The sequence below is a fragment of the Haliotis cracherodii genome, unplaced genomic scaffold, assembly GCF_022045235.1.
Source record: "Haliotis cracherodii isolate W230 unplaced genomic scaffold, xgHalCrac1.p SCAF_24, whole genome shotgun sequence".
NCBI classification, from domain to species: domain Eukaryota; kingdom Metazoa; phylum Mollusca; class Gastropoda; order Lepetellida; family Haliotidae; genus Haliotis; species Haliotis cracherodii.
The window spans coordinates 2,563,199-2,851,556 of NW_027266280.1; the positions used below are offsets into that span (position 1 = coordinate 2,563,199).

Consider the following 288,358-nt stretch of genomic DNA (forward strand, 5'->3'; position numbering starts at 1 on the left):
TTGCTTATAGTTTGAAGGATGGTTCGTACACCCCATAATGGGGAAGTTGATGCGCTTTACTTAATATTAATAATGTGCATATTAATAATGCGCCAAACGCATGCTCAAAGCACTAATTATTACCCGTGTCGAAGTAGCAGTGTGGACTCGAATTTCATTTTCAGCACCCTGGGGAGGGTACTGCCCAAGCAAGAAGGTCAACTTTACCATACCCTTCTGCCGGGTCACAGAGGTATATTTGGAACAAAGTCTCTTTCCTGAGGACCTCAACAACTTCGTACAAACACAAACACCTTTTACCGTACATGCGTTTTTCAAAGCAGTGGTTAAAGCGTTCGCTCGTCACGCTGAAGAACCGGGTTCGATTCCCAAAATGGGTACAATGTGGGAAGCCCATTTATTGTGCCCCCGCCGTGATATTGCTGTAATATTGCTAAAAGTGGCGTAAAACCATACTCACTCAAAGCATTTTCACTTACTTAGTTATTTAGTTTTTAAGACTGTCCAGCAATGTATATGCAGTATGCACCTATTTGAGCATAGCTGTGTGATAGAAACCTATTAACTTGGGTTCGAATCCCGGTTCGCCCTGGTAATGTTCGTGATTTTCAAGTGGTAAATGTCTAAAACCACATCAGTCTACACGATGTGATATAACTGAAATACTGTTCAAAGCAGCGTTAAACCAAATTTACTCGCTCTTAACTTTCCAGCGTATTTCTCCTTGTATATTGATGACTTGATCATCATGTATCTGAAATATGCTTGTAGGATAGCGTTTCAACGTGGATAAGAACGTTTGCACCACTGAAATTCTGCCTGAATTTTATCACAATGAAAGTTCACAGGGTGTGTTCTGGTGACATAGACGGCATGATAAGACCACGTCCTTCACAACATCGCTAGCTCAGCGAGTCATCACGTCCCAGGATGTACGGCTAAACGCGGAATAAACGCGTGATGCCGGATGTTATTTGAGAAACAATTCTTCCACAACAGATGGCGTCAACAGTCAATGCATATATAAGTATCAGAATCTACGAAACTTGTCATTTCAACTTCAAGACTTTAAGGTAAGTGACGTTATGGGGAAGAACGGCTTTGAAATAAGAATCACCAGTCATACCGGTGTGACACTGAAAATGGACCCGCGTTGAAAAGTGACCCAGGAGTCAGTATTCAACGTTGAAAACATACCCGGTCTCACTGTTCAACAGACCAGGGTCAAATTTCAACAATTGAAAAGTGACCCTGTCAGCTTACAAAGTCGTTAAATAGTGACCCGGGCCTCGCGTTGAAAAGTGACTCCGTTGAATTGTGACTTGTGATTTATTCTGCTTACCAGAAGACTCTTTATAGCATGTCTAAATTGGTGCAAATATTTATCAGTGTGTTCGGGATGAGGGTTGGAGGTGACACGCATTTATAGGCATGTGTTAACGTATACATATACAAATTGCCATGGTTCCTGGCTTTAGAAATGATCGTCACGATATGGCTGAAATATTGCCAATGTGACGTAAAGCATTAACTCACTCACTCACTCACTTTAGAAATGTCCAAAAATGTGTGTGCATGTACAGCTGTCCAGTGACTGCCTGTGTGTACGCTTGCATGTGTGTTATGTTTGTTTGATGGGGTTTTACGTGGCTTTGGGTAGTATTACAACCATAACGCCACGGTGGTTACAATGGGGCTCCGGTCTTCGGGCTGAACGAAAGTGACCCGGTGGGTGCATGTGTGTTAGAGCAAGTATGTGGGTGCAGGGTAGTATTATATATGTATGTATGTATGTGTGTGTGAGAGAGAGAGACCTACAATCTGGAAGCCGTAAATAGAAAGAGGCACACCGAAAGCGTTCTCAACCTAAAACGTCCCCACGCATAAAATGTTCATGGTGGTGTTAGGAATAGCGTTTAATGATTATATTTTCGAAGTGTTAACATGATGTCAAGTATATTTCAGTACGAGAATATATAAATGTTGTAATTTGAGGTCATTCTGATATAATTATATTGATGCAAATATATATTGCATTGGCACGCAAGTTGGTATATTTATATACAAACTTCAACCCCGTTATATTTCAAAATATAAAATCCCACTTTACAAACGAATAAACAATATTGTGAGAAGTTAGTATCAATAAGATAAGTTAAAAAACACTAACATTAAAAGCACCATTCGCATTCGATGCGTGGGGACGTTTTCGGTCGAACTCAAAAGAAACCATTAATCTATTGCATGACAAAGGTCTGAAAGGACAGACTGCAAGTGTTACCAGCTACCAGGGGCGGTCGGGTAGCCTAGTGGTTAAAGCGTTCGCTCGTCACGCCGAAGACCCGGGTTCGATTCCCGACATTGGTACAATGTGTGAAGCCCATTTCTGGTGTCCTCCGCCGTGATATTGCTGGAATATTGCTAAAAGCGGCGTAAAACCATACTCACTCACTCACTACCAGCTACCAAAAGGACGTGCCCACAACGTTGTAAGAACGTTACTTTGTTTAAGCAACGTGACATTGTCGTAATATTGCTACAACGTATTAAAACAGCCAATAAGTCGAACGTCGCACAGACGTTGTATGGTTCCACAGGAACGTTCTTGTGACATTACTGGGAGTCTACATAGTAACCAAATAGTAACCTACGAATGCAACGTTGCCTGGACCCCCTGTGTTAACTGGGTAATTAGCATCTCTGTTGGAAGGGTGGATCACATCATCACCGAATTAGGAATAACAACGGTTTATGCAAGGCGGGTAAAGCAAATCAGAAATGCATAGTTTTGTATTATAAACCCTAGAAGTTTCTGATCACATATGTTACATTGACCACTACCATAATTTGCAACGTGAAACAAAAGTGCAGACCGAGCGATGGCGGCACCAGACTCGCCAACAGCAAAATACCAAGTTTGGTTTCAAAAGATTAAACTTTTTTACTATTTCTGAAAAGGTCAAACACTCAAAAGATAACACAAAGGTAAGGATCAAAGACACATCTGCATACTACAAGCATTTCAAGATAAGAAAGCTGAAAACCTGACCAAAAGGGCAATGTTCTATTAAGTCAGTGAACTGTTTCCGTATGGGTGTGGCAATGAAGGCAACTCTTCGAAAAAACACAAAATCAAAGCGATTGAACTCGTTTAAAAAATTGACAATGATGTTACGCTTTACACAATTCCTATAAAATACTGTTTTAATTGTGGAAAGTGGTGTGCGCAATGAAATAAAAAGAAACAAAACCAGCACTATTTCAAAAACTTCAGTAAAGTGTAGTAACATCCGTGAATTTTGCCGAATTTCAAAAATGCACAATGAATTTTGGAAATGTGGACATTATCAAATGCTTTGAGCCTAAAACACTTGTTATAAGTAGATAACGACGAACATTCTCTATCACATTAAGCGACTCTATACAATACAATGGAGAATACCCAAATACTGGTACCTGTTCTAGATTGTCTAACAAGACAACGCACCAGTACACGGCGGCTGGGTTGTGCTGGATGCTTCAGGAAAACGTGAGTTCGACCTGTGACCTACAGATCTAGCCCCCAGTGATTTCCACATGTGTCCCCTCAATTGAAAAAGCACGTGCAGGGTTGAAGATTTGAGGACGGCAACAATTGACTGCTTGGCTTCTCTATATCGGACATGATTGGAAGACCAGATGGAACATGTGTGTGAAACTGGAAGGGGACTATGTTGAAACATATTTATAAGTTTAACCAGAATTTCAACATTAAGTGAGTGAGGCTTAAAACGTTTTGATATCCGCTCGTGAAAGTACTTTGTTTATTAATTAAATCTTAACAAAAATGAAGATTGAAATGTAGCTTGGTTTTTGGTTGTATAGTTTTGGCCAGTAAATCTTGAATCTGGATTTTCCCAGTTTTAATAAAACATTAAACGCCCCCACCCTTCCCTCTACCGCACTCAAAAAGACATATATGTACGGAAAACAACTGATGCAAGCTGGCAGATACGCTTTCAGAAACACCCGGATAAAGACACTTAAAAAGATTTCATCGATTGTAACATTAGATCTTTTTATTTACACTAGAAGTCACAATTCAACGGAGTCACTTTTCAACGCGAGGCCCGGGTCACTATTTAACGACTTGGTAAGCTGACAGGGTCAATTTTCAACTGTTGAAGACTGACCCTGGTCTGTTGAAAACTGAGACCGGATATGTTTTTAAAGTTGAATACTGACTCCTGGGTCACTTTTCAACGCGGGTCCATTTTCAATGTCACACCGACTCACCCCTGAGGTAGCCAAATAGCCTAAGGAGCCACATTTCGCTGTGCAGAGTTGCTTCCCTTGCACGTGACAGAACCCTATGATTGTTGGTTGGTTGGTTTATTGTTTGACGCCGCACTCAGCACTTTTCCAGCTATATGACGGCGGTCTGTAAATAATCGAGTCTGGACCAGACAATCCAGTGATTAATATCATGAGCATCCATCCAAGCAATTGGGATCAATGACATGCATAAACCAAGTCAGCGAGCCTGACCACCCGATCCCGTTAGTCGCTTTTTACGACAAGCATAGTCACCTTTTAAAGCAAGCATGGGTTGCTGAAGACCTATTCTACCCCGGAATCTTCACGGGTACCTATGCTCGTGTATCGGCTTGAATCTCAGATTCGCCCAGATGGCTCGAGGGTTTCACCACAGTGATGAACGTCACTGACCTGTAACACTTCAGGCTCTCCTCCTACATTAAACTGACATGCCGTGATGTAACTGGACTACTGTTGAAAGCGACGTAAAACCCAACTCACTCACTCACACACTATGACTGCCGTACGTGCATGTTAACAATGGAGTTGACAGTCTTCTGGTATTATACTGACTGTACGTAACCGACAAAATATTCAAAATTTGAATATCATGAGATCTCAATCGCTCACATGTCAAGTTGTTAATATTATTTGCCGTACAAAGTGGCCGTTCTTGAAAGTGTATCACGGCTTTCTGATTGGTCAATCAGTGGTTTGCTTGACAGGCGGCGAGACCTTAATTTTTAAGCCTATATGTACTCGAAATTGTAGTTTTACTAGAGATTGCGCCAGACAAAACGTGCGATAAAACCGAAAATGTTGTAATTTTTCAGGTTCAACATGCTTTTCATGTTAGCTCTGTTGACGATAACACCCTCAGCGGTCAACACACTGCCCGTGTCTCAGGGAGATTCAGGTGGACCTGGCGCTGTCGGGGCACTGGTTGGAAAGAGAGAAATTTCGCCTGATAAACGGGATTTCAGGAGTCATCTCAAACACGACGTTGAAAACGTAGCTCACGAAGTCGGACACGCAGTGGAGGGGGCGGCAGTGACGGCTTTGACAAACGCTGCAGTCGGGGCACTGGCTGGAAAGAGAGAAATTTCGCCTGCTAAACGGGACTTCTGGAGTCATCTCAAACACGACGTTGAAAACGTAGCTCACGAAGTCGGACACGCAGTGGAGGGGGCGGCAGTGACGGCTTTGACAAACGCTGCAGTCGGGGCACTGGCTGGAAAGAGAGAAATTTCGGCTGCTAAACGGGACTTCTGGAGTCATCTCAAAAACGACGTTGAAAACGTAGCTCACGAAGTCGGACACGCAGTGGAGGGGGCGGCAGTGACGGCTTTGACAAACGCTGCAGTCGGGGCACTGGCTGGAAAGAGAGAGATTTCGGCTGCTAAACGGGACTTCTGGAGTCATCTCAAACACGACGTTGAAAACGTAGCTCACGAAGTCGGACACGCAGTGGAGGGGGCGGCAGTGACGGCTTTGACAAACGCTGCAGTCGGGGCACTGGCTGGAAAGAGAGAAATCGATTCAAGTTAAGAGAGTAAGTTATTGTACTGAGACATCATTATGATGATTTCACCATAATTTTTAAGCTCAACCTATCACAAAAACTCTGTCTCAACATTCATATTGTTATATTTGCTTATGAGTGAGGCGTGAGTGAGTGTAGTTTTACGCCGCTTTTAGCAATATTCCAGCAATATCATGGCGGGGGACACCAGAAATGGGTTTCACACATTGTACCCATGTCGGGAATCGAACCCGGGTCTTCGGCGTGACGAGCGAACGCTTTAACCACTAGGCTACCCGACCGCCCTATGAGTGATGAAGACTTAATTGGTGAGTGAGTTGGACTACAATGTCAAGCGCACATGGTTCCCTACATGAGTACAATGTGAGAAGCCCATTTTTGGTGTCCTCCGCCGTGATATTGCTGGAATATAGCTAAAAGCGGCGTAAAACCCTACTTACTCACTGTATCAGTGTTTTTGTTTAATTTCCAGGACTCCAGAGCCGGTAACGAACAGTAGATGTTGTTGAAGCCACCTATCACAGTACCCTATCGATCTTTTCTAATAAACATGTTTACACAACATTTGAGCCAGTATGTCATCTGTAGTATGGTAAAGTGCCGTTATAGTGAGTGAGTTTGGTTCTACGCCACTTTTAGCAATATTCCACCATATCACGGCGGGGGACACCAGAAATGGGCTTCACACATTGTGCCCATTTGGGGAAACGAACCCGGGCCTTCGCCGTGACGAGAAAACGCTTTAACCACTAGGCTACCAAACCGCCCCAAGGTTGCCGTTATAATAACGAGTGAGTGAGTGAGTTGGGTTTAACGCTGTACGTACAGTATTTCGGATATATCCCAGCAAGTCTTTAGTTTATGTTGGAAGGAACCCTTAAGTAGCACCGGTCGTAGACGTTTACCACAAGGAACACGGTCTGAAACTGACCAAGGATAACAATATGGATGAACGTTGGATTCGAACCCCCGGTCATCACATCCTGTCATGTTAATGAACACAGCAATAGAAGCGCTTGAGACAACTTGGGCGCCGTGGCACCGATTAGAATCGGCCAACATTGTAGTAACTGGGGGCATAGACACTGGGGGCGTCCTAGAAACCAACATAGACACTGGGGGCTCCGTCTTGGAAACCAACATAGACACTGGGGGCTCTGTCCTGGAAACCAGCATAGACACTGGGGGCTCTGTCCTGGAAACCAACGTTACGCACTGGGGGCTCTGTCCTGGAAACCAACGTTAGGCACTGGGGGCTCTGTCCTGGAAACCAACATAGACACTGGGGGCTCTGTCCTGGAAACCAACATAGACACTGGGGGCTCTGTCCTGGAAACCAACATAGACACTGGGGGCTCCGTCCTGGAAACCAACATAGACACTGGGGGCTCTGTCCTGGAAACCAACGTTACGCACTGGGGGCTCTGTCCTGGAAACCAACGTTAGGCACTGGGGGCTCTGTCCTGGAAACCAACGTTAGGCACTGGGGGCTCTGTCCTGGAAACCAACATAGACACTGGGGGCTCTGTCCTGGAAACCAACATAGACACTGGGGGCTCCGTCCTGGAAACCAACATAGACACTGGGGGCTCTGTCCTGGAAACCAACATAGACACTGGGGGCTCTGTCCTGGAAACCAACATAGACACTAGGGGCTCCGTCCTGGAAACCAACATAGACACTGGGGGCTCTGTCCTGGAAACCAACATAGACACTGGGGGCTCTGTCCTGGAAACCAACATAGACACTGGGGGCTCTGTCCTGGAAACCAACATAGACACTGGGGGCTCTGTCCTGGAAACCAGCATAGACACTGGGGGCTCTGTCCTGGAAACCAACATAGACACTGGGGGCTCTGTCCTGGAAACCAGCATAGACACTGGGGGCTCCGTCCTGGAAACCAACATAGACACTGGGGGCTCTGTCCTGGAAACCAACATAGACACTGGGGGCTCCGTCCTGGAAACCAACATAGACACTGGGGGCTCTGTCCTGGAAACCAACATAGACACTGGGGGCTCTGTCCTGGAAACCAGCATAGACACTGGGGGCTCTGTCCTGGAAACCAACATAGACACTGGGGGCTCTGTCCTGGAAACCAACATAGACACTGGGGGCTCCGTCCTGGAAACCAACGTTAGGCACTGGGGGCTCCGTCCTGGAAACCAACGTTAGGCACTGGGGGCTCCGTCCTGGAAACCAACATTAGGCACTGGGGGCTCCGTCCTGGAAACCAACGTTAGGCACTGGGGGCTCTGTCCTGGAAACCAACATAGACACTGGGGGCTCCGTCCTGGAAACCAACGTTAGGTACTGGGGGGTATGTCAGGAGGAAACATGACGTGAGTTGTGATTTGTGTCGTTTATATAGTGACACTGACACTCGCAAGTGAAATTGACTAATATGAATACACATTGGTTATCGGTTTCATTCTTGAGATCACTTATTTTTCGTCCAGAAGAAAATGCCTACTGTAGACTTGAGGAATCTGATTTTCATTTTCCACAGTAACATGTGAACTGCCTACTGTTGCTTCAATGCAGTGCTCGTGATCATACTGGAAATGTCTCGTCTACAACGTGATGAACGCTTCAGGGCTATTGGCGTGCTTCAAACCACTAGAACACATATGTCAATGTGTCTCAGTCTGGGATTCGCAGACTTTGGAACAAGTTACACAAAATGTTAGTGATTGGCCACCCTCTATGATAGCCGAACTGGGAAGGAAGTGGACAAGACTCCAGGGTCTATTCTTATATGTAGATTGTCCTGAACATTTTGGGCATACATTTTGTGTACACAAAGGCTCAAAGATACGTACATACAAAAGGGGTATTGTTTGTTAACTCTATCGTCAAAATGACAGTGCTTTAGTTTGTTTTGAGCACATTTTATGGCTGAAGAATATCTTTTGAAACCACTCTTGTACAAATATAGAATTACAGTTTCTAGATTCAGATGTTCATCACATGAATTAGATATTGAAACGAGAAGATATTTCAAAATCCCAAGGAAATTAGATTATGTAAAATGTGTAATCTACAGCTAATAGAGGATGAGAACCATATTGTTCTCATTTGTCCTTTTATCAGAATTTACGAATTGTATACCTACACCCACCAATGTACCAATTCCAAAACATATCTAAGTTTCATGTCTTCTATAAATATTAATCTACAGAAGCCTCGGACAGCGTATGTATTCCATGCAAGGAATTTTAGAAATGATAAGATGAATGACTTAAATAAGTAGAAATCAATATGTCCACCCACTATCCACAAAGATATGTACTATCATAGCGACTGATTTACGACTACCATTGTCTGAAGTACATTTGACTCCAAAGGCAAATTACCCTGTAGCCATGTCTCCATAACTTAATTGTCATTACGTTTTAGGTGCTAATCCCCGTTGTTAATCCTCACCAACATTTCATTGTATATTGACTGACAGCCAACCTGGGCTACTATATCACTTTCCGTTAATTACTGTTATTTATAGCATGACATTTATTGCCTTAATTGTTCATCTCCTGAGTTGTGTCGGTACGTCACCCCCGGAAGTCCCATGTCCAGAGTAACGTCATTGTATTTCCATTGTTCATTACTATATATGTGCTACCATTACACAGTTACTACGGTGTTAGTCAGGCTTGGTATTCCGAGTGCTGGTGTAGGGACGACCTCGAGCAGGATGTGCCGCCCGTAGGAAACGTCCTGAGGTGAGCTGGAGCTCCGCTCACCTCTTGTACGCCTGAGCTGGAAGGTCCGCTCATCGCTGTGTTTGTGTTGTCAGAGCACGTATTCCGCTCATGGTGCAATTGTTGTTTACTGTTTACACGTTGTGCATAAAGCGTCCCGGAACAGTGATGTCGATTTTGTCCTTTATTCCCCGAAGAGCTGATTCCCCGTCGACATGCCCGTTGACAACCATAGTATTTCTGTAATAAAGATTGATTGGGGATGACAAGGGTGCCATCTACCTTCCTGTACTAGTAAACTGGTTGGATTGTGGATGTGGAGGGGCTCCATGGGGAGCCCGGGATCTGCTCGCAGGTGTCGTCTACCCAGGTGAAGTAGGTTCAGTTCATGCTGGATTTGGTTTGGCGGATGAGGTATTCTTTGGAGAGGTTGGTTGTAAGCATCTTCCCGAGGCAAGGGCGTTAACTGATTATAAAAGTCCAGTGTCCTCCCTTGCCTAACTAGCCTGGAATTATGGATATTTATATTTTGGCTGGATTAACGAGTCTATGCTTGAGGCGGCGCGGTTTGTATTCCCGATGCATATTGGCCGACTCGACAGTGTGGAGTTTAGTGATTTCTTTTGGTAAGTGAAGCATTCTCTGTTGTAACTTCGAATAGATGCTTCAGTTTTGGTGATCTGTCTGGCTACAACGCATGCATCACTGATCGCCTGATTCGTATGATAATACGTTTTAGACATTGGGGAATACGCCTAAAGTAGTCATGTATGTATCCGCCTGATTGACAACGTAATCACGTGACATACTGAAGTTCATCGAGAAATGAACGACAGTTAGCTTGGAAGTGTTCACCTTGGCGAGGTCACCTGCTTCTGTCAATATTTCGTCATGAAAAGTCTTTATATGGCTTTCCAGTGGTGGTAACAGAGGTGGCCGGCCTCTACTCCAGCCACAGGCCATTCAGACAGACTTTGAAGTGGCAACTATCAGAATCGTAGATGTATTCCCAAATTCGAAGATGCAGAGTTATGGTGAACCTCCACAAGGACAACCCTGAAGTCAACCAATGGACCACAGGTTACAGAATTGCTTGATTGGCATCACTAAGAAGTTGGTGGATGACACAGGTTACAGAAGCTGAAGGGCCACTTCAAGATGTGGTGAACCTCCACAAGAACAACCCTCAAGTCAAGAGGTGAGGTGAAATGGGGTTTAACGTCGCGTCCAAGAGTATTGCACTTATATAGCGACGTGCATGCACGTGTGTGTGTTGCTGCTTGTACTAGTCCAGGCTGATGCCGATTTATAGTGCTAGCCCACTGAGATACCATGCTGCAGTTTAACATGAATGTATACCCCACTCAGACACAGTATACTGACTCCGAGCCGACCAGTCCTTGTTTTAGCCCCTTAATGCCGAGCGCCAGACAGGGTAATAACAAGTACCATCTTTTAACGTCTTTTGGTATGACGCGGCCGGGGATCGAACTCCGAACCTTCCGCTCTCTGGGCGGACGCTCTACCACAACACCACGGGGGCGGTTTCTCAAGTCAAGAAATGGACCACTGTTTACAGTGGCTGAAAGACCACTTCAAGATGTGGTGAACCTCCACAAGAACAACCCTCAAGTCAAAAATGGACCACTGTTTACAGTGGCTGAAAGGCCACGCGGAGAGGGGCGTGAAATTCCATTCATAGATTCTGTGGGACATTTAGTTAAACTTGGCTGAACTGTTGAACAGTACAGACCACTAAGTGTTATTTTTCAGAAATATATTGACATTCTAGCGGCCCGGGCCCGACCTTCTGATAAACCTTGACGTCTGGATGTCACTAAATGTCAAACACTTCTTTTCAATGAATAAATAGGTTTTTTTATTCAGGTGGGTATGACAAAGGATAACACAATGCTTCCAAATAAGCAGATCCTTCTGAGTTTTAAGGTTTATTTATAAGGAACAGTGTCAGGGCAAAATAAGTATTGCCTGTAACTATAATGGTAGTTTACTGAAATATATAATATATAAAGCACAGTAAAGTTCTAACTCTCAGGCACAATATAGTAATAATTAAATAAGTGGAGTAAGATTGAACACAGTTTTATGTTATGGCCTGATGAGACTCGTATGTGGTTCGAGTTGAAGGTATCTGGTAAGGTATCTGTCCACTGTAGACTTTAGGTATCAGTCAGGTACCTGTCTACTGCAGACTTCCGGTATCGGTCAGGTATCTGTCTACTGCAGACTTCAGGTATCGGTGTTCTGTCTACTGCAGACTTCAGGTATCAGTCAGGTACCTGTCTACTGCAGACTTCAGGTATCAGTCAGGTACCTGTCTACTGTAGACTTCAGGTATCAGTCAGGTACCTTTCTACTGCAGACTTCAGGTATCAGTCAGGTACCTGTCTACTGCAGACTTCAGGTATCGGTCAGGTACCTGTCTACTGTAGACTTCAGGTATCGGTCAGGTATCTGTCTACTGTAGACTTCAGGTATCGGTCAGGTATCTGTCTACTGCAGACTTCAGGTATTGGTCAGGTATCTGTCTACTGTAGACTTCAGGTATCTGTCTACTGTAGACTTCAGGCATCTGTCTACTGTAGACTTCAGGTATCTGACTACTGTTGACTTCAGGTGTCTGACAGGTATCTGTCCACTGAAGGCTTCAGGTATCGGTCAGGTACCTGTCTACTGCAGACTTCAGGTATCAGTCAGGTACCTGTCTACTGCAGACTTCAGGTATCAGTCAGGTACCTGTCTACTGCAGACTTCAGGTATCGGTCAGGTACCTGTCTACTGCAGACTTCAGGTATCAGTCAGGTACCTTTCTACTGCAGACTTCAGGTATCAGTCAGGTACCTGTCTACTGCAGACTTCAGGTATCAGTCAGGTACCTGTCTACTGCAGACTTCAGGTATCGGTCAGGTATCTGTCTACTGTAGACTTCAGGTATCGGTCAGGTATCTGTCTACTGTAGACTTCAGGTATCGGTCAGGTATCTGTCTACTGTAGACTTCAGGTATCGGTCAGGTACCTGTCTACTGTAGACTTGTGGCATTGGTCAGGTATCTGTCTACTGTAGACTTCAGGTATCTGTCTACTGTTGACTTCAGGTATCAGTCAAGTATCTGTCTACTATAGACTTGTGGCATTGGTCAGGTATCTGTCTACTGTAGACTTGTGGCATTGGTCAGGTATCTGTCTACTGTAGACTTCAGGTATCTGTCTACTGTTGACTTCAGGTATCAGTCAGGTATCTGTCTACTGTAGACTTCAGGTATCTGTCTACTGTTGACTTCAGGTATCGGTCAGGTATCTGTCTACTGTAGACTTCAGGTATCTGTCTACTGTAGACTTCAGGTATCAGTCAGGTACCTGTCCACTGTAGGCTTCAGGTATTGGTCAGGTACCTGTCTACTGTAGACTTCAGGTATCTGTCTACTGTAGACTTCAGGTATCTGTCTACTGTAGACTTCAGGTACCTGTCTACTGTTGACTTCAGGTATCAGTCAGGTATCTGTCTACTGTAGACTTCAGGTATAGGTAAGGTATCTGTCTACTGTAGACTTCAGGTATCTGTCTACTGTAGACTTCAGGTATCTGTCTACTGTTGACTTCAGGTATCGGTCAGGTATCTGTCTACTGTAGACTTCAGGTACCTGTCTACTGTTGACTTCAGGTATCGGTCAGGTATCTGTCTACTGTAGACTTCAGGTATCTGTCTACTGTAGACTTCAGGTGTCTGTCAGGTATCTGTTTTCTGTAGGCTTCAGGTATCGGTCAGGTAACTGTCCACTGTAGGCTTCAGGTATTGGTCAGGTACCTGTCTACTGTAGACTTGTGGCATTGGTCAGGTGTCTGTCTACTTTAGACTTGTGCAATTGGTTATGCACCTTTCTACAAGACACTTGAGGTATTGGTCTGCTGAAGACTGACCTCCATTGTGTAACATCAAACTCTCACACAACATTTTTCATGAATGTTTATTGAATTGTTTATAAACATCGATTTTTGTAAAAGTATTTATAATAAGATATCTGGAGAAGAATATGAAGAGGATCCGGAACCACACGAACTGACTCCAGTGGGCGTACATCGCTCTCTGAAACATCGGCATAGGAGGTATTCAGTCATTTCATAATCATCATGACGAATGCCGTTGACGGCATCATCATATAGTAACTAGGGAACAACCAGATAACATGTTTATTGTAATTTGTCTTTAGTGGCAGCTGATAATTGAGAGAGACAATAGTTAATGTTGACATAAAAAAGGGAATGATTAAATACAATGCCGTTATTTTAATTGTGATGCAAACTACATGGAGAGGCGTATTTATGCAAGTTGAAATTAGTCGCATGACAACTAGTATGTGTTTTAGCAGAGACCATATAGCGGTATATAGTCTCTGGTTCTAGCTGGGTTGACAGTACTTGTATGACAATTAAATTGTTCCAACATGAAATGACGGTACTTGCATGTCAACTAGTTATTGTCCAGAAATGACAGTATTTACATGACAACTAGTTATTGTCCTGAGATAACAGTACTTACAGTACAACTGGTGTGTGTCCAACCTGAGTTGATCGCACTTGCATGAAAAATAGTTTCTGTCCTACCTGAGCTGTAAGGACCTGAGTTGGAGACGACACATACACTACGTCAGCTGTGTACAGGCCAAATGGCAGATCTAACAGTGAGGTATACTTGTAAATCATGTGCTAGTACTTGCATGACAACTAGCTACTGTCCTACCTGAGCTGTAAGGACCTGAGATGGAGACGACACATACACTACGTCAGCTGTGTACAGGCCGAATGGCAGATCTAACAATGAGGTATACTTGTAAATCATGTGCTAGTACTTGCATGACAACTAGCTACTGTCCTACCTGAGCTGTAAGGACCTGAGATGGAGACGACACATACACTACGTCAGCTGTGTACAGGCCGAATGGCAGATCTAACAGTGAGGTATACTTGTAAATCATGTGCTAGTACTTGCATGACAACTAGCTACTGTCCTACCTGAGCTGTAAGGACCTGAGATGGAGACGACACATACACTACGTCAGCTGTGTACACGCTGTAGGGCAGATCTAACAGTGAGGTGTATTTACGAAGCAGGTTGACACTCTGTAAGATGTAGCACTCAATGTCTGTAACAGGAATACACCATCATAATGCTACAACAGCCACAGAATAATACATTATCAGACTGCCATGCAGAGAAGCATTGTATCAGAACAATAGCACTGATCTAAAGAGACTGAGTTGATCAAGAAAGTAGAAGAAATAAAAAATATATTATCTATCACTGTTGTAAACAGTAGAATACATAACCATGATAACATACCTTGTAGCTCTTTTCTGTCAATCTTTAGATGTCTGTGAAGAAAGAAAGGAAGTTTTACATATGATCTCTCCATCATGATGCTGTTGTCCCAATAAATGTGAGATACAAGTTTGTTTGTTTGTTTGTTGTTTGACGCCACACTCAGCAATATTCCAGCTATATGATGGCAGTCTGTAAATATTCAAGTCTGGACAAGACAATCCAGTGATTGACATCATGAGCATCAATCCATGCAATTGGGATACGATGACAAACATCAACCAAGCCTGACCACCCAACCCTGTTAGTCGCCTCTTACGACAAGCCCCTTATGGCAAGTAATTGGTTGCTGAAGACCTATTCTACACCGGATCTTCACTCGTCTTGAGATACAAGTACATTATCATCCTCATGTTCTTCAATACATGCATGAAGGGGGCAAGGTACACAATAGCCTAAGGGATAGAACAGCTTGCTCACTAAACCGATTCACATACTGTATAATCAATCAAGGAGGAAACCCGTTTTAAAGCCAATTCAGATATATTTTACCATTTTCAATGTGGAAATGTCTACACCTTCAGAAATGTTGAATTGATGCAAAACAAATGTCTTAAAATATTTTCATGCTTTTGTGCAAAGGCTACATTTTTATCCCCAGGCAATCTTGTGACCTCTAAATACTACTGATGTCGGTACTTTTCTAATTCATGTCAGCCTCATTTCAGAGTTGAATTATGATGATGGAATCAGTTCCTTGGGGTCAGAGTCAAAGTTAACCCTAAACCAATACTAGCTATATGACGAATGTGAATAATCGAGTTAGACCAGACAAACCAGTGATTGATACTGTCAGCAACAATCGACTGCCTCTGTGGTCTAATGGTAGAGCATCCGCCCAGAGAGAGGAAGGTCCGGGTTTCGATCCCCGAACGGCGTCATACCAAAGGACGTTAAAAGATGGTACTTGTTGTTACCCTGTCTGGCGCTCGGCATTAAGGGGCTAAAACAAGGACTGGTCAGCTCGGAGTTGGTATACTGTGTCTGAGTGGGGTATTCATGTTAAACTGCAGCATGGTATCTCAGTGAGCTAGCACTATAAATCAGCATCAGTCTGGACTAGTACAAGCAGCCACACACACAAATACACATGCATGCACGTCGCTATATAAGTGCAATAATCTTGGACGCGACATTAAACCCCATTTCACCTCACCTCACCTAAGCAACAATCCACGCCGTCTGGATACGAAGACTCAATCAATGAAGTCACCAAGCTCTCCAACTACAAGCATAGGTTTCTGGGGCCCTATAATAACTCACCATCTCTTGGGGTGTATGTTTTTAGAACAATATTGATAATTAACACCTATGTAAGGCCCTAACTCACCTCACAGCCTTGTACAGCTCTCTATGGTTGCTGTGACCACTCACCCCATACCCATCAAACGTATAAATCTGAAAGTGTTCATCATTAACTTATCATCAAATACGAAAACATCACTGTGTGTTACCTATTTGCATACATCATGCAAAATTTTACAAAATTACAAAACATATATTTCAAGTTTCAATGTAGATTGCCACAGCTTCTGAGAGAACAAAGGTCACAGGGAGGATTTTCATATTGTTATTACCGGTATGTTTCATACCATGTTATGAATGAAATACTGATTAGAGAGGCATGAAACAGAATTTGTTTCCATGGTTACACAATACAACACTAAATGAGGAAAATGTTGTTTCCAAGTTTGATACCTGTGAGACCGATAGCCATATCTGGTAGGTTTCCAATATAGAATTCACAGGTTTCAAATATTGTATACCAGTTGCAGCTAACGTCAGAAAACAGAACTACCTGTGCCCATCTGATTACTTACGGTGTACAGTAGCTGTCTACTGGTCACCAACCAGTTATCGCCATTTTTTTTTCATGTTATTTCTGACATATTGCGTGGACATAGTTGACTGTACCAATAACTGTAATTTTGGGGAAACTATGAGCAAATGTGCTTATTTCTGACCGTTGAATAAGATTAAGTTAATTTCTGTCATAATGCTACAATAGGGAATCAAAACAGTGGAAATAGAACTTTCCCATTGCCTTACTGTACCAGTTATCGTCATCCTCTTAACAGCACGTGATCACGTGCACCGCTTCAGCTATATACAAATTACATTTTTAGCATCTTGGGTATCACACATAATTTTTTTTATTCATCAAAATGAACAAGAAATGCTATTATCAATTTGTCATCTGCACACTTGACAAAAACAAAATCCCAAATTCGATCTTCACATGCTTATCCCTATGTGCTAGGGATTTAAGGATATATATGTTACAGGAAATATGTATAATCAGGGAATATGTGTAATCCCTGAAATTTTCAGGGAATATATTTAATGTCTCATTCACTCAGGGAATATACATAATCCCTACCTTTTTCAGTTATTATACATATTCCCTGATTTAACAACAAGTTTGTAAGACATATTCCCTGAAATTACTTTTGAGGCTCTCATATGGTCAAACTTGATAAAAAGAAATCGAGAAGGCAAATTTATTTGACATATAACAAATACCTTTCACTTAACTTAACAATTAGTCTTAACTGTAACATAGGATAGAAATGAAATTAAAATACAGTAAAGCGTGAAATTAATGCATCTCCAAAAGAATGCGACTGCTGGCCCCTGGTCAAAAATGGGACTCAATATGAATGTGACACCCCCTGCTCTCAAGAATCAGTGGATTTATACCTAAAGAAAATACAGGAGAATCCTCACTTTAATCCAACCTTACATTAATCCAATCACACACCAAATAGCACCGCTGAGTAGAGTACTTCCGCTTAAACAATACATGCGCGCTGCCTCGTGTCGGAATTCGACACAGTCGCAAAGATCAAAGACACCAGAGATTTACAGTAGTTGTTGTAGCAACACATGGTTATCATTGCCATCAAAGAATCCGTGTTAGCATATGAAGTACAAAAATAGTTTTAAAAACTGCAGCTGCAACAACATGTGAAATTCAAGGTATAAAACTGCTGACATTATGTTTTACTGAGTCGTTCGTCGGTTGGTTCGTTCATTCACATCGGTTTTCAAAGTCGGAGATGTAAACACGTACATAATCGCATCACAGCTTCTCTGCCTGATTACTTCCGGCTACCTTCTGAGATGCTACCAAACTCATCCAAAATACCAAACTACGATCAGACAAAGGGATCTCGAACACCCACATAGACTAACCACCTTGGACTCGGACACTAGGCACAAGCCGGCTCGCCGGCCGCCATTCGCCGAACGCCTCATCCCCAAGCGCCTCCCCCCACGGACTTTTCAAGGCTCAACACACGATAGATAAGACTATTAATTAAACTAATTAAAACCCACAAGCTGGAACACATCTAAAACACACATCGCTCTCACACCTACATTCATGACAACCCCCACCCCCCGACACAGATACATCCCTTTATACAACTATTTCAAAACCACACAAAACTCACCAACAGAGAAAAACATGATCACTCCAGCATAGACACCAAAACACAGAACTGTCCGGAACACCCACACATATACACTTATGCATCATATAACACTAACAACAACCACAACAGGGCTCACAACAAACTTTCACTATACCAACTCCACAAACACAGACACAGCAGGACTACTAGCCATACTATGTGCATACCACCAAATAAAAATATCAAATAATAAAAAATTCATCATCATTACAGACTCATTAAGCTCGATAAAACAAATCTGAAACAAATATTCCAAAACCTGACCAGACCTTATAAACAACTGGAGTTGACTCTACTCTGGGTACCCAGCCACACTTGCATACAGGGAAATGACTAGGCTGACAAAACAGCAACAATAGCAACAACCCACCCATCTCCCAACATAAACATCACCACAAGTAAGACTGAAACAAAATCACTTATAAAACAGCTATTAAAAGTCAAAATTTCAAAATTAACATCCAAAACTGTAAATCCATATGGATAAAGTCACTCTTTATAAAACCAATCACCAAAAGCAGCAACTTTACTGATTCGGTCCTTTTGGATAAAATAATAAACAGATTGCATAGCGGCCAAGTAAATCTAAATGAAATACTACACAAACAGAACAGAACAGACATCCATCCCCAAACTGTACACACTGCAACACTATAGAAGACATCAACCATATATTCAATCACTGCACAAATTACAAAAACAACAAGAACAAATAATCTAAAGCTCCTTATCCCCCCCCCCCCCCCCCCCCCAATATAAAAACAACATTACCCTATTATTACAACCAACTAATACAAGAGCCCTATACAGTGTTCCCTCGTTATTGCACCCTTCAATATAGCGCTAACTCGGTTATAGTGCGCGGTAAAGCATGGCTCCCAAAATTTACTACCATTTTCAATAAACTCAAGTTTTCCAATGACACAATGTTTTCCCCCATCTCATAAAACATTCACAGCTGATCACCGCGATCAGGTAACACCAGAAATACCAGTCAACAAATCTAAACTGAACTACGCAATTTAATCCTATTATCATAATATCTGATAATATTAAAAAAATGTTAATTTTTTATCTGGACTAATGTTTGCAATATATATTTTTTAACTATATTCAAAATTTCATTCAATAATTATGATAATGTTTACAATAATTTCGGCGAAATCGTATGCGAAGGGATCGGTAGATCGCACAACTCACCATTATTAACAGCAACCACGGTCAGATTACCGCTATTGACGCCTTGAAACAAACTTTAGTTGCAAGAGAATGGATACACATATCATAAATGCTGTACCCTGACCCGCTAAAAGTCATATTTGAGGAAGTTTGACAATTAAATGTCAACATAACGTTTTTGCTATCGAAATACATGTTGCGCGGGAAGTCCCTATGGTGACTGGTCAAAATCGTTCCATACGTAAAAAATATCCTGCATACAATCTGTACCAAAGTGCTACGCTTGTGGTTCTTATAATTTCAAGTATATATGGTCGAAGCCGCAACTAAAATAACACGATATTGGAATATGTTATTCCTGATAAAATAATAATTTCAGATACAATTTCTTCCGACCATTGCATCAAATGTCTTTAAAGTGGTATCACTGGGTACGTTTTAACTGAATCACCGGTAGATTGGGAGGAAACGTGTGAACAGCTGATTGCTGATATATATAAATATTTCTCTCTTCTAATGAAAACGAGCAAAAGTAAAATGAGTTGCTATCACGTCCGCGCTATAACGGAGAGTTGGCGATAATTGGTCCTTGGCGATAACTGGTCGCTAGCCAGTACCTGTGTCAGCGAGTGGGAGTTTGGAGGTGATATCTACCTTCTTCACTCTGTGTTGTTGGCAGTGGCGGAGGATCTCACTACAGACTTGCTGTCTATCCCACTGCACCTTCGGACTGTCTGGCAAGGATCTAGAAAAAGAACATATCAATACTGGTCATCCATCTGGACTGACTGAGCAGACCGCTTGGCCTCCAGTATCCCATAGGCGTTTAAGAAGTGACATCTTACTGAGGCAAGGGAGTTAGCAGACTTTATATGACGGATGTCAATTTCGTTTGGACTATGCATAGACTTGTTAATCCAGCCAAAATATAACTCCATAATTCTAGCCTAGTTGGGCAAGGGTGGAAACTGGACTTTTATAGTCAGTTAACTCCCTTGACTGGGGAAGATGATTGTCTACAGGTGTTGGTGTTGGGTCAATACATGATATCAGAGCTTGTTGGAGAAAACACAATACATACCTGATATCTAGCACTGTCACCTGCTGTGGAGACATACCCAAAACAGAACAACTCTTCAATACCTCCTTCTTTCTCACATCACCTTTCTGGTCATAATTTCCTGACAAAAACAACAACAAATAGACACAATATTACATTTCAATCACATATACATTGACAAATAATACGAAAAGGAAAGATAACTGTGCAACAATTGATGGTGTAAGTCATCAAGAAATGTCATCAAGAATGTCACCGTTTTTTTCAGCATTGGATCCGATTTTGCGTGCTAACCCATACTGTCGATTCCAGAAGGGGTAGGTGGAGTGGTGGGGTTCTGATTGATTAAGGATGAGCAAATAAAGCAACTGTACCTGTTGTAAAACAAAGCAATGATGAATGGGATTCTACACCCAGGATTGCTGGAGCAAAAAACATACACTCATCGTCTGGGTGAGCGGTTATGAATAGAACGTTTGCATTGTCTTCCGGCTCAGACACACGTGATCTCTTCCGCCACAAGATGGGTATGTATACTATGATTGCGAACACGTACATGAAAATATACGTGGTGAATAAAACAGTACACGGTGTCTGAAAATGTCCCAACACATCTAACGATGAGGACATGTTGAACAAGGAAGCGGCCATTGAGTTAAAATAAAGTATTATCTTTACGACTATTTACAAACCTTTGAAACTGAACGACTGTCAGTTGAATTATCATTTTAAGTCGCTTAATGATGATTAATAGATTAAAAACATACTAGTTTTATAGATACAAACATTAAGATGTACTTTATAGCTTTGTCCAAACATTATATATGGAGTGTATGCAAGTAAGACTATCAAAGGTTTGAAATTTTGTACCAGGCTTGCATGTCATTCATTTCCATTTAATGTTTATAACTTACAGTTTATCTGTGCTCAGAATGAGGTTTAGTGATAAACACTATAGGTACCATAGGGACGTGGATATTGTGAGTGGGTGTCTACTGAGTGAGTGGGTTGGGTTTAGCGTCGCTTGGAACAGTATATTCCAGTTATATGGCGGAGTGTCAGCTTGGCGAGGGAGGAAAGGTTAAACCGCCAAGCATGGATATGATGCTGACAAACCTAACGTTGATACAGACATTTCACTATTGAATTAGCATATTAAACCAACGGTTATTATGACACCATTTTAAAAGTTGCGTTAAGCGAGGAACTTACAACATTAATTTCACAAAATGATACATTCTACTTGCACTTGTTTCTTGTTTTGTTGTTTGTTGTTGTTATACTCTTCTCTTCAATGAATAACTCTATTGAATGTACTTTTATATTATTTGTCGTCTGCTTCATGCTGATTGAGTGAACCAAGAGGAACATTAGTTGTTAGGTATAACGTGTGTTTGGTATGTCGTAAATGAGACCCTATGTTTGTTGGAAATAGTGCAATTATTTTTCCGTATTGTATGGAATTTCTTATCATATAACAAGATGATACTGTTATAACCTGCATAAGTATTATGAAGGCATTTCATGTATTCATTTATCAGGTATAATCGATATCCATTGCGACATGCCGGAGAACGTGTCGGCTAAAAACACCGTAGCATAGCAACAGCGTCAGGCATGAATTTTAGGTTTTGAGGCTGTGCATGTGTGTTTTCGCAGGTCAGTGTTGGAAAACACCGTCCGTTATATTTCAATATGGCAGAAGAAGCACAGGAAATACCTAAAGAAAATGATACCGATGTACAGGATACACAAGAATCCCCGAAAGCCGACGTAGAGGCCGAGAAAGAAGCAGGTCAGGTACCCGTTGCAGAGATTACAAATCAAAACCAAAGTGACGAGACAGATGGGCCCATAGAAAAAGAAGATGGGAAAGGTGGTGAAGATGAGACTGACAACACTGCCCCTGAGTTTGCAGCTCAAGGAGATGGAGGAGAGGATGAACCGAATGACCCCAAAGAAGAACCGGTAAAGGATTCAGATAAAGAAACGGAAGATCAGACTATACCCAAAACTGTGGCAGAGGTAGAAGAAAAAGAGGGAACTAGTCAAGTAGCAGCAGCACAGGGGCAAGCTGCAGAAGAAAATCCATCTGAAGATTTAAAACCAGAAGATGAGGAAAAAGCAGAGCCAACAGAGGAACAAGGTATGGCATCACACAAATATAAATCTGTATTGTTGTGCGCTAAAGTTATCAATACAACACAGGAGGCTGTGTTTGCAATTATGGATGCAATTCAACGGGTCCTTGACATTAAGCTTATGTTAAATGTTGGAAATTAAGGGGGCCCTAGTTTCAAATACTACGGGAGCAAACCTCAAGTACCCTAACACAGCCCTAATTTCAAACACTTGTCGTGAGTTCATGTTTGTATGTTTGTTGATAACCTAACTTTATCACGGTGGCCGGTATATAATGAGGTTTGAGATTGGCAAACCAGTGGTTGATGGCAAGATCAACACCCACCAATGATGACCCACAGTCGGCTAAGTACAGCACTCCAAGCTTTGATTTATTCCTAGGAGCTTCTTGGATTCTGGCATTATTTTTATAGGTGCCATTTTAAACTTCAAGGAGCCACATTAAAATTTTAGGGGCCACATTATTGATTTAGGCTTACAAAGAATATATTATCTAAGAAATTAAATAAAAAGACATTAGAAGATTGAAGACATTTCTATGTCTCAACAACGAACTGTGAAACCTTGTGTCAATAAAGACAAGTCATTGTACAATTCCCCTTGTTGAAAGATCGTCACTGGAATTCACTTAGCCAATTACTGCTACTATCTTTTCACTTTATTTATTATGTTGTGCCTTGGCTTGGTTTTTCCATTCATTTATTACTATCAGACACATTCACAGTAGGTGAAGTAATCTCGGTCATCTCGCATCCCAATGCTGAATTCTCTGATTCTCTGCCCACCAACATCTGCATCTAATAAACGCTTTTCAGGACTGCTGGCTGTAATAGCCATAGTTATGTTATAGTGTTATTCATGTCATCATTCTGTGATGGACTGTTTGGCTTAGCTATGGCTCTTGAAAATATGTCAAATATTCTTCTATGATTTGAACATGCCACCATTGTGAAAGTAAACTGAGAAATGTGTACATGACCAGAAATACATAAACTTGTAGCACTACAGACGATAGCATCAGAAGCAGGCTAGGCTTCAGTATCCCTGTAAGGAGTTACACTACACCCCTAACTAGGGAAGTCATGATGTTGATACATACAAGCGATGTTCTGCTCCAGTTTTTTTCAATATGTGAAATATTTTAGTCGCCAAGCTAATTTATTAATGGGAGCCGACTGGCAACCAAGCAATAAATACAGGTAATTGGTAATTTAATAATGGTAATTTAGGTTGCAAATGTGACCAAATTGGTCACTACTTGGAGGGCTCAAATCACAGCCTGACCACCCGATCCTTTTTATAGCTGTCTCTTATGACAAGCATGAAGCACAAGGGACTGCACATTGCATTGATACAAACCCATTCAATTATATAAAAGGACTTGTTATATCAGTGTTTAAAATTAAACATGTTAATCAACGAGTCCTTGTCTTTTCCTCAATGTTAAAAGTTAAAAGTTTAGGGGCTCCAACACTGCCAGGCCAGGCACTGCCCAGGGGGGAAGTTTCAGTTGCCCAATTTGTGGTTCACATGTGCATCTCTTATTATTCAGAAACCTGTGATCATGGATTCTATTCTTTTATTCACCCTGATTATGTTAATGGTTTGTCAGCACTATACCTATGGTGCTTGTGAGTTTCACTAAAGTGGTATTTGTCTGAGACATGCCGCCTTTTGGGCTTTCCTCCAATAGGGGCAGTCAGTAGCCTGGTGGTTAAAGTGTTCGCCTGTCACGCTGAAGACCCAGGTTCAATTCCTGACATGAGTAAAATGTGTGAACACTATTTCTGGTGTCCCCCGCCATGATATTGCTGGAATATTGCTAAAAGTGTCATAAAACCATACTCACTCACTCACTTTCCTCCAACATCAAGATGACACAACATGATGTATCTGGAAAACTGTTGAAAACTGTCTCTCTCCAGTCACTTCCCAGGCTTGTAAACTCTATAGGTTTTACCACGGATTGTAAGTCAAAACCATAGGGGCCAAACAGGAAACTGATTTGAATAATAGCATGCCCTGTGCTATTTCCACTATCCCCTGTCCAAAGGGCAATAAGTCTAGTTAAACCTGTAATGCTTTGTAGTGGATCATGATATTTATTTCTCAATACAAGCACTGGTCACAGTCGCACACCAAGTAAAAAGTACCGATTCTTACCTTAAATGTATTCGTTAATAAATGTTACACCAAACACTAATTACTTGTGAAAACGTTTATGGTTTCATCCATGGCGCCATACCTGACACTGCCAACTGTAAATCGTCAGTGTGCCAGGTATTTGACCATCCTGACTATGAAAAAGATAACTTACGCACCACAGATATGAGCACATTCAAGTATCGTGATACTCATCTGATCGTTAGCAAGGTATCATGATACATATCAGATTGGACAGCTGGTGAATCTTCCCTGCCTACAGTCTCTTAAATTGATAGGTGAGGCTCAAGAGACGGTTCGAGACGAGGACTTTACAGATGGTAAAGTGGAAGGTCCAGAGGATGCTCAGCATACAAGTGAAACTCCTGCCAAAGAGGAGAGGCCTCTATCAAGCAGCACAAGAGGCAGCAAAAGACTTTCCCCTCAACCTGGTGCTGAGGGAGGCACCCCGCGACAGTCTCCACCCCCAGGTGCAGGGGAGACAAGCAGAACACCCCCACCCCCTGAGGAGGGTAATGTGGGGTATCCCGCCCAACCCCCTCCCACACAGGCTGATGTTGAGGTTATTCCTGACGCACCACGACTCCCCTCCAGAGAAAGGACGGACACATCACTCGAGGGAACCATGTCCAGCTCGGCTCTGGTAAGTAGTTAGCTTTGCTTACACTTTAGGTGTTGTGTTGACTTTCATTCTGTGTACAACGATTCTCCTTTTTTTCAATGTTAGAAATTGGCACTAGTCCTGTAGTCCTTGCCAAATTGCCCAATAGTTAAGATATCCTCACTAATAGTATATGTTATCTTTGTAAGGACTAGTGGACTAAAACTCTTAGTTTCTAATGCTGTTTTTTCTATTTTCCATGTAAATATGCTAAGAGGCACAAAGAAAAATAAATTGTCAGGAATGACAAGGTAAATTAAAAAGAATAAAATGCTAAATAATATTCATCGTGTTGATAGTCATTCTGGTAAAATATCTGAACAATATTAGACAAGAACCAGACATCTACTTTGGTTTAATGTCTTTTTAACACAATATTATAAGAAAGTCATTATGAATTATGCCCTGCTTAATTCCCTCCTGTGTTACAGAACATGGTGTGGTCATTTGGCCTGAACCGCAGTGTCCCTGTGCTGAACTTGACCGATGGCGTGAGGAAGGTGATCATGTACCCGTGTGCCCACGTTGGCGTCCTCTATGACTTCCACAACAACAAACAGCACATACTGCAGGGACATGTAAGTCACAGCAGTCTCATTCAGATCTCTTAGTTTGACAAGATACCTCTCTGTGTGAACATCTGACGACACCTCTATAGGATCAGATGAACATGAGAGAACTTTGACCACCCAGTCTAATTGAAGGAAGCTTGGAAGTCATTCGAATCAGACTACAAATTCAGCCGAAGTATAGGAGTGAGAGAGAATATTCATATTAACATGTCACGGGCAAATAACATATACATACTGCATAAAAACAAAAAAATCAATTATCATCGGTATTGCACCCAGCCTTTACAGGCTTATGAGACATCGTATGTACATTAAAACATGTATATAAGTTTCCAAGTAAAACTGTGAGATACTGCTGTCCCCAGCATCCTGTGCTTGTTGATGATGATTTGGAGATATTACGCTTTCCAACATTAGGTGTATTTCGCACACGGACCTGTGTTGGTTGTGTGAGGTGACTACGGGATCAGGGATCAGTCTCGGCAATGTGGTAGATTGCATGTTGTTGTACCCTGACGAGTGGTACGATGCACATAACATCAATTACTGGATTGTCTGGTCCAGACTTGATTATTTACAGGTGTTTGAGATATAGCTGGAATATTGCTGACTGCTGCGTTAAACTACAAACAGAAGATTCTCGATTCTTGGTGTCCACCCAGGTGTCTAAGTGGGGTTAGACACTGCTCACTGACTCACTGACTAACTCATTGACTGGCTAACCGACTGACTCACTGACTCAAGTACTGACTCTCTAATTCACCACTGATTCCTTGTCTCCAGGCCAACCCGATCACATGCACGTGTGTGAGTGAGGACAAGCGCTGGCTGGTGACGGGGGACAAGGGCTCCGACTCCATGGTGATCATCTGGGACACCTACACCGGGTAGGTTGTTAGTCGGACTTGTGTCTGCTGTGGTAGAGGAGAGTGTGAAGGAGGACCATTAAACATGAATAATCACCTTTGTTTTTAATGTCAAGCTCTTTCTGGGACAATTGTTTTGTTGTTGATATAATCCAACCCCACCCCCGTGTCTGAATGGGGTGTCCATGTTAAACTGTGACATGGTATATGTGATCTCTGTGGGCTAGCTCTATAAAACCGGCATAAGTCCGGAGTAGTACGAGCAGCCACTCACACTCATACATACATGCATGCACATTACAATACAGTCATGCCCCGCTTATACAGACTTCAGATATCCGGAAACCTTGGTTCCCGGACAATTTTCATTCAAAACGAAATAATTACCATATAGATTTACCTGTATATACGGAAATTCAGTTTCCGGAACCGGATGGTCATTTTCATACACAAAACACTGAAATGCACACAAAATTGTCTCACTTACCCGGACAATACACTTCCGCTGGTAGTAATCTTCCGCTGGTGGTAATCCTTTGATTCGTAAGAAGTCAATTATGAAGGTGACACTGAGTTACGTTTGAGACGAGCTTGTTTATTGGTTGCGAAAAAAAGGAAATTTGTCTGTTTAAGGAAAAACACCCGTCAGCAAGTTTGGAAACCATCAGTAAGCATTATGGCACTGAATTTTGCTTGTGCTTGTATAGAGACCTTGATTACATATTACGAGAACACAGGCGATGTGGACAATTTGGAATTATTGTATAAAAAAACTACCTCAAAATGTGGTAAAGTTCAAACTTCCATGACAGATTTTTTGCATAATTGAAGGGAAGTAACTCCTCCAGTAAGAAGCTGGTTTCAGTTATACGGAAATTCGTTTATACAGACGAATTGTGAAATGACGCAAGTGTCTGTATAAACGAGGCACGACTGTACATGTATGATTTAAATAAACTTAAATGCTGCTACGTTAAACCCAATTCACCTCACCACTTTCTACTCATCCACAATGTCTTTATGCTGGGAAGCAGCTCAAATGGTGTTCTGCTTTGTCTGTCTGCAGCATTCCCATCCAGACCTTGTTTGATCCCAATCCTGAGGGAGGCGTGGTTGCCGTGGCGTTGACCCCAGATGCTCGTTACCTAACAACCCTAAGCGCTTCAGAAACACAGGTATATTTTAGCATATTTTAGATTCTGTGGGAGTAGGTCCCTTGTACTAGGAGACAGAATGGGTATAGTGTTGAGACTCAACGTGGGATGTTATGCTTGTCGTAAGAGGTGACTAACGGGATAGGGTGGTCAGGCTCGCTGACTTGGATGATGCATGTAATCGTATCCCAATTGTGCAGATCAATGCTCATGACATCAATCACTGGATTGTCTGGTCCAGACTCGATTATTTACAGACATAGATATTCCTGAGTGCAGCGTTAAACAACAAACAAACAAACAACTGTGGGAGGTTGTTGATATATCAACCACTAGTTTGCTTGGTAACTGTAACTGGGATTGTTCACTAGCCATTATATTATCAAATAACGCCGTGGGCACATATAAGAGCGGGGCGCTTATTATGTCGAATACAGTAAAGTTCACGTTTTCAACGCCCATTTGTCCCCCAGATCCTGTCAATCTGGGACTGGACTATTGACGGCGAGACGCCCGTGTGCACCGCGGAGCTCAACCCCAAGTACGGCGTTCAGAACTACATCTTCTTCAATCCCGACGACATCCACTTCCTCGTCACCAACAGCGAGTCCCAGGTCATCTTCTTCCAGTGGGTGAGTAACCATGGTAACAGCAGCATCGCCACATTACCATGCAGACATCGACGTGTTGTTTCTAGTGTGCCACATGGGTCTTTGAGATGGTCAGGTGTGCTCTAAATATAAGTGGGGCAACTAGAACAGAATTGATCCATAAAAATAATCATTAACAATCTTTGATCTACTCGTATAATGAATATTTGTGTTATATTCAGTGTTAGGCTGAATGGTCATTGTTATCAGTATGAAATAATAAGTCAATCAACTGCTACAATTTGTGAAATAAGGTACTGGTCATTTCTCATAGGAAGGGTGTGGGTGGGTGTATGGGGGTCCCCAAATTTATCACCACTGTATGGGAGGGGCAATAAAAAGAATAACTCAATTCCATTTTGTGAAATAAAATAACCATGAAAAGTATTTGGTGAAGGGGCAGTGGGGGGTGAGCGTGTAAAAATGTGGGGTCAGCAAAATATGATACAGTCCTAAGACCAATCTCCACCCTGTCATTCCCTATTAGGAGGAGCGCCGGATGGAGTACTATGCCCCGCCCCTCACGGACCAGGACTTCAACAAGCCTGTGGGGCGCTACAGCCAGTCCATCTTCCAGGCCAGCAACACCCGCGCCCTTACAGGAACCTCCCTCGGTAACCTCGTAGTCTGGGACAACAACCAGGTTCTCACTAAAGGTGAGCTGTCAGGATCACCCGCAACCTTAATTATTTACATTTGGAACTGTCCATTGAAGTTAGTTTTGGCAAGTACCTAAATAAGATATGCTGGTCTGAATGCCTTGCTTAGTCATGCCTAGTCATGCAGTGATTAATTGTATCAGAGAGAAAGATCTGATTCTAATGAGAATGTGTATGCCAAAGGCTTAGTGTCTCTTATCATGCAGTGGTAACATCCGAGCAGACGGCCAACAAGAAGGCGTTGAAGATCATCAAGCTGCAGGACCGTGGCATCAACGTACTCACCATCACAGACAGATACATCGTCGTTGGGGACATCGCTGGTCATGTCAAGTTCTTTGACCAGAGTCTCAAGCTTATCTACTGGTAAACTTCTATTTTTATTGCATACACCAAGTCTGACTAGAAATAGCAGAAATACTCTTCAAATCATTTGCAGGGCAAAAAAAAATGGTCTTATGGGTCAGAAAAAGATCAAATCTATTTTTAAGGTAAAAAATATGTAATCAATATTTCCATAGTTTGTTAATGGTGTACAGGGTTTAACCGAACACTAAATAGTCCACTGGTTGTGTATAAACATTTAGAATGGATGGAAAAACTCTCAGCTGACCGAGTCTCATGGAATGCACAAATATTAAGGCTGTTTAAATTATGGAAACTTGTTACGCATTTAAATGAAGTTCCGGGGTAGAATAGGTCTACAACAACCCATGCTTTCCTTAAAGGCGACTATGCTTGTCGTAAGAAGCGTCTAACGGGATCGGGTGTTCAGGCTTACTGACTTGGTTCGTACATGTCATGGTATCCCAGTTGCATGGATCGATGCTCATGATGTCAATCCCTGGATCATCTGGTCCAGACTCTATTATTTACAGACCGCCATCATATCGCTGGAATATTGCTGAGTGCGGCGTTAAACAACAAAGAAAGAAAGAAAGAAGTAAACAAACATTACGTGTTAAGTCCATTCTGTTAAGAAGTACATTCAGCGTTCAACCTGTCCATGTTCATCAGTCAGACATAAACATAAGGAAGTATCTCTTCAAACAAGAACACCCTCATCTCCAGTTAATGCTGTGACATCATTTATACCATGGAAGTCAGGTGAAGTGAGTCATGTGTCATCACCCTGCAGACATGAACTCGGTCAAAGTGTTCGCCAAGGAACCCCCATTTTCACTTCTCTCAACCACATGACACAGACATTTAGGATTCCCCAGGACAGATAGAAAAGTACTGGGTAGTGACACCTGACTAACAGGTCTTGCAATGACTGGAGACAGTGTCTGTCGTCAGTTGATAAAAAGTAGAAATATTTCATGTGGGTTTTGTGTATTTCAGGTACCAGGAGTTCGGCCTTGGGCCAGTCAATGCGCTCTCCTTCTCCTTTGTCCCTGAGTTCACACCTATGTGAGTACACAGGATCAAGCACATTCATGAAGTGTATTACTGAAGTTTGTTGTCAGATTGAGGAAACAGTTGTAGATGTCAGAACTAGGGAGGATTTTATTGTTTGATAGTTGTAACTTTTGCCACTTTTAAGGATTTGTTTGAACAATGTAATGGGGTGAAAGTATTTGTTAATCTTTGATATTATTATCCTTTTCCAAATCTTGTGCAAACTTTGAGGAAGAGGTCCCCAGTATCCCATGTTTGTCACGAAAGACCTGACTCAACAGGAATTGTGTTTGTATGTCACCAGGCAGAGGTGATTGTGTATCTCACCTAAACAACATGCTCATGGTATCAGTCACTGGTTTGTCTGGTCCACTGCCACGATGTAGTTAGATTGCTGACTGAGTCTAGTGAATCATCCATTTCCTTGAGACCAATGTTTGACTGTGTATGTTGTTTCCCCGATGTTTGACTGTGTATGTTGTTTCCCCAATGTTTGACTGTGTATGTTGTTTCCCCGATGTTTGACTGTGTATGTTTCCCCGATGTTTGACTGTGTATGTTGTTTCCCCAATGTTTGACTGTGTATGTTGTTTCCCCGATGTTTCCCCTCCGATGTTTGACTGTGTATGTTGTTTCCCCCATGTTTGACTGTGTATGTTGTTTCCCCGATGTTTGACTGTGTATGTTGTTTCCCCGATGTTTGACTGTGTATGTTTTCCCCCGATGTTTGACTGTGTATGTTGTTTCCCCGATGTTTGACTGTGTATGTTGTTTCCCCGATGTTTGACTGTGTATGTTGTTCCCGATGTTTGACTGTGTATGTTGTTTCCCGAATGTTTGACTGTGTATGTTGTTTCCCCGATGTTTGACTGTGTATGTTGTTCCCGATGTTTGACTGTGTATGTTGTTTCCCCGATGTTTGACTGTGTATGTTGTTTCCCAGATGTTTGACTGTGTATGTTGTTTCCCCGATGTTTGACTGTGTATGTTTTCCCCCCGATGTTTGACTGTGTATGTTGTTTCCCCGATGTTTGACTGTGTATGTTGTTTCCCCGATGTTTGACTGTGTATGTTGTTTCCCCGATGTTTGACTGTGTGTGTTGTTTCCCCGATATTTGACTGTGTATGTTGTTCCCGATGTTTGACTGTGTATGTTGTTTCCCGAATGTTTGACTGTGTATGTTGTTTCCCCGATGTTTGACTGTGTATGTTTTCCCCCCGATGTTTGACTGTGTATGTTGTTTCCCCAATGTTTGACTGTGTATGTTGTTTCCCCGATGTTTGACTGTGTACGTTGTTCCCAATGTTTGACTGTGTACGTTGTTCCCGATGTTTGACTGTATGTTGTTTCCCCAGTGTTTGACTGTGTATGTTGTTTTCGACAGAGCAGCTGAGAACACCAAGTACCCCCCAGATGCCACCATTGCTGCCAAGAAGTTTGTTATCCGAGACTTTGTTGTCGGAAGCAGCATCGCAATATTTGGCAACATCACAGCAGATGGCACCAAGGTTGAGGTTTGTACAAGTTTATACAACAATTGTATTTTTATCACAATTGTGTTGGTTAAATTAGCCATAATTGTGGCCCAGTCATCTAAGGCTCTACGAATTGCTGTGTAGAGTTGCATCCCTTTAGTGTGCCAGAAACCTGTGTTTATGGGTTCGAATCCCACATTAGCCCTGATTATGTTTCTAGTTTGTCAGCACCATACCCATGCTGTAGGTTTCACCGAAGTGGTAAACTTCAAGAGCTGCATCATTCTGGCTTCCTTCCACACCAAATTGACACACAGTGATGTAACTGAAGTACCGTTCAAAGCAGCGTTAAACCAGATTCACTCACACAGTAATTCTGTCAGCTTTATGTCAGGTTTATGTAGCTTAGCTAATAACAGTCCATCTAATGACACTAAATCTACTGAAAATGAAGTGCCATGTTGAGGCTAGGACTCTCAGACGTTTTGGGCACACACTGCAGCTGTTTCACAAGCGGTTGGGGTGTTATTTCCCTGTAACAAGAAACACAGGGCAGTACACAGTGTTTACTAAATGAATTGTTTGTTTGCGAGATATGTCTAATCAAGATGTCGTACCTGTCAGGTGCAGATTGGGAATGTAGGCCACGTGATACTATGGGTCTTCCGACTTCGCAGTATGACACGATCACTGTCTTTAAACGCTCGACACTAAATCAAAACTACATGGTGTGACATTAGCACCAAAGTAGCAACAGATTATCCTCAGAAGCAGTTTGCATTCTATTTTCTTAACATGTTATGTCAGGAATTTTACCACAGACTTGTGCAATCTTAGCCACAGAATTTGTCTGGGACTGATACTGATATTAGGACGTCATGCTGTCACACCACAACCCTTAAGCTACAATACTGAAAGATATGATTCAGGTCACTAGATAGATCTGATTGTAACACAAATATTCAAGTATTTCCTTGTAACTTGTGACCTTGTGATGATAAATGTGTCACACGTATGTTAGTACCTCATGGTATAGAGATGGAGGTTGTCAGCCTCAGCATCTGCAGCCAATGTTTCATCTGCTACCTTGTCATGTCACGACGCCTTCCTTCAGGTGATCCATCGGGAACATGACGCTTCCATCCATGCCCTGGCCGCCCACCCCACACAGTGAGTTGTCTGCCCTTGGGGGCCATTAGAGTTACCTCCCTTCTCTCCTGTGAAAATAAAAGTATACCGTATTCGACGTAATAAGCGCCCCGCTCTAATAAGCACCCACGGTGATATTTGCTGATATATTGCCAAGTGAACAATCCCAATTGGCACCCCTTCCGATTGATCAATGTACACATGACTTCTTTTTTTTGTGAATAATACGCACTCGTGTGTTATATGCACCCTTAATTATGGGCAATTAAATTCTGGAAAAATATATCTGTCGTACATAAACATTTCAGGCTGTCAGCATAAACCAAATTTATCTCTCAACTCTTTTTTTTCACCAAAATAATATTCTACTAAGAGACCCTATTTCTAATTTTGAGAGCGCCCTGGGCGCTTATTATGTCGAATACGGTATATTAGTTGTGGGATGTCTTGTGGGAAGAAAAACACTGTTATTCAAATTTAAATTCTGTTTCAAATTTGTGAAACTTTGGTTTGCCAGATTTGACAGTAAAGTAACTGATGCAGGGGAAAGGTTTTGTTTCCTTGTTTTTTAAATACATTTCTTTCTTTATCATGTCTATTGAAAATACAAATTTATCAAAAGTATGATTGGTCAAAGTCTGTGTCACTGAAGTTGTCAAAACATGTAACGTAGACAACATTGGAATTGGATAATAGATCTATATGAGTGGGTGTGACTTCTATGAATGTACATTTCTACCATGCGATTATATTTGTCATTATTTACATTATTCCATATGTTGAAATTCAGGATGTTTATCAACAACCATGTTTTACTTTCTTCTAATTTAGTCCTTACCTAGCAATTGGCAGCTACTCTGGGCTTCTCAAAATCTGGAACTATGAGCAAAAGTAAGTACTGTTTTGTTGATTTAGTGATGCGAAATATTGTAGCAAAGGTTCGAATCTATCTGCTTCTCCATCAATGAATTAAGACTTCCCGTGTGGTACAATTTTAGGATAATTTTGAAGTTTGAGTGTAAAAATATTTTGATGATGGTACAAAGATATTCCTAGCCTACAAGGATACATGGTATCAGCCGTGATGTTGTGTTTCTCATGGCTGTGATGTTGTGCTTCTCATGGCTGTGATGTTGTGTTTCTCATGGCTGTGATGTTGTGTTTCTCATGGCTGTGATGTTGTGTTTCTCATGGCTGTGATGTTGTGCTTCTCATGGCTGTGATGTTGTGTTTCTCATGGCTGTGATGTTGTGTTTCTCATGGCTGTGATGTTGTGCTTCTCATGGCTGTGATGTTGTGTTTCTCATGGCTGTGATGTTGTGTTTCTCATGGCTGTGATGTTGTGCTTCTCATGGCTGTGATGTTGTGCTTCTCATGGCTGTGATGTTGTGTTTCTCATGGCTGTGATGTTGTGCTTCTCATGGCTGTGATGTTGTGTTTCTCATGGCTGTGATGTTGTGCTTCTCATGGCTGTGATGTTGTGCTTCTCATGGCTGTGATGTTGTGTTTCTCATGGCTGTGTTGTTGTGTTTCTCATGGCTGTGATGTTGTGTTTCTCATGGCTGTGATGTTGTGTTTCTCATGGCTGTGATGTTGTGTTTCTCATGGCTGGGATGTCATGCTTACATGGCTGTGATGTTGTGTTTCTCATGGCAGGGATGTCATGCTTCTCATCAGGGGTCCGGAAACCGTCATATGCGCCGGACATGTCCGATTGGGAATCTCAAATGTCCGGTCTAAAATATTGCTTACCGGACATTTAAATTTTTCTGTCCGGACATTCTTAAATTTTGACCGGACATGATCAACAGTTAGGACTGAGCAATTTCTGTCTGCAGTTGTAACACCATGAAGATTATCTACACTGACAAGCTTTGTTTGTTTTGATTGCTGTAAATACATCGTACCTAGAATGATAGTCCAATCGGTCAATCACTGTAATAGGCAATAAACTGAGTTGACACTGATTAATCGAGGATTTATTACTGAGAACATCTTGTTGATTTGAGTAAAATGTTGTTTACAACTGTACATAAATACCTTGCATCATCGATGTACCTCATTATCCTCACAATGCTACGATACGTAACCTCAGTCAAGAAGCGAAAGCGTGACGACAGCCAGTCGACCGATGCAGATCAGTCGAGCGGATCTGCCAAACCCTCAAAGTCTGAATGATCATTTTGTAAGTCGTGGCTAACGACTTTCACTTGGTTGACATACAACGAGGATTTGCAGATTTTATTGTTTTCAGTAGCTAGTCGTATATTGAATCTTGATTGACCGCCATTTTGCTTTCTCGGACGATCGATATCAAATTTTTTTATGGTCAATAATTAAGTACAGATGAAAAAGTATTCAAATAACTACTGCTATCAACGATAGTTTAGGATTTATGATTATATTATCTGTCTTGTTTTTAAATAATCTTTAGTTTAAAAAAAACACTTTTCCCGTGAGGTCACGTGATAACCAAATATGGGATAATAGTCTCGATCCAAATGTTACAACGCGTACACTTGAGCAGACTCATGAATATTAATTAGACCGTTCACAACGTTGACAGATCGTTGTCATAACAGAAACAAACGTATGTTTTCCATATATATCTAAAATGATATTATTTGTTATTAATTGTCCGGTGAATTAAACAATTTAAATTGAAACAATTCATAATTCATCATATTATGAATACGTAACAACTTGTAATTTGTGTGTAAAAAGTCGTACTAAAACACGCTGTTTGAAGGGGGCGTGGCATAAATGTAAATGTCCGATTGGGATTTTAAATTTTCCGGACCCCTGCTTCTCATGGCTGTGATGTTGTGTTTCTCATGGCTGTGATGTTGTGCTTCTCATGGCTTTGATGTTGTGTTTCTCATGGCTGTGATGTTGTGTTTCTCATGGCTGTGATGTTGTGCTTCTCATGGCTGTGATGTTGTGTTTCTCATGGCTGTGTTGTATGCTATAGGGACGTGATGGTGTCCCGGATGTTTGATCGCGGGAGCCACATCCGCTGTTGTACATATGACCCTAGTGGTGGACTGCTTGGTGAGTAAAACAGATGTAGGCGTTCTCCAATTATACATATAGGATTTGATAAGACTTAGCTTAACTAGTTTTTCAGTATAAGGTGAATTGAACAGCAATCCTGAACTGTTTTTTTAACAGATAATGTATTTTCAGTCTGTGACTAAAGTCACTAATCCATAGCCCATGTCTAGTAAAATTCTGTTTGGTCTAGAGAGTTCAGTTAATAATAATCAATATAATATAAAGTCAACTGAAAATCATGCTACTAAGAGAACAGAAAACCTTTGAGCACAGACTTTAATTTGTTTTGGTATGGCATACTTTTTCTCCATCTGAGATGCATCTGTGAATGTTTTGATTATTGATCCCGTTCATTGAGTTAGACAAATACTTGTCAGTATTCAGCAATCATCTGTCCCATCTTGCTGTCACTAATCTCATTAAAATCAGTTCTTAGTTCTGATTTCTGATTTGCTAATGTTGACTTCTTGTTAGTCATTTCATTGGTTGGTCGAAATTCAGAAAAGGTCATTCTGATGTGACCTCTAATTGAGCATCCTGAGATCGTTGTTTTCCGGTAGCGAGAACTAAGATCTGATTTTAATGAGGTTGTGCTGCCACTGATGATGTTATAGTAGTAGACAGTTGTTTCATAACAATCAACCTCCTACTTTTCATATTAAAACACTTGCCTGTGGTGTTTCAGCTGTGGGTTTCACCAACGGGTGTGTGCGTGTTCTGGATGCCATCACTCTCCAGGAGGAGATGGAGGAGCCGTTCCACTACGCTCGAGATGCCGTCACCCACATAGCGTTCTCACACGACTCGCAGTACCTGGCCACAGCTGTAAGTATATCATCACAGCATGCCAACAGTCTCAGTCTCTGTTTGTAGGATGCGGAGTACACCATGACAGTATATAATTCCTGTGTAACAATCTCAGTCTCTGTTTGTAGGATGCGGAGTTCACAGTGACAGTATATCATTCCTGTGTAACAATCTCAGTCTCTGTTTGTAGGATGCGGAGTTCACAGTGACAGTGTATCATTCCTGTGTAACAATCTCAGTCTCTGTTTGTAGGATGCGGAGTTCACAGTGACAGTGTATCATTCCTGTGTAACAATCTCAGTCTCTGTTTGTAGGATGCGGAGTACACCATGACAGTATATAATTCCTGTGTAACAATCTCAGTCTCTGTTTGTAGGATGCGGAGTACACAGTGACAGTGTATCATTCCTGTGTAACAATCTCAGTCTCTGTTTGTAGGATGCGGAGTTCATTGTGACAGTATATAATTCCTGTGTAACAATCTCAGTCATTGTTTGTAGGATGCGGAGTACACGGTGACAGTATATCATTCCTGTGTAACAATCTCAGTCTCTGTTTGTAGGATGCGGAGTACACCATGACAGTATATAATTCCTGTGTAACAATCTCAGTCTCTGTTTGTAGGATGCGGAGTACACAGTGACAGTGTATAATTCCTGTGTAACAATCTCAGTCTCTGTTTGTAGGATGCGGAGTACACGGTAACAGTATATCATTCCTGTGTAACAATCTCAGTCTCTGTTTGTAGGATGCGGAGTACACCATGACAGTATATAATTCCTGTGTAACAATCTCAGTCTCTGTTTGTAGGATGTGGAGTACACCATGACAGTATATAATTCCTGTGTAACAATCTCAGTCTCTGTTTGTAGGGTGCGGAGTTCACAGTGACAGTATGTCATTCCTGTGTAACTATCTCAGTCTCTGTTTGTAGGATGTGGAGTACACAGTGACAGTGTATAATTCCTGTGTAACAATCTCAGTCTCTGTTTGTAGGATGCGGAGTACACAGTGACAGTGTATAATTCCTGTGTAACAATCTCAGTCTCTGTTTGTAGGATGGGGAGTTCACAGTGACAGTGTATAATTCCTGTGTAACAATCTCAGTCTCTGTTTGTAGGATGCGGAGTTCACAGTGACAGTATATCATTCCTGTGTAACAATCTCAGTCTCTGTTTGTAGGATGCGGAGTACACCATGACAGTATATCATTCCTGTGTAACAATCTCAGTCTCTGTTTGTAGGATGCGGAGTTCACAGTGACAGTGTATAATTCCTGTGTAACAATCTCAGTCTCTGTTTGTAGGATGCGAAGTACACAGTGACAGTATATAATTCCTGTGTAACAATCTCAGTCTCTGTTTGTAGGATGCGGAGTACACCATGACAGTATATCATTCCTGTGTAACAATCTCAGTCTCTGTTTGTAGGATGCGGAGTACACAGTGACAGTATATAATTCCTGTGTAACAATCTCAGTCTCTGTTTGTAGGATGCGGAGTTCATAGTGACAGTATATAATTCCTGTGTAACAATCTCAGTCTCTGTTTGTAGGATGCGGAGTACACCATGACAGTATATCATTCCTGTGTAACAATCTCAGTCTCTGTTTGTAGGATGTGGAGTACACAGTGACAGTGTATAATTCCTGTGTAACAATCTCAGTCTCTGTTTGTAGGATGCGGAGTACACAGTGACAGTATATAATTCCTGTGTAACAATCTCAGTCTCTGTTTGTAGGATGCGGAGTACACAGTGAGTGTATAATTCCTGTGTAACAATCTCAGTCTCTGTTTGTAGGATGCGGAGTACACGGTGACAGTATATCATTCCTGTGTAACAATCTCAGTCTCTGTTTGTAGGATGCGGAGTACACAGTGACAGTATATAATTCCTGTGTAACAATCTCAGTCTCTGTTTGTAGGATGCGGAGTACACAGTGAGTGTATACAAGAAGGAGAGCATGGACACCAGCACCACCTACACCTACATGGGGCGACACCGCGCACACTACAAGCCCATCAGGGATATCATGTTCGGGGTGCAGCTCGACTCCACCGCCCCCAGACTGCTCTCCCTTGGGGAGGACCGGGTCATGGTGGGTCATCCCCTAGAATAGACTAGTTAATACTCCATTCCCTGGAATACGGCTGGCTCCATGAGCTGTCATTATGCCCAACAGAAAGCTAGCAATACAGTCACTTTGATGTGCAAAGCTATATTGCCACGAAAGTCACTGTCGCAGTAGTAGTAGTATATATACAAAATTAGGCAAAACAGCATGTAAAGTGAACAGACAGGTTTGCATTGGGCCCATCTGTTCTTATTTCAGAATAAGTGCATTTGTTTACATACAAGAGAAAGTTGGATCACGTGATGAGTTTGCCATCCCCCACGGTGTTGTCGCTGGAGTAGGACCTCCTTTCACAGTAAAAAGACGAGAAGAGTGGAGTAAATTTGGGGGTCATTAGCTGATATTTACAAACAAAGCTTCAGAACGGTCAGCTTGCTGTCCCTTACAAGATCACAGAAAACTAATTCTTGCACCATTGTGCATAAAAACACAATTCCATGAACAAGATAGAATTCTACATTTTTCTTCCTGTTCTCAGATGATATTGTTTCTTTCAGTGCATGCTCATCTTTTGTAGAACATTGCTAGATTTATTTATGTGCTTGAAAAATATTTCACCATCCCTGCTGTTTTTATACAGAAATATTTTTTTATTTCTTGTGTAACAATCTCAGGCTCTACAATTCGTATTTGTTTTTCTTCCAGGTTGAGTATGACCTTGAGAACAGTAGCCGTGACAACATAAGGCTGTCCAGCACAGACAGGATTGAGCAGAGTGCTGTCCCCTTGTGTATGGCCTGGTATCCACCAATCACAAAAGAGCATTTCATTGTTACAGCTGATGATCAGGTGTGTCTGCTGCAGCTGGTAACAAGCCTCTTTTTTAACTGTATTTGGATATTCAGGACTTTTTCACACATTTGTATCTTGTCGTATTAAATCTTTCACTGAGAAGAGCCTATGCCATTGATAGATCTGGAAGTAATGAAATTATGGAAACATGTGTTTTTTTATAGTATGGCAATGTTCTTTTGAGTAAAAAATTTGCATTCATCCTATAGTAATGCCAATAGTTAAGGTATCATAAGGACTAGTAGAAATTGCCATTTTTACCATTTTTGCTGTATGTTATCATTATATGGACTGGTAGACTAGAAATGTTAGTTTCTGTCGCTGGTGTGATTTAGGCTGATATCTGATATGTATAGCTGTATCAGCAGGCCAGGGAGTATATAGCCATGTAGAAACCTGGAGTAGGAACCTAGAGTAAGAACCTAGAGTAGGAACCTGGAGTAGGAACCAAGAGTAGGAACCTGGAGTAGGAACCTAGAGTAGGAACCTGGAGTAGGAACCTGGAGTAGGAACCTGGAGTAGGAACCTAGAGTAGGAACCTGGAGTAGGAACCTAGAGTAGGAACCTGGAGTAGGAACCTGGAGTAGGAACCTAGAGTAGGAACCTGGAGTAGGAACCTGGAGTAGGAACCTAGAGTAGGAACCTGGAGTAGGAACCTGGAGTAGAAACCTGGAGTAGGAACCTGGAGTAGTAACCTGGAATAGGAACCTGGAGTAGGAACCTGGAGTAGTAACCTGGAATAGGAACCTGGAGTAGGAACCTGGAGTAGGAACCTAGAGTAGGAACCTGGAGTAGGAACCTAGAGTAAGAACCTGGAGTAGAAACCTGGAGTAGGAACCTGGAGTAGGAACCTGGAGTAGAAACCTGGAGTAGGAACCTGTAGTAGAAACCTAGAGTAGGAACCTGGAGTAGGAACCTAGAGTAGGAACCTGGAGTAGGAACCTAGAGTAAGAACCTGGAGTAGGAACCTGGAGTAGGAACCTGTAGTAGGAACCTAGAGTAGGAACCTGGAGTAGGAACCTGGAGTAGGAACCTGGAGTAGAAACCTGGAGTAGGAACCTAGAGTAGGAACCTGGAGTAGGAACCTGGAGTAGGAACCTGGAGTAGGAACCTAGAGTAAGAACCTGGAGTAGGAACCTAGAGTAAGAACCTGGAGTAGGAACCTGGAATAGGAACCTGGAGTAGGAACCTGGAGTAGGAACCTAGAGTAAGAACCTGGAGTAGGAACCTAGAGTAAGAACCTGGAATAGGAACCTGGAATAGGAACCTGGAGTAGGAACCTAGAGTAGGAACCTGGAGTAGGAACCTGGAGTAGGAACCTGGTGTAGGAACCTGGAGTAGGAACCTGGAGTAAGAACCTGAGGTTATTGTATGGGGAAGGACATGAAACCATGTAACAGTCAACAATACAATCCCTTGGTTTCAGTACAAGTTCAAGTTGTACAATACCACCACGAAGATGTGCAGGAAGACTCTTCTAGGGCCAACATATGGCACTCCTGTCACCAAGTAAGACTTAAACTTTGACCTATCCTTGAACTTTGACCTATCCTTGAACTTTGACCTATAATTGAACTTTAACCTATAATTGAACTTTAACTTGAATTTTTTCAACTGGTCTTATGTGAACGATTGTTTTGCTTTTATATCTAGTTAGTCAAAATAGCAGGCAAAAGATAAAAACAAAAAACATAAAAATGTATGAAGAAGTATGACGTTATTGACAATTGCAATGTTTCAGGATTACAGTGATTCCAACCAAAGATGAAGTCAAAGACAAACGGTACCTGGCATACACAACAGAGGACAAAGTTGGCATGAGTATTCTCCCCTTGACTGGCAACCCACACAACAGCATGGCGCTGGTCGCTCATCCCAGTGGGGTAAGCTGTGTTAGATTTCCTGACACATGACATGTAGTTTTGTTAAACTGCGGTATGGTATCTCAGTGTGCTAGCACTATAAAGTCAGCATCAGTCCAGCCTAGTACAAGCAGCCTCACACACACACACGTGCATCCAAGTCGCTATGTAAGTGCATAATCTTGGATGCGATGTTAAACCCCATTTCAACTCACCTCACCTTCAGTAAAACATATCATTCGCAGGGATATGAGTAGTTTGTTCTTCCTACTGTAACACAGCTGGTTACAGTGTGATGGTTACGTTGTTACAGGTAGCCAACCTGACATGCAGTGGTGATGGCCGCTACTTGTTCACTGCCGGCGGAGCGGACGCAGCCGTTCACATGTGGGAGGTGAACATCAAGTAAGTCAGTCACCAACACATCATCAGCTGAGGCTTGCAGTGACCTTTGACTCTTAGGATCAGTTAGATACTGAAGCCTCATCACAGCCTAGTCATTGACATCAACACTTAAAGGTGGACTCACCCCCTTAAAGAAGCTGGGACTGTCTTATTGACTTAACCAAAATCCTTTCAGTATAATACAGAGCTTCATTTGTCATGGGGTGGCAGACTAAGTTGTCAACCGATCGTGAGGGGTATGTGGTGTGATATACCCTGTGTGTGAGCCTATGTACCCTGAGCCATCAGGCTCACAGACAGGGTACATCACACCACATACCCCTCAAGATCGGTTTATACTCCCTGCAGTGTTTTATTGTACGATCAACAACGATCGCAAGTTGTTTATTTCTTATGTGAGATAGCAACACTATGTACAGCCTCTAAACATGTTCATAAAATATACAAGTTTTAAAAATATTTACCCAAATTTTAATAATGAATAGAATCAGACCTCGGAAATGTCGGACAAGACCATTTTACGAACAGGTGGGTTAAGTTGGGTATTTCCCGCATATTCTCCCAATCACAATGTCGATTATCTGTACCTTTCCTCCTAATACCGACTGTCTTACTCGATACTTCCCTCACAAAAATAATGTCGTCCAATATATGGTGTCATCAAGCATATACGAATCTCCAGAAATGGCGGCATGATAGAACAATGTTTTATCGTAAAATAGACCACACTTCATTCTTCATTGTTCTTTGGGATTTATTGCATAGCCCTCTTATAAAGAGTATTACTGAGTGTAACAATGTTCTGCAGTGCTCTAGAGGCCCAGGCTCAGTTGGGAGGTGAGGAGTTGATCCCGTTCTACGGTTTACTGGATGGTGGCAGGGACGGCGACCTGTTTGCAGAGTTAGAGGACTACTTCTACTACGCACAGATCAGGAGGTAAGTGTTACACATTTTGGTCTAGATTTCCGGTCACCTTTATGAGCTCAACTGGGTTGAAGATCTGTTTGTGCTGATAGCGTCATGCATCGTTAGGAGGCTTGAAATGACTTGACTGTTGATGCTACGGTGTCAGGATGAGCTGCACAGATCAATGTCTGTCCCCTACAAGACAAAATGGACGTCAATGTAGATATATTGAATATGTTTATCCTGTTCGTGTTGTTGTGTCCATAAATCATCTTCAAATATACAGGGTATAAAATCTCCATTCTATAACAATAAATAGCCTGGACCCATTTGACACCTTGAGAAACATACCTCCATTGCTCCATCTCTACCTTAGCTCAGAATCAGCTGATTCAATGGTGGCTTTTAGTATCATGCTATTTAAATCTTGCTCAGAGTAGAGTTTTGAGAGTGAAGGGGGAATTACACAGTAGAGTTATGAGAGTGGAGGCGTTGTAAGAATGGAGATATAATACCCTTGAAGATTGAGAACGACAATGTATTGACCCAGGGTTGTCATAGAGAAGGGGTGACAGGTTGATGGCAAAGGACTGGCCATTTCATATTCTGAGGGGTCAGGAATTGTTTTTTAAAAAGGTATAATTTAATCCAGGAAATACTGGAAATAAATAATGTTGCCCCAGGTCTTGGACATGTTTGAAGTCCCTAACTTGTGGATTACTTTCCCTTCAGTCAAAGTGTGAATACCATGGAAACAAGACAAGTGTCCATCAGGATCCCGCTGTCAGAGGTGCCCTTTGTGATGAGAGCCATGGGCTTCTACCCCTCAGAACAGGAGGTCAGTATATATGACAGTGTCATGGGGTCACAGGTCAGTATACAGCGGCAGGGTCATGGGGTCACAGGTCAGCATACAGTGGCAGGGATCATGGGGTCACAGGTCAGTATACAGCGACAGGGGTCATGGGGTCACAGGTCAGTATACAGCGACAGGGGTCATGGGGTCACAGGTCAGTATACAGCGACAGGGGTCATGGGGTCACAGGTCAGTATACAGCGACAGGGGTCATGGGGTCACAGGTCAGTATACAGTGACAGGGGTCATGGGCTTGCAGGAGGTCAGTATACAGCGGCAGGGTCATGGGGTCACAAGAGGTCAGTAAACAGTGGCAGGGGTTATGAGGTCACGGGGGTCAATAGTTTACAATTATTAAATTAGAAAAAATAGAAAACATATTCTTCTAAGTGATCTCCAGACCAAGTTATTGGTCAAGTGAAATAAAAAAGAAATAAAATTGCAAGTTTTTGTTTTAATGTTCCCCTTCCTGTATTGAACCTGCTTAAAAGTCTTGGCTGGGAAATTAGACTTCTAGATTTGTTTATGTTATTAGACATTTATAAATTGTTTAAATTTTGAGTTGACAGTTTTAAATAACATGCTAAACAATTGAACAGTGTTGAGTTCGAAAATGAACTATTGATGGTTATGAAATATTGATTCTCTTACCTGACACACATGGACGGTTACCAGTTCTTGAAATCCTATACTGACTGTGTCTTAATGTGTTGCCAGATTGAGGACATGCTGAATGAGGTGAAGTTCAGCAAGTATGTGGAGACTGGTCAGTATGTGAGCAACATCGACCTCGGAGACTTCATCAAGTGTGAGTACAAGCAGTACAGACAAACCCGTGTCCAGTTACATGTGATTAGTTGACCACGGAGGGAGGGGATGTCTGCAGTCCAATCCAAAACACAATCAACGGGAGACAATTACATGTAATTATCTCCATTTGATAGCCACTATAAAACTTTACGAAGGTTGTTGTGTGATTGGAGGTTTTGTTTTCAGTGTATGTGAATCATCGGCCAGCATTTGGCCTGTCCCCGGAGAAGATCTTATGGGCGTTCGACACCCTTGGGATACCCACTGACAAGGGTCCTGCTGTAGAGAGGGGGGAACTGCTGGAAATACTGCAGAGCAAAGGTATGGACTGACCACCACTGACTCTGTATATGTTGTACCTGGGTGTACCCACTGACCAGTACTTGATACCTGGGTGTACCCACCGACCAGTACTTGGTACCTGGGTGTACCACTGACCAGTACTTGGTACCTGGGTGTACCACTGACCAGTACTTGGTACCTGGGTGTACCCACTGACCAGTACTTGGTACCTGGGTGTACCACTGACCAGTACTTGGCTGTACCCACTGACCAGTACTTGGTACCTGGGTGTACCACTGATCTGTACTTGATACCTGGGTGTACCCACTTACCAGTACTTGGTACCTGGGTGTACCCACTGACCAGTACTTGGTACCTGGGTGTACCACTGACCAGTACTTGGTACCTGGGTGTATCACTGACCAGTACTTGGTTGTACCCACCGACCATTACTTGACACCCTGATGTACCCACTGACCAGTACTTGGTACCTGGGTGTACCACTGATCTGTACTTGATACCTGGGTGTACCCACTTTCCAGTACTTGGTACCTGGGTGTACCCACTGACCAGTACTTGGTACCTGGGTGTACCACTGACCAGTACTTGGTACCTGGGTGTATCACTGACCAGTACTTGGTTGTACCCACCGACCATTACTTGACACCCTGATGTACCCACTGACCAGTACTTGGTACCTGGGTATACCACTGACCAGTACTTAGTACCTGGATGTACCACTGACCAGTACTTGGTTATACCCACCGACCAGAACTTGACACACTGATGTACCCACTGACCAGTACTTAGTACCTGGATGTATCACTGACCAGTACTTGGTTGTACCCACTGACCAGTACTTGGTACCAGGGTATACCACTGACCAGTACTTGGTACCTGGGTGTACCCACTGACCAGTACTTGGTTATACCCACCGACCAGTATTTGACACACTGATGTACCCACTGACCAGTACTTAGTACCTGGATGTATCACTGACCAGTACTTGGTTGTACCCACTGACCAGTACTTGGTACCGGGTATACCACTGACCAGTACTTGGTACCTGGGTGTACCCACTGACCAGTACTTGGTTGTACCCACCGACCAGTACTTGACACCATGATGTACCCACTGACCAGTACTTGGTACCTGGGTGTACCCACTGACCAGTACTTGGTACCTGGGTGTACCACTGACCAGTACGAGTTACCTGGGTATACCACTGACCAGTACTTGGTACCTGGGTGTACCACTGACCAGTACTTGGTACCTGGGTATACCACTGACCAGTACTTGGTACCTGGATGTATCACTGACCAGTACTTGGTTGTACCCACCGACCAGTACTTGACACCCTGATGTACCCACTGACCAGTACTTGGTACCTGGGTGTACCCACTGACCAGTACTTAGTACCTGGGTGTACCCACTGACCAGTTCTTGGTACCTGGGTGTACCCACCGACCAGTACTTGGTACCTGGGTATACCACTGACCAGTACTTGGTACCTGGGTGTACCACTGACCAGTACTTGGAACCTGGGTGTACCACTGACCAGTACTTGGTACCCTGATGTACCACTGACCAGTACTTGGTACCTGGGTGCACCAACTGACCAGTACTTGGTACCTGGATGTATTACTGACCAGTACTTGGTACCTGGATGTATCACTGACCATTACTTGGTACCTGGGTGTACCACTGACCAGTACTTGGTACCTGGGTATACCACTGACCAGTACTTGGTACCTAGATGTATCACTGACCAGTACTTGGTTGTACCCACCGACCAGTACTTGACACCCTGATGTACCCACTGACCAGTACTTGGTACCTGGGTGTACCCACTGACCAGTACTTAGTACCTGGGTGTACCCACTGACCAGTTCTTGGTACCTGGGTGTACCCACCGACCAGTACTTGGTACCTGGGTATACCACTGACCAGTACTTGGTACCTGGGTGTACCACTGACCAGTACTTGGAACCTGGGTGTACCACTGACCAGTACTTGGTACCCTGATGTACCACTGACCAGTACTTGGTACCTGGGTGCACCAACTGACCAGTACTTGGTACCTGGATGTATTACTGACCAGTACTTGGTACCTGGATGTATCACTGACCAGTACTTGGTACCTGGGTGTACCACTGGCCAGTACTTGGTACCTGGGTGTACTTACTGTGCATACTGTTCTGTTTTGATGAGCGGCCTCTCTGTTGCAGGTGAACACATGACGGAGTACGAGCTGGCCGAGTACCTCACCACTCTGATGGGCTTCAACCCCGAGGGGGGCAAGTGTGAGCTGCAGAACTTTGACGCCACAGCAGCGGGGGACCTCATCGACCAGAACCTCCCCTACACAGTCACTGGGGAGATGTTCTCCAAGGAGATTCTAGGCTTCTCCATGTATGATGGCAACTCCACCCAGCCCTCGTAGACGTCGCTGTACAAGCCCTTGGTCTTGTTGTATACAGTTGAACAAGTGTAGGAGAGTGTTTATGCTGGAACTGTTGGCCTCTTCTTACAAATGACCCATGGTTTGGTATTTCAGTCAGATTTAGTCACCCTCCTCAGTGTCTGGACCAGGTGAACACACGGAGGTTATTAACTCAGTTGACAATGATGTTAAATGATGTGAATGCTATTGGAGTTATTTAATGTGAATACTGCAACATTTTGTGTTAATACAACTGAGACACAAATCATGTCTTACATCATGATTTAAGATGCCACACATTTTGAATAAAAATTACTTTTTTGGAAGGTTGTCAATATATAAGATGGAGAATTGATGGATGTCAACTTCTCAAGAAGTTCCATTCTCTTCCTTATGTGTGTCAATTCTAAATGTCATTCAAAGACTTGGTTGTCAATACAGTTAACATAAGATAATTTTGTCTGTTAAAGCCAAACTTTTGAAAAGCATATCAGTCTGAACTTCAGAAAGGCAACTCTGGTTTAAGTTATGTTACAACTTTTTCTTTTTATGATTTGATAACATTCCCAAACTCTTGGTACTCCATTGTGTTCCAAGCTGTTGTTACTCAGTTGTGTTCCAAATTGTTGTTTTTCCATTGTGTCCAAACTGTTGTTACGTCATTGTGTCCAAACTGTTGTTACATCATTGTGCCCCGAACTGGTGACACCATTCAAGTTACAGCCGCTGGGTTTGTATGTACAAATGAAACAGTGGCAGACATTGTTTATTTTAAAGTTGTGAATAGTAGCCTGTTGTACATATATCAACATGTAACAAAAGCTGTGATATGTATATTGGTCAATAAAATAATTATTTGCTATTATGATGACATGCTGATAGTGTACAGTGTAAACTTGATTCTAGGTGATTGTTGGTGAGAAAGACACTTTTCTTTGTTACAAACCTGCATTAAAACAGCATCTTGAGATGGGAACAATCTAAAATATCCTTTTGTACGTTAACCGGAGCATAGGCAGCCATTTTGTCAGGATCCACGATGATGAATTAAAGGGCTCACCGATTACCATACTGTTAAACATGACTGAAAGATGTATACCGTATTCGACGTAATAAGCGCCCAGGGCGCTCTCAAAATTAGAAATTGGGGGTTCTTATTAGAATATTATTTTGGTGGGCGCTTATTAGGGCGGGGCGCTTATTACATCGAATACGGTATTTCCATAACGCTGCAGCTGATCCCCCTTTTCCTCAATCTGATTCACATCTTCAAAGTAGACATTAATTCATCAGCTCGTCATCGAGCCTTTTCTATTCGTCCTTCATTATGGCAAGGCAACCATGCAGTAGTTGTGCCGCCCTTTTGAAAGAATCCTGCAGGAATAATTTGTTATTTTACATACGTCTGGCATCTAAAATATACCCAAGATACAGTTGAGAGTGTTCAATCATACTGTATAATACTGTAAGTCAAGATGTGTTTTCAGTAACATCTAGAATATATATGATATATGGGGAAAATATACGTGAATCATTTGGCAACGATTTGAAAATTCTTTTAGCTATGCCCGTTTCGGGCTTTCTTCCCACATTAAGTTGACACGCCGCAATATAACTGGAATAATGTTAAAAGCAGCGTTAAACCCACCTCACTCACTGTCCAAAAAATGGGAACGAGAAGGTACACATGTGTTGCCGTTGGTCATGAATGCGACAGCAAGTTCTACTTTTATAAAGTTCAGCCGGCACACTGTCCTCACATCAAACAGACCATACTACACCCTACATGGAAATCAATCCCTTCACTGAGATCCCCTCCAACAACACAAGACACACTGTGGGTTGGACCATGTAACTTGTGTCTTGTAATACTTCAGACACTGCTGACAGTTGGCTTGTAGTGTGTTGACAGAACCTGACCTATACTCTCCCCAAAAAGAAACACATAAATCGGTCAACTTGGGTCACGCAATTTTGGGGGAATGTTAATTTGGAAGTCTGTAGACATGTAGTCTTCATCAAAGTAACGTGATTCATCAGAAAGCCAAACGTTGCCGGTCTTCAGCAACCCATGCTTGCCGTGAGAGGCGACTATTCTTGTTGTAAGACTAACATGATCGGGTGTTTGGTTGATGTATGTCATCGTATCCCAATTGCGTAGATCGATGCGGATGATGTTAGTCACTGTATTGTCTGGTCCAGACTCGAATATTTACAGACCGCCATCACATTGTTGTAATATTGCTGAGTGTAAAACAACAAACAAGCAAGCCAAACACGTTGCCAGTGTTGCTTCAGTGGTGGTCCAAGATCTGCCACTTCTTGGCCAATCTTGTGTGGAATTGTAGTGCTGATCTCCTTCCCAAAGAAGATAAATGGTGATCTGGTGAGCGTTGAAGTCAGGTGCAACTGCTGACTTGAACTCCCCTGCCTAAAAGCTCCGATGGTGATGTTTCTATTTCCAGTGTGTTTGATCCATGGATCAAACAGTGGTTAGTAAATGTTTGAATGCAATGTGGTTCTAAATAGGCAGTATCCCTGCTCACGATTCCACAGGTGGGTATTGCATACAGTACATGACATTTTCAAACAAATTCACACCACCTCACACAGAAATTCATGACAGTTTAAAATTGAGCATTTTGACTCACTGATGGCAAAAATGTTACAATATCACACAATTTCGGAAAAATAATTGAAATTGACTCTTTTTCCATACCACCTATTTTTGGGGGAGAGCATATTATCTGAGAGCAAATTGAAAAAAGAAAATATGCAGTAATGTCCAAATAATGTCACAGGATCCTGTCACGTTCAAGGGACGCAACCATGCATATCAAAATACAAGACAACCTTGACGGTACACGCCGTTTATAACACACTACACGCAGTAGTAGATGGTACTCATCCTAGTCGGCATGAAGGAGGTACCCTGAAAAGAAACTGTACACTCCACCTCGTAGCGTAGGGCTGCCGTTCGACACTGAACATTCGACACTCACATTGTCCCCCACATTGACGTGGAATATAGAGGTTTCCGTACCTTTAACATAAGTTTCAGTGATAGACAGATAGTTCATCGCATGGCCTTGTTTCATGATTTGATAGTCTTCAACACCAGCACTCTCCGACTCCAGGGCAAGTGTAAACATGTACATTCCTGAAAGATTAGTACCACAATTGCAACAAGAAAGTAGTTCTGGAAGCTATAAGCATACGTAAAGGACGGACATGGCTTTCAAACCAATGTTTCAATGCGACCTATCAGTACAGATACATACTGTAGGTCAAAATGAAAACAAAACATCCATTCGTTGCCATACTTCAGCAACGCTTGTTTACAGGACTGCTTGTTTACCTGATACAGGAATGTTTGTTTACCTGTTACAGGAACGCTTCTTTACATGATGCAGGAATGTTTGTTTACCTGTTACAGGAACGTTTGTTTACATGATACAGGAACGCTTGTTTACCTGTTACAGGAACATTTGTGCTTGTTTACCAGACACAGGACTGCTTGTTTACCTGATACAGGAACGCTTGTTTACCAGACACAGGAACGCTTGTTTACCTGTTACAGGAACATTTGTGCTTGTTTACCAGACACAGGACTGCTTGTTTAGCTGATACAGGAACGCTTGTTTACCAGACACAGGACTGCTTGTTTACCTGATACAGGAATGCTTGTTTACCTGATACAGGAACGCTTGTTTACCTGTTACAGGAACATTTGTGCTTGTTTACCAGACACAGGACTGCTTGTTTACCTGATGCAGGAACGCTTGTTTATCTGATACAGGAATGCTTGTTTACCTGATACAGGAACGCTTGTTTACCTGATACAGGAATGCTTGTTTACCTGATACAGGAACGCTTGTTTACCTGTTACAGGAACGCTTGTTTACCTGTTACAGGAACATTTGTGCTTGTTTACCAGACACAGGACTGCTTGTTTACCTGATACAGGAACGCTTGTTTACCTGATACAGGACTGCTTGTTTACCTGATACAGGACTGCTTGTTTACCTGATACAGGAACGCTTGTTTACCTGATACAGGAACGCTTGTTTACTTGTTACAGGAATGCTTGTTTACCAGACACAGGACTGCTTGTTTACCTGATACAGGAACGTTTGTTTACCTGTTACAGGAACGCTTGTTTACCTGTTACAGGAACATTTGTGCTTGTTTACCAGACACAGGAACGCTTGTTTACCTGATACAGGAACGCTTGTTTACCTGATACAGGACTGCTAGTTTACCTGATACAGGACTGCTAGTTTACCTGATACAGGAACGCTTGTTTACCTGATACAGGAACGCTTGTTTACCTGATACAGGACTGCTAGTTTACCTGATACAGGAACGCTTGTTTACCTGTTACAGGAACGCTTGTTTACCTGTTACAGGAACGCTTGTTTACCAGACACAGGAAACGCTTGTTTACCTGATACAGGAACGCTTGTTTACCTGATACAGGACTGCTTGTTTACCTGATACAGGAACGCTTGTGTACCTGATACAGGAACGCTTGTTTACCTGATACAGGAACGCTTGTTTACCTGTTACAGGAATGCTTGTTTACCAGACACAGGACTGCTAGTTTTCCTGATACAGGAACACTTGTTTACCTGATACAGGAACGCTTGTTTACCTGATACAGGAACGCTTGTTTACATGTTACAGGAACATTTGTGCTTGTTTACCAGACACAGGAATGCTTGTTTACCTGATACAGGAACGCTTGTTTACCTGATACAGGAACGCTTGTTTACCTGTTACAGGAACATTTGTGCTTGTTTACCAGACACAGGAACTCTTGTTTACCTGACACAGGAATGTTTGTTTTCCTGATACATGAATGCTTGTTTACCTGATACAGGAACGCTTGTTTACCTGTTACAGGAACATTTGTGCTTGTTTACCAGACACAGGACTGCTTGTTTACCTGATACAGGAACGCTTGTTTACCTGTTACAGGAACATTTGTGCTTGTTTACCAGACACAGGAACGCTTGTTTACCTGATGCAGGAACGCTTGTTTACCTGTTACAGGAATGCTTGTTTACCTGATACAGGAACGCTTGTTTACCTGTTACAGGATCGCTGTTTACCTGATACAGGAGCGCTTGTGCTTGTTTACGCGATACAGGACCGTTTGTTTACTTGTTTCATGAACGCTTGTTCACCTGATACAGGAGCACGGAATACCCCGGAGTATTGATTGTATCCTCCTCTAATGTTGTTCTTCACGTCGTCAAATTTGATGGTGCTCTTTGTAGCACATTTCCTTGGCGTTCTCAAGAATGCAGTGAAATATTAATAGAAGGTAGGATGTGTGTTCTAAGTGGCAATGACATGATGTAGAAATGTCCCCCTTACGTCCACTGTTAATGTACAATTTGATTTGTTTGATTTGTTTGATTGTTTAAGGCCGCACTCAGCAATATTCCAGACATGACGGTGGTTTGCAAATAATCGAGTCTGGACCAGAAAATCCAGTGATTGACATGAGCATCGATCCACGCAATTTGGATACGATGACATGCATCAACCAAGTCAGCGGGCCTGACCACCCGATCCGGTTAGTCGCCTCTTATGACAAGCATAGTCACCTTTTACAGCAAGCATGGGTTGCTAACTGGTTGGTGATGTCCAATATCTGTGTGGTCTGTTTCTGCACAACAGCCTCCAGATCCCCGACACGCTTGGCCAGGCCCTCAAAAGTCTCCTCGTTGTGCTGTGAGACCAAGGGAGAAATTAGCGCCCTCACGGAGATCCCCTCCGCCAACACAAGGAACACTATACCCAGGACCATGTCGCTTCTGTGTTACAATACTTCTGTCCATATTGCTCGCACTGTGTGAGATTGTGCAGATTGCATCAGAGCTCCAGATAAGCTTTTGGTGTTGTGAGTATTTTACCCATGCATTTTAAAATCATTGGGTATCAGTAATTCTATCTGGGTATTCAAATTTCTGTTACCCACTAGTTTTTACACATGTGGGTATTTAAGTTAAATATTTAAAAACACTTTTCATCTAGTCCCTGCAAACTGGTGTCGTGTGGGTTCGAGAGCTTTATAGGACTCAAAGAAAGTGTGATGGCAAATGATCATGATGTAACTGTCATCGTGGAGTTCGGCAAGGTTGACGGAATGCCCGTTTATAATTTCAAAATAAATTGCTGATTTGCAAATCAAATACGCAGGGTTACTTCACAATATTTTTATGATATGCACGTTCTATTTTTGTAGCTTATCTTTAATGTTCGTTGCTTATTTGATATGCTTGGATTATATTTTACTGCATATTTCTGCATTTCTGATGCGTATTTCACGCACATACGCAGCTTATCTGGAGCTCTGTGTTACAATACTTCTGTCAATATTGCTCGCACTGTGTGAGATTGTGCAGATTGCATGTATTATGTTGGTGAGAACGACTGCATGTGTGAGATTGTGCAGATTGCATGTATTATGTTGGTGGGAACGGACACCTGTCCCGAGATGTACGTTTATCTTGGTAGATTATCCAATCTGGTGAGGGAGAGGTCAGTTATGTCATATTTAGTAGATTCCTCTGAATGTCTTAACCAGACCTTTGGGACTGTAAGCTTGATTTAAAAACTTAACTGTAAGCAAAATGTGTCATGATAGTTGTCACTGTCGAACGGTTCCTTGACATCCGCATCTGTGTTGGTTGCCATTCTGCATATGCAGCAACATTTTCACTCAACTCAAATTTCACTGGGTACTGCAGCATGTGCATTATTTGTGTTGTGTTCAGGCGATTGATTCTCAACCATGTAGTACCGCTATTTGGGGTTTTGACCCAACCTTCAGTTTGGTAACGTTTCTTTTCTCGTTGGTTTAGCATGGCAAAGCATCACGCAGCCTAGCGACGCATCATGCATAGTTCCTCTGAATGCTTACCATGAACAAACTACTGGATCGTAACATCCTACATACATTGTCATCAAGACATACACAAAAACAGTCTTTTCTCATATACTCCTTGATGAAAATCTAAATAACTTTACGAACCTACATACCCACTGTGTCAGGCCATGTGGTGAAACCCACGAGCAAGGGTATGGTGCTGACAAACCCAGAAACTTTATCAGGGTCAAACAAATATCTGATAAAATGACGGCACTAACTACAAAGTGCTAATATGACTACAATAACTTACCACTGATATGCAGATAAAATGAATCTTATTCATCACAAAATTACGGTCCTACTTTTCTCTAGTTCGGGTGATGTATCCGGTCCACACCTTACATTCATTTTGTTTTTCTTAACACTTGAATAATTTGAAAGAGTTACTTAAATAAATTGAGTGAAACACTTAAATAAATTAAGTGTGGCCTTAAACAAAAAAAAACAAAAAAAAACAAAAACAATTCATTATAACATTTATTTACATTGAATCACAGTGTCATTCCAGCAGCCAATGCATCTTCAGCCTATCACTCTTGTTCCCGAAAAGTCCCTTGGGAGGTGCAAACGTCACCGGTGTCGTCTTCATCGTCTTCCGACAACGCTTGATCTCCCTCTGTATCAACTGCAACAACACATCGTGACAGTAACATGAAAGGGGGGGAGGGAGGGAGGGAAGTGTTATATATCACAATACGAAGAGTAGCAATGTGATATATATTGCAATACGTACTGGGACCCAAATTAATATTTTTGTACTGTTCAGATGTTACTTCTTCTTTCAATAATCCAGACTTCCGATTGCGAGATTGGTAGTATATATAAAGGTGAGTGAGTGAGTATGGTTTTACGCCACTTTTAGCAATATTCCAGCAATATCACGCGGGGGACACCAGAAATGGGTTTCACACACTGTACCCATGTCGGGAATCGAACCTGGGTGACGAGCGAACGGTTTAACCACTAGGCTACCCGACCGCCCCTATAAATATAGGAGACTACCTGTTTAGTCATCAATATGGAATGTTAACGTAAACAGCATGAAGCGTGTGCTGTTAACATCAGATAGGAACCCAGTCCATCCAAATGCCTCAAGATTTATAACTTAGCGTTATCTATAATTATAGATTTATTGTTCGGTGACTGTATTGGAATATATCAATACGCAAAGGCTGTATTGCAATGTGTATTGCTGATGGATGTATTGCAATATACTGGTATGCCAGTTACATATCACACCCCTATAGTTGAATATCAGATATGTTACAGCATGTTGCAGGCCTTAGATGTTTACCACTTTGGTAAAACCAACAAGCATAGGTATGGTGCTGTGCTGACAAACCTCAAAACATTATCAGGGTGAGCCGGGATTCAATCCATTGATCATAGGAGTCTGGCACAACTAAGGGAAGCAACTCTACACAGAGACTTGTGGTGCCTAAAGCAACTAGGCCACTTGTGCACTCTCCATGTCTTTGAGAGTGATTTGGGCACCACTTTGAATAGTAGGTATTTAAGCAGAATAACATTTTGTCTATGAAATCTTAAATTACACAATACCTTTCTCGACTCCAAATTTAAACAAATAATTTTCCTGATTCTGATTTCATAGACTGAGGAATAGACCTAGCTAGAGTTGGCTAGACTTGCTATTGTATACATATCTAGATTGTTTTTTCCCCCATAAAATACCGTATATGACGTAATAAGCGTCCAGGGCGCTCTCAAAATTAGAAATAGGGGGCTCTTATTAGAATATAATTTTGGTGAGAAAAAAACAGAGTTGAAAGATCGTAAATTTCATGGTTTATGCTGACAGCCTGAAAATGATATTAAAAAAAAGGCTGTACATATAATTCATGACAGAAATATTTTCCAGAATGTATTTGCCCATACTTAAGGGTGCATATAACACACGAGTGCGGATTATACACAAAGGGATAAGTGTACATTGATCAATCGGAAGGGGTGCTAATTGTGATTGTTCACTAGCCAATATATTAGCAAATATCGCCGTGGGTGCTTTTTACGTCATATGCCACAGTCATGGTACAGAACTAGTATTTTAGCGGTCATGAGAGACCCTTGGAGGAAGTAAAAGTAAAAGTTGCAGATTATAATAATTTTGGTGAATCACAGGTGTATGGTGCAGAAAAAGTATAACAAAATACACTGCCATAAATCTCGCACTCGGACCCAACCAGCAAATCCTGGAACATATAAGGAACATAACTCTGCAGTGCTAGCTGCTGCTTGGGAATTCTCACAAAAGACGATTGACTAAAGTGTACCTCGTCTTCTGTGACCTCGCTAACAAAAGACGATTAATTAAAGTGTACCTCGTCTTCTGTGACCTCGAGGAAGTCGGAGAGCATGTCCTCGGTGTGGTGGAGAGGCAGGTTGATTCTTGTCGCTAGCTTCACCACCTCGGGGCAGTAGTGGTTCTGAAGGCTCTGGAAACACAACCATGTTTGTAGATCATAGCCTGGTGTAGGCCACAACAATGTGTGTACGTTACAGATGTGCATCTGTCATAGCCTTGTGTAGGCCTCAACAATGTGTGTACGTTACAGATTTGTGCATCTGTCACAGCCTTGTGTAGGCCACAACAATGTGTGTACGTTATAGATTTGTGCATCTGTCACAGCCTTGTGTAGGCCACAACAATGTGTGTTCGTTACAGATTTGTGCATCTATCACAGTCTTGTGTAGGCCACAACAATGTGTGTACGTTACAGATGTGCATCTGTCATAGCCTTGTGTAGGCCACAACAATGTGTGTACGTTACAGATGTGCATCTGTCATAACCTTGTGTAGGCCACAACAATGTGTGTACGCTACAGATTTGTGCATCTGTCATAGCCTTGTGTCTAGGTCTCAATCTAGCGTCGAAGTTTATGTCTAAATAAATTTTTTAGTAGGACTGCATTTACAGCAAGTGCATCTTCAAAACATTCCAAACAAAAAATACTGAATTTCTAAAACACACACAACAGATGCACCATCCATCTCAATTGTATTTCAAATATCCTATAATATTTTTCGTCATGTTATTTCCCAAATAATTATTTGACACGGTACAGCTGTCATTGAGGCTGAAAAAACAAAGCCGAGCTGACAGCTAGTTGGCCAATGGGATGGGTTTGTTTTCTTCACAGTATGCTACTCATGTATTCTCTGTCCTTAGGGGCTGTGGGGTAGCCTACTGGTTAAAGTGTTGGCTTGTCACGCCGAAGACCCAGGTTCAATTCCCCACATGGGTACAATGTGTGAAGCTAAGAATATTGCCAAAAGCAGCATAAACAGTACTTACTCTATCCTTAGAAGAAGCAAACCACAAATTTTTACTCATAAATAATCTGAAAGAAAAACAACCAAACTACTCTTGATAATTTTTCCAATATTGGCCATGGCCTGGAGTACCAGACACCCTGACAGGCCGTACCTTGATCTCCCACAGAGAGCTCTTGAGGGCCTCACACTTGGCTGGGTCGGGTTCATCGTACAGGAAGGGATCCGCATCCAGATCTGGGGGAACACAGAACAGCTTGACACGAAAGCACCAAAAACAGTTATTATTCATTTTACAGTTATTTTTCAATTTGTATATCCTGATAACAAATTCCAAACAGTGTTATTCTTTATTTCATCACTCATCAGTCAATTTGTAAAATGACTGAAATATTTGGGCGTATTGTAACTTGCCTACGGGAAAATTTTAACTGATTTTACACACTGACTGTAACATATGAAGGATATATACATATATATATACAGTTCTTTATATCTGTCAGTTTGTTATATCCATCAGTTTGCTATAAGCGCGTTCGTCATAAACGTAGTTTACTGTCTATGTGGTCACGGGTGATGGGTGAGCGTACAAACCTATGGAAGTACAGGGTGACACAACAAGGAAAGAGGATTAAATCATTGGTTACTACCGAATTATATATTTGTTTGTTTGTATGTTGTTTAACATCGCACTCAGCAATATTCCAGCTATATGACGGCGGTCTTTAGTGAGTGAGTGAGTGAGTTGGGTTTAACGCCGCTTTTAACAGTGTTCCAGTTATATCACGGCGTGTCAGCTTAATGTGGGAGGAAAGCCCGAAGTGATGCAGGTCTCAGACGTTTACCACTTCGGTGAAACCCACGAGCACGGGTATGGTGCTGACAAACCTAGAAACATAATCGGGGCGACCCGGGAATCGAACCCACAATCATAGGTTTCTGGCGTGGCCAAGGGACGCAACTCTGCACAGCGAATCGCGGCGCCTTAGACGACTGGGCCACCCGTGCCCCCCGGCTGTCTTGAAATAATCGAGTCTGGACCAGACAATTCAGTGATAGACATCATGAGCATCGATCCATGCAATTGGGATACGATAACATGCATCAACGAAGTCCGCAAACCTGACCACCGGATCTTATTAGTTGCCAAGCAAAATCGCTTTTTACAACTGTGTTATATAATCCACCTGTTACAACACCCATTGTAATGATATACCTAGGTTCTTGAGTCGATAGACATGCACACACACACACACAAACCATATATGATGTGTGATAATTTACCCTGTTCAATGAAGATCGTGTTACCATGGTGATACATGTGTTGTCTCAATGACCACCACTAACCCTTAAAAGCAATATTTCAAAAGCACTGTAAATTGACACATAAGCCTTGAATGTATGTACGGGTAATCACACTACAATACGAGTTGAAAGATATGTCACATCAAGAACATTACAGATGTATAGTGAACAGGCCAATAACTGGAATCTCTCTCGACACCCTTGCAAAACGACCATGATCATTGCTCTGGAGAACTGTGCTTATGAACTAGAACATTTGTGAGTGGTTGTGTTTCTGTAATAAGAACATTAGCACAAACGCTATTTGCTAAGCGGATATTCAACATCGTGAAAATCGTAACACGTGGAATAGACCATGCGAGAGGTGCCTCCTGTCATTACCACTGAACAGGCAAGTGGTCATATATTCGATGGCCTCTCGCCATATTTGTATGAGAACATAGCAGGCGAGTAGTCATATATTCGATGGCCTCTCGTCATATTTGTATTAGAACATAGCAGGCGAGTAGTCATATATTTGACAGCCTATCGATATTTGTATTAGAACTTTGCAGGCGAGTAGCCATATATTTGACAGCCTATCGTTATATTCCGATTAGAACTTTGCAGGCGAGTGGTCGTATATTCGACAGCCTATCGTTATATTCCGATTAGAACTTTGCAGGCGAGTGGTCGTATATTCGACAGCCTATCGTTATATTCCGATTAGAACTTTGCAGGCAAGTGGTCGTATATTCGACAGCCTATCGTTATATTCATATTACCCTGAGTAAGCGAGTAGTCATAGGTCATATATTCGACTTCTTTCATTTCAGTCATAATAGGACTGTACCATTGTCTGCAGTTGTGCAAAAAGAAAACATAGAACTAAATTTTTAAAGTGAATCAAAATATCAGTGAAAATGTTTTGTGTTTATATAGAGAACAGTGCGTCACATTCATAATGCATGATGTCAACGCATGTCTGTCACAACATACTTCCGTGAATTGAAACTGACTTAAAAAGATAAAGTTTTAACCAAGTTTAGGTCAAGTTAATTAGTTTAAGCTCAATCTATATCGAAACATCAGCCCCTACCTCCATCCCAACCAGTGGTTGAAGTAATTCTATAACCCAACAAGACAGTCGGGGGGGGTGACCAATAAATGTTGCCTGCCCATCTTTAAAGTTACCTGCCTGCATTCAACATTATAAATATTGAAAAATATTGAAAAATCACCAAAAGTAAGAGACAAATCACGTGTCTTGATTCGGTGCAAACAATGACATGAAAATCTAAGAGAACTGAATATGTGAGTAGTCTTTAAATTATCTGCCAGACAGGTTGAGCAAAATTTCAGTCAGACAGACAATCAGACAGACAGACAGACTGACAGAAAAGTTACTAGCCACGGGAAGGTGGGCAGCCAGTTTTTTCTAACACTGATCCCAACCCCAAGCCACCTTTGATCAGGTGGTCAGACTCAGTGACTTGGTTGAGTGATGCAGGTCTCGGACGTTTACCACTTCTGAAAACCCACGAACACGGGTATGGTGCTTACAAACCTAGAAAAATAATCGGAGCGAACCGGGATTCGAACCCACAATCATAGGTTTCTGGCTTGCCTAACGGACAGGAAATCGCGGTGCTACGACTGGGCCATCCGTACCCCCTAGACAACCAACAAACACCAGCAGTCGATGAGTGAACCTACCTGTGGGTGCGTCCGGTCGGTTGATGAGCACCTTGCAGGTGGGGTGGCGCTTCAGCAGGTTGCACACAAAGACGATGGCCGCCTTGAGCACTGGAGCTGGAGCTGTGAGGGAGATCCGAGACATCTTCTTGGCAAACGCCGCGACCAGATAGGATGGGAGATGCCTGAAAACAAGTAGTGAGTGAGTGAGTGAGTGAGTGAGTGAGTAGTGAGGGTGAGTGAGTGAGTGAGTAGTGAGGGTGAGTGAGTGAGAGAGAGTGAGTGAGTGAATAGTGAGAGTGAGTAGTGAGAGTGAGTAGTGAGAGTGAGTGAGATAGTGAAAAAGTGTGAGTGAGTGAGTACATGGTTCCCACTTTTTTTCTTCCGAAAAATTCCCTGACATTTCCCTGATATTTCCAGAGAACTTAGAACGTTTCCAGACTGCATTACACGTCCTCCATTATAACAACTGGGTGTGGTGTTTTCACTTTATTATATAAACAGCTTTAAAAAAGACCAATGGAAACGTCTTTTTTTAGATATTTCTGTACAAAAGTGTGTTATGTTTGGTTTAAGGAAAACTAAGTAACCAAGTAATTATCCTCCCCTTAAGGCCATCCATCTGCCACCATTTAAAGAGTTCAAAGTACAAATTAACTCCATCAATCATTGCCTAATCAAAACATGTATTACAATTATTGAAAATGGACTTCAGGACTAGGATCTCACAACTTTAGAAACATGAACATGAACTAATTAGTAACATTATAATAAAGTAAATACCATCACTACTTTCAGTGCAACATTCATGCACAGCATTTCACAAACTAACCATTCAAATCTACATCTGCACTTTCAAAAGGTCACCAGGGAATAGATAATTATAACCACAACTGAAGTCACCCTAAGTTTTTCCAATGATTTATCTAACACTGATACACTTTTCATTAACAAAGAGCTTTATAGAATCCTAATTGCATTATTTTGTTTGTTCTTGAACAGTAGAACTTTATGAGATTTGAAATTTTACATTCAAATTGATTTCTGAAATTCAAATGGTAAACTAATACCAAGGCAATAATATTTTACTCAAAATATTTTAAATTTAGAATTTAGTTAGCTCTGGAGGTAAGGGGCGCAAATCCCTATCAGCCACATTGACCTTGACCTTGATATAGTAAAATTTGACAAATACCTCTTTTTCAAACGAATAAACTCCATTGCTTAAATCTGAGTGGCTGCCACAACCATTAAATAATAGAGAGTATGAGTTCCTAGAGCAAAAAATCCCTGATAAATCCCTGATTTTGAAGTTTTTAGTGAATTCCCTGATATTTCCCTGACTGGCAGTGGCAGTGGGAACCATGGAGTAGTAAATGTGAGTGAGTGAGTGAGTGAGTTGGTTTGGTTTGGTTGGTTGGTTTGTTGTTTAATGCCGCTATATGATGGCGGTCTGTAAATAATCGAGTCTGGACCAGACAATCCAGTGATTAATATCATGAGCATCCATCCACGCAATTGGGATCAATGACATGCATCAACCAAGTCAGCGAGCCTGACCACCCGATCCCATTAGTCGCCTTTACGACAAGCATAGTCACCTTTTACGGCAGGCATGGGTTGCTGAAGATCTATTCTACCCCGGAATCGTCACGGGTGAGTGAGTGAGTGAGTGAGTAGTAAGTGTGAGTGAGTGAGTGAGTGAGTAGTAAGTGTAAGTGAGTGAGTGAGTAGTAAGTGTCAGCGAGTGAGTGAGTGAGTGAGTGAGTAGTAAGTGTAAGTGAGTGAGTGAGTAGTAAGTGTAAGTGAGTGAGTGAGTACTAAGTGTAAGTGAGTGAGTGAGTGAGTAGTAAGTGTAAGTGAGTGAGTGAGTGAGTAGTAAGTGTAAGTGAGTGAGTGAGTAGTAAGTGTAAGTGAGTGAGTGAGTGAGTAGTAAGTGTAAGTGAGTGAGTGAGTACTAAGTGTAAGTGAGTGAGTGAGTGAGTAGTAAGTGTAAGTGAGTGAGTGAGTGAGTAGTAAGTGTAAGTGAGTGAGTGAGTGAGTAGTAAGTGTAAGTGAGTGAGTGAGTGAGTAGTAAGTGTAAGTGAGTGAGTGAGTAGTAAGTGTAAGTGAGTGAGTGAGTGAGTAGTAAGTGTAAGTGAGTGAGTGAGTACTAAGTGTAAGTGAGTGAGTGAGTGAGTAGTAAGTGTAAGTGAGTGAGTGAGTGAGTAGTAAGTGTAAGTGAGTGAGTGAGTACTAAGTGTAAGTGAGTGAGTGAGTGAGTAGTAAGTGTAAGTGAGTGAGTGAGTGAGTAGTAAGTGTAAGTGAGTGAGTGAGTAGTAAGTGTGAGTGAGTGAGTAGTAAGTGTAAGTGAGTGAGTGAGTGAGTAGTAAGTGTAAGTGAGTGAGTGAGTAGTAAGTGTAAGTGAGTGAGTGAGTAGTAAGTGTGAGTGAGTGAGTAGTAAGTGTGAGTGAGTGAGTGAGTGAGTAGTAAGTGTAAGTGAGTGAGTGAGTAGTAAGTGTAAGTGAGTGAGTGAGTAGTAAGTGTGAGTGAGTGAGTGAGTGAGTGAGTAGTAAGTGTAAGTGAGTGAGTGAGTGAGTAGTAAGTGTAAGTGAGTGAGTGAGTAGTAAGTGTAAGTGAGTGAGTGAGTAGTAAGTGTGAGTGAGTGAGTGAGTGAGTAGTAAGTGTAAGTGAGTAGTAAGTGTAAGTGAGTGAGTGAGTAGTAAGTGTGAGTGAGTGAGTAGTAAGTGTGAGTGAGTGAGTGAGTGAGTAGTAAGTGTAAGTGAGTGAGTGAGTAGTAAGTGTAAGTGAGTGAGTGAGTAGTAAGTGTGAGTGAGTGAGTGAGTGAGTGAGTAGTAAGTGTAAGTGAGTGAGTGAGTGAGTAGTAAGTGTAAGTGAGTGAGTGAGTAGTAAGTGTAAGTGAGTGAGTGAGTAGTAAGTGTGAGTGAGTGAGTGAGTGAGTAGTAAGTGTAAGTGAGTGAGTGAGTGAGTAGTAAGTATGAGTGAGTGAGTGAGTGAGTACTAAGTGTAAGTGAGTGAGTGAGTGAGTAGTAAGTGTAAGTGAGTGAGTGAGTGAGTAGTAAGTGTAAGTGAGTGAGTGAGTAGTAAGTGTAAGTGAGTGAGTGAGTAGTAAGTGTGAGTGAGTGAGTAGTAAGTGTGAGTGAGTGAGTGAGTGAGTAGTAAGTGTAAGTGAGTGAGTGAGTAGTAAGTGTAAGTGAGTGAGTGAGTAGTAAGTGTGAGTGAGTGAGTGAGTGAGTAGTAAGTGTAAGTGAGTGAGTGAGTGAGTAGTAAGTATGAGTGAGTGAGTGAGTAGTAAGTCTAAGTGAGTGAAAAATTGAGAGATAGTGAGTAGGAAGTGTGAGTGAGTGAGTAGTGAGAGTGAGTGAGTAAGTCAGGTTTGCTGCCTTAATATTTGATTCGAGGGAACAAGTCAATCCTCCTCTTAAATTGTTAACATTAGGGTTAAGACAAGGACCCTTGACTTTCATTCAAACGGTGTGAAATCACTCATAAGCATGAAAGCCATTTTTTAAATGGGGTTTTGTTAATCATCTGAAATGGGAAACATATTTTATTCCACTTTGGGAATATTCTTGTCGTTTGTCATGACCCTGGGGATTATTGAGGGGCTTGGTGCTGACAGATTCCTCTCGGGAGTAGTATCTAAGACCCTGGGTCGTAGAGGATGATCGAGGTGTCTCACTTACGTGGATGTGAGGAAGAGATCTGTGAGATGGAAGAACCGAGCGCGGTACTTGACGTGAAACACGGCCGGCTCCAGCAGGGCGTACAACTTCTCATAGAAGTCGGGGTACTCGCTGGAAGCACAAGGAGCAACAGGACTGTTCAGTAATCTCTAGTAACTCTTCATTTCCAATAAAAGAATTTATATATTGAACCAAGCAACACGTTCTGACTTTCTGATTAGGGAACATCACATTTTATCAAGCATATGTCAGAACATTCAACCAATTAAAATGTTCTACTAAATGTGGTAGTTTTAGCTAATCAACATTATCATTATTAACACATGTGTTCACAATCAAATGCGATCATTATCAACCAATCAACATTATCCTAATCAAACGTGAGTGAGTGAGTGAGAATGGTTTTACGCCGCTTTTAGCAATATTCAAGCAATATCACGACGGGGGACACCAGAAATGGGCTTAACACATTGTACCCATGTGGGGAATCGAACCGGGTCTTCAGCGTGACGAGCAAATGCTTTTACCACTAGGCTACCCCACCACCCCCACAATCAAAAGTGATTACGAACAAATAAATCAACATTATCACAGCCAAACAATCGATATTATCACAATGAAACAATCAACATTATCACAATCAAAAGTGATCACAATCAACAAGAACGAAATCAATCAATCAATCAGTTATGATCACAATCAACATATTCAGCCAATCGCTCGACCAGCAACTATATGTGATTGTATTGAACCAGTGAATAACATCATATCCTACTCACAGGTTGTGTTTGTTGATGAGAAGGAAGAGGCCATCCAGGGCCAAAAGACTGATCACACCACCTGAAAAAAAAGTGTTTTTACTCAATACCCTGAACTAATAAATAAAAAACCTCACCCAAGTATCTTTTGAAATGAAATATATCAACATAAGGGGATAAGTCTTAAATGGTTTCATTTGTATCACCGAGGATGAGGTGAGGTGAAATGGGGTTTAATGTCGCGTCCAAGATTATTGCACTTATATAGCGACGTGCATGCCTGTGTATGTGTGTGTGTGTGTGTGTGTGCGTGTGTGTGGCTGCTTGTACTAGTCAGGACTGATGCCAGTTTATAGTGCTAGCTCACTGAGATACCATGCCGCAGTTTAACATGAATACCCCACTCAGACACAGTATACTGACTCCGTGCCGAGTTTTAGCCCCTTAATGCCGAGCACCAGACAGGGTAACAACAAGTACCATCTTTTAACGTCTTTTGGTATGACGCGGCTGGGGATCGAACCCCGGACCTTCCGCTCTCCGGGCGGACGCTCTACCATTAGACCACAGAGGCGGTCCCCGAGGGTTGATAAATTTGATATCAAAATACATTTGTGTGAGATACTATTCAATTATCATCCCAAATCATTGCTCCACCATTTTCAGTAAGTAAACAGTAACAACCACTGCCTTGAGTGTAAAAAGTACAAATAATCTGCTTCAGTGGCAGAGACATTGGTGATGTCATTAGATGGTAACCTATGATGTCACAATGGTCTGCAAAGCATTGTGATGCAATTTCATTGCAGCTGTATCTCCTAGGAGATATGTATCAAACATTTCATAACTAATGAGTTCAATAAACCAAAATGGTTCATTAAATTCTCAACGTTTCATTCTATAATTGCAACATTGAAATAGGTTGTACAATCAAACTGTCATTAACTAATGCTGTTGTAAGTGTAACATTTCCATTGAATTAGGGTCTTCCCACAATTCAGTTTCAGCAAACAAACACTCTCTCCTTCCTTACATCTGCAAAGTGACTTCTGTAGTAGCCATTCTCTGGACTTTTGGTAAGGCATAAGAAAGTTAGGAATTACTGATTATTTAATAGTACTTACCCACAACATAGGACTCCGGAAGAAAGACAGATGTACTGGTTATTTAATAGCATTTACCCACAGTATAGGCACCGTAAGAAAGTCACAGAGTTACTGGTTATTTAATAGTACTTACCCACAGTATAGGACTCCGCAAGAAAGTCACAGAGTTACTGGTTATTTGATAGTTCTTACTCACAGTATAGGACTCCGTAAGAAAGTCACAGAGTTACTGGTTATTTGATAGTTCTTACTCACAGTATAGGACTCCGTAAGAAAGTCACAGAGTTACTGGTTATTTAATAGTACTTACCCACAGTATAGGACTCCGTAAGAAAGTCACAGAGTTACTGGTTATTTAATAGTACTTACCCACAGTATAGGACTCCGTATGAAAGTCACCGAGTTACTGGTTATTTAATAGTACTTACCCACAGTATAGGACTCCGTAAGAAAGTCACTGAGCACCAAGGGATTTGACAGACGTGGCATGACCTTGTCTTTGGCAATGATGAGCACCTTCTTGTACAGCGATGCAGTTAACTGTAATCAGACACGGATGCCATACCATCAGGTGACAGACATGAAGTCAATACTTATTTAGTCGGGGCATACACCAGCAAAACTAACGTACCTCAACATCAAATGTACATCTGTACAATGTACGATGCTTTTGTTATGAAGGTAACATCAATATTATCATCTGTATTTGTTGGAATTTACTACTCTTTATCACTCAGATAAATAGGGCTGTGTATTGTAACACAGGTATCTGAATTGTGATACATATTGCGGTGTATTGGGAACTAAGCTGTTTGACAGTGATTGACACTGATTGTACATGCAGATCCTTTTTTCAACATACTGAAGCGAATATTACTCAGCACGGTCAGTTGCCACCATTTTGTTGTCATGGATACAGGGGAGATAACAATGTGGGAGAAAAATCACTCCTGCATTCCTGTCGGCTGATTTGTCAATCAATTTCGAGGGGAAACATAGATTGTGAATGAATTTGTGTCGATTTTAAGTAAACTTGTTGTATATTTTTTATGAAAGGCATATTGCAGTACACCAGTAAAACCATGCAGTCCTACAAATATATGTTGTGCTGCAAACTTACAGTTGCATCATGGTGACTTGTGAACAATCACAACTGCACCAGAACAAAACATGTGGTTCACTGTTGGGGAACGACAACACATTATCACTTGTAACATCATTTGTTGTTCTGTCTGACAAGAACTGGGTCTGAGGATCAATTCTGTCACGGATCTCCATGGATCAAGCATGAGGAACTAGGGTTCTATTCTGCCCTGACATCTTAAGGGATACAAGCATGAGGTACTGGGGCCTATTCTGCCCTGGCATCATCCTAAAGGGAGACAAGCATGAGGTACTGGGGCCTATTCTGCCCTGGCATCCCTACAGGGAGACAAGCATGAGGTACTGGGGCCTATTCTGCCCTGGAATCCCTACAGGGAGACAAGCATGAGGTACTGGGGAACTATTCTGCCCTGGCATCCTAAAGGGAGACAAGCATGAGGTACTGGGGCCTATTCTGCCCTGGAATCCTAAAGGGAGACAAGCATGAGGTACTGGGGCCTATTCTGCCCTGGCATCCCTACAGGGAGACAAGCATGAGGTACTGGGGCCTATTCTGCCCTGGCATCATCCTAAAGGGAGACAAGCATGAGGTACTGGGGCCTATTCTGCCCTGGAATCCCTACAGGGAGACAAGCATGAGGTACTGGGGATCTATTCTGCCCTGGAATCCCTACAGGGAGACAAGCATGAGGTACTGGGGACCTATTCTGCCCTGGAATCTTAAAGGGAGACAAGCATGAGGTACTGGGGACTATTCTGCCCTGGAATCCTACAGGGAGACAAGCATGAGGTACTGGGGCCTATTCTGCCCTGGAATCCTACAGGGAGACAAGCATGAGGTACTGGGGACTATTCTGCCCTGGAATCCCTACAGGGAGACAAGCATGAGGTACTGGGGACCTATTCTGCCCTGGAATCCCTACAGGGAGACAAGCATGAGGTACTGGGGACTATTCTGCCCTGGAATCCCTACAGGGAGACAAGCATGGGGTACTGGGGCCTATTCTGCCCTGGAATCCCTACAGGGAGACAAGCATGAGGTACTGGGGACCTATTCTGCCCTGGCATCTTAAAGGGAGACAAGCATGAGGTACTGGGGACCTATTCTGCCCTGGAATCCCTACAGGGAGACAAGCATGAGGTACTGGGGACCTATTCTGCCCTGGCATCTTAAAGGGAGACAAGCATGAGGTACTGGGGACTATTCTGCCCTGGAATCCCTACAGGGAGACAAGCATGGGGTACTGGGGCCTATTCTGCCCTGGAATCCCTACAGGGAGACAAGCATGAGGTACTGGGGACCTATTCTGCCCTGGCATCTTAAAGGGAGACAAGCATGAGGTGCTGGGGACCTATTCTGCCCTTGAATCCTAAAGGGAGACAAGCATGAGGTACTGGGGACCTATTCTGCCCTGGCATCTTAAAGGGAGACAAGCATGAGGTACTGGGGATCTATTCTGCCCTGGCATCCTAAAGCGAGACAAGCATGAGGAACTAGGGACCTATTCTGCCCTGGAATCCTAAAGGGGAGGCAAGCATGAGGTAGTGGGGACCTATTCTGCCCTGGAATCCTAAAGGGAGACAAGCATGAGGTACTGGGGACCTATTCTATCCCAGAACGTTTATGGGACAATCTGAAGACACTTCCTACCTTGCATGAGAGAAACTTGAGCCATGTGCTGGTGAACAACTTGGTGTGTTCTTTGGAGGACCCCATCTTGCCTGCCGTGTCCACAGCTGAAACACACGAGTACATGGTCTTCACATAACCGGGAATACAAGAATTCATAAAAACATAAAAAGTATAGTTGACAAGAACAAACCCTGACCAGTGTTGATAACAAGGCTGATCTGTCCAATCAGAAACACTTGCATCAGCCAATCAAATACAAGCAGAAGTGATAATACCCATGTATCTATTCCCGCTTGTGCAAAAAACTCACCAAAAAACCGAAGACTTTTCGTTTTGCACTTAAGACTCGAGCATTTGTCGAGGAGTCCAAACACATTTGTCATGTAGATGTCCGTCAGGGCCTGAAACACGAACCATGATAGTAAGTATTGTTTACCTTGTGGTGGTACCAGGTTTGAATAAGTCCCCAGCAACCTATGCTATTTCCCAAGAGTCTGTAACTTATCACACGTTGGAAAACTAGAATGTGTCTCCCGACGCCCCTTTTTTGATACATTAGTTCAAGTTGTTACCGTAAACGTGTTCGCAAATCTGAAAAAAACACAGTTATAGCAAATTATAGCCTGGAAAGATAATGTTTTCATGCAGAAATATTCATTAGCTGTAGAGATTTGTCAGGAAATAAATGCTACTTGTTGAGACTGTAAATTGTTTCCATGGAAACACGAGAAATTAAAATAAAATGAATATTGACAAATATGAAAAGGCAATCGTTGAGCATGCGGTCATTGCACATGAAGAGTTTGAGAGTTATAGCTCGGAAACAAAGCCTAGTGTCGTTTGAAATGAGACGTAAAAACAATAAAATTGTGAAAAACTATTAAATATGAAAAGGCACCAGTTAAGCTGATCAGTATTGCATTTGTGAAGTTGTGTTGAAAAACATTGAACATCTTTCACGTTTTGGACTCGAAATAGGATGGAAACACAAACACACAGGAACCAAGCCATAAAAAACATGTCTCCCCTCCCTTGAAAATACAAACATGACACGCAATCAACCTGGCCAGCAAATTCATTTTTCTGGTAGAACATATGGAGACCAATTCTCCCCACAGAAATCCTACAAGGAATATAAACATACTAGCTCAATGAGAAGAGATTGAACAAGCGTTAGGGACCAACCATACAATATTCAGAAAGGGAGTTTCAAAGGTTATGATGTGGAAGATCAACTCCAATATAGATTTACTTCAAGGATGAACAGCTACCTACACACAGGCTAACCAACTGTTTCAGTTCGTGCAATACTTTTCTTTTCAAACAATTGAATCTGTGGTCTAAATAATTTCCTCATCTTGTTATATTTTTTTTCTTGCCACACTCACTAATATTTCAGCTAAATGATGGCAGTTGCCAAGTAATCATGTTGTTGAGTGTAGTGTTAAACAGTAAACAAACAAATAATGTACTATCCGGTATGTCTTATTCATCTTGCTCCTACAAACTGTAAAAGACTAATTGTCTTACTGAGTGAAACGATTACCTATTCCCTATGCTCACAAACCACTGTGGCATTCTCTTGTCATATGTGGACTTCTAAATTGGGATAGAGGAAACAGTCTGTTCAAAACTGTGATAATCCTGCATATGATTCCTGTCACAGACAATATTAAATCATAACATGATTACTTGGAACTGGTGTTTTCCACATCCACAGCTGCCTGTGACCTTATTAAGAGCAAACTCAACAAGACATATCACATTATTTGTTTGTTCACTGTTTAACACATCTTCCCGAGGCAAGTGAGTTAACTGACCATAAAAGCCCAGTTTCCACCCTTGCCGAACTAGGCTGGTATTATGGAGTTACATTTTGGCTGGACTAACGAGTCTATGCATAGTCCAATCAAAATGGCGCACCTAAATCGAAATCCGGTTCGTAAAGTGTCATGCAGATTTCGGTCGACAGCAGCATTTGCAAAACATGTGCACCGCTAACTCGTCAACAGATATTTTCTAAATCTATTCATGTTTTTAATCAAGTTGCTCACGTGATTTGATGCACTTCGCGTTGTAAGACTCGTCTTATCACAATTTAGATCTTGATTATCGATCAGATCGTCTTGACTGGGCGCCACCGTTTTGTTTGAAGCAAATGCAAGTGATACAAGAGGTTGAATCTGATTGGTCAGTAGGAGAGGCATAGAAAGGACATAACTCGCAATAGCCACTGTTGGTGCTACGATCAAGCCCAGTAATTACAGCCTAGTTCGGCAAGGGTGGAAACTGGACTTTTAAAGTCAGTTAACTCTCTTAGCCTCGGGAAGATGTGTTTAACACTACACTCAGCAACATTCCAGCTATATGACCTCAGGGATTTATTTAGAATTGACTTCGAAAAAGTCATCATGTTTTTTCAAAACTGGAATCTTGTTAAAGTTGTTATTTTCTCAAATCAGGAGGTATATGCATTCAATGTAACTGTGTAAAATTTCAGCACTAAAGTTTTTCAGTCCTCTTTATTGGTCCTGTTGTGAGTGAAGTCATCTCTACAGAGGGCCATTGGTGAGCATTGGTTGTAACGATAATACAGGAAATGGGACCCGTGAAGATCCGGGGTAGAATAGATCTTCGGCAACCCATGCTTGCCGTAGAAAGCGACTATACTTGTCATAAGAGGTGACTATGCTTGTCATAAGAGGTGACTATGCTTGTCATAAGAGGTGACCATGCTTGTCGTAAGAGGCGACTATGCTTGCTGTAGAAGGCGACTATGCTTGTCTTAAGAGGCGACTATGCTTACCGTAGAGGGCGACTATGCTTGTCGTAAGAGGCGACTATGCTTGTCGTAAGAGGTGACTATGCTTGTCATAAGAGACAACTATGCTTGCCGTATAGGGCAACTATGCTTGTCGTAAGAGGCGACTATGCTTGTTGTAAGAGGCGACTATGCTTGTTGTAAGAGGCGACTAACTCATCAGGTGGTTTGGATTCAAGAATGTTAGCACAGAAAATATCAAAATAAAGAAAGCAGATTGGTCTTGATCTATTATAATCAATATGTTATTGTGGGTCTTTCCCCACCAAAAGTCTAACATTTAAATTAACATGTTTAAAATAATAAATCACCTTTGATGAATTCTTTTGCAGATGTTTGTGAATACACTGGAGAGTCTGGTAACGGACATCATCATACTGGAGAAAGTCCTGGAAGGATTCCAACAGAAGTACGGCACTCTCATCACTAGACAGGAAGTGGGTCATTATTTCCTGCAAGCAGAAAAAGGTTGTGGCCATTTTCAAGAGTATCCTATAGGGTTCAACAAGTATAATGACCGGTAGCCTACAAGGTCAAAGCCAAAGATGTATCACTGATCCCACAGAGTATTTGTTCGACAAATGTGTATAGTCTGGTTGACAAAGTGTCAGTTTAAAACATTTTCAAGACATAAAATTTATATCTTTAAGATTTTTTATGCATATGAGTGAGTGATCATAGTTTTCTGGAATGCCTAAGGGACACAACTCTGCATATGAAATTGCATCTTTTAAAAGTTATGCAATTGTTAGAGTGAGTGAGTGAGTGAGTGAGTGAGTGAGTGAGTGAGTGAGTGAGTTGGGTTTAACGCCGCTTTTAACAGTATTCCAGTTATATCACAGTGTGTCAGCTTAAAGTGGGAGGAAAGCCCGAACTGATGCAGGTCTCAGACATTTACCACTTCGGTGAAACCCACGAGCACGGGTATGGTGCAGACAAACCTAGAAACATAATCAGGGCGAACCAGGATTCGAATCCACAATCATAGGTTTCTGGCATGCCCAAGGGATGCAACTCTGCACAGCGCATCGCAGCGGCTTAGACAACTGGGCCACCTGTGCCCCCTGTTAGATGAGATCTTGTTTGCATCACAAAAATAAAACTTACCGCAAACAAAGACTCCGGGAAGAGTTGTGCATGTGATGAGGACTTGGTTGTGATTGGGTGACGACCCTCCGCAGCCACAAACATCATCAGGACACGCAGTGACAGTTTCTGAGACATAACGAAAACATAGACATTGGATACACAATACTATTGTTTGTTTGCCATTAAAGCAAAATTGGATAGAATTATCAGTAAATCCCCTGCATGTTATCAAGAATCAGCGGGCCACTGTAGCTTGATAATGCCCTCATATTGCTTACGACGGGCCATTGTCACGCCCGTTGGTAGGTGACGTCATAGGATAGGGATAGGTGACGTCACGGTCAATAGTGACATCATCTAGTTTGTTCTATGACGTTTCCATATTTGTAAAAATTGGTCAGTGACATTCGTGTTGAATGCAGTAAATGTTTCAAAACCGATATTGTTGTTTCTTTTTATCTGATAACAAATTCCATCCATTTTAGCTGTAATAACGGTAATGCTATTTTTCAGGGCATTATCATTTGCAGAAACCCTCGGTCTTTTCAACTAATCGAAGACCTCGGGCTTCTGCAAATGATAATGCCCTGAAAAATAGCGTTACCCTTATATTATTAAATGCCTCATTGAACAATAGCCGTATGACAGCAGCCTGTAAATAATCTAGTCTGGACCAGACAGTCAAGTGATTGATGTGAGCAACAATCGACGTCGTCGGCGTACGATGACACACTACAACCAAGTCACGGAGTCAGGCCTGCCGATCCGGAAAGTCACCATTTAGGCCAGCATAGATTGCTGGGGTCCGATTCTAACCCAGAATCCTCACGGGACTAGCCAGGATTAGCGGAATGTGAGGAAATATCAAAATCATGACAGCGACCACAGTATTTAACTTTCTCTCACCAAACGTAACAGGCTAGCGATAGGTTATGGTAAACAGTAGTGAGTTTATCGAGTGGCAGTGGTGTAAAGTTGGTGTATTTACCTGAATGTGTCTGTCTGTACAGGTGAGTTTGTCCAGGAGGCAGGCCACAGTGGCAGTGTACTGTTGTCTCAGCCATTCCCGATACTCGGCTTCCTTATCTGCAACTTCAACATGATAAGCAAGATGTGATTTCTTCCAGTTTTAGTTAATCTCACTAAAATCTGACTTTCTACTCTGATACAGTACCTCTCTGCTTGAACATCTGGCAACGCCTCTGTGTGTGTGTGTGTGTGTGCGTGTGCGTGAGCGCGTGTGCTTTAACCACTAAGCTACCCCACCACCCTTATATAGCAACTGGAAGTGTGAAAAACAAAAATGCAACAAAATTATATTAAAAATCGACTGCAGGAATGCCAGCCTTTAGGATGAACAATCTATGAATGATTTTACACACAGACAATTCTAAACTGTTAAATATCGGACTAAATACAACCTTCAGTTGTGTATTTATTTATCTGTGAGGTGAAGCAATACATAATGACAGGGCAGCCATCTTTAAGATTGGAATTCTGCGCAGTTCATTACAGATGTTGGGACTAGTCTGCAGCTCATTTTGGACATGCTTATGAGAAATAAATACATTTTTTGATGAAACAACTTGTCTTACTCGATTGTTACTAGTCTCGGACTAACAGACTAGTGGCTGTGTGTACCTCTGGATCATGCATACAATGTTTCAACATCCTCAACAGGTGAGGTGAAGTGAAATTGGGTTTAACGTCGCGTCCAAGATTATTGCACTTATATAGTGACGTGCATGCACGTGTATGTATGTGTGTGGCTGCTTGTTCTAGTCCGGACTGATGCAGATTTATAGTGCTGGCACACTGAGATACCATGCCACAGTTTAACATGAATACCCCACCAGACACAGTATACTGACTCCGAGCTGACCAGTCCTTGTTTTAGCCCCTTAATGCCGACCATCTTTTAACGTCTTTTGGTAAATCGAGGTCGGACGCTCTACCATTAGACCATGGAGGCGGTTTCAACATCCTGAACAAACATCATGGTTTAACTGAACATTTTGAAAGGCATATGAAGGGATAGATGATAAAGCATCCCATTACGAAACCCACGTGATATGAAGCTTCATTTCAGTTGAGCTGAAAACTGAAACCATAATTAAAACAGTTGCTGTGGTACCATATTGATCACCAACCCTATATAAGAGTTACACCACTTTATGAAGATGAATTCAGTTATAGCAATGTGCAACAAACCTTTCGACTTTTCATCACTTGAACTGCCACACATTTCTTCTGTAGAGATAAACTTTTCAAATATTCTCTGCAGTGCATTGATGCAGGCTGTTAGGACATCCCTCTTCTCAGACTGAAAATTTAAAAAAAGTTAAGAAAGTGTCTCTGCCCGGAGGACTGAAAAATAAAATAAAAAGTAACGAAAGTGTCTCTGCCCGCAGGATTACATTGTACACGCCACTGTGAAGACACATGGCTGCTTACACAAGCAGTCTCTATTTTTAAATACACAACGCCAGGGAATAACCAGTCTTGATTATCCACCAAAGCAGAGTCCAATGGGCGTAAAAGGTAGGGCTGGACGATACACCAACTGTGTGATCGGATACATATCACAATACCTTGCTCAAGATCTGATACGTATCACGATACTTGCATGTGCTCTTATCTGTGGTGTGTAAGCCAACTTTATGATCATTTTCAAATACCTGGCACACAAATGATTTACAGTTGACAATGTCAAGTATGACGCAATGGAAATATTTTTGTTTTCACTACTCATTTTCACTAGAAATTATGTAAAGAATACATCTAAGGTAAGAATCGATACTTCTTACTTAGTGATTGATACTTGTATCAAGAAGTAAAAACTTGTGTCCCAAAGATGCATCGGAGTATTGTCCCACTACAAGTAAAAGGCAAAATTGCTGTGAAAATCATACGACTGTGTCTCTGAAAATCAGTGATGACACCAGGTGTCAGCGAACAGGTTAGCCATGTCCTGCCCTACCAGTAGCACCCGCCTCTCACACAATTTGCATCAGAAAGTGTGAGTCTGTTTCTTGCCCAATCTCATTAAAATCAGACCTCAGTTCTCGCTACCGCTAAACAAAGGTCTGAGGACATCCCATTAGGGGTCACGTCAGAACGACCTTACATCCGACCAATCAGAGCATCGCTTACCAGATTATGAAAGTGACAGTCGGAATGTGATTTCTAATCAAGCAATCTCGAAGACTTTAACTCTGAACAATAGTTACAGGTTTAACAACTGAATCCATACAAGCTAGACCATCTATTAGCCATTCAAGAATGAGTTTTGTTCAGGTTTCAAATCTATAATCGAGAATTTGTCAAAATATGTTTCGAAGCGTAGTCGCCAATTTGAAATTAGTGCTGTAAAGCACGAGAAAGCTGCCTTTTGATTTGTCATTCCATTGGTAGGTCAAAGTTTGCGCAAGGTCTGACGTGACCCGTAATGGGATGTCCTCAGATCTTTGTTTTGCGTACAAGAACTAAGATCTGATTTTAATGAGATTATTTCTTGCCTGACGCCATAAATGCAATGCAGCCTGTAAACATGACCAAGTGATGGACCAGAAAATCAGTGAATCAAGCGATGATCAGGTTCCTTCCAGGTGGAAACCAACGAGTGCTCAGACCAATGAGAGTTCAGCTTACATCACACGCTACTCTACACATTGCTTCACTAGCAGTCCACTGGAGGGTCTGCACGAAGAAGGGTTAATTGGGCTTCAGCAAGTTATACACGGCCAGTCATCAACATCATCAACTGCATGGTGGCCATATGTATTCAGATTTGATTGTTTGTTGTTTAACGTTGTACTCAGTAAAATTGCAACTATATGACGGTGGTCTGTCAATAATCGAGCCTGAACCAGACAATCCAGTGATTGACATCATGAAAGGCAAGGAGATGAAAGGAAGATGGCGGTCAGAAATTCTGTACTTCCTAAATTCAAAATGTTTCGGCTCTCTATTCTGATGGTTTCTAAGGAGACAATGCTATAAAAAACATTTTCACAATCTGAATGTTTATCTGCAATTTCTAAAAGACGTTTTGCAGGGTTTTACATGACGCAGAAATGTGCGTCCAGTATACACAAACGTATACAATGGATGCAGACAAAAGAATCATGTTGTCCTAATGGTCACACAATTATATTCATTGTACCGAATTCTTGATAAGACATATAAAGGTTCTTCAAAACAACAAGGTGTTGTCTACAACATAAGTTGTGACAGCAGCAACACCTGTGTAGGGGAAACTTCCTGCCCCATAAACGTCATCAAAAAACACAAAACATCTACCACCAAGTCAGACCGAAAATCAGCGACCTCCGACCACATCACCAACTTCCCTAATCACATTACAGTAAACTATGTTTAAAACGCACACGCTTAGAAAAAAATGAAGCATTTCTTGGTCCTGTTTATTTGTTGTATATATATGGTGTACATATGCTCATAACGAACTATGGTTTTAACTAATTCAAATTTTTGGTCCCTTTGAGTTCGTTATAACTGTAGTTTACTGTATTATGTAGGACAATGTACAAATCCTATCAAACAATCTCCATGACTTCACCAAAACCAAAACGAAATCTAGCAGAAGCAGTTCAAATCCACTGACACAACACATCAATCAACGGAGATGAAGGACACCTCATTCCATCTGCCTACAATGAATTGATAAAACAATAGAACTACCATCTCTAATTAATCCTATCAGCTGTATATTTGTACCCAGTCTTATACAGTTGGCTTGTTTGTGTTACTATAGCAACCATTATCCTTTGTTGTTTTTGTTAAACCCTTTCAAGCACACCCTTATGTTATTTTGGTTAATCATTATCAGATGTATATTTAAGAAATAAACGACAAGAGGGAACTGTTTCTCGTACAATAAAACACTGCAGGGAGAATAAACCATGAGGGACACACAATAAACAACTTCCACTCGTTATTTACTTCTTATATAAGATATCACCATTTTGTACAGCCTTTTTAAGCATGTCAATAAATTGCACAAGCATTGAAAACATTTACCGTATTCGACGTAATAAGCGCCCAGGGCGCTCTCAAAACTAGAAATAGGGGGCTCTTCTTGGAATATCATTTTGTCGAAAAAAAAGAGTTGAAAGATAAATTTCGTCGTTTATGCTGACAGCCTGAAATGTTTATATACGAGAGATATATTTTTCCAGAATTTAATTGCCCATATATAAGGGTGCATATAACACACGAGTGCGTATTATACGCGAATAAATAAGTATTGTGTACCTTGATCAACCGGAAAGGGAGCTAATTGGGATTGTTCATGCGTCGTGGGCGCTTATTAGAGCGGGGCGCTTATTACGTCGAATACGGTACCCGTATAAAATGATGATGACTCCGATTATAATCCAACCTCGGCGATGCCAGACAACTCCATTTTATGTACAGGGGGTTTAAGTTTGGTATTCTCACAATTTTTACGTCAATTTTCAGCATCTGTTCTTCCTATACCGATTGTCATATCTCTCCCACTTTTGGGTGCGATTATTCGGCCATTGCGTTCATCTGCGCTGTGAGGAACAACTCAATAGATACTTCCCTCTCAAAACCAAATTGCACTATTTACGACGTTATCAAGTTGCGAGCGCATGTTCGAATCTCCAGAAATGACGTCATAATAGAACAATGTTTTATCATCAAATAAACCATGCTATGTTCTTCATTGTTCTTTGCGACTTACCGCTGGGCTATCTTAGATAAGCCTGTACTGTCCTGTTTTACTTCCCTCTTGCATGACAATGGAATAAAGATCATCATGCATCATGATTTCATACTTCTCCATACAAGTATCCACACACTAAAAACTTTTGATTCTTACCCTAAATGTTTTCTTTGATTTAAGTTACCTCAAACACTAATTACTAGTGAAAATGAGTAGTGAAAACATAAATATTTTCATCCATTGTGCTATACTTGGAATTTGGCCATCCTGTTCGTGAAAAAGATGGCTTACACACCACAGATAAGAGCAGATGCAAGTATCGTGATATGTATCGGATCGTGAGCAAGGTATCATTACATGTATCAGTGAGTGAGTGAGTATGGTTTTAGGCCACTTTTAGCAATATTCCAGCAATATCACCGCGGGGGACACCACAAATGGGCTTAACACATTGTACCCATGTCGGGAATCGAACCCGGGTCTTCGGCGTGACGAGCGAACGCTTTAACCACTAGGCTACCCGACCACCCCCATTACATGTATCAGATCGCACAGTTGGTGTATTATCCCAGCCCTATAAAATATCTTTTCTTTACTGTTACTTCTAACTTCTGATAATGCCAATGCAACAGGTAAGCTCAGTCATGTGTGCCATATGACGCAAGTGGCCCGTTTACCATAACACTTCTGTACTCCCATTTGGTTAGTATACTCATATTTCGGCTACATGATGTATACAGGTATTTATGTAGTACATATGCTGACAATGATCCAAACAGCCCCATTTATCTTTGCTATCCTTGTAACAGCATATTATTATTTTGACATATGTTTTCATATCTGATGGGCTGGAACAAGTCCAAATTTACTACCCGGGTACCCAACCTAAAATTTCAATTTGACAGATGGCTTGTTTCAGGACTTTTGACTGATAGAAACACTAAACAAGGTGTCACTAGTTTCACAATTAAAAAGTAAATATTAAGGATTATTCCCACTTACATTATCAATTCCATAATTCAATGCACAGCCATAAAAAATCGTAATTGATATGTCTTGGTGTCTTTGCATCATACTGTCTGTATCGTAGGGAAATGAAGCCAGGAGCTATAGTGACTTAGTCAAGCACTTTACTTATTGCAAGATCATTGGCCAGATCATATTTATTAATTGAATCAGAAAGGGTATGGCATTGATTTGTTGTTCTGTTTTTTCAGCCATTTAAGTTGATTTGTAAGCACATGGCAAAAGCAATTTTTGTGTCTTTTTGTATTCAACTTATTGAATTTTGCCATCGACTAATTACATCTCTTGGGTCCAAGTCATTGACCTATATAAAAGCTTTTTAAGTCAACATCACTGGTACCGAGTGACCCGTCCTTTTTAGCAGGATATTAGATAACGTGCGGTAATTACATCTTCTGTCTGAACACACCCTCCCCATTGGAGTCATGATATGAAATTACATTATTCGGTTATCTGGGGAAATACGGTACTCGATAAACAATGCTTCCTCGAGATCGCTGGCAGCGATTTAACACTTGGGCCACTTTTCTGGTGTTCATATTCCAAAAAATAAAACACAACGAAAACTGTTCATTCTTACATCCATGTGTGAAATGATATCGACGACATTGTTGATCTGTTTTCTGCTTTCGAGGCATAAAGTCGCTTTCTCCTTTATCACATTCACGATATTGCCCTCCATGGGAGCAGCCATGTTTTACCACGTGCAATTCAACCAATGAGATCGCCGCTCCTAAACCGTACGGGAAAACGAAGCGTTATACATTTCCACGCATGTGCAGAACGAAATTAACAGCCTCCATAGTTGATTAGGACGGTGGTGCGTGTTTCAGCGATTTTCACAAAGGACTCGTGCAGAATTTATATAGAACAAATGCATTCTGCGAAAATGTTGAGCTAAGTTGCCCAGAAGGTTGGAATTGGGGTTAATGGCCAAGGATGGATGGTAAAACCTCCATAAACCTCTAAATTTCCGTCAGGTAAGCATAGCGATTTCACAATCAAAATGGCGCCCGCTCATCATAATGCCGCAGTGCATAAGCATGCCGCTTCCCGCCATGGTACTTACCATGTGTTATCTGAATTAGTGAACAATTTAACAGTTAGTATCTAGAAAAAATACACCAATATAGAAGATTTTGGTGCTTTAATTTTTTTACACTGACAACATCTATATTTTGCAAAAATCGCATTATTGTGTAAGTGTATCTAAACATCTAGGCCCTAACATCAATATATGCAAAGAATTATTTGCGCAACAGTTTGAAGAAATCAGTGCGTTAACTCTACCAATACATTTTATTTCCAGAACATGTAGGTAGGCCTAGACTTAATTTCCCACGGATATTCTTGGATGCAGCTTTAGACAAATGTAGCCCGATAACACATCAAAAATGGTGAATGAAATTGTTTTGAACAATAACTTTATGAATATTCCTCCAAAACTAAAATGCCTAAACACTCAAGCAATATATTTGCTCAAAGTTAACACTAACAAAAGATGTAATGGTGCCTGTTCATGGTGTCATGTAAAACTGGGCCATACAATCTTGAGTGAAGATGCATCTTTGTTTTAGTGGCATTTTCTAGGTTTTACATGATTTTGTAGCTGTAGCTAGAGAAACATATCTTATTGATTGCATAGGTGTTCCGTTCACCTGAAATGAGGAATTGAGTCTGACTGCACATCCCATGGATGATTTCCAACATAATAAATCTGAAAGTTTTATGGCAGGGCAATTTCATCATCTTGAAAAGTTAATCCATTAATTATTGTCCACAGCAAAGTTGACTTGGCTATATCTTCAGACTGGTAGCTTTAGTCGTAGGCTACACATATTTTGCCCCGAGGGTTGTTTCTTTCATAATATAAGAGTAGCCTTGGTTAAATCATTGTGGGTCTACTTACACTAAAAAAAACCCCTCAACAAGGCATTTTCAGTAGAATTTTGTCTTTCTGATTAGTTTAAAGCAAACTCAGTATATGAAATTCATCGGGGTTTTGATTATTTCTTGCATCTAGGTACACCCAACTGTTGTAACATAAGCATTATTACAAGGACACTCTCGTCACTGTATACCAGGGCTGGTGACGCAATCTGATTTGATTCCCCATGTGTACAAAGTGTGAAGCCCATTTCTGGTGTCCCTTGCTTGATATTGCTGGAAAATTCTAAAAGTGAGGTAATGCCAACCCACTCACATATGGTATGTCGAAAGAAAATTTACCTCACTTGAGTTGTGATTAGGATTTGTGGTTGTAGTAAATCGTTGACTGCAGCCTATGATGACAATTATTCAGAAGACTGTCCATTAATGACAGGATGTCAATAGTTGTCAACATTAATCCAGTGGACTGTTTCATATCAAATAAAGCAGGAAAGTCTGTGTAGTTCGACGGAAACTTGTGGAATTGTATGAGTTCGTTTCTCCCTAGAATTAAGGAAAATAAATATAGAAGGAATTTTGAGCCTCATTCAGTTAATGAGTTAATACTGGAAAATATCAGTTTGTCATTTGGCCCAAGCTGACTCGTGGTACAGTGTTGTTGTTATTTTTTGGAGGTGCTAACAAAACACACAATTTTGTGATAAAAGTGGAAATAGACGACCCGTTCTCCCTCAATTGTCCACCTGCATGCACCTGACGGGTATCAGGACAGGGTGTGTGTCAAAGGACTTCATTCAGGTTCCCTTGGAACTCAAGTCGAAACTGTCCATAAGGGAACAACAGTGTTTCATCTCTATTTGCATCACATGGACTTCTGCATTTTATATAGTGTTAATGCTGTTACCTGCACAAATGATGTGTATGTACGACAAAACCCTTGCAGTTACTCCAGATCAGCTCAATTGGGTTGTACAGGAGTGTGTACAACAACGTGACCATGAAGTGTGGCAAGGCTTTAGGTGTTCACTGTATTTTTATTTACTCTGATTTTCTCCATTAGTTATTCAACCCCAAAAAGTACGAGAATCTGTACTTTAACTGAGAAAGTGTTATCCCAAATATAACATTTGTAAATGGCATTGTGTATTCATAGCTTTCGGCCGTGGGATCTGTGCCAATTGACTCTTGTCAGAGGGGTACTCAAAGTATGTGATCTAGACTACCAGTTGTCGGACTTTCATTTTTGTGGAAGCCTCGGTGGCTGAGTGTGTTAGATCGCTGACTTTGTGTGCTGGTGATTTAGGTGCCTCACTCTGGCAAATGTGGGTTCGAATCCCAGACGGGACTTAACCCCAAAAAGTACGAGAATCTGTACTTTACTAAGAAAGTGTTATCCAAAGTATAACATTTGTTTGTCGAAGTCAGTTTGAATTGAACATTGTGGGTTGTAAGGTATTTCAGCATTTCAGCTTTCCAACTGCTTGTAGTTTTGGGTTAGCAGATGTTATGGTAATTCATTATCCATCACTGTGCAGCCATTGAAGGTTATGTTGTTTTGTTTTACATTACCTTCCATGTTGTGAAGTGCATACATACAACAACCCTTATCAGAGCACCTTGCCTGAAGTTGGTTGTTTAACGCCGCACTCAGCAATATTCCAGCTATATGACAGCGGTCTGTCAATCGGACCAGACATTCCAGTGATTGATATCAAGCATTGGAATACAATGTCATGTTTCAATGAAGTCAGCGTGTCTGAAAACCCGATCTCCTGTTTGTCGCCATGGGTTGCTGAAGACCTATTTCTACCCAGATCTTCACCGCCCATGGAGGGTCGTGTTCAAATCGTTGAAGAAATATCTTTCCTTTCATTTCTATGTGGTAATCACCCTCTCATTTCTTGGCCTCGAAGACTAGTTCACAACCGTCTATGGCACCTTTAGCACAGGTGCCAGCATTTAGGAAGATGACACACTACCCTATGTCAGGAGTGAGTGTTGGCCCTCAAATGATAGCCGCGTACAATCTGTGGCGTGATATATGTGTACCCACATTTGATCAAGATACAATAGTTGAAAACCTAAGTTTCTAAATTCTTGGACTGTATGGGAATAGATTGATCGCGTAGTGAGTATGGAATACTTTGCCTGATCATCACAAGCTTACTGCTTAGTGTATTTAAACCCCATTTCCATTAAGGCAAGTTCTGGAGATGTTATTTGAACCTTTACTTTCATCCTGAATCGTTTTACTAGTTGGGGTAATTTAACATCTATACATACTATATACTACCCTTCTTTGGAGCCCTTTTAACCCTTTTTCAAAACTATCTAGTAAATCTAATACTTTCACCCTGCTCTTATGCTTTGTTACAGTCACAACATTTTTCCTTTATTGACAATATAATGTCATACACCTGTTTGTGGCAAACAAAGTTCCTTGCAAGTTCTCGGATATAATGTCATAACTTAAGGGGATCCTTTGTCCCCAGCTATTTACTCATAATAAAGAAGTTGACATCCATATGTGTATCACTTTTAAATGCCTTTCAAAGACTTGTTATATTTTTAGTTTTCCCCATTTAGATCAACCAGCCCAAACTCTTTTGACTAAGTTTCTTTGAACAAAATAAAAGAAGTTGACATCCGTAAATTTCTCTATCTATTGATGCGTTGGTTAGAAAAATAAGAAGTAGAAAATATCCGGTAATATGTAATGTGTTGATGTCATGCTTCATGGTTCAGCAACTTCTGTGAATTCAATTTTTTGTGGCTTGTTGAAAGTCATTTTGACATGTATTTAAAGTGCAGTATTTGAATCAGCCTCCTTTTACAAGTGGCTGAAAATGCACCAATCAGTCTAGATCGCAAAAAAAAAGATTTCAGAAAAAATGTAACTTGTTGCAGAAAAGTCGTGGAATTTGCCCTTTTATCTAAAAAAACTTATTTTCATTATTGACAAGCCTTTCTATCGAATTTTAAACTCCAAAGATGCCCAAACATTTAAGGGGTTCAGACAAAGAAAATGTGAATCATACAATAAAACCATTGTGATATACTGAACAATAAAGAATTAATGTTTATTTTGGAATGCAGAAAGTGTACCCTGATCTTCTAGAATTTAAGTTTAGTGCTTTTCTATTGGAGTGAAAAGATTTGATCACTTCAGCAAAATATCTGACCTATATTTATTGCTTTAGTTGTAATGTAGCATTTATTCTGTTTGGGATATTTATCAGTCATCTGAATATGGGGGCATACTTCTTCATTGGTGGCTAAATTTGTCTCCCAAGTGAGAGTTGTACAAACTCACAGCTGGGACCTTTTAATTAATGTCAAAGACTCGTATTACCCCCTGTATCAGTTAGATACCACTTGTAATATCCAGCTGGTTTACTGATCATTTCGGACCAGTGATATATATATATAAAAAGTAACAACATGTTAGAATGAAACAAATCCCCTCGATTTCCCATGTCTATCCCAGTGTATTAGTTTTGTTTTTATTCTCAGGAAGAGGGAAAGCATGCAGAGAGGTGATGTAAATGAGGCCCTAAGACAGCAACATGCAGCAAGTGGAGGTGGAGAAGCAGCAGCAGCAGCAACAACTGCTACACCAGCAGCCCAGCAAAATGTGGGGGTTTCACCAGGGACTTTGCCCCAAACTCAGTATGCTCTCGCTACTCAGCTCCAGGCCCTGGCTGGCCAATCATCACCTGCCACTATCGGTGAGTATGCAGTCTTAACTGGGCTTGAACACATCGTGGGAGATACTGAGACTGAAAACTTATAAGTGAAGGCAGGGATAAATGTGGGTAAAGATATATATTGTGCTGTGACTCAGCATATGCCTCACGAAACTGTTTCTGTTGTGTTGTAATTAAAAAATATTCAGAGATGTTAGAATTGTGTGCAGGCTGATATTCGGCAGCAATATCAGTAAAAAAAAGTCTCATATTGGTATTATACATTTAAACTAATGTTATGTCTTTAAAGAGGTGAGTTGTATTTCACAGATAACAGGATCAATATAGAGGAAAAGACTTTATGCTTTGTTTAACATTATTGTATTTAATGCAATGTTAAAATTCAATGTTTAAAAATACCTCAAAATTGGTAACGTTTTAAAACCCAATTGGAACAAAATAGCAATTTTTTGTTGTTGTTTTCTTCCCAAACCATGATTACTGTTTGTTTCTCCTTTCTAGGCCTTGTCCATAGTGTGCGAGGCCCTGTCACAGCGGCCTTCACCTTGACAGCTCAAGCTGCACCCTCGACCGGAGCACACCCTCAAACTGTCACTGTATCCCAGGCAGCGCAGAGACTCTTAAGCCCTGTACAGAGCCTAGTCTCTGCTGCCACTCCCACCTACCAAGCAAGGACAATCAACGTTCTGCAGAGGCAGCTCAGCGGACAAAGTATGTGCCACTAGTTGTCATCCGTGTTGTACTGGGAGGATAATGATAATGTTTATTTAAAAGTATGGAAGTGTATGTTGTGAAGAGACAAATGGCTTTGAGACATTTTCATGATTATCACCTTTGTAACAGGACACCCTTATTTTGGAAGACAGATATTGTCCCAGAAAATGAACTGATCTGAAAGCCTATAATTTCATAAACAGAATTGGAGCAGAAATGTGAAGAAATTGTGCATTTAGTGTAAAGTCATGAGATAGACTATCCCAAGAAAAGATTTTCAAAAAGTGGAATCCTTGAGTAGTGTTGCTATTGTATTTGACCCTTGGGGCCACCAACATCTTTCTCTTCCAACATTAGGGCAATGCCAATGACAGCTTACCTTTATAATTTCAACCACTGCAATAAAGCAAATTGTCTCTAGGAACGTCTCAATTTCATCCAGTGGTGGCCTGCTATTGCCCTAATGCTTTTTGGTGCTTATTATTCTTGCATTAAAACTTAATGCTTTTTTCACACTTCCTCCATACCGTACTATGTATTTATGGGCGAGTGACAGCTGTCACTCACCCATTCTGTCAGTAAGGTTAATGACATTGTCAACCATATTGACCCACAATATTACTCTAGATAGTGTTTCTTTTGAACAAAGTTTGAATTTAGAACCTGGGGAATAACGGGTGGTTTCATTGAAAATGCAAGTTAAGTCTAATGTTTAAGTGGATATGTGAGATATTCAGGCATAGCTTCAGAGTGAATAGGTGGGGGTCAAATGACCCTTCAATTGTGAGCAGTTTGGGTGATTTTGTCCTGAATTTCTGAAATTTGGTTCTCGTGTATTTTCAGATATAATAGGTCACTGGATCTGTAAGACCTGACATAGTCTGTAGTACTGTTGAAAAATATTGTCGATTTGTGTTGTGAAAATAATGTTATTTTGTCAATTGGTCATGTGAACATACCTGTATTTTCAGGTATTGTTGGTCTCTCAGCAGTACCTGCTCAGGGCTTGCCTCAGAACCTGACTGCCTCCCTAACCCAACCCGGCATTGCCGTGGTGACCACCACCCAATCTTCCGATCCTCGGCAAGTCCAGCGCTCTGTGTCTTTCACTCCTGTTAGCACTGTCAGTGCATCGGGTGGTACCATCCACCACCATGGTCAGAGCCCTACACGGGGTGCCCCTCTTGTCTCCAACCTCCCTCACAACATAATCAGTATGAACGTCAACCAAGCTGCACAAATTGTGCAGAGAAGAAGCAGCCAGGGAGCTGCTTCCAGTAACCCAGGGACTCCAGTCACAGGGCGGGTAGTGCTTGACACCCGGCAGATTTTGTCCCACCCGCTGAGCCATATTACATCGACTGTGACGAGACACGTGCAGAGCACAGGGCAGCCACCAAAGAAGAAGGCAAAATTGGAGGAACGTCCGCCAGCTACCCCCGAAATAGCTCAGCAAAGGAAAATGATACTTGATGCAAAGTATAAAGAAATGATGGAAATAAAAGAAAACTATGTTGAACATTTGACAGAACTATTTTTCCTTCAGCATGGAAGGAATTTGATGGATTACTTAGCTTGGAAGAAAAGGCCAACACCTCAACTTGTTGCCTTCTTAAAAGCTGGGGCTTTAGACAGTGATGAGGAAGAGGAACACTTGCAAGAAAAACGAATCAATGATGAGGTGATTTATTCACTCTCTAAATTTATCAAATTATTTATTGCTAGGCTAAATATATACAAAAATTGGGATCCTACGATTCTTGTCCTGATTGACTTTGGAATTTATTTTTATTTTTTTGCAGAAAGAGATTTGTCCTGAAGGATATTTTCATACTGCTTCATTCGAAATGGCACATTTCGTAAAGAAAATACTCAATTGTAAAGGAATTGCCCATGTAAAAAGTCATTGAAATCAAATCAAATCATTGAGATCAAGGGTTATGTTCTGATAGAGTGATGTGGTTTCAGGTGAAAGTATTGACAAGTGCTGGGAGCAATGTTCCTCTTGCAACACCTGTTGCAATCTCAACAACACTTCCGCCCTCTGTGTCAGCATTGAGTCAACAAGGTATTAAAGTCTTTGCAGACCCTTCCTCCCAGAACACTAACATGAACCCCGGTAGTTTGGACACCTTCAACATTCAGGATTTCCTCAGACAGCTAACTGCATATGCAAAGGGTATTCGGGAATTTTTTCCTTCAAACATGATTTGCATGATGAGCTAAATATAGTGTCTATGTCCTGGTGTTAGCTGTGAAAGTAATAAAGTCTGTGCTTAAAATAATGCACTGAAATGTCACTTGTGGAAACTCGACTAGTAATTGTTGCATGTCCCACTGACCCGACCGTCACCGCAGTCTTAGTTGATTATTGCTGGGTTATGGGGACATTGCACAGCTCATGAACTTTCGTTTAAGTTTCTCTTTCCTGGCTTTGCGTTATCTTCACTGCTTTCCTTGAAATGTAAATAAGGTTTCAAACAAACACCGCTTCAAAAATGCTTCAGTTGTTAAAAGCATGTCGTCCTAAGTTGCAGATGTTCAAACTAAGGGGCACCAATGTTTTACACAATGCTAACAAACTGTTTGATGTGCTTTTCTGTCTTTAGCAAGCGCCAGTGTATGCTTTCTACTATCTATTTCAAGCCCTTTTCCCCTTCTGACTTCTACTCTCTGCCTGTCCTCCTAAGTGTTCATTACTGACATAGATCCAAGAGTATTGTAAGTAGTTGTGGGTAGTCGTGGTGGCATGGTACGTAGAAGTAAGACATGGCTTTGCAACAGCACAAGGCTTTTGTGGGCCATCTGTATCTTTGGGTGCTTTGTTTGTATTTTAGTTATCAATGTAAGTTACTGTCATCTTGCAAGTTTGACAGTGTCGGAGGTGTTAACAGTAGTCAAACAAGTATGTTTCCATAATTTGTTAAATAACTGCTTTTGAATGGCTTGATTAATCATGGCTTTCTGTGTGTCAAATGTTAGATGTCGACTTTTGAAATGTTTTTGTTGATATTCGTAAAATTTCTTGCAAATCTTCAATGATCATATTCTGATTTGTGCATTTCGTTTATTAAATCTTAATGTCTTAGTTGAAATAAAATAGGAGATAACATTCAAAGTCTCAATTTATTTGATATTTTATGATAAGTGCCCAATCCCACGAAATGTTTTGTAGCAAAACATACTGTCCTAGACTTCCTTTTTCTCCTGGCTTTCCAAGCACAGCTTGCACATGCCCTTTTGCTCTGCAGGGTCAGAGAGCAAGTTGGGTCAAGGGAGACAACCCAGTACTCTCCTTCCCCGCACCCAGTGTGCTGCACAACCTTCCCTGGCAGGTAAACACATTCTCTACATGTTCACATTTCTGCCGGATTAGACAGGTTCCTTAAAAGGCAGTCTCTCCTTAGCTGTTTTACCATGTCAACTAACGATATTATAATTATTAAATTAGTCTGTCAACATGCAGTGTTTCCGTTACCTTTTGAAACTACCGATCCAACAGACTGGCACTCATTTAAAATATCGGTCCTGGCTATTTTTGACCAGTCACATAATAAATATATTTAACGACATGGTAAACTGTAACAGACGTAGCACGTAGATACCATTACCGATTTTGTTAAGATTTCTGAACAACGTTGTACTGCTCTGTAGGGCTCGTTTTCTGCGTGCATGTTTAGGACCATCAAATTATTCAAACGCCGCTCACATAACCTGTTTCTGCTTCCTATGAATATGCAATTTTGGATGCTGAATCCACGATAGCTGTTACACTATTGACTGGCAGGGCCAAAGCAATCTGTGACAAGCTTGCACAGTCTGGAAATACCCCTAAAAAGTCCTGTATATATAATGAGTTGACAAGTTTTGTCAAATGTACTTGTTCCAGTCACTGCACTCACACTCTTGAATTAGGGAAGTCGCATGTTCTGTCAACAATAGGCATGACATCAGGCTATCAGGGATCAAGTGATCTAGCACAACATTGAGAGATTCCTTTCCCAAAACCGAGTTCACCACCTCTTGTGTAGTGAACTCTAGAACTCTCAAGACATCTCAAATCACCAGTCCTATTTTACTCATCAAAAACAAGCAATTATCAGAAAACGGAAACACTGGCGTGGCAAAAAAACAAGTTCTAGCTAGCTGTGATTTAAAAAATAGGGCTGTCGTTGAATAATAATGTAACCAGTCGCCCACTATTGCGTAGTTGCAACCTCAAAAAGTCAATGAAAACAAAACATGAATATGTTTTCGAACTGGGACAAATTGGCTACATACATTGACATGATTAAAGTTTTAAGCAGCTCATTTACAAGCCAAACATTAATGCATTTCTGTAACGCAAAATATATAAAAAAATTATGACTATCTACATGGCACTCCAGTTTCTGAATTAAATTGGCCAATATTGTTAAACTTCAAAAATGGTATTTGATTTTTGAAAGTGTCAATAGACAATTGGAGCTTTTCATAATTTTATCAACTTTTGATAGGACAATCTTCTGTATCTTTTGCAAATTAGAAAAAAAATAATCAATCTTTATAAAGTTACGGATGACGTTCAGTCAATGCCCTAGAAAATGAATTGATCTAAATTCCTAGATTGATCTAGAAAAAGATTCTGTACCCTTTAGGAAGGATGAAAGATAATCAGTTGAATGGTGAATAGCTGCAAATTTTGCAATGTCCATCATACACATGGCTAGTTGTAAGGTTAAGCATATACTAGTTTAGGGCCCCGATCCACAAAGCGATGCTAGTGCAACGACTATCTTAAGCCTATATTAAGATATGGGAGTTACGATAACCTTAGAACTAAGATCTCTCTGTGGCGCATCGCCCAGGGTTATGTATCAGGATGGCTTGGATTTTAGACAGTATTTGCACTGGCACAACACGTCTTTCCTAATCAATAGTTACTTTCTTCTCTCGCTTTCTGTTACTAAATCATGTTACCTGTCATCTGTGTTCCAGTGTTCATAACAGTAACTCGTTCTTCCAGTTTTCTTGAAAGATCCATGGTGCTTATTTGGACACATAATATAACATGATTCGGCCCAAATGTAACCTTGTACGTTTTTATTAAACATGTCGGATGTCTCAGATTGCACAAAAAATTTCACAAGTTTATTAACATATTACATTTTAAATCATGTGCAATTGTTCAATGATAGTTCTGAAATGTTACCTGTTTGATGAAGTTATCATTGTCTGTCAGTAAATCATTGTCCAAGTCCAATTTCAGCTACACCTGGATCTGCTATACTGGGTTCCTTGAGTGGTCACACAGCTGTGACGACAGTGACACCTCACAGCGGCACAAGCACCATCCCCGTACTGTCGTCCACGTGTGTAGCCTCTTCCCAGCTCCAGATGCAGCTTACAAAGAGCATACCCGAGAAGCAGCTTCATATACAAACCACTCAAGCTATAAAAACTCCAATCACATCAGCGTATGTTACTGATTTCCTGAATTGTTTGATAAGCATTTCAGTCTTGCTTGACATTGGTATAAGGCTCTATACCGAAGCTTCACTATTTGGGTATAATAAGAGACTTGTAATTTATTTCAAGCGTGGGTGGGATTGGTCATGGGACCATATCGTATGTTGCTTAGACCACCACCCAACCTAATTAACTCTATGTAATTTATTTTTTTTCATTCCCCTTTTATTGATGAATGACATTTCCATAAATTGTGTCAACTGTTGTCTTCTTTGTTTTCAAACAATATATTACGGAATTCTTTTTATCTATTTACAAATCTTCACTATTTCAGTGTTTAACATCGAGCAACCACCTTTCCTTTACAAAAAAAAAAACTTGTCAGAAAACTAGTTCACAGAAAATCTGCTGAGTCTTATTTAGTACAAAGGGAAGAAAGGTTCTTAAACATTACCATCACAGAGAGCTCGTGAAAGGATTTTAATTATCAAGACCAGAAATTCTTTTAAAGGCACTACAGATCTAATATTGCAATTTTAGGTTGGACAGTGTGAAATTTTGTTTTGAATTCGAGACCTTAAAAGGATTCACTTGTCTGATAATCTTGTAAGACAAGTTGCTACTGATCTCGAAGAGTAAAGCCATCAGATACCTATGCCCTGATCACACGATATGAGTGGTTGGACACCTTGTCTGAAACAGTGATGTCGTTCAAGTGATGCCCTACAAGGTCGGTCATTGATTGATATTGACGACACATACCTGTCAATTTCCAGGGGTAATACTGTTGCTGCACCTGCTAGACTTCCAAAGTCCCCGACCTCCCCACGACTGCAGACCCGACAGCAATCCATATCAGCTGTGTATGACAGCACAATAGGCTCTCAGGAGGCTATTGTGGAAAGAGCCAAACAGGTAACTGACAAGCTAAAAATATCTACAAGGTTTTACCTTGACTTATAGTCTGGAAGGTAATTTAAGGTACCGACGTTTACTACAATATCTGAAAAACTATCAGACCTACTCCAGTCAGGTCTGATAGTTTTTCAGATATTGTAGTAAATGTCGGTACCTTAAATTACCTTCCAGACTATACAAGTAATTAATTTTAATGGTCGTTGCAGGCAATATGAGGGTCCTGTAAAGTCATGAAATGGTGTAGTGTACTGTAAGTTTTGATACCTACTTTAGAATCTGGAATGAATCCATGTGGACAGTGGTCGTGATTGATGGATGAATGAATTGACAGATATCATAACTGTACTTGATGCTCTGTAGGTAACAAATATTCAGCGTGTTTATTCCACAATCACTTGTACACACCGTCTCCAACACTTGTTAATACAACTGTAAAAACAGCGGGAATTGATTTCAGCTTCACCGGTTATCACATGTTAGGTCACATGTGCAATATGCAAATGCTTACCGGTACTTCCGGCTTTGTCACGGATGTGTCAGGTGGTTTGACAATCTGCATCGAGGCGAGGGTCATTTCAACTTTATTTGCAGAAATTATTAAACTTTATTCAAGGAAAAGAGATACAAATCATGTTTATGTATGGAAATAGTTATTGGAACAGTTATTTAGGACGAAATGCGAAGTTTTATTGTCAAATGCTGGGCTGGCTATCGGACGCCGGTTGACATCGCCAGTGGAAAAAAATGTGAGATCTTTGACTCCGTGTATAAGACGACCCCCCTTCTTAGCCCCCTCATTTTAGGTACGAAAAACTCGCCTTATACACAGCGATATACGGTACTCAAGTTAAAGAATACCCATTTTTGTCATATGACTGGTTAATCTGTCAAGTCATGACCGACTATTCCACTTCTCATTCTGTAAGTAGACAATATGTTTACTTTCAATTAAAAGGTGGTAAACCGATGCATTTGTACAGCGTCCCTGTTTCTTTATTGGGCCAGGGACAATAACTAATGCTACATGACAGGGAAAGGGGATAACTTCTGTTATGCCCGGTGATTCTGAGATTATAAAGAGATCATGTTTCATTTGCAGGAAGCGCAAGTGGTTCAACGGGTGACTGAACTGCGGAAAGATGGCATGTGGACGGCGCGGCGTCTCCCCAAAGTTCAGGAACCACAGCGGAACAAAGCACATTGGGATTATCTCCTGGAAGAAATGACATGGTTAGCTGCAGACTTCATTCAAGAACGCAAGTGGAAGAAAGCTGCTGCTAGAAAAGTATGTAAACATTGTTGTAGAAGCTGTAGTTTTTATGAAGCGTCTTTGGGATTTGCTGACTTGGTAGGCTTAGCATAAACTTCAGCAAAGCAGTTTCGGAAATTAAGCGTGAAAGTCAAGAGGTCCCTGTCATAACCCTGATGTTAAAAGTTGAAGATTCAGTCCCTAGATTCAAATAGCACACCAGAAGACATCACGGACCCCAGGATCCATTTTAATTTTAGAACACTTCTCAGTGATTGGATTGCATGTATACTACTAAAGAAGTTCAAGAACACCATTTTTTTCAAAACACTAGATATCCTGTGATGACATTACAGATAAACAATACTTGAAAAGTCAGGTGTTCTTTAACTTCTTTTGAGTAGTATATGACAATGACCTTGATAGTCAATGCACCACATCTGAACAGATCATCAAGCAAGCAAATTGTTCGAGACCTATTTCAACGTATATATGTGGACATTAGGGCTGGGACGAGTCCAAATTTACTACCCGGGTACCCACCTCCCTATTACCTGACCCTACCCGGGTACCCACTGAAGGTCTCAGGAGATGTCTCAAAATGTCCGATTGGGAACATTTTTAGCATAGCCCTGGCAAAACGCATGAATCAAACAATCTGGTCATTCATACACTGAAGTTGAATTAAGTTATATCATTATTCAATCATATGAAATATCAGAAGGAATTGGTGCACAGTCAGAAAGAAATGCGAACATTAGTGACTTTTAGTGTTACCATAGAGTTCTAGATAATTTTTGTCATTATACAATATATCATGTGACTAACCATGGGTCCGGGTAGTCCTGTGGGTACCCGGGTCCTACACAGTACCCACCCGTCCCCGGTACCCGAGTTACCCGTCCCAGCCCTAGTGGACATCTAACGAAATGGAAATGTTTCTTGTTGCGGCAGATTGCCCGCATGGTTCAGAAGTACCACCAGGACCAGGAACAGAAGGAAATAAAGGCTGAGAAGGAAGAAGCGCTGAAACTCAAGAAAATTGCTGGTCAAATGGCAAAGAATGTCAAGGAATTTTGGTCGAACATTGAAAAGGTATGGAAGTCCTTTTGAATGATTTTATATCCTTTCTGATGAAGCGGCTGCAGTATCAGTTTTGGGGTTTTTTAAACCTTGAAACTCTTGAAAGAAGTCACCTGAAGCCTAGCATGAGATGTGCTAAGGGTGCAAGGGTGTCCCAGTCGTGTCAGGTGCTGGAATTGTCTGTGTAGAGTTATCCTTTGGGCATGCCAGAAACCTATAAACATTTTCTGGCAGGTGATAGGCAGTGGGGGGGTTGAATCACTTCGACCAAGATTGCAAACTCTTTGTAATGCTTTGTGCTATGAAAAAATGTTTTGTTCCGTTTCACGAGATTGTCAAATATGGCCAATACCAAAGACAGTTGCAACAATTGTACCTGATCTGTAGCCCTGGCCAAAAATAGACTTAAGCATGTCAAGAGAACATACTTTTGTGTTTTCATATGTCAAATGTTTAAACATTCAACAAGCCAACGAGAGGCTTCTTGGTGTGTCCCTGTACATGGGACTGGAGGAATTCCTATTACAAGACTCATGCAAAATACATCTGTAAGACATGAATAATTGATGATCTTGACATACGGACTTCAGATAAGGCCTAGCAATATGAATCCCAGTTTTGCCCCCCTCCTCTCTCTCTTTGTCTTCGCTGTGCAGAGTTCCATCTGTTAGGCACGTAAGAAACATATGATCATTGGTTAGAATCTGTGATTGTGTGTCTAGGTTTGTCAGCATCATACCCATGCTCAAGGGCTTCACCAAGTGGTAAACATCCGAGACCTAAATCTCTAGTGATAGAAATTGGCACTAGTCCTATAGTCCTTGCCAAACTGCCCAATAGTTAGGTATCATAAAGACTAGTAGAAATTTACCATTATTAAGTCCAGTCCAGTTATTGACATCATGAGCATCGATCCACACAATTGAGATTCGATGACATGCATCAACCAAGTCAGTGAATTTGACCACCCGATCCTGTTAGTCGCCTCTTACGACAAGCATAGTCACCTGAAACAGCTAGTTTCTAACGCTGATCACGAAGGGCTTTCCTCCTACATCTGACATAATTTATGATCTCAGGAGCAAAATGTTATTATTTTTTTAATCATCTTTCCTGAATTTACAGGTAGTGCAATATAAACAACAAAGTCGACTTGAAGAAAAAAGGAGAAAAGCATTAGACATGCACTTGAACTTCATCGTGGATCAGACGGAGAAGTACTCCACATGGCTTACAGAGGGACTGCACACAGCAAGCAGTGCAGCAGGGTCATCTGTAGCCACTTCGCCTGAACATTCCAGTGAAGGAGGAGATGGTAAGGGCTTTGTCCATCTGCTTCGCAATCTTTAAAGTCTTAATATCAAGGAACAAGGGAAGCACTCTTCAAAATGATCCTAGAACAAACCTGGCTTATGAGAAGAATGTCTCTGATTTTAGGTAACCCAGTCTGTGCTGAAAACTTTTGAGTCTACTCGCCCCAGCATGGTTCTTAACATCATTTTCTGTAGATTTTAGTGATATTACCGTATTCGACGTAATAAGCGCCCGGCGCGCTCACGAAATCAGAAATAGGGGGCTCTTATTAGAATATTATTTTGGTGAAAAACAACAGAGTTGAAAGATCGTAAATTTTGTGGTTTATGCTGACAGCCTGAAACGAATATATATGACAGATATCATTTTTCCAGAAATTAATTGCCCATAATTAAGGGTGCATATAACAAACGTATTATGCAGGAATTAATAGTCTTGTGTACATTTATCAATCAGAAGGGGTGCTTATTGGGATTGTTCACTAGCAGTATATTAGCAAATATCGCCGTGGGCGATTATTAGAGCGGGGCGCTTATTATGTATATGGACTTAATATTCGCTAAGCTTACAAGACCAAACAGTTTTTACCTGACTCGGCTTTGGACAAGTGACAGAAGTCACTAACTGGTTACCTTTGTTTCAAAATGTGTGTTGCCTAAGACAGTTAGAATTCTTGTCTCATTCTCATCCCCATTGTGATTCCACAGCAGAAAATGCTTGTTACCAATTGTTTTGAACTAAGAACTCTGAGATAATGCAGCCATGGTTTGCTTCTATGAAATTGTTATAAAAGGACTAGACACTAGAATTACAGGTGATTGAAGTTTGAGACTGACATGACTATTCTGTCCACATGGCAGCAGTAGCGCTAGTTGTCTCAGAAATGAGTTTCAGATTTCGATGTCGGTCACTGTCATAGTGATTAGATAAGTAGTGGTCTGAAACACATGCTTCTTAGTTACTGGTAGAGGGATATGAAGGGGTCAGTGTTTGAGTAGGTGAGATCTTAGGTTAATATATACGACTATAGCACTGAGTGTCCAGGATAGGTGAGATCTTAGGTTAATATATACGACTATAGCACCGAGTGTCCAGGATAGGTGAGATCTTAGGTTAATATATACGACTATAGCACCGAGTGTCCAGGATAGGTGAGATCTTAGGTTAATATATACGACTATAGCACCGAGTGTCCAGGATAGGTGAGATCTTAGGTTAATATATACGACTATAGCACTGAGTGTCCAGGATAGGTGAGATCTTAGGTTAATATATACGACTATAGCACTGAGTGTCCAGGATAGGTGAGATCTTAGGTTAATATATTATATACAACTACAGCATTCATTGACCAGGATAGGATTCATTTACAACTCGGTGGTAGAAACCAATATTTATAGTCCACTCGTCCTTTTAATGATAACATATGGCAAAACCCTTAAAAATGGCAAATTTCACAGTCCTTATGATGCCTCAACTATTGGGCAGTTTGACAAGGACTACAGGGCAAGTATTAGTTTTAATGATGCAACTATTCCATGCATTGAAAGCACTAGTTTCTGTTGTCAAACAACTTCAACATCCAGCAATTGTCTGCTACTTAGCCGTTGTTCCAGTAAAATGTCATGCATGTGATGTAGGCCCAGATGTTAACACTAACATCTTCAGAAACTAATGCCAACATACAATTTCTGGTTAGATGATTCACTCAGAAGTTAGGTGCATTGACTGGCTAACAAGATTTTTTTATACAAGTTATATTAGATTAATTTTTAACAAAGATTTGTTCAACTATGACATACTTGTTGTGCATGATCAGTCATGTTGTGGATGATCCACAGTTTGAAGCTATCAGAAATATTCAGCCATGTGTGAATGCTTTACCTATCGAGACTGAAGTCACTATTTTGTCTACAATGACACATGTAGTGCTAAAGATCTCGAACATAGACTCAGATGTTGATGTTTCTTGCCACTGTCAATGGTGATTAGAACAGTAGTCGTCTGATACAACGATAAGAGTTCATAGAATCTGAAACTTTACAATAGCATAGATTACTGTCAACTTACTTTCTACCTGTTATTTCCAGCACTAAAACTGTATTATGTTTAGTTTATGACTGGTTGTTATGGAGATAATTGAAGTGGTCACGCACACACATGTATGTGCAACCTTTGTTCTATCAGTTTAAATAAAGCGCTTAATATTTTTTTTAACAACTTCCCACAAGTGATACTTTTACAAGGGAGAAAATGGTGTCAGTGTGCCCAATGTTCGAAATAAGCGCTTTCCATTTGGCCCCTGGCAGGTAGGTGGAGTGTTGGGCCTATAGTTTCAGATTTGTATTAGTCCTTTTGACCTTCATTAAATTTATGTGCCGATTTGTTTGTGACAATAAGCTGCCTTGTTTTTAAGGAGGGCCTGAGGCGTTTAGTAAGGCCAGCAGCTTATAAATTCTCAGGGTCCTGATGGCGGCCCGGCAATTTGTTAAATTTTAAATACTGTGTGCCTGCTCTGTAAGCCTATACAGCTGATTGTTGAAACTGTTCATTATCTTTTTTGTCGTCACGCTGAAGACCCGGGTTTGATTCCCGACATGCGTACAATGTGTGAAGCCCATTTCTGGTGTCCCCCATCGTGATATTGCTGGAATTTTGCTAAAAGCAGCTTAAAACCATACTCGCTCTCTCACAATGTTTTTGTCATGTGCTAAATTGGAACAGTCCCAAATTAGGAATTGCTTTCACTATCTTCACATACCAGTTATTCCAGTTTATGGTTAAGGACATTTTAGCCCTGGTTGAATGACTTAGTCAACGAGACTGAAGTCACTATTTTGTCTACAATGACACATGTAGTGCTAAAGATCTCGAACATAGACTCAGATGTTGATGTTTCTTGCCACTGTCAATGGTGATTAGAACAGTAGTCGTCTGATACAACAATAAGAGCTCATAGAATCTGAAACTTTGCAATAGCATAGATTACTGTCAACTTACTTTCTACCTGTTATTTCCAGCACTAAAACTGTATTATGTTTAGTTTATGACTGGTTGTTATGGAGATAATTGAAGTGGTCACGCACACACATGTATGTGCAACCTTTGCTCTATCAGTTTAAATAAAGCGCTTAATATTTTTTTTTAACAACTTCCCACAAGTGATACTTTTACAAGGGAGAAAATAGTGTTAGTGTGCCCAATGTTCGAAATAAGCGCTTTCCATTTGGCCCCTGGCAGGTAGGTGGAGTGTCGGGCCTATAGTTTCAGATTTGTATTAGTCCTTTTGACCTTCATTAAATTTATGTGCCGATTTGTTTGTGACAATAAGCTGCCTTGTTTTTAAGGAGGGCCTGAGGCGTTTAGTAAGGCCAGCAGCTTGTAAATTCTCGGGGTCCTGATGGCGGCCCGGCAATTTGTTAAATTTTAAATACTGTGTGCCTGCTCTGTAAGCAAAGACAGCTGAAACTGTTCATAATCTTTTTTTGTCGTCACGCTGAAGACCCGGGTTCAATTCCTGACATTGGTACAATGTGTGAAGCCCATTTCTGGTGTTCCCCCATCGTGATATTGCTGGAATATTGCTAAAAGCAGCGTAAAACCATACTCACTCACATAATGTTTTTGTCATGTGCTAAATTGGAACAGTCCCAAATTAGGAATTGCTCTTACTGTCTTCACAAACCAGTTTTTCCAATTTGTGGTTAAGGACATTTTAGCCCTGGTTGAGTGACTTGGCTAACGAGACTGAAGTCACTATTTTGTCTACAATGACACATGTAGTGCTAAAGATCTCGAACATAGACTCAGATGTTGATGTTTCTTGTCACTGTCAATGGTGATCAGATAAGTAGTCATCTGAAACACTTATCACTGGAGTTGATAAGATCTGAAACTATAAATTTCATGTGCTATATGTATTTTCAAAACATGACTGGCCTGGGTTATTATTGTCACAGAATAATGGTGCCTTTACTTCCTTCCTTCCTTTCATTTTCCTGCATTATCATTATCAATTTATGGACAGCGCTGAATTTTTTCAACATCTTCTTACATGTTACACTTTTGTTTTGGATATGTGACTTGTTACTTGTACCTTGTGGGGGGCGGTCGGGTAGCCTAGTGGTTAAAGCGTTTGCTCGTCACGCCGAAGACCCGGGTTCGATTCCCGACATGGGTACAATGAGTGAAGCCCATTTCTGGTGTCCCCCGCCGTGATATTGCTGGAATATTGCTAAAAGCGGCGTAAAACCAAACTCACTCACTCACTCACTTGTACCTTGTGGACCCTCGATCCATCCACATTCCCGCAAGTTCCAAGGGATCAAATTTTATTTAGTTTCACTGTTAACCTACTAGCACCTCATAGGCGGTTTGGGTTGTAATACAAGGAGAGCTGAGAAATTTAATCGAATGCATACTGCTCCATTGACCGTGGTTATAATGGTGTAAGTGCTTTAATAGGCATGTGTCAACACATGGGTCTAAAGCGGAGCGCAGATAATCATGTATTATTATTTATTGGGTACATCAGATGTGTGAATGCTTGTCAACGAGACTGAAGTCACTATTTTGTCTACAATGACACATGTAGTGCTAAAGATCTCGAACATAGACTCAGATGTTGATGTTTCTTGTCACTGTCGAAGGTGATTAGAACAGTAGTCGTCTGATACAACTATTTTTCCTGTTGATAAAACTGAAAGAATTCAGTTGCTGTGTACGTTTTGAAAAGAGAATGGAGTACCTACAACTGTCATCCCTTATTGGTTTTTGTCTTCCTGCAATGCAGCTTCCAGTTCTGTTTTAAGTTTTTGTCTAAGTAGTCATCTGATACAGTTGTGCGCTGTCTTTGTTGCAAAATTAAGCTGTTAGTACAAAAGTATCTCTGAAACTTAGCTCTTTAAGTATGCAAACCTACACCAACTAGGGAGTATCGTTAACATATATACTTTTTTATGCACTTCAGTCATACAAAGGGGAAAGAGACTCCTTGTGTTGACGAGACAGTCATGGATTATATTTCATATATCATGCAAAAAACCTTAGAAGGTCCGGGTTAAAATACATCTTCAGCAACCCATGTTTGTCGTAAGAGACCACTAACGGGATCACGTGATCGGACTTGCTTGATGCATGTCATTGTATCCCAATTGCGTGGATCGATGCTCATGATGGCAATCAATGGATTGTCTGGTCCAGACTCGATTATTTACAGACTGCCGTCATATAGCTGGAAAATTGCCGAGTGCAGCGCTAAACAAACAAAATATCATGTAAAATGTGTGAAATTATCATATACTGTTTGCACAACCAATCAAGGATTACTGTGTCCCTGTTTTTTTGTATAAGACCGAGACTGAAGTCACTATTTTGTCTACAATGACACATGTAGTGCTAAAGATCTCGAACATAGACTCAGATGTTGATGTTTCTTGTCACTGTTGATGGTGATTAGATAAGTAGTTGTCTGATACAGTATTTGTTTGCCAAGTCACTATTACAGGGTATATTAGTATTACAAGGTATCTGTTAACAACCCTCTATCCATGAGGAAATTAATTTTTATATAATTCTGTATGTTTTTGTTTTTGAGATTCACACCAAAGTTTAGAAAAATCACAAATTTCCTGCTTCCAAAATATTGGGGTATACTCCCTATTCATCAAGAGCTAGATTTTTCTACCACTAGACCATGGCTCTGATACACATTTGAACATGGCTGTACAGCAGTAGAAACTAACAGTTTTAGTCCACTAGCCCTTACAATGATAACATATAGCAAAACCCTTAAAATGGCAAATTTCTACTAGTCCTTATGATGCCTTAACTATTGAGCAGTTTGGAAAGGACTACAGGACTAGTGCCAATTTCTAATGCTGCTGTATAAACATTAATTGTTTCGTCCATTCAAATAACATCAACCGTAGTTCTGGATTAGCCAACTGATTTATGTTCATGATATAACCATGCAGAGTATCACAGTTTATGGTGATATCCCTATGTCCCTATTCAATAGTAGGGGCACAGGTGGCATCTCATCTAAGGCGCTGTGATTCGCTGTTCAGAATCATCCCTCAGAATCATGTTGCATCCCTTGATATATCTGGAATACTGTTCAAAGCAGCTTTTGACCCATCTCTCTCTCTCTCTCTCTCTCTCTCTCACTCACTCACTCACTCACTCACTCACTCACTCACTCACTCACTCACTCACTCACTCACTCACTCACTCACTGTTCTGTAGTATTGTAGATGTCCATATGAACTCCTAACACAGGGGCTTAACCTTTTTAGTCCACTAGTCCTTAAATTGATAACATAGGAAAACCCTTAAAAATGGCAAATTTCTACTAGTCCTTATGATACCTTAACTATTGCGCAGTTTGTCAAGGACAGTGGGACTAGTGTAAATTTCTATTGCTGTCCAGAATCCCAAACTAAGAGCGGGAAAATCACTATTGTGCTTCAATTAGTGAAATACAACATTAGCTGTACATAACAGTAGTTATGACATATAACATGATTTGGGAAATTAGTGATTCCCATTTGGGAATTTTACTGATACTTGCTGCAGTTTCTGAGCAAAGTATAGTCTGCTGAGCAAGTGTAGATGAATCCCTGTAGCATTCTATTGTTGAATAAATGCCGAGATATTAAGAGGATTCAATTGTCTATTAACAATATTGGCAGACATGTTGCTACTGATCTCGAAGAGTACGAAAATCAGATTGTATACCTGATCACATGGTATGAGTGGTTGAACACATTGTCTGGAACAATGAACCTGATCAATGAAATTATATACAGTAAAAACCTGTTTTTCTGGCCAGTACTGTTTCCAGTGAAATCTTCTGGATTACCAAATATCTGTATAAATGGATTGTTTAAAGGTGTTATTGGTCTACTCTAAATTATTATTTATTATTTTCTTAACTTTGTGTTTATACTTCATACCTGCTGTCCTGTATGTCCCAGGGGAATTTCTTTTGAACATGATTGGATTATGTTGGACATGTTAAAGGTCAAGGTCACTCAGGACATAGACATCCCAAAAGCTTGTGTATGCGCTATATCATGAGCATTTTGATTGGAATTTGATGAAACTTTATGTACATGAACTGTAGGCACTTCATGGCTGAGATTGACATTCATTTAACAGGAAGTGCTTTTGAAATTATTATACAGGTAGCTAGAGGAATGGGACTTTCTGTTCTTAAGTGTTATTGCTTTGCGCTTATGTGAGATCAATTGTCACCAGATGTGGTCAAGTCAAAATAGTTCATGATACATGTTTCTGATGGGAAGTTATAACATCCTAACACCTTTCTTGTTTACCTTGTTCTTATCAGTAAGCCTCCACAAAGTAGTTCCTCAGGATCAGCAGGGTGTCACTGTAGACTGAGATAACAAGCATACAATAAATATCCTTATTCTTTTCCAGTGGAGTTCGAACCGCAGGGAACGGCTAGTGATGATGAAGAAACAATTGAGAAAGAAGAAAATGAAGCAGGGATTGATGAGGTTGGTACACATTTCCTTGATCATGATTTGAATAACTCTTCATAGGCTAATATGCCGTTAAGAATAATCAGGCATCAATTGATACTAATTTACTTGTCCTTCTTCATTCCAGGAAGCAGAAATGAAAGAATTAGAAGAATTGCAGAAGGAAAGTGAACTTCCTTTAGAAGAACTTATTAAATCATTACCTCAGGAGGTATTGGAAAAGCCAGCAAGCATACAAGATGAAACAGAAAATGAAACTCCCCAAAAGTCCAAAGAATCAAAGGTATATTGACAATATTTACAAACACTCCTTGATCAGTTAAGGTTGAGAAAGGGTTGATTAAACCATACACGTTGGGAGCAGTACCTCAGGTTGGGGAGAAGATAAAGTTCTGACAGTTTTTTTGCCATGCCGCAATGAGTAGTTTGTCTAATTATGTGGACATATGGTCAGTTACCGAGGTCTCTCTGTACAGACTGTGCCTTTAAAACCTGACCAAAGAGAAACATCAACATTGTTCTATTGTAATTCAATCTGAATTATCTGGAGTGATTTTGAAACATGTGCAAAGTCAACTGACAGTTTCCGTGAAGGTAACCATGGTAATCAAGGTAACCAAGGCAACAAACACAGTCCTACTATGCCTTCTGCCTTGATCAGCCCCCTAGAAAAGTATATTGTACCTGCTCATTGAAAAAGTGTCAAGGCTGGTTTTGTTCATTTATTCCATGTTATTTGTGATTCACCACACACAGTAGCGAGTACTTGCCACTTAAACCAGCAGCTGACCTGTGAAGATTCCGGGGTAGAATAGGTCTTCAGCAACCCATGCTTGCCGTAAAAGGCGACTATGCTTGTTGTAAAAGGCGACTAACGGGATTGGGTGGTCAGGCTCGCCGACTTGGTTGATGCATGTCATCGATCCCAACTGCGTGGATCGATGTTCATGATGTCAATCACTGGATTGTCTGGTCCTGACTCGATTATTTACAGACCGCTGTCATATTGCTGAAATATTGCTGAGTGCGGCGTAAAACAACTAACCAACCAACCAAAACTTAAACCAGCTGCCACTCCGGTATACCAGGGACTGTCACAATCGTATACACACAGATAAAATGGACCTGGTCCTGGAATGGCGCACACTTTGATGTTGTCTGTGAAGGTGCATCTTATATGAAGCCAATCATAAATGTTCCCTCCCTGAAGTTATCTATAAATACATTAAGGTGATTAAATGTAATGTGTATATACAGATATGCTAAGTGTACGATTACAGTACAATAACAGCAGTAAGCCAGGGGTTCACAAATTAAATGGTGTTGTTAATGAAAACGAAGGCTGCAAACTTCTACATTACAGCTGCTTCTTATCTAGCTCATGGTGAAAGGGGGCGGTCGGGTAGCCCAATGGTTAAAGCGTTCGCTCGTCACGCCGAAGACACAGGTTCAGTTCCCAACATGGGTACAATGTGTGAAGCCCATTTCTGGTGTCCCCTCGCCGTGATATTGCTGGAATATTGCTTAAAGCTCATTCACTCATGGTGAAAGGACCTTTAGAAAATAAAACATCCCAAAAGTCCAAGGTGACAATGTTTACAAACACATCTTTGATCAGTTCACGTTAAGGGTTGATTAAACCATACACGTTGAGAGTACTACCTCAGGTGGGTGAGAAGATAAAGTTCTGACAGTATTTTTGCCATGCCGCAATGAGTAGTTTGTCTAAATATGTGGACAAATGGTCAGTTACCGAGGTCTCTCTGTACAGACTGTACCTTTAAAACCTGACCAAAGAGAAACTTCAACATTGTTCTATTGTAATTCAATCTGAATTATCTGGAGTGATTTTGAAACACATTTCCATTTTCAACTGACAGTTCATGTGTGACCACAATTAAGTGATCAAGGTAACAAACACAGGCCCACTAACCCTTCTGCCTAGTTCAGCCCGATAGAAAAATGTACTTGATCTGTTCGGTGTCAGAAAGTTAAGTTTTATTTTGTTCAGTTCTTCCATGCTATTTGTGCAACATGGGTACAATATGTGAAGATCAGTTTTGGTGTCCCCTGCTGTGATATTACTGAAATATATGCTAAAAGTGGTATAAAACCATACTCACTTTGTGATTCACCAGCTGCCACTCCGGAATATATGGGAACAGAGCTTGAAACTAATTGTATAATTGAAGGGTTTCATGATCATATCTGACATTGAATGAAACATGATGAAAGCCAAAATTGATTTCTTGGACAGTAACATTGAAACTTGTGTCTAAATACGAACCAAACGCCATGAACTGATGTGTTTAGTTCATTATTTTAATGTACTGTACCATTTATTTGACAGCGGCTAATATGTTTACCCGTGAAGATTCTGGGCTAGAAAATGTCTTCAGCAACCCATGCTTGCCATAAAAGGCCACTAACGGGATTGGGTGGTCAGACTCACTGACTTGGTTGATGCATGTCATCGATCCCAATTGAGTGGATCGATGCTCATGATATTAATCACTGGATTGTCTGGTCCAGACTCGATTATTGACAGACCGGCGTCATATAGCTGGAATATTGCTGAGTGCCTTCCCTTAGCCCACAACCATGATGATAGCAGTTGTCATGAGTGGAACAATATTCCAGGGATAGAGTGATGTCTGTTTTAAAACTCTTCTATATGTACGGCGTTAAACAACAAACCAACCAACTAATATGTGATATATATTTTGGTATTTGTTTTCAGGGAAGTGATGAAGAGTTCACAGCAAGTGAAGATGAAGGGGATTTAGAAGAAACAATAGAAGAACAGGAAAAACATGAAAAGAAGAAAGATTACAAGCGGGAACTTGATGATTTAGAAGCTGAAGGTGATTATGACTGAATATATGGCTGAAGACTTAATTCCTGGACCAACCTTCCCTTAGCCCACAACCATGATGATAGCAGTTGTCATGAGTGGAACAATATTCTAGGGATAGAGTGCAGAGCTCCAGATAAGATTTTGGTGTTGTGGGTATTTTACCAATGCATTTTAAAATCATTGGGTATCAGTAATTCTATCTGGGTATAGAAATTTGTGTTACCCACTAGTTTTTACACATGTGGGTATTTAAGTAAAATATTTAACAACACTATTCATCTAGTCCCTGCAAACTGGTGTCATGTGGGTTAGAGAGCTTTATAAGACTCAAAAATACCACGATACTTCCACAAGAAAGTGTGATGGCAAATGATTATGATGTAACTGTCATCGTGGAGTTTGGCAAGGTTGACGGAATGCCCGTTTATGATTTCATAATAAGTTGCTGATTCGCTAATCGAATACGCAGGGTAACTTCACAATATTTTGATTATACGCACAAGATTTATTTTTGTAGCCTTCCTGTAATATTCGTTGCGTATTTGAAACGCTTGGATTTTATTTACTGCGTATATTTGCATTTCTGAGACGTATTTTACTCCGATACGCAGCTTATCTGGAGCTCTTAGAGTGATATCTGTTTTAAAACTCTTCTATATATACTCTTATGCATTGGACTCCTGTGACAAACTACATCAGACTCGAGGTCTTAGTTGAATGCCATCTTATTTATTCTGATCCTGTGGGGCTGTCTAGTTAGAATAGTCCCCAGCAACCTAGGCTTGTTGTAGGAGGGGAATAAACAGATTGAGTGTAGCATAACATTCACCATGTATCAGTTTTCAAAATATTCAACATTTGAATAAATGTTGTTTCAGGTGAGATGTCCATGGAAGAGCTGGTGAATAAATATGCAGGTGCATATGATAGTGACTTTGATGTGCCAGAAGAAAGTTCAGAAGGAGAGACGTCTGAAGATGATTCAGATGATGGTATGTTGATTTTACCTGTAACTTGTAAGCCAAACTGAAGTAATTTGCTTTTTCAGCTCAGTCTACCACAAACCAATAAATATACAGTAATAAAAATAATTACTGTATTCGATGTAATAAACGCCCAGGGTGCTCTCAAAATTTATAATAGGGGGCTAGAATATAATTTTGCTGAAAGAGGTGAAAGATCGTAAAATTTGTGGTTTATGCTTACAGCCTGAAATGATACAAAAGAAAAGTCTGTGCGTATTATACACGACATATATTTTTCCAGAATCTAATTGCCCGTAATTAAGTGTGCATATAACACACAAGTATTATACACGAATAAAAAAGTCTTGTGTACATTAATCAATCGGAAGGGTGCTAATTGGGATTGTTTACTAGCTGATATATTAGCAAATATCACCATGGGCGCTTATTACGTCGAATACAGTACCTCCCTTTTCGAGGATTGCTACGCAAACGTGCTTACTGTTTATTTCTTCAACAGCAGTTGCCAAGTATGCTGTATATTTATGATATAGACGACATGTACTTCGTTGTCATTACTGAGAATGTATGAGATAAGATAACGTATTTTAGGTTCGAAATTATCCTGCCTATTTTGATGAAAACAATTAGAGATGAATTAACAGCACTGAAATATGTACTTACCTGGTAGGACAAGCGTTTTTTCACCTTGTTCTCACCCTGCAAATACTGCTACTGGTCAATACTAGAGGACAAGTGGATTTTACGAACCCTGATGTATGGTCAGTTACCGAGGTCTTTCTGTACAGATTGTGCCTTTAAAACCTGACCAAAGAGAAAGATCAACATTGCTCTTCTGTAATTCTCTTTGGATTATGTTGAGTAGTTTTGAGACAGCATGTTTACCTTGCCAAGTACAATGACTTTAGTCATGTATGAATACATTGCTCACCGGCTTGACATTTCTATGACATCTTCAGATATCGAAGCACAGAGCGACGAAGATGAAACAACGGAGGAAGAAGAGGAGAGTGAAGAAGAAGAAGAATCAAAACAGCCACAGGAAGATACGGGTCTGGAGTTCCTACTCAAACCTCAGGGAGAGGCCGAGAAGCCTCCTGTCAAGGTAAGGACACGACGAGGGCTTATGAAAGGTGGTGGCACGTGGTCCTGTGCACAGCGAGTGTCCTGAGTACACGCTGATCCAAAGACCGGGATAATAATGTTGCACCGAGTGTATGGAGGTTGTGCAATATGAGTATCCGCATTATTATTATTAGATAGAACCTACTAAGCAGTGGGTCCTTGTCATGGCCATAATGTTACAGATTAAAGAAGTCAAAAGGTTTTAGTACTATGAGATGAAACCTCAAGTACCCCCCTTCATTTTGAACCCTGCCCTGTAATGTCGCCTTTAGGTCACAAGGCTAATATTGTAACATGCAAAGTTTCAGTTGTGTTCTTGAAAGCGAGATGTGATCTTATTTTACTGATGAAATGGACTTTTATTGAGTGATGATTTGTTGTAACCTACAGTATGTTTCGTTCAGTTTCTCTTCATAACTTAAAAATATTAGAAAATTGTCTCTTGGATAAATGATTACCTATTCCCTATGCTCACAAACCACTGTGACATTCTCTTGTCATATGTGGACTTCAAAACTGGGATAGAGAAAACAGTCTGTTTAAAACTCTTATGCTGTGATAATCCCTGCATATGATTCCTGTCACAGACAACATTAATGTAACATTGCAACCTACCCGGGCTGCAAAATGAAACATAAAAATCTCGGACTTTGAGTTTTCAGACTTTCCATTTTTGTTAAAGCCTTAAGGGCTGAGTGGGGTAGGTCGCCACTTTCTAAAAGGAATTGTCCTATTAAAACGGGGGACATTGGGTAGCCTTGTGGTTAAAGCATTGACTCATCATACAGAAGACCTGGGTTCGATTCCGACATGAGTATTCTGGTGTCCCTTCCCATGATATTTCTGGAATATGGTTAAAAGCATCGTAAAAACAATACCAATTCTCTCACTCATATTTCAACGTTGTGATGCTTGCAGCAAACAGATGGGGAAACTGGCCCGGGGAAGGAAATAACAGACATAGCTGCCGAAGCCCAGAGTCTGCAACCTAAAGGCTACACTCTCGAGACAACAGAGGTAAGTATCCGGCCTAGGATAAAGTACTTAGCTTACATTGTCCTTAAGATATTTTGATGTGAAATTTTATCGAGACCTTAAAAGGATTCACTTGTCTGACAATCTTGCAAGACAAGTTGCTACTGATCTCGAAGAGTAAAGCCATCAGATACCTATGCCCTGATCACACGATATGAGTGGTTGGACACCTTGTCTGAAACAGGGAATAGATTTGCAGATAAGACTATAATCTCTCACTCGCCATCCTCAGTTTTCCAGTGTATTGTATCTCCATTTTTTTATGAGTGAGTGAGTTAAAATTTAACGTCGCATCGACATTATCTCAGCCATATTGCAACCCATTCTATTCAGATAAATTCACTTGCTTTGGTTGAGAAGTGGCCTCTCCACCTCAGTCACTCCAGTCTCATAATAGAGCCCAGAATTTCTCTCACTCAGAAGAGTAATTTTATTGAACAGTATCGTGCCATATGAAATGGACTCCTAACAAAGTAATGATTTGATAAAGGGGATTTATCTATATGGAATTGAGATATGATATGACTGTCGAAGATGCTTAAACAGGAAATCCACCACCTCCTTTCCAGGTTCGGACGCCTGTCCCCTTCCTCCTGAAACACACGTTGAGAGAGTATCAACACGTGGGCCTGGACTGGCTGGCTACCATGCATGAGAAGAAGCTTAATGGCATTCTTGCTGATGAAATGGGACTTGGCAAAACCATTCAGACCATAGCGGTGCTGGCCCATCTTGCCTGTGAAAAAGGTAGATATTCCTTGAACTGTTTAGGGGCAAGACTGCACAGTATTGTTACACTCTGATACAAACTATCAACAAGCACGTATTGTGACATGATCCAGATATGTCGAAGTTTTTTTTTCTTTGGTCTTTGTATTAAGACGTGATACATATCAGATTGTGAACAAGGTATCAAGATACATATTAGATCGCACAGTTGGTGTATCGTCCCAGCCCTCATCTTACCATGTGTTTAGAAGGGATAGTGATGTCTGTGTGTCCTTCCTTTTAGGTGTCTGGGGCCCTCACCTTATTGTCGTCCCAACAAGTGTGATGCTGAACTGGGAAATGGAGTTTAAAAAATGGTGTCCTGCTTTCAAAATACTCACATATTATGGGAGTCAGAAGGAGAGGAAGCAGAAGAGAACGGTAAGAGGAACTATGAATTCTTTAGCGTGTTGCTTGGAGGCATTTCAGTTATTGTAGAAGTAGTGATTGTTTATTGCTGTATATGAGACAAAGGGCACCCAGTGGGCATTGCAGGTCAGGCTTGATCGCCAGCAGTCTGTGCTGGTTGTGAGAGCAACTTCATGGAGTCGGGTTGATGGCGGCACATTGTACGTGATGCTGTAGATTGTCAGGACAGGCTTGAACCCCAGCAGTCGGTGCTGGTTGTGAGAGCAACTTCATGGAGTCGGGTTGATGGCGGCACATTGTACGTGATGCTGTAGATTGTCAGGACAGGCTTGAACCCCAGCAGTCGGTGCTGGTTGTGAGAGCAACTTCATGGAGTCGGGTTGATGGCGGCACATTGTACGTGATGCTGTAGATTGTCAGGACCAGGCTTGATTATTTGCAGGCCACCATCATATACCGTATTCGACGTAATAAGCGCCCACGCCGATGTTTGCTAAAATATTGGCAAGTGAACAATCCAAATTAGCACCCCTTCCGATTGAACAATGTACACAAGACCTATTTATTCGTGTATAATACACACTCGTGTGTAATATGCACCCTCAATTATGGGCAATTAAATTCTGGAAACGTATATCTGTCGTATATAAACATTTAATTCAGGCTGTCAGCTTAAACCATGCCATTTTCGATCTTTCAACTCTGTTTTTTCCCCCACTATAATAATATTCTAATAAGAGCCCCCTGTTTCTAATTTTGAGAGCGCCCTGGGCGCTTATTACGCGGAATACGGTAGGTGGAATATCGCCGAGTGTGGCCTCAAACAAACAGATCTTTGCTTTTGGCTAATAGGGAAGAATCTGAAGAGGAAATGATTTATTTGGTGGGGATTTTATAATGTATGGTGATGTGAAAGTGAACTTCTGTTGGTTGAAGGAGCATCTAGGTATTTAAGGCCTACCCAATTCTTTCCCTTCACTGTTGTTAATCTGCAAGGTAGTCCTAGACTTCTGTTTAGTAATATAGTTATTTCTATGAATATATTAAACCTTAGACTGATCCACTTCTCATTCTGTAGGTAGACAATGTGTTTACTTTCAATTAAAAGGTGGTAAACCGATGCATTTGTACAGCGTCCTTGGTTGCTTTTTTGTGCCCGGGACAATAACTAATGCTACATGATATGGAAGTGGGATGACTTCTCTGTACAGTTAAAACAGTTACGGAACAAACTCGCTTGCCTGATTGATGTCTGTGACTATCTGTTGTGAAATTGCGATAAAATTTTGTCAAATAGTTGTCTTTGTTACATCGCCTAATGACAATGATATATGTTAATACATGTTACATTAGTTTCGTTCACCCAACTCCAGTGAGCTTATGTCCTTCGTGTGTTTTTCATCAGTCCATCCATTGTTAACTTTTGCATTTCCAACATCTGCTCTGAAACTGCAAGGCACATGGAATTGAGACTTTATAAGAATGATACCAGCTATGATGTCTTTGAAAAGTGCTTCAGAATTCCAATTTGATTTTAAGCATTCACACTATGGCGTCCATATTGAAAATTTCTTCTTCTTTTTTGCCTATTTGGTAAAAATAAATTTCTTAACTAATCAGGTGAACTTCAAAGCCTTGCATCTCTGTTTTTGACCAGATCAAGTCTGATTACCACTGATTACCATGTTGACGTTGTTTTAGGGATGGACCAAAACCAATGCCTTTCACGTGTGTATCACGTCCTACAAGCTGGTGGTGCAGGATCACTCTGCCTTCAGGAGGAAGAAGTGGAAGTACTTCATCCTGGATGAGGTAAGACGTGACAATCATCTGAAGCACTTCGATTTTCTAGGTTTGGGGTCTTGTTTGATTAGGGGGCAGTCGGCCAAGTGGTTAAAGCGTTCGCTCGTCACGCTGAAGACCCGGGTTCTATTCCCGATATGGGTACAATGTGTGAAGCCCATTTCTGGTGTCCCCCGGCGTGATATTGGTGGAATATTGCAAAAAGCAGCGTAAAACCATACTCACTCACTCACTCTTGTGTGATTGAAAAAAAGTTTCTGAAGTCTTCATTGACTGTGTTCTGTATGAATTCGGACCATGCAAGACTAATAATTGCTAGCATATTGATAATTGGTATGTCATGAAAACATAAGAATTCAACATCAGAAATTAAGGGGAGTCCTTGTGGTTTGCGTTCCTTCAGTATTGTCTGTACCTGTTAACATCACAGTTGTGACACTTAAGTACCCCTGGACTTTCACTCATAATTTCTAACCAACAAAATTGCTTTTGTGAAAATTAGTTCATTTAATGAGATCCTCATAGCAATATGGCCAATACCAAAGACAGTTGCAAGGATTGTACCTGATCTGTAGCCCTGGCCAGAAATAAATGTGAACAAGTCAAGAGAACATATTGTTGTGTTTTCAAATGTCAAATGTTTTAACATTCATTAAGCCAATAGTTTGGGTATCCCTGAAGGGACGTTGGGGCAAGCCAAGACAAGGCTTGTCAGAAACTCATTTAGTAACCGATTCAAGGTATGTATATCATACATGACTGAGTATTATGTACAAAATCTCCATGTCTTACCTAAGAGGCGACTAGCAGGATCTGTTGGTCAGGCTCACTGACTTGGTTGTCATCATATCCCAATTGCGTGGATCGATGCGCATGATGTCAATCACTTGATTGTCTGGTCCTGACTCGCTTGTTTACAGACTGCCGTCATATAGCTGGAATATTGCTGAGTGCGTTGTTAAACAACAAAGAAACAAACCATGTCTTACCTGAATGGTATGCATTGACCTATACAGGTTGCCGGGTAGATTTTCTTCTGGTGCCATTATCCAGATGAGATATTGTTGACTTAGGAATACAGATGTATTTCTGGGGTAAGCCGGATGAAGCTGAACCTTTCATTCGACCAGATATAACACTAAATGTTATTTTCAGGCTCAAAACATCAAGAACTTCAAGTCTCAGCGATGGCAGATGCTGTTGAACTTTTCCAGCCAGCGACGTCTGCTGCTGACGGGTACCCCTCTACAGAACAGCTTGATGGAGCTGTGGTCTCTTATGCACTTCCTCATGCCACACGTGTTCCAGTCTCACAAGGAGTTCAAGGAATGGTTCTCTAACCCGCTCACAGGGATGGTGGAGGGCAGCCAGGAGTACAATGAGAGTCTAGTCAAGAGATTACATAAGGTAAGCATGGCAGAGTTACAAAGGAAGTTCACTGTTAGAATAGGTCCCCTGCATCCTGTGGTGATCGTGAGAGGCAACCTAATAGATCGTGTGATCAGGCTCAGTGACTTGGTCATCGCACCCTGATGCTCGTGGGTTGATGCTCACTATATCAATAACGCGATTGTATGGTCAATTTCTTACAGGCTGCAGTCATATAGCTGGAATGAAACACAAAAACAAATACAAAATGAATCCCTAAGCTCACAAACCACTGTGGCATACTATTGTCATATGCGGACTTCAAAACTGGGATAGAGAAAACAGTCTGTTTAAAACTCGTATGCTGTCATAATCCCTGCATATGATTCCTGTCACAGACAATATTTACCATTATCATGAATGAAAATCTTGTGTTGAGCTACATTGACATTACTACTTTAGATGCTCAGTATTGATGTATTGGTGGTCAGGTGGCCCAATGGTTAAACTCATACATGAAACACTGTAGAGCCCATTCTTGATGTCCCCAACTGTGGTGTTAGCTTAATGACAAAACCTCGTTTGAAATCAACACTCATGTGTGATAAACCTGTGGAATGAATAACTCAGTTGTGCCGTGACATCAATATTGAAACCTAACAAGAATGTTTACAGTGTGACTTAGTTTGCTCTAAATATTACTCACCTGTTGCTGTGATGCAGAAAGTTTAATGCCCCATACAATTGCTTTCAATCTCGTGACTTCTAGTGATCATGAGTAAACAGAAGTAAACATGAGATCAAATGAATACTAACACTAAGACCTACAGAAACCATACAGAAAGACTAATGGTGACTCGTTGGCTCAGCTGATGACACAAACTCTTCAAATTGATGTAAGCATTTTTTGCTGCATAATCAATTTTCCCTAAGCTCACAAACCACAGTGGCATCCTATTGTCATATGTGGACTTCATAACTGGGATAGAGGAAACAGTCTGTTTAAAACTTGTATGCAGTAATAATCCCTGCATGCGATGCCTGTCATAGACAACATTAACAATTACATTTAATAGCTTCCTGTGCATCTACCAAGTCCTTACGCAGACAGTATGTCATTGTTAGGAAGAGACTTGAGGATAGAACAATTTCTGTCATATAATGGATAGTATTATCAATGCGATAAGCCGATAAAGTTGATATCCGATAAATATGCCAGTGATATCACCTGGCTATGCTAGATGAAACTACCTTTTAGGTAAGCTCTCTACATCGATGTGATGCTGTCTTGCTCAAACACTCTTGCACTACCCTCCCAAGCTTAGTTCTAGTTTGGTGACCTGAAAAATCTATTCAGGGTCAACAAATAGAAACTATTTGAAACTATTTGCACATTCACAACAATTTCCAACTTGCATTTTTTATGTTGGATTAAGTGTGGACACAAGTGGGACAGACACCTGAATAATTTTGACACTTTTGTTCTTGTAAAGTGGTTGTATGTGCCTTTGTTTTGATTTCGAGACATTAAAAGGATTCACTTGTCTGACAATCTTGCAAGACAAGTTGCTACTGATCTCGAAGAGTAAGGCCATCAGATACCTATGCCCTGATCACACGATATGAGTGGTTGGACACCTTGTCTGAAACACTGAATGATAAAATGAACTTGGGCAATGGATCAATATGTTTTACTATTCTTTATGCTAAGTAAATAATAGCTTTCGGATTCCCATACAAATGTTCAATGAGTATGCCTTGAGATCTAGACTTCAGTCTCAATGATCACAAAAGTGAAAGTAGGAATGTTTTATGGAGAAGAATATGGCACAGAAAGACCTGAATTTACACTGTTACAGCTAAGTGATAAGAGACAATTAACATAAGAGCTGAGAGATTAAGATGGGTTGATAAACTTGTGTGAAGAATGGCTTTGTTATGATCTGAAGCATTAGATTTTAGTCCATTAGTCCTTATAATGATAACTTATAGCAAACCCCTTAAAAATGGCCAATTTCCACAGGTTCTTATGATACCTTTACTATTAAGCAGCTTGGCAAGGACTACAGGACTAGTGCCAATTTCTACCGCTGCCCTGACATCAATATTGAAACCTGACAAGAATGTTTACAGTGTGACTTACTGGGTAGTTTGCTCTAAATATTACTCACCTGTTGCTGTGATGCAGAAAGTTTAATGCCCCATACATTTGCTTTCAATCTCGTGACTTCTAGTGATAATGAGTAAACAGAAGTAAACATGAGATCAAATGAATACTAACACTAAGACCTACAGAAACTATACAGAGAGACTAATGGTGACTCGTTGGCTCAGCTGATGACACAAACTCTTCAAATTGATGTAAGCATTTTTTGCTGCATAATCAATTTTCCCTAAGCTCACAAACCACAGTGGCATCCTATTGTCATATGTGGACTTCATAACTGGGATAGAGGAAACAGTCTGTTTAAAACTTGTATGCAGTAATAATCCCTGCATGCGATGCCTGTCATAGACAACATTAACAATTACATTTAATAGCTTCCTGTGCATCTACCAAGTCCTTATGCAGACAGTATGTCATTGTTAGGAAGAGACTTGAGGATAGAACAATTTCTGTCATATAATGGATAGTATTATCAATGCGATTAGCCGATAAAGTTGATATCCGATAAATATGCCAGTGATATCACCTGGCTATGCTAGATGAAACTACCTTTTAGGTAAGCTCTCTACATCGATGTGATGCCGTCTTGCTCAAACACTCTTGCACTACCCTCCCAAGCTTAGTTCTAGTTTGGTGACCTGAAAAATCTATTCAGCGTCAACAAATAGTGAATCTTTCCTAGGTATTTGAAACTATTTGCACATTCACAACAATTTCCAACTTGCGTTTTTTATGTTGGATTAAGTGTGGATGCAAGTGGGACAAACACCTGAATAATTTTGACACTTTTGTTCTTGTGAAGTGGTTGTATGTGCCTTTGTTTTGATTTCGAGACAATAAAAGGATTCACTTGTCTGACAATCCTTCAAGACAAGTTGCTACTGATCTCGAAGAGTAAGGCCATCAGATACCTATGCCCTGATCACACGATATGAGTGGTTGGACACCTTGTCTGAAACACTGAATGATAAAATGAACTTGGGCAATGGATCAATATGTTTTACTATTCTTTATGCTAAGTAAATAATAGCTTTCGGATTCCCATACACATGTTCAATGAGTATGCCTTGAGATCTAGACTTCAGTATGAATGATCACAAAAGTGAAAGTAGGAATGTTTTATGGAAAAGAATATGGCACAGAAAGACCTGAATTACACTGTTACAGCTAAGTGATAAGAGACAATTAACATAAGAGCTGAGAGATTAAGATGGGTTGATAAACTTGTGTGAAAAATGGCTTTGTTTTGCTCTGAAACAGTAGATTTAGTCCATTAGTCCTTATAATGATAACATATAGCAAATCCCTTAAAAATGGCCAATTTCCACAGGTTCTTATGATACCTTTACTATTAAGCAGCTTGGCAAGGACTACAGGACTAGTGCCAATTTCTACCGCTGCCCTGACATCAATATTGAAACCTGACAAGAATGTTTACAGTGTGACTTACTGGGTAGTTTGCTCTAAATATTACTGAACAGTTCTGTGAAGCAGAAAGTATAATGCCTAGTGATAGGTCTCAATACAATTATTTCCCGTAGTTAAGCTTACATTCTGTCTCTGATTTTAGCCATAGATTTGTGTAAAATTTCTTCCCATTTTATTTTGATAGCTAATAATAGTCGATATATTAACACTAAGATCTACAGAAACCATACAGAAAGACTAATGGTGACTCGTTGGCTCAGAAGCTGATGACACAAACTCTTCAAATTGATGTAAGCATTTTCTTGCTGCATAATCAATTTTCCCTAAGCTCACAAACCACAGTGGCATCCTATTGTCATATGTGGACTTCTAAACTGGGATAGAGAAACCAGTCTGTTTAAAACTTGTATGCAGTAATAATCCCTGCATGCGATGCCTGTCATAGACAACATTAACAATTACATTTAATAGCTTCTTGTGCATCTACCAAGTCCTTACGAGACAGTATGTCATTGTTGGGAAGAGACTTGAGGATAGAACAATTTCTGCCATATACTGAATAGTATTATCAATGCGATTAGCCGATAAAGTTGATATCCGATTGACGGAACTACTTTTTGGGTTAGCTCGATGCATCGATGTGATGCCGTCTTGCTCAAACAATATTGCACAACATACCCAAAGCTTAGTTCAAGTTAGGTGACCTGAAAATCTTTTCAATGTGAACAAATATTGCATCTTTCCTACATATTTGAAACTTTGTGCACATTCAAAACAATGTCCAACTTGCATTTTTATAACTGATTAAGCATGGACACAAAGTGGGACAGACACCTGAATAAATCTTTTAGATTTAAAAAAATAATAATTTTATAAGGGCATTTGTATGTGCCTTTTGTTGTGATTTCGAGACCTTAAAAGGATTCACTTGTCTGACAATCTTGCAAGACAAGTTGCTACTGATCTCGAAGAGTAAGGCCATCAGATACCTATGCCCTGATCACACGATATGAGTGGTTGGACACCTTGTCTGAAACACTGAAATTGTTTAGGTATTGTAACGAGTGTGGGCGTGTAAGATATAGAATGACAGTGGTTATTGACATGACAGATTTAAATATCAGTTCTAATTATGACAACCTAATCTTGAGCCTTGCAACTGTAGACAAGTTTCTATCGAAAGCACAGTTCTCCTTTCATAAATGGATTGAAATTTAATATGATTTATCCTTTTGAGGCTATGAAAATGTGTCATGCATTTGTGCATTGGTCACAATTTCCCACTTGTTCAGACCCCACCTGGATACCTGGAAACCTCAACTACAGGTCTATATTTGTGTGAAATGAAAAAAACACTATATAAGATACCTATTGAATCTGGTTTCCGGATCCAAACATTGAACTGTAACAAATCATTGCCTTCTGTTGTTTTTGGTTAACCTTTTGTTGTGATGTTTTTGCATGCGAACTTGTTTGTGATTACGAGACATTAAAAGGATTCACTTGTCTGACAATCTTGTAAGACAAGTTGCTACTGATCTCGAAGAGTAAAACCATCAGATACCTATGCCCTGATCACACGATATGGGTGGTTGGACACCTTGTCTGAAACAGGGAATATTATTTATATATTTGGGAAAACATTAACTCCTCCCCATAAAGTAATAGAAGTTCTAGTTTACTAAGAAAGTATAATCCTAAATATAACATGTTACATTTGAACACTTTCTTAAAGGCATTGTGTATTCATAACATAGCATCGTCCATGGAAGCCGTGCCAATAGACACTTTGAGGTGTGCACAAAGTAAGTGATCTAGACTTCCAGTTGTCAGACTTGCATAATTTTTTTTGAAGTCTTGGTGGCTGAGCGGATAAGGTTGCTGACTTAGTGTCCCTCACTCTGAGAATGTGGGTTCAAATCCCCGAAGGGACTTTACCCAAAAGAAGTACTAGAATTTGTACTTTGCTGAGAAAGTAATCCCAAAAATAATGTCAACAAATCTTGTTTTCAACCTGGCATTATTCTTTCCTAGGTAGTTGTGCATTCACGACAATGTCCAACTTGTACCTTTTTTATGTGTAACTAAGCATGGACACACACATGAATCAACTTTATAAAGAGTCCTCGTCTCTATATTGTTGTTTTTATGCAGTCTTTTTGTGTGCCTTTGTTGTGATTTCGAGACATTAAAAGGATTCACTTGTCTGACAATTTTGCAAGACAAGTCGCTACTGATCTCGAAGAGTAAGGCCATCAGATACCTATGCCCTGATCACACGATATGAGTGGTTGGACACCTTGTCTGAAACACTGAATGATAAATGGATCAATATGTTTTACTACATTAATAGAAGCTTGCACATACAAATGTTCCGTCTGCATGATCTGCAACCACCTGGAAAGATCCGGGGTAGAAGGGCCTTCAGCAACCCCTGCTTGTTGAAGAGGCGACAGCTGTGCTTGTCGTAAGAGGTGACTAACAGGATTGGGTGCTCATGGTGTAAATTACTGCATTGTCTTGTCCAGACTCAATTCCTTACAGACCGCCATGCTGAAATATTTCTGAGTACGGTGTTCAATAACAACAAAAAACATCAACTGAAAGTCAACAATTCTCCCCGCCATTAATAAAGTATATACTTGGCCAAGTCCTAATATTTTCCCTACACAAGCATTAATAATTGGGATATTACTTCCCCTCACTTTGTCATCCGATTCTAGTCTTAGCATATAGACAATCATTATGTGATCTAGCCAGTCCAAAATAAGTAATACTAGACTCGTGCTCCAGACAAATAGCAGATGTTGCCCAATGCAGCAGTCTGATAAAACATGAAAAATTAAAGCTCATATTATGATAAATGTATCACTGACGAAAGTTCCATCACCTGAAACTTATTCCATTTCCCTTTTGAGATAAGCCAGTGGCATACCTGCCTCATTGAGTAGGCTATTTACACCGTCGAGGACACCAATACAGTATGTGTGTTCCTCTGGTGACCTTGTGGTCCTTGGACTACACATGGTATACTGCTTGCTGTACGTCTCAGCCCCAGGATTTGTCCGCTTGGAGGATTTACAAGAGTAAACACTGTTTATACGTTTATACTTCATAAACAATATTGTAGTGGGACTGAGCCAGTTAGGTTATGGCTTTGTTGAGACTACTTGTGTAGCGGGGCGTGAAGTCATCCCACAGATGACATAGCTCACCTTGGCAGCTTTCTGATGGGGTTAAACCTTTTTGTCATGTGAACAAGGCGTCCGACCTCAGATCAGGTCAGTGGTTTGAATCCCATCACGGGACTCAGAAAGTTTATGGCCACTACAATTTCCCTTTTATCAGTACAAGTCAAGAGTTTTGATTTATAGCGTGGAATATTATGTTACAATACATCAAAAGTTAAGAAAATAAAGTAAAAATACCATTTATGGACAAAATAACCCCCAAAATCTACATTAGGGTGCGTCATGCTGTCAATCACTGGATTGTCTGGTCCAGACTCTATTATTTACAGACCGCCGTCATATAGTCGGAATATTGCTGAGTGCGGCGTTAAACAACAAAATCAACCAAACATTTGGGTGCGTGAACCATACATTTTCTGATTCAAATATTATTCCATAGACATTAACCTTAGAAGTATTGAACAATCTCCAAGTGCTGTTGCCTTGGCAAAGTGTTGAACTATGTTCTTTATGTGCTTGCTTGTGTTTCAGGTGTTGCGACCCTTCCTGCTGAGGAGGTTGAAAGACGACGTTGAAAAGCAGATGCCAAAGAAATATGAACACGTCGTCATGTGTCGGCTGTCAAAGAGACAGAGGTTCCTCTATGATGAGTTTATGTCACAGACAAAGTGAGTTCATTTGTTTGTTCTTGTCATTGCACGATATTAAGTACAAACTTAGTTTCTTGGTGCAAGTCCCTTCACCAAGTGGCCGTTGCCGTGGTGTAGTGGATAGGACATCTGCCTGGAGAGTGGAAGGACGGTGGTTAGATACCAAAACACAGTAAAAGGTGGTACTTGTTACCCAACCTCTTGCATGGCTTTTTAGAGAGAAAACAAGGTCTGGTCGGCTCAGTCGGTATATTGTGTGTGGGTTGGGTACCAGTGTTCAGCTGCAGCACGGTATGTCAGTGGGCTAGCACTATATTGTCAGGATCCGTGAAGATTCGGGGTAGAAGAGGTCTTCAGCAACCCATACTTGCCATAAAAGGCGACTTACGGGATCGGGTGGTCAGGCTCGCTGACTTGGTTGATACATGTCATCGATCCCAATTGCGCGGATCGATGTTCATGATATTAATCACTGGATTGTCTGGTCCAGACTCAGTTATTTACAGACCGCCGTCATATAGCTGGAATATTGCTGAGTGCGGAGTTAACCAACCAACCAACCAACCAACCAACTATATAGTCAGGACTAGTAAACACATACACACGTCTCTGTATATAAGTGCAATAATCTTGAGATCGCCCTTCAACCAGTACAACCACAAAACTATCATACCCCATGTGTTACCTGTATCAGATGTAGAATGCTTATAAAGGCATGGCTCTTCCTGTTTGTTTGAACTGTAGTGTACATGTAAACCAGAGTTAACATGATCTGACAAGTACGTGGTTGTATAGGGTTTTTGATGTGTCAGTGGGAGCTACATCACGATTGTTTTCTGTCTAAGGAATGGCAATGGGGGCAGCATCACTTTTTGTAAGGATTGCAAACACTTTTCTAAAGTATCATACTGTGAAAGAGAAATGTTTTGTTTAGGTTGTCAAATATGGCCAATACCAAAGACAGTTGCAACAATTGTACCTGATCTGTAGCCCTGGCCAAAAATAGACTTAAGCATGTCAAGAGAACATACTTTTGTGTTTTCATATGTCAAATGTTTAAACATTCAACAAGCCAACGAGAGGCTTCTTGGTGTGTCCCTGTACATGGGGCTGGAGGAATTCCTATTACAAGACTCATGCAAAATACATCTGTAAGATATGAATAATTGATGATCTTGACATACCGACTTCAGATAAGGCCTAGCAATACGAATCCCAGTTTCTGCGCCGCCCAATACACAGCTGTAGATAGCATTCAGCCTCATTGCATAATGGGGGGCACGGGTGGCCCAGTCGTCTAAGGCGCCGCGATTCGCTGTGCAGAGTTGCGTCCCTTGGGCACGCCAGAAACCTATGATTGTGGGTTCGAATCCCGGTTCGCCCCGATTATGTTTCTAGGTTTGTCAGCACCATACCCGTGCTCGTGGGTTTCACCGAAGTGGTAAACATCTGAGACCTGCATCACTTCAGGCTTTCCTCCCACATTAAGCTGACACGCCGTGATATAACTGGAATAATGTTAAAAGCGGCGTTAAACCCAACTCACTCACTCACTCATTGACTAATGATATTAATGCAAGATACATGTATGTTTTCCAGAACGAAGGAGACACTTTCCCAAGGCCACTTCATGAGTGTGATAAATGTTCTGATGCAGCTGAGGAAAGTGTGCAACCATCCAAACCTCTTTGATCCAAGACCAATTGTTTCACCATTCCAAATGAGAGGAATAACGTACACAACATCTTCACTAGTTGCACGGGCCTTGGAATATGATCCATTCAAGGTTCGTCTTATATAGGTCTTTGAAAGGCATTTCAAAGTGATACACATAAGGAAGAGAAATTTCTTCATTTTGAGGAACACAATGTTTCGGAGTATTTGCTTACCTTCACCAATTAATGAAGGAGTAAGCATATAATCCAAAACGTAAATTCTCTTCCTTGTGCGTCTTGTATAGTTCCATATTACCATCCATCACTTGCAATCATATTTAAATAGTTCTAGTTGAAATCGCCAGCTATGCAGTGGTCGAAATTAAGCATGAAGGTCAAGAGGTGCTTGTCATAACCCATGCGGATTCCAGGTCTAGGTTCCCTGCAAGCTGTGCTTGTCGAAAGAGGCGGTGACTTGGTCATCGTACCCAGATGCCTCTGGATCGATGCTCTTAATATCAATCACTGGAGTGAACAGCCATTTCCTGAATATTGCAGAGTGCAGCATTGAATAACACACAAAAAGAAACGAAGTCAAACAAATAGAAAGGATATATACAAATGAATTCCCTAAGCTCACAAACCACTGTAGCATACTATTGTCATATGTGGACTTCATAACTGGGATAGAGGAAACAGTCTGTTTAAAACTTGTATGCAGTAATAATCCCTGCATGCGATGCCTGTCATAGACAACATTAACAATTTCATTTAATAGCTTCTTGTGCATCTGCCAAATCCTTTACGCAGACAGTATGTCATTGTTAGGAAGAAAGGATAGAACAATTTTTATCACATAATGGATAGTATTATCAATGCGATTAGCGGATAAGGTTTATATAGGATCCGATAGATATGCCAATGAGATCACCTAGCTATGCTTGACGGAACTACTTTTTGGGTTAGCTCGATGCATCGATGTGATGCCGTCTTGCTCAAACAATATTGCGCAACATACCCAAAGCTTAGTTCAAGTTTGGTGATATGAAAATCTTTTCTATGTGAACAAATATTGCATCTTTCCTGCATATTTGATACCTTGTGCACATACAGAACAATGTTCAACTTGCAGTACTATACCTGATTAAGCATGGACACAAAGTGGGACAGACACCTGAATAAATCTATATATTAACACTAAGACCTATAGAAACTGTTCTGAAGTTGCATAATCAATTTTCCCTAAGCTCACAAACCACTGTGGCATACTATTGTCATATGCGGACTTCAAAACTGGGATAGAGAAAACAGTCTGTTTAAAACTCGTATGCTGTAATAATCCCTGCATATGATTCCTGTCACAGACAATATTTACCCTTATCATGAATGAAAATCTTGTAGTGTTGAGCTACATTGACATTACTACTTGAGATGCTCAGTATTGATGTATTGGTGGTCAGGTGGCCTTATAGTTAAAATCATCCATGAAACTGTGTGTAGATCCTATTCTTAACGCTTGTGATTTTGACGAACTTAAAATGGGGATTAGTTGTTCACAATGAATAGTAGTTAGAAGAGTGATCTTGGGAAGACTCGCAATATCAATCACTGGATTGTCCAGTCCAGACTTGATTATTTACAGGCCACAGTCGTGTAGCTGAAATATTGCTGAGTGATGTGTTAATGAAGCATACACTGACTGCGCCCATCTACAATTGGTGTGCGTTCCTTGTCCAGTTACTTCACACAACCATGATGGAGCTTGAATGTTTCTGACTGGAGTATGCCACCATTCTACATATTAAATTCAGGAAGAATTGTTCTTACATTACATCAGTTTCATTGCCTTCTATACCCCATTCAGCATGGAACATGAATGTTGAGGCTGTTCTGAGAAATACGATCCCCGGCCACTTCATACCAAAAGACGTTAAAAGATGGTACTTGTTACCCTGTCTGGCACTCGGCATTAACGGTTAAAGCAAGGACTGTTTGGCTCGGAGTCAGTATACTGTGTCTGAGTTGGGTATTCATGTTTACTCACTGACTTGGTTGAGTCAAGTGATCCCAATAGCGTGGATCAATGCTCATGGATTGTCTGGTCCAGACTAGATTATTTATAGACCGCTGTCATATAGCTGGAATATTGCTGAGTGTGGTGTTAAACAACAAACAAACAAACAAACAAATATTCATGTTGAACTGCGGCATGGTATCTCAGTGGGCTAGCACTATAAATCGGTATCAGTCCGGACTAGCAAGCACACGCACATGCACGTATTCACGCCACTATGTAAGTGCAATAAACTTGAAGGCGTCGTTGAACCGCATTTCACCTCGCCACCTCTGAGATATACTTTCTTCATCAGGATGTGGATCTACGTTCGCTGTACCCGAGTCTGGCGGAGATGGAGCTCGACCTTCCTGCTTTCATTGCCCACAGAGTGAAGAAACTGCAGACACCACGGCGACTTATAGTGGAGGTGGACGACCAACCCGATCCACCACCCAGACTCAAACCTGGGAAACTGAAGCCTCTCACCTTCAGAAGTGTCTCACCAGCAACACCTCAGGTAACAGGCCGCAAACTTTAATTTTTTGCCAAGTACCCACATGGCTACAAAAACATTTTTTCCCAGGTAGTCCCTGAAAATAAGAATTGGAATTCTAACCCTGGGTTCAACTGAATGTGTTTATACCAGACAGATTAAATATTTTTATCAACCCTTTCAACTTGTCTTTCACTTGTTTTGTTTATACTGTATTGTGTTAACTTCCTTATTACAGTCTGGCCGTTCATCTCCCTTAGTGCCAATCAATCAGGCCAGATCGGCATCCCCAGTGCAGTTGGTGCGGACAGTAGTGCGCAGTTCTACTCCAAGTCAGATCCTGCACCCTACTCCAGTGCAAACGTCTCAAGGTTTGTCTTTTGAATCAGAATAATGTCAAAAAATGTGTATTTCACATTGCTTGTAGTAATTCTGTTCATACTTGATCCAAGTTATCCCTGACATGTTGAGATGAAATTAGTACTATTGCTGCTACTTCCAGGTGCTGTTCCGATTAGACTTGGCATTGTGAGCCAATCACAGTCACCGGCCACAACCACAGCGGCTGCCCCTGTAATGGTGCAGTCACTTGTGACCTCCCAGCCCCAGACCCATCCTCAGCCTCAACCTCCTCAGCCCACAAGCCAGCAAGTCACTGTAGTCTCATCAGCAAGTGTAACTGTACCCACTGCCATGCCCATGCAAGCAACAATACAGGCCAAAGTGGTGCCTCAGCAATTATTGCAAGGTATTCTTTAACAGACGTGTGAAAGTTTTGTTTGTTTCTTGTTTATCGTCACCCTCAGCAATATTCCAGCTATATGACGGCTGTCTTAATAATCAAGTCTGGACCAGATAATCCAGTGATTGACATCATGAGCACTGATCCACGCTATTGGAATACGATGACATGCTTCAACGAAGTCGCCGAGAGCCTGACCACATGATCTCATTAGTTGCCTCTTACAACAATGCATAGTCGCCTGTTACTGCAACTAATCATTCCTTTTATCTTGGAAGTCCTGTGGGTGGTTTTGTTGAGCCTCCAATGGTCACCTGGCTGATTGTGCTTCTTTGTAGCTTATTGTTCTTATTATCAACCACTGGTTCTCCACACCTCAACAGGCCATTAACTGGCTAATGCGTTTGGGCTCAAATTTTGCTGACTGGCCAAAAAAAGTCAGTAACTCTTTTAGAAGCTCATCTTATGAATCTTTTGTAACAAAGACTAAGTTTTAAGATGTTTGTTGTCCAGTTTCCGTGCTTGAGTTGTGTTTCAATGTTTGCAGGTGTGTTCCACTCCAGCTCCTCATCTGTGATACCTTCCCAGCCTATTACTGTACAGATTCAGCAAACAGAACAGGGTACCAGGCTCATGATACCCACCGGCCAGCTGTCGCAGCTGCCAGGTATGTGAACCCATGCACATCACGACACACAGAAGCGTTTGGACACGCCCAATCAGTCTGACAAGTCTGAATTCCTTCAGTAGAAGTTTCTTTTTGATAATTTTCTGAGTAGCAATATTTATAATAATGCAGGATAAGTATACAAATGAAAAAAATTCTAGAACATTGCAAGCTCATTAATAAGATTGTTTACAATTTGAAAAAATAGCTTCATTATTAATCACTTTTAGTGGAAAATTGAGGGATATATTCCACACATGCGTGGCTGTAGTCCTGCATTACACTAAGACCCTTTTGGGTGTGGGGGTAGAATTGATCTCAAGCAACCAATGCTGGTCGTAAGAGGCGAGGGGCGGTCGGTTAACCTTGTGGTTAAAGCGTTCGATCGTCACACCTAAGACCCGGGTTCGTTTCCCGAAATGGATATATTGTATGAGGTTCATTTCTGGTGTCCCCTGCCATGATATTGATGGAATATTGCTAAAAGAGGCGTAAAACCATACTCACTCATAAGAGGCGAGATACCTGCATCACTTCGGGCTTTCCTCCCACATTAAGCTGACACGCCGTGATATAACTGTAATACTGTTAAAAGCGGCGTTAAACCCAACTCACTCACTCATAAGAGGCGACTTAATGGATTGGTTGCTTCAGACTTGGTGATTTGGTTGATTCTGTGTCATCGAACCCTAACGGAATAGGTTTTTGCTCACAAAATCGATTACTAGGTTGTCTGGTCCAGACTCAATCATTTATATACTGCCGTCATGTAGCAGGAATATTGCCGGCTGCGGCATTAAAAACAAATAAAGAAAGTTACACTTTGCACTGATAAAAACTAACATGTTTAGTCTTCTAGTCCTTATAATAACATACAGCAAAACCCTTAAGAATGGCAAATTTCTACTAGTCCTTATGATAATTTAACTATTGCAAGTTTAGCAAGGACGACAAGTGCCAATATTTATCACTTCACCTTCCCATGTTAATGTTTCAGCCGGCCTCATACAAATAGTTCAGACATCATCTGGCCAGCAGTTAATAGCCACGTCCAGCCCTGCTGCCCCCATACAACCTGTGATACCTGTACAAAATGTTGTGTCTACTGCTTCATCTTCATTATCCTCTTCTGGTACGTATGTCCCACGACAAGCCTCGTACACTGCAGTGATATGTCCCAGAACAAGTCTCATACACTGCAGTGATATGTCCAAGAACAAGCCTTATACACTGCAATGATATGTCCCAGAACAAGCCTCATACACTGCAGTGATATGTCCCAGAACAAGCCTCGTACACTGCATTGATATGTCCCAGAACAAGCCTCGTACACTGCAATGATATGTCCCAGAACAAGCCTCGTACACTGCAGTGATATGTCCCAGAACAAGCCTCGTACACTGCAGTGATATGTCCCAGAACAAGCCTCGTACACTGCAGTGATATGTCCCAGAACAAGCCTTGTACACTGCAGTGATATGTCCCAGAACAAGCCTCATACACTGCAGTGATATGTCCCAGAACAAGCCTCGTACACTGCAGTGATATGTCCCAGAACAAGTCTCGTACACTGCAGTGATATGTCCCAGAACAAGCCTCATACACTGCATAGATATGTCCCAGAACAAGTCTCGTACACTGCAGTGATATGTCCCAGAACAAGTCTCATACACTGCAGTGATATGTCCCAGAACAAGTCTCATACACTGCAGTGATATGTCCCACAACAAGCCTCGTACACTGCAGTGATATGTCCCAGAACAAGCCTTGTACACTGCAGTGATATGTCCCAGAACAAGCCTCGTACACTGCATAGATATGTCCCAGAACAAGCCTCGTACACTGCATAGATATGTCCCAGAACAAGCCTTGTACACTGCAGTGATATGTCCCAGAACAAGCCTTGTACACTGCAGTGATATGTCCCAGAACAAGCCTCATACACTGCAGTGATATGTCCCAGAACAAGCCTTGTACACTGCAGTGATATGTCCCAGAACAAGCCTCATACACTGCAGTGATGTGTCCCACAACAAGCCTCGTACACTGCATTGATATGTCCCAGATCAAGCCTCGTATACTGCAGTGATATTTCTCAAGCAAAGGAATAATTTGTTGATTTGTTGCAAAAATGTGATTTATTGGATAAATATAAGTTTTTATAGATTTCAAAGGTCAATCAATTACAAATAATATAGGTATGAATAGACGTTTCAGTCGTTATCATCTCAAGAATTTTATGTCGTCAGTTTTCATCTCGTGTTGCAGCTCGGGATTTGCGGGCAGAATAGCTCTTCTGTTTAATCATGATTGTCCTTCGAGACTTTTAGATAGTGTGAACCCTGACACCCAAGATTATTGCTTGTGCTGTTGCAAGTAGCTTGCAGGGCCCAGACAATTGATTAAGGTCCACCCGGATATAGATGGAATATGCTGACTGATGTGGTACCACAACATTCACTTAGTTTACAACAGTAATGACTGACAAATCTGTTTCCATCTGCAACAACTTTCTTTTCAGTAAATGGCCGGTCCCCAGCATTAAATGTTGCTTCTTCCTTGACAGCCAGCTCCCCTATGTCAGCTAATACGACAGTTACGCCAACCGTTACTCAAGTGAAGAGTGTGCCTGCCGTACAGCTGCCATCTGGTAGCATCCTCTCTGCTCAGAAACCCATCATGCGGGTCACCCCAATGGGTGTCAGCTCGGAGGGTATGCCCTTCACAATAAGAGCTATCACCCCTGTCACAACCCTCGCTTCCAGCACCATTTCCAGCTCCACTGCAACTACAAAAGGTTTGTGAAGATATGTCCGGTATTAGGGCTGAAATGATCCTATGTAGACACCATCAAATATGTGCTGGGGTACTTTGTGGATATCTTGTGCATCTTGAACTTTGTTATGCTCTGACCTGTGTATGGATTAGTGTTTTGTTTCTGCATTGAAAGTTTTACAACAATCTTCCCTAAAAACTGCAATCTAATTCATGGGGCTGGTATTACCGTATTCGACGTAATAAGCGCCCACGGCGATATTTGCTAATATATTGGCCAGTGAACAATCCCAATTAGCACCCCTTCCGATCAATCAATGTACACAAGACTTATTTATTTGCGTATAATACGCACTCATGTGCTATATGCACCCTTAATTATGGGAAATTAAATTCTGGAAAAATATATATCTGTCGTAGGTAAACTATAAACCACGTAATTTATCTTTCAATTCTTTTTTTTTTTCACCAAAATAATATTCTAATTAGAGCCCCCTATTTCTAATTTTGAGAACGCCCTGGGCGCTTATTACGCCGAATACAGTATTACCCTTTTCGCTTGATTTATCACAAGTTTCTGTGGATTTCACTGCAGCCTTGATTTTTGCGGGTTGAGAAATTGTGTAGTTTATTATTATTACAGACAAGATCAGTGGCCAATACCAAAGACAGTTGCAACGATTGTACCTGATCTGTAGCCCTGGCCAGAAATAATTTTGAATGAGTCAAGAGAACATATTGTTGTGTTTTTGAATGTCAAACGTTTGAACATTGAGATAAGACTATTGGGTTTACTGAAATTATCTCGTGACTCAAGATCACAAAGTTAGTAAATATTGACATTTATCCCCATGCTCTCTTCCTCCAGTTGTACCCAGCACCAATGTACGACCTTCAGCCACTGTGGCTCAGGTCAGTGTCGTCTCAAGTAAACCTACCGATTCCATAGCCCCAGTTGTTATGGCAACTAGAAGTGTTCCAGCTGATGACCGAAGGGAGCGGAGGCTGAAAGCAGAAAAAGAGGAGGAAAAATCTGAATTGTTTTTGGTATGTAGAAGCTACAAGGATCAAAGTGATGTTTGCAAGCGAGAGTATAGTTTGCATTCAATCAATCTCATTCGTTTTAGGATCCTTGGGTGTCATGATCCTCTGAAATTCTTCCAAGGCACTATTACATCAGGGATAGCCATGGCCACTAATCCATTAATCAGTGACAGTTGAAAATTGAGACACTATGTGATTTCTCCCATAATACATAAACCACTACCCCGTGGTAACCCGCGATAGAACGTGTCCCCAGCATGTTGTAAGAGGTGACAGAATTGAGCTACCTGTGAAGATCAAGGTTAAAATTGATCTTCATCACCCTATGCTTGTCATAAGAGGCGACAAACAGGAACTTGTGGTCAGGCTCGTTGAATTGGTTGATGCATGTCATCATATGCCAATTACGTAGATCGATGCTTGTGATATCTGTCTTTGGATTGCCTGAGTATGACTTGATCGTTTATAGACTGCTGTCTACATACTGGAATATTGCTTAGTGCGGCATCAAACAAACATAAGCCACAAATCCGAAAGAAGCTGCGAACTAGTTGGGTTTCACCCACGGTATCTACCCCTGTACATATTTCAGAAACCAAAATATTTCAGTACATCCTGCAATAATCAAGCGTGACAATGTACATACAGATCCTATGATCTATCAATCAAGTTTTGTTATGTGTTTTGTTTATCGCCAAACTACATACTCAAACTACTGTTTTGTTTCTTACAGCGGAGTCTAAGAGTCAAGAAACATGAAAGACGGAAAAACAAGCTGGAATATATTTCAAGTATGAATAAAAAACATTGTGACATGAAGCCAGTGTATGGACAAGATTTGTGCGAGGCTGTGGATGTGACAAAAACGTTATCAAGGACCCATGTTGTTGACAATTTGTGGCATGGACTTGGCTATGTGCAGTGTTTATGTGCTCATCATTGTAAAAACCCAGATCATCCAGACTTTTACTGGCAACAGTCAGATATATTCAAGCAATTAATTCACACTCCAGAACAGTATTTGCAGGAATTGAGGGACATTCTTTCTCGGTGAGTCCAGTGGTGTGAATTACACAGACAGGTTGGGATGAAGGAGAAACAAGATATCATCAGCATTAGAAGAAACAATTCCTGATTTCATGAGACTGGTTAAGGATACAGCTGCTTGTTAATTAAACATCTAGTTACAGATTCCCTTTGTCGGAAATAAGTTTGGGGCTAGTTTTATTTAATGCATGGTATCTTCCCCTTTGATTGGTAAAGTTTAGACTTCGGTTCTGGAATATAAAGTGAAGAAAAATGAGGTAAGGTCTCACTTGATATGATACTCAAAATAAGTTAAGGATGACTCATTCTTTCATATCACTGCAGTGAATGTCATGTCATGACAGATTATCTATATTTCCTTGAAAGAGTTGGGTGGTCCTTTACTTCTTTTGAGCAGTATGTATGTGTGGACATCTTTATGTAGAACGTATATTTGATCCAGGGAGTGTAAAAGCTTAACCTCAGTGCCAGTGACATCTCCCGTTTTCAGGTACTTGTTCGTTACTCCATCGGTGGTTGCGCCCACGATAAAGATGCATGTATCTCATCCCTGTCCATCAGCCGAACAAGCCAAGAAGAGAATGTCTTTCATGCTGCATCGAGAAGTCTCCCCCCAGACAGCATGTCTACACAGTCTTTCAACTAAAATGATGGTCCAGTTCCCGGAGCTCCGGCTTATAGAGTATGATTGTGGTAAGTTTGTCATTTGGCCCAGTATTGCTGATGTAGGTTGAGGTTCAGCTTGTTCTTGTATGATTTTTGGCATGTTGTCGTTGTAAACCTGGCTTTTGTATCATGTTTAGTACGTTTTTATTATTAGCTGAGCTTACAAGACTGAACAGTTTTACTGGACTCTTGTTTCGGACGAGTATTGCTGATGTTCAGCTTGTCCTTGTATGATGGGACCGCGTCCGTGGTCTACTGGTAGAGCGTCCGCCCGAAGGGTGAAAGGTCCGGGGTTCAATCACACGCCGTGTCATACCAGAAGACATTAAAGATGGTACTTCTTGTTATCCTATCTGGCGTTCGGCATTAAGGGGCTAAAACAAGGACTGGTCCGCTCGGAGTCAGTATACTGTCTGAGTGGGGTATTTATGTAGAACTGCAACATGGTATCTCAGTGTGCTAGCACTATAAAATCGGTATCAGTCCGGACTAGTGTGCATGCGCACACACCTCACCTCACCTCACCTCACCTCACCTCACCTCACCTCACCTCACCTCACCTCTTGTGTGATGATGGTAAGTTGGTGTAGCTGGGTGTGTTTTGTTGTTAGTGTTTGATTAGAATGGACATCAAGTGTCATGGATGTGTTACAACAAATTCAGATGCAATATCATGAAGATTCCCCAAACTCTTTAGTTGGAGCTTTTCGACGTCTTCTAATGTCATTTAGCCACACTGCCGAGACATTAAAAGGATTCACTTGTCTGACATTCTTGCAAGACAAGTTGCTACTGATCTCGAAGAGTAAAGCAATCAGATACCTATGCCCTGATCACACGATATGAGTGGTTGGACACCTTGTCTGAAACACTGAACCATGTGTAATTTACTGATGAAATTGTAACCAGTGTGAGCGTATAAGTTTAGAATGACAGTGGTTATTGACATGACAGATTTAAATATCAGTTCTAATTATGACAACCTAATCTTGAGCCTTGCAACTGTAGACAAGTTTCTATCGGATGCACTGTTCCTCCTTCATAAATGGATTGAAATTTAATATGATTTATCGTTTTGAGGCTATGAAAATGTGTCATGCATTTGTGCATTGGTCACAATTTCCCACTTGTTCAGATCCCAGATACCTGGAAACCTCGACTACCGGTCTATATTTCTGTGAAATGAAATAAATACTACATAAGATGCTTATTGAATCTGGTAATCTTGTTTCCAGATCCAAACATTGAACTGTAACAAATCATTGCCTTCTGTTGTTTTTGTTTAACCTTTTGTTTTGATGTTTTTGTATGTGAACTTGTTTGTGATTACGAGACATTAACAGGATTCACTTGTCTGACAATCTTGCAAGACAAGTCGCTACTGATCTCGAAGAGTAAAACCATCAGATACCTATGCCCTGATCACACGATATGGGTGGTTGGACACCTTGTCTGAAACAATAAGTATTATATATATCTATCTAGTTAAGGAATATTCTGTTGAGGATTGAAAAGAACTTAGGTTTTCGTGCATAAATTTGTCACCTAGAAATTTGTGACATAATTTTCTTATTGTTTAGGTAAGCTTCAGACCCTGGACATACTTCTCCACCGGTTGAAATCAGGAAGTCACCGAGTCCTCATCTTTACCCAGATGACGAAGATGTTGGACGTCTTGGAGGCCTTCCTCAGCTACCATGGTCATCGATATCTCAGGCTTGATGGCACCACCAAAGTAGAGCAAAGACAGGTATGCCGCCATTGCAGCTTCAGCATAGCAAGGCCAAGTACTTGTACACATGAATTGTCTTATAAAGGCATTTAGAAGTGATATACATAAGGAAGAGTGAGTATGGTTTTACGCAGCTTTTAGCATGTTTAGCAATATTCCATCAATATCACGGCGGTGGACACAAAAAATGGGCTTCACACATTGTACCCATGTCGGGAATCGAATCTGGGTCTTCGGCGTGACAAGCGAACGCTTTAACCACTAGGCTACACGACCGCCCCTCATAAGGAAGAGAATTTATGGATGTCAACTTCTTTATTATGAGGAACACAACGTTTCAGAGTAAAAACTTACTTACATAGTAGCCTCATGGCTAAAGCGTTCTCTCGTCCCAGGTTTGATCCCTGCCATGGGTACAATGTGTGAAGCTCATTTCTGGTGTCCCAGCCAAGATATTGTTGGAATATTGCTAAAATTGGCGTAAAACCAAACTCACTCACTCATTCAATTGATGGCGTGAGTATATGCTCCGAAACATCAAAGATCTGTCTATTTGGACACTTATTAATATACCTTTATATGAAGTTTAAACTATGAGACAACATGAAGACTGTCAGTATCTATTTGGTCACTCCCATTAGCAAACAAGTCACTAAAGTACTCACGGAAATGAAAAAAAACTGTTTTTTCGACCTCAGATCTTAAATTATTGCAGTTAATATACAAAATGTGTAAATATTCAAACAACTAAATTAGTACTAATTGGGCCGTGGCACAAATACAGCGTATCAAATGATTTTATGCCTTTTTACACGTAAAAGTGTGCAAAAATGTGAATAAAACAGACTATTGTGAAACAGGGCATAACCAGGTGTAAGTAGATCAAGGTGACCTATGACACCTTGACGACAGGTGAGAACAGGTGCGTAATGCCTATAGTCTGTTTCTGCTATGTCAATTTGGACTTAGTTTTATTTTTGAATGTTAAAAGTGCCGACAAATTACCTCCTGTAAAGTACATTTTGTATTGTTCACTGAGATCAAACTAGCAAATCCAGACTAGTACTTTTCGAGTTGTTTTGTTATTTCGTATTTACAGCTACGTAACACTTTGTGTCGATTTTTAAATTGAGAAAAACATTATTATTTTTTCATTTCCGTGAGTACTTTAGCACCCATGTTTGTCCGTAGAACGAACATATGTGAAGAATATCCTCCTAACATCTTAGTTTCTGACTTGGTTGCCAGGCATTAATGGATCGGTTCAACATGGATCGTCGTATTTTCTGCTTCATCCTGTCAACAAGATCTGGCGGCATTGGCGTCAATCTGACAGGGGCAGATACTGTGATATTTTACGACAGTGACTGGAACCCAACCATGGATGCCCAGGCTCAAGACAGATGTCATCGAATCGGTCAGACCAGGGATGTGCATATATACAGGTGGGGCTCAGTCACTGTTTAGTGCAGGTGCATTTTGTCTTTGTCTACATCCTCGTAAGTTCAAACTGCCGATTTGTCCTGATTGTTTCCAACATGTCTAGATTTGTCAGCGCTGTACCTGAATAATACCTGTCCACAGCTGCATGATAACAATAACAGTAATAATCAACTGTCGTGAATGTTTTGTTGTAATATTAATACATTTGTATGTGTTATTATTTTATTTCAAGTCTTGATACCATGTATGACTGAGAACATTTGAGCGATGATGTATCGTTAGTTCTTGCGCAGATTTTCTTAGTTATCTGATAAAGATATAGATATATAAATTTCTCATCTTTTTTATTAACATATTTGCCTGTACTTTACTCTTGTAGACTCATCAGCGAGAGAACAATTGAGGAGAACATTCTCAAGAAAGCAAATCAAAAGAGGTTATTAGGTGATCTGGCTATTGAGGGAGGCAACTTCACCACTGCATTCTTCAAGGAGGTAAGCAGTGCTGTGGGTCCCCATGGGGAGGTCAGAATTGGCCCCCAGCAGCCTTTGCTTGTTTTATGAGGCAACGAGGCTCAGTGACTTGGTTTTTTGTGTGCCTTTTCACCTTGGATGCTGAGGATTGTTGCTCCAAATATCCGTCACTTGATTGTCTGGTCTAGACTTGATTTTACTTGTCACCGTTACATAGCTGAAAACTTGCTGAGTGTGTTAAACAATAAACTGTGCTGTTGGACATTACCCATCAGCATTGTAATGAATGTAGACACTGATGTCAGGATGTTATCCTATGGAGCGATGCAAGCAATATGTTTAATGCTGGTGTTGTGTTTAAAGTGTTTGTAATGTATGTTGTCAGTAACTGCACAGACTACTTATTTAATCAGAAAATCTCTTTTCTCTCCCTCCTCCTCCCCCCTCCCCTCAAACCTGTAGATGATACGTGACATCATTCAACACAATAATAAAACTCTTTTATCGACTAATCAGGAAACATTAGTACGCTGGTAGGCGTGACTTAATTTTTTCAGTTTATGCAAGCATGAACAAAAAAATATTTGGTTGGTACGCAAATGACATGGAATCACCTGCAATATTTATTGTATTTTCAGCACACTATCAAGGAACTGTTTGAGGAACCCTCTGGCCTTGACGCTCTGGCAAAGGAGAAGCAAGCCCAGGCAGCTCTCAAGCAAGGGAAGGAACTTCATAAGGAACCTCCCAAGAAACTTCCCGAAGGAGAAACAAATGTGCTGGCACAGTTTGAACAGGTGAGTTATGACAACGAGTGTTTAGAAGAAGTTGAAAGAAAGTCGTCCTTTTGAAGAATTGTAGACGTAGAGCCTGCTCTGTTCTGACAGGTGCACGGGTGGCCCAGTCGTCTAAGGCACCATGATTCGCTGTGCAGAGTTGCGTCCCTTTGGCACGCCAGAAACCTATCATTGTGGGTTCGAATTCTGGTTCACCCCAATTATGTTTCTAGGTTTGTCAGCACCATACCCATGCTCGTGGGTTTCACCGAAGTGGTAAACGTCTGAGACCTGCATCACTTCGGGCTTTCCTCCCACATTGAGCTGATGCCGTGATATAACTGAAATTATGTTAAAAGCGGGGTTACACACAACTCACTCACTGTTCTGACATGCCCTTGTCCAGGGTAGGAGTCCACTTTGTTGGTCCGTCAGCTGATGAAGATCAGGTGGCTACATTGTTGCTGCCAGTGCTTGATATAGGTGAAAAGTTGCTGACCCCTGCATTCATATTCTCTGAAACATGACATTATTAACCTACCAGAAATCTCTTGCCTGCTCAAGCACAACACCAAATTATCCATGAAGGAACCTATACTGAACAAAGTTCGGGATCTTGAATAATCTTTGTTATAATCAGCATTTGAAATAAGCATTAGTCCTGTAGTCCTTGTCAAACTGCCCAATAGTTAAGGTATCATAAGAACTAATAGAAATTGGCCATTTTTAAGAGTTTTGCTATGTTATCATTATAGGGACTAGTCGCTTTGAAATGTTAATTTCTACCACTGTATAATGTTAACGGGTTTTGATGAATTTGAATGAAAAATGTCACATTAAAATATTTCATGATCCTTAACTGTTTTTTTTTTTTTTTTTTTTTTTTTTTTTTTTGAGTATGTAAAGTTTCTTCTTGGTGTCGTGGTAACAGATGATGATGATGACTCAGACTGACGTTGGCCCACTCATTCTCCTATTCGTTATGTTTCAGGCTCTCTGCAAGGCGGAAGATGAGACGGATGCCATTGCAGTAAAACTGGTGAAAGCTGAACAGAAGGCAGAACTGGCCGAGTTTGACGAAACCATTCCTTGGGATGAAAAAGAGGCTGAATCTAAAAAAGATGAGGAAGTTTCCAAGGTGGAACTTGAGCTTGCACAACTGGACAAGGAGGTAATACTGAAATGAGAAGTTAAGCTGTGGACATGCAGTATTAGTATCACTTGATTCATGTTTGGATGTCATTGGGTGGAGGTGGATAGTTCCACGTACAGATGTCATGTTTCCCATAAGGGCAGACTGATCTGGTGTAATAACTTTCCCATATTTGCTCAAAGACATTTTAGCTGTTATCCGCAGATATTGGTCACTTGAAACCGTATGACTTCACAGTGTTTTATTGTGGAGAAAATATAATGTTATGTCTTACATTTTTCAAAAACTGATTACATTACGTTGTTTGATGTTTACATTGATGTTTGCTTGCAATTAACCGTTACTGAATGTGACTACCTCCTTTTAGCTTACCCCAATTGAGCGGTATGCTGTTTGTGTGATGGAAGCCGAGATGGAACCTGAGACTATTGAAGAACTCATGATTGCAGAGGTGTGTAACTGCATGCTTACATATACGATTCTCTGGCACTGTCCTCATTTATTTTGCAGTCAACTTGAGTGCCTTTTGTTCCTGCTTCATGAAAGAGAAAATTTCCGCACATTTTATTGGTTTTTAAAGGTCAGCTGCCCACATCAATTGAAATTGTAGTTTGTTATAAAAAGTATTCATGTATTGACTAAATACCACACAATTAATGTGAAGTTTATGCAAGTTGAATCGTTTAAATGAATCAAATTATCTTATTTCTTTATTTTCATTGGGATTTCAATTTAAAATTTGACCCCAGTATTGTTATTGTTGTACGATGCAATATCATGGGTCAAGTGGTCGGCTCCAACATACTCCGTCAGCTTGGATTTATGCTTGCATCTATCACAGGTTTATGACTCAATTATTTACAAGCAGCTGTCATGTGGCTGGAATATTGCTGAGTGTGGCATTAGACAAGCAACAAGTAACAGTGTTGGTATAAGTGTGGGTGAGTCCATGTGACAGTCTCAGAGCTCCAGATAATCTTCGTATCTGCGTAAAGTACGCAACAGAAATGCAGAAATACGCAGTAAAATAAAATCCAAGTGTATCAAATACGCAACGAACATTACAGATACGCTACAAAAATAAAACTTGTGCGTATCATCAAAATATTCTGAAGTAACCATGCATATTCGATTAGCAAATCAGGAACTTATTTTGAAATTATAAACGGGCATTCCGTCTACCTTGCCAAACTCCACGAGGACAGTTACATCATGATCATTTGCCATCACACTTTCTAGTGGAAGTATTATGATATTTTTTAGTCCTATAACGCTCTCGAACCCACACGACACCATTTGCAGGGACTAGATGTTTTTAAATATTTAACTTGAATACCCACATGTGTAAAAACTAGTGGGTAACACAAATTTCAATACCCAGATAGAATTACTGATACCCAATGATTTTAAAGTGCATGGGTAAAATACCCACAACACAAAAAGCTTATCTGGAGCTCTGCAGTCTTGTGATTGATACCTGTTGCAGGAGGACATCGAGAACTCCAAGAAGGAATGGGAGCTTGCTCGGTTGAAGGCGTTGAAGGAGGAGGAAGAGCGACGCCTTGAGCTGGAGGAGGACGAGATGTTGTACACATACTCTCGGGATGATGCATATAACCAGGTGAAGAAAAAGAAGAAAACCAGACTAAAGAAAAATTCTTCCTATACTAGTGATGACCTCGATAGTTGCCCTGAGTCAAGGGCTTTAAAGAGTAGTGGGAGGTTGCACGAGGCTAAGGAGAAGGTGAAGGATGTCAGCCCTAGGTCACAGAGGTTAAGGCAGAAGTCGGGTGATTTAAAACTTTCAGGAGATGAAACCATCAAGCCCAATCTCAGCCCGGTGAAAGAAGTAAAGAAAGTTACACCCAAACCGAAACCAAAACCTGCGCCTAAGAAAGAAACTCCCAAAGCAACCAAGAAAGAAGCAGCTAAGATTACACCTAAGGTTGCCAAAGAGCCAAGAAATATCCCTAAAGAGCCTAAAAATACCCCTAAAGAAGCTAAAAGTACCCCTAAAGAGCCCAAGGAAAAAACTCCCAAAGTTCCCAAACCAAAGAAAGACGTTAAGTCAGTAAAGAAAGAGGTCAAAAAAGAAATTAAGATTAATTCATTGCTCACTCCCACATCCCTGCCCATGGCTGTTAACATTGCAGATGCGTTGAAACTAAACTCCCACCCTGTCCCCAATGCCCATAGTGCTGGAGTGGTTGAGGTTACTGCCAACCCCACAAGGATATCTTGTGCAGCAGCAGCTACCCAACAGGTGGTTCAACCACTCATCCAGCAGGCTGATTCCAGACCCATTCTCAAAGTCCCGACTTTAGCGTCTTCACTGACCACAAGTCCAGGCGGGCAGTTGACTCTGCCAACTCAAGGCAATGTGATTATCAACACTCCGCAAGGCAGGGCTATTGTCCCTCACAATAGGATAGTCATAACCCAGGGAAAGGCCTATGCAGCTCCCCAGCCTATCAAGGTCATTGCAGGTCCTGCACAGGGGCAGGTAATTGTGTCGTCTCCTGTTGCCAGAGTTATCTCACCTGGTGGAGCCACTTTAAACTCTGTTATTTCCCAAATGCAGACTCGATTGGTTGCACCAGTCCCAACTCAGGTTTTTAATAATACCCCACGTATCAGATCCCCTATCAATGCCAAGCAGACCCCTCTCTCTCCAAAGGAGAACTCTGTGCCTCCTCCCTGGTCCAACCCTAATCTTGTTATCCGTACCCGTCGAGCTTCTCTCCAAGAAGCTGCGAAACCACCTCTCCCTCAAACCAGCATCCTTGGTGGAGGGGTCAACTTAGTTTCTATTGCCCCTGCTCCGCCCACCCATCACGTCATAGCGTCGCCGATACCAGGAGTTGCCTACAATATTGTCAAAACCAATAGTCTTCATGTTCCTATTCTCAACAACCAAGCTATGTCGTTGAGCAGACATCAGATTATTCAGACAAACTTGAATCAAGCTATTCCAGCACAAAGTTTTGTCATAGTCAATCCTAAGAGGACTCGGTCGGCTTCTCAGGAGAGCAATGGCCATCCAGTGAATGAGATTCGTGACACGGGGTGATCTCCCCGTGATTCAGTTGGTATTAGAGAATGTGTTCAGTAGGGTTACACAAGTTAACCACATGTTAACTGACGCTACATAATCAACTATATGTGCATATTATAAGAATGTCATTGATGATTCATATCTGACAATGTACTTCATGGAAAAAAGTCCAAAAGGAACTTATATTAAGTTGGTTCTTTTGCAAGCCTTTCATCATGCTACCTCGACTGTAAGATAGTAGTTGCAGTACCCGGGAAACAATGCTCTTGTGTGCTAGACGGTCACACCCCAAGGGGGATTTCCATGTGGGTTTTTTAACGGAACATAAAACTGTGAATATCTCCGGAAGCTGGCACTGCTCTGCTCTGTTGCATACAGCAGTTGCTCATAGACTTCTGCTCTTTTTCTGTTAAGTGATTCATTTCTGTGCTTGCTTGTCAAGTAGAAAAGTATTTTGGCCAAAATGGCTGAAAAATTGATCAAACCCAAATAATGCCAAAAAATTACGTTCATTTCTTCCAAGGCAAACTTACGACAGTGTCATTATTTGGACTTTTATGATCAAGTATTGTCCATGAAAGATTTTTATTTTTCAAAGAATGATGCTATATCTGTTGCGTTAGCCTGAATTTTATGACATTTACGGTAAAATGAGTATTTGTGTGAATCTGCTTGTTGAACTGACTGCATATGGAAATTGTGCGGTTGTGAGATGTGGATGTATATAGTCATGATGCATGAAGTGTGGCATCTGTATGAAAACAATAATGCAAAATGTCTGAGAAAATGTCAAAATAATGTTTTCTGAGAATAAAAGATTTTGTAAATGTTTCTGTGTGTGCATCTCATTTCACTCTGTTGTGCATGTGTAATACCGGCCGGGTAGCCACAGCACTGATCTGCTCAAGGTTTTTGGTGTCTCAACAAAATTCCATGAACGACTACGGCAATTAAGCTGTAGTCTGTGTCTCACTTATGCACTGCCAAAATTATTGTTGGGCTTTGTTCTTGTTAAGTGAAATGCTGGTAACATTTGTCTAACAAATCAAAACATTAAGCATTAACTGAACTCATGCTTTCTGCTTTTAGAAATCAGTTTGACATTTCTGTAAACTGTGCATTGAAATTTAGGGAAGTTTAAAATTTTGTAGTATTAATAAAACATCTATGGCTTTTACATTAATGACCTTTATTAGGCATGTTCATGATAAGTCAAGAGAAAGCCCTTCAATTGCACGAACAGTGTTCTGTTCTAGTGCAGGTTGAGTGTAATTTGGGTTGGCCAGGCATGCGATTTCATTTGATGTTCATCCTTCATTGCTAAGACTAAACGTATAGGCACCAAACCACCTTGTCCGCTGTGCCACTGGCCCACATTACACACGCCACAAAGTGAGATGCAGACTACAGGCACACATCCGCACGCAGAAAACCATGACACATCCACAATGGACTACTTGTGTAACAGTCACCGTCAACATGTTCGCCTGTAATCCTGCCAAATCTGAAATAAGATCCTGGCAGAGAAACTGAATGGTATTTTGAAAATCAAAAAAGATGAAAACTTGTCACTTTAATTGCATAACTTTTACTGAAAAGCAATTTTTCATCAGTGAATTCATAATTTTCTTCGAATAGTTGAAAAGACATGCATGCGTGTTCATGGAAAGCTTGACCAAAGTTTGGACATAAGCAATGGCGCATTTGTGAGATCTCTAAATACACAGTTGTTAGAGATGTTCAGATTCATGTACGATGTTCATGATGTCAACACCACCGTCATATAGCTGGAATATTGCTGAGTGAGGCGTTAAACAACAAACAAATAGCAAGAATAAAGCCACAAGTTTGGATACATTGAGTCACAGACTCTGAGGTCATTTAAGTCAAATGACACGTTAAACGTAAGTTACTAGTGCCATGTGTTAATACCCAGAAGTAAACATCTATTATGGTATATTTCGTCTTTACATTCACAAAATAAAATTCACAAAAAATTTCAGTGATCCAGTGCGGGAGGTTGGGCAAGTTGTTTGCTTTGTTAAAGAAAGAATTAAGATATATAGAAAGTTGAAGTAATGGATTTGAACTGGGGATGAGGAACAACTGTACTTTACGGAAGTAGAACCACAAGAAGGGAATTCCAAAGATGTCCGTACAGTTTCAATCTCAAGTATCAACATGTAGATATGGAACGCCAGTGGGCCGTTTATTGACTTGCATTACTGTTTCTTTACTTGTGAAGTTTAAAGACAGACTTGTAGAGTTTGTCAATGAAAGAAAATCATACTATTGTCAAAATAAGTGATTTAAGGTAGCTGAAGAATTAAATGCTATCAATATGCTAGTTTCAAAGAATTTTCCAGCATCTTTACTATCCAGTTGGTTTGAACATGTTAAACATCTATTTATGGAGAAAGCTGCCCTTTCTGGTGCGGTTGAAGACATTTGGCTGTGTGTTGATGTCAGAAATTGAATCCTTCACTTGCACAAACATCTGACGTTTGTGACACCAAGTTAGCGCCCAAACTAAACACTCCAACCGTTATCTGCGGATTCTGTCTGATAACACGTAACATTTGCCTGACCAAGCTTGTGTAAGATTGAAGGTATCGTGAGGTCAAATTGAAATTGAGACGTTATGTCAAATTTTCCTTTCTCCCACCATGATATCCTGTATGTTTTAACTCTCATCAGCGTTAGAAAGTGGCACTAGTCCTATCGTCCTTTGCCAAACTGCTCAATAGTTAAGGCTGTGCAATGTTATCATGACCAGTGGACTAAAACTGTTAGTTTCTACCTCTGCTGATGAGATATACTTAAATGGAAGACGCAGAAGCCGGTCCCAAGAAAATGAAGTTTTACCTGTAGTGTATGTGGATGAATGCTCTTAACTTAGAACACAAAGACCAGATATTAGGATAACTTCTTTGACAACGTACCATCAACTCATCTTATCCTTGCCAAGATGTTAGGATACAAAATGGGAGATCTCTTCTACAGTACCATGCACATTAATCTCCTTTTTCATAATGAATATGCCAAGATTCATGAAGCAAATCATGCAAGAGTTCACTATTCAAGGGTTCCAATGACAATGTCAGATTTTTCTTTAATTCCAGGTGTATGTCTCTGACTTGGGACCAGAAACCATGCCGGTGAGTTGTTTTCAGAAGACTCTCGAACCATGTACTGGCTAGCAACCAGTTGTCACCGAGGACCAATTATCGCCAACTCCCTGTTACAGCACTCACATAATCGCATCTCATTTTAAGTTTGCTTGTTTTCATTAGAACCGAGAAATATTTATCTGAAAATGGACAAAACAGACCTTTGTCAGGAAATATTTTTTAATAACCACCATAATGAACTTGATCAAGTACAACTTAAGAAAAGAGACATGGGTGGTGTCACATGACTAATTCACATGAAAATATTTATCAAACAAACCAATGATGCACTTTCAGTTCTGTCATTGCTTTCCATCTGTCTGTCATTTCTTCCCCAAAATAAGTTTCTGAAAATTATTTGAGCAATATTTTCAAAAATGCATAGCCTGTATTAATCGCAAAATCCATAGTACATAGTGCAAGGTTAAGCATGTGTAGATCAAATTTGGGGAATATTTGTTTTGTCAGTTTGCAGACAACAAATTGATAATAGCATTTCTTATTCATTTTGATGAATAAAAAATATTGGTGCAATACCATAAAAATGTACTTTGTAAAGCTGAAGCAGTGCTGTGCTGTTTAGATGTTGGCGGTAACTGCTACAGTAAGTCGACGGGAAAGTTCTATTTCCACCGTCTTGATTCCCCATGGTAGCGTTAAGACAGAAATTAACTTAATCTTATTCAACAGACAGAAATAAGCGCATTTGCTCACAGTTTCACGAAAATTAAAGTAATTGGTACTGTCAACTTTGTACACGGAATATGTCAGAAATAACATGGAAAAAAGTGGCGATATTTGGTCGGTGACCAGTACAGTGTAACTGGACAGTTTTTAGCATCACTACGTCCATGTCACACTAATGACCTGTCGCTTAGTCTCTTGTTATTAACAGGTTGTCAACTGTGGCCCAAAGCTGTCCACTTTACCTAAACTAATTTGTGAAGCTATAACGTGTTGACATCATATGTATATGGGGGCGGTCGGGTAGCCTTGTGGTTAAAGAGTTCTCTCATCACACTGAAGACCAGGGTTGGATTCCCCACATGGATACAATGTGTGAAACCCATTTCTGGTGTCCCCTGCTGTGATATTGCTAAAAGCAGCATAAAACCATACTTACTCACTCACTCATATTGTCATGAGAGCACATACATATATTGTGCTCACAGTGCAGCTGGCACGGTGTGAGTGATTGAGTTGGGTTTAACGCCACTTTGAACAGTATTCCAGTTATATCAAGGCATGTCACCTTAAAATGTGAGGAAAGCCAAAGTGATACAGGTCTCAGACGTTACCTCTTAAGACCCATGGGTTTGGTGCTGACTGACCTAGGAACATAGGGGTGAACTTGGATCTGAACCCACAATCATAAGTTTCAGGAATGCCCGAGTGACGCAACTCTGCACAGTGAATTAGCGGCACCTCAGACGATTGGGCCCCCTGTGCCACTTCATTGAGTATCTGCAGGCAGTACAGTGCGGTGCATGTGATCCAACAATGAGGCCATTGGTTATCAACCTGTAACTTATTAATGCCAGGAGGGGGCATGGGTGGCCCAGTCGTCTGAGGCACCGCGATTCGCTGTGCAGAATTGCGTCCCTTGGACACGCCAGAAACCTATCATTGTGGGTTCGAATCCCGGTTTGCCCCGAATATGTTTCTAGGTTTGTCAGCACCATACCCGTGCTCGTGGGTTTCACCGAAGTGGTAAACGTCTGAGACATGCATCACTTCGGGCTTTCCTACAACATTAAGCTGACACGCTGTGATATAACTGGAATACTGTTAAAAGTGGCGTTAAACCCAACTCACTCACTATTAATGCCAGGAACAAAAATAATGTAATTGTTTAGGGTTACTTAGGCATTAAGGGAAGTATTACTATCATGACCGTATGGTATATTCAGATTTAATGGTAACAAATGAATGCCAACAAATTTGGGTAGAGTGCTGAGAAAATTTGAGTGTTTTTCCTGATTACCTGATGTGTTTGTTTTGTGAAGATGTGGGCACCACCAACACCGCCGAAGGATGACAACGACGTGTACATCGACCAGACCATGTACTTCCTGTACGAGCCGGCTGTGATGACGGAGACACAGCTCCCACCTGTGTATGTGAGGAAGGAGCACAAGAAGCCTCGTATAGAGACCGTCACCAGTGAGTTGATGCTGCTGCGTTCTTGTCACTTGGGGAGGGGGGATAGCATTGTGGTTAAGGCCTACGCCTGGGTTTGATCCTGCATTAGTTAAACGTGTGAAGCTCACTTCTGGCTTCCCCAGCTGTGATAATGCTGGAGTAATTCTAAAAGGGGCATAAACTCCATTCTAAAAACATGTTACAAATTGGCCACTTTTGATATCTGAATACAGTGAAATTTTCAACATCGACATGCTGAATTGGTATTAGATTTTCATTTTTGTCATGGAGATTGTTTGGGGAATTCCCCTCTCTTAGAATCACTTGAAACCCAGGTAGGTACAAACTTCACTTTTTGTCATTAAGCCATATAGGTATCTTTCAAAAGTATCGGACTCTTGACAATCCAACTTTTTGTCATTGTGTTTCTTTGGTTCTCAACTTATGTTTCTCCCTCAGCTCGCAAACAAAAACAACGAAAGGAAGAGCAGCCCCGCGTTCCACGATCTCTCTTTGATCGGCCGACCGCTGCCTTGTTGAAGATGAGGAGAGAAGCCAAGCTGCAGAAGCTGAAGCAAGGCTTGATCAAACCCTACCGTCCAGCTGCACCCGCTGTGCCAAGCAAGCCTGTCCTCGACACGGCGCCAGACCACCCAGAATGGCTCATTCATGAGGACTGGGCTCTTCTGCAGGTGGGAATAGTTAACTGGAAACTACAATACAAGATTGACCCGCGAAGATCCGGGGTAGAACATGTTTTCAGCAACCCATGCTTGCCGTAAAAGGTGACAAAGGGGATCGGGTGGTCAGACTCGCTGACTTGGTTGATGCATGTCATTGTATCCCAATTGTGTGGATCAATGCTCATGATATCAATCACTGGATTGTCTGGTCCAGACTCAATTATTTACAGACCGCCGTTATAGAGCTGGAATATTGCCGAGTGCAGCGTTACGCAACAAACAATCAACTCAAACAGCCGTAAGTCCTTGTTAAAGTATGTGGGTTGTGATCATCTAAGCACTAACATCGCTTTGGGGAACAGGGCCAAGGAGTTGGTCATTATGTACCTGTAGTTCAGTGAAACTGTGTTGATAAGAAATTATTTGATCAATAATTGCATTTTGGGATTATTATCCCCCACCATGAAGTGACATAGGAACAGAGTTAGTCTGCTTCTCAATGTGGACAAATTTTCTCAAAAACTATTACATTTAGAAAAAATTAAGTTTTGCACACTAATGTTACGGGTCATGATAACTAATCAGTTTGAAAATTGGTGTTGTACATTCATGTTTTACAAAGTTATGGCCCTTGCTTCATGCTTTACAACATAGTGTGTGCAATGGGGAGAACTTCTCTCAGAAACTACTGACGTCACATGAATGAAACTTTGCAAGCTTGCCTGAGAGATACTTGTTTTGGTTGTTTTTGAGTTTTGGCATATTGTTAGTACCCAATTATCATTGGACTTAACTTAACATCCTTCCATGATGTTTCTTCCACAGGCTGTGCAGACCTTGCTGAGCCTGCCACTCAACTTGATGGTGGTGGCACCCGCACACATTCCAAACTGGGACCTTGTCGCCGATGTTGTCAACAGCTGCAGCAGGGTGTACCGATCGCCCAAACAGTGTCGCAGTCGCTACGAGAACGTCATCATCCCCAGGGAAGAGGGCAGGATACTTTATGACATCAGCCCCAGGAAGCAGAAGAAGACCAAGGGGATATACAAGGTGGAGCTCATTGATTGACCACCTGGGAAGATCCAGGGTAGAATTGATCCTCAGCAACCCATTCTTGCCCCAAAAGGCGACTAATGGGATCGGGTCATCAGGCTCATTGACTTGGTTGATGGATGTCATTTTATCCAAGTTGCTTAGATCGATGCTCATTATGTCCATCACTGGATTGTCTGGTCCAGAATTGACTGCACAGGTCATAGAGCTGGGATCAATTGTGGTGTTCAACATTAAACATCAAAATAATAAACAATCAATACATTCTTTGTAAGTGAATGATCGTTTAGATGGAGAGAATAGTCGTTTGGGTGGAGTTAAGAGGTGCCACGTACAAAAATCATTTTCCTGCCTTTATCCAAGCAGGATAGTCTCCAACCTCTTCAATTTTGTTTTCTGTATTTTATAATCATGTCAAAATTTTGTCAAAACTGTACATATAAAAAAGTGCTGCTAAACATCTAAAAGTTTGGATTTATATAAGTATGTTCTTAATAATTATTCCTTCTCCGACCAAGACTCATTGTCCTGCCTTTATTCCCAGACAAAGAACAACCGCCCCATGCGAACCAGTCAGCTATATATCCAGGACAGCAACAACTCGGTGACCATGCTGTACTCGCTCCGCTTCGACTCCGTCAAGGGCATCGCTGGAAAGAGGCCCCCCACGCTGAGGCAGACCCTCGTCAACCCCACCATGAAGAACCCCAAGCACGCTGCTGTCCTGCAGGAGAGTGGCATCATTTACGACACCCCTCTGACACCATTACAGGTGGCAGCCAACAGAGCTGATCGAATTGCTCGGGAAAAGAAACAAAGCCAAGTTGCAGCTGTGAGTTTGCTGTTAGGTTTTGTCACAAACTTAAGTAAAACTTGGCAATGTCTTTTGTGTCCTTATTACTGTTTCATGACAAGGGGTGGATTGTAGTGTATTCAAATAAAGCTGTTGGAAGTGTTTGTAGTCCAAGTAAGTTCCTGAATAAATACTGCATGCACATGCATGCAAGTCATGATATAACTGCAATAATCTTGAATACAACGTTAAACCCCCATTTCTCTTAACCTCTTGAGACTCGTCAAGATCCAGGGTAGAATAGGTCTTCAGCAACCCATGCATGCCCGTAAAAGGTGACTTCCGGGATCGGGTGGTCAGGCTCGCTGACATGGTTGATGCATGTCATCGCATTCCAATTGCGTGGATTGACGAGCATGTCAGTCACTGGATTGTCTGGTCCAGGCTTGATTATTTACAGACCGCTGTCATATGGCTTGAATATTGCTTAGTGCGGTGTTAAATAACAAAGAAATAAAACAAGTATCACCCCTCAAACCTTGGGAGGTCACACGTACTGGTTGTTCCCCACAGGCTGCAGCGGCGGAGCAGCAGCTGGCAGCACAGCGAACACAGCAGGCCCAACAGCAGCAGGCAGGGACCGTGGTGCAGGGCACCAGTACAACCACAGCCCCCGTGGTGGCTGCCAGCATCCAGGCCTCGCATCTTCAGCCCCTCGTCTCCGTGGCAACGGCTTCCACTAATGTCATTGTAAGTTTTGTCTCTGTTTGTACAATGTCTTCTGCAGGTCCACTGGTGAACCCCAGAGAAGGGAATAGATGTGAAATGAGGCCCCTTACCCAAACATTACAAATGAAGGCGTTAGGGAGTAGGTAAAATACATACCAGAAAACCTCAAGAACACCGACCCACTTGATTGAGTAATAGTTTTGCAGAAGTGATATACAAAAAGCTTATGTCAGCTGGCCCAAATATCTTGAGATATGTTCAGTGATCCCCTGCAAGATTTCAGTATACTCTGTCTCCAAGAACCCCAAGTCTGTTAAAACATGTCAACCAAGCCAAACAGTTGTCTTCTGAATTGATCTTTGGCATCACTATAACTATGTTTTACTCTGAGTATATGTTATGAAATAAGTCGTTTTACCTTCCAACAAGAAATGTTATACTTTGGTCTCCAGAGTAGTTTTTCATCCTGATTATGTTTTAGGTTTGTGGAGTGACAGATAAGCTGTGTATTTGTGTAAAAACTATTCTAAACCCCATTACTTTCAATTAACGTGCGTACAGAAACGCATGCATTAAATGGAAAACTCAGTTGTTTGAAAACAGCATGCATATAATGTCCAATGAACCTTTTTGAAACACAATTTAATTTCCGCAACACAATTTCAAGCTAATTTACTTTCCGACTCAAGCCTATATTTAGAACCATTACATACATCTAAAACATTATTTCATTATTATTTTTTATATCTCAAAATGCTTACTCATTTTTAGGGAAAAACCCAATTAAAATAGAAACCCTAGAGTAAAAAACTCAATTGCTTAAAAAGTTATCTTGAGCTCTGGGTTGTCATCAGCCTACTTATTGTGTTTTGGGTTTCATCAAAATGATAAACGTCTACAACGAGCATCACTGCAGGGTTCCTACCACATGCATGTGGGGAGGGCGGGTAGCCTTGTGGTTAAAGCATTTGCTCGTCACCATGCCAAAGACCCGGATTTCGATTTACATGGGTACAATATGTGAAGCCTATTTCTGGTGTCCCCCGTCATGATATTGCTTGAATGTTGGTTGTTTCACATTGCAGCAGAGCGGCGCTGTGCAGAAGATGCCAGTGGGGCAGGCGGTGTCTATAGCGCGCACCCTCAGCGCCGGCAACATCGTCGTCAACACCCCTGCAGGAATGACCAATACATTTGCTGCCATCAACAAACGGATGAGTCAGGCGAACTCAACAATAGTAAGTCAGTTTCTCGCATTTACTCTGCATCAGTGAACATATCCTATAGCATTCAGTGACATGAAATACTGTTCAAAGCTAATTTTAACATCCAAGGCTGTCTGTCTGGCCCAGGCTTGATTATTTACCCACCCTGAGGGACGTGTTAAACAAAAACTGGCTTCCACAGGCGGTATGCTGGGATGAAATAAACAATCATCCCCAATGCTTTGCAGAACATTGTGACGTAACAATCAAATGGCATCACTGAACTCCCTGCCACTGAAGCAGGTTAGCTGTACTTTTTGAACTGAAGACATTGCATATTAATACTTTTTAAACTCAAGACACTGATAGTTACTGTTTACAAGCTGAACAAGATGGTGAAATGATCATAACTAGAAGGGGCCGTCGGGTAGCCTAGTGGTTAAAGCTGAAGACCTGGTTAACGCGGAAGACCTGGGGTCGATTCCCGACATGGGTCAATGTGTCAGCCCATTTCTGGTCTCCCCCCACCATGCTGGAATATTGCTTAAAGTGGTGTAAAATCAAACTCACTCACTCATAACTATAAACGTACCCCTGTGTCTTGATATCAACACGAGTCAATAAATGTTTAAGACTAGGGTGAGATTCTCCACATGACACAGCTTTTTCAACCAACACAGACAAGTCTGTGTTTTAATCTGGTATTAACGAATGTTGATATATTTGAGATTCTCGATACACCCAACTCACTTTCCAAGGTTTATCGACAGGCCGTGACAGGCAACCTGACACAGGCTGTACGGGCGCGAGCACCAGTGGCTGTCCACGAGATAACAACAGTAACGACACAGCCCGGCCAGGTCGCTGCAGGTGTCCCAACCGCCACAGCAACACTGCGCACAGCAACAGCATCCGGAAACCTCGCCCATGCCCAGCTAGCTACACAGCGAATACTCACGGGCACCACAGTCACAGGCAAAGGTAAAGGTAATAAGCTTCCAGACAGGGTTTGGGGCGGTCGGGTAGCCTAGTGGTTAAAGTGTTCGCTCCTCACGCCTAAGACCTGGGTTTGATTCCTGACATGGGTACAATGTGTGAAGCCCATTTCTGGTGTCCCCCACTGTGATATTGCTGGAATATTGCTAAAAGTGGTGTAAAACCATACTCACTCACTCACCCAGACAGGGTTTCATTGCGGAGTAAAGTAATTTATCAATGATTGGGGCACATGGTCTTGATAAAATACTATCCGCCACAACTTATGTTGGAGTTTTGATAACCAGTTGACTGTTTGGGAAACACAAATTTGCCTTGAATCAGATATAGTTCTTACTAATAAAGCCTACTGATCATTGCGAGTTGTTTTATTTGGGACGACCATGTGTGTGTCAGTAGGATGATTCTTGGGGGTAGGGACCTGCTGAATTTGGATGGTCTATTTCTTTGTTGATTGTATCATGATATAGCTGTGTTGTGTGTCATGATATTGTTTTTGCTGACAGCTGCCTGAAAGAACGGTCACTCCCCCCTTGAAATAACCTGATACACTCCCGCGTAAACGTGTGTCCCTCGTACTATGCTTGCTCTGAGACTCTCCCGTGTAAACATGTGTACCACATGCTATGCTTGCTCTGAGACTCTCCCGTGTAAACGTGTGTGCCGCGTGCTATGCTTGCCCTGAGACACTCCCGTGTAAACGTGTGTACCACATGCTAAGCTTGCTCTGAGACACTCCGGTGTAAACGTGTGTACCACGTGCTGTGCTTGCTCTGAGACTATCCCATGTAAACGTGTGTCCCTCTAGCTATGCTTGCTCTAAGACACTCCTGTGTAAACGTGTGTCCCTCGTACAATGCTTGCTCTGAGTCACTCTTGTGTAAACGTGTGTACCACATGCTATGCTTGCCTTACAACACCACCCTCTGTTGCAGCCACCACGGTACAGCAGCAGTTAAATCAGTCAGCGCTGAAGAACTTTTCACAGCAACAGATCAACATCCTACGACAACAGCCTTCCATCGTCCGCCCACAAAACCCCCAGCAGACCATCAGGACACAGAAACTCAGCATCACCGTCAGTATTGTCAAAATACTCTCACCTTTGATAATACCCGTGAAAATGAGGGGTAGAATAGGTCTTCAGTAACCCATGCGTGTTGTAAGAGGCGACTAACGGGATCGGGTGGTCAGGCCTGATGACTTTGTTGATCCATGTCATGGTATGCCAGTTGCATGGATTGATGCTCATGATGTCAATCACTGGATTGTCTGGTCCAGACTCGATTATTTACAGACCTCTGTCATATAGCTGGAATATTGCTGAGTGCGGCGTTAAACAACAACAAACAAACTACTGTGTGTTTTGGCCCCCGACAGCGTGGACTGTTGCACACTCAGCCATGATGTAGCTGGAATACTGCTAATATTGCACCACGCTTGCTCACTCCCTCAGTTTGAATTGGGCATGTATGTCATCTGATAAATTTGCAACATGTGGAGGTTCGTAGAGGTTGTCATGTCCACCAGGAAAAAGGTGTCCATTTAAAGCATATCCTGCAACCGTACCTTTGATAAAATCATTTATTTTCAGACTGACCAAATGAGGCAACAGATCAACAAGCGTCCGAATGCCTTAGTTGCACAACAGAAGTTGATCAGTACTCCCCAAGCACTCCTCACATCTGTTGCAACGGTAAGACCAACATATTTAGTACTTCGGAACACAGGTCCTGTGGGGATTCCGTTTCAGAATTAGTGCCAAAGAACTGGTCACATGAATAGATTGGTAGTCGGACTCGGTGGCTTGGTTAATTGAATGTCATGGTACCCCAACAGCGTGGATCGTTGCTGATAATATCAATCACTGGATTGTCAGGTCCAGACTTGATTTACATGTAGCCATCACACAGCTGGAATCTTGCTGTGTGGTCCCGCATTGTCCCTGAATTTGTGTGTTGCTGTAAGGGTAGATGCCTTTGTATGTTAAGATTGATACATTTTCTTAATTCTACTTTCTTTGGAAACTTTAACTGATATGGTTTAATTGATACCAGGTGTTTCCATTCTTGTCTTGTTCGGAATTGGTTGAAATAGTAATGAAAGGTTGTGAATGTTATGTATTTTATCTTATCCTGCATAACATGGGTCCTGTAAGGGGTTTGTTTTTGGCTATTCATTTAAGGGAAGTATTTCCCTGGGTTGTCTCCATTGGAATTATGTTTTGGTTCAACAGCAAGATATTGTATTATATGTTATGCAGATTAAGTATATAAATATCAAATATTTAGATATTGATAATACGAAAATGAATGTGGCATTGTAATGTGAATCTGAAAAGAGAATAATCTGGGAATTGTGATTCTGAAGGTTGATGTTGAAGTTATGTATAGCGTTTTCCATTGATGCCTTCTGTTTCTAAAGAGTCTGTTATGTGTTCGAGCAGAAGCAGGGAATTCTGAAGCAGCCTGCGATGAAGCTGACCGATGAGCAAATGCTGGCGATTCGCAGAACGAAGACTCAGCAAGGTGTAGCCGGGGCGCAGGCAGGGCAGAGTCAGCTGCAGCTGCAGGTCACACAGCCGCAGGTCAGACAGGTGGGTGCAGGTGCTTCCTCAGGGGTAACATGCCGTGTCCACACAGGCACACCACAGGTGCTTCCTCAGAGGTAACATACCGTGTCCACACAGGCACACCACAGGTGCTTGTCACACAGGCACACCACAGGTGCTTGTCACACAGGGAATGCAACAGATGCTTGTCACACAGGCACGCCACAGGTGCTTCCTCAGAGGTAACATCCCGTGTCCACACAGGCACACCACAGGTGCTTGTCACACAGGGAACGCAACAGATGCTTGTCATACAGGCACACCACAGGTGCTTCCTCAGAGGTAACATCCCATGTCCACACAGGCACACCACAGGTGCTTGTCACACAGGGAACGCAATAGGTGCTTGTCACACAGGGAACACAACATATGCTTGTCACACATTGAACTCAACAGCTGCTTGTCACACAGGGAACACAACAGGTGCTTGTCACACAGGGAACACAACAGATGCTTGTCACTTGCCACGCAGGTGCTTGTCACTTGCAACATGGAACACAACAGGTACTTGTCACTTGCCACACAGGGAACACCACAGGTGCTTGTCACTTGCAACACAGGGAACACAACAGGTGCTTGTCACTTGCCACACAGGGAACACAACGGGTGCTTCTTTCTTGCCACACAGGGAACACCACAGGTGCTTGTCACTTGCAACACAGGGAACACAACAGGTACTTGTCACTTGCAACAGGGAACACAACAGGTGCTTGTCACTTGCCACACAGGGAACACAACAGGTGCTTGCCACTTGCAACACAGGGAACACAACGGGGGCTTCTTACTTGCCACACAGGGAACACCACAGGTGCTTGTCACTTGCAACACAGGGAACACAACAGGTGCTTGTCACTTGCCATACAGGGAACACAACGGGTGCTTCTTACTTGCCACACAGGGAACACCACAGGTGCTTGTCACTTGCAACACAGGGAACACAACGGGGGCTTCTTACTTGCCACACAGGGAACACCACAGGTGCTTGTCACTTGCAACACAGGGAACACAACAGGAACTTGTCCATGTCCCCACTGTACACAGGAGGTGCCTGTCCAGCACACCAGAGAGCTCACAGCAGGTGCTTGTCAATGTACCGACAGGGCTCAAAGTCGGTGTTTGTTCTTGTCTAGACCGCCTCCGTGGTCTAGTGGTAGAGCATCCGCCCGGAGAGCGGAAGGTCCGGGGTTCGATCCCCGGCCGCGTCATACCAAAAGACGTTAAAAGTTGGTACTTGTTGTTACCCTGTCTGGCGCTCGGCATTAAGGGGCTAAAACAAGGACTGGTCGAATCGGAGTCAGTATACTGTGTCTGAGTGGGGTATTCATGTTAAACTGCGGTATTGTATCTTAGTGTGCTAGCACTATAAATCGGCATCAGGCCGGACTAGTACAAGCAGCCACACAAACACACACACGTACATGCACGTCGCTATTTAAGTGCAATAATCTTGGATGCGATGTTAAACCCAATTTCACCTCGCCTCACCTTGTTCTTGTCTATTTGTTAATGTTTATAGATATATGTGCCATGTCACATATCAAATTTGGCTATTACTTTATGTTGCGGAAATGTGTATTTGGTCACTCACTGAACACGACACAATGTCCCTTGTGACGAGATGTGTGTTTGGTTGTTCCAGATCATCCAGGCCCAGGTACAACAGGTGGCCAACCAGACCGCCACCTCACAGACACCGGTGGCGACCCTCGTCAAATCCGTGTCGGCACCAGCAGGCACAATACCCAGTGTCACCATCCCAGTCAGCATCAACGTCAGTGTTGGCCAACACAAGGCTGGAGTTGGTAAGTGGTCTTCACAGTCCCATTGATTGATAGGTGACTGACCTTGTTGGGAGTCTAGCGGCCTGTGCTTGTGTTACCAGGCGACTCAATGAATCGGGTGTAGGCTTGGCGACTTGGTTGATAAGTTTCATGTAGATGGAAAGTTGAGGAATGTGGCATTAAGGAACAAACAAATGGTACTCTTTGCTACTGTTGAGAAAGCCTTGGTATGTAGAGAATCTCACCAAACATCTTTTGAAATGAATCAGCTCAACAGGAGTCAAAAGTTTATAACTTCAAGGCTTGGTCTACAAAGCATTGTGATGCAATTTCATTGCAGCAGTATATCCCAGCAGATATCACTTGATCTCACCCAAGCGATAGCTGCTGTGGAAGCCAGTTCGGGATGATAAATGGTTAGTTAGTTAATTATTAACAAAGGTACAGAGGAAGTTTAAGATGGGACAAAAGGGGTAAAAAATGGACTGTAAATGAATCAGTCGTCTTGTTTCTTTCAAGAATGGGGTTGTTAATATTTGTGTCTCTGTGCAGCTCAACGAGCCACCGTGAGCCAGCTCCAGCAGCAGCAACAGAAGATGTACCTGACACAACAGAGGAAGACCCCACAGGGGCAGAAGGTTACCAGTAAGTCACTCATGCTTCCCTGTCGCAACGGGGGCACGGGTGGCCCAGCCGTCTGAGGCGCTGTGATTTGCTGTGCAGAGTTGCATCCCTCTGGCACGCCAGAAACCTATGATTGTGGGTTCGAATCCCTGTTCGCCCCGATTATATTTCTAGGTTTGTCAGCACCATACCCGTGCTTGTGGGTTTCACCGAAGTGGTAAACATCTGCGACCTGCATCACTTCCTCCCACATTAAGCTGACACGCCGTGATAAAACTGGAATACTGTTAAAAGCTCGCTCACTCACTCACACCCTCTCGCCACACCACGCCATCTGAGACCTGCATCACTTCGGGCTTTCCTCCCACATTAATAACCTGACACAGGGTGATGTAACTGGAATAGTGTTCAAATCAGTGTTAAACCGAACTCACACACTCACTCACTCACTGTTACCAACTTGGCCCTCAGGATTTAGGGCACAGATAGGATCCCTACTGGCCTGTTTGTCATCGGAGCCAGCAAAAAGGAGGATCTGTATTGGTCCTGTGTTTGACGAGGCTGACTGACTGTCACTGGTTTAACAGGCCAATGTGACACCTGGAATATTGCCGACTGTTTCATGTAATCTCTGTCTCTCCTCTACAGTGCTTGTAGTCTGTGTCACAGACAGCCTTAAGACTTTGTTGTGGCGTGAAGAAATATTTATACTTGCCCTTCTCTCCAATTCCATCCCTGATTTACATTTGACCTGGGTGACCAATCAAGATATTGGAGGATAGTGTTGTTGTTTCATGGCCTGTTTGAACTTCACATGCTTCCCACCAATCACGTCACCATGATTTGTTCGAGAGGTCCGAATCTGATTTTCAATATTTTCAATTTTCATATTTAAAAAACAAATTATGGCCATTGCTCAGCCTTTTTTCCCCAAAAATGGAATGAAATTTGATATGTGTGTAGTTATTAGTGGAGCTCTTCTCTGATGTGACCGACAGAGAAAACTGAACTTTGCCATGTTTCTCCTAATGATGACATATTTTGTTCAAATCATCAGATTTTAGTTTTACTTTTTTGTCCTCAGTAATTATGCAGAAAGTACTCAAATATAAATGCTGACATCACTTTTTTTTTATAAATATCTGTCTTTGTTGAAGTACAAAATATATCAAGTTTGAGAATAAGAATAATTTTCATGGAATTTTGGAAATCTTTTGCAGAGTAATACATTGGAACCTTCGATACACAATCAGGATAGATGAAGCTGTCTACACTGTTGGTAAACTTCAGTGATTTTTTAAGATCTTGTTTACTCGTTAAATTCTAACGATACCTTTCTCATTCATGATTGTACATTATACATCCTAATTTAAGTTTGCTGACTTCGTGCTCAGGTGTAGAGATGTCCTTGTTTGTTTCAGCTCTGGGCCAGGCTCAGGTAGCCAAGACACAACAGATCCCGCTCATCATCCCTCAACAGAAAGGTGGCCTGCCGTTCACAGGTCAGCTCCTCCACCAGATCGTGAAGCAGCAGCAGCAGCAAGGCCAAGGAGCCACCATCCAACAGATCATAACCCACGCATCCCAGCAACCCACCATCATCGCCACAGTAACACAGGGCCAGGGGACGCAACCAATGGTGGCCAAAGCTTCTCTAGGTTCCTGTGCCCCTACTGCCCACATACAAACACTGTCAGCAGCCAGTCCCATCACCGTCACCCAGGTCACATCCGCGACAGGCCAGCATGCTCCCATCACCCTGAATGTTGCAACACCAGTGTCGCAAGCTGCGGTTGTCAAGGCTCTGTCCGGTGAGCATGCAACAGTCCAGGTACAGCAAGCAGCCTCACAGCCTAAGATAACAACTATCACGCAGAGTCTGGTGTCGCAGCAACTGCAGCAAGTTTCAACGGCCCAGATTCACCAGATTCAGGCATCGGCTCTACAGACCTCTGCTGCGTCCCAACCAGCCACCATCCAGGTGCACAGTCCCATGGTGACGCCGCAGGCCTCGCCTTCCCCAGTCCCTACACAGGTTACTCAGACTATTCCGCAAGCTGCTACTATTGCTACTGTGGTTACTCAGGCTCAGCAGCAGGGAGGAGCTGCTGCTGGACAGGCAGCTCAGGCCAAACCTTCGCCCTATGCCATGAGGACACGCACAAGGAACTGAGTGCAACAAGCCACCAGTTTCCCTATCCATATGCAAGTTCAGGGTCAGATTCATAGATCTCGTTTCGACAGTTTGTTCATAGTTTTCTTGGATTTCTTCGATGTGGAACCACTGAACAAACATGGGGAACAGTGCCCCGTTTCACAAAGCGATCGTAGCGCTTCAACTGTCAAGTCTGTGTGGATGTATGGCGGTTACGTTCACCTTAGCGCTACATGGAATGGGGTCAAGGGCTGATACGTAGCGCTATAACTGTCGTAAATCTATGTCGACGTATAGGAGTTACGTTCATCTTAGCGCTAAGATCGCTTTGTGGAACGGTGCCCAGGGCCCATTGCACAAAGGAATCTTAGCACTCTGACTATCATAAGTCTGTGTGTACGTATGGGAGTTGCTATCATAATTAGTGCCAGGTTTGCTTTGTGTTGCGTCAGCAACAGGCCCATCTGTTTTTGTGACTGGAAGCACCGAGCAGCTAGCAATGCAGTGCATTGATTTCAGGAACAGTTGTCCAGTAAGGACGGCTGTCATATTTCTTGGACCACACTCTTATAATAAAGCACACCTATTCATTACACAGTGCTGTAGTGCTGACTTAACTGTTGATTCATTCATGCACGCACCATTAACATAATGTGTCCAGTGAATAGTGAATTCGTCCATTTATAGATCTGAAGCCGACGTGCAAAGTAGCATAGATTATTGTATTATCCATCTTGGAGTACATATCGTGTAGATTGTTTGTGTTCAGATTGTGAGTACTTATATGTCTGGTAGTTTGTTGAATTCAATTATGTTACAGACAACTAAGTTTTAGCTTAATTTGAACTAATTTTCTGTCGTGTGTAAGTTTTGACAAGGTTGTCTATCGATTGTCTCTTAATGGTGCTGAAGTTCAGTCATGGCAGCAAATAATCTTGTGATGGTGATACGTTTAGATTTGATTTTCTTTCAATTACTTCAAGTGTTGACGTGACATTTGGTTGAAATTATTGTTCTGTTGAGTTGACAATGTGGGAAAGAAACAAGGCCACATTTATCAAATACCAACACTTGCACCACAGCAGTGTGCTCAAGATGGGTGGAACTTAAAGTCTAGGTCCAGGTTAGTGCAATTGTAGTGTATTTTGCATAAGCTTCTGTTTCATACCTAGATCAAGGATTAAAGTGGAATATACTTCTCATAAAGGGGCACCCCATTCTTTCATATTTACTTTCAGTAGTATACATTTTTTATTGGATGAGTCAGATTGTACTGGATGATATATTAAGAAATGGGAAATTCTGTGACAATGTGACAGATCCAAGGTAGACAGCTAGGCTTTGACAGATCCAAGGAAGATGCCGCAATTTGCTGTGCAGAGTTGCGTCCCTTGGAAACTGATTGTGGGTTCGAATCCAAGTTTGCCCCAATTATGTTTCTAGGTTTGTCAACACCATACCAGTGCTCGTGGGTTTCACCAAAGTGATAAACATCTGAGACCTGCATCACTTCAGGCTTTCCTCCCACATAAGGCTGACACACTGATATAACTGGAATAATGTTAAAAGCGGAGTCAAACCCATCTCACTCACTCACTCACTCACACACACACACCAGATTTCTAAGAGAGAAATACTGTATTGCTTGACATTTGCACACAAATTTCCAGGCATACTTTTACTAAACCAATTTAACTTTTGAAAACCTAAGGAGAGAATATGAGTTCTATCGGATCATTCGTACAGGAGGTTCCTCTGCAATAACCCATGCCTATCAGAATGTGCTGTTTGCTCAAGTCATGCTACAAAATTAATCTGTTGTGTGTTTATTCTGTGACTTTTAGTTGTAAATGTTAAATGTTGTGTTTTTGTTGAATATTCATTTTCATTGTACAAAATTCATAAACTTCACGAAAGATTGTAAATTTCTTCTGACATTGACGTTGTACCAGTGTAACTGTTGTGTGTGTCGATGTCGTCATCCCTCATTTGTACAAACCTCACAGCCCTGTAGGCCAACATCGCCATCAGATGCAAGTGAATTTGTGTTGTATGTGGAACCATCAGGAACCAATACTCAAGTCCGGTAACAATTATTGGGTTCAATTTGATATCTCACTGTGACTATTTTTCTTCTACAGTAGATTCTATCACAGTAACTAAATGCCTTGATTCTTACCCCAAGGGTTTCACCAAGTGGAATAAGAAATTCAATTGTTTTCAAAAGTTTTGAGAAATGCAAAACTGATAATGTCTTTGATGATGCTGATCGCACAAAATTTTCAATCGTTTTCAGTCTTGCTGTAAATTATGTACAGGTTGTGTTCATGGACACAATGATGACTTGATGGTTGTGTGTCTGAGCCAGCAGTAGCTGTATGGTTGCATGGCTATCAGTTGTAAATCAACTAATATCATTCTGTGTCCATACAAATATTTCTGAAATAAGTATGTGTGGCCATCTTACAAGGAAATGTTGTATATTTTGACCTGCCAGGCTGTATTATTGGGATATCAGTTAACGTGTATATTGCAAGTGAGATGGTCACTATTGGAGGACAGTGTATGTAAAATAGTGCGATAAGTGTTACAGCTGATGTAATAATTGTACAGAGAAAATATCATGTCTGTATTGTTTTATAACAGTGCTTGTTGCCAATCAATTTGAAAATAAATTGTTGAAATTTGATTTCTTGTTATTGTTGGGGTCAGATCTGATGGGTTGTCAGGTTTTGAGTGTTTTGACTTTGTATTGTGATGCGTGGCACAACTCAAACCTTTGACCTTCACGTGCCATGAAAATTCTTGTGAACTATACTACTCACAAGAAGTTAAGGAACACCCGATTTTCTTCATGACTTATGTTAATCTGTCATGTCATCGGGTGTTCCTTTACTTCTTGTGAGTAGTATGCTAACGGTAAAAAGTTTAAATGTTATGTTTAAAAATGATCAGTGTTTTATCATAACAAATTCATTGACAAAACCCATACCTGGTAACAGGAGACAGGGAGACACGCCCCCTCAAAAGGGTGGTGTAACAACTCGATTCACAATATCAATATCGGGTGGGACCACTTGCGTTGATACGGGCGAGGCAGCGACGGTGCATTGAAGCAACCAGGTGATTAAAAACATTTTGGGGGACGTTGTTCGAAATGTCAACCAAAGAATGACCCAGTTGGTCTTGCGTTACCGACTGGTTCTGGTCCTGTCGTAGGCGTCTAATACACAAGTATGTTACAACACGTGCAACTTGTGGGCGGGCATTATCCTGTTGTGACGTCCCTGCATTTGCACATGATCTTGAACGACATCAACCCGGAGGCGTACGCCATTCAAATTGACATTAACATTGACAAGATCCGTTCTCCGATGAGTTATGATTCCGCTCCATACCATAACACTTCAAACCATAACCTATAACGCAAGTGTCACCTAAGCCTTCCCGGTTTGGACTCTGATAGGGCTCAACTAAGGAATGGTCCGAGCTGTTAACGTGGCAGTTTAGTATCGATTCCGTAGATGCATCAACCTAATATGGTTGTCACGTTGAGGTGACGTACCACATGGACAACCGGCCTGTGTCAAGTCATGAGTGTTGCCCTGCTGTAGGTTACGTCTCCAAAGACATGATTTTGTGTTTCTCTGAACATTAAAATGTCTGGCGACTTCGTTCTGAGCCGTTTCTGTTGCAGCATACCCACGGCGGCGCATATGTTGATTTTCAGCAAGCCGTAGCACTGTGTAAGCGTTATGGTAGAACAAATGTGTTTCTTTTTATGAGCACCTGGTAACTAAAAGGGGCGGTCGGGTAGCCTAGTGGTTAAAGCGTTCGCTCGTCACGCCGAAGACCCGGGTTCGAATCCCGACATGGGTACAATGTGTGAAGCCCATTTCTGGTTTCCCCCGGCCGTGATATTGCTGGAATATAGCTAAAAGGCGGCGTAAAACCAAACTCACTCACCCACTCACTGGTAACTAAACAACAGTAAGAAGCCATATCTTACGCAAATCCTTCTTCACAGCAAACAAACAAGAAACAAATAACACCCAGACAATATCTAAACTGGCACCCAAGTGGTTGTCGGTTCGAAGCTCGGGTCGTCAAAGCCGTGCGTGCAACTCCTTGGGCTTTTCGTGACGCCTTTTGGCTGAAGCGTTCTCATGTCACACCAATGGTCCAGGTTCGATTCCCCACATGGGTGCAATGTGTCAACCCCAAAATGTCTCCGAATACCCAACCACTCATTTACTCACTCAGTCATTGCAGAGTGCGGTGTTAAACAACAAACAAACGAGCAAACTTCTTGGGATTTCCTGCTATAATTGGTACCATGCATCCCAATACCCGAGAGCTGAGGTGAAATGGGGTTTAACGTCGCGTCCACGATTATGGCACTTATAGAGCGACGCGCATGCACGTGTGTGTGGCTGCTTGTACTAGTCAGGACATGACGATAAATAGTGCTAGCACACTGAGATACAATGTTATACCCCACTCAGACACAGTATACTGACTCCGAGCCCACCAGTCCTTGTTTTAGCCCCTTAATTCCGAGCGCCAGACAGGGTAACAACAAGTACCATCTTTTAACGTCTTTTGGTATGACGGGGCCGGGGATCGAACCCCGGACCTTCCACTCCCCGGGCGGACACTCTACCACAGAGGCGATCCCCTAGACCCAAGAGGAAGACTCCCTGATATTACTGTAGTGAACTCATCGTGAAACCCATGTGGAATCTGAAGAATGAGTTGAGAACTCTGGTCAGGACCGTGACGTACATGCTCTCTACCACTGTATCCACTAGAACCTCGACATGAAACACACTCCGGATGTCAAAAATATGTTTATTTCTATTAAGGGACCGTTCGTAATTTAATGATAAAGCGGTGGTGAGGTTGTTTTGTAAAATATTGCAATAAAATACAGTAAGCTGACACCCATCACACCCTGTTCCCCTACAACAAAACACCACCACCACCTTACCCGTAGATAACGAACGGGGTACAGACAGGCGTAGAACAATAATTTCTTGCGTCAATACTAACACAGGCATCGCAACGTGTTGCATGTTTACCACGCAAAAAGCTCATAAAAATGCTATAATGTGCAAATGAGAAAGCAGAAAATACTGTAAGAGCATTACTAAGAAGTCATTTAAAATATTCACCGAAATAATTGTGGAAAAATTTAAAATCCCAGTCTGGAGGGTGGGTCTCTGTACAAGCTGCTTAAGAGCGGTATAAGGGGGAAATTCTCTCGGTTTATCCAAAACATGTATACAATGGTATAAAATTATGTGAGGTTCCAAGATCCTTGCAAAACTCTTTAGATAATTTTCATAACTGTTGTAAACGATGGAAACAAATGTTAACACTTAAAATACTAAAATCTTCATATTTGGTAGTGGGCCTAAGAAAAAGAAAGGCCGATCATTTAGTTATTGTGATACTGAATTAGATATTGTCGATTCTTATAACTTAGCGTTTCTACACAGGTCATACAGACACCACACAGACGTGACCTTTAGCGTTTCTACACAGGTCATACAGGCACCACACAGACGTGACCATTAGCGTTTCTACACAGGTCATACAGGCACCACACAGACGTGACCATTAGCGTTTCTACACAGGTCATACAGACACCACACAGACGTGACCATTAGCGTTTCTACACAGGTCATACAGACACCACACAGACGTGACCATTAGCGTTTCTACACAGGTCATACAGACACCACACAGACGTGACCATTAGCGTTTCTACACAGGTCATACAGACACCACACACACGTGACCCTTAGTGTTTCTACACAGGTCATACAGGCACCACACAGACGTGACCATTAGCGTTTCTACACAGGTCATACAGGCACCACACAGACGTAACCATTAGCGTTTTTACACAGGTCATACAGGCACCACACAGACGTGACCATTAGCGTTGCTACACAGGTCATACAGACACCCCACAGACGTGACACAGGTCATACAGACACCACACAGACGTGACCATTAGCGTTTCTACACAGGTCATACAGGCACCACACAGACGTGACCATTAGCGTTTCTACACAGGTCATACAGACACCCCACAGACGTGACCATTAGCGTTTCTACACAGGTCATACAGACACCACACAGACGTGACCATTAGCGTTTCTACACAGGTCATACAGGCACCACACAGACGTGACCATTAGCGTTTCTACACAGGTCATACAGACACCACACAGACGTGACCATTAGCGTTTCTACACAGGTCATACAGACACCACACAGACGCCAGACTGTCACTGAAACATAAAACCCTTACTGAGTCTTTAAGGGTTCATTGTAAAATCGTGGCAACTATCTTGAGAATGAAAGTTTACATCTGTAAAAGAATAAAATACAAAAATACAAAAAAATAAGAAATAAAAAACAAACAAACACGTAAAGCCTGAGTATATTCAGGTACATGTACTTAGTATCAATGAAAGTTAAACTCAGCAAGAAACGCGAGAACAAACATCAATGGATGCTTTAGTTGGACGTTATGCTCCCCCTTTAACCGGAAGACGTCATGCAAGTAATAGCTTCGCAATTAAATCAAGAGAATATTTATACTTACACACACAGCAAACCTTCGCTGCGTTGTTATACGTTTCCCTATTTGTTCCCATGAGTATATGTTATCAATATCTACACCCTCTCCTACCCGCAGGCCATTCTACTATATATACGGACTATATACCAACACCGCCCAGGTGCAAACCATCAACAATGATTACTGAACATATAATGGTCATGGAAATTTTGAACTATATAAAACGAATTAAATTTTTCCATTCCGTTCAACAAAACGAAAGGTTCATTTCAAAGTATAACTTTGGCAAATGGGTGAATACAAATTCAAAGGAAGTGAGTGAGTTGGGTTTAACGCCGCTTTTAACATTATTCCAGTTATATCACGGCATCAGCTTAATGTGGGAGGAAAGCCCGAAGTGATGCAGGTCTCAGACGTTTACCACTTCGGTGAAACCCACGAGCACGGGTGTGGTGCTGACAAACCTAGAAACATAATTGGGGCGAACCGGGATTCGAACCCACAGTAATAGGTTTCTGGCGTGTCCAAGGGACGCAACTCTGCACAGCTAATCGCGGCGTCTTTGACGACTGGGCCACCTGTGCCCCCCAAATTCAAATCAAACAATGAAGTGAAAATAATTGACATCTAATGTGAAGACAATATATTTCTTTGGCAGTAGGCAAAGCAAGAGTGAGTATGGTTTTACGCCGACTTTTATGAACGTACACCAGAAATTAGTTCCACAATTGTACCCATGTGGGGAAACGAGCCATGGCTTTCGGTGTGACGAGCGAACGCTTTAAAGTTCGGTCTCCTCATCCCCTCCATCTAGGCACAATAATCACATCTTACTGAACACCCTATATACCTGGGGATGCGACATGTTTCCCCGCTGCGATGCAGTGGTTATCAGAGGATATGGCCACAGTGGGGTGGTCTTTGAGATTTGTATTACCGTATTCGACGTAATAAGCGCCCCGCTCTAATAAGCACCCACGGTGACATTTGCTGATATATTGGCTGGTGAACAATCCCAATTAGCACCCCTTCCGATTGATCAATGTACACAAGACTAATTTATTCGCGTATAATACGCACTCGTGTGCTATATGCACCCTTAAATATGGGCAATAAAATTCTGGAAAAATATATCTGTCGTACATAAACATTTCAGGCTGTCAGCATAACCATGAAATTTATCTTTCAGCTCTGTTTTTTTTCACCAAAATAATATTCTAATCAGAGCCCCCTATTTCTAATTTTGAGAGTTCCATGGGCGCTTATTACGTCGAATACGGTAAGTAGTATTTGGGATTCAGGGGTGAAAGGGAGACTCAAAGTGAAATATGGTATGGTATTTGGGGGAGGAGGGGTGGCACCCTCCCTCATCCGTTCCTTTTTTCATAGTTTTCAGTTTTCAATTTGCCACTTCTGGGGGCGACGGATCATATCGTCAGAAAAATGGGCGAATTTGCGCTGTATGATTTACAGCCCACCTCTACATCCCCGATTGGCTAAAAGTAATAAAATATTTTATAATCTAGACTCTAGACTATGTTTTTAACATTTACGTCTAAATACCTTATTTCATCAAAAGAGAACTTTGAATAAGAAATTGCCGATCGAAACCAAAACCGGTATTAGAAGGCGATATGGGAGTGGGTGGGTGGGTGAATATGGGTTTACACCGCCCTAGGGATATTAGAGCATGTGAGTGAGTGGGTGGGTGAATATGGGTTTACACCGCCCTGGGGATATTAGAGTATGTGAGTGGGTGGGTGGTGAATATGGGTTTACGCCGCCCTAGGGATATTAGAGCATGTGAGTGGGTGGGTGGGTGAATATGGGTTTCCGCCGCCCTAGGGATATTAGAGCATGTGAGTGAGTGGGTGGGTGAATATGAGTTCACGCTGCCCTAGGGATATAAGAGCGTGGGTCACCAATTGTTTTTCGACGTTTAACTCTAACACCATCCAGTAATATAATACATGTGACCCACCGGTACCCACTGATCGGAATGAATAACAACAACTCCAATACTGGATAAAATACACTACTCAATATATAGTCCTAAAAAACACTATAGCTAATCTGTCATGGCATGAGAGATTAACTACAGTAAAGTACGGTTATAACGAACTCAAAGGGACTACTAATTTTAGTTCGTTATAACCGTAGTTCGTTATAAGCATATATACAGCATAACTTCAGCAAATAGTCAGGACCAAAAGGTGAGTTCGTTATATCCGTCAGTTCGTTATAAGCGTGTTCATTATAACCGTAGTTTACTGTATAGTAATACAAAAGTATCGGCTGTTCCTTAACGTCTTTAAGTAGTATATTAAATACCCTTAATTGAAACTACCATGTCAAACTAACTCTTTTTATTATTGTATTAACTTGTGTTATACTGCATTTATCCTAAGAAAAAATACATAATTCATTCAAAAAATATAAAAATAAAATAAAAATGTCCAACGACCCTATACCTCACCGATGTCAGAGTATGAGTGCTGTGACGTAGTGGTGTAACAGTGACTGGTAGAACAAGAAACAGTTGATCCTAATCGACCTTGGATTGATGAGTTTTGCAATCAAACTCAACGACATCATCATCTTCGTCGTCAGACACTCTGCACACACGATGGTAGGAGACAGCCGCCTCATCTGGCTGTACCAGCTTGAGAACAATCTCCAAGGCGATGTAGCCGACAACCCCCAAGGCCCACAGAAATATGGCGATGTAGAACTTGGTCCGGAGGCACATTAGTCGGTCTGTGATGAGCACGAAGGTGAAGCCTATGCTGCCGAGCGTCCCGAGGTTGGAGAACACGGCCGGCTGGTGGTTGGGGAAGGTGATGGCGATCAAGGCTGCAAGTACAGTGTGAGGTGAGTTGTGGTGGGGTGTGTCGTTTTGTTCTTTCTTTGTTGTTTAACGCCGCACTCAGCAATATCCCAGCTATATGTCGGCAGTCTGTAAATAATCGAGTCTGGACCAGAAATCCAGTGGTTGACATTATGAGCATCGATCTACTCAATGGGGATCGATGGCATGCTTCAATCAAGTCAGCGAGCCAGACCACCCGATCCCGTTAGTCGCCTCTTACGACAAGTATAGTCGCCTTTTACGGCTAGCATGTGTTGCTGAAGACCTATTCTACTCCGGATCTTCACGAGTCGGTGAGATGTTTCACCGTGAGGTGAGGTAAGGTGAGATGGGGTTTTAACGTCGCGTTCCAAATTATTTTACCTGTCTGCTTGTACTAGTCTGGACTTCTGCCGGTCTGATAGTGCATGTAAAGTGAGATGGCATGTCGCAGTTTTAAAACGGATACTCTGTTATACTGACTCCGAGCCGGCTAGTCCTTGCTTTAGCCCCTAAATGCCGAGCGCCAGGCAGTTAAACAACAAGTACCAACGTCTTTTGGTTTGACGTGGTCAACCGTTCGGACAACCGATATTCCGCTCTCCGGGCAGACATTGCGGAAACCTTTTGAACACAAAATGCATCCGATTTCTCAAAGATTCCCTCGCACTATATGTCGGGGATAATATAAAGTCTAACCAGTTTGGTTATAACGCCCAAATCTTCCTGGACAAATGCTGGCGTTATAATCAGTGTAGACTGTTATAAAGTTATATAATGAAGTTTGCCTTACAATTGATTTGAGTCGACCAGATCCCGTCGCCAATCGCCCATATTGATGGCATTATAAACAACAGGTACATTTCTTCAGGAATCGGTTTCCATAGTAACATAGCCACCAGGGTAGTGATGTCTGCGGCTAGTGTAAGAGCTATCAGAGGTTTACGACCGGTGTATTTGGCGACATGGCCGAAGGTTATGGCGGAGAGCGCCGCTATTATGCCGAATGTCATCATGACGTAGCCAACCATCTTCACGCCAACAGAGCAGCTCACGAAGGCCTGTAATTAAAGCGTTAGATGAGAGTAGTTGAAAAGTTGTCTGCGGGGATGTGGTTGGTATTGTGGTACCAAAGGAATGAAAAAGAGAAAATGAATCATAATAAACTGTTATCTCATGACTAAATGAATGATGGCGTCCCAGTCAGCAGTATTTCAGCTATTCCCGACGGCCTACAAATGATTCTGGACCAGACAATCCAATGACTGACAGTATGGTCAACCATCCATGCCATCGGGGCACGATGACTCCAGTCAGTCAAGTCATCAAGGTTTGCCACACGATCCTCTTTTGTCGAGTCTAAATAAAAGCATCGAATACTGAGAACCTATCCTCGCCTGGAAACTATCATCTTCCCGAGGCAAGAGAGTTCACTGACTATTAAAGTCCGATTTCCAACTAGGCTGGTATTGTGGAGTTACATTTTGGCTGGCCTAACGAGTATATGCATAGTCCAATCAAACTCGCGCAACGAAATCGAAATCCGGTTCGTAAACTGTCGTGCAGATTTCGGTCGATTGCAGGATTTGCAAAGCATGTGCATCACCAACTCGTTCTCAACAGATATTTTCCAAATCTTTTCATGTTTTTAATCAAGGTGCTCACGTGATTTGATGCACTTCGCGATGTCACAATATAGATCTTGATTAATGATCAGAACGTCTTGACTGGGCGCTGCCATTTTGTTTGAAGCAAATGCAAGTGATACGAGAGGCGGAATCTGATTGGTCCATAGAGGCTTATAGGGGACATAACTCGTAATAACCACTGGTGGCGCTTCGATCGAGCCCAGGAATTCCAGCCTCATTCGGCAAGGGTGGACACTGGACTTTTACAGTCAGTTACTCTCTTGCCTCGGGAAGATGGGAAACAATACGAGGAAGTAGGGCTACGTGGAGTCGGGATGACATCGCAAATTAAGCAAATTGGGATTTGTGTAAAGTATTGCACGAGATTCGGAGTGAAAACGTAGATGGTATTTGGGATTCAGGGGAAGAGGGTGTGTGTGTAAATAGTGTGGGATGGGGTGGGGAATGTGGGTGGAATTGGGGGACACCCTCTATACAATACGTTCCTTCACCACCCGTGAACGCACACGGACGATATGACAGGAAGTTGTATATTTGCAATGCGACGGAAAGCTAACAAACAAAATGTAAATATTATCATATATTAAAATGCACAGTGTATATCAGTGTATAATAATTATTAATATCCTATATTTGTACCAACCTGATATCTTATAACACACAAAAAAAAACTGCTGCCGAAGATCCGGGTTCGATTCCTAAAATGGTACGTGTACAAGCCCATTTCTGGTGTCCTCTGCCGTGATATTTCTGCAATATGGCTAAAAGCGGCGTAAAACCATACTCACTCATTCATACAGATTCATACATCTCCACTTGCTATCGTAGTGATGCAACTAAACTGCTGTTCAAAACGGCGTAAAACCCAACTCACTCTCTCACTTGCTCTAAGATGTAGTGATACTGTTCTCTCCCTATCACAATTTCCAACCTTCCTTGGTTGGGTTGGGTTTGTTTGTTGTTTAACGCCGCACCAAGCAATATTCCAGATATATGACGGCGGTCTGTAAATAATCGAGACTGGACCAGCCAATCCAGTGATTGACATCATGAGCATCGATCCACGCAATTGAGATACGATGACATGCATCAACCACGTCAGCGAGCCTGACCACCCAATCCGGCTAGTCGCTTCTTACGACAAGTATAGTCGCCTTTTACGGCAAGCACGGGTTGCTGAAGACCTATTCTACCCCGGATCTTCACAGTGCACAAGCATGGGTTGCTGAAGACCTGTTCTACCCCGGATCTTCACGGGTCACCTACCTTGGTGAAACCTGTGAGCAGAATGGACGTGTTGACAGCCTGAGATATGGACAGTGGCATCAACAGGAACAGCACCTTCTTCTTCAGCACAGTGCAGCATGCCAGTGACGACCTTATCAGGCTCTTCCGGTCGCTCCCTTCAAGTGTCAAGGGTCGAAGAAACAGCACTGTTGCCCCAAGCCCCGTTAACTGACACGCCAGATAGATGCCGAACAACAACGTGACCACATCAGGGTCCGGTCGGACGATCGTTGTCGTCTTGTTTTCGATCCCTGGACAATCGTCGGCGCCGCAAATCTTTGTCTGATTCAAATCTGATTGGTCAGCTGAGCTTTGATGAAGGATAACCGACGACAGAAAGTTCCCTGTCACTTGGGCCATGGAGAAGAAGGCAAAGAAGATTCCATTGTGTTTACTGAGGGACCCATGGAGATCTATTTGCGTGTTTTTGGTGTGCGATGCCCCCATGGCATTGATGTAGAGATGTCGGGAAACCCACATGGGCGATACCGACAGACCTAACAGAATAGATGACGGAATCAGTGTCCACCATCTTGGATAAAAGTTACTTACACAAAATAAACAATGGCTAACGAAGGCAATAATAAAGGTCGGCTTTAACCCCACGCACTGTACATATAGTGGGCTTATTATGGACGTCACGATACAACTTGCATAGATACAAGCAAGGGAGGCAGCTCCCAGCCCCTTGTCTTGGAGGATGCTGGTCGTGATGTTCTGGATTCCCTGAAAGGCCGTGTAGACGGCGAAGAATGAGAAGGCCAGGACGACGGTGTTCTTCATCGGCTTCATTGGGATGTTGAGTTTGTCGTCGAGGTCCACTTTGTGCACGTCGTCAGTCATTTATAAGCTGTTGATCCCAACACCATCAAACACCGGCTTCAGAAAGTAAGGGCCAGATGAGAGATAGGGCTTACTTCCGGTATGTATAGCCAGGTCTGAAATGGATAAGAACTTCATGTTAACTGCAAGTTTATATTTATCGAGGTCTCGATTACCTGTTTCTAGACACTGCTTGCCACCACACTGCACCGCCATTACAGGTGCGTGTGTGAGTAATATTAAACGCCACTTTAGGCAATATTCCAGCAATATCATGGCGGGGGGTAGCAGAAATGAGCTCCACACATTGTACCCATTGTACACACTGAACCCGGGTATTCGGAGCGACGAGCGAACGCGTTAACCACAAGGCTACCCCATCGCCCCATCGTTGTAAGAAAACTGAGTTAGGTCAAGCATTCGTCAGTACCATACAGTGTTTGATATGGTACCCAACCATCATCCCGAGGCAAGGGAGTTAACTGACTACAAAAGTTCAGTTTCCACCCTTGCCGATCTCCGCTGGAATTTCGTGACCCGATCGTAGCGCTACCAGTGGTTGTTACGAGTAATGTCCCTTCTATGTCCCTCCTATTGACCAATCAGAATCCACTTCCCGTTTCACTTGCATTTGCTTGAAACAAAATGGTGGCTTCCAGTCAAGAGGATATGATCAATAATCAATATCTATATTGAAAAAACCGTGTCTTACCTCGCGAAGTGCATCAAATCATTTGAGCACCTTCATTTAAATCATCTGTCGATACATATGCTTCGCAAATCCAGCAGTCGACCGAAATCTGCACGTTGAAATCCATGTAGTTCGTTACGCGATTTTGATTGGACTATGCATAGATTCGTTAGTCCAACCAAAATCTAACTCAGGAATTCCCGTCTGGTTCGACTTGAGTGGGAACTGGACTTTTATAGTCAGTTTACTCTCTTGCCTTAGGTTAACGGCTGTGTTATATTATGATTTGTAATTGTTCTAGTGTTCCATGATTTATTTGTGAAAAAAGAACTACATTTATTTTTCAGCTACACCTTCAAAACCAGACATGTGTCAAAATAAAACCTACAATGGGCCTAAATACACCAATTTAAACCAAACTTCCTGCAATGTTTTTTTTGTGACAAACAATATCTACTTCAACAGCCTGAAGTAAAATTAATTTGTGCAAGCATTTTCTGGGACAATTTACTTTTTTCGATAAAATCCCAATTAATAAAAGTGTTGAGGGTGTGTTCATGGCAGAAGAATATTGTTGAGGGTGTGTTAAAAAGATAAATTGGAGGAAGAAGATATGTTTTTTCAAGATTGAAATATTAGCAGCCGGATAAAAGATCATGAACTGCACTGCGGCTCCCGGAATACCACTTGACGTGGGCCCGGCATCCGGCGTACCAAAAGCGTTTTGGCAGCCTCATAAAATATACATGGTTATTTGCTACAGTAAACTACGGTTATAACGAGCTCAAAGGGACTACTAAATTTAGTTCGTTATAAACGTAGTTCGTCATAAGTACATATACAGCATGACTACAGCAAGTAGTCGGGACCAAAAAGTAAGTTCGTTATATCCGTCAGTTCGTTATAAGCGTGTTCGTTATAACCGTAGTTTACTGTATATCATCCGACACCTGAACTCCTGATAGGTGCTAAATGCTGTTCTACAGCACTGTTCAAGCTTCACCACGGCGGCCTGCAAACGATCGAATATAAACATCCAAACCAGTGGTTGACAGCTTGAGCAACAATGTGGGGAAACAGACCGGAACCACCTGAGCCTCATTTCAACTCTACCCGTGAAGATGCGGGTGGAGAATAGGTCTTCAGCAACCCATTCTTAACGTAAAAGGCGACTATGCTTGTCGTAAGAGGCGACTAACTGGATCGGGTGGTCAGGCTCGCTGACTTGGTTGATACATGTCATCGTATCCCAATTGCGTGGATTGATGCTCATGACATCAATCAGTGGATTGTCTGGTCCAGACTCGATTATTTACAGACCGTCGTCATGTAGCTTGAATATTGCTGATTGCAGCGTTAAACAACAAACAAATAAACAAACAAGAATTATTGTTTTGTTTTTTTCGCAAGCTGTGTTCTCAGGATATCCAAAATGTCCAGCATACAATTAGTTTTGTTGTATTTCGTGAGCCAATATTCTATCCAGTATTTTCTGGACCAATATTTTTACAAATACCAAATTCAGACTCGAGTATTTACAGACCACCGTGATATAGCTGGAACAAAACGGGTAAAAACAGAAACAGCAAACTGGACCAGCGGCAAGTGTATATTAACCTATCACCTGCCCACAAGTAGACTTTTATAACATAAAAAAGAAGTTTTTCCAATGGGGCCGGGTCTGTGTAGTCGTTGTAGTGAATTCTTCGGTCCATAAACATGAACACAAGGATAAGGGAGTCAACCAACACAGTTCATGTATATACACACGTTTTAATGGAGCACAAATCTCCGACACATTGTCATTTCCTACGAAACTAATTTGGCATGCATTTTCCACATTCACATAATAGTTCTGGACGCTGGTATTATTTCAGATCCCTTGTGGTCCTGGAGAACCCCCTTCGGTTCCATTCAGTTGATTTCCTCATACCCTTGGACAATCTTCTTCTCAAACGCAACTCGCAGTTCCACTGTGACGTAACAGATCGATCCCACAATCCATAGCGCGATACTTACGTAGAGTTTCGTGCTGAGACATACGTACTGGTCGTAAGCCAGTGTTACAGCGAAGGCCACAGACCCGAACGTTGAAAATATGGCGAAAGCTGCTTCCCTTTTGTGTGCAAAAAATATACCAACCAGAGCTGAAACAAAAATATCCACCTGTGACCAATCGAAACCTTTGCAGCATTGCGTCATCTTTATGTAATATTTAAAATCCTTGTCGATATCCATTCCCATGAATCTATTTTTAGCCGACATCTATGTTGGGAGTCTCCTTTGCTTGATGGCTGATGACAGATATCACAGTTCGGATATATTTTCAATCATTTAGAATTAGAATGAAAGTATTTCTTCGCACAAAGTAGAAATAATACTTTATGACATTTCATCCATAAATACACATTTTTCTCTTTTTGGTAACGGCTAATAAGGTCAACGATTTCATGTAAAATTCTTTCGTACGTAAATGTATTTTAACTACAGTGTCAGTATGCACGTGCGTATACTTACACCCACTCTGAGTCTGCCATATACCGTCACTGGCGGCACAGACAAGGGTGAAAAGAAAGTTTATATACAGCTTGTCGGGGCTAGGTTTCCATAGCAACATGAAGAGCAACGCCCCAAGTTCCAGTAGATAGGAAGCAGCAAAGAGTGGATAGCGGCTGGTATACTTGGCTAGTCTGCCCACGCCGTATGACACCAGAGACGTTGACCCTCCGTAACACGCCATGACGTAACCCACCATCTTGATTCCGACGGTGCAGCTCACGTAGGCCTAGAATGAAGGTCAAGGTCTTGGAAATACGTATGTAGCTCAAATTAAACGGATCTTGTTATAATAATTCTTTGAGGACATGAACAATTAAAACTGAAACCTGTTTTTGAGTTTCAATTCACTGTGGTCGGATTTTTTTCAAATACGTCTCTCGTGCACTTCTCGTATTATTATCTTAAATGTTTACTCTCATCCACGATTATCTTGTGTATCATATCTCCATTCCTAAAACAATAACAGTGATGTCAGGCTATTGTTTACACAGTTGATTCTGAGCCAGGAATGCTCTGGCCGTTCTGCGTTTTGAAGAAGTAACACTGACGCAACTAAAGGTCACTGGAGAACTACAAGTCATCTTGCGAAAAAACAAAACAATAATTCTTGTTTGTTTATTTGTTTGTTGGATAACGCCGCACTCAGCAATATTCCAGCTATATGACGAAGGTCTGTAAATAATCGAGTCTGGACCAGACAATGCAGTGATTGACATCAAGAGCATCGATCCACGCAATTGGGATACGATGACATGCATCAACCAAGTCAGCGAGCCTGACCACCCAATCCCGTTGGTCACCTCTTACCACAAGCATAGTCGCCTCTTACGGCAAGAATGGGTTGCTGAAGACCTAGTCTATCCCGGATCTTCACGGGTCTATAATTGTTGTGCTACTTCTTGGGTAAGTGTCTCACCTTGGTAAAGCTGGTCAGCAAGATGGCGACGACCATGGACTTGGCGAAGTAGAACGGCAGAAGCAGCACAAGATTGACATCCTTCAGTGACGTGAACCACTCCAGCACCTTGGACGCTGGTGTCGCATCCGTGAGACTCAGCCTCGTGACTGGGGTCAGACAGCACATTGTCAGGAGAAGACCCAAAAAGGCACACGTGAAATAAACTCCCATCAGAATGTTCACAAGTGAAGGTGTTGGATGGGGAATCTGAGTTGTGCTGCTGGCTATTCCAGGACAGTCGTCTGCTCCGCACACTCTCGTCACGTTGGCGGGAAAATCTGCCTTCGCGTCGCGAAAAAGTACAAGCGACGCAATGAGACTTCCGGTGATCTGAGCTGCTTGAAAAATGAGTCCAAATATCCCAAACAGCTTGCTCATTGCTTCGTGGTTTCCCACATTTTTCCTTCGGCTGTAAATATCCGCCATCGTTGTGATGTACACGCCCTGGGACGTCCACATCGGCGCGACAAAGAAGCCCAACAGCAACGACGCTGGGACAAGCGTTCCCCACGTCGGGTAAAAGTTGGCAGCCGTGTACAAACAGTGGGAAGCCCAGCCTAGCACCAGAGCCCGTTTAGTGCCTATTTTATGAATAATCATCGGAGACAGTATCCCAGCCAGGATGATCATTCCATAAACACACGCCAACGATGTGACTCCGAGATCTGCGGCTTGGTTCAAGCTGCTCTGAAGGTTCTGAATAGCTTGAAACGCCGTGTAACATAGTAGAAACGAAGTGGATAGGACAATAGTATTTTTGATAGGGTCGATTTGAGGCACGGCAGTTATATAATCGTCTTCATCAATAGAATCATCCATTGTGAGATGTTCAGAGGTCGGATCTAGAAGACTAGCGAATTGTTAGCATCCAAAACGTGAAGGGTTGCCATGTCTAAAGCAAGAAGTTGTCCTGTCTGCCCGTCTGTTAATATTCAGTCAGTCTGCAACAGAAAGAGACTTGTTGAAGCTGCGGTTAGGGTTTCAAGAATACGCCGAAATATATAAAGTCACATTTACAGCCTTTAACTGAGTTTCAGACATGAAATTAACCTTAAATTATTAACGATTATCGTAATCGTGGAACATTTCAATTCGGTATCCACCTTTCAGCACATCCCTGAAGTGTTTTGTTAAGATCACTATTTCTTTTAAAATCGTCCTCGGATTATACAAGATTTTATTAGGAAATGATTGGTTGATAATTTAACATTTTAAGAAGTCTTAGCCTCAGCAGTTAAAACAATGACTGGTTGTCACATGCATCTGAAGATTGGCTTTTATTTGTTCTCATGCAGCTTCAAGAAACCCATCACTGTTTTATAACTAGATATTATTAGCCGGGTTGAGTGTGTTTTCCTATCGAAAATATCATACATTAAGAATAAAAATAGTATTATATGAGCCTGTTCCGAGGGCTATACATATTTTTTTTCCTAATGTATAATATAGCACACGTGGGTAATAATATCTTTATCACATATTGTCATTCTTTAAATAATCGAAGCTTAAAGTACTGAGGATATTTCATGTGTCCAGTGAAATATGTTTCTCTCACTCTTGAAAATATCTCCCCCCTCTCTCCCCTCCTTACTCGATGCGTGAAACATATTTCACTTGACACATGTTAAATCCTATTTATCATCCAAAACTGGCTCCCACAGGAGATATCGCTTGGATGAGATCAAGCGATATCTACACTGTAGATATCGCTGCATTGAAATTACGTCACAATGCTTTTCAGACCATTGTGACGTCACTGGTTACATGACATCACAATCAAATGACATCACTAATGGCTCTGCTACTGAAGCTGTAAGCAGTACTCTTTACACTGAAGACACTGCTTATAACTGTCTACAAACTGAAAAAGTTGGAAGAATGATGTTGGATGATAAATAAAATCTCACCCTCGTGTCTTTTGACATCAAATATATCAACACTCGTTGAAAAAAGTGGCCAAAATCCTCGGCAAGCCTCGGAATTTTTCCACTTTTATCAACTCGTGTTGATATATTTGATATCAAAAGACACTCTGGTGAGATTCTCTATTTATTATATACATTTTGTGTAGTTGTCTACTGGAAAAGTAAATTATTTCATTACAAATGTAAAACCTTGAAACTTAAATTCTCCCTACCTAACACACAGAGTCGGTTCACCACCCCTTGTAGTAGTTTCGTGTTTGCAAAATCTTAAAAAATATAAACTAAAGTAACAAACCATAATTAGGGTCATGACATTTCTGTATCATACATATGGATATGATTACATATAAAATCAACTTTAACAGAAAATATTCTTGAAAACCACGAGACCGCTGTTAGAAGAGAGAAAAAAGTAACAAGAATGGCGTTTTGCGAAACGAACAGTCTCGATTGACGAGTTAAATGAGACATTTACAGTTTATAACGGACCATTTTCAAGAGAATAACAAACGGCATGAAGCAATATTAACTCCATAAATGACCGTCTGTCATTATTTTGTATTTTGCCTTGTCAGTGTGGAACCAACATAAGAAGGAGTTTGCGTACGAGTAAGACACTAACGATAGAAGGGAGACAAGTTAAGGGGAGGTAACTCTTGTATAACAATAGTTCCGACAAAGTGTTATGTTCACAGCAGTGAAATATCAACTGTCATGTTCACTGCAATGAAAAAATCACTTTTCTCAACTTCGGAAAACTCTTTTCTCATTGAAGTATATAATAAATACTGCCCTTCATTCCATGCAGTAACTTTAGAAAACGCGTAGGAATGTAAAGTCTGAGTGAACCGCCCCTTGTATGATATAGTACCCTATGCTTGGCAGCCATGTGTGTTTAGTACTGTTTACAGAATCACTCTCCGATCTGGAAACCGCTATCATATCACTTAGAGACGTAATGACATAGCTCATTAGCAAGAAAACACCACATTGATGTACAGATCCTACTAACAGAAAGTAGTTCCTGCTCGGTGACCTCATTTACATAATTATCGGATCGTGATACCAAGTTTATATGATTGGTTTATCGCATGAATAACACATACCATAACATGATAAACCTTTTTCCGTGAAAGTACGTAATCCATCACACATGCACATACTTGTAACTTGCTCAGTGGGTGTAGTGAAGCAATTTAGTGAGTGAGTTAATGTTGTCATACGCCGTGATCAGATAGAGATTAGCTGGGATAGGTATCTAGGCTGGGCTCAATTACCTCATGCTTGATTGTATAAACACCAATCCAGCGGATCTCTATTTTATCAGATCCGGCATCCACAAGGGAGATAATTCATCTCACCGCAGGGTACATCAAGAATTGTGTTGCATCAATACAATGTGGGCATCAAAGTCGTACTTCCTTTGTGGCGGTACAAATAACTGCCACTGGGCTGGGTATCTGGTATTTCTGTATTTCAATAATCTGATCGCGAAGGTGCTGACTAAGATAGTGTGTTCACTTGACACGCTTGGTGTTATGAAGACCACCACCCTACAGTGGGTTCCAGATGAATTATCTGGTACATGTAACATTTAGATGAAACATCACAGTATATATATGTATCTATAAAATAATTTAATAAGCTAAATTATATCTAAATATATATAATTAAAAATGGAGACAGGCCTGCATTTGTATTTTGATCTTGATCATGTGATCAGTTGTATATACTTCACAAAAGCAAAATAATATTATGATCAATTGCCTGTCTATTGTCCGTGCCTCAATGCCTGCCTTGTCAATACCGTGAGTCAATACCTGTGCAGTTGAATAAAGGCGGATAGTCCGCGTGCATATTACTTTTGCACATCTGGTTTTCACAGCACAATAACGTTACAATCTTGGCTCCTGTATGCAATGGTCAATGTCTCGAAGGCTGTGATTGGGTAACACTTAACATACCATTCATTTGTTCTCGGTATTGAGTAAACACAAATACTGGTGTACGTGTGCTTTCTGTATGAAGAAAGATTGCTCTAGATAAATGTAACATCAGCAGACAGTTTATTATCTCCCAAACCAAACTTGGCAGTGGCGGCATCTCGCCATGTTTATTTGTATTCTAATTGGGAACCTTGCGCACACCTGTCACCGGAAATGACCTACAGATTTGTACAACTTTCGCTAGCCGCCCTCTGTTGGCACAAAGCGCTATAAAGGTGGCTGCGCAAACCAGCAGTTGAACCAGTTTAGTCATAGCGTGACGGACAGAGTCCGTTTCCTCTGTACATGTGGACAATGTTTATAGCTGTCGCCGTAGCCGTACCGTAATAGAGGCCCTAGTGCGAGTCAGTGTGTCTAATGTTAAGGGATGGGTTAAAACTATTCGGGGTAGTACATGCTTCAGGTTAGGTTGCAGCATACAATAAAAACTCTAAATGACGAGCTGTATTTGGTAACAACAGCGAACATAGCAGCCCTATCCTAAGTCTAGTGGGACAACCCCTGTTGCAATATTCACATATATCCTGCATTACGTTTACATACACATATTACTGTCAACGTATTCTGAGAAGGCGTGGAATGAGTACCACGAAGGCTGGTTTTAAAGGGTCCAGAATATCGAGGTATCAGTGTAGAGAGGCCTACATATGCAGGCACAGAGGCAAATGTAGCCACGGATGTAAGCACCAACATAACGCCGGCCAGACCGCGAGTTACGATCAGGTGCAGGCGAAGATAATATGAACATAGACCCACACGGGCAAGGCAACATGGTGAGTAAGTGAGTGAGTATAGTTTTAGCAATATTCCAGCAATATCACGACGGGGGACACCGGGAATGGGCTTCACACATTGTACCCATGTCGGGAATCGAACCCGGGCCCTCACCGTGACGAGCGAACGCTTTAACCACTAGGTTAGCCCACCGCCCCCACTAGAGTACCACTAGGTAACTCGCAAGAGCATACAAGACTAGGAGGAACATGTTCTCGCAAGAGCATATAAAACTAGGAGAGACATTCTCGCAAGAGTATGCTAGACTAGGAGGAACATGTTCTCGCAAGAGCATACTAGACTAGGAGAGACGTGTTTTCGCAAGAGCATATAAGACTAGGAGAGACATTCTCGCAAGAGCATATAAGACGAGGAGAGACAATGTTCTCGCAAGAGCATACAAGACTAGGAGAGACATGTTCTCGCAAGAGCATATAAGACTAGGAGAGACATGTTCTCGCAAGAGCATATAAGACCAGGAGAGACAATGTTCTCGCAAGAGCATATAAGTAGAGTGTGAGTATGATTGGATGAACGCCGCTTTAAACAGCGTTCGAATTATACAGGTCTCAAACATGTACCACTTTGGTGAAAACCACGAGCACGGTATGGTGCTGACAAACCTAGAAACATAATCAGGGCGAACCGGGATTCGAACCCAGCAGGATTAAGACAAGTACTCACAAGAACATATACCAGCATACATGCAACGAGCGGGATAGACACATCCATATCTGTAAGATCATAAACGCAGGGACGAGGATTTAGACACGTGCATGTATACATACTCGCACGAGCCAGTCCACCCCGGGTATTACCAGCAAGAGCAAATATATAGTTTTAAAATAATTTGTTACATCCCTGTCCAATGCCTCAAGAGCGATGAACCCAACCGGTTGCATGGGTGTTGCATGGGAGCGCTATCATGTATGATATTACACCATTTGTGTCTGGAAACATCTCTACCACGTGCTTTATAGCGAGGTACTTCCTGTATTACGCTATTCACCGTCACATGACTTGTACTTTCATCTATTTCGGATCCGAAAGTAAAGTGTTTATGAGCTGCCCCAAACCGATGAATCACACAAACTATTTAGTACTTCAAGGTTATTGTTGTGAACATTCCGTTGGGGTTAAACTAATTATTAGCATTCCTATCCGTCTAACGGGGCAATCCGATTTTGCAGTTTGTCAACAATTCAAGAAAGTGTCTCCTTTCACGTGTACGATGTCTATCTAGTACTGCTCCTACTGCAGCCATGGTACTGGCCATGTCACCTGTGTGACACGGTACACATAAGCACAGCCAGGACAGACGCGATTGTTTGGGGGCTATCCTAAAACCTGTTGTTTTCGACACAGCCCTGCAAAGCGACCATGTTCGCAAAGCCGCTAACACAGGTGGAGAGTTGCTCCATATATACACGCATATAAAATGTTGAACAATGACGCCAGGCAATGTCGCTATAGCCGGTAATTTATAAACCGAAATTCACTCACCTGTGAGTTTTATGTCGAACAGAGATATACCTCGAAAAGGGATATAAATATTTAACAAGACACTGTGGCATAGCATATATTCAAGCTGTCACCGCTCGCAACCAATGGGTTATTTATAGCTGACAAAACAAAGTATATTTACCTTTGAAATATACAGCAACTCTGTACGCCTGCTCTGTATATTTCTATGTAATATTTATGCAGTTTGCTTCAGGATGTTGTGTCCGTATTTTGGCCTCAATAGGCGTGCATTCTGTCTATCTTCTTCCTGTTGAGCATTGTTGGTAAACTATTATATTGCCTGAATATTCAGCCTAAGGCTTGTGTGTAGGCCACCACGCTTGGGTCGATACACGTACCACCGCACTGGCGCTAATGGCGAACTGCTAAATAATATTTCCGTGTTAACTGTATTTGAACCACGATGTACTGGAGATCGTCTATATCCTGTTATACCTGCAGCGGGGCTGCTAGGCTGTTTATACTAGTGTTGCAAAAGGGCCAGCCCAGTGACAACTAACCAAGCGTGACCGTGTTTCTTTTAAAATATGGGGCCGATCGCCTCAGTCGCCGGATTTCGCTGTGCAGAGTTGCGCCCCTTTCGCGTGCCCAAACACTATGATGGTGGTTCGAATTTCTGAACCCCTGGTCATGTAAATTTCTCGGTTGCATGGTCAGCGCAAATCGTGTTTATTGATTGTGGGTTTTATCGAAGTGGAAATGTCTGAGACCTGCATCATCTTGGGCTTCCCTCACACTTCAAACTAGACTAACATTAAGTCTCTGAAATCTTATATTACACAATGTCCTTCTTGACTCTAAAAATAATATAAAAATTCCCTATGGTAATTTCATATTAGCGCTAATTACTGTAGAGTGTTGGCTTCCATTGTCCATTGCTATAATTACCTATCAGCGCCAATCATCTGTTGGCTTCCCTTGTTAGTTTCTACCCTTTGTTATTTTCCACCCTTTGTTATCTTATCATTTTTGTTGTTCTTACATGTACATATATATGCTCTCTGCCTCATGGCATTCATTCACCTTATGAAGGAGTAAGCATATACTCCGAAACGTTGTGTTCCTCAGAATAAAGAAGTTGACATCCGTGTATATTCTCTTCCTTAAATAGGTTATTCTTTTTTTTGTAAATGCTACGCTTGCATTCCTGTTATTTATTTACAAGGTAAATATGCATAGCCAAAGAAACCAGTAGAACAAGTTTTCTTAATTTAAACCAGTATGACAAGTTTTCTTGATTTAAACTCTGTGGGTGTGTTGAGGGGAGGGTTCATGACGGTGGGTGGTGGGGGTGGGTGGTATATATATTCTAATTATTTCTTGTGTGATATGCTTGAATATAAAACCCAATTCAAATCTTCACATGCGATTGTATCGATCGTCTAATTGAGGACCAACTTTAAGAAAACATCGTTCCAGAAAAGAAAACCAATCTAAATGCAAGTCGACTGTCCAAAACGCCTCAAAAACTCAATCACATATCCGGACAGAACCGAACTGTTCCTAAACAATACACACAGACAACAAACATCACTGTTAACGGCATGGCTTCAATCGGTTAAAAGCTAACAAATAATAGCATTGAAGATGCTGGTGTATTATACTGGCAATTTTGATCACACGTTTGCTGAATATCTCCCGTATTTTAAAGGGAAATCTGTGTACTTACTTCCGGTTTTACACTTCCGGTAAATTTGCCATGTGGTTTTGTTGACAAGCGAAGAAATCGTATTTTTCCTGAATTGTGGAGATACCAGATGTTCTCAGCATGTCACGCATAATTGTCAAGAACCTACCAAAAGGGGTAGATATTGATTTGTAACCGTTTTTATTTCATTTTGTCAGTAGAGGTTATTTTGTAAATCACGAACTGTCCAGATGTCATTAAACAGTCCTGTATATAGTCTGCATAAGACGTGTACTGGGCTCTAGACGAGTCTGTTCAGGGGTTGGGGTAACCGTTCGTTTCGTTAATTGGGCCTTTTCATTCCATCCTCGTCTCGTGAGATGATCAGGTGATCACCACTGTTTATTTGGTTACAATTATGTTTGATTTATTACAATCACGTATCGATGGACTATTTCCATAATGGCAGGTCAGGGTATGATAGCTGAGCCCAGAACATACACCAACCAATTTATGGTCTCTGAATAGCCTATATGAATCTCAGTCGCATTTTTATAAGTCAATCGTAGTATGTCTCATATCCAAAATTACGTATGACAAAAACTAAATTGCGTTATTTCAGATGAGAAACACACTGTAACACATCGAGTTGCACCCGACTCGCCTAAAATCCGACTCGCCTAAAAAAATCTGACCCGACTCGCCTAAAAATTATATATAATATTTTGGTATGTGTTTGGCAAATATAACTTAAGTTAGGCCTAATGATCACAATTACTAGTGTATTCATACACAAGTATGGAAATAATAAAAACAAATCAACATATCATCCATAGAATTTGTCTTTTGTCATATTAACATCCTAAAAACATACATTAAAAGATCACTTAAGTCTTTACATACCTCATGGGTTCGTTATATATCCAGCAAATAATAACATTTAGGTACATTATGTGTATAAAATGCATCTCTATGTATTTCTGATAGTTACATACTTATTCTAAAATACAAAAACCGACCGTAGTTCGCTCAAAAGATTTTTAGGCGAGTCGGGTCAAAAATTTTTTAGGCGAGTCAGATTTTAGGCAAGTCGGGTGTATCCCTAACACATCCTTGTTTTAGTGATTAGTGAGAAACATGTCCTTGTTTTAATGATTAGTGAGAAAGTTATCCTTTAGTGCAGCTGTTTAATGATCCTTTTCTTTCATTAATTCAATCTTCTCTTTGATTAAACAAATTAACGTTATGAAAGTGACACTTAGTCAATGGTTCTGTGTGTTTTTAAATCATGCATGAAATAATTTTCGACTGTGATGTCACGTACATGCCCAATTCATTTCTCAAACCAAGACAATAATGCTCCGTACAGTGAAACTGACATTGCAAGCGCGGCGTAGAGTAAACTGGACTCAGCCTTGTTTTTTTTAATAGTAGAGACAGTCGTGTGTTTTTCTTACGGATGAGTTACAAATTACTTATTGCCAGCTTGATTAGATTAGAACTTCTATAGAAGCCAGTGTTTCTCAAAGCCTAGATTACAGTATAAATATGCCTCGATTGTATGCAGCGAATCGCTCTCCTACTCAGGGTTCCTTGCATCTTCCCAAGGCAAGGGAGTTAACTGACTATAAACGTCCAGTTTCCACCCTTGCTGAACTAGGCTGGTATTATGGAGTTACAATTTATCCTAAACCGTGAAAACTTATTTCCATTTGCATATTTCTCTTCCATATCAAGTCATCGAAACTCTATGGGGAGCTTGTGATACAGCCACTTTCATGTGAACATGGTGTAAAGCTATTGTCATATGCACCTCATTGTCGCAGTTGGGGCAGTATATCTGTATGATTATGCAAAACACTATGTATAGATCACCTAAAGGCTTGCATAAGGCATGTCTGTTCTTATTTCAGAATAAGTGCATTTGTTTACATGACAAAAGTCGGGTCACATGATAAGCCTACACAGGTGTGGTCACTGGAGCAGAATCGGAATAAGGGGAGCGGGGCTGAATAATCCTGGGGGTTATCAGCTACTAATTGCAAACAAAGCTTCAGAACAGTTGACATCCTGTCCCTTTAACCTTAAAATAAGACATTTCACTAGCTAGTGTACAACACAACCAAGTATGAGACAATTCCCTTATCTTGGAAATGAATGCATTTGAAAGTGTCCTAACTTTTATCATGTTTATGTTATTATATGCTGATGAGGGTATCAAGACTACACAGTTTGGGGCAATACACTTTGATTAATGTATTATATGTCAATCCAAGGTTTTCCTGATTTTACTGTTGAAAAAAAAACACATATGAAAGCTTATGTCATTGTCAAGGCAACTGTTTCTGTGTGGCTTCAGACCAAGGAGGAGAAGCTGAGAGAGCTGTTCACTCAGAAGGGGGAGGTTACAGACTTGTCCATGAAATACACCAAAGATGGCTTCTTCAGAAATTTTGCCTTTATTGGTTTTAAATCAGAGACCTCGGCACTTCAGGCCATCAAGCATTTCAACAACACCTTCTTTAATAGCACGAAGATGCAGGTAATGTTTATTAAGATGAATACATTCAGCTTGTTGATAATACCCGTGAAGATACGGGGTAGAATATGTCTTCAACAACCAATGCTTGCTGTAAAAGGCGACTATGCTTGTCGTAAGAGGCGACTAACGGAATCAGGTGGTCAGGCTCGCTGACTTGGTTGATGCATGTCATTGTATCCCAATTGCATAGATCAACTCACCTAATATCAATCACTGGATTTGATTATTTACAGACCGTCGTCATATAGTTCGAATATTGCGTAGTGCGTTGTTAAACAACAAACAAACAAAGCTTGATACTAAATGATATCTGAATCAGTGATAAAACATTCTGGTCGTACCATTCATTCAGCAATCAGGACAGTTTTACAAATGTATTATGAGTTTTGTTTTTTTCCAAGGTTGAACTTGCAAAGGATTTTGGAGACAAGACCAAGCCTCGAGCTTGGAGTAAATATTCTGCAGAGAGTTCCTCCCATCAGAAGAAAGCCAAGGCGGGGCAGACAGGAGGCCAGCAAAGTGCCATGAAAGATAAGAAACTGGTATGACAGAGTTGCCAGAATAAATGGCAGGAATGTGTTAGATCTGTGATAGGAATGCGTTATTATCATTATGGGAATGCATTATTATCATGGCGAAAATGGATAATTTCATGATGGGAATGTGTTAATGTCATGGAGGGATGTGTTCTTGTCACGAGAGGAATGTGTTATTGTCATGGTAATAATGCTTTATTGTCCTTGCAGGAATGTGTTATTGTCATGGCAGGAATATGTAATATCCGTGATGGGAATGCAATAATTTCATGATGGGAATGTGTTAATGTCATGGCAGGGATGTGTTATTGTGGTGGTAATAATGCTTTATTGTCGTGTCAGGAATGTTTTATTGTGGTGATAATGCTTTATTGTTGTATCAGGAATGTGTTATTGTGGTGATAATGCTTTATTGTTGTGTCAGGAATGTGTTATTGTGGTGATAATGCTTTATTGTTGTGTCAGGAATGTGTTATTGTGGTGATAATGCTTTATTGTCATGGTAGGAAGTCATATTTGTGTACAGGCTGCTGTCATGCAGTGTTGAACAGCACACCCTTGTGCCAGTACACTGAAATGAGACAGTTGCATGCTAACCCTCATTGTAAGGCTGTCGTGATAATTCTGACAATCAGATGTTGGTTGACATTTAAACTTTAATTTACAGACAGCTGTGGAGAGGAAAAAGAAGGCCAAAGAAGAGAAAATGAAAGAATTTCTTGGTGAAGTGAGTTTGAAAATAACCTTGCCATTAACATTTAAAATGAATTGAACAAGTAAGCACTAATTAATGGATAGTACAAGTAAGCTGTCATTGATGGATTGTACAAATAGACAGTAATGATAAGCTTTGGAATGATCCTGTTACCTTTCCATTCATGTATTTCTACCTGTGAAGATTGCATGTCAGAGTTGGTTCAGCAACCATGTTCATCGTAAAAGGCGACTATACTTGTCATGAAAGGCGACTATGCTTGTCATAAAAGGCAACTATGCTTGTCAAAAAAGGCGACTATGCTTGTCTTAAAAGGTGACTATGCTCGTCGTAAAAGGTGACTATGCTCGTCGTAAAAGGTGACTATGCTTGTCGTAAAAGGTGACTATGCTTGTAAAAAAAAGGCGACTATTCTTGTCGTAAAAGGCGACTATGCTTGTAAAAAAAAAGGCGACTGTGCTTGTCGTAAAAGGCGATTATACTTGTTGTGAAAGGTGACTATTCTTGTCCTTAAAGGCGACTATGCTTGTCATAAAAGGCGACTATTGTTGTTGTAAAAGACGACTATGTTTATCGTAAAAGGCAATTATGCTTGTCGTAAAAGGCAATTATGCTTGTCATAAAAGGCGACTATTCTTGTCGTAAAAGGCGAGTAAAGGTACATGTGGTCAGGCTCACTGACTTGGATGATTCATCATATCCCAATTTATGCTCATGATGTCAGTCACTAGATTGTCTGGTCCATACTTGATTATTTACTGACCCGCATCATACAGATTGAAAATTGATGATTGCGGCATTAAACAACAAACAAATCATATATTTCTGCTCTTGACAATCTACCTTGATCATGACCAAGCTAACTGCAGGTGACATCTTGTCTTCCAGCTCGGGGATGATCCAGAGTTTAAGGAGTTTCTGGAAGTTCATCAGAACGCTGCGATGAAAAGCACATGGAGCAATGACACGGGTCAAGCAAAAGTTGCCTCCCCTGACAAGCAGCTGAAGAAACGCAACGATGTCACCTTTGATGATGAAAGTAGCAGTGGTGAAGATGATGATGATGATGATGATGATGATGATGATGATGATGATGACAAAAGTGATGACAGCAATGATGAAAAAAGTATGTGATCCGATTAGTGGTATTTTGTATTACAGTCAAGTCTCATTAATCCGACACTCGTTAATCCGACAATCAGCTTTATCCGACACTAATGATGGGAAACGATTAAATCAGTGCTATTTAGACCCATTAATCCGACAGTCTGTCAGGACCGGAGCCCTAGAAACTCTCAGGAGTCAAGCTGCTTAACGTGGTCACCCATCCAACTACTGGTACTCTCCGAGACCGACATTGCTTAACTTCACCTGATTTGTGACCAGTGCGCTGTGCACAGGACCACGTGCCACAATGGGACTTGACTGTATATGGACCTTTAATCAGGGACCTGATCCACGAAACAATCTTAGCACTGCAAAATATTATAAGTCAGTGTTAAAGTATGGTCGTCATGATTACCTCAGCGTTAGGATGACTTATTGGAGCGGGTCCCTCATCTTACCCAGTCAAGATAAATTTTTCTGGACTAATGGCTAAGGTCTCCAAAAGCCATGTACATCTAACATTAACAAAGATAAAATCACCGCTCGGGTGAAAAAAGTTCCTGAACATCACTGACTTCATGGGAAAAAATATACAAATGACATCAAAGAACATTTTTTGCACTAGAACAATATTTTGATGTCAATTTATCATGAATTCAATACGTGTCCTCTGTCAATGTCATCTCAGGCTGAAAGTGGCATGGTGTCAATTGTCAGTTCACAAGTCAGTATCGGGAATGACCACCACTACATGATTAGTAGTGACACAAGCTTGACAACGGCGCCTTCTTGATTGGCTGAGGAAGGCTTGAAGTACAGATTCATTCTTAGACCCATTTACCTTTTTCTTATTGTAGACGTGAAACAGTCAAAACCAACAGCAAAAACAGCAAAGACAACGCTATCCGACCTGGAGGTATGTGGTGGTGGTGTTTATGAAGAATATATTGACTCCAAGTTAAAAACATCTTCCTGAGGCAAGGGAGTTAACTGACTTTAAACATGTTTACTCCCACCAATGTTTTTTAACCATGATTGTAAATTCTCTAAAAATGCATATTTGGCTTGGTGAACTTCAACTCATATCAAAGTACCGGACCGAGGGAGCTGAATGGTGGCGTCCCTGTCTGGCAACGCTCATGTTGTTTGTTAACTTTTTCTCAGAAACCAATGGACCAATGAAACAGGAACTTCATTGGTTTAGTCCCACCAAGGATGACATCCCAATTTGTTCAATTGGTTTCAAATTTGATTTTCATGATCATATTTAAAAAGCTATTTATCGCCATGGCTCAGTCATTTTTGTTGAGTTTGGTACGTGTGTAGGTAGCAGGGTTGTCGTTAATCATGTTAATGGTGGGGCTTGACATATGTGTTCTGTTTTGCTGCGGTATTTTAGATTTAGACCTGGATTTGACCTTTGCGTTTCAACCATACTGAAAGCTGAAACTTTGTATCGTCATTATTTGTCTGGCCATTTTGTACAAAATGAAATGAAATTTGGTATTTGTTTGGTTTGTCAGTCAACTCGCATGTTCTGGTCTTTTTACAAAATATTAAGGTTTGGCCTTGTTCTTTTTACCATGCTTGGAAATTCTCTAACAATGCATACAGTATACTACGTTTATAACGAACATGCTTATAACATGTATAATGAATTGAATGATATAACAAACTTATTTCTTAGTCCCGGACATTTGTTGTATATATGCTGTATATATGAATATGACGATCTATAGTTATTACAAACTAAAATTAGTGGTCCCTTTGAGTTTGTTATAACCATATTTTACTGTATTTTACTGTACTGTATTCTACTCATTTCCAATTCCCGGACCGAGGGAGCTGAACTATGGCGTGTTTGTTTCTTCCTATGTTTACATCATATTTTGTACAAATCATTAGTTTCTTTGTTTGCTTTCGACCTCAATATTGATGCAGAAAATATTTAAATATCAATGCTGAGAGCATTTTTGGCTGTCTTGACTTCATGCAGGGAATTCATGTTGAAAACACGGTGCTTGGATGCACGGGGGAGGGATGGGCGGTTTTTGATGGATATAGGATGCCGAGGCTGTTTTAAACACAAAAGACTGTATTTCTGTTGGTCAAGCACATGGTCAACACTCCTGGCTGGAGGCTGCCATTTTGGTAAACATGGAAATTGGAAAACGAAATCAAGTATAACAAAAGTGGAATTAAACGCCGAAATGAAATAATAGACATTTGGGCTCAGAAGGCTTTCTGACACATGTGCCATGTCACTATTTATTATATTTCCCCTGTCTCCAGTATCTGAAGACGATGATGACGTCGTCCGTACTGCTCAGTGACTCCAGTGAATCTAATAAAGACTCCGATGAGGATGATGATGAAGAAGCTCCCACATCCAAGAAGAATAAACAAAAAGGCAAAGTGAAGACGAAGAAAAAGGGTACCAAGGGAGGTAACTCTGATGGAACGCAAGAAAATTCGGGAAAGACAATTGCTCATAAACAGGTACATTTTCTGTTTTGTTTCTCTTGGTGTTTTTTTTGCTTCAATTGACTCAAGACACTATGGAAGTACTCAAAAGAGTTTGTCAAGTTATGTTTCTGAGACAGTGGTGACCTGGCTCTTCAATACAAATGACCTTCGCAGATAGGGCTATTTGTAGAAATTCATGTATATGCATGTTATGACGGTTACGATGAATTCTCATATTGCTGGTGTGCCCCACCATGATAGTGCTGGAAAATAAAAGCTGCTTAAAACCCAACTCACTCATGGATATTAAAAGACAATCCATCATTGAATAATATGACATCATAATGCATGTCTCTGAACAAGCTGAATGTACATGTCCTTGTAATGTACATGCGCCTGTGGCCTTCATGTTATAACACACACCATGTCCTTGTATTGTACATGGGCCTGTGGCCTTCATGTTATAACACACACCATGTCCTTGTATTGTACATGGGCCTGTGGCCTTCATGTTATAACACACACCGTGTCCTTGTATTGTACATGGGCCTGTGGCCTTCATGTTATAACACACACCATGTCCTTGTATTGTACATGGGCCTGTGGCCTTCATATTATAACACACACCATGTTCTTGTATTGTACATGGGCCTGTGGCCTTCATGTTATAACACACACCATGTCCTTGTATTGTACATGCGCCTGTGGCCTTCATGTTATAACACACACCATGTCCTTGTATTGTACATGGGCCTGTAGCCTTCACGTTATAACACACACCATGTCCTTGTATTGTACATGGGCCTGTGGCCTTCATGTTATATAACACACCATGTCCTTGTATTGTACATGCGCCTGTGGCCTTCATGTTATAACACACACCGTGTCCTTGTATTGTACATGGGCCTGTGGCCTCCATGTTATAACACACCATGTCCTTGTATTGTACATGGGCCTGTGGCCTCCATGTTATAACACACACCATGTCCTTGTATTGTACATGCGCCTGTGGCCTCCATGTTATAACACACACCATGTCCTTGTATTGTACATGGGCCTGTGGCCTTCATGTTATAACACACACCATGTCCTTGTATTGTACATGGGCCTGTGGCCTTCATGTTATAACACACACCATGTCCTTGTATTGTACATGGGCCTGTGGCCTTCATGTTATAACACACACCATGTCCTTGTATTGTACCAGGGCCTATGGCCTTCATGTTATAACACACACCATGTCCTTGTATTGTACATGGGCCTGTGGCCTTCATGTTATATAACACACACCATGTCCTTGTATTGTACATGGGCCTGTGGCCTTCATGTTATAACACACACCATGTCCTTGTATTGTACATGGGCCTGTGGCCTTCATGTTATATAACACACACCATGTCCTTGTATTGTACATGGGCCTGTGGCCTTCATGTTATAACACACACCATGTCCTTGTATTGTACATGGGCCTGTGGCCTTCATGTTATAACACACACCATGTCCTTGTATTGTACATGGGCCTGTGGCCTTCATGTTATAACACACACCGTGTCCTTGTATTGTACATGGGCCTGTGGCCTTCATGTTATAACACACACCATGTTCTTGTATTGTACATGGGCCTGTGGCCTTCATGTTATAACACACACCATGTCCTTGTATTGTACATGGGCCTGTGGCCTTCATGTTATAACACACACCATGTTCTTCTCATTAAGTATCACCTTGATACCGATAACAGTGCCGTTGAAATTTTCAGGTTGAAGAAAAGCCGAGATATGTGGCAAAGATCCGAGGGCTGTATGGAAAATACAATGAGGTAGTGTACCATTTGTCATGTGGAACTGTTGGTTTAGATCTTGGGTATCAGGGTTGTCATTTTATATTTTGAGAGGTATTACCTCCCGTATGCGTGACCGACCATCTCGGTCTCCACCATATGGTCCTAGTGGGTTTTATCAAAGTGGTTAATGTCTAAAGCGTTCCTCAGGCTTTCCTGCCACATTAAGTTGACCTGATGTGTTAAGGCCAAAATACTGTTGGAGGTCAGTTAAAATTGGGTTTAACGTCGCGTCCAAGATTATAGCACTTATATACCGACGTGCATGCTTGTACTAGTCCGGCGGATGCCAATTTATAGTGCTAGCCCACTGAGATACCATGCCGCAGTTTTACATGAATACCCCACTCAGACACAGTATACAGACTCCGAACCGACCAGTCCTTGTTTTAGCCCCTTAATGCCGAGCGCCAGACAGGGTAACAACAAGTACCATCTTTTAATGTCTTTTGGTATGACAGGTCCGGGGATCAAACCCCTGACCTTCCTCTCTCCGGGCGGACACTCTAAATACTGTTGGATGCGACATTAACCCCATCATGACACCTATGTCAGGCCTTCTATCCAAGTTTGTAGATCGATGCTTATGATGTCAATCACTGGATTGCCTGGTTGAGACTTGATTTTTTTACAGACCGCTTTCATATAGTGGCGTTAAACAACATCAACAACTTTGCATCAAAACCTCAGTTCTGTATACGCTGTGTATTTGGTCACATCAAATGTTGGTTGTCATGTTTTTTATTTTCTATTTTTTTCAGAAATTGATCAAGGAATTCTTCCAGCCCCTACACACCGTGTCCATCAAGCTGCCCAGAAATGCTCGCAAGAACCTGATCGGTAGAGACCAGATACTTGTTAGTCAACTGTATGTGTGTGTGGGAGTGTGGTTGCCTGGTGATACAGTCCCTCATCCTGCTGCCAGCCTCCAACCCCACCCGTCGGTATTCCGGGCTACAGTGGAGCCTCACTAACCCGTTCTAATCGTAAGAGGCGATAAGAGGGATTGGTTGGTCAGGCTCACTGACTTGGCTTATGCATGTCATTGTATCCCAGTTGCATGGATCGATGCTCATGATGTTGTTTGTTGTTGTTATTCCAACTATATGACGGCGGTCTGTAAATAATTTACTCTGGACCAGACTATCCAGTGATTGACATCATGAGCATCGATCCACGCAATTGGGATACGATGACATGCATCAACAAAGTCATTGAGCCTGACCACCTGATCCCGTTTGTCACCTCTTACGGCAAGCAAGGGTTGCTGGAGACAAATTCTAACCTGGATCTTTACGGGTATCTTGATGTCAATCCCGGGATTGTCTGATCTTGATTGTTTACAGACCGCTGGATTATCGCTGGGTGTGGCATTAACAACAAACAAACAATAAACAAACACTGTAAATGAAGGATGGATGCCTTGGACTTCCCCCCCCAATTGAAACTTTGTTTAGAAAGGATGTGCTTGGTCTGTGATTCCTGATATGTGCTATCTTTACATTGTTTATGTCTTCTGTTCACAGGCGTTGCATTTGTTGAATTCTCCTGTGTCAAAGATTTGGACCAAGCTTTGAGGAAAAACAAAACCTTTATTAGTAAGTTGTGTGCAGTTGGCTGTTACTTAGTAAATACATAATCTCGCAGATGATGCTTCAGGACATATTTGCACTCACTGTACAATATTGTGCCAATCAGCAAATGAACACTAGATTACTTTCGAGTCCTGGTCATTCCATTCTAAATCTAGTCCTTTGTGTCAATGTGGTGGAGGGGCGGTCGGGTAGCCTAGTGGTTAAAGCGTACGCTCGTCACGCCGAAGACCCGGGTTCGATTCCCAACATGGGTACAATGTGTGAAGCCCACCGTGATATTGCTGGAATATTGCTAAAAGCGGCGTAAAACCATACTCACTCACTCACTGGAGTAAATTCAAATAACTCATTCCGCTATGCAGTGTATGAAGCCAATTGTTTTCCGTACTCATCGATTTAACCAAACTGGCAATTGTCTGTGACCACAATCACTTGGAACATTCCTCCCTTACAATAATAGACCTGTCATAAAACTGTATTTACTGTAGAAAACTCTCTCGCTTGTGACAATGTTGTTCCACCTGTTATTTTGCTACATTTAACTGAATATCTTCTTTATTAGACACTAAATTCGTAGGTTTTCATCCCAAAATGAAAGAACTTGAGGTTGGGGAAGTTTTCTGTATTTCTTTTTCAACAAACTGAGAAGTACGGAATAATTGTCCCAACTGAAGGAAGGATGGACGTCCAAGTGTTTGTCCAGGGCATTCTTGCAATGAGGGACAGTGGTCATTGCCAGTATTTAATTGTACATGATATGTTACCATGGTTACTAACTGTCATTTTAAGAAAGAAAATGAAGACGAGCCTATAAAATGTAAACCATCCAGGGAAGCACCACTAACATTGCCTGTTTGTTCAGAGGATGTAATGTTTACAATGTGTGACACGAAGAACGGATAACGTTGTATCATCATGACAATATTCTTCACAACAATAATGCAATTTGATGTCGTGTTGCACAGACCAATCGGCATTGAGAACACCAAACTGTACATGCAATGTCAAGGTTATTAAAGTTGCTATGTCAACCATCATGGGTAATATTAGCATGTATTTCATCAAGTAAGGCGGCAACACATACTGTGTTTGCTGCGATAAGCTTACTGGGTGCTTGGAAACTTAACAAAGGGGCACTAACTAACACCATTCACGAGTTACATTTGAGTTTGAGCGTTAGAGAACAAACTCAGGTCAGTCGTCAGTGAGTGGTGTCTTCAGTAGGTCTGTGAGTGAGGGGTGTCTTCAGTAGGTCTGTGAGTGAGTGCTGTCGTCAGTTGGTCTGTGAGTGAGTGCACTCTTCAGTAGGTCTGTGAGTGAGTGAGGCATTTGGTAGTGAGATGTGTGGGGATGAAAAAATCTGTATTGTGTTCACGTGTTGACTGTTACCATGGTTACAGATGGCAAGCGGATCAGCATGAAGAGAACTCAGGAAGAGGCTGACCTCAAGGTTACGGAGCATGAACCGAGAGCGTGGGAACTGAAAATAGTATGAGACATTTTATTCTTCACATGGGTCCCCTCTCCAAAGTAAGATGGATGTTGAAGACTTCCTGAGAGTTTATACCAGTGGTACCTTATTGTTTAGTTATGTGTCAAATTATTTGGGAGTGTTTGGAATAGTTTAGAAATAAACAAATTGAACTATTGCTGGAATGATAGTACTCAGTGCAAAACACCCCCCCTCTGTATGAAGTTGCTGTGTGAACTGCCAGGCCCATGGGTGAGGTGAAATGTGGTTTAACGTTGCGTCCAAGATTATTGCACTTATATAGCGACGTGCATGCACGTGTGTGTGTGTGTGGCTGCTTGTACTAGTCCGGACTGATGCCGATTTATAGTGCTAGCCCACTGAGATGCCATGCCGCACTTTAACATCACTCAGACACAGTATACTGACTCCGAGCCGACCAGTCCTTGTTTTAGCCCCTTAATGCCGAGCGCCAGACAGGGTAACAACAAGTACCATCATCGAACCCCGGACCTTCCGCTCTCCAGGCGGACGCTCCACCTCTAGACCACAGAGGCGGTCTCCAGGCACATGGGATGTGAGCATATCAATAAGGCCAAGTTAGTTATGGCCGTGAAAAGTTGCATACACGTTACCTGTCCATTGTGTCGTTGTACAAAACAACCATAGCACTAGGACTGTCGTACGTCTATATTGAGATATGGGAGTTACGACCACCTTAGGGCTAAGATCACTTTTTACAACGGCACCCATGTCTGATTTGTTTACTCAGTTTCAAACAAGAAGAGCCCCATCTATAATTAATGTATGCCTGCCCACGTAATTCATATTTCACATCTTGTTAGTACAGAAGTGATCTTAAGACCCCTAGTTTTATGCTTGGTACCCACAATTCATTACTGAGACCCCCAGGTCTCACACATACACTTTGGGGCACGGGTGGCCCAGTCATCAAGGCGCCAGGATTCGCTGTGCAGAGTTGTGTCCCTTGGGCACGCCAGAAACCTATGATTGTGGGTTCGAATTCCGGTTCGCCCCAATTATGTTTCTAGGTTTGTCAGCACCATACCCATGCTCGTGGGTTTCACCGAAGTGGTAAACGTCTGAGACCTGCATCGCTTCGGGCTTTCCTCCCATATTAAGCTGACACGCCGCAATATAACTGGAATACTATTAAAAGCGGCGTTAAACCAAACTCACTCACACATAGACCTGGTAGATCCCTCATGTGGTATGTAATCCATGCTCGATAATCCGGTGTGTCTTCATTTGTAAGATACATACCCTGGACCCATTCTCCTCCACAGCTTCATATAGACGTCACTTCAACACCTTCACCTCACTTGTCTCCAACTTGGCACGGGATTTCTCTTGCTCATGACTGTAATTTGATTGGATGGCTATTTTTAGGATAAGGCTCAACCAAAGCTATGACGTCAATGTGTCCAGGGTATTTATTTAGGACATCAGAATGGAGATTTGATCCCTGGATGACCGAAGATGCACATAATCTGGAATTTCTTTTTTATTTCTGCCTAGCAACAAGATCGGGCGGAGGAGGATGAAGGGATAGCGGAGGTAAGTTTGGGGGAGGAACATGTGTGTTTGTACATTTCTACTTTCTCAGGCTGTTCCAATGAAGTTAAATGTCATTTAAGCTGATCTTTCACTTTGATAGGATACTACCCCGGTATTTCCATAGTATCTGAATGAGAAGGATGCGTGGATTCCTTAGCCAATCAGATGTCAGCCTTTTGAAATGATTTGGGTTCATTTCTTTACCACCTTGATTCAGAAATTTCAATGTAACAAATGAAAACCCACACAAAACACCAATATTCCTTTGATGAGGGAGATGACTCCCTTTTGGGCGGACCTGTCATGGTGCTCATAAACAATAGGGTGTATTATATATCTACAATGTAATGGCCTGGCCTTTATCATTTACTTTCAGTACAGGCTGATTAAGTTCATTTTTCGAGCTGCATGTACCGGTAACAGATATATTTGTCTCAGTGCTTCGCTTGCTTGTACCAAGAATTTAGAAGCCTTGACACTGATGGTGTTAAGCAACAAACAAACTGGTTAGTGTGTCTAAACAATGGACAGAAGTAGAGTATAAACAATGGACGGGAGTAGAGAATAAACAATGGACAGAAGTAGAGAATAAACAATGGACAGGAGTTGAGAATAAACGATGGACAGAAGTAGAGAATAAACAATGGACAGAAGTAGAGAATAAACAATGGACAGAAGTAGAGAATAAACAATGGACAGGAGTAGAGAATAAACAATGGACAGAAGTAGAGAATAAACAATGGACAGAAGTAGAGAATAAACAATGACCGGAGTAGAGAATAAACAATGGACAGAAGTAGAGAATAAACAATGGACAGAAGTAGAGAATAAACAATGACGGGAGTAGAGAATAAACAATGGACAAGAGTAGAGAATAAACAATGGACGTAGTAGGGAATAAACAATGGACAGAAGTAGAGAATAAACATTGGACAGGAGTAGAGAATAAACAATGAACAGGAGTAGAGAATAAACAATGGACAGAAGTAGAGAATAAACAATGGACATAAGTAGAGAATAACATTGGACAGGAGTACGGAATAAACATTGGACAGAAGTAGAGAATAAACAATGGACAGAAGTAGAGAATAAACAATGGACAGAAGTAGAGAATAAACAATGGACAGGAGTAGAGAATAAACAATGGACAGAAGTAGAGAATAAACAATGGACAGAAGTAGAGAATAAACAATGGACAGAAGTAGAGAATAAACAATGGACAGAAGTAGAGAATAAACATTGGATAGGAGTAGAGAATAAACATTGGATAGGAGTAGAGAATAAACAATGGACAAAAGTAGAGAATAAACAATGGACAGGAGTAGAGAATAAACATTGGATAGGAGTAGAGAATAAACAATGGACAAAAGTAGAGAATAAACAATGGACAGAAGTAGAGAATAAACAATGGACAGAAGTAGAGAATGAGAAGGTAGTAATTGTTTAAGGCAGCACATTTGCCAAGTGGAGTTGGTTTGCTTGCTGTAAAATACATGTCGCAGCTTTAACAAGATCCAACCGGGACAAACTCTATCTTATGCCTATTGACTAGAATGAGGATTTGTTGTTCACAATGGCTGGTGAGTGTGGTCAACTCTAAGCTGTGACACTATTCACTCACTCAGTCCATCAGGTCTGGATTAAAGTGAACAGAAGTGCTGGTGGTGTGTTACTTTTACTGATGTGTTCGCCATCTGCTTCAGTCTGGGCGGCTGTTTGTGAGGAACCTGGCCTACTGCTGTACAGAGGATGACATAGATGCTTTGTTCAGAGAATATGGTGAGCAGATATGTAAACTTATAAAATGACATAGATGCTTTGTTCAGAGAATATGGTGAGCAGATATGTAAACTTATAAAATGACATAGATGCTTTGTTCAGAGAATATGGTAAGCAGATATGTAAACTTATAAGATGACATAGATGCTTTGTTCAGAGAATATGGTGAGCAGATATGTAAACTTATAAGATGACATAGATGCTTTGTTCAGAGAATATGGTGAGCGGATATGTAAACTTATAAAATGACATAGATGCTTTGTTCAGAGAATATGGTGAGCAGATATGTAAACTTATAAGATGACATAGATGCTTTGTTCAGAGAATATGGTGAGCGGATATGTAAACTTATAAAATGACATAGATGCTTTGTTCAGAGAATATGGTGAGCGGATATGTAAACTTATAAGATGACATAGATGCTTTGTTCAGAGAATATGGTGAGCAGATATGTAAACTTATAAAATGACATAGATGCTTTGTTCAGAGAATATGGTGAGCGGATATGTAAACTTATAAGATGACATAGATGCTTTGTTCAGAGAATATGGTGAGCAGATATGTAAACTTATAAAATGACATAGATGCTTTGTTCAGAGAATATGGTGAGCAAATATGTAAACTTGTTCTATATATACTCACCGTTAATGCGAACCATAGAAACAAATGGAGAAGTATGTACGTCAAGAAGAGATGTTTCCAATGTGTACCACTTGATGACAAAACAAACAATCAGTCAAGTGTTACCACAGCACATCTTTTTTCTTATCACGATATGCTGCACGTGACTTCCAAACTTTACACGCTAATCCTGCACGAGACAAATGGTCATGGATCTATGATGTCACAAGTGGTGCGCGCACGTACCAGTATGTTCGTTTGTGTTTCAAAAGAATCTAATGAGAGTGAGATGTCTTTGTGGCCCACTACTTTTACTAGTTACTGTGATTGAAGTGATGTATGTCATAGGCATGAGTGATGTCTTAGGCATGAGTGATGTCTTAGGCATGAGTGATGTCATAGGCATGACTGATGTCATAGGCATGACTGATGTCTTAGGCATGAGTGATGTCTAAGGCATGAGTGATGTCTTAGGCATGACTGATGTCTTAGGCATGACTGATGTCTTAGGCATGAGTGATGTCTTAGGCATGAGTGATGTCTTAGGCATGAGTGATGTCTTAGGCATGAGTGATGTCTTAGGCATGACTGATGTCTAAGGCATGAGTGATGTCATAGGCATGAGTGATGTCATAGGCATGAGTGATGTCTTAGGCATGACTGATGTCATAGGCATGACTGATGTCTTAGGCATGAGTGATGTCATAGGCATGAGTGATGTCTTAGGCATGAGTGATGTCTTAGGCATGACTGATGTCTTAGGCATGACTGATGTCATAGGCATGAGTGATGTCTTAGGCATGACTGATGTCTTAGGCATGACTGATGTCTTAGGCATGAGTGATGTCATAGGCATGAGTGATGTCTTAGGCATGACTGATGTCTTAGGCATGAGTGATGTCTTAGGCATGACTGATGTCTTAGGCATGACTGATGTCTTAGGCATGACTGATGTCTTAGGCATGAGTGATGTCTTAGGCATGACTGATGTCTTAGGCATGACTGATGTCTTAGGCATGACTGATGTCTTTGACATGATGGGTGTGTTTGGTGATTGACATGAATGCTGTTTCAGGTCCCCTGACAGACGTGAGTGTTCCCGTGGACCCCTTCACCCACAAGGTCAAGGGCTTCGCTCACGTGACATTCATGATGCCGGAGCATGCTGTAAAGGCCTTTGTGGCATTAGATGGCACCGTCTTCCAGGTAGGGATTTCGGACATACGACCTAAATGGCACGATGAACGTATGATTTTACTTATACACTATTGAAGTCATATTTTCATGTGATATTTGATCAATGGACACATGTATAGTTGACCTTGTTGTAACCTTTTGTTTTAACTCCCAGGCCTTATGGGATCATCATTTCACTTTCAGCCTTATGTCCAAAAATGTTGCCCCCTTGGGACTGAACCTCCTTCCCTCACTCACTCTGTTATTTGATTTCACTCACTCACTCACCCACCCTGCTGTCTGATTTCAGGGTCGAATGTTACACATACTCCCTGGAAAACCCAAACCAGATGAAATAGAATTAACAGGTGAGTCATGAGGCTAGTCAGACATCAGGCTAGTCAGGCATGAAGCTAGTCAGACATCAGGCTAGTCAGACATGAGGCTAGTCAGGCATGAGGCTAGTCAGGCATCAGACTCGTCAGACATGAGGCTAGTCAGACCTCAGGCTTATCAGACATGAGGATTGTCAGGCATCAGGCTTGTCAGACATCAGGCTTGTCAGACATCAGACTTGTCATACACATGCATAATTTGGCATAACCTTAATGAGAAAGTCCGAGCAATGTTTTGGCGTACAGAGAAGGATACACCTGGGCGTGTTTTGGTGACCTGTTCAGCATTGGTTTCTGACAATTTGACCTTTGACATCCATGCAGTTAAAGAAAAAATCATGAAACTTATATTCCACCATCATAACTGATAGATCTTGCAATGTGTTGCAGAAAAAACTTCCTTTAAGAAGAAACAAGAAGCAGAAAAGAAATCTTTGGCTAAAAGGTGAGGATTGGTGGTCGCTGTATGATGTCCCAGGTTAGAGTGAGTACCCAGCAACATGTGTGTCAGTAGAGGTGTCTGTATGGATTGGTGGTCGCTGCATGGTGTCCCAGGTTAGAGTGAGTACCCAGCAACATGTGTGTCAGTAGAGGTGTCTGTATGGATTGGTGGTTGCTGCATGGTATCCCAGGTTAGAGAGAGTACCCAGCAACATGTGTGTCAGTAGAGGTGTCTGTATGGATTGGTGGTCGCTGTATGGTATCCCAGGTTAGAGTGAGTACCCAGCAACATGTGTGTCAGTAGAGGTGTCTGTATGGATTGGTGGTCGCTGCATGGTATCCCAGGTTAGAGTGAGTACCCAGCAACATGTGTGTCAGTAGAGGTGTCTGTATGGATTGGTGGTCGCTGCATGGTATCCCAGGTTAGAGTGAGTACCCAGCAAACTGTGTGTCAGTAGAGGTGTCTGTATGGATTGGTGGTCGCTGCATGGTATCCCAGGTTAGAGTGAGTACCCAGCAAACTGTGTGTCAGTAGAGGTGTCTGTATGGATTGGTGGTCGCTGCATGGTATCCCAGGTTAGAGAGAGTACCCAGCAAACTGTGTGTCAGTAGAGGTGTCTGTATGGATTGGTGGTCGCTGCATGGTATCCCAGGTTAGAGTGAGTACCCAGCAAACTGTGTGTCAGTAGAGGTGTCTGTATGGATTGCTGGTCGCTGCATGGTATCCCAGGTTAGAGTGAGTACCCAGCAACATGTGTGTCAGTAGAGGTGTCTGTATGGATTGGTGGTCGGTGCATGGTATCCCAGGTTAGAGAGAGTACCCAGCAAACTGTGTGTCAGTAGAGGTGTCTGTATGGATTTGTGGTCGCTGCATGGTATCCCAGGTTAGAGTGAGTACCCAGCAAACTGTGTGTCAGTAGAGGTGTCTGTATGGATTGGTGGTCGCTGCATGGTATCCCAGGTTAGAGTGAGTACCCAGCAAACTGTGTGTCAGTAGAGGTGTCTGTATGGATTGCTGGTCGCTGCATGGTATCCCAGGTTAGAGTGAGTACCCAGCAACATGTGTGTCAGTAGAGGTGTCTGTATGGATTGGTGGTCGGTGCATGGTATCCCAGGTTAGAGAGAGTACCCAGCAACATGTGTATCAGTAGAGGTGTCTGTATGGATTGGTGGTCGGTGCATGGTATCCCAGGTTAGAGAGAGTACCCAGCAACATGTGTGTCAGTAGAGGTGTCTGTATGGATTGGTGGTTGCTGCATGGTGTCCCAGGTTAGAGGGAGTACCCAGCAAACTGTGTGTCAGTAGAGGTGTCTGTATGGATTGGGTGGTCAGGCTCAGGGCCGTCGGGTAGCCTAGTGGTGAAAGCGTTCGCTCGTCATGCCGAAGACCCGGGTTCGATTCCCGACATGGGTACAATGTGTGGAGCCCATTTCTGGTGTCCCCCGCCATGATATTCCTGGAATATTGCTAAAAGCGGCGTAAAACTATACTCAATCAATCAATTGTGTAAGTGCACTTCTAAATGTGTTTTGGTGTGCCCTTTGAAAGTGTTCAACTAGAAGAATATTTTGTGTGCTTCTTTGAACTCTGTCATAAAGGCAAGATTAATAGCAGTTGTGATTAGAAATTTTGCTCCCTTTCTTTTGACTGAGATTGATAATGTCCTTTGTGTTGTCTGACTCCCCAGGCTGGTTTTGTGAATCCTACTGTATTGAGTGTGTTCATATGTCCATTATTACATGGATGCCAGGTTTAATTGTGAAACAGGACATTAATCACTGGCTTCAAACAATAAGCATTGTAACAAAGCATTGTTGAAAAATATGATTTCTAGGTTTACTTTCAAGCACAGACAACTTATTTTAACCATTCTGTGATTATGATAACTGTGAAATCGACACAAGAATGTACAGAAACTTCTGACCCTGTGTGTTATATTGCTGGCTGCAGCACAAAACAGCATTCACTCATGTATGTTTTTTTCGATGCAGTTCTCACAACTGGAACACTCTGTTTCTTGGTGCCAATGCGGTGGCCGATGCCATGGCGGAGAGATACGCTACCAGCAAGAGTCAGATCCTTGATGCGGTGAGAAGTAGTTCCTCAGAATCAACAATTTGGTGAGCAGAGTTGTGTCCCTTAGCCATGTAGGGATCCACTGATCATCGCTGCATTGATGGCATCATGTCCTAGATTTGCCATGGTCAAGATTCTTGGCCTATCAGCATATGTCTGCCTCTACAGAGTAGATACCGTACAAGACCTCATCACTTTCGTCCAGTGACACGTCATGATATACACTTCATGATATACACAGCATGACACTGTGTCACAACCAACTTGCTCATGTTCCTGTCAGCAGGGTTTTACACGACTCACAAATGTGCATCAAGTACGCACAAATGTGAGGTGAGGTGAAATTTGGTTTAACGTGGCGTCCAAGATTATTGCACTTATATAGCGACGTGCCAGCACAAATGTAGAGAGTGGAGATAAGATATAAATAATATGCATTGTACCTTCAGCACATCAAGAGCAGTTATGGGTATCTGTTATTTCATCAATCAACCATGACCACTGTACTGTGATGATGATGATGATGATGATGATGATGATGATGATGATGATGATGATAGTGATGCTGATAGTGATGCTGCTGCTGCTGCTGATGATGATGATGTTTCTTTGATTGTGTCAGAGTGGGAAGGAGAGCCTGGGCGTGAGGATGGCACTGGGTGAGACGCAGATCGTGTCGGAGACGAGGGACTTCCTTCTGGAAAACGGTGTCAGTCTGGACAGCTTCAGCCAGGTGGGTCTATCCTCCTCAGGATCTCATGATGTGTCACAGTGGTAGAAACTAACAGTCCACTTGTCCTTATAATGATAACATATAGCAAGCCCCTAAAAAGGGCAGACTTCCACTGGTCCTTATGACACCTTAACTATTGGGCAGTTTGGCAAGGACTACAGGACTAGGGCCAATTTCTAACACTGTGTCAGTACAGAAACAAACTATTGTTCAATAGCAGGCAATGAAAATATCAAGAGGGAAGTTCACACTACTTGGCCAAAGATCAATATATGCATCAATATAAAATAAAAATCTGTGTTTTACACATTATATAAGACATAATGCAAACACTGCCTCCCAAACGAAATGTTTGGAAATTAAAAAGAAATGAGTGGCGGACTTTATGATGATGTGGTGGTGCCTGAGAACCAAGACTAATTGTTTTTAGCCCAAATACAAAAACCGTTTTTTAACTTTCAAATATGTATAACACATTAGGGATATGTCCCCCTTCCCCCTGTGTGTTCCAGGCAGCGGCGCCCCGCAGTAAGACCGTCATCCTGGCCAAGAACCTCCCAGCCGGTACCAATGAGCTGGAACTACGGGAGAAGTTTGAGAAGTATGGAACTCTGGGAAGGTTCCTTCTGCCGCCTGCTAGAGTCTCCGCACTCATTGAGTTTTTGGAGCCTTCGCAGGCTCGGGCCGCCTTCACCAAGCTGGCCTACACTAAGGTAGGTACTGCTTGTCCTCAACTCTACACCAGGACACCAGCCAGTAGTTGTTATCATAGGTCATACTTTCATGCAATGATGCGATACACAAAATGTTCTATTCTGTATTGATACAAGACGATACTCTTGCAAAAATATATGATGTACTATTTGTTTAATGACCCTCAAACGTTTTTCTTTCAGTCAAATATCGCAAACTGTGTTGTGATTAGCAATTTAAGATACAGGGGTTCAGGGTGTGATGGTTCTTAGTTTGGCAGTGGATTCTTTTTGTTCCACGACTCTGTTATCTGCCCTCTGTGTAGCTCGAACTACAAACAGATACATTGCAGGTGATACCATGGCTATAGATGGCTAATCAAGCAAGTCTTTTACGTTTATGTTTCCGCTCAAATTTACAGTGTTCACAAAATTGGTCTTTCACCTTCAACCAATCTTCATGAATTCTGCACAAAAGTTTCAATATCTTAAGTTATTTGTTCAAGTGAATTAAATAGAGAAACACACAGCAAGAACAGTACCAGCATGAAACGGTACGGTAATTATTACGTGCCACAAGGTGGGAGGTTTACCAGAGCATAAATTGGTAACTGTTGAATATTTTATTACAAACATTTGCATATGTATCAAACACATGTTAAAATGGTGCCTTTTGGTGTTTTGGTATTTCAAAAGAAAATATTTTTGGTGTTTCAATGTCAACAAACTGGACTGTGTAGCATTCCTTTCTTAGAGCAGATCTCAGAAACCATTTCATATTTTATTATGAAACTTTGCATATTTATCTAACACATGCTGAACTGCTGCCTTTTGATATTTCGATATTTATGCCAAAAACTTTTTTGTGTTACCTTGTTTTTTTCCTTTCCTCCTTTGTGTTCTTTTCCTCCATGCTGTTGATTTTTATGCATCCTGTTTGCACTCACTCACTCACTCACTCACTCACTCACTCTGATGTCATATGTCCCTCTGTAGTTCCAGTACTTGCCTCTGTACCTGGAGTGGGCGCCAGTGGGGGTGTTCACCACGGAGTACAAGGCACCACCACCAGAGGAAGAACAGGAGATGGAGGAACAACAGGAGGAGACGGAGAAAGAACCTACAGCTGTGAAAACTGAAGAAACCAAAAAAGAGGTACGTAGTCACAAGGAACCCCTGTGATATATTCCTCTGTAAATTCTCAGGGGATCTTTGGGGGACTAGTGATCCATGGGAAACCAATGTCGTTAAAATCAGATCTTTAAGTCAGATGCGATACCTCCCTTTGTTAAGGTCTTACAAACCCCCAAGGCAGGTTGCATCAGATGAACTTTGTAATCATTTAGAAATTCTCAGTATTCTCTGTAGCTCAAAAACAAAGTTAAATGGCCAGTTCCAAATGTAAATAATAAAGATTGTGCCAATAGATTGTTGAGGATATTCATGTCCCCTGCCTTTTGTGAGTAAAATCATAGGAAAATGTTCATGCCTGTTTACCTCACAACAAAACCCCACCTGACATCATTTAATTACCACCAGTTGAAGAGTGAGTGAGTGAGTGAATATGGTTTTATGACGCTTTTAGCAATACTGCAGCAACATCATGGCGGGGTACACCAGAATGAGCGTCACACATTTTACCCATGTGGGGAATCGAACCTGAGCCTTCGGCATGACAAACGAACGCTTTAACCACTAGGCTACCTGACAAGAAGCCCTTGTGTTCCTTTCTTTTTCTGTCTCCGAAGTACACTTCGTCCAGACAAATGTTACGTGTCAGTCATGTCCTTATTCGCATCTGTCGGCAGTTAATGTACACAGATGCCCTGAAGAGTTGGTTTAAACAATAAACCATTACAAAAAAGTCACCTCCTACTTCACAATTCAGATTTATTTTTGATGATTTGTTGTGGCTTTAGCAAATTGTAAGTGATGTTGTTTTCCATGTGATGTGGTTGCCAGGTAACCGAAGATGGGGATTCTGATGACGAAGACGAGGAGGAGCATAGGCCAGGCTGCACACTGTTTGTGAAGAACCTCAACTTCGATACAACGGAGGAGGACTTCAAGACGGTATGTATCTACCAGTGTCTCTGGTTTTAGCTCACCTGTCCTGAAAGGCCATGTGATCTTATACAGTCGCAAGTAGTTGTCCATTAACTTCTTTCATTTTCACCTTATTCTCCAACAATGGTTGACGGATGGAGCTGAAATTGTGAAGATGTTTGTTGCAACGTTTTTTGAATGGCTGTCTTTGTTGAAGTTATGACATATCCAGGTGAGCTACATTGCTGTGGTACCAAGCAACTGTCCATTTTCTGTCGCCAGGGTGTTTGGGGCATAATAACTTGATAGGAAATGATAGTGAAGGTAATGATGATAGATGTCTGTAAAATTAATTTCGGGTGGTCGATCAATATCTCGTGTGTCCACCATGTTGGGCGAGGCATGCCCGACACCTTGATGGCATACTGTTGATGTTAGTGTACGGTTGCCCTTGGTATTGCCCGCCATTCTGCCTGATGCTCTACCCCAACTTCTTGGCCTCGTTGGCCAGTCATGAGTCTCTCGAGTACACGCCCCGCCCAAGAACATCACACACACGCTCTACTGGGAACATGTCAGGGAACGCAGCGGGCCAGTCCAATGTCCATATGCCTTCTTGCTTGAGATAATTGGCAATGACCTGAGCATGATGTGGTCTGGAATGGGCAGCTTGCAGTTCAAAACTTTTGGTGATAATTCTAGCGAAGGAAGCGACAAACTTTTGTCAATATATGGTCAGTCCCAGTCAAATGTCCATTTACAAAGGAATCTGTTTGCCTGTCACGTGTAAAATTTCGTCAGTATATCGCTGGCCAGTCAAATGTCCATGTACTACGGAATCTGTTTGCCTGTCACGTGTGATACCGCCCTACACCTTGACACTATCGCCAACATACGATCATGATCAAGAGTTTTTGTCCAGGCTTAACAGTTGAAGCTACGTCGCCAACAATGTTTTCTGCCATCTGTGAATCGGAGGCAGAAACATGGTGTCATATGTCATGTGATGTGATTTTCTTTCTGTCACCAAATAGGATTAAGATTTATTAATTAAAAAATAAATGACTCATGGTCGTTGTTTATCATACAATAAAACACTGCAGGGAGACTAAACCATGAGGAGCATGAGATAAACCACGCTTCGTTCTTCATTGTTCTTTGCGTTTTATCATGTAACTATCTTACATTTGACTATATGTTAAGAGATAAGATGTTGCTATTAAATACAAACACCTTAATTTTATCACAACACTTTTTGTTAGGTATATCTGGCTTGTCCAGTGTGTAATCGTTTCTTGTGTTAAAAATATTTCCTATATTTTCTGGAACAACTTTTCTGTCATAAAATAATTTCCAAGATTTTATTCTTTATATCTATGGGATTTTTTTCTTCAGATGTTCGAGAGATGTGGAGATGTTAAATATGCAACTATATCCAAAAAGAAGGACTTCAAAAATCCAGGTTGGTCCCCACTCATTCATGAGTGAGTTAATAGTGGTTCAAGTTTACAGGGTCCTATTAATATACTCACCGCCAAAAGAAACGTGCACCATAGAAACATATAGAGAAGTATGTATGTTAAGAAGAGATGTTTGCACTATAGTTTTTTAATTTGAAGTTTACATGATATACAGCTTTTCAATTGGACGAGAGGTCGGTCACCTGACCACGAAATTGACGGTCATACATATTTCGCGAGACTGTGTTCTTGAAATGACGTAAACACTGACTGACTACTTCCACATTCCTGGGGAAACCTCTGGGAATTCCCTAGCACGAATACATACAGAAACGTCCTTTCTGACGCTTTAATCTTGAACTCAGCATTTAGTATACATTGAGTTTGACTGCATGATTGTTCACGAACATCCCCGCTACAGGCCCATCCCAGGGAACAAATCGAAGAAATGCACATCCAAACTATGGTAGTTTCACTCGATCTGTGTCTAGGCTGGCATTGACTGTCTACAGCAATCTATGAGTTTACCTTAATGTCTATTTGACACATCTTTTTAATGATTGGCCAGTTGATCAATGATGACTAAAACATGTAACCGCCATGGGTTAATTACCCGGTAGCAACTCCCGAAATCGCTCCCGTCACGTTTATCGTGTCGGCCATTTTGACATCTTGTACTTAATGTAAATGTATTATGATGCGCTGTAATTGTGACTGACTTACTGAGGTAGTTCTTTACAGACCTTTCTCATCTAATGGTGATATTATTTGAATATATGTGTTGCGTAAGATGTTTCTGAACGTTGTCGCAAGCTCCAAATAATGACAAAACTAACAATGAGTCAAGTGTTTCCACAGTGTCTTTATTCTTATCACGATATGCTGCACGTGATTTCCAAACTTTTCACGCTAATTATGAACAAGACAAATGGTTCATCTCGAATCATGGATCCATGACGTCACATGTGATGCATACATACCAGTATGTTCGTTTGTGCATCGAACCAATCTAATATCTCTTGAATATGAGTAAATCTTCATTTTTTTAACCAACATGTATGGTTTTAATGTTTCTTTTGGCGGTGAGTATCTATGAGATATAGGTGAGCTTTGGATATAACTTACACTTTGGTGTAATGTATTGACTTATTCCAGGAAAGTAAAAGAACTATGTGTGTTTGTTCCTTCTTAATGCTTCATGGTTTGTGTTTTGACCGTTATGCATGTACTGCAGGCCAGTTCCTGTCGATGGGGTACGGTTTTGTGGAATACATGAAGAAGAAAAGTGCTGAGAAAGCCTTGAAGACATTGCAGCACGCGAGTCTGGACGAACACCAGCTGGAACTGAAGATCTCACACCGAGAGACGACGTATGTACACATTAGCACAGTTCCAGACAGGCTGAGTATTTGTGACAAATAGCCAAATAATTCACCAAAACCCAGTTAATTTGAGCTGCTTGCTTTAAAATGTCTACTCTTTGTTTTATAAATACCCAAGGGAGTTAAAAGAACACCCAAAGAACACTATCAAGTACCCAATTTGAATGTTAACATGGGAGTCAATGGCTCCCACAATGACCCGCACCAGAAGCATGTGTGCCCCACAGGGAGATAAGGGACGTTAGACGTGAAAAATCACATTTTGAACTTTCATTATTTTGTAAAACTACAATATTTTCGGTACACAAAAATACAATTCATATTTATTACAGAGATACATGGCATCAAACATTTAGACTCATTTTCAGATTTATAACTGTTGATGCAATAATTACAGCTTTATACATAATGATGAAATGAAAGTAGACATGTAAGGTTTTGTAAAAAAGTTCACATTACATTACAAATTGATGAGAGAAACATAAGATATTTTTTTACAATCCACATACATGGCAATCTTCACTGAAGTAAATTGACGTGAAACCTCTTGATGATGTCACAGCACAATTGTATCCTAACACTCATTAGGTCCCTTGTCTCCTGGTGGGGCACATACATTGTACACTGGAGTGCCAGTTGTCTGAGGCGCTCACCGTGCAGAGTTATGTCCCTTTGCTGTTCACTTTCATCTGACAGGTGTGCCAGAAACCTATGTTCCTGGGTTTGAATCCATGAGTTGGTTCACTTTAGTCTTTCTTCCCATAATATGCTGACACGCTGATTGATATTGACTAATGTTCAATTCAGGTGGCATGACTGGATAACTTTTACCACCACCTTTTACCCATTCTCACACAAACTCACACTCACACTCACACTCACACTCACACACATTCTCTCTCTCTCTCTCTCTCTCTCTCTCTCTCTCTCTCTCTCTCTCTCTCTCTCTCACACACACACACGCACACACACACACACACACACACACACTCAGTGGGGACAACCCAAGCTTCAACAGCGATGCTGATGAGTAATGTGCTGTAAGTTGTGTGTTTGTTGTAGGATGATAATTCTCTCATGTTTTATTTTTTGTAGTGCCACCAAAACATCCAACAAGAAAAAGCAGAAAAGCACCAAGCAGAAGTCCTCCAAGATACTTGTCCGAAATATTCCATTTGAAGTCACACGGAACGAAATCTATGAACTCTTCAAGTATGTATGGCCCTGTGAGGATTTCAGACCAAATATAGAACCCAGCAACCTATGCATGTCGTACAAGGCGACTGAATGGAGTTGGTTGTCAGGCTCGCTAACTTGGTAGATAGCATGTCATCCTACCATGACGACATGGCGTATTGCTCATAATATCAATCACTAGATTGTCAGGTCCAGATTTGATTATTTTCAGGACGCTGTCACATAGCTGGAATATTGCTGAGTGCAGTGTTAACCAAAACTCTTAAGTTGTTAAAAGGCATTTTGAAGTGATACACATAAGGAAGAGAATTTATGGATGTCAACTTCTTTATTATGAGGAACATATACGTTTCGGAGTATATACTTACTCCTTCATCCAGTGACTAAATGCTATGAAGCACATACGGTGTGTGTGTAAGGGAAGCCGACTAAATGTCGCTGAGAGGTGATGAGCAATGGACAAATGGAAGCCAACACTTAACAGTTAATTATAAGTCTGTTTGGAAATATCTCTGATGGTACCTTTTTGCTTGCATATGAAACTTTATCAATAATCAGGACATCTCAAGATTTCATCATTAAACAGGGGTGGTGGGGTAGCCTATTTGTTAAAGGGCTCACTCGTCACGCCGAAGACCCGGGTTTGATTCTCTGCATGGGTACAATGTGTGAAGCTCATTTCTGGTGTCCCCTGTCGTGATATGTCTGGAATATTGCTGAAAGCGGCGTAAAACCATACACACTCACTAAGCAATAAACAAGAAACTGACAAGTCTTTATTGAACCAAATTTTGCCTCTTGTACATCTATTGGAGACTAATATGGATTCAGTTATTGCACAAGTAAACAAATTTAGATAATGTCATTATTTCATATCATCTTATCACATGCATATTTTAAACTAGATATGAATTTGACTTTGTATTAGAAATGTATTTGTCTTGATTTTGGAAAAGTTAGTAAGACAGTTGGTATTGCCAATCTTACACTGTTACTGCTATGGTACTGTAATGTCTCCATATGACTCCTAGAGGCAAGGGTATGAGTGCAGTTATCTTCAGTAGTCCTCACTGGGCAATTAAATGTCTGCTCTTGCTTTCTGATTGGCTAGTTCACACTAATTGTTCCAGTGTTTTCATTGTTTGCTAAGTGACCCTTAGCAAATTACAAAGGCAGTAAACAATAGAGTCGTAGTGCAATATTGAATGGCAATAAATAATATGATGGCAGTGGTCAGCATCAAATACATAAATACAATGGTGATAGCAAGGGTCAGTGATAATAATATATATTCACCTAGCGGCAACAGTGATCACCCTTCCGAGATGGGCTAGGCAGGGAATCAGGGATGATGAGCGATCCTCACATGAAAGCTGGTTTAGATGTGATTAAAATGCTATAGAGCTACGTAAACACGCTCTTGTCCCCTTATAGTCTAACCAGCTACAGGAAAGTTCCACATAGTCCTCACAACATCGAATGTTACAGAAGTTTTGGTAACATACTATCACCATCCGCGGTACACCGGACCGAAAGTTTACACCATACTAGTATTCAATATAGTAACTTCCTGATGACTGATCACTGTCCAAACACAATGCAGTGAGCATCTACTGAATCCCAACAGAAACAATGTAACACAATGGGAAACAATACAGTACACCGCCCTATGTCAAAGTGTGTAGACTGTACACAGTGTTCCTTGTTCTGTTCAGAGTGTTCGGTGAGCTGAAGACAGTCAGGCTGCCTAAGAAGATGAGCGGAACAGGATCACATCGAGGATTTGGGTTTGTCGATTTCCTCACCAGACCGGATGCCAAGGTAGGACATTATAGTTTAGGTACTAGTCATTAATATTTATGTTCAACACAACACGAGATGTGTGTATCCAGTTTCCCAACTGACCCCATCTGGAGCCCCTGACCCCTGACCCCTGACCCCTGAACCTTTGTTCATATTTCTTCCCCCCCAGAGAAGCGGGGGAGATATGGTCATCATCTGTCTGTCTGTCTGTCTGTCTGTCTTCCGGAAAACAACTTGAAAACAAAAGTCTGAATGATCTTTCATCCAAATCTGGTACATGTATTAACCAGAGGCAGAAGTGGTGCCTTTCTCTGTTGTGGGGTCATTGGTCATCAGATGACTCTTGTTTTATGATTTTATTGTTTTGTAATATGTATCAACATTTTACAGGGAAACAAATAACAATGACCTCCGGGTGATATGAACTATCATCAATATCTGTACATATTGGACAGCACAGGGTGTAAAGGATTATATAGACTCACAAAACAGAGCATGGATCCATATGAAATTGTACTATAATATATAATATGTTTTTGAATACATTGTTTAGTACTTCTTGGGGGCCATGGGTGGCCGAGTCGTTTAAGGTGCCTCTTTTTGCGATGCAGAGATGCGTCCCTTGGGCTTGCCAGAGTGAGTGAGTGAGTTGGGTTTAACGCCGCTTTTAACATTATTCCAGTCATATCACGGCGTGTCAGCTTAATGTGAGAGGAAAGCCTGAAGTGATGCAGGTCTCAGACGTTTACCACTTCGGTGAAACCCACGAGCACGGGTATGGTGCTGACAAACCTAGAAACATAATCGGGGCGAACCGGGATTCGAACCAACAATCATAGGTTTCTGGCATGCCCAAGGGACGCAACTCTGCACAGTGAATCGTGGCGACTTAGACGACTGGGCCACCCATGCGCCCCTTGGCTCGCCAGAAACCTGTGAACATAAACATGAATGTTGAGAGCAGACCCTAGCTGTGTGTGTGTGTGTTACAGAGGGCCTTCAATGCACTGTGTCACAGCACCCACTTGTTTGGGCGACGCCTTGTTCTGGAGTGGGCGGAGACAGAGGAGACCGTGGAGGATCTGCGGAGGAAGACAGCGGAGAGGTTCCATGACGGTAGGTCGATGACTTCTCCCCGACTCATGGTCATTAGAGGTCATCATTAAGAGCAGGCAACAGGCTTTCAGAACTAATGCATCATATGACATCACAATGAAATCATTTCTTTCACTCATAGAGTGTAACTGCTTAGTAAGCATACAGTTGTCCAATATGGCCCACTTAATGTTTCCTCTATAAAATACGACGTGTAGTTTGAGTTTTGTAGCACAATTACCATATAACAGATGCGTGATAATCCGGGGTAGAATAGGTCTTCAGCAACCCATGCTTGCCGTAAGAGGTGACTTTGCTTGTTGTAGGAGGCGACTAACGGGATCAGGTGGTCAGGCATGCTGACTTGGTTGAGGCATGTCATGGTATCCCAATTGTGTGGATCTATGCTGAGGAGTGTCAATCACTGGATTGTCTGGTCCAGACTTGATTATTTACAGACCGTCGTCATCTAGCTGGAATATTGCTGAGTGTGGTGTTAAACAACAAACAAACAATCTCTTGTCGAATGTTAGCACATTGATTCCAGCGGCTGATGAGAGTCACGGACACCAGGAGGCAGCCAGAGCTAGTGCTGTGTGTGAAGGATCTGTTATAATGTTGTCATGTTGTATGGGTGATCTGATGCATGTTGTGGTGACTCTCATGTGGCCTTGTTATTTACAGAGGGGCCCTCCAAGAAACTGAAGAAGTCGTCCATCATGGAGAACCTGGCGTCATCTAAAGCCTGACTGAAGCTTGTCGGGGGTTACTGTACATAGCTCTGTACAGAACACGGTCACTGATTGTATAAATGTACATAGACTACCACAATAAACATGAAAATGAACATAAGGTGTGTTTGGGTTAGCACTTATTCTCACAGCTGGAGATAGTGTAGACACTGGACCCTGTAGACAGTGATGGCTGTAGACACTGGACCCCGTAGATAGTGATGGCTGTAGACACTGGACCCCGTAGATAGTGATGGCTGTAGACACTGGACCCTGTAGATACTGGACCCTGTAGACAGTGATGGCTGTAGATACTGGACCCTGTAGACAGTGATGGATGTATATACTGGACCCCCTAGACAGTGATGGATGTAGACACTGGACCCTGTAGACAGTGATGGCTGTAGATACTGGACCCTGTAGACACTGAACCCTGTAGACACTGGGCCCTTCAGACAGTGATGGCTGTAGATACTTGACCCTGTAGACACTGAACCCTATAGACACTGGACCCTCTAGACAGTGATGGCTGTAGATACTGAACCCTGTAGACACTGGACCCTGTAGACACTGGACCCTGTAGACAGTGATGGATGTATATACTGGACCCTGTAGACAGTGATGGATGTAGACACTGGACCCTGTAGACAGTGATGGCTGTAGGCACTGAACCCTGTAGACACTGGACCCTGTAGACAGTGATGCCTGTAGATACGGGACCCTGTAAACACAGAACCCTGTAGACAGTGATGGCTGTAGACACCGGACCCTGTAGACAGTGATGGATGTATATACTGGACCCTTTAGACAGTGATGGCTGTAGATACTGGACCCTCTAGACAGTGATGGCTGTAGACACTGGACCCTGTAGACAGTGATGGCTGTAGATACTGGACCCTGTAGACAGTGATGGATGTAGATAATGGACCCGGTAGATAGTGATTGCTGTAGATACTGGACCCTGTAGACAGTGATGGATGTAGATACTGGACCCTGTAGACAGTGATGGATGTAGATACTGGACCCTGTAGACAGTGATGGATGTATATACTGGACCCTCTAGACAGTGATGGCTGTAGATACTGGACCCGGTAGACAGTGATGGATGTATATACTGGACCCTCTAGACAGTGATGGCTGTAGACACTGGACCCTGTAGACAGTGATGACTGTAGACACTGGACCCTGTTGACAGTCATCCCTGCTGACACTGTACCCTGTGGAAAGTGGTCCCTTTAGACACTGTACCCTGTGTATAGTGGACCCTGCAGACACTGTACCCTGTGGATACTGGACCCTGTAGACACTGTACCCTATGTAAAGTGGACCCTGCAGACAATGTACCCTGTGTATAGTGGACCCTGTAGACAGTGATCCCTGCTGACAGTAAATATTCCTCAGTTGAGGCGGTTGAAGGACACAACATATGGCAGCCAGCACCGACCTTACGCCCTCAGTTATCTTGGTAGATAGTTGTACACAGAAAAAGACTTTCTTGCAACTATAATATCGTGTGCAGCCAGTGCTTAAGGCATTTGGATTCATAAACTCTTTTCCACACATTCATTGACGGTAGCTAGCTCTTGGCTCAATTAAATACAACTGAAAAGGATTGGGAACCATGGCCCCCACAGATATAGCATATCCTCTAAAACATTCCAATACAGTATTATTCATTGAATTATACCTACAGACAAGTTGTTGTACACAATGGGATCTGAAGAATTATTTAAGTTTTTTTTAACAGTGAGTGAGTGAGTGAGTTGGGTTAAACGTCCCTTTGAAAAGTATTCCAATTTTATCACAGCATGTCAGCTTCATGTCGGAGGAAAGCCTGAAGTGATGCATGTCTCGGACGTTTACCACTTTGGTGAAACTCACGAGCACGGGAATTTTGTAAACACGAAAAAACAAACCTTGGTGCACATGTTTTTTTATTGTGAAAATGTAAAAGATATCTGGAACAACCTTGAAAAGCAGATTGAAGACAAAACGGCAATAGAACTGGATTTTTCAAAATTGACAATTTCAGAAGCATATCAAGAAAAAAGAAATGATCTTTTAAATCACATCAGAACTATACTTAACCAAAACATATTCAAAAGAAACATTACCGAATCACTCCCATAACAATGACAGAAACATATTCCCTTTTTGAATACACACGTTTTGACAAGTATGTCACTATCTATTAGAGTAAGCCACAAACTTGTACAATTCCGACAAATTCTTACCATCCTGACACAGGAAATGTTTTATTTGTTATCATGCATAGATTTTGTTACATTTTGTAACCTGTATGTATTTAAGCTGTGAACTATAACAACGGTAATCGTCTTTGTGATGTGGAATGACATAAATAAACATAAAGAATAATCGCTTGTCGGCGCCAGTTGGAATCGAACTCACAAAAGAACACAACCGAAGGATTTTACAAGCGCATCCTATGGACCATCCGTAGTTACCTCCCTTGCATCAATGAACGCGAAAAACACGAATCCATCTCTCGGACTTCTTCGAGCCCGCACACGCACAGAGACACACAGAGTAGACAAAACATGACTTTCTAACATAAACATGGCATCGAGGGTTATATATTATAATACAAATGTGACTTGTATCTCTCTCTCTCTCTCTCTCTCTCTCTCTCTCTCTCTCTCTCTCTCTCTCTCTCTCTCTCTCTCTCTCTCTCTCTCTCATATTTACTCACTCATCGGAGCTGAGTTGCAGCAAGTGTTCTACAAAAAGGAAACGCTTAGACTGTTTCGTTTTCTATTTCCGGTTGATACTAAAGTATACGGGTTATTCAGCTGACCACTTCACAGCAGTTGAGGGAGCGCCCCCGTCATCCCGTCACATTCCCGGGGCTGCGTCTATACATGTTGTAGGTGTCCGCGCTATCACACATCGGAACCCTGGTGCTAATTTTTGTTTAGAGACTGGTGTTTTATTAAGTGTAAGTGTCACTTAATCCCGTTCCATGCTTCTTAACGGGTGCCTGGGGATCTCAGATGACCCATCAGCGGCGGCGGCGTGGTGCGCCGTGACACCTAATGATCTCGCTAGTTTTATTGTGCATGCCTCCATTCTCGCCTTCTCTCCTTCACCCTCTGCCTGCCATCCCCCCCCTCTCTCTCTCTCGTTGGCGTGCAATAACTCAAGTGGAACGTATCTATCTGTGTGTACCCATTTTTTTACGTTCTCCCCACCCCCTCTAAGTCTCTCGTGACCCCCTCAGTCTCAACCCGTCTGTCTTTCTCTGTATCTGACCGCCTCGTTGGTCTGGTGGTAGAGCGTCCGCCCGGAAAGCGGAAGGTCGGGGTTTCGATCCCCGGCCGCGTCATACCAAAAGATGGTACTTGTTGTTACCCTGTCTGGCGCTCAACATTAAGGGGCTGAAACAAGGAGTGGTCGGCTCGGAGTCAGTACACTGTGTCCGAGTGGGGTATTCATGAAGACCCGGGTTCGATTCCTCACATGGGTACAATGTGTGAAGCCCATTTCTAGTGTCCCCCGCCGTGATATTGCTGGAATATTGCTAAAAGCGGCGTAAAACCATGTTCACTAACTATCTCTCTCTCTCTGATTCTCTCAATGTATTCTCGAGGGACACAGGGAGACAGGCTACATCTCTCTGTTTCTTGCTGCAACCCCCCTCTCACTGCCTCTCTCCGCCCCTCTGTCTCTCTTCGCCCTCTCTGTCTCTCCCCGCTCTCACCGCCTATCTCCGCCCTCTCTGTCTCTCCCTGCTCTCACTGCCTCTCTCCGCCCTCTCTGTCTCTCCCCGCTCTCACTGCCTCTCACTGCCTCTCTCTGCCCTCTCTGTCTCTCCCCGCGCTCACTACCTCTCTCCGCCCTCTCTGTCTCTACCCGCGCTCACTGCCTCTCTCCGCCCTCTCTGTCTCTCCCCGCCTCTCTCTGCCCTCTCTGTCTCTCCCTGCTCTCACTGCATCTCTCCGCCCTCTCTGTCTCTCCCTGCTCTCACTGCCTCTCTCTGCCCTCTCTGTCTCTCCCCGCTCTCACTGTCTCTCCCTGCTCTCACTGCCTCTCACTGCCTCTCTCTGCCCTCTCTGTCTCTCCCCGCGCTCACTACCTCTCTCCGCCCTCTCTGTCTCTACCCGCGCTCACTGCCTCTCTCCGCCCTCTCTGTCTCTCCCCGCTCTCACTGCCTCTCTCTGCCCTCTCTGTCTCTCCCCGCTCACACTGCCTCTCTCTGTCTCTCCCCGCTCACACTGCCTCTCTCCGCCCTCTCTGTCTCTCCCCGCGCTCACTGCCTCTCTCTGCCCTCTCTGTCTCTCCCCGCGCTCACTGCCTCTCCCCGCCCTCTCTGTCTCTCCCCGCGCTCACTGCCTCTCTCCGCCCGCTCTGTCTCTCCCCGCTCTGACTGCCTCTCTCCGCCCTCTCTGTCTCTCCCCGCTCACACTGCCTCTCTCCGCCCTCTCTGTCTCTCCCCCCTCTCACTGCCTCTCTCCGCCCTCTCTGTCTCTCCCCGCGCTCACTGCCTCTCTCCGCCCTCTCTGTCTCCCCCCCCTCTCACTGCCTTCACCCGCCCTCTCTGTCTCTCCCCGCGCTCACTGCCTCTCTCCGCCCTCTCTGTCTCTCCCCGCTCTGACTGCCTCTCTCCGCCCTCTCTGTCTCTCCCCGCTCACACTGCCTCTCTCCGCCCTCTCTGTCTCTCCCCGCTCTGACTGCCTCTCTCCGCCCTCTCTGTCTCTCCCTGCTCACACTGCCTCTCTCCGCCCTCTCTGTCTCTCCCCGCGCTCACTGTCTCTCTTCGCCCTCTCTGTCTCTCCCCGCTCACACTGCCTCTCTCCGCCCTCTCTGTCTCTCCCCGCTCACACTGCCTCTCTCTGCCCTCTCTGTCTCTCCCCGCGCTCACTGTCTCTCTTCGCCCTCTCTGTCTCTCCCCGCTCTCTCTCCGCCCTCTCTGTCTCTCTTCGCCCTCTCTGTCTCTCCCAGCTCTGACTGCCTCTGTCCGCCCTCTCTGTCTCTCTCCGCTCTCACTGCCTCTCTCCGCCCTCTGTCTCACCGTCTCTCTCACAAACCTCATGTCTGTCTTCCTCCATTATTTCTCTCTCTATGTCTCTCTCTCTGTGTCTCTCTCTGTCTCTATGTCTCTCTGTGTGTCTCTGTATCTGTGTGTGTGTCTCTCCGTCGCCCTCTCTCCCATCTCTCAAAGTATAAATTCAGAACGGAGGCAATCTAGACTTGCCAAATCGTTCTAGACTTGAGTTGGATTCATTTTTCAATTTAATCTCAAGGGTCTGGGAGTCATCTCTGTCTCTCCGCCCTCCATGTCTCTCGCTGAACACCCTCACTTACCCCAATCCTTCAGTCTCCATCTCTTCCTCCGTTATTTCTCTCTGTCTCTCTCGCCCTCCACCTCTACTTTCTCCTTCTCTCTCTCTCTCTCTCTCTCTCTCTCTCTCTCTCTCTCTCTCTCTCTCTCTCTCTCTCTCCACCCTTTACTCTCTCTCTTTCTCTCTCTGCCACTATCTACGTTCTACTGTCTATCTCTGTCCGTGACAACCCACTGCGCACGGCTGGGGATTATTCAGGGGTAGACAGATACCCCTTCCACTATATGGTCTGTATGCAGGGGTGTGAAACAGAGCACACAAGAACTGATTCGAGACGGATGTGTTGCTGTATCTCATGTGCAACGGTTTGAGCGGAGTCCAGCTGTGCTATTCTAGCTAAATTTCCCTGTCTCAGTCACTTGCGGTGATTTGGCTTAAACCTACACATAATGGATATATATTGGAGAAAAAAAACTACATCAATTTTCCAGCGTGAAAGTTTGATGGATGCGCCTCTGTTCTAGGGACCACCTGTCACATGACAAGACGTCTGGTCAAGAAAAAAACAGAATTCGTTCTTTTCCATGTTTGTTAAAGAGAAAACCTTTAGTTTAGCTTACACGTTTTGTTCCTGATAACCCGCTTTTAGAACACCGAAAAACTAACCTGTCAGGATGATATATAGCACTAACAGGAAGATGTATTTGTAGATGGTAGTAGTTGAAAACTCTAAATTGCTATTTAAATAGATTTTTTTTTAAATAGAATAATATAGCATACATGGATATAGTAACATCGTATTGAAATAGTTAAAACGTCGAGTTGTTTTATTTGCATTTTAAAGGTTCCGCCTTTGTTCAGCTCAGGAAGACATACATCCAACACTTATTGCGAGTACCGCATTTCTTCTCAAGAACACCGAGTGAGACGCAACGTTAGAGTCCCATTTTACGCCCGTGCCTGAATTACCTTCCATGCCTCAATTATTTACTGTAATACCTCTATTTACTGCAATACCTCTATTTACCACCGGACTTCTATTTACTGCAATACCTCTATTTACCACCGGACCTCAATTTACCACCGGACTTCTATTTACTGCAATACCTCTATTTACTGCAATACCTCTATTTACCATCGGGCTTCTATTTAATGTAATACCTCTATTTACCACCGGACCTCAATTTACCACCGGGATTCTATTTACTGCAAGACCTCAATTTACCATCGAACCTCTATTTACTGTAAGACCTCCATTTACTGCAAGACCTCAATTTACCACCGAACCTCTATGTACCACCGGGCTCCTATTTACTGTAATACATCTATTTACCACCGGACCTCAATTTACCACCGGGCCTCTATTTACTGCAATACCTCTATTTACTGTAATACCTCTATTTACCACCGGACCTCAATTTACCACCGGACCTCAATTTACCACCGGGCCTCTATTTACTGCAATACCTCTATTTACTGCAATACCTCTATTTACTGTAATACCTCTATTTACCACCGGACCTCAATTTACCATCGAACCTCTATTTACCACCGGGCTTCTATTTCCTGAAGACCCCAATTTACCATCAACCTCTATTTAATACCGGGCATCTATTTACTGCAAGACCTCAATTTACCATTGGACCTCTATTTACTGCAAGACCTCAATTTACCATCGAACCTCCATTTACCACCGGGCTTCTATTTACTGCAAGACCTCAATTTACCATCGAACCTCTATTTACCATCGAACCTCTATTTACCACTGGGCCCCTATTTACTGCAAGACCTCAATTTACCATCGAACCTCTATTTACCATCGAACCTCTATTTACCATCGAACCTCTATTTACCACCGGGCCTCTTGGATTCAGTTCAGCTGTCTACCGAGTCTGTCCATTGCCAAATATCTCAGCTTTAGAAACAAGAGATGTCATTAAACCATGGTCCTCCGTGACCTCAACATGAAGAACAAATGTCACCCAACATGAGATATGGGACCTTGTGGGTGAAAATCGCATTTTGATTTTTTATTATATTTTTAAAATACAGTATCTTAGGACCACAAAAATACAATTCATAAGCTTCAATTCATATTTGTAACAGAGATACATAGCATCAACCATTTGGACCCATTTTCAAACTTATAACTGTTTATGTAACGATTGCAGTTTTTAGATATAATGTCAGATTGTAACTGAAAGTAGACATATATGCAGATGGTTTTTTTAAAATAATGTTTTATTTCAAAATGAACTAATGACCCGTGAAGATCCGGGGTCTTCAGCAACCCATGCTTGCCGTAAAAAGGCGACTAACGGAATCGGGTGGTCAGGCTCGCTGACTTCGTTGATGCATGTCATCGATCTCAATTGTGTAGATCGATGCCCATGATGTCAATCACTGCATTGTCTGGTCCAGATTCAGTTATTTACAGACCATAGCAAACAAACAAACAAACAAACGAGAGAAAAACCACACTCCGGTGCAGTGGTGACTTAGCATAACGCCAATGCCACTGTCTAATTTGCATATCACATGACCGGACTTTTCTCTTGTTTGTAAACAAACGCGCCTAGTCTAAAATCAGATCGGATTAGCTTGATGCAAGTATTTTGGGGCTGATTACATATTGTTTTGCAATAATTATATAGAAATGCTACTATAGTATATATTTACACATCAAACTAACCGTATCGCTAGTTCTCCGTAGTGCTTCGATGACAGCACGTGGAGCCGTACAACCGTTGGATAACTACGCAAATGGAAAATAGTTTTCACGATTTAGGATATTTTCTCAATGCGTTGATCATTCTTTGACGTAGGTTTATCTAGATGTGTAGACTTGTCAAAAATGAAACAGATGAAAAACATATGCAATATATTCGAATTCTTTATTCAGTACAGTACAGGCCACAGGCCCTTTGAAACAAAACGTATGGCATATTTAGGGCAACAGTCACAATGCTAAAATACGTGTTCTCTCTTTTTTACTGTGATGCAGATATTTAGCGATATTGATAATCAGCGTTGTGTTGGTTGTAGATAAAAGAATATTAAACTTATGGGCATTTGAATGGACGGTGTAAGATGTGACGAATCGTCACATGGCGCTGGTCTGTGGCAGAGGTATTTTGTTGCCGAATGGAACTCTGGGTAGGAGATTGGAGAAAAAATAAGATATCTATGTACAGTCCGCACGCCAGCCTCGTGTTCGGTTATTTCCGTCAAGGCTTCTGTGTCTGTTACCTTCACGCTATACTATCCCGCTTGGACCAGACAATCCAGTGATCGTCATCACGAGCATTTAGAATACAATGACATGCAACCAAGTCAGCGAGCCTGACCATCCGATCCCGTTAGTCGACCATGCAACTCTAACCCGGATCATAACGGTTGTGTTATGTTCTATAATGAACACTGTGTATTGTGTGGACCAACCAGATCATCAGTCTTCAGGTGGACGTGGTGGTCCGTCTAAGACGCCGCAATTTTCTGGTGAGTTGCGTCCCTTAGGCGTGTCAGAAACCTATAATGGGATTGAATCCCAAATTCGCCCTGATTATGTGTGCAGCACCATACCCGTGCTCGAGGATTTCACCAGAGTGGTGAACTCTCCGACTCGCATCAGTTCGGATTTTCACCTCCCATATCAAGCTGCCACGCCGTGATATAAACAAAACTCACTCACTCACAGAGTGGGGTGGGGTAGCCTAGCGGTTAAAGCGTTCGCTCTTCGCGACAAAGACCCATGTTCGACTCACCACATGGGTACAATGTGTGAAGCCCATTTCTGGTGTCCCAGGAATATTGCTAAAAGCGGCGTAAAACCATGCTCACTCACTCCCTCAGTGTGGGGTGGGGTAGCCAAGCGGTTAAAGCGTTCGCTCTTCACGACGAAGACCCGGGTTCTATTCCCCACATGGGTACAATGTGTGAAGCCCTTTTCTGATTTCCCCCGGCGTGATATTGCTTGAATGTTGCTCAAAGCGGCGTAAAACCATACTCACCCACTCATGGGCGTTATCAAGCAAAAATATCCTCTTCTCTCGCGCTCTTTTGTCACGAATTAAGAGCAAAAAAACACACAAAAAACAAACAAACAAACAAAAAACACCCCACCCCACTGACTCACACCTACACTAAACCAGGAAGTGAGATAACATAGACGGTTGTCGCATAAAGTTGAAAATAAGAACATAACATGCACAGCTTCAACGTACAGACCGAAAAGAAGAACGTTTTTTTAATTTCATGCTTCAAGTATTTGTATGAAAAAACATTATTTCATGAGATGCCAGGACATATAGAAGACGAACCTGTTTTTATTGAGTCATGCTTTGCAGGTTCACCAATAAAAAATAATTGTTCAAATGACATAAAAGAATGCGAGCAACATCCATGACACATATATCAGTTTTTTAAATTAATCGAATGTCTTGTTTTAACACGTTGTTTTTATAGATGTCTGATAACACACTGGGTGGCTTTCGTATACGTCTTGTCGTGTGAACGCTTATGTTTTAACATCACTTGTATGATAACAGTGTTACTATCTGTTCCGCCTCCGTGGCCTAGTGGTAGAGCGTCCGCCCGGAGAGCGGAAGGTCCGGGGTTCGATCCCCGACCGTGTCATACCAAAAAAACGTTAAGAGATGGTACTTGTTGTTACCCTGTCTGGCGCTCGGCATTAAGGGGCTAAAACAAGGACTGGTCAGTATACTGTGTCTGAGTGGGGTATTCATGTTAAACTGCGGCATGGTATCTCAGTGAGCTAGCACTATAAATCGGCATCAGTCCGGACTAGTACAAGTAGCCACACACACACACACACGTACATGCACGTCGCTATATAAGTGCAATAATCTTGGACGCGACGTTAAACTCCATTTCACCTCACTACTATCTACAGCGAAACGTCGCATTCATTGTAATAAAAAAGTCGTACATCCATAGAACTTTCTCCTTTGTCCATCGTACCAACTAAATGCCACTTAAAGAAGTAATATTTTTTTAGTTATTCGCTCTCCTCCCAGTCCCTCTCTCTTTCTCTCCTCTACTATCTACTGTTACACGTGATTATTGTCTTATTAAAAGAAAGAAAATATTAAAAATGCATCGATTTGAAAATCAGATAATTTGAGGCACCAGTTCCGTAAAGACGAAAACATATGGGTTTCAGTCCTTGACGAATTAACATGGTTTCAGTGGTTTGAAATGATTGTAATCGCTGCTTTAACATTTTCTCATATTCCTAAAGCTATAACGGAATCTTAATTAGAAAATCTTCCAATTCTACCATTACCTGGCGTTTAGCAGTCGTAAATCGTAACCAGTAGTTAGGCAAAGCCAGGTAATCCACGACCTGCCCCATGATGCGTGCGCACCTGTTGGGGTGAAAGCCCAAACGAGTAGTTTTCCGAACGCTATCCCTTAATCTTTCCTTCCCCTCGACCCGCGCTTTGTTCTTTTCCTGACATTTTGACTGGAAAGTTAATTTTATGAGCGAACCTACCCGTCTCCCGCATACAACTGGCTCCACCCCTTCATTTGGACACGCGGAAACCCCGAGGGGGGTCGCGCGGCTTGCACGTGTTACTGACATCATCTGCACACCTGGTTGAGATGGCCATATCATGCTGTTTTCAAACCGAAATCGAATCGCGCTTTGCAGCTTTCAGCCACTAGGCATTGTAGTCGTTAGGCTAGTCTATAATTTGGCCGTTTTGTGATTCTGTTCGTTTGAAAAACAATTTGTAATTATTCATGGTATCTTCAATAATGTCAAAATGACTTAATAGACTCGCTGCGGAGGATCGTTCCAAGTTAGAGATCAGGCCTTTGAAGTCACCGCCTCCCTGTCATTCCCGATGACGATGAGCAGCACTACAATGTGCGGGTCTTTCACTAGGGTGTCATTACTGTAAATGACTTTTCCAAAATGTTTGTCTCCGTTTCTGGAAATGTGATATTTGTTGTAAAATTCATTAACTGTACGATAGGTTCGCGGGAAGACAGCTTCCTCGGGGTCGCGAGCCGTACTCATTCAGCGAAAATTAATCAAGACTTAGCTGATTACAGATTCTACCTAGACACGATAAACTCATTTTTTTGTAAAGTAGATTAATTCAGTTCTTTGTAGATGTCGGTTCTTGTCTCATGCACTTATTACGCGTACCTATTAATTTCGTTATAACGGTATATTGGTGTACCGATGATCCGCGAGAGGTACGTCAGGACGCCAGTAGAGGCGATTCGATCGGAATGTAATTTACAGATATCGGACTAATTGATAATCGATGCGGGATGTATTGTTTAATTGAGTATACGGAATGAAACCTAAAACATGCTTTGACGGATTATATTGCACGATACTCATTAGTGGGAACAGGATTAGAAAGTTAATGTTTAGTACCTGGCCTTTTTTGGAAACTTAGAATCTGTTTGCTTCGTCATCGACAGCGTATGTTTAGGATCCCGTTCCACAAAGCGATCTTAGTGCTAAGTTGGTCGTAACTCCCATACTTAATCAACATAGCACTTAGATCTCTTTGTGGAACAGGACCCTGGTCACTGTGATATAGTTCGGTATATCCGAGCATGCATCGTTGATTGCAAGATTTAAGGATTCTCCCATTGTCCTAACAGATCCTATCTATTCCATACTTACATATTCGTCGGAGCGACGAGCTTTCTTTCGAATAATTATGTGTTATAATCTTACATTATTAATTATGAATTGTAGTGAGTGAGTGAGTTTGGTTTAACGCTCTTTGAACAGTATTCCAGTTATATCACGGCGTGCCAGCTTGATGTGAGGGGAGAACCTAAAGTGATGTAGGTTTTAGATTTTTACCAGTTTGGAGAAACCCACGAGCAGGGGTATGGTGCTGACAAACCTAGAAACATAATCGGGGTGAATCGGAATTCGAACCCACGTGCATAGATTCCTGGCGAGCCCAAGGGATGCAACTCTGCAGCATTGGCCAACTCTGAATACAAGTCCACATGTGCCCCTATCATAAATTGTAACAGTGATTATTTATTTGATGACATTCAGGGTGTTATGTTACCATTAATGTAGGATAAATAACTGGACCTGATAGTTTCATTTTTAGTCCGAAACGACCCCAAATCCGGCCGTCCAATCAAATAACACTAAGGAGCGAGAGAACGTATGTGCGAAGATACTTTTTGGACGTAAGAGATGGTGACGTCACTTCGAAAACGAAGCTATGGCGACGAATGGGTCCAGAGTATTTATCCAATTAGGATGCAATAAAACTACCCTGGAAAACCGAGGATGGGCACCTCCATGCGACCTACCTAGCACTCAAATGCGTAGGACCACTCACGAAAATGTCATTCATTTATAGACAGACTCATTAATGTTCAATCGTCAAAGGTAACACCAGTTACCACCAAGCTTGCAACCTTATTCTTTTTTCCGAAATATGTTTTTTCTTTTAAAAACAGGTTCAGGAATGTCTTATAATATTAAGATATTTCGATCGTATTTTATTTTACCCATCATAAATAATCATCCATTATTTTAACTGTGTCCATAAAGCATTACGTCTTTAAAATAATAGTTTGGTTTTTCTTTTCGGTAAAACCAAAAACAAAAGCGCTGAATATTTTAAATTCTTATAATAAAAAACAGTACATTTACCATTCTTGCAATTTGCAATAAATGTCTTTCAATTGAAAAACTGATCAATGTATATATTAATTTTTGTCTGTTCAATTAGATAATGACACACCTTTGATTTATTGGGTAAAAATATACATACAAATTCCCAGCAAATGTTTCCGAGACACCATTAACCTGTGTGCAGCGACATAACGATCTCGTGCAGAGAGTTCGTCACGGGGTCCCAGCTTTGATGTTCGCCGCTATTCTAGGTATTCTCAATCTTGTACGTACTCGCTGTAGACAAAGCAGCGCAAAATGCCGTTTATCACGATTCTCGCATTATAACAGAAAACACTATGTGCTATGACATTTACCTAGGGTTCAATCTTCGGGTCCGTGTACCCTGGTATTGTCGGAATGGGTCTCCCCCACCCTCAAACCGCTCTCCCCCACCCCACGCCCTTCGCCCACACTCGCTGACCTTCGTATAAGGGTGCTTGCGACTCGGTGCGGCTATGGTCAGTTTGTTTGGGTAACTGGTGAAGGTAACTTGTCAAGGTAACTTGTCAAATTTAACTCGTTACATTGGATGAAAGCACGGCAGACTCGGGTATTTGTTGCGAAGGAAGAGGTGTGAGCGAGTGCGAAAGTATTTCAATGAAATGTTCACATCCCGTCTGACTCCCTGGGCTGGTTCCAACTCCAACATGTAAATTTGTAGACGCATTAATTAAATTTGTAAACCAGATTGCCGGAAACTGCCAGTAGAATTTCTGAACGAAATGATACTTAAACACCACTGTTTGAAAACACAGGTGTGTTTTCCTTTAAAATAATTACGACGAAACAGCTATTTTCAAAGTATTATGTAAGTTCAGGAATGGCTGTTTAACGAAAATAGCATCAGCTCTTTTGGTCGTTTGTGTGTATATATATATTTATTTTTATTATATTACTTTAAATTTTCAGTGTTAACAACCAAAGACAATATATATTGTACACTGAACAAAAGCTAGTGTTTATGGAGATTTTTTGTGATATTTTTATGAAATAGTGTGCTCTCTTCACGGCAAAATAACATCACGATCCCTAACTTTTTTTGTACAGAATATAAGAACACCGCTCAAACAGATCACTGCTAACAGACTTTGGTCTAGTCTGTCTCCCAAAGCCTAGAGAATGTATTAAAAAAGGCGTCCAACTCAAGTCTAGATTGCCTCAGCTCTAATTAAGGATTGTTCTGGGCTCCATTTGGCTTTCATTTTATATATTTTGTACATATGAATATTTGAATAAGACAACTTTTTTTCTGGAACTAAATGTCAGTCTTACTAATGACATTTGTATTTGATTCCTCTGATTTTCTATTTGTATACGGAGTTGCAATTGTTCGTTTGAAAATAATTTTTACTTCTTCCTCAGCCCATTAAATGATTTTCATTTGGTCTATGGACCTGTGGACCAAGCACATGCTTCAGATTTATGTTAACATCAGAAGTATCAAATCGATGATAACATAGCTTAAGCAAACAATGAATTTATGTCCATATTTTACACATAACACTTCTCATCACATGGCATTTGTATTATGTCCAGAGCAAATGGCAAAATGGTAGTTGAAAGTGGCCGTGCCAACATATATGGAGATGTAGTGCCATGCTGTAAATCGCCATTCAGATCCAGATGAGCTCATTCCAACGAGGGGCGGTCGGGTAGCCTAGTGGTTGAAGCGTTCGCTCGTAACGCCGAAGACCGGGGTTCGATTCCCGACAAGGGTACAATTTGTGAAGCCCATTTCTGGTGTCCCGCGCCGTGATATTGCTGGAATATTGCTAAAAGCGGCGCAAAACCATACTCAATCAATCAATCAATCATTCCAACGCCACTATAAAGTACATCAGTGAATAGACAGACTGACACGTACAGATATGTGTGGCTGTGTGCAACACTTCACAGCTTGACACAGACAAGGGCAGTGCAACCAACACCTGTGCATTTCGTGTGCATTACGATATTGTTACCGACAGCATGTCAGTCAAAGGGCTGTTGTCCTAGATTTGCATCTCATCGTATGGGATCATGTGCGATATTTACATATAGGGCTTATAGAAATTGATTTTCAGTTTGTCAAATTGTATTCATTTCATGTATCACATGACACCTGGGTGACGTTGGATAATTGATGGGTTTTGAGGGATTTCATGCGATTTGTAATCACCGAACATGTTTTTGAAAAATAAACTATGGAAGTTATAATCAGTATCAGTAATGTCAGAATGAACTATCACTGCGTTCAAAAGAATGTTTTTTCTACTGCTTTGTATCACATAGATATTCACAAGCCGAGCGCCTCGAGTTTGTTTGTTGTTTAACGCCGCACTCAACAATATTCCAGCTATATGACGGCGCTCTGTAAATGATCGAGCCTGGACCAGACAATCCAGTGATTGACATCACGAGCATCAATCCACGCAAGAGGGATACGATGTCATGCATCTACCAAGTCAGCGAGCCCGACCACCCAATCCCGTTAGTCGCCTCTTACGACAAGTATGTGTTGCTGAAAACTTATTCCACCACGGATCTTCAAGGCAAGCATGGGTTGCTGAAGACCTATTCTTCCCCGGATCTTCACAGCACGCATGGGTTCCTGAAGACCTTTTCCACCCCGGATCTTCACGGCAAGCATGGGTTCCTGAAGACCTATTCCACCCCGGATCTTCACGGCAAGCATGGGTTCCTGAAGACCTATTCCACCCCGGATCTTCACGGCAAGCATGGGTTGCTGAAGACCTATTCTACCCCGGATCTTTACTGCAAGCATGGGTTGCTGAAGACCTATTCCACCCCGGATCTTCACGGCAAGCATGGGTTGCTTATTCCACCCCGGATCTTCACGGCAAGCATCGGTTGCTGAAGACCTATTCCACCCCGGATCTTCACGGCAAGCATGGGTTGCTGTAGACCTATTCCACCCCGGATCTTCACGGCAAGCATGGGTTGCTGAAAACCTATTCCACACCGGATCTTTACGGCAAGCATGGGTTGCTGAAGACCTATTCCACCCCGGATCTTCACGGCAAGCATGGGTTGCTGAAGACCTATTCCACCCCGGACCTTCACGGCAAGCATGGGTTGCAGAAGACCTATTCCACACCGGATCTTCACGGCAAGCATGGGTTCCTGAAGACCTATTCCACCCCGGATCTTCAGGGCAAGCATGGGTTGCTGAAGACCTATTCCACCCCGGATCTTTACGGCAAGCATGGGTTGCTGAAGACCTATTCCACCCCGGATCTTCACGGCAAGCATGGGTTGCTGAAGACCTATTCCACCCCGGATCTTCACGGGTCCCTAACAACAAAGGTTGTGACCTGATGGATCCGGTGGTCAGCTCGGTGACTTCGTTGTCAGTGCGTCATCGTACCCGACGGCATAGACCGCTGCCCATAATATCAATCACTGGATTGTCTAGTCCAGACTCATCTACAGACCGCCATCGCATGTCTCTATGTAATCCAATCGCTGACAGAATACGTTATTCTTGGGTTTGAGCCCCATTAGACCCGATTATAAACCCTGTTGTGTCAACATCAAAATTTAACACATGTCCCTGGGTTTCAACAAACGTTGTTTGGATTACCTAGAATATTAAATACCCTATTAAACTGTCGGGTAAAAGAAGTATACTACACGGTTTGATGGTGGCTAAAATGAAACAAGAAATGGTTGATGGTGATGTATTTGATACGGGTATAATGGCTGCGGTTTGGACCTTAAATTTGAAGTGTTTAGGCCTCTGTTCTCAGTCTTTTGATAACGTACGTAAGTTTTGGGTCAAATTAAATTTTCAAGTGTATACTTTCTTTTGCCGGCCGGAGTGTACGACATATTTCTTTTCTTATTTCTCCCTCCGCATTCTGGCGTATGTAATCCGACCCTAATGACCACGCCCTCCTTAATGTGTCATGCAACCACATCATCACGCTAACGTCATGGGACCTGGCAAAGGTGGAAGGTCAAGACGTTAACATGACGTCAACGAGGTCACACTCGAAGTGGACGGAATTGTTGATTACATGGTTAAGGTGAATGTAGGAAGGGGAGGGTGATTTATAGGAAATCCCGACGCACAGTGTCCCCAGGTGATATGCTAATGAGATCATGTGATAAATCACGTGACATAAGGGACGTGCCTACTTACACAATTCACTATTGGGGTTCAAGGAGAAAGTGGGTGAAGAAATCTCCGCGTGACGGAAAGTCGACGAACATTGTGATTGGGTGGATAAACTGGTGTCTGAGTGTGTCTGGTGTCTGAGTGTGAGTAGTACTATCAGTGAACACAATAGATGACGTGGCCGCGATCGACTTGTCTAATTGTGTGCCATCGTTCGTGAGAAAGTCCTCACACTATCAACCACTAGTTTATGTGGCTTCGCCGAGGTTTGATAAAACGTCGCCTACTTGGGCACTAAACGTGTTAGTTTCTGATTACATCGCCTACTTGGGCACTAAACGTGTTAGTTTCTGATTACATCGCCTATTTGGGCACAACACGTGATAGTTTCTGATGACATCGCCTACTTGGGCACAACACGTGATAGTTTCTGATGACATCGCCTACTTGGGCACAATACGTGATAGTTTCTGATGACATCGCCTACTTGGGCACAATACGTGTTAGTTTCTGATTACATCGCCTACTTGAACACAATACGTGTTAGTTTCTGATGACATCGCCTACTTGGGCACAATACGTGTTAGTTTCTGATGACATCGCCTACTTGGGCACAATACGTGTTAGTTTCTGATGACATCGCCTACTTGGACACAACACGTGGTAGTTTCTGATGACATCGCCTACTTGGACACAACACGTGGTAGTTTCTGATTACAACGCCTGCTTGGGCACTACACGTGGTAGTTTCTGATTACATCGCCTTCTTGGGCACAACACGTGGTAGTTTCTGATGACATCGCCTACTTGGGCACAACACGTGGTAGTTTCTGATGACATCGCCTACTTGGGCACAACACGTGGTAGTTTCTGATGACATCGCCTACTTGGGCACAACGTATACACAGCGACAGTGGTCACTATCGCGTCGGGCACTTGGTGTGATGATTTATATCTGGGCGCACAGGACATGTTGAGACATCACCACAGCACCGTCTACGGGGACATCACCACAACACCGTCTACGGGGACATCGCCACAACACCGTCTACGGGGACATCGCCACAACACCGTCTACGGGGACATCGCCACAACACCGTCTACGGGAACATCACTACAGCACCGTCTACGGGGACATCCCCACAACACCGTCTGCGGGGACATCCCCACAGCACCGTCTACGGAGACATCACCACAGCACCGTCTACGGGGACATCCCCACAACACCGTCTACGCGGACATCCCCACAACACCGTCTACGGGGACATTTCAAGTTCCTGTAACGTGACCATGCCGATAAAGAGGGTGTCCCAGTGGGCAAAGCTTCGCTCGTCACACCGAAGACCCAGGTTCGATTGTCCACATGGGTACACTATTTGGAGCACATTCCTGGTGTCCCCCGCCGTGATTACTGGAATATTACCAAACGCGGCGTAAAATCATATTCACTCATTCACCAACCCCATGCTTCAAAAACCATGCACACGCCATAGGTTAAACCCTTACACTGCCTTCGTAAATGAACGAAGAAAGCGTTTCCTCATATACCGCAGCATCAAAGGCGCTGTTGTCCTATCTGTTCTGTTCCCCTTCTCTTTTATGTCTAATCATATGTCTTTGTACGTCTACTTTCCCGGGAATCTGCACGTGCAGAACAAGCTTGTTTAGAGTTATCTCCCTTGACCTTTGCCTGGGCGAAGTTGACGTGTTTCGTCCCGTTGAGCGCTATTCAGGCCCCGTGGTTTTGATCACAGAAATATCGCAATCTTCCTCAGTTAATAGATATCCATTACTCAATTAATAGTGTTTTGTCCGTGTTCAAGTTTGTCGCGGACAGAGCTAGGCGGGGTTTGTAATTGTATTGTTGCTTGCCTCCCGAAGATGAACGAGGGGTAATTAATTTCGCCGCTATTCTAAGACAAGGAGACGGGCGAGCAAGATGATTTATAGATGAAGTATCGATCCGCTTGAACATCGATAGGAGGAGAACGCGCGTTGTCCTTTTCTTTATGACGCTGCCAATGACGGAAGAAGCAATTGACGGAAGAATAAAATAGCCCAGGACACGGACACGAACCGCCGGACGAATGAAGCAGACATTCTACATCAATCGTGGTCCAGAGGGGGAGGCATGATAACGCATGCTGCCGTCGTGGATGATGATGTAGTAGTGACGCAGACGATGCTGCCAGTGCATCATTCAAGCAAATGAGAATATGTTTTGGTATGTTAACTGTACAAAATTATTATGTTGACATATACACTTAAGGGAGTGAGTGAGTGTAGCTGTATGTAGCATTTACATCTGTGCTAAAACACCTGTGTGGGTTTGGAAGAGATCAAGAGTCAGAAGATCCTGACGCGCCTAAGGGACGCAACTCTCTACAACGGTTTTCCACCATCGTGTATGCACAAATATGTGCCTCTTGTAATTTATTCAGGAGATTCATTTAATGGTAACAAAAAATAACAATGTTATGTACATGATCCAGCGATGTCGCCTTTGCCAACCTACACAATTACGTTTTAAAAAAAGTATCCATGTTGTTGCTGATTTCTGTCAAATACATCGTGTTATTTTACAAATATCTCCGAATAATGCAAGCCGTTTATTGTTAAAATGTGTCTAAACGCTTCGGACCAATGAGAGATCGCTATTTGATCACATGACTATATACCACGAACAGTGAGGTGAAGGGTTGCCTGTTGCACGTGCGTGTCATGTAAAATCTGATGATTGACAATGTAGTGAAAGAAACATAGACATCTCCAGACGCAACCAATTCGGCTACAAATCGATTTCGGCAGAAGTACCAATAATGTCCTATTTTTCTATTTTTGTGTATTTTGTTCGATTAGTAACCATAACTTTAAGAAACTAATAAACTGCTTTGCCACGGTGTAAACCCACATTAACACTGGTACTGTAAAGGGTCCGCCTCGAAAATACTACGTTATCGTTGTATAATAAAGAATCAATTTATTTAAAAAAAATGTTTTGTTCTTTTTATTTGGAAGAACAAATGTAACACTAATATATAATGCTGCAGAGACAGGTATATTACCTCTTCACACGACCAGTTTCGCAAAATTTAATATGTGGACACTTTACATGAAATTAATAGAAAGGGTATATTTCTACTGAGATGGTCATACGGTATCAAATTTTAAGTATATTGTTCTACAGTTCAGCGGGGATGCTGAAAAGTGATTACTGTGAAACGTATTGCCCAATAAAAGACTCGTATTGCCACGTGATATATGATTAATGACCGGCCGTCCAAATGAACAATATTCCGCTGCAAAAAACAAATAAAAATCCTGTACGTGAATGACAATGCATCAACGAAACAAGAAACACTTGGTTTAACTGCCAAGAATACTGGATTTATTTCCTACACACATGTGTGTTCCTGATTATATCGCTATTTATTACATACCCTACTTAAGGATTCATGCAATTTATGCCTCATCATTCACTGTCGTTTGAGGGCAAAAAATGTTAGAAATGTGTGATTTCAAAATTTTGTTCAACACGATACCACGGGGTGTGACCATAAAAAGGTTTGAAAATGACACCTTTTCTCCATTCGCACGACTCTGAGAATACCAGACAACAGCTGGGCACGGAATAAACACCGACTCAACTGACACTGGAGGGCCATTGTTCGCTTTACGCATGCGCGGAATACGAAAATCATAAATCTTAAGGTGAAACATTCAAATATAATATTTGTCAAAACACTGTGTTGTGTAGACTGTGTTGTGTAGACCGTATTGTGTAGAATGTGTTGTGCAGACTGTGTAGACTGTGTTGTGTCGGCTGTGTGGACTGTGCTGTGTAGTCTGTAAAGTGTTGACTGTGTAGACTGTGTTGTGTAGACTGTGTGGGCTGTGCTGTGTAGTCTGTGTAGTGTTGACTGTGTAGACTGTGTTGTGTAGGCTGTGTGGACTGTGCTGTGTAGTCTGTGTAGTGTTGACTGTGTAGACTGTGTTGTGTAGACTGTGTTGTGTAGACTGTGTTGTGTAGACTGTGTTGTGTAGGCTGTGTTGTGTAGACTGTGTTGTGTAGACTGTGTTGTGTAGACTGTGCTGTGTAGACTGTGTTGTGTAGACTGTGTTGTGTAGACTGTGTTGTGTAGACTGTGTTGTGTAGACTGTGTTGTGTAGACTGTGTAGACTGTGTTGTGTTGACTGTGTTGTGTAGACTGTGTTGTGTAGACTGTGTTGTGTAGACTGTGTTGTGTAGACTGTGCTGTGTAGACTGTGTTGTGTAGACTGTGTTGTGTAGACTGTGTTGTGTAGACTGTGTAGTGTAGACTGTGTTGTGTAGACTGTGTTGTGTAGACTGTGTTGTGTAGACTGTGTTGTGTAGACTGTGTAGTGTAGACTGTGTTGTGTAGACTGTGTTGTGTAGACTGTGTTGTGTAGACTGTGTTGTGTAGACTGTGTTGTGTAGACTGTGTTGTGTAGACTGTGTTGTGTAGACTGTGTTGTGTAGACTGTGTTGTGTAGTCTGTGTAGTGTTGACTGTGTGGACTGTGCTGTGTAGACTGTGTTGTGTAGACTGTGTTGTGTAGACTGTGTTGTGTAGACTGTGTAGTGTAGACTGTGTTGTGTAGACTGTGTTGTGTAGACTGTGTTGTGTAGACTGTGTTGTGTAGACTGTGTTGTGTAGGCTGTGTTGTGTAGACTGTGTTGTGTAGACTGTGCTGTGTAGGCTGTGTTGTGTAGACTGTGTTGTGTAGACTGTGTTGTGTAGACTGTGCTGTGTAGACTGTGTTGTGTAGACTGTGCTGTGTAGGCTGTGTTGTGTAGACTGTGCTGTGTAGACTGTGTTGTGTAGACTGTGTTGTGTAGACTGTGTTGTGTAGGCTGTGTTGTGTAGACTGTGTTGTGTAGACTGTGTTGTGTAGACTGTGCTGTGTAGACTGTGTTGTGTAGACTGTGTTGTGTAGGCTGTGTTGTGTAGGCTGTGTTGTGTAGACTGTGTTGTGTAGACTGTGTTGTGTAGACTGTGTTGTGTAGACTGTGTTGTGTAGACTGTGCTGTGTAGACTGTGTTGTGTAGACTGTGCTGTGTAGGCTGTGTTGTGTAGACTGTGTTGTGTAGACTGTGTTGTGTAGACTGTGTTGTGTAGACTGTGTTGTGTAGACTGTGTTGTGTAGACTGTGTTGTGTAGACTGTGTTGTGTAGGCTGTGTTGTGTAGACTGTGTTGTGTAGACTGTGTTGTGTAGACTGTGTTGTGTAGGCTGTGTTGTGTAGACTGTGTTGTGTAGACTGTGTTGTGTAGACTGTGTTGTGTAGACTGTGTTGTGTAGACTGTGCTGTGTAGGCTGTGTGGACTGTGCTGTGTAGTCTGTGTAGTGTTGACTGTGTAGACTGTGTTGTGTAGACTGTGTTGTGTAGACTGTGTTGTGTAGACTGTGCTGTGTAGACTGTGGGGACTGTGTTGTGTAGTCTGTGTAGTGTTGACTGTGTTGTGTAGACTGTGTTGTGTAGACTGTGTTGTGTAGACTGTGTTGTGTAGACTGTGTTGTGTAGACTGTGTTGTGTAGACTGTGTTGTGTAGACTGTGTTGTGTAGACTGTGCTGTGTAGGCTGTGTGGACTGTGCTGTGTAGTCTGTGTAGTGTTGACTGTGTAGACTGTGTTGTGTAGACTGTGTTGTGTAGACTGTGTTGTGTAGACTGTGTTGTGTAGACTGTGTTGTGTAGACTGTGTTGTGTAGACTGTGTTGTGTGTACTGTGGGGACTGTGTTGTGTAGGCTGTGTGGACTGTGCTGTGTAGTCTGTAAAGTGTTGACTGTGTAGACTGTGTTGTGTGTACTGTGGGGACTGTGTTGTGTAGGCTGTGTGGACTGTGCTGTGTAGTCTGTGTGGACTGTGTAGACTGTGTTGTGTTGACTGTGTAGACTGTGTTGTGTAGGCTGTGTGGACTGTGCTGTGTAGTCTGTGTAGTGTTGACTGTGTAGACTGTGTTGTGTAGACTGTGGGGACTGTGCTGTGTAGTCTGTATAGTGTTGACTGTGTGGACTGTGCTGTGTAGACTGTGTTGTGTAGACTGTGTTGTGTAGACTGTGTTGTGTTGACTGTGTAGTGTTGACTGTGTTGACTGTGTTGACTGTGTAGACTGTGTTGTGTCGGCTGTGTGGACTGTGCTGTGTAGTCTGTAAAGTGTTGACTGTGTAGACTGTGTTGTGTAGACTGTGTGGACTGTGCTGTGTAGACTGTGTTGTGTAGACTGTGTTGTGTAGACTGTGTTGTGTTGACTGTGTAGTGTTGACTGTGTTGACTGTGTAGTGTTGACTGTGTAGACTGTGTTGTGTCGGCTGTGTGGACTGTGCTGTGTAGTCTGTAAAGTGTTGACTGTGTAGACTGTGTTGTGTGTACTGTGGGGACTGTGTTGTGTAGGCTGTGTGGACTGTGCTGTGTAGTCTGTAAAGTGTTGACTGTGTAGACTGTGTTGTGTGTACTGTGGGGACTGTGTTGTGTAGGCTGTGTGGACTGTGCTGTGTAGTCTGTGTAGTGTTGACTGTGTGGACTGTGCTGTGTAGACTGTGTTGTGTAGACTGTGTTGTGTAGACTGTGTTGTGTTGACTGTGTAGTGTTGACTGTGTAGTGTAGACTGTGTTGTGTAGACTGTGTTGTGTAGACTGTGTTGTGTTGACTGTGTAGTGTAGACTGTGTAGTGTAGACTGTGTTGTGTAGACTGTGTTGTGTTGACTGTGTAGTGTAGACTGTGTTGTGTAGACTGTGTTGTGTTGACTGTGTAGTGTTGACTGTGTAGTGTAGACTGTGTTGTGTAGACTGTGTTGTGTAGACTGTGTTGTGTTGACTGTGTAGTGTTGACTGTGTAGTGTAGACTGTGTTGTGTAGACTGTGTTGTGTAGACTGTGTTGTGTTGACTGTGTAGTGTAGACTGTGTAGTGTAGACTGTGTTGTGTAGACTGTGTTGTGTTGACTGTGTAGTGTAGACTGTGTTGTGTAGACTGTGTTGTGTTGACTGTGTAGTGTTGACTGTGTAGTGTAGACTGTGTTGTGTAGACTGTGTTGTGTAGACTGTGTTGTGTTGACTGTGTAGTGTTGACTGTGTAGTGTAGACTGTGTTGTGTAGACTGTGTTGTGTTGACTGTGTAGACTGTGTTGTGTTGACTGTGTTGTGTTGACTGTGTTGTGTAGACTGTGTTGTGTAGACTGTGTTGTGTAGACTGTGTTGTGTTGACTGTGTAGTGTTGACTGTGTTGACTGTGTAGTGTTGACTGTGTAGACTGTGTTGTGTAGGCTGTGTGGACTGTGCTGTGTAGTCTGTAAAGTGTTGACTGTGTAGACTGTGTTGTGTGTACTGTGGGGACTGTGTTGTGTAGGCTGTGTGGACTGTGCTGTGTAGTCTGTGTAGTGTTGACTGTGTAGACTGTGTTGTGTAGACTGTGGGGACTGTGCTGTGTAGTCTGTGTTGTGTTGACTGTGTAGACTGTGTTGTGTCGGCTGTGTGGACTGTGCTGTGTAGTCTGTGTAGTGTTGACTGTGTAGACTGTGTTGTGTAGGCTGTGGGGACTGTGCTGTGTAGTCTGTGTAGTGTTGACTGTGTAGACTGTGTTGTGTAGACTGTGTGGACTGTGCTGTGTAGTCTGTGTAGTGTTGACTGTGTTGTGTAGACTGTGTAGACTGTGTTGTGTGTACTGTGTAGACTGTGTAGTGTTGACTGTGTTGTGTTGACTGTGTTGACTGTGTAGTGTTGACTGTGTAGACTGTGTTGTGTAGGCTGTGTGGACTGTGCTGTGTAGTCTGTAAAGTGTTGACTGTGTAGACTGTGTTGTGTGTACTGTGGGGACTGTGTTGTGTAGGCTGTGTGGACTGTGCTGTGTAGTCTGTGTAGTGTTGACTGTGTAGACTGTGTTGTGTAGACTGTGGGGACTGTGCTGTGTAGGCTGTGTGGACTGTGCTGTGTAGACTGTGTTGTGTGGACTGTGCTGTGTAGACTGTGTTGTGTAGACTGTGTTGTGTAGACTGTGTTGTGTTGACTGTGTAGTGTTGACTGTGTTGACTGTGTAGTGTTGACTGTGTAGACTGTGTTGTGTCGGCTGTGTGGACTGTGCTGTGTAGTCTGTAAAGTGTTGACTGTGTAGACTGTGTTGTGTGTACTGTGTAGACTGTGTTGTGTAGGCTGTGTGGACTGTGCTGTGTAGTCTGTAAAGTGTTGACTGTGTAGACTGTGTTGTGTGTACTGTGGGGACTGTGTTGTGTCGGCTGTGTGGACTGTGCTGTGTAGTCTGTAAAGTGTTGACTGTGTTGTGTAGACTGTGTTGTGTAGGCTGTGTGGACTGTGCTGTGTAGTCTGTAAAGTGTTGACTGTGTTGTGTAGACTGTGTTGTGTCGGCTGTGTGGACTGTGCTGTGTAGTCTGTAAAGTGTTGACTGTGTTGTGTAGGCTGTGGGGACTGTGCTGTGTAGTCTGTGTAGTGTTGACTGTGTAGACTGTGTTGTGTAGACTGTGTGGACTGTGCTGTGTAGTCTGTGTAGTGTTGACTGTGTTGTGTAGACTGTGTAGACTGTGTTGTGTGTACTGTGTAGACTGTGTAGTGTTGACTGTGTTGTGTTGACTGTGTTGACTGTGTAGTGTTGACTGTGTAGACTGTGTTGTGTAGGCTGTGTGGACTGTGCTGTGTAGTCTGTAAAGTGTTGACTGTGTAGACTGTGTTGTGTGTACTGTGGGGACTGTGTTGTGTAGGCTGTGTGGACTGTGCTGTGTAGTCTGTGTAGTGTTGACTGTGTAGACTGTGTTGTGTAGACTGTGGGGACTGTGCTGTGTAGGCTGTGTGGACTGTGCTGTGTAGACTGTGTTGTGTGGACTGTGCTGTGTAGACTGTGTTGTGTAGACTGTGTTGTGTAGACTGTGTTGTGTTGACTGTGTAGTGTTGACTGTGTTGACTGTGTAGTGTTGACTGTGTAGACTGTGTTGTGTCGGCTGTGTGGACTGTGCTGTGTAGTCTGTAAAGTGTTGACTGTGTAGACTGTGTTGTGTGTACTGTGTAGACTGTGTTGTGTAGGCTGTGTGGACTGTGCTGTGTAGTCTGTAAAGTGTTGACTGTGTAGACTGTGTTGTGTGTACTGTGGGGACTGTGTTGTGTCGGCTGTGTGGACTGTGCTGTGTAGTCTGTGTAGTGTTGACTGTGTAGACTGTGTTGTGTAGACTGTGGGGACTGTGCTGTGTAGTCTGTGTTGTGTAGACTGTGTTGTGTAGACTGTGTTGTGTTGACTGTGTAGTGTTGACTGTGTTGACTGTGTAGTGTTGACTGTGTGGACTGTGCTGTGTAGACTGTGTTGTGTAGACTGTGTTGTGTAGACTGTGTTGTGTTGACTGTGTAGTGTTGACTGTGTTGACTGTGTAGTGTTGACTGTGTAGACTGTGTTGTGTCGGCTGTGTGGACTGTGCTGTGTAGTCTGTAAAGTGTTGACTGTGTAGACTGTGTTGTGTGTACTGTGGGGACTGTGTTGTGTAGGCTGTGTGGACTGTGCTGTGTAGTCTGTAAAGTGTTGACTGTGTAGACTGTGTTGTGTGTACTGTGGGGACTGTGTTGTGTAGGCTGTGTGGACTGTGCTGTGTAGTCTGTAAAGTGTTGACTGTGTAGACTGTGTTGTGTGTACTGTGGGGACTGTGTTGTGTAGGCTGTGTGGACTGTGCTGTGTAGTCTGTGTAGTGTTGACTGTGTAGACTGTGTTGTGTAGACTGTGGGGACTGTGCTGTGTAGTCTGTGTAGTGTTGACTGTGTTGTGTAGACTGTGTTGTGTAGACTGTGTTGTGTAGACTGTGTTGTGTAGACTGTGTTGTGTTGACTGTGTTGTGTTGACTGTGTAGACTGTGTTGTGTTGACTGTGTTGTGTAGACTGTGTTGTGTAGACTGTGTTGTGTAGACTGTGTTGTGTAGACTGTGTTGTGTTGACTGTGTTGTGTAGACTGTGTAGACTGTGTTGTGTTGACTGTGTTGTGTAGACTGTGTAGACTGTGCTGTGTAGACTGTGTAGTGTTGACTGTGTAGACTGTGTTGTGTAGACTGTGGGGACTGTGCTGTGTAGTCTGTGTTGTGTTGACTGTGTAGACTGTGTTGTGTCGGCTGTGTGGACTGTGCTGTGTAGTCTGTGTAGTGTTGACTGTGTAGACTGTGTTGTGTAGACTGTGGGGACTGTGCTGTGTAGACTGTGTTGTGTTGACTGTGTATACTATGTTGTGCAGACTGTGTTGTGTAGGCTGTGTGGACTGTGCTGTGTAGTCTGTGTAGTGTTGACTGTGTAGACTGTGTTGTGTAGACTGTGGGGACTGTGCTGTGTAGACTGTGTTGTGTTGACTGTGTATACTATGTTGTGCAGACTGTGTTGTGTAGACAGTGTTGTGTTGACTGTGTATACTATGTTGTGTAGACTGTGTTGTGTAGACTGTGTTGTGTTGACTGTGTATACTATGTTGTGCAGACTGTGTTGTGTAGACAGTGTTGTGGAGACTGTATAGTGTTGACAGTGTATACTGTGTAGACTGTGTTGTGTAGACTGTGTTGTGTAGACTGTGTTGTGTAGGCTGTGTAGACTGTGTTGTTTAGACTGTGTTGTGTAGACTGTGTTTTGTAGGCTGTGTACACTGTTTTATGTAGACTTTGTTGTATAGACTGTGTTGTTTAGACTGTGTAGACTGTTTTATGTAGACTGTGTTGTGTGGACTGTGTTGTGTAGACTGTGTAGACTGTTTTATGTAGACTGTGTTGTTTAGACTGTGTTGTTTAGACTGTGTTTTGTAGGCTGTGTACACTGTTTTATGTAGACTGTGTTGTTTAGACTGTGTAGACTGTTTTATGTAGACTGTGTTGTGTGGACTGTGTTGTGTAGACTGTGTAGACTGTTTTATGTAGACTGTGTTGTTTAGACTGTGTAGACTGTGTTGTGTAGACTGTGTTGTGTAGACTGTGTTGTGTAGGCTGTGTACACTGTTTTATGTAGACTGTGTTGTTTAGACTGTGTAGACTGTGTTGTGTAGACTGTGTTGTGTAGACTGTGTAGACTGTGTTGTGTAGACTGTGTTGTGTAGACTGTGCAGACTGTGTTGTGTAGACTGTGTTGTGTAGACTGTGTTGTGTAGACTGTGTTGTGTAGACTGTGCAGACTGTGTTGTGTAGACTGTGTTGTGTAGACTGTGTTGTGTAGACTGTGTTGTGTAGACTGTGTTGTGTAGACTGTGTTGTGTACACTGTTTTATGTAGACTGTGTTGTGTAGGCTGTGTAGACTGTGTTGTGTAGACTGTGTTGTGTAGACAGTGCTGTGTAGACTGTGTTGTGTAGACTGTGTTGTATAGACTGTGTTGTTTAGACTGTGTAGACTGTTTTATGTAGACTGTGTTGTGTGGACTGTGTTGTGTAGACTGTGTAGACTGTTTTATGTAGACTGTGTTGTTTAGACTGTGTTGTTTAGACTGTGTTTTGTAGGCTGTGTACACTGTTTTATGTAGACTGTGCTGTTTAGACTGTGTAGACTGTGTTGTTTAGATTGTGTTGTGTGGACTGTGTTGTGTAGGCTGTGTGGTGTAGGCTGAGTAGACTGTGTTGTGTAGACAGTGTTGTGTAGACAGTGCTGTGTAGACTGTGTTGTGTAGACTTTGTAGACTGTGTTGTGTAGGCTGTGTGGTGTAGGCTGAGTAGACTGTGTTGTGTAGACAGTGTTGTGTAGACAGTGCTGTGTAGACTGTGTTGTGTAGACTGTGTAGACTGTGTTGTGTAGACTGTGTTGTGTAGACTGTGCAGACTGTGTTGTGTAGACTGTGTTGTGTAGACTGTGTTGTGTAGACTGTGTTGTGTAGACTGTGTTGTGTAGACTGTGTTGTGTAGACTGTGTAGACTGTGTTGTGTAGACTGTGTAGACTGTGTAGACTGTGTAGACTGTGTAGACTGTTTTATGTAGACTGTGTTGTGTAGGCTGTGTAGACTGTGTTGTGTAGACTGTGTTGTGTAGACTGTGTTGTGTAGACTGTGTTGTGTAGACTGTGTTGTGTACACTGTTTTATGTAGACTTTGTTGTGTAGGCTGTGTAGACTGTGTTGTGTAGACTGTGTTGTGTAGACTGTGTTGTGTAGACTGTGTTGTTTAGACTGTGTTGTATAGACTGTGTTGTTTAGACTGTGTAGACTGTTTTATGTAGACTGTGTTGTGTGGACTGTGTTGTGTAGACTGTGTAGACTGTTTTATGTAGACTGTGTTGTTTAGACTGTGTTGTTTAGACTGTGTTTTGTAGGCTGTGTACACTGTTTTATGTAGACTGTGCTGTTTAGACTGTGTTGTGTGGACTGTGTTGTGTAGGCTGTGTGGTGAGACTGTGTTGTGTAGACTGTGTTGTGTAGGCTGTGTAGACTGTGTTGTTTAGACTGTGTTGTGTGGACTGTGTTGTGTAGACTTTGTAGACTGTTTTATGTAGACTGTGCTGTTTAGACTGTGTTGTGTGGACTGTGTTGTGTAGGCTGTGTGGTGTAGGCTGAGTAGACTGTGTTGTGTAGACAGTGTTGTGTAGACAGTGCTGTGTAGACTGTGTTGTGTAGACTTTGTAGACTGTGTTGTGTAGGCTGTGTGGTGTAGGCTGAGTAGACTGTGTTGTGTAGACAGTGTTGTGTAGACAGTGCTGTGTAGACTGTGTTACGTAGGCTGTGTAGACTGTGTTGTGTAAACACATGTTCTCTGATTTGGTGATTGATCGTGAATATAAACTGTACAGCGAAAATTTACGAAGTCGTTCATCGAGATGAAGTCCCTGGTTCGTGTTATTTGTTTGTGTTTTAGTTTCTAAATCATTAGATATTATACACGTGTATTCATTTTCTTGAGACTCAAAATTTAATGATAAAAGGAAATAGAGTTAAAACTACATTTAAAATAATGCACAAAATAGCTAAAATCCACAACCATCCCCGGTTTCTGCAACTATTTGACACGCTATTAATACAAGGCTTCTTATCAAGTTTAGTGCGACACAGCAATACCCGGAGCGACCTTGTACAATGGGGAAATATCATTAAGGTATTTTTACACGAGTTAAATACACCTATCTATTACTTTCTCACGTTCTAACATCAGAACTAGGTGTAAGGTGGAGTAGAAGGCTCACGGAACAAAACATGCTTCAATAAACATGCCAGCGAGGTGATATGGTCAATTTGGATATTGTGCGACGGTCAAAGGTCACATGGTATCTCATTGCACTTCCGGATCGACCCGTGGGCTTACCTTGAAGGGATGATTGCGAAAGATACTTGAGACAAAAGGTTTAACTAGATACCTGTGAGATATTTTGATCGTTCACTAACCCGTACCATCAATTAACAAGTAATATGCAAATGAATTATAAATTCAAAAACATATTTATTGAGTGCAGCGAAGTTTGATATAGCTCTATTCACTACCTTGCGATTGCAATCTAAACCCTTTATTTCATAATCAAAAGCCGCGTGTGTCATATTATTGTATCAACACTCGCTGTAAAAACACTTGGGCAATCAATAATTCTCTCCTCGGTATTTGTAACGTTTTTTTTTTAAAGTCCAATCATCGCAGGACATCCTTGTTCCAGTGTTATTGATTTGGTTGTTGTGTGGTAATTGAATGTTAAGAGGTGTTTCAAATGCTTTGATATAATATTTGAAATTTAAATATTCATTCTGATATCGTAACTTCGTCTATTTTTCATGAAGAATTGCGTGAAAGAAGATTCTTTATTTGTGTGTAATTTGGTTTATTCGGCTTTATATATTTTTTAATTATTATATATTAGTGATGAAATAGTGGTATCTGAAAATATCAAATCAATATTTTATTGATTGAAATAACACTTTATGAATGCACCAGGGACACTATGGATTTCAGATTAATATCATAATCGGTAAAAATTACAACTAAATAGAACATAACATGTTCATCTCACTGGGCCTTGAGGGTCTGGGATTTTATTGAAACAAATATATGGTCCCAGAAAATGATTAAAGAAAATAATTAAGCTTCAAACTGTTGAAAACAAGAAATTGTCTGCCACGAAAAATACATTGTTGCAAGATGTTTAGGTATTGTCTTATTTAGTGAGTGAGTAAGTGAGTTTGGTTTTATGTCCCTTTTAGCAATATTCCAGCAATAGCGACATCAGAATTGAGCTTCACGCATTGTATCCATGTCAGGAATCGAACCCGGGTCTTCGGCGTGACGTACTAACGCTTTAACCGCTAGGCTACCTGACCTCCCCTTATGTTATTTCGCCTCATAGGTTTAATTAAAAAAATATCTGTTTTTGCAGCTTTAGATGAATAAAGTTCCAGTTTCCGCACCTGTAGACAGACACGGGCATATAGCAACAGGTCATGAAGTGATTACCTGTAGATTGATAAGGACATATAATGACTTTCACTGATGTGCATAACGGAACTTTCATGGCGAGGGAGTGATTTGGGTTTAACGCCGCTTTGAACAGTATTTCATTGACGGATCAGATTTGTGTGGGGAAAATACTATAGGGGTAGAAGATGGATCTCAGGGGAATGGTGCTGACAAACCAAGGATCGTAATCGGATCGAGCCAGCGGATCCTGGCAGCCGAGGGACGCAACTCTGCACAGCGAGTTGAGGCTACAACAACCACTGGGTCATTCAACACACAAGTTTAATGTGATGATTGCATGTCGACAACCCAAAGTGAAGATCCGGGTCAGAATAGCAACCCATGCTTGCCGTAAGAGGCGACTAACGGGATCGGGTGGTCAGGCTTGCTGATTTGGTTGATGCATGTCATCGTATCCCAGTTGTGTAGATCGATGCTCATGATGTCAATCACTGGATTGTGTATCCAGACTCGATTTTTTAAACTCCGCCGTCATTTAGCTGGGAAATTGCTGATTGCGACAACAATAAATATTTGGTACAATAAATCACTCTGGCGACGCATGAAAGACAAAAGCAAATACATCAATCATGGAAAGCTCAATATTTTTTTATTGATTTATTTTGAACAAAATTGTTATCCAGCTGATTACGAAACTTGTTCCTTGTGCCATTTAATAATCGTTGTTCTGGCAAGCTTTATTCACAAACATGTTACAGCCATACCTATCACGTGATTCACGTCTGGTTGTCTAAGCCCCCGGTTCGCAACTCTCAGCGGCGATGTGACACCTGCTTGTAACACCACCACGATAAGCTCAGGCACACGTGCGATTTTCGAAATGGTCTGATCCTTTTCCAAACATTGTCATAACTGCCTGATGCGCATGACATTGATGACATCACGATGACGTGGTCGCACGTGCTCTCGTGCGGCGTGCATGCAGGAATGCTATTGGCACCGTTGATTAGAAACGTATCGCGCCGGACCACCAACTGTTTCCAAGCAGCCGCTGCACGCTATTTGACAGACAGGAGGAAATTGGAAAGCTCCGAGTTCCGTGGTAGTGTGCATGGCGCGGTGCGGAGCTCTGGCGTTCACTGAGTTGGAAGGGGTGAAGGTTGCGTGTGAACGCAGAGTACATTTAAATATCAATCACTTCAAAAAGTGAACATCGTCACGAACATTTCCTTCAATGGTTCGAGGGGGATTAGCGATGCCGAAAGCAAAACGCAACCTATATTCGTGTTACGTTCTCTAAAATAGCATGTTTTAGTACCATGACGGGCGATATGGAAATATTGAATAATGTATGTACATATATAAATTATGATTTGAGAGTAATTTCCTGTGCACGCGAGAGGTTGTTCAGTGTAGGCAAGGAAACTGTTTATAGCTATCGTTATCGGTGAAACAGGTCCATTTAAAAACATAGAAAAAAAATAAGAAAAACAAATCTCGCCGCCATATTTACAATAGCAATTCTAAAAATGAGTCTTACAATTGAACATATTGATATTGTCTTATATGTTTTCAGCATTATTCAAACAATATCACGGCCAATGTCTTCTGATTGACGTTGAATGTGCTGACGATGACGTTAGTTTCATGTTTCACAGTGAAGAGTTGTTGTTTTACGCCGCTTTCAGCCATGTTCCGCCTAGTGACACCACTGACTAGCTTCACATAGGCTGTTGAATCGAACCCGGGTATTTGACGTGACGAGCACCACATATTGTCCTAACCAATATTAAGTAATAAATATAGTTGTTGCTATTCATTTGTTTTTTACGTCGCATTCAGGGTCGAGACCCGAACTCAGATCTTCAGAATGACGTTTAACCGCTAGACCCTGTGGCCTATTGGTGAAAGCGTTCTTTTGTCACGCCGAAGACCCGGGTTCGATGTTCAACAATCTGTGAAAACCATTCTTGGTGCCCCGCAGATACTGCTTAAAACGAGAGGCACGATTATCAAAGGCATCATAATTCGCAGTGTAGAGTTGCGTCCCTTGGGCATACCGGAAGTCTATGATCGTTGGTTTTAATGTTAGATTTGCCGTGATATAACTAACATACTTTTGAAAGCGGCGTTAAACCAAACGTACTCACTACTTCTAAAGAGGCGGTGGGATAGCCCAGTGGTTAAAGCGTTCGCTCGTCACGCCGAAGTCCCTGGTTCGATTACCCACATGGGCACAATGTGTGAAGCCTATTTATGTGTCCCGTGATATTGCTGGAATAGGGCTAAAAGCGGCGTAAAACCATACCCACTCACTCACTACTGCTAAACAGGGTGTGAAATGCTCTGCGCTGCACGAAGACCTGTGGCAATGAAGCATGTAGGAGCTACAAGAACATCAGAATACTCGACACAACGGCCAGGCTGAGCCTCCACAAGACAGGGGACACTTCCTGATAACAGTTTCCAAGCACGTACACAACGCTAGGTTCACAAACACACGTCCGTCTGAGTAGCCGCTACAACTATGCCACGGTAAGCTCTGTGTCAACGAGGAGATGAAACCATTGTCAATACCCACAATCCCTTAGTGTGGCGCTTCTCAGCTGTTCCAAACATCTAACGTGCCTCCCCCACCTGCACCCTGGAAACTGAGACGCGCCCCCTAGGGTGACAACTCCCCACGCCTTGACCAGGCTAGGATGAGGTCCTAGTTTCTTGGTGATGACTAGCTCGCTGTTTTCCTTCGTGTCCATGTAGTGGAGGCATGTACGGTGACATCGTCGATTCTGCACGGTTACTGTAGGGAGTTTTACATGAATACTCACTCACTCACGCAAAATCCACTCACTCACTCAAAATCCCCTCACTCACTCACTCAAAATCACTCTCACTCACTCAAAACCCATTCTCACCCACCCGCTCACTCAAAATCCACCGACTCACTCACTCGAAATCCACCCACTCAAAATCCACTTACTGACTCAAAATCCACTCATTGACTAACTCAAAATCCATTCTGACCCACTCACTCACTAAAAATCCATTTTCACTAACTCACTCAAAATCCACCCGCTCACTCAAAATCCATTCTCACCCACCCACTCACTCAAAATCCACTCATTCACTCACTCAAAATCCATTCTCACCCACTCACTCACTCACTCAAAATCCACCGAGTCTCTCACTCAAAATCAATTTTCACTCACTCACTCAAAATCCACTCACTCACTCACTCAAAATCCGTTCTCACCCACTTATTCACTCAAAATCCATTCTTACCCACTCACTCACTCAGAATCCACCGACCCACCCAGCTTCATGTACACGTCTCGCTGTGTATGCAGATAGGCATTCTGGCGGCGTTAAACCATTTAGTAGGATTTGATGTAAGACGTTTGTCGAGTGAGTGAGAATCGACCCCAGGTCTTTGAACCACTAGACAACAACACGGAGAAACGTGTCTAAGTCTCAACTCGAGAATGATTCAATACATTGCCAAATTGAGTGAGTGAGTATGGTGTTACACCGCCTTTAGCAATATTCCAGCAATATGACGGCGGGGAATACCAGAAATGAGCTTCACACATTGTACCCACGTGTGAAATCGAACCCGGGTCTTTCTGCGTGACGAGCGAACGCTATAAACTACACCACCTCCACTGCGAAGGAATATATGATAGTCAAGTAATACATTATTTCAATGTCCTTTAACTGTGATCTCATTAGTTAACCTTTCATTAGGTCATTGAGTGAATCCGGTTTTAATCCGTACTGATAACTAAATATTGGAGTAAACAAACCAGTGGTCAATGATATGAGCACCAGCCATATGAATAGGATGTTAATCTCGTCCAGCCTGCTTCAACCGTTAAGCCAAGCGGATATTCGGTTTCAGAAGATCAAAAGACCAGATTTAAAAAATGCATATTTGACAAATAATAAATATCGATTTCGTAAACACAAAAGGTATAAAAACGATTAATGCATTATCACCAATGTTATATTACAGTTTTATTTTAGCCCCGGGGTGGTGATTTTAACGAGTGACACTGTACCGGCTTTTGAAATGTTTTATTGGCTTGCAATGCTAAGGTGAACGTCCTTCACTTTACCATCTCGTATGCAACGTCGCATCTGTCCCACGTGTTGACAGCTGATCTCACCGATAACATCCGGCCACACCAACTTACAATAAAATCGGATAACTTATTATTATATGTTGACCTACATACATCATCATAAATCTCGACTAAGCATGCACTCTGCAGGTAATGCATCTACTGTTAGCGCGAGACATGTGAGCGGGTGCTGCCGTGTCAGATCCCGTTAACACCAAGGTGTTTGTAGATGGAGAATTCAGCATAACGGTTTACTGTTATTGGCAACATCCGGGTAATATAAGGCCTGATCGTATCGAAGTCACACCTTCCCTGTGCGGAGAATGCTATCGACAGTACACAGCTGTTCCCGGGAAATGTTTTTTTTCAAAGGAAGCTTGTCATCGGTTTCTGTTAGCTCGTGAGTGGTGGAAATTGCAATGAAGATCGGGATGGGTTGTGTGGTGTTGTGTTGTGTGTGGCGTGTTGTGTGTGCTGTGTGTGTGGTGTGTGTGTGCTGTGTTGTGTGGTGTTGTGTGTGCTGTGTGGCGTGTTGTGTGGTGTTGAGTTGTGTGTGCTGTGTGCGGTGTGTGGTGTGGTGTGGTGTGGTTGCGTGTGGTGTGTGGTGTGGTGAGGTGTGGTGTGGATGCGTGTGGTGTGTGGTGAGGTGTGGTGTGGTGTGGTGTGGTGTGGTGTAGGTTATTGTATTTCATTATTCGAATGAACCATTTCCTCACACCGAGAACAAATTCACCTCTGAGTCATTATTTTCTACCACGGAAAATACACTCTTAAAAAAAAGAAACGCACTGGTAGATTTTTAGTAAATATATTGTATCTAATAAAGTCGATATATCTAATTTAATATCATAGATACAAATATGAAATCTTGGAGCCTGGTAGTCACATGTTGTCGCGGTACAAAGGCATTAAAAACTGTTCATTGTCATGTCACATAAGGCCACAAGGTTGCGCTGAACTCAGTACCTCGTGTGACCGCCCCGGGCAGCAATCACGGCTCTGCATCTCCTCGGCACTGACTGGATAAGTGTACGAATTCTGTCCTGTGGAATTCTGCGCCATTCTGCTTGTAACGCGTTGGCCAGTTGTGGGAGTGTCTGCGGCGTCGCTGTCGATGGATCTGTTGCAAAACCGGGACGATAACTGGTCTTCTGGGTCGGATTCGAGCCTCGCGAAGATGGATCCTGACAGTCTGGTCCGATATACTCCTCAAACCAGGGATGTGTCCTGCAGTCTCCGTAGCTGTGGCATTGCGATGACGTAGGTGGAACACTCGAATGTGGCGATCCTGTGCAGGGGTGATAACTCTTGGTCGGCCGGTTCTCGGACGGTCTGCAGTGGAATTGAACTATATGTATCGGTCACAAAGACGGCAGATGGTGTGGTGGACGTTGAAATGGCGTGCAACAGAAGACTACAGAAGACTGCGATTCCCCTCTTTGGATACGTCCTATGGTGATGTTCTGATAGGCAGCGCTGAGTCTCGGCATTTTCGAAAATGTTGACAACCGTAACAATTTTTTGGCTTATGCTTGCCTTTTTATAGCCACTACCACGAGTTACGAATGCCATAACTTGTACGTGCATTTTGCTTTTTCTCCATGACATTTTGGAACAAGTGCGAAACCAATACAGTTTAAGACTGCAAATCGACAATGACTGCGTTTTGACGCACCGTTTGACGAATATCAGGCCACCAACATTTTCCAATAACATATATCCGAATCATATACCGAATTTTTTTGTACAGTCAGTTTCAATGAACTAGATATTACCTGCGCGTTTATGTTTTTGAAGAGTGTATACCTAATTTACATATTAATTTCACATTTGTTTTTTTTATTAAAAATGTTTTTTTTAATATCTATAAATATGCCATTTGTTTACATTATAATTTTCAAAAAAATTAAATCGTGAAACTTTTCCGTAGAACAAAGAATAGACCTGTTATTATATTCCATTAGGACATGTATATTAATGACGGCCATGTTCGGGCTTAACTGCTTCACGGTTGACTGAAACTATTCACAGTGGCCAATATATGCGCCAGTCGAGGTCTGCTGATCAAAGATTCAGGTAAAGCCACATCCATTTTGTCATCTGCGTTTTGGTAGCACATTTGGTCTAGACACTAAAGTCGCAAAATTAGATCTGATCGCTTTGCATATAATTTTAAAAGCACTAAATAGGACACTGATAACGTTTTCAAAGATAAAAGATGTAACCAATGCGTCATCGATTTCATTGTTTTTTAATGTTAAAGGTGAACCAGGCTGGCGAGTAGTTATCATCCCACTTGATCTAATTTTTAAACCCATGGTATCCAAAATCATTTAGGGTATGTGTGAATTCACGAATGGGGACATCTTGTTATCAGATCTTGTGCGAATGGGTTGTTAAGTGGGCTGAGTCATTTCGTTCTGATCAGAGGTGGGCGGTCGGTAACCCAGTGGTGAAAGCGTTCGCTCGTCACGCTGAAGACCCGGGTTCGATTACCGACATGGGTACAATGTGTGAAGCCCATTTCTGGTGACCCCCGCCCTGATATTGCTGGAATATTGCTAAAAGCGGCGTAAAACCATACTCACTCACTCACTCACTGACCTGAGGGTGCAGGATTCACTTACCTCTTCGGTAACACTTGGTAGCACCATATTTGATGGTGACCAATGAAATACGATGCATGATGAAATACAATCAACCAGGTCACAGAGAGTACCTGCCTATTACCAACCAGACTCTGGTTCCTGGAGCCCTTGTATCCCCCTGTTCCTCGCTTGGTTGAGGAGGTGATGCATTACCTACTTGGCTAGTCATTTTAGACGAACAGTTTCTATGAAAAGAAATATTTAAAGAATGTCTTTAAATGTCCTTTGTCTTTGGAACTATAAATTGGCGAACAAAAGAAACTATGCCCCTCAATTGTTTTCTGTTGATATTATATCCAAACATTGATCTGTAAAGGCGCTAAATCAACACTCAAAAAATATTTATTTGTTAAGATATAATTTGACCTTTCAAAAATTAACAAGAACACAACTGCTGATTGGTTTCTTAGACATCTTATTTGTAATAAAATAATAAATTTGCTTTCTTCGGTCCAAATTTACAACATTTCAAACTTTTAGTGGACATGTGGTTGCAAATTCATTTCTTACCCCAGTCTTCGTAGAACCAATTTATTTTTACACAAAATTACCGTATCTGGAGTTTACCCATGTCACGGTCTAGTGACCTCTCAGCTCCCCGGCTTTATTTCCGACACTGCTCGGCAAAGTCCGGCTGTCATCGTTGTAAGGTGTCATTATGTTCTGTGTTAGGGACTTAGTGGTCCGACTACTTCATTCTGTTGTGATTTAATGGCCCACTCATACCATGTACTGACTTGATGCATGGTATCTCTTATATGTTCGCTACCTTATTCATATGGTGAAAATGTTTTTGAAACTATGATTTTCAAACATTGGGGGAATTCGTTTGTATACACATGTATTTATCATGTATTTAGGGTCATTTTTGCCTCATCAATAATTGTACATAGCTTGTGGTAAATCTGTAATGATACCGTTGGACAGCTTATGTTCAACGCTTTATTTTGATACCGTAGTTAGTTTACTATTCGTGTCTTCTATTCCACATGTTGGCTATGCGCCTCATTCTGGTGCATTCCCCGGATGTCCAGGAGAGAATGGCCTCTCTGAGGTCCGCGCGCAGCATATCTCTACTTCTGTCAGGATCTTGTGTCTTTACCCCCAGGCTTGTACGATCGTTTATGACTGTCTCGCAACTTGGATGGTCAAGTTTGTAAGTGGTTACGGGACACTGTTCTGACTTACTCTGATTGTTCTGAACTAAACTAGTAGCCAGGGTTTGGAATATTCTGTTTTTCTTGTAAACCATGCATAACCAACCTTCCTGTGATTATCTAGCTACTTAGTAACAAGTGTTTCCAATACTCCGTTTTTCTAGTCTTCCGTGGATAACCAACCTTCCCATGATTGTCTAGCTATTTGGGAATTGTAGTATTTCCATGTTCAGTCAAAGTGACGAGTTTCCTTTTGAGAGGTACTCGTCTGTTATATAGCCCAAGTGACTTGCTTTAGGGATAGGCCCTCTGTGTTTATTTCCCGTTATTTTAACCCAGCCGAAACACTGCAGAACTGCAAACTCGAATCGAATTATTCACTCATTAGACTGTTGAGTTAATTGACGCAGGTGTTGATTGTTCGCAGCCTACTTAATTGGCTGTCTGCGTATCTGGTCGATATCTTGTCAAGTGTTGTTTTAGCTAATCTCATTATATGACTGTCATAATACAGTTGCTTAACTAAGCCGCTTGTGCGTCCGCTCTGATGTAATTAATCAGTGATCTTTGCCACCACAGAATGGGTTTGTCTGATCTTCTATTGTCATCTATTAGTACAATTACCTGTTATTGATAAACATGTGAACCTATTACCACGTTTTCATTATAAGTTTATTCTCATTTAATGACCCCTGATCATTGGAACACAGATCCGTGACAATTACCCAGCCACAGGTTACTATTTAAAAATTGTTGCAGGAATGAGTGATGGTTAAATAGACATAAACAAATTTAAAAAAACAGTTAGGGGTGCGCCTGCCCCACTTATATTGTCTATCCAGCTTCCAGCACTTTCTACACTTTGCCAGTCCAGTGTCACTTGAACATTACAGAATATTCCACATGTTTCAACATGCTTGACATCCCCCCCATGCTATTCCGGAAGTTCACAGATAAATCGAGCATCTAAATATAATAACTTTCTTACCAATGCTTACATTCAATAGTACTTCATTCCTGACAACTTATGTTTATTAAAATACAATGCAATGAACCTCTACTGAATCTCAACAGAAGCAAAGTAATACAGTAACAATCATTGTTTAACAATACTTTACCCTGCCATATAACAACAGAATGAGCACATTACATAAAAGAATCGGTATCTTCATCATTTCAGATAAACCATCATGTCTTCACCTTTATCTAGTGTGCACATTGCACATCGGTATTCTAGTATGGAGATCAAATAAATATGCATATGCATTGACAACTTATCCAACTTTTAAAGAAACGTATCATTTCTTGTATCCCTAAAGAAGGCCGCGATCGACTCTTCTTCAACGTTTACTAAATATAGATTACAAAATAGCATCTGGAGCAATTGCTCACAGGATAAATCATGTTCTCCCAGAAATAATTAGCGAGACACAAACAGGATTATTTAGGGGTGTTTTACTGGGGAAAACACACGAATATTTTATGACATTCTGAATCATTGTGAAATACGTGAAATCCCAGGCTTATTTGTTATTGTAGATTTTGAAGAGTGAGTGATTATGGTTTTACGTCGCATTTAGCAATATCAGTGAATTTGTGCCTCTCTCTAATATATGGTAAACTCTGGTAGAGTCACTGTCCATGTTAAATTGGGTTTAACGTTGCGTCCAAGATTATTGCACTTACAGAGCGACGTGCATGTACGTGTGTGTGTTTGTGTGGCTGTTTGTACTAGTCCTGACTGATGCCGATTTACAGTGCTAGCTGACTGAGATACCATGCCGCAGTTTAACATGAATACCCCACTCAGACACAGTATACTGACTCCGAGCCGACCAGTCCTTGTTTTAACCCCTTAATTCTGAGCGCCAGACAGGGTAACAACAAGTACCATCTTTTAACGTCTTTTGGTATGACGCGGTCGGGAATCGAACCCCGGACCTTCCGCTCTCCGGGCGGTCGCTCTACCACTAGACCACGGAGGCGGTCCATTGTCAGGTGATGCCATGGCGAAAGCTAGTAATCTACCAAACACTTTACAGAAAGAGTGATCGTCTGCAAATCAACCCTCCACTATGACGTCACGTCACGTGAAGGCGACTCTACTTTCGTCACCACTCGCCCCTTTCCGTAACCTGCCCCTTTCGGTTTGTTCTACGACGCTCGGTATCCTTTAGAATGTGAAGTTTTTTCTACGACGCTCGGTATCCTTTAGAATGTGAAGTTTTTTCTACGACACTCGGTATCCTTTAGAATGTGAAGTTTGTTCTACGACCCTCGGTATCCTTTAGAATGTGAAGTTTGTTCTACGAAACTCGGTATCCTGTAGAATGTGAAAGATACTTCACGACGTTCGGTATCCTTTAGAATGTGAAGTTTGTTCTACGACACTCGGTATCCTTTAGAATGTGAATGATACTTCACGACCCTCGGTATCCTTTAGAATGTGAATGATACTTCACGACCCTCGGTATCCTTTAGAATGTGAATGATACTTCACGACACTCGGTATCCTTTAGAATGTGAATGATACTTCACGACCCTCGGCATCCTGTAAAATGTGAGTGTCATCCAAACCAATCGGCAAAGTTACATTTTAGAATTGAAATATTGCTCCACAATAATCGATATATTTCACGTTTAGAATGTGCATATGCACAAAAGAATATTTATCATCATTATGTAATAAATGAAGATATAAGTATATCAACTAAAACGGTAAATGTATACTGTTACATATGACAATTTGTTAATAGAACTGACTGCACAATGCATTTCCAGATGTGTAAGCATTTCCAAAGAGCGTGACACATTACTTCCAGGTGTGTCCCGATAAAACAAATTTTGTTTGTTTTGCATTTTCTAACTGCATTATTCACATCGCTGCAGTAGTTTAAAAACACGACTCAAATGTTTTTAAAACATTTCATGTATAAGCATTATATTTAAACAAATAATTGACAACGACTGACAAAGGACAGCTGTGCTTCCAATCCTATCTATTCGTTCCGAGTAGCTGCGCTCAGATTCCACCTTCCCTTGCAACAGCTGGCGTGTTGTCCATGACTTGCTTCTTATTCAAATATTATGCAAATTCAAATTTCAAATTATCGTTATTTATCCAACTATTAAAATCTAGTTATGGCATTGTGCAAATATTAATACGTTTCATAAGTATCCCAATCAAAAAACGAGGGTTTTGAACACAATATTGTGTAATATTACATTGGTCTTGGTTTGTTTTGAATGAACATATTTTGAGGAAACATAATTTAGCGCAAACATACTAGCTTACAGACTCAATGTCCAATTTACTGTCAAAGACGCAGGTATACAACATGTGCCATATTGCACTTGTACCGTCGTAGAAAATTTGAGGTGAAATCGTGTTTAACAACGCGTCCACAATTATAGCACCTATATAGCGACGTGCATGCACGTGTGTGTGTGTGCGTGTGTGTGTGTGTTTGTGTGTGCGTGTGTGTGTGTGCGTGCGTGTGTGTTTGTGTGTGTGTGTGTGCGTGCGTGCGTGTGTATGTGTTTGTGTGTGTGCGTGCGTGTGTGCGTGTGTGTGTGTGTGTGTGTGTGTGTTTGTGTGTGCGTGTGCGTGTTTGTGTGTGTGTGTGTGTGTGTGTGTGTGTGTGTGTGTGTGTGTGTGTGTCCGGTTGTATAGTGCTAGCCTACTGAGATGCCATGCCGCAGTTTACTACTACCTCACTCAGAGACAGTACCATACTTTAAGGTTTATTGGTATGACGCGGCCGGGCCTTCCTCTCTGCGGGCGGACCACTAGACCACAGAGGCGGTCTCCGTCACAGGAGAAGGTATTCAGAATGTCCCATATTGCATTTGCACCATCCCAGAAGCCGGTATATAGATTTTGCCATGCTGTACTTGTTCCGTCACAGACACATTGGTCCTAAGATGATAGCACATTTTTCTTTGCCTTTTGACGCAATATAGTATTATCGACAATAATTGAACCAAACCAGTAAATAGATTTGATCATAGATCGACACACTGGGGGATAATGTAAGACCACAATTCCCAGAGACGGTAGCATATAATCACCTCGTTGAACGCTATATTGTTTGTGGAGTTTGTATTGAGGATGTCTCACTTTAACCAGTCTTTATATGTTGACACTTATCAGTGAGTGAGTGAGTGAGTTGTTTAACGTAGCATTGAACAGTTTTCCAGCAATATCACGGCGTCTCAGTTTACTGTGGGAGAAAAGCCGAAAAGTGATACAGGTCTCAGACGTTTACCGCTATTGCAAAACCCACGAGCACGGGTATGGTGATGACAAACCGAGAAACAAATTCGAACCCACAATCCTAGGCTTCCGTACACGTGTGTATATTTCATGGTAGATAAAACTTATCTGACATGAAATCAGTGTTATCTGTAATTCATATCATCGGTAATATCGTATAATATTAACGGAGTGACAGGAAGCGGAAAATAGACGAATTATTAAACATTTCTGTTTTTATATAGTTACATAAGCAGTACAAAAAATATGAATCAAACTCATCACAAAAAAGACAGAAAAAAGAATTGCATGATATACTTGTAAATTAATTTCAAAACAGTTCTTTTTGCAAAGATGATATTCCTTTTAACTTTAATTCCAGCGAAGTCAAAGTTCTAAATGGCTGTGTATTCATAGTCCCGTAATAAATATCTAACAATGACAAGTGGATATGATTTGCCTCCCCGTAGAACCGTTTTCTGTGTAATGAAAGTAGCGTCGAGTTTCAAAGCAAAGAGAGAGTTGCGTGCAATTTTTACCGAGTATAACAAGGCACGAGGCCCACAGAGCGAGGCAATAATGAATGTATTAGAATAGGAAATAATACTCCGATGCAAGAGATTGACCGTCTTTGTACCAGCAAACAGACAGGATTTGCAGCATGTCCATAGAATGTCACTGGGCGAAGAGGCTGATTTGGGGAGGGTTTTTTCTTCTTCTTGTTACAACCCAATTTGCTAGAAGTGTACAGTTGCATGCTGTTCCCATGTCGTCTTGTGTTTGGTTGTCGAGGGATGATTGAGTGATCCGGGAGGTATTGGGTTAAGACGTAAACTGGTGGTTGATGGTTGAACACCTTCTCCAGAAGGCGTAAACTGGTGGTTGATAGAATTAAGACCTTCCCCTGAAGAGGTAAACTAGTGGCTGATGGTTGAACACCTTCTCCAGAAGAGATAAACTGGTGGTTGATGGTCGAACACCTTCGTCAGAAGAAGTAAATTGGTGGTTGATGGTTGAACACCTTCTCCAGAAGAGGTAAACTGGTGGTTGATGGTTGAACACCATCGTCAGAAGAGGTAAATTGGTGGTTGATGGTTGAACACCTTGTCCAGAAGAAGTAAACTGGTGGTTGATGGTTGAACACCTTCGTCAGAACAGGCAAACTGGTGGTTGATGGTTGAACACCTTCTCCAGAAGAGGTAAACTGGTGGTTGATGGTTGAACACCTTCGTCAGAACAGGCAAACTGGTGGTTGATGGTTGAACACCTTCTCCAGAAGAGATAAACTGGTGGTTGATGGTTGAACACCTTCTCCAGAAGAGGTAAACTGGTGGTTGATGGTTGAACACCTTCGCCAGAAGAGGTAAACTGGTGGTTGATGGTGTGAACACCTTCGTCAGAAGAGGTAAACTGGTGGTTGATGGTTGAACACCTTCTCCAGAAGAGGTAAACTGGTGGTTGATGGTTGAACACCTTCGTCAGAAGAAGTAAATTGGTGGTTGATGGTTGAACACCTTGTCCAGAAGAAGTAGACTGGTGGTTGATGGTTGAACACCTTCATCAGAAGAGGCAAACTGGTGGTTGATAGAGTTAAGACCTTCGCCTGAAGAGGTAAACTGATGGTTGATGGTTGAACACCTTCGTCAGAAGAGGCAAACTGGTGGTTGATGGTTGAACACCTTCTCCAGAAGAGATAAACTGGTGGTTGATGGTTGAACACCTTCTCCAGAAGAGGCAAACTGGTGGTTGATGGTTGAACACCTTCGCCAGAAGAGGTAAACTGGTGGTTGATGGTGTGAACACCTTCGTCAGAAGAGGTAAACTGGTGGTTGATGGTTGAACACCTTCTCCAGAAGAGGTAAACTGGTGGTTGATGGTTGAACACCTTCGTCAGAAGAGGTAAACTGGTGGTTGATGGTTGAACACCTTCGTCAGAAGAGGTAAACTGGTAGTTGATGGTTGAACACCTTCTCCAGAGGAGGTAAACTGGTGGTTGATTGTTGAACACCTTCCCCAGAAGAGGTAAACTGGTGGTTGCTGGTTGAACACCTTCGTCAGAAGAGGTAAACTGGTGGTTGATGGTTGAACACCTTCGTCAGAAGAGGTAAACTGGTAGTTGATGGTTGAACACCTTCGCCAGAGGAGGTAAACTGGTGGTTGATTGTTGAACACCTTCCCCAGAAGAGGTAAACTGGTGGTTGATGGTTGAACACCTTCGCCTGAACAGGTAAACTGGTGGTTGATGGTTGAACACCTTCTTCAGAAGATGTAAACTGGCGATTGACCAACGTACGATAAAATATCGTCAGCTTAAAAGTATGGTTCTGGGGGACCCTGAACCATCGGGTTGATTATGGGATTCGAACCTCCAAACACGTCACATACAGACTGACTTATTTGAAGAATGAGTGAATATGTTTTTACACCGCTGCAACACTCAAGCAATATCACTTGGGGGGACACCAGAAAAGGCTTCTTGTACCCATGTGGGGAATCGAACCCGAACGCTTGATTTCATACTAATATTGAAATGACATACATTATAGTCTCCAGGTGAATAATATGTATAACTATACATTATATCAATACATTCACCAGGCTACGAATTATTTGGTTTTCGAATTTCTTTCGTAAAACAAATAGTTTATTCGTTGTGACTATGGAGAAGTGTATTTCAACAATAACAGAGTTAAACCAGGACGCCATAACAATTACAGCAACAGGGTAAAGGGTACAGTTGTTGCGTCCAAGGCCATTGGGCCGCCCTGTTCAGTAAACAAGAGCGTATCTGGAAAAAGGGGGTGTCATGTGTCTCGGGTGACTGGGCACTTCTGGCCACACTTTAAACGCAATTGCTGCATCGTAGACTGAGTGTACCACACATGTGTATCATAACAATGAGAGTCTCTTTATTTATTTCATTAATGAAACAAACGTCAAATTAACCAGGATCGCTTTGAAATTTTAATGTATTCTACCAATATAATTTCAACAAATCATGGTTAAAAGAATGATCTGTACTAGCATCTTGCCCCTTGCCCATTCGACTGAAAGTGAATTCCTCAGTCCATATCATGTTAAGAAATGTCTAACACATACCGCTCAAAAGAAGTTAAAGAAGACCCGATTCTTTCATATTAAATGGCATGACAGAGTAAGAGCAACAACAGTAATATATAAGAATCGGTAACTTCTGCGTATCAGCGGAATACGAGACACCACATATGGCATCTCTCCGGGGCATCTTTTAGGGACTTCCGTTGCTATTCTGCCAGGCATTCCGGGGGATCAACACGGGGACAGAAGGTCATATAGCTGATAAAACTGGTCACTATGGTTTCCCGACAACACGTATCGTCACCAACATTATCGACCATTGGTAACCTATTGTCGAAGAAGTGGAGGGCGCCAGAATTCAACGTGCAGATTTGCGTCCCTTAGGAAGCCAGGATCCTATTATCTTGAGTTCGAATCCCAGATTTATCCTGTGTTATTCTTGGGTTTGTCAGCATCATATCCACATCCGTGAAAATCCAGGTGAGAATCCGTCTTCAGCAGCCCATGCTTGTCGTAATCAGCGGCTAACAGATCGGGTGGGTATGGCTCGCTGACTTGGTTGATGCATGTCATCGTATCCCAGTTGCCTTAGATTGATGCTCATGATGTCAATCACTGACTCGATTATTTGAAGACATCATGTAGCTGGAATATTGCTGAGTGCGGCGAAAAGCAACAAAGGACCCGAATCAGTATTGTCCTTTCTCCCGCTGATTTTACAAACAGACTATTTATCCCAACTCGTTCTCTCCTCCTTACCTTATGGTAGACGCAGGTGTTAGCTGGCACAGTATGTATCCCAGTCGACCATTCGGCATTACTCGCCCCTTTCCGTAACCTGCAAGAACCCCTATCGATCAATGCTATGTACGAAAACTGACAAACCAGAATGCGCGAATAAGTATAAGTACTTTGGTCCAAGAATTAAGTTGATAAAATGGCCACGGTAGGCAAACGAGTCACCGTCCGGCTTGTTCCGGAATGAGACGAGTGGTCACGAATACGGATCGACGTCATGGCCGACTACGAACCGCATTCTTCTGACGACGCTGACTGTAGGATTCATTAAGGCAAGATTGATGGGTCACACATTAACAATACTCTGTCTCGTTTTCTCGTGACTAACGAATCAAAGGTTCGTCTTGTGGGAGCTGTGCTGAACCTTAGTACTAGTTCAGGTGACGCGGGAACTATTTTCTCTGGTGTAGCGATACACCACGACTTGGTTATTTCATCGTGGCACGCGAACTACACATCAAAATGTTGCCATGGACGGCTGCAGTTCCCTCTCATCGAAGCTGGTAATGGAAAGATTACCTCGTGGAAATATTAACCTCTGCATTGGGAAAAATAGAAGCCATCTTGCATAAGAACATGCAGCTTTATTTAGTTATATTTAACAGCTATTGTTTTTGTCAAGATCACAGTTTTCCGAAAAATCAAATATTCATTATTCATCTATTGGTCATTTAATTAAACAGTACATAGACATATTATCTTACATCAACACTCTTTGTCATTTCCGATTGTTTATAACAGTCGGAGATGTTTAGCACGATTTAAGCCGTTGCCAGGAAGACGTCTTTAATAAATAAATGTATATAATGTATATTCTTTTGATACACCAACTGCGATTCATGAATAATTCTACTTACGTCAAATATTACACTTCTAGGTCTGTCCGGTGGTGGTGGTTCGGTGGTGCGGAGGTATGTCGCCGGCGGGTGTGTCGGGACTGAAAGGACATTTAAATACATTGCTACTACTACTGCCGCTACTACTACTACTACTACTACTACTACTACTACTACTACTACTACTACTACTACAACTGCTACTACTGCCGCTACTTCTACTACTACTACTACTACTACTGCAATTACTACTGCTATTGCTACTACTACTACTGCCGCGCTACTACTACTACTACTACTACTACTACTACAACTACTACTACTGCTATTGCTACTACTACTACTACTACTACTACTAATGCTGCTACTACTACTACAACAACAGCAATTACTACTACTACTGCTCCTGATAATACTACTGCTACTACAGAAACAACTACTACTGCAATGACTACTCCGACTACTACTGCTACTACTACTACAACGCCATTGAAGTATTCCCAGTCGCGCAGTAAACTGCAACTAAGTGTTCGCCGTCATAATTACAAGTTATTTATACATAGCATCATATCCCAATACCAATGAGCTCCAACTAAATACTATCAGTTTACGACTGTGATATTGTGATTACTTGCTCCATTTCTGCAAGGTGCCACTCCGCCCGCCGGTTGAAGGTTTCACCGGTAAGACTAATATAAAGACTTTATATGCATATTGGAAAGCGTTTAACCGTCCCCACAGGACCTGGATCTTATATTAACAACAGGTCGCAAGTAAGTAAGTGAGTGAGTATGGTTTTACGCCGCTTTTAGCAATATTCCAGCAATATCACGGCGGGGACACCAGACATGAGCTCCACACATTGTACCCATGTCGGTAATCGAACCCGGGTCTTCCGCGTGACGAGCGAACGCTTTAACCACTAGGCTACCCGACCGTCCCTCGTCAGTAGGTAGAAAGTTGACTAGTTGTCAGCAGACAGTACACTACCAAGGCTACAGTATATCGCGTAAAGCGAATATTCGTCTTGAGTGTTAAACATAGGACGTTAGGGTAGTGGCGGCAAAATCTCCAGAGAGTAAGTAAGTGAGTCGGGTTTAACGCGGCTTTGAACAGTATTCCACTAATATCACGGCATGTCAGCTTAATGTGGGAGGAAAGCCCGAAGTGATGCAGGTCTTTACCACTTCGGTGAAACCCATGAAAACGGGTATGGTGCTGACAAAGCTAGAAACATAATCGGGGCGAACCCACAATCATAGATTTCTGGCGTGCCCAAGGGACGTAACTCTGCACAGCGAATTGCGGTGCCTTAGACGTCTTGGCCGCCCGCTTTGAACAGTGTTGTACATGTCAGCTTCATGTCCATCCTCGACTATGCAGGGTATTATCCATACTGTTAAGATGAATACCCTGGACTGGGAAGTAACGTCATTAGTTCGTTCCGGAAGTGACGTCACAAGCTCCATTTCTCGATATTCACTTAACACAAAATGTCATGAGCTTGCAATCACACCAAATCTCGGTATATATTTAATTGAATGAGAAATCGGTTATAAATGACCGTTTGGCTGGAAAATATGTTTTCTGATTACAAATACACGCAACGTAGGTCCTAAAGCCACAAGTCGTTCCATCTGTATTAGAGACAGCACGCAAATGTCGAGTTGTGTACTGATGTATTGACGCTTGTTTCAATCATGAGAAACAGTAAAATTTGATTTGACGTCTATTTGTAGACCAATTAATGGAACAGACATGTAGACAGTACCGCTGGGACCATAATGTACGTTTTCTCAACAGGAGTGCGACCCGTGAAGATCCGGGGTGGAATAGGTCTTCAGCAACCAATGCGTGCCGTAAAAGGCGACTATGCTCGTCGTAAAAGACGACTAACGGGATCGGGTGGTCAGACACGCTGACTTGGATGATGCATGTCATCGATCCCAATTGCGTGGATGGATGTTCATGATGTCAGTCAATGTTGTTGTTTGACGCCGCACTCAGCAATATTCCAGCTATATGACGGTGGTCTGTAAATAATCGAGTGTGGACCAGACAATCCAGTGATTGACACCATGACCATCGATTTACGCAATTTGGATACGATGACATGCATCAGCCAAGTCAGCGAGTCTGACCACCCGATCCCGTTAGTCGCCTCTTACGAAAAGCGTGGGTGCTGGAGACCAATTCTACCCGGAATCTTCACGGGATTCGTATTCCTCAGAGACCATATAGCGGTATATACCGGTATATGGTCTCTGTATTTCTCTAACAAGAAATTTAAATTTAAACACACATGCTGATTAAGGCAGATATGTTTTTTTTTAAAATTTTTTTGATTAAAAACACCTTGAAGGGAAATTGAAGTTTAACCCACGCACGCTAAATATGGTTAAATTTCTTTGTTCCTGTGACCAACTATCAACGTTTTATCTTTTGTCTACAAACACATCGGGCGATGCGGGAAGGGGCTGACGGTGTCATTCATAAGCAGACGTGATTGTAATTTGGAATGACAGTAAAGGGATACAGCAAGATGTCCCGAAAAGGGCGTGTTCGGTCACGTGACCTTGTTCAAACAGAACGCTCCCCCGTGACAGTCAGCTGATCGGCGTGACACGATCCGACAGTAATACTGGCCCTTGCAACTCTGGTCGCCTATTTACGACATTATCATTGTCACGCTATAAAAAGAAATAATTTTGCCGTGAAAAAGCATTTGAACGCATATTTTACCACCTTGGAGACTGTATTGTTCTCCTATCAAGGTTTGACTGTAAATATATCATTTCGAGCGGAGGTTTCTAGGCTATTTTGACAGCCATGACGGCGGGATATGATATTAACCTTTCCGTCTTGGGTCCGAGAAATGCTTCCTGGGGAGAAGTAGACGCCGATACTGGACCACCCCCGTCAGTGGGTAGACGTCAGGTGCACTGCCGGTGAGGGCTGTGCCGTTACGGGTGGTGCACCCAAGTAGGCAGGAAACAGAGAAGAATGTGTCACGTTCCCTAATTTGTCCGTGGCATTTAGCTCCGCGACGTGAGACACGGTTCCGTCGCGGTGTGGAGTTTTAATATGTCATGCCGTTTGGCTTTATCAAGCAGTGCTGCGTTCATAGAGCTATAGTAACGTACAGTAAATCTTTGTTAATGTACGGGAGTTAGACAGCCGTAGCGGTAAGATCGCTTAAAAACGCTGCATTAAACTTAAGTTTGACGCAGCCGTGACGAACCGTATCATTCAGGGTCGAGTAGGTGACGGAAAGGGGCGAGTGGTGACGAATGATGCTGAAATGGTAAATCCAACAAACGCATCTTGTTTTCTTGATTTGAAACAAACGGAGTTAGTGATTTTCCTCCGCATTTAGTAAGATACTCTCACCATAACGACTGGTTTGTGACAACACACTAAAGGCCCTTTCTGTTGGAGTTGAAAGACACAACGACGCTGACACGGTCCTTGCTCCTATATTAGAAGTTTGAGTGTTAGTAGTGGGCCAGTGAGTTATGTTTTACGCCGCTTTTTAACAGTAGTCCAGTTATATCTCAGCCTGCCACCTTAATGTGGGAGGAAAGCCCGAAGTGATGCAGGTCTCCGACGTTTACCACTTCGCTGAAACCGACGAGCACGAGTAAAGCGCTGACAAACATAGAAACTTAATCGAGGCGAACCGGGATTCGAACCTACAATCACAGGTTTCTGGCGTGCCCAAGGGACGCAACTCTGCAGGGTGAAATGTTATATTTGGATAATCGGGGTCGAGAATTCAGTTCGTGATAATCGATATTTCGAGACAGGGTGTTAAATAAATGTTGAATTCGTGGTCGATTGCGAGAGTTCGTATCATCAATATTTCGAGGTAAGAGAGTTAGGTGTAGTAACTTCTGTGTTTCGTCGACAAACTTTCACATGGCGCTTCTACTGGATTCGGGCCCCCTCCAGCGTTTGTTTGTTTGTTTGTTTGTTTAACGCCGCAGTCGGCAATATTCCAGCTGTATGACGACGGTCTGCCAATAATCATGTCTGGACCCGACAATCTAGGGATTGATATCACTGGCATCGATTCAAGCAATTGGGATACGCTGACATGCATCAACCAAGTCAGGGGGGCACGGGGGGCCCAGTCGTCTAAGGCGCCGCGATTCGCTATGCAGAGTTGCGTCCCTTGGGCACTCCAGAAACCTATGATTGTGGGTTCGAATCCCGGTTCACCCCGGTTATGTTTCTAGGTTTGTCAGCACCATACCCGTGCTCGTGGATTTCACCGAAGTGGTAAACGTCTGAGACCTGCATCACTTCGGGCTTTCCTCCCACATTAAGCTGACACACCGCGATATGACTGGAATACTGTTAAAAGCGGCGTTAAACCCAACTCACTCACTCACTCACTCACTCACTCAACCAAGTCAGCGAGCATGGGTTGCTCAGTCTGTCATATAGACCCTGGGCTCCTTTTTATTATATTTTTTAACTATAATTTAACAACTTTTTTTCTGTAAAATTTGTTCATTTCAAAGACTAGATGTTAGTCTAGGATTGATCAAGACCTACTCTAACCCGGATCTTCACGGGCCCCCCTCCTGCGAGAAGGGTCAGAAAAGTGTTGCAGGTAGCTAGAAGTTTTGATAATTTTTGTATTGAGTTTTTAAATCTTGTGATTCAGCTGTAATAGCTGCGCAGGTTGCTGTTTTATCCCAGCTATCTCCGCATCACGCCCGGGACAATGGCTGACTGTTATGGAAACTGTAGACTTTAACACCGCAGATATACGGACTCCACCGTGTGCTTAAATAACATGTCAGCATGTTGTTGCCAATCAAGCAGGTAATCGCCCGGTTAAAGATGATCCGGGATTTCAACCTGGGTGTTCCATTCCGGGTTTTAGGGGTGGCGGAGTGGAACCGTGTCAACATTCAAGATGACAGGGGTGAAGTGTATCGGGGTGCGCGCCACTCAGGTATTACAAGATGTGACATTTCCATTGAAAACGGTCTGCTGCGCCGGGTAATGTGCTCATATTTAGCTTAGATTGGACCATATAGTGACGGGGAATGGTTAGTCGATGACTCCTGCCTGTGGCGGGGGTCGAACCCTGCCTGGGGTGCGAGGGTACAAGTGTCACACTTTGCATACGTCAGCCATGATTCGTATGGTACCCCCGCACGTATCCCGTGCACTGCCTCCACCTCGCTGATGGATGCAGGTTTGTGAATTTCACCAGGAGCGATTTCAGGCCAGCCGTTGCTCTATGGTAATTACACACCTAGAAACAGGTTAAGCAATACTCCTTTATTTTCATTAATTCCGAACTTACATGTTAGTGGGTTCGAACCCCGGTTCTCCCCGATTATGTTTCTAGGTTTGTCTGCACCATACCCGTGCTCGTGGGTTTCACCGAAGTGGTAAATGTCTGACACCTGCATCACTTAGGGCTTTCCTCCCACACCAAGCTGACACGCCGCGATATAACTGGAATACTGTTAAAAGCGGCGTTAAACCCAACTCACTCACTCGTGCAGGATTAGCGTGTAAAGTTTGGAAGTGACGTGCAGCACGTGTAAACGTCTGAGACCTGCACCACTTCGGGCTTTCCTCCATTTTAAGCTGAGGTCGTGATATAAATTGAATACTGTTCAAAGCGGCATTAAACCAAACTTATATATATTTATATATATATATATATATATATATATATATATATATATATCTTGGAAATATCCACACATGACATTGACCTCATTTTGATTATGTCCAAGATATCTGATGAAAAGTAATATAAGAACACTATCCTGGTCCAGATGGTCACAAGGACTTGGCACTGGAAGAGGTCAGCAATATTCCAGCTATATGACGGCGGTCTGTAAATAATCGAGTCTGGACCAGACAATCAAGTGATTGACATCATGAACATCGACCTACACAATTGGGATACGATGACATGCATTAACCAAGTCCGCCAGACTGACCATCCAATCCCGTTAGTCGCCTGTTACGGCAAGCATTGGTTGGTGAAGTCCTATTCTAACCCGGATGTTCCCAGGGGACAAAGATGGGTTGCTGAAGACCAATTCTAACTCGGATCTTCCCGGGTCTGGGAGCAGTTAGCACAGTCATAAAATAATTGCAATGTATAGTTATAAAATACTTCTTTTCATATGTACAAAGTTTTCTAAATGTAAATTGCAGACCCGTGTAGCAGATACTGAGATTTGTAGTAAGTGTGGCGAGAAAGTCGGTCAGCGTTTGTCATAGTTTAAAACATAATGAGTGATAGCATATCAGGAAAAAACTATTATAAGAGGAAACACCAGCCGCAAACGAGTCAAAAATCGTTCATCCGCGCCAATTGTTTTGAAAACGTCCATTATTTACACCATATCGTGCCCATACTTGTACAAACGAACTGAAAAGAACATCCATTGGCTCTACACCCGGGGTACCTGCTCCACAGACATGTTTGCGTGATCATCCACCCTGATTAAAACGCGTCATTACACACAACACAGGCACGGCTTAAACATCCCGATTCCACTTGAGGCGTTAACACATATTGTTCAATAAACACTTTGGATTAAACTGCCGAGCAAAATATAGCATACTCTTAAAAGTTTGATCTGACCCCCATATTACAAACTTTATGAAAACTTTACAAGGCTGAAAACAATCGCCAAGACACTGCGGACTTCGGGTCCAAAACTATGATACCCGTATCAAATACATCACCATCAAAAAACATTTCTTATTTGTTTCATTTTTACCACCATCAAACATGGGTGTATCCTTTCTTATCGAGATGAACCATATTACTTTTAGAAGTATCGTCCAGGCTTCTTATAGACCACCAATCACGACTACTTACCTAGGACATGGACCCGTGAAGATCCGGGTAGAGAACAGGTCTTCAGCAGCCATTGCTTGTAAGAGGCGACTAACGGGATCGGATAGTCTGGCTCGTTGACTTGGTTGATGCATGTCATCGTGTACCAATTGGGTGGATCGATGTTCATGGTATCAATCACTGGATTGTCTGGCCCAGACTCGATTATTCACGGACCGCCGTCATAAGTCTGGAATATTGCTGAGTGCAGCGTTAAACAACAAGCGCGGCCTCGGCTGGTCAGAGTGTCTAAATGGACAACAGGGTGGACACCCCCCCCCCCCCCCCCCCCCCCCTCAAAGACGCAACTGTGTGTCGGAGTGCGTCCAGACAGAGGTGATATCAATCTGTTGTGTTGTGATGGAGTGAGTGAGGGTGTTAGGTTTTACAACACTCCTTTCCTTTTTTCCGCAATGTCCCAGCCGGAGACACCAAGAATGGGCTTCACACCATGTGGCCCCGCAGGGAATCGAACCCGGGTCTACGGCAAATGTTGTAATCACCAGACAATATAGCACACTAGCAGAAAGTGAAGAAAGTGGTTATGTACGATGCTATGTGGAGAGAGTGAGTGAGTGAGTTAAGCTTAACGCCGTGTTAACAGTATTACAGTTTTATCACGGCGTGTCAGCTTGATGTGAGAGAAAAACTCGAAGTTACGCAGTTATCAGACGTTTACTTCTTCGAACCCGCAGTCATTGGTTTCTGGCGTGCCCAAGGGACGCAACTCTTAGCGGTTATGGTGCAGACAAATATATACTGTACCCAGTGTCTGGAAAATCCGTCTTAACCTGTACCGCCTTATAAAATTTGTCTAACATTCTCATTCGATCTTCTATGCAGATCATGGGTAAAATCCTTTGTAATAAACTGCAAAATCATAAAATGCTTTATCAACTATCAAATGACAAGCGCGGATTAATGTACCTTCCAATTTCCGACAAGCAACGTTCAGGACATTTACCCTCATGCTAAAGACATTGACAATCAGTCTTGACGTATCACTGATGTATCCTTGCTCCTTGGCCGTGTCACCGCCTCAGGAGAGGGTGTGTGGATGCGGGCTAAATAGTCCCCTCTCATGAGACCTGAGGGAGGATGGGGGCGTCACAATACATATCCCCTCTCGTTGTCAAGTGCTTGTGAGGAAGGCTTGTGCTGCCCTATTGAAACCTTCTCCAGCCACGGAGATCTTTGTCAGACATTAAATACAGGCTGAAACCAGCCCCGGGTGGATACAGTGTGTATACCCCGTCTCTTACCCTCGAGCCCGAAACTGGAACATATTAAATTTCATTCTTAAGAAATCAGCGCTCTCTCAAGCTCGCGAGATTGTTGAGCAGTTTATTTACCAATCGAATAGCAATGTACCATTGTCGGGATATCTCTCATCTCTTCACATTGTAAAATATTTGAAAATATTCTTTCATAACATCTAGTGTAGCCGGAGGGGAAGTTCATCCAAGTCTCCCCACTCTTTGTGCCGAGGCCTTTATAACCAGAGCTTCATTGTAACGTCTTGCTCAGACACACAAATAGGTATATGGGATATTTGACGATCTGTGGGCGCTCGTAAAGACTGTGTGTAGAATAGCCGATGAATGGAACTCAAAGCGGTGCTTCACATCGAAAGTACACTGCGGCAGACGAAATATCGCAGCTTTTTTTATGACTGATGTCCCGCATATGGTTAGCGAGCCACTGATTAGCTTATGTTTTTAATGTAGTGGTTGTGTAACTATATGCGTTGGCAGACTTTGCAATATGGCTTGTGTTGATGTGGCCTAACCCAGGATGCCGTGTGGCGCAGGTCGACATATTCACAAGCTGCTTCCTCGCTGCAACATTGTGCTGTGTGTTCCCCCATCACACGACTTCTAGTGATTGCTGTCAGTTAAAACAGATTTCAAGTGGGTTTGTGATATGTTCTTTTCTTAAACCTACATACGCAGGAACTGTTTCTTTCGAGGCGGTGTTCCTATGCGCATGCGTGGGGGAAGATGCTGATGGACTCTCACATGGCACACAGTTTCATTTGGAAACTAAGTTAAACAAGTTCCATTTCCTGGTTTATCCCTAGCCCGCATTTTCTCCTTCTGGCATTTTACATCCTGCTAACGACTTTCCTCCTCCAGCTAACGACGCCCCTCCTTCTGCTATAGACGCTCCACCATTCGCTAACGACTGTTCTCCTCCCACTAACGACGCTCTTCCTCCCACTAACGACGCTCCTCCTCCTGCTAACGACGCTCTTCCTCCCACTAACGACGCTCTTCCTTCCACTAACGACGCTCTTCCTCCCACTAACGACGCTCTTCCTCCCACTAACGACGCTCTTCCTCCTGCTAACGACGCTCCTCCTCCCGATAACGACGCTCCTCCTCTCGCTAACGACGCTCTTCCTCCCACTAACGACGCTCTTCCTCCCACTAACGACGCTCTTCCTCCTGCTAACGACGCTCCTCCTCCTGCTAACGACGCTCCTCCTCCCGCTAACGACTCTCCTCCTCCCACTAACGACGCTCCTCCTCCCGATAACGACGCTCCTCCTCTCGCTAACGACGCTTTTCCTCCCACTAACGACGCTCTTCCTCCCACTAACGACGCTCTTCCTCCCACTAACGACGCTCTTCCTCCCACTAACGACGCTCTTCCTCCCACTAACGACGCTCCTCCTCCTGCTAACGACGCTCCTCCTCTCGCTAACGACGCTCTTCCTCCCACTAACGACGCTCCTCCTCCCACTAACGACGATCTTCCTCCCACTAACGACGCTCCTCCTCCCGCTAACGACGCTCCTCCTCCCGATAACGACGCTCCTCCTCTCGCTAACGACTCTCCATCTCCCGCTAACGACGGTTCTTCTCTCGCTAACGACACTCCCCTCTCGCTAACTACGCTCCCCTGCTAACGGTGATCCTCCTCTCACTAACGACGACCCTCCTCCATCTGACATTCACTTCTCCCGCTAACGACGCTCCTCTCGCTATTACGACGCTCCTCCGTCTCATAACGACGCCCTCTGATAACGATCCTCCTCCCGCTAACGACGCTCCTCTCGCTATTACGACGCTCCTCCGTCTCATAACGACGCCCTCTGATAAAGATCCTCCTGCTGCTGGCGACGCTACTCCCCCATCAGCTAACGACGCTTTTTTTCTCTCATCTCTCACCTCTGCTGCTCCTACTTCCTCACATGAGCACTTCCAGCACTTTCTTAGTAAAGCACAGATTCGGGATAACACTTTCTTAGTAAAGTACAGATTCGGGATAACACTTTCCTAGTAAAGTACAGATTCGGGATAACACTTTCTTAGTAAAGTACTGATTCCGGATAACACTTTCATAGTAAAGTACAGATTCGGGATAACACTTTCTTTGTAAAGTACAGATTCGGGATAACACTTTCTTAGTAAAGTACTGATTCGGGATAACACTTTCTTAGTAAAGTACAGATTCGGGATAACACTTTCCTAGTAAAGTACAGATTCGGGATAACTCTTTCTTAGTAAAGTACTGATTCCGGATAACACTTTCATAGTAAAGTACAGATTCGGGATAACACTTTCTTAGTAAAGTACAGATTCGGGATAACACTTTCTTAGTAAAGTACTGATTCGGGATAACACTTTCTTAGTAAAGTACAGATTCGGGATAACACTTTCTTAGTAAAGTACAGATTCTGGGATAGCACTTTCTTAGTAAAGTACAGATTCGGGATAACACTTTCTTAGTAAAGTACAGATTCGGGATAACACTTTCTTAGTAAAGTACAGATTCGGGATAACACTTTCTTAGTAAAGTACAGATTCGGGATAACACTTTCTTAATAAAGTACAGATTCGGGATAACACTTTCTTAGTAAAGTACAGATTCGGGATAACACTTTCTTAGTAAAGTACAGATTCTGGGATAACACTTTCTTAGTAAAGTACAGATTCGGGATAACACTTTCTTAGTAAAGTACAGATTCGGGATAACACTTTCTTAGTAAAGTACAGATTCGGGATAACACTTTCTTAGTAAAGTACAGATTCGGGATAACACTTTCTTAGTAAAGTACAGATTCGGGATAACACTTTCTTAGTAAAGTACAGATTCGGGATAACACTTTCTTAGTAAAGTACAGATTCGGGATAACACTTTCTTAGTAAAGTACAGATTCGGGATAACACTTTCTTAGTAAAGTACAGATTCGGGATAACACTTTCTTAGTAAAGTACAGATTCGGGATAACACTTTCTTAGTAAAGTACAGATTCGGGATAACACTTTCTTAGTAAAGTACAGATTCGGAATAACACTTTCTTAGTAAAGTACAGATTCTAGTACTTTCTTGTAGTCCCATCCAGGATTCGAACCCACAGTGCCAGAGTGAGGCACCTAATCGCCAGCACACAAAGTCAGCGATCTCACCCACTCAGCCACCGAGACTTCCACAAAAATTGAAAGTCCGACAACTGGTAAGTCTGACTTTGTGTGCTGGAGTTGAGGTGTCTCACTCTGGCAGTGTGGGTTCGAATCCCGGAAGGGCTCACCCCCAAAAGTGCTAGAATCTGTACCTAACTAAAGAAGTGTTATCCCAAATATAACATTTGTTACATCTGACCGCTTTCTAAATGACATTGTATGTTCACAGGCTTGTGCTAGCTCCGCCCCAGGCGTGTGGATCCCCTTGTCCATACTGCCACGAAAGCGCTCTTCTCTGGAAGCATAGATCTTCACCAACAAGATGAGTTTTCATCAATATGAAAATGTCCCTAGTTTCCGTGGCTGGTCGATACGGTGGCAGACCCGTGTGGTAGTGTGTTCAACATGTCGACTGTCTTTCATCACGCAACATCGATGCAGAACGGCATGCCCTACATCACACCCGACATTGACAGCCCCGGGGGGTGTCGTCAAACACTGTAACTGCTTACCAGTATTACAGGGATGAGCTACCAGAGACACAGAGAGACGGACAGATGTAGTGACAGGGGAAAATACGGACAGGGAGACAGACAGGGGTATAGACACAGAGAGACGGACAGATGTAGTGACAGGGGGAAATAAGGACAGGGAGACAGACAGGGGTATAGAGACAGTCAGATGGACAGATGGATACATGTATTGGGAGAGAGAGGGAGGGAGTGAGAAAAGGGGGAGAGAGGGAGTGAGGTAAAGAGAGGGGAGAGGGAGGCAGGGAAGAGGAGAGAGAGAAGGAGGAGGGGAGAGAGAGAGGGGGAGCGAGAGAGGGGGAAGCGGGAGACAGAGGCAGGGAAGGATAGGGAATGGAGGGAGGGAGAGAGGGAGCGGGAGGGAGGCGAGAGAGAGAGTGTGATGAGAAAGACAGTGACAAGAAAGGGAGAGGGAGAGAAGGAAGTGATAGAGGGGGAGGCGGGAGAGCGGGAGAGAGAGGGAGGGAGGTAGGTAAGGATAGGGCAATGGAGGGAGGGAGAGACAGAGAGCGGGAGGTAGGCAGGCGAGAGAGAGAGGGAGGGAGGTAGGGAAGGATAGGGAATGGAGGGAGGGAGAGAGAGCGAGAGAGAGAGAAAGTGAAGAGAGAGAGGAGAGGGAGAGAAGGGAGAGGGGGAGGCGAGAGAGAAAGAAAGAGAGAGAGAGAGAGATGGGAGCGAGAGAGAGAGAGTGAAGAGAGAGAGGGAAGGCTGGTGAGAGAGAGAGTGAAGAGAGAGCGAGGGGAGAGAAGGGAGTGAGAGAGGGGAGAGAGAGGGGAGGCGGGGAGAAGATAGATAGATAGATAGATAGATAGATGTAAATAAAACATTTCCCATCTTATATGCGTTGTCTGTAATGTGTTTTCATATAAAAGAGAATTACATTTGTTCATAAATATCTCACACGCCCGAGACAACCAGGTGGTCCAAAGACTTCCTCCTGCGTCAAGAGAAGAAAAGTGCGATTTCTGAACGTCTATAATCAGGCATGTGGTCACATTTTGCGGTTTTCATTTACATTTGGAGATGCTATAAGTGCAAAACATCCAAGCAAGGAAGAACAAGACGAATAATGATAAAAAAACATCTGATAATTTTCACAACAATTTTGACGGATCAGTTTTAGTTATTTCTTAAAATATTCTGATAAGTGTCCTTATATCCCTATTCGTCACCCAACGGTCAGATTAAGCTACGGGGTGTTAAAAAATGACTTTAAAAAGACCATGAACCAATATTACTCTGCAGACATTTTTTACATCATAATTTTTACTGACAATCTATAAACGCCAACCAAAAGTAGCAGAAACTGCAAAACAAATATAGTCATATTCTATCACCTCAAAGTTACAATGAAAGTCTTTTATCTTGTGAAAGTCTCTGAAACAGCGGTAACACCTGATATAGAATGTGTTTCGCTACAACACAGATTAACGACAGTCGTAGCGGAAACTCCCAATGCATAGCCCAGTCGGTTTCACAGGGTGCAGTACTAGCTCGCTTTGCATAAGATACATATATATTCAAAGCGAAACAAACAAGCTTCTTGTAAGTGTGAAGTGAAAATTTGTTTGAGAGTCTTTCCCCTAGCCACAGACGCCCGAATCCCCCGCGCCAGACGCCAGTGTGTCTGGGGGGACGTCACCTACATTATGTTGCCGGCGACACGTAGTCAATAGCAGAACACAGCTACGAGCCTCAATAACTTAAATCCCTTGCCTCCCAATACTTTGAAGGATCTAGTGAAATATCCACGACTTGTAATTCGTACAAGTGGATTTTATGGTGAATACCTGCTCGGCGGCATTGTTCGCGACAAAGGAGAGTGATGGTTCTCACTTCTCCAGGCCCGACACACACAACTGTAGTTTCTATACATTATGATGTGTACGCGCTGAGCCCCACGCCTGGGGTGTCAACCTAACGCCATCTCTAAGCCAGTGATAATACGTCTTATTAACGCCGTCTTCAGATACAAAATATTGCATAAGTATTTGATTTGGGATTAAATCAAGCATGGATTTAGACTAGTTTTAAACAGCCACGGGTCAACGTTAGGGGATTATTACCTTCGGGGTCCTGCCCAGGTAAAGTTCCGTATCTGTTCAAATTAAATCTGAATATTTCAGTCCACATCTTATGATTGACTTCACTAACGAGGAGATTGAGTTGCGCCTTAATATAGTTGTGGTTACATGCATAATAAGTGCATGTTTGTAGCGACAAGTGCAGATCTCTGTATGTCCTCTGTTGGTGAGCACCATTCGTCACTACTACGACGACTACTACTACTACTACTACTACTACTACTACTACTCCTGCTGCTGCTGCTGCTGCTGCTGCTGCTGCTGATACTAATACTACTACTACTTCTATTGTCTGTCATACAGACCCTGATACAAATATATTCAATACAGCCCAAGCACGTCTATAATCTTTGGCAAGTCTAGATTACTGCAGTATCAGGAAATGAAGATAGTCTCTGATCTCCTTTTTAGGACATATTTATTAAAATAATTAACAACTGTTTTTTTCTGTAAGATATGTTCATTTCGACAAATGTATTTATTTAATGCATTTAGTTCCACACATAAGTTCATACTCAAATCGCTGACGTCATTACTCCGGTGATGGGATCAGTGTGCACTCAAATTTCATTCTCAGCACCCTGGGGAGAATACAATGCTGTTGCGACATTTCGGGATTTCTTTCCACAGAAAGCTGACACGCGGTAATACTACTGAACTTCTATTTAAAGGGACGGTAGGTTAGGGTCAAACAGAAGTCCAGGCCAATTTGACAGAAGTAATTCAAACCCCACTTTGCAAACTTCTATCATATAGATGTATTATACATATCTATTACCGTAGTTACAAAAAACAATGTGTTAGTCTGACACAAGTATACAATGTATAGATAAAGGTAAAACAATATGCCATATTCCGGAGTAGTGCCCCGCGTAAAAGCGGCGTTAACCCCACTCACTCACTCACGCACGCATGCATGTCCCCACGCATGCACGCACGCATTCACTCATGCTGTACTTTAGGAGTACAAAAAGCGTTCCATTCGACTAGCAAGATGTGTCAGAACTTATATAATTCAAATATCTTGATCTGAAATCATTATAGTACACGCGAGCCAGTTTCCGCATGTTTATGATGAGGATCGGCTGCAGATGAGGGTTGAGTGTCCTCACAGGGTGCGTCTCGTTATCAATATCCGGGCCAGCACAGATAGCATCAGGACAGTTCAGTGTCAGACCTCGATGCGCTGTATCTGATGGAGGAAGGAGCTAAACTCAAGGGAACTGGCTACACTGGACAATGGTCAGTGTCCATCGGTGACAGGGGGAGAGTCTGACTGACCCCACCCACGCCCCTCCCCACCCCCGTGGACGGTCATACCCAGGGACGGGTGTAGGTCAACGCAACATGCGCATTATTATTTTCTATCTCGCCGTCGGGCTTTATTACATTATTGATGGAGTTTATGTATGTTTTGTCTTGTGTTTGGAATTCTTTTTACGTGCATATTTTAAACAGATATTTTTGCTTCCATGTAAAGGAAGGTATAGTTTTTGTATTGTCTACATCCACTGATTTGTGACGATGGAACATGTAGGGAATCTCAGCCTGGTGTCTTTTGATATCAAATATATCAACACGAATCGATAACAATGTAACACTCTGGGGCTTGCCGTGTGTTGATAAATGTTATATCAAACGACGCCTGGGTGAGATTCTATTAATCATCCAGAAATATCCTTCCAACTATTTCCACCCGTGAAGATGCGGGGTAGAATATGGTCTTCAGCAGCCCATGCTTGCCGTAAAAGGCGACTGTGCTTGTTGTTAGAGGCGACTAACGGGATCGGGTGGTCAGACTCATGACTTGGCAGGGCCGTAGTTAACTTTTTTGACAGTTGTGCAAATATTTGTACAAGTATCACTTTTCTCCAGCTTGTATTTTCATGATTCAAATAAATGTGGTTCCTCAAGTTGTAACAGATTTGCTTACGTTTAAAAAAGTTGTTTTTTTTCGGTTACAAAATGTTTATTCAATAATTTACAAATGGGACATGTCATATATTTGATCCCAGTACTGATAAACACACCGTGTGCTGATATTGTTTATATTGTGGACTAATGACCTGGGAATTTAAACAAATGAACTTGCGCATATTTTGCTGTTGTTCTTAAATTTGAATATTGTCAAAATAAGTTTGATATTTTGTTATATTTACCTTCGCTACCTTCCTGCAAAGACGTTCGGGTAGCCTCGTGGTTAAATCGTTCGATTCCCGACATGGGTACAATGTGTGAAGCCCATTTCTGGTGTCCCCCGCCGTGATATTGCTGGAATATTGCTAAAAGCGGCTTAAAACCAAACTCAAACTTGTATCAAGTCTTTCGTTTAGTGATTCAAACACTAGATCGTGACGCCCAACATCCGGGTTTGAATATCCTTCCGGGTTTGAATATCCTTCTGGGTAAATGTCAAGGCACCCCGACGGGGTGGATCGTTGCTCATAACATCAATCACTGGATTGTCTGGTCCATACTTGCCGCCGTCATACGCTGATTGATTGACACCAAGCCAAACAAACAACAAACAAACAAACGAATCAGTTGAGAAATTATTACAACTTTACAATATGTACTCCAAATTAAGCTAGTTCCATGACTATGAGTGTAATTATTGCAACAACAACAACAACAACAACAACAACAACAACAACAACAACAACAGAACAAAATCAAACAATCCAGTAAGAAAGTTCCATTTTTTAACACCCGTATCTCTCTCCGTGATGGATTATGACATGAAGTGACAATTATCCATTTTTTAAATCGCCCAACAAATGAAGTAAAACAATGTCTGAACTCAGTGCATAGTGGGGCTGAATACATTTGAAAGCCCGCAGTGTAGGACATGATAGAAACGCTATCTACAGTTCACGTTATGTTCTTTGTTTGTTTGTTGTTTTACGCCGCACTCAGCAACATTCCAACGATATGACAACGGCCTGTAAATAATCGAGTCTGGACAAAACAATCCAGTGATTGATATAATGAGCAATGATCCACTCTGTAGGGCTACAATTCTACCCAATTAACCAAATCATCGAGCCTGACCACCCGATCCATTAGGTCCCCTGTTACGTTGCTGGGAAATAAATCTACCCCGGAATCCCCGCGGGGATGTTATGTTCTATAATGAGCAGCGCTTCCTAATATGATCTTTCACCTTAAACGTCTAATTTACATATAAAAGCAAACAAAGAATAACACAAATAAATAACAAACGCGTAACAAAACATTGCTTGCTTGAAAGTTTCACCCCGTTAATATAGACGGGAGAAATAACCGCGTCCCGTTCTTCGTATATCAGTCGAACCACCAAAATATATGAATTGACATTTTATTAACCCTTTTCGAAAACAACCAGAAAATATAATTACAAACTTTAACAACGATTTCACACTGTAAATTAAAATTCTGTTTCTATTGAGTTCCGCATCACCTTTAAAGTGCTTAAAAAGTGTTGTAAAATCAAACTTCACTTTTATTGCCATTACTCGAGAGAGCATGGGGTCGTATGTTGACGTGTATGTTCGCCATAGCTACTGAAATCCTTAATTCATCACCCCGTCAGGAACATAAACAAAACTCGACGTACGTTGATTCAATTTTACATAGCGTTTCGAAAGATATGACTTCTCAAACTGACATTTCTCTCTAAACTTTTGTTTTAATACTTGTCGATAAGACACATGTTTCACACATAGCGCATTATTCTTTCCTAGCTGCTTAACGACACGAAGTGCAATTGTTCTAATTCAAAAACTTTGTTTTGTGTAAAAAAATATCTGACGTGAAGGGTGAACTTGGGAGTTATATATCACCAAAGGCAGAGTCGGAGTGCTTCAATTTCACCAGTGGCGCCACCTAGGCGCCTTATATTAATAGAAACGGTGATCTGATTGTCGACCTGCCACTTGGACATCAGCAAACTGGGTTCGATTCCCGAAGGTAACGAGTTTTTGTACCCTATATCCCTAATTCGATATCTGTAAAGATCAGCGTTCAAACGAGATATATAAGAGCTAGCATTGCTCATTGCTTAGTATGGAGAGATGGGGACGAGACGCTCAAATGTACTATGTATAATATTGGCGGGACCGCTGAAGTAATATAATTGAATATATTTGTAATTGATTGATATCACATCTCATCAGTCGATGCCAATCACTGAATTATTTCCAATCATAACGTGTGTCAAATATATATTGGAACATGTCTTGAGGTAGAGACGGGAGGAGAACGCGATGAGTAATACTATCGTGCTTTCGATTTCAATTAAAGCCTGATTCATGTTGGGAGATACACGGGTTTTATCATCCGGAGTCGTTAAAGTATTGGCGCGTCATATCCATAGAATAAGAAGTGTTAGATTCTATGTTTTTAATTGAATGAAATTGTTTTTATATTGGGGAATATGACAACTGACACCACATTAAAACGGTCGTCAGTATCTTGTCTCTATGTCGCCGTCGTCGTTTTACGCCTTAAATCATATATCTATATATCATCATTATCATCAACATCGGCATCATCATCATCATCATCATCATCATCATCATCATACATCTATAATCACCATTATCATCACCATCGGCGTCATCATCATCATCGACATCATCATCATCATCGACATCATCACCATCGGCGTCACCATCATCATCATCACCATCGACGTCATCATCATTAACATCATCATCATCGACATCATCATCATCATCATCGACGTCATCATCATCATCATCATCATCATCGACATCATCATTTTTTGTCGTCACTCTCTTAATGACCGCCTTAGTTTAATTTTGTCTTGGGCTATTAAATATGTGTTCATTTAAGATATCCTCCCAAAAATTAATTATTGTCTTAACTGATATATTAGTTTAAATATTTGCCTAAATGTGCTGATGAATACATCATAGGCATGGACGCTACCGTGATCAGTGGGCGATATTTGTGATCGAGAGTACAGTCATTGTGGCATGCATGTATCTATTGGCATGATATTGTACCCAAATTGGATAGCACCACTTCGTTTGGTAAAAGCGCGCATTTGACTTCAGGTTCATGCTCCAGCTGTAAAGTGAGTGAGTGAGTATGTATGGTTTTACGCCGCTTTTAGCAATATTCAAGCAATATCACGGCGGGGGACACAGGACATGGGCTTCACACATTGTACCCATGTCGGGAATCGAACCTGGATCATCAGCATTACGAGCGAATGCTTTAACCACTTGGCTACCCGACCGCCCCTTTTATATAGGGGCGGTCGGGTAGCCAAGTGGTTAAAGCATTCGCTCGTATAAAAGACATACGTGAATATTTCGTAGGTATCAAATTAGTTCAATATGCCTACATATAGTGGGCATTAATGTTTTTTTGTTTTCCTCATTGTATAAATTAAACACATAATAATTCCATACAACCGAAGATTATATAGACTGTTGGGCAATTGAAAATTGAAAAATTAAAAATTGGATTTTACTCCGAAATTAAAAACGTTATGAAAAGATTACTTGGCAATAAACAGTCGAAGAAACACTGCACACCTAAGGTGCAAACACAACTATGATACCCGTATCACAAACTTCATCATCAAATAACTGTTTCTTGTTTGTTTCATGTTTAGCCACCGTCAGACACGGGTGTATATGTTCTTTTGCCTGGGTGTTTATATACTATGGATTGATTCGGGGTCCCGCCACCATGACAAAATAAATGTTATAACACATATTGCTATTACAACGCTGAAGTCACGTCACAGCGTCAGATAAGCATAAACGTTAACGTTTAATTTCCCTTTGATAAAAAGCCTCCATTCAACACAAAACCCCTCTAGTCCAAACTGACGAAGGTTGAATAAGTTAAAACGTGTATTCAGAGATTAGAGACAAGGAATATACGATATGTTTATGTATCTAGTGTATGCGCCGAGAGGCAAATACCGCGACAACTTCAATGTAGTCTCGCAATAGCGTTATTTACATTTATAACAGGCGACACAATACTACAAGTAACGCCTAATACCGGAGAATAAGGCCAAATATATGAAGCCCGCGATATATCAACACCGGGCCAATACACCCGTATTGGGGGACAGATTTCTACATTGTACTGGGAGAGGCATTTGACTATGTATTGTCGTCGTAAACAACGTTGCTGTTGATACAGGGTTTTGTTTCAATTGCGTATTGTACGCGATCCGAGCATTGCCAAGCAGAGCAGCTCTGCAGGGGGCCCACATCAAAGGGCGCCGCCGGTAGCGTCCGTTTACCTGTCGAAACACCTGTGGTTGACGCTGGTTGGGGGTAATTGGCTGAAATTGGACAAGAGGGATGTGGTCAGTGTGATGGTCGAATGACAAGTTTATTACACGGGTGCTGGTGATTTTGAAATTAAAATACAGGTATACGGGAGATACCTGGAATTTCGCTCTGGAAATAGATTGGGAATTAGGCGCTGGCAGATGACGGCGGCCGATAGCGTCAATAACTGTCACGTGATTGTGGTGTGGGACGGGGACGGTGACGTGGTGATGATGTTGCTGTTGTTGTGATAGCTGATTCGAAATAGGATGTCACGATCTCGTGAAAATTATGATAATTCCCGGTGATTTTCACTCAACGTAAAGTGCACTGTCGGAAGGGGAGGGGTTGATATATTCTCAACTCCCTCGTTGAGCAGGATATACAGGGATTCACAAAATTCAAATTAAAAAGTGTCAAGCCTAATTTACAGAACACAATTGTTTTTAGAAAAAAACCATCACTTTCCGGATATTTCTGTTTAAGGATATATTCTGTATGTATTTGCCTTAGGCCAACATAAAGTGATGATTTGTTCGGCAGTGTTTTATGGCTCAAGAATGAGGGGCTGGCGGCTATATTTCAAAAACGTTTTCTTTCTTTTTTTTTAAAAATGACAACTTACTCATTTATAATTCCTGAAGTAGATGTAAGTATGTCTGCCGGGCTAAATGTGTAGAGTTTTTTGTCGCAAGCTGTTGTTGACAACAAATTGTACAAGAATGTTCAACAAGCTTTTATAGAGGTCAAACAGCTGTGTTTAATTCTTTCCTAACCATGGTAGCACGGCCTACTCTCTGGCAGTTAGTTGGTAGCTAGTTAAGAACATTTAGGTCATAATAAACTTGCGATATACATATGTTTTAAAAAAGAAAAACGAAGCATTGATTCCGTTGAATGCAACTGTTATTTTACTGAAGAAAGACGCTTAAGAGTAGATAAAAAACGCAAAACAACCTTACAACCAGAAAATATCACAGAAGTGACCGTATAAACGAGGTTATTGTTTACAAACGGGGTAGAATAGGTCTTCAGCAACCCATGCTTGACGTAAAATGTGATTATGCTTGTCGTAAGAGGCGACTAACGGGATCGGGCGGTCAGGCTTCCTGACTTGGTTGATGGATGTCATCGTATCTCAATTGCGTGGATCGATGCGCATGATTCACTGGATTGTCTTGTCCCGGTAAAAACATTTTTATCGAGTCCCGGCTTTTAATCGACGACATTATGGAAAAGGCAACATAGTTAAGAAGTTAAAAACCTTTATTTTTTTAATCGTTTGTTTGAAATAAATGAATAAGATATAGCTTTTTTCTTGAATACACTTTCACTTCCATATTACTTTTAAATATTTGGGCTGATGTGGAAACTGACAACTGTTAAATTCCAAGGCTGCTTAACTTATAATTATCTGGATATAATCCAGTGCGGCGTAAAACAACAAACAAACAAACAAACAAACAAACGGTGTAATACTTGAAGACGTATCAGGTCATTGCAGCATTTTCCGTACAACAATCGTCTTTATCAATCACAGTTTAATGTATTTGCCGTACCAGATATTACGCATGGTAATTGCCACACTTGTTTGCGATGAGGGGATGGTTCGTGGTATTAATTTAGTTCATGACATCACTTTATCAATTAATTTATGATTAGATTATATCAGAATATAATCTGTCAGCTGGCTGCAATGTGTCGTGTGTCACACAGCTATGAGAGGAACGTCCCACGCCGAGACAATCAATGTGTCACACAAGCTGTGCCGGGGCCCATTGAACGTGTTTCATTTCTTAATAATTTAATCAACGGACGAACTGTAGTTCAACATTCCCACACATCGCCGCTAAGGAAACCCATGAACAAACCTCAACACATGGATAAACGTCATCGAGAGATGAGCCACAAACAAAGAAAAGCCATTAGACTTGTAAGGCGCTTCAATCAATTTTTCTCGCACATATTTTGACTGCGTACAGGGCCGTGACTCGCCGCTGGTTTATTTTATTCAGTGCTGTGTTATGATATAATAGTTTCATATGACACGATATCACATAGATGGAAATCCTTGCGCTTGGTATATCTTGGTACGGCAGACATACAACCATGTGCGTATATTCTTGTACTAAGCGTCCACTCATGACATAATACTGTTATTCTGGATTTGATCATCCTAAGGATCCATTTGCACATACACTGTATTGATAGTCAACTTCACCGCCCCTCTCAAACCAAGAATCCTGCATGAAAGAAAAACAAACTGACGAGCTCTACACTGACAGGTAAACGTGTCTATCTGGTCGTACATCCCTGTTGAATGCACATTACAAGAAGGTTATTTTGTATTCTTTTTACACGAATGAGAAAAATGACAACAAAACGAACACGCTATAAAAGAAAAACACACGTTTGGAGCCCACGTTCCGCCGATCAGGTTGGGGGACCCCTAACCCCTGATCTGCAGCTCTCTATTCAGGCAGCACCCCCTCTGAAACCAATCCCACCTCACACTTTCTACCGGATAAAGATACCGGCTACCGCGCGCGCTCTGCGTGCTCTTTACTCTACTCCAGCGGCTTACAGAGCTAGGACATGCTTGTTGACAGCGCGGTTATTGGACACAGTTTCGTATTAAGGTGTCATCAAACTCCCCTCCCCTCCCTTGCCATTATGCTATTGTTCCCAGGTATTTGGTACCGTAAAGTCTCAGAATTTCGACACTCTTCGATTGTTGTTTTGAATGTAGTGTTGGTTGGTTCTGCTTGATTGAAACATATAGACAAAGTGAATGAGTGACTGGATCCCTTCTCGTCGTCGTCATCATCATCATCATCATCATGCTCATCATCATCACCATCATCATCACATCATCATCATGATGACCATCATTATCATCATCATCATCGCCATCGTCACTGTCACAATTATAACTTAATCCTCACCTTACACATATTCAACTTCATCAGGATCGTCATCATTAGTATCATCAGTAGTAATAAAGGGGCTGTAGACGAGTAGCAGTAGTTGCAGTAGTCAACTGTGTTGAAGAAGTCGTGGGTAGTAGTCGCGAAACAAGGTCATGCTGCAGTCGTGTGCAGTAGTTGTGACTTACGGTTGAGGTAAGTCGTAAGTAGAAGTGGTCACCACCGTCACCGTCACCATCATCCCCATCATCATCATCATCACTGTCACCATCACAGTCATCATCGTTATGGTATCGTCATCGTTACCATTTCCGTCATTGTCATCGTCGTCATCATCACCATCGGCAGCAGTTCGAAGAGACACCTCCATATGTATACCCGTTTTCGAAACCTGTGGAAACCATACTTCAAAAGATGTCTGTCTTATCAATGTATCTTGTTTTGTTCAACATGAGTGAACAAGAAGTTGCTTACATCTGCCAACACTAACCCAGTTTATATTGGTTTTCTTCATTCCAACGATGCGCACATTTTGGCATATTCAAGTACCTTGCATCATATCCACTCAAGGTCGTCAACAAGGTCGTGTTATAGTTGCACATTCCTAAAATTGTTGATTCTCAAGATACAGCAACTATCCTCCATTTCCTAGAGTCCCCTTGGGGAGGCCCTTTAGAGCAGACGATATGCTGTTGGTTTTGTTTGTTTGTTGTTCAACGCCCACTCAACAATATTCCAGCTATATGACGGCGGCCTGTATATAATAGAATCTGGACCAAACAATCCAGTGA

The 288,358-nt window shown here is 42.0% G+C and overlaps 9 protein-coding genes and 1 pseudogene across 17 annotated transcripts; 5 read left to right on the plus strand and 5 right to left on the minus strand.

Annotated features, from left to right (window-relative positions):
• The first annotated feature begins 5,129 nt into the window (after positions 1-5,129).
• Positions 5,130-6,398, plus strand: LOC139472463 (uncharacterized). The gene is made up of 2 exons (XM_071254939.1): positions 5,130-5,848; positions 6,312-6,398. The coding sequence occupies exon 1, from the start codon at positions 5,137-5,139 to the stop codon at positions 5,842-5,844; it is 708 nt and encodes a 235-aa protein (XP_071111040.1). The 5' UTR covers positions 5,130-5,136; the 3' UTR covers positions 5,845-5,848; positions 6,312-6,398.
• Positions 6,399-13,516: 7,118 nt separating this feature from the next.
• Positions 13,517-21,304, minus strand: LOC139472328 (N-acetylglucosaminyl-phosphatidylinositol de-N-acetylase-like). The gene is made up of 7 exons (XM_071254777.1): positions 21,028-21,304; positions 20,675-20,774; positions 20,248-20,338; positions 16,269-16,336; positions 14,900-14,931; positions 14,572-14,702; positions 13,517-13,645 (listed from the first exon to the last, which is right to left on the minus strand). Exons 1-7 carry the CDS (start codon positions 21,302-21,304, stop codon positions 13,517-13,519), a joined length of 828 nt encoding a protein of 275 aa, XP_071110878.1.
• Positions 21,305-22,257: 953 nt separating this feature from the next.
• Positions 22,258-48,575, plus strand: LOC139472327 (cilia- and flagella-associated protein 251-like). Its single transcript, XM_071254776.1, has 24 exons — positions 22,258-22,799; positions 25,237-25,601; positions 26,051-26,197; positions 26,975-27,078; positions 28,124-28,232; positions 28,685-28,843; positions 29,349-29,517; positions 29,727-29,886; positions 30,865-30,933; positions 32,307-32,436; positions 33,512-33,567; positions 34,378-34,437; positions 36,518-36,597; positions 37,286-37,425; positions 39,332-39,505; positions 40,187-40,330; positions 41,760-41,842; positions 42,075-42,216; positions 42,509-42,600; positions 43,409-43,537; positions 44,240-44,345; positions 45,081-45,171; positions 45,360-45,494; positions 47,684-48,575. The coding sequence occupies exons 1-24, from the start codon at positions 22,349-22,351 to the stop codon at positions 47,896-47,898; spliced, it is 3,510 nt and encodes a 1,169-aa protein (XP_071110877.1). The 5' UTR covers positions 22,258-22,348; the 3' UTR covers positions 47,899-48,575.
• A 2,232-nt stretch (positions 48,576-50,807) lies between these two features.
• Positions 50,808-53,716, minus strand: LOC139472343 (complement C1q-like protein 4; annotated as a pseudogene).
• Positions 53,717-55,300: 1,584 nt separating this feature from the next.
• On the minus strand, positions 55,301-80,762 carry LOC139472397 (nucleolar complex protein 4 homolog A-like). Of its 2 annotated transcripts, none has more exons than XM_071254874.1 (14): positions 80,626-80,762; positions 75,521-75,632; positions 74,298-74,395; positions 73,328-73,435; positions 72,532-72,672; positions 69,710-69,800; positions 69,418-69,503; positions 67,091-67,202; positions 65,578-65,638; positions 64,799-64,909; positions 61,134-61,297; positions 58,288-58,370; positions 57,181-57,294; positions 55,301-55,466 (listed from the first exon to the last, which is right to left on the minus strand). In XM_071254874.1, exons 1-14 carry the CDS (start codon positions 80,737-80,739, stop codon positions 55,341-55,343), a joined length of 1,521 nt encoding a protein of 506 aa, XP_071110975.1. In that variant the 5' UTR covers positions 80,740-80,762; the 3' UTR covers positions 55,301-55,340. The 2 variants fall into 2 exon arrangements, with proteins under 2 accessions (XP_071110975.1, XP_071110974.1); XM_071254873.1 differs by having other exon boundaries at positions 74,298-74,401.
• A 75-nt stretch (positions 80,763-80,837) lies between these two features.
• LOC139472279 (helicase domino-like) lies at positions 80,838-161,998 on the plus strand. 5 transcript variants are annotated; one of them, XM_071254704.1, is made up of 53 exons: positions 80,838-81,025; positions 85,449-85,663; positions 86,144-86,353; positions 87,328-88,037; positions 88,325-88,535; positions 89,608-89,691; positions 91,605-91,812; positions 92,581-92,719; positions 93,822-94,007; positions 94,926-95,066; positions 96,180-96,369; positions 103,812-103,891; positions 104,004-104,159; positions 106,617-106,740; positions 107,612-107,725; positions 108,679-108,824; positions 109,763-109,861; positions 110,449-110,626; positions 110,892-111,028; positions 112,718-112,828; positions 113,975-114,226; positions 121,505-121,641; positions 123,223-123,409; positions 125,648-125,851; positions 126,066-126,198; positions 126,330-126,575; positions 127,117-127,236; positions 128,234-128,368; positions 129,758-130,033; positions 130,880-131,058; positions 131,789-132,105; positions 132,593-132,795; positions 134,349-134,518; positions 135,749-135,945; positions 136,323-136,437; positions 137,055-137,213; positions 138,184-138,363; positions 138,713-138,796; positions 139,832-139,966; positions 144,523-144,558; positions 146,577-146,733; positions 147,172-147,404; positions 148,221-148,448; positions 148,996-149,283; positions 149,818-149,994; positions 151,059-151,211; positions 151,937-152,165; positions 153,110-153,252; positions 153,769-153,870; positions 154,621-154,770; positions 156,425-156,587; positions 157,119-157,211; positions 158,612-161,998. In XM_071254704.1, the coding sequence occupies exons 2-53, from the start codon at positions 85,462-85,464 to the stop codon at positions 159,361-159,363; spliced, it is 9,759 nt and encodes a 3,252-aa protein (XP_071110805.1). In that variant the 5' UTR covers positions 80,838-81,025; positions 85,449-85,461; the 3' UTR covers positions 159,364-161,998. The 5 variants fall into 5 exon arrangements, with proteins under 5 accessions (XP_071110805.1, XP_071110800.1, XP_071110802.1 ...); XM_071254699.1 differs by lacking the exons at positions 144,523-144,558; positions 146,577-146,733; positions 147,172-147,404; ... (9 more) ...; positions 157,119-157,211; positions 158,612-161,998 and having other exon boundaries at positions 129,803-130,033; positions 139,832-142,231; XM_071254701.1 differs by lacking the exons at positions 144,523-144,558; positions 146,577-146,733; positions 147,172-147,404; ... (9 more) ...; positions 157,119-157,211; positions 158,612-161,998 and having other exon boundaries at positions 88,325-88,424; positions 139,832-142,231.
• Positions 161,999-165,230: 3,232 nt separating this feature from the next.
• LOC139472291 (protein unc-93 homolog A-like) lies at positions 165,231-183,488 on the minus strand. 4 transcript variants are annotated; one of them, XM_071254724.1, is made up of 4 exons: positions 183,105-183,488; positions 171,704-172,662; positions 169,582-169,849; positions 165,231-168,793 (listed from the first exon to the last, which is right to left on the minus strand). In XM_071254724.1, the coding sequence occupies exons 2-4, from the start codon at positions 172,565-172,567 to the stop codon at positions 168,486-168,488; spliced, it is 1,440 nt and encodes a 479-aa protein (XP_071110825.1). In that variant the 5' UTR covers positions 172,568-172,662; positions 183,105-183,488; the 3' UTR covers positions 165,231-168,485. The 4 variants fall into 4 exon arrangements, with proteins under 4 accessions (XP_071110825.1, XP_071110826.1, XP_071110827.1 ...); XM_071254725.1 differs by lacking the exon at positions 183,105-183,488 and adding an exon at positions 182,963-183,052; XM_071254726.1 differs by lacking the exons at positions 165,231-168,793; positions 169,582-169,849; positions 171,704-172,662 and adding exons at positions 174,919-175,384; positions 175,755-176,022; positions 176,713-177,695.
• Positions 183,489-184,669: 1,181 nt separating this feature from the next.
• Positions 184,670-216,183, plus strand: LOC139472262 (probable RNA-binding protein 19). Its single transcript, XM_071254668.1, has 27 exons — positions 184,670-184,787; positions 186,970-187,152; positions 187,554-187,694; positions 188,356-188,415; positions 189,292-189,529; positions 190,368-190,426; positions 191,803-192,009; positions 193,736-193,795; positions 194,578-194,656; positions 195,343-195,414; positions 196,812-196,900; positions 198,422-198,460; positions 200,164-200,239; positions 201,936-202,066; positions 202,347-202,404; positions 202,822-202,876; positions 204,864-204,960; positions 205,571-205,681; positions 206,194-206,394; positions 207,370-207,528; positions 208,336-208,446; positions 209,815-209,881; positions 211,114-211,249; positions 212,357-212,473; positions 214,174-214,279; positions 215,254-215,377; positions 216,041-216,183. Exons 1-27 carry the CDS (start codon positions 184,752-184,754, stop codon positions 216,103-216,105), a joined length of 2,877 nt encoding a protein of 958 aa, XP_071110769.1. The 5' UTR covers positions 184,670-184,751; the 3' UTR covers positions 216,106-216,183.
• Positions 216,184-220,732: 4,549 nt separating this feature from the next.
• On the minus strand, positions 220,733-221,137 carry LOC139472568 (octapeptide-repeat protein T2-like). The gene has a single exon (XM_071255039.1). The coding sequence runs from the start codon at positions 221,135-221,137 to the stop codon at positions 220,733-220,735; it is 405 nt and encodes a 134-aa protein (XP_071111140.1).
• Positions 221,138-269,280: 48,143 nt separating this feature from the next.
• On the plus strand, positions 269,281-274,226 carry LOC139472159 (uncharacterized). Its single transcript, XM_071254537.1, has 2 exons — positions 269,281-269,442; positions 273,396-274,226. The coding sequence occupies exons 1-2, from the start codon at positions 269,281-269,283 to the stop codon at positions 274,224-274,226; spliced, it is 993 nt and encodes a 330-aa protein (XP_071110638.1).
• The last annotated feature ends 14,132 nt before the right edge of the window (positions 274,227-288,358 follow it).

Bases quoted from the DNA above. Each gene is read 5' to 3' on its own strand.
- LOC139472279 (XM_071254704.1), top strand. From the start codon at position 85,462: ATGCAGAGAGGTGATGTAAATGAGGCCCTAAGACAGCAACATGCAGCA. The intron at 135,946-136,322 runs GTGGGGCTCAGT...TTACTCTTGTAG, and splicing joins AGGGATGTGCATATATACAG to ACTCATCAGCGAGAGAACAA. The intron at 157,212-158,611 runs GTAAGTCACTCA...TGTTTGTTTCAG, and splicing joins ACAGGGGCAGAAGGTTACCA to CTCTGGGCCAGGCTCAGGTA.
- LOC139472568 (XM_071255039.1), bottom strand. From the start codon at position 221,137: ATGAGGTTTGTGAGAGAGACGGTGAGACAGAGGGCGGAGAGAGGCAGT.
- LOC139472262 (XM_071254668.1), top strand. From the start codon at position 184,752: ATGTCACGCATAATTGTCAAGAACCTACCAAAAGGG. The intron at 200,240-201,935 runs GTGAGCAGATAT...ATGCTGTTTCAG, and splicing joins TGCTTTGTTCAGAGAATATG to GTCCCCTGACAGACGTGAGT. The intron at 212,474-214,173 runs GTATGTATGGCC...TGTTCTGTTCAG, and splicing joins GAAATCTATGAACTCTTCAA to AGTGTTCGGTGAGCTGAAGA.
- LOC139472159 (XM_071254537.1), top strand. From the start codon at position 269,281: ATGATCCGGGATTTCAACCTGGGTGTTCCATTCCGGGTTTTAGGGGTG. The intron at 269,443-273,395 runs GTAATGTGCTCA...GTTTATCCCTAG, and splicing joins AAAACGGTCTGCTGCGCCGG to CCCGCATTTTCTCCTTCTGG.
- LOC139472463 (XM_071254939.1), top strand. From the start codon at position 5,137: ATGCTTTTCATGTTAGCTCTGTTGACGATAACACCCTCAGCGGTCAAC.
- LOC139472291 (XM_071254724.1), bottom strand. From the start codon at position 172,567: ATGACTGACGACGTGCACAAAGTGGACCTCGACGACAAACTCAACATC. The intron at 169,850-171,703 runs GTAGGTGACCCG...CTTTAATTACAG, and splicing joins TGCTCACAGGTTTCACCAAG to GCCTTCGTGAGCTGCTCTGT. The intron at 168,794-169,581 runs GTAAGGCAAACT...CTGTACTTGCAG, and splicing joins CTGGTCGACTCAAATCAATT to CCTTGATCGCCATCACCTTC.
- LOC139472327 (XM_071254776.1), top strand. From the start codon at position 22,349: ATGGCAGAAGAAGCACAGGAAATACCTAAAGAAAATGATACCGATGTA. The intron at 22,800-25,236 runs GTATGGCATCAC...TTAAATTGATAG, and splicing joins AGAGCCAACAGAGGAACAAG to GTGAGGCTCAAGAGACGGTT. The intron at 29,518-29,726 runs GTGAGCTGTCAG...CTTATCATGCAG, and splicing joins CAACCAGGTTCTCACTAAAG to TGGTAACATCCGAGCAGACG.
- LOC139472397 (XM_071254873.1), bottom strand. From the start codon at position 80,739: ATGGCTGCTCCCATGGAGGGCAATATCGTGAATGTGATAAAGGAGAAA. The intron at 74,402-75,520 runs GTTTGTTGCACA...ATCATGTTGAAG, and splicing joins AAGTGATGAAAAGTCGAAAG to TTGCAGATAAGGAAGCCGAG. The intron at 69,801-72,531 runs GTGATTTATTAT...TTCGTGTTTCAG, and splicing joins TGCAAAAGAATTCATCAAAG to GCCCTGACGGACATCTACAT.
- LOC139472328 (XM_071254777.1), bottom strand. From the start codon at position 21,304: ATGGCCGCTTCCTTGTTCAACATGTCCTCATCGTTAGATGTGTTGGGA. The intron at 20,339-20,674 runs GTATGTATTGTG...TTCTTTTTCTAG, and splicing joins GTGACAGTGCTAGATATCAG to ATCCTTGCCAGACAGTCCGA. The intron at 14,932-16,268 runs GTGAGTTAGGGC...CTTTCTTCACAG, and splicing joins GAGCTGTACAAGGCTGTGAG to ACATCTAAAGATTGACAGAA.